Source organism: Tympanuchus pallidicinctus, unplaced genomic scaffold, assembly GCF_026119805.1.
Source record: "Tympanuchus pallidicinctus isolate F22 unplaced genomic scaffold, pur_lepc_1.0 scaffold6, whole genome shotgun sequence".
Lineage (NCBI taxonomy): Eukaryota > Metazoa > Chordata > Aves > Galliformes > Phasianidae > Tympanuchus > Tympanuchus pallidicinctus.
In genome coordinates, this window is record NW_026294780.1 from 44,820,401 (window position 1) to 45,108,758 (window position 288,358).

Here is a 288,358-nt window from a genome sequence, read left to right on the forward strand (position 1 = left end):
GTAAGAATTCCTTTAAATATTTCCTTTTCCCCAGGAACATAAATTTAATTCCACAAGAAGCACTTTATTCTCTGTAGTCTTTGTTGGCAAAGAACCATTGCTGAAGGCATCGTTCAAAGATACCAAAAGGAAAAAGGGCATACACCTTCCCTCTTCTTTTATATTTCAACACAACAGTATATATACTCATTTCAAGTTTGAAAAGCTGAGACTTGATTACAGAAACATTATGGTACGTGTCAAATAGAGCCAAATCAACTCAAGGATTTTGTATCATCTTCAAATATATGACCCACAACAAAGCAGAACAGATTTGAAGGGGAAAAAGGACTGCATTCCAAATCTCCCCAGTTTATACCATCATGCTGAAAAGGGCACCAGTCCCATCAGGTTCTATAGCAAAGAATCAAATCAGACAATGACAGCACAAGGTTGGAAAGGACCTGCAAGATCATTTAGTCCAGCCATTCTCCTATCACCTCTGCTACCACAAGCACTAAAGCAAATCTCACAGCTCCTCATCCAGGCACCTCTTGAACACTGCCAGGGACGGCGCCTCCACCACCTCCCTGGGCAGCCATTGCAGTGCCTGACCACTCTCTGGGAGCAGTTTCATACTTCCAGCAAGGCGAAACAGAAGGAAAATGGACTTCCCAGAATGAAAAGACAAGATGCAGAAAACCGTAAGGTGAGAGGCTTTGAGAAAGCTGTATTTGAAAACTTCAGAATCAGATCATTTCTAAAAAAGACTTAAATAAATAATTCCCGTATGCAAATGCCTCAACCCAGGAAAAGCCAAAACCAAGAAACAAACATCCAGTATGAAGATTTTCTTTACAATTCTTCTAGGAAGTATATTAAATACATGACAGTGAGGGGGGGATGGAGGGGAAGCATCTCAATTTATATTTACGGGCATCACATTTTAAAACAATGTCTTCGCCACTCGTCATTTATAAATCATTCACAAGAAATTAAATAAGATATCCCATAAAAGAATAATGTATACAAGTAAGGCTTCACCAGAACATCTCATATCCTTCACACACTCAAGCTGAGCAATCGGTTCTTACTTTGCTATCAGAGTAACACGGCGCTGCGGTCTTCAAAACAAAGAATAAATACAGGTGGTGTTCAGGTTTACTTTGTTAAGGTTCAACAGAACAGTATTTGAAGCGTTACTCAAAAGTATCCTATTACCTGCCACAGTTAAAAGCAATTGAAAAGCTAGGAGAAATACATATTTGCCATTCTAAGAGTGAGGGAATGGATTAAATTACACCTTGCAAAGGAAAAAATACCTCACCGCTGGTTATGCCATCGTGTGTCAGTCATTGTGCACAACCAGGACACCACAGTTCCAGAGTACAGACTAGAAACACAGTACTTCCTTCTAACAAGGTACGTAACTTCTGTATGGAAGAAGTTGGGAAAAAAAAATCATGAGAACTATCAATCTCCAGAGCTATCATATGCATAAGAACTACAGGCTTTTATCAGAGCTCCAGCTCGTCCAGAATACTGAGCTCTGGTGTCACTTACATCCCTTAGCCTCCTTATGCATCAAGTATCAATCAGAAAAAAAACCTGGTCCAAAACACTGGTTTCTGCAACAACGAAGCACTGCCAGAAATCTAGTGTTTGCAACACAATTCAGGTGTTAACTGCAGCATCAAATAACTCTGCAGACAACGGTCACAAGTACTTACTAAAAATACAGATATGTTTCCTAAAGGTAACATGTGAAGCTTTATTTAAGGTGAAAAAGCTTTTGGGTTTGCTTTTAAAACAGTGCAGGGTGCAAATGTTCACCACGTTGACATTCAGAAGATTTGCTGTTCGAAGAGGATCTTTTCAAACCCTGGTGGAGGAGTATGATAAAATTCACTGAACTGACAATCCAGAATGGCACTGTCATCCACTGCAGAAAAGAATCAAACAGAAGGAATTAGAGAAGGAACTCTTACAGATTTGTCTCCTATTAGCCCCCTTACTGTACTCAAAACAGGAGGAATATTTATGTACACGTAACACAGGTGAAATAATTCTCTTCAATAAGTTCACCTTTACACACACACAATGAGATCAAATTGTCTCTTTTCTCCCATTTACTCTTCTTGACAGCAATCCTTGCTGAAGCAAGGAGAATGCTACCTCTGATTTCACTGGAAGCTAGCAGAGCTTCAGGCAGTTCCATTCAAATTTTCTACTCTATTTCTCTGTAAATCTGTTGAGTAACAACACTACTAAATACACACCACAGGATAGTCAGCTCCCAGCTGCATATTTTTTCTGTTCACTTATTCATTTTGCTGGAGGTTTATAGGCTTTCAGCAGTCTACAGTGATTCTTCTGGAGGTTTAAAAGATTTCAGATGTCTGCAGTGGCTGGTGTCAGACTGCTGCTCTAGGATGTGATACACACACAGCTTCCTTGGCTGCATCTTTAAGTTGGAAGTTAAAGCTTATTAAAATACCTCTACAAGTTTTCGACCTCCCATATACACAAGTGTTGCTTTTTGTATATAAAACCAAAAGAAAATTGCTAAGGATTTTCACAACAAAACTTTCACTATTTGCTGTAGCAAATAGGAATGCCCAACTGGACAAAAAAGCAAGCTCTCTATTTCAAATACAATTTCTTCTAAGACAAACCTGGTAAATAATATTAGATCAAAATAGAAGAGCTCCATCTCCATCCAAAGTTGGGTTTGAAATTTAGATATCTCAGAGCTACAACAGGAATTTTTCCCTCTAAGGTTCAGTTCTGCAGCATTTATACAGAGCTTACATCTTACTTATGCATAAATGCCTGAAGGTTGCAGGGAGCAGCCTTTGAGTTCACTTTTGTGTTTTACACTGTCAGACATGATGCTGTGTTCACCTGCTCCACTGTGTTTCTTTTAGAAAGACACAGAATCACAGAATGGCCTGAGTTGAAAAGGACCACAATGCTCATCCAGTTTCAACCCCCTGCTATGTGCAGGGTCACCAACCAGCAGACCAGGCTGCCCAGAGCCACATCCAGCCTGGCCTTGAATGCCTCCAGGGATGGGGCATCCACAGCCTCCTTGGGCAACCTGTTCCAGTGCGTCACCACCCTGTGTGTGAAAAACTTCCTCCTAATATCTAACCTAAACTTCTGCTGCCTAGTTTAAAACCATTCTCTCTTGTCCTATCATTATAGTTGCACTCTGAATTGCGGATGGGGCAAATGCTTAAGAAACTCTCTTCTGTGCTCAAATCTTTCCCCTGACCTAAAGCTTACATTAAAAGGATGTTTGCATTTAGAATTTATAGCAAGTAAGAGCCATGCAAAATCAATTTGCAGGTTTCAGTTGTTATAGCAATACATAGGAAACAAGATGATTATTATAAAATCACGCCCACTTGTAGAAGATGATAACAAGAGTCTGGCAAAACAAAAGGCCACTGCATAAAAATGTAAAAAAACCACTGCATAAAAAAGTGAGAAAAAAAGATTTACAATAGGATGACATGTCACCAAATGTTTACTGAAAGCAACCAGCATTCTCTAACACCGCTTCTAGACTAAAAGGAAGAAGGAAGAATCAGCTATTACACAGCAACTATTCTCCTGCTGCTGGCCCAGCCTGTCAGGAGCAGTGCTGCAGGGCAGCTATTGTCTGCCACAGCATTTTAGCAGCGCCATCGTGTGGCTTAAGCACACATGAGAAAATAACAACGTGAAAACAATTTCCATTCTTAATAGCTTGGAAAGGTGTAAGTCTGGATTTACAGACTTCAAAGGCTCTGTGGCATATCTAACAGTATCTGCTTCCTGCTCATAAAACGTAGCATCAAGAATGTGTCAAGATATTAGTGGGAATCGAGCATGAAATGACCTAATTATCCACATCATATAGCTAATGGTATCTCAAGAGGTAAGTGAGCTCAGATGGGGGATATTGCTCAGACTAAGTTCTCACACAGGAACAAAAATAAACTGGAGATGCCTGCAGGTGTAGTAAAGGGAATCCGATGAGCAGTTATCGTTTGCTGTAAACTGTAAGGCAACCCAGAGTACAGCATAGATTATACACTGAGCAAGGGGAAGTGCTGCCTTTCAGACGAGATGTTAAACAGAATTCTGACTACTTGGGAACTACAAAAACACCGCCAAGTTCTAGAAGAGTAAATTGTTAACACATGTCTTGGCCAAATTCCAGCTTCCATAATTCAAAAATTCTTTCTTAAACTGCCTGTGCAGGGATTAATTGGACATGGTATTTATTCCTCGCTCAAAACTGCTCTGCTGCATTGACGGCTGCTGGCAAAGCAGCTACCACAACTCCTGCAACAGCTGCTGGATTTCAGAACTGGGTTTCATTTTGGTAACGTAGGAAAGAAGCTGTCCCACTAGACAGCAAGCAGCTGTACTGGTACTGCATGACAGTTATTACTTCTGTATGAGAATACAGATGGCAATTCAGTATCTATTTGTATTTCACACTGAAAGCACTTATCAAGTATGTAGAATTAACAGGCATAAACATCAAGCTTCAGAGATAAACTAGATTAGCTCACGTAGCTAGGCTATGCTGAATTTGTTCTTTTTCTTTCTTTCATCTCTTTATAGTTCCTTTTAACTGGCTGCTTATAGACCAGCTGCAGTAACATCCCTGCCTGTTGAAGGTGGATACTTTGCTAGGAAGCAATGTTCTTTGTTTTCTGGCTATTAACAGCATTGCAAATGAAGTGAAAATATACTTCTTTATCTCCCTACTTTTGTATTTCCATGTAGGTAATTGCTTTCATTGTCAAAATAAATGACAGACGTGTGACTGGAAAGATGTGTTCCATCTAAGAGAGGAGAAGAATTCACAAATTAGACCTGGTGCAAAAACAACGTCCAAAATATAAAACAGTTTGAAAATCTCTGGCTTACCATAGACAACTGGATAGACAGTCCCTCGGATACCTGAAGCTGGACAGTGCATGTTCTTCCCATTTAAATATACATTTAATTCTACGTGGTCGTATGTGATGCCCTGCAAAACACAAAAGATTGACAAAACCAAATACCATCAACAAATTTATACATAAAAGAACACTACTCAACTTTTCAGCCACAGGCAGATTTTAAACACTGTTACGCAAACCACAGCATCCTAGAAAACTTCACCTGAAATACTCCTGCAAAGGACTTGAAGTCAATAAGTGATGAGGAACAGCAGGATCCCTTAGTGCACATTGAGAACAGTATCACACGCTGTATCTTAATGAGGCTGGCTCACAGCACAGATTTCCTGACTATTCCACAACCAGGTAAAGAATCACAACATTTCTAACAATTGAGAATAACAAGCAGCCTGCAGTCTTCTTGTTTGTATCTTTCCATGGGAATAATTGTAATAAATAAGGATGCTATTTGTATATTTGTCCATACCCGTGCATGGAAGCCACTCTCAGCTCATTTTCTCTGCCAGCAGTAACAGGCCATGGTTTCATACACAACGCTATAAATGTGCTCACCACAGAGCAGAAAGCAAGCGCTAGTGAGGTAATAAATTACTTCTTTGTCAGCTAAGCAGTTGTTTTGGTACGTCTGAGTGTGACAATCTGTGTTGCCAGGCACTGCTTCAGAATCGATTCCCATGACAGAACACAATAAATTGAAATTTACAACAAGTGGGGAGTTACCAAATGATGCATCACCTTCAGGTCTGTGATCAACTGTTTGAAGCTGTTCCTGACTGCGGAGGTTAACCAAACCCTGACACAGTCTGCAGCCCTCCAAGAAAATGATGTCAGAAGGGGATTAAAAGAATAACACAGAGTCTGCAGGTAAAGGGGGGAGGAGGCAGCTTTAGCTGTTCAGGGCTTCCATAGATGGTATTTCTAATCAGTGCTTTTCAGAAGCAAGAACTAGCAGTGATACGCTCCCAAGTATTTTCAAAAGTACATCTCTACAGGGACACTGAGAACATGTCAGCAATAAAACAGAACACAAAGTCAACAGACATTTTGGGAAACCTGGCACAGCAAAGTAGAAAAACTTTTGGATTCTCAATTTGCTCTTGCTTTTCAGTCATCTTCCCAGTGAATGTGACCCTTTTTCCATTCAATCCCCACATAATCTCTCTCTCCTTCTTTGCGAATTTGGCTAGAAAAAAATCAATCCCTCTGTCACCCAGGATCAATCACTGCTCAGTTCAATCATTCTAATCATTAACCAGTCAGTTATGGGACCCTGAGTTGAGCAGGGCATGGAACATGACTATGCAATGCATTCTAGCACACTGTTTGTTCAGAGAAATCTCACTGGACCAATGCAGAACCCCTGTGATGGGACTCATCAGCCAGCTAGACACCAGACCACAGCAGAGCATTAGTGGCTGCTGTTCAAATGCTGGTAAAGTTGGTTCTCCACTCAGAAACACAGTCTGATTGAGCTGTAGGTGTCCCCATCCACTGGGGGGCAGCTGCACTAGATGACCTTTTAGGTCCCTTCCATCCCAATAATGATTCTCTAATGCTCAGAACAAAGCCCACTTATGTCCAGGCTGCTGATCCAGTCAAACACAACAGGAGTTTATATCTAGGCTCTCCAAACTGTGAGACAAGAGCCAAACAATAACTCGACCAAAACAGTCAGTTTGACCACACAGCTGTAAATAAGAGAAATGTGGGAACAGCAAGAGAAGACAACAAAGCACAAAGAAACTCACCACCACATCGCCCTCCTGTGGCAAGCTGTTGGCTGGTAATCTGTTTTTCTCCTCGTTGTTGTAGTACAGAGCTCCATCATTCCTCATCACCAGGCTATGGACATCTCGGCCAAGTGGAATTTGATTCAAGTTTGCTTTCTGGGTTGCAACTCCGATACCCCAAATGCCTAGGATGTGACATTAACATGGTAAGAAAATAAATATGCATGATTTAGAGTGTCTGACTGAAGTAGAACAGCATAAAGAGGATTTCTTAACAAGTGCCAAAGAAGTACTACCAGTAGCCTTACACTGGAAGTACCAGCAGTCACAAAACATTGAAGAAAAATAGTATCTATCTTGAAGAATAAGGATCCAGAGACTTCCAACCACTAAGCTCAACTTCTACTCCCAAAACACACTAGAAACCAACACTGAAAATCTAGAAGGATGTGAAAAACAAATCCCCTAGGATGGATTTGTGAACAACCTGAATTTGAAACAACTTGACTTAAATACCACTACAATGTGCTTATTAAACGCACCGCCCATATCAGCCTGCCAGGAGTGCAAGCCACTCCATTTTGAAATGAACCTGACACATTGGTTAAGAGGTCTGAAGCATGGCAAATGGGTTTCCTTGTACTGAATTACAGAGATGAGCAGTTAGATAGGAATAACCAGTAGCACAGATACAACAGTGGCTTGGCAACCAGCTAACATAATTTGAGGGTTATCACAGAGCACCTGTTGACTGTGAGTCATAGAATCACAGAACAGCCTGGGTTGAAAAGGACCACAGTGCTCATCCAGTTTCAACCCCCTGCTGTGTGCAGGGTCACCAACCAGCAGACCAGGCTGCCCAGAGCCACATCCAGCCTGGCCTTGAATGCCTCCAGGGATGGGGCATCCACAGCCTCCTTGGGCAACCTGTTCCAGTGCCTCACCACCTTCTGTGTGAAAAACTTCCTCCTAGTATCTAACCTAAACCTCCCCTGTCTCAGTTTAAAGCTATGAACAAATTCTGGTTGTAAGACATGTATAAAGGAAATATATGCAAAGGATGTGAAGGATGCCCACTGCAGCTGGCGCACAGCAGCCATTTTAAGCATCATACACTATGATGAATTAGGTCAGTTAGAGAAATTCTACAAGAAACATGAAAACCAATTAAAAAAAAAGGAAAAATACGAACTACTAAGTAGTTGATGAAAAGACTAGGTCTGCTTAATCTACACAAGACTAAAATGAAGCAAAAATATGTCAGTTTCAAAAGTAAAAAAATGCTGAACAATTTATTCTAATACTTACAAGTCCAGAGTGAAAAGGACATAAATCTGAACAAGAGCCAGATTAGATTTTGAAAATCTTTCCAATAGCCAGGCTAGCTGACCCCTGGTAGACTGCAAATCTAAGTTTTAGGCTGAGTAGTCTACAATTAAAATAAATAATCTAATCAAAATAAAATATCTAAGGTGTGGGGGGCAGAATGGTGAGGCCAGACTGTTTTCAGTGGTGAGTGGAGACAGGACAAGGGGAAACAGCTGGAAACTGCAGCATAGGAAGTTCTGCACAAATGTGCGCAAGAACTTCTTTACAGTGAGGTGACGGAGCACTGGAACAGGCTGCCCAGGGAGGTGGTGGAGTCTCCTTCTCTGGAGATGTCCAAGACCTGCCTGGACGCCTACCTGTGCAACCTGCTGTAGGGAACCTGCTTTGGCAGGGGGGTTGGACTCGATGATCTCTGGAGGTCCCTTCCAACCCCTACAATTCTGTGATTCTGTGATTCTCCTGCCTTTGGTCACAGGAATAGATGAGACAGGATTCAGAGGGACAAGAAAAGTTTATTTCCAGCTTTTCTAAAGTATAGGCGCATGGATACTGCACTTGTGTGAGGAACAGCCACATGTGAACAGCAGCTGCAGTTGATTCTCCCCCTCTGACAGGAAGGACAGTAAAATTGCTTGAACTGGGCTTTACATGTAGTTTAAAACTAAACAACTCTTTTGAACATGAGGTGCTTTAGATTGATCTTTGCTCACACTGCCTGCCCTTCAAGCTGGATGCAAATAATCCTTACCCAGAAAGAGTCAGGTTCAAGCTCTGGTTAGTATATTAAGGCCTGTCTCCAGAGTAACAGTTCCCTTCTTCTTTTGTTTTCCTACACTCTGAGAAAGGACAGTTTCATTCTGATACTGTGTAATGTTTTTAAAAATAATGAACATTTCTAATACTGGAATACAGGCAAGTCTGGAGTGCCCTCTGCACTAGCAGAGCTGACTGCATTAGCAGAAGCATAATGTTTCCAAATTCCACTCATTTCTGCTATCTTATATTGCAAATTTGTGCAGAAGAAGTAAACATGCTAAAAGGTTCCTTTCAACAAAAGTAGTGCTGGAACAAAAGCTGCACATTGTTTGAAGAGCACAATAGAGCACAAGGAATGTTACCATTGCTCAGACAAACACAGTACGTATTAATCACAAATCAAGGTCGACAAATAGGTACAGATACTGCTGGATAAATCTCACTGTTAAAAACCAAGACTTCATAGCGAATGGTTTATGTGATCATACATACAATCATAATCATAGAATTGCTCAGGTTGGAAAAGACCTTAAAGATCATGAAGTCCAACCACAACCTGACCATACTACCCTAACTCTAACAACCCTCTGCTAAATCATGAGCCTGAGCACCACATCCAAACGGATTTTAAACACACCCAGGGATGGAGACACAACCACCTCCCTGGGCAGCCTATTCCAGTGCTTAACAGCCCTTTCTGTAAAGAAGTGTTTCCTGATATCCAACCTAAAATTACCCTAGCACAGCTTGAGGCCACTTCCCCTCGTCCTGTCACCTGTCAGCAGTGAGAAGAGACCAGCCCCGCTCTCGCTGTAAGCACCTTTCATATATTGGAAGAGAGCAAGAAGGTCTTCCCCTCAGCCTCCTTTTCCCCAGATTAAAGTGGCCCAGTTCCTTCAGTCTCTCCTCATAGGACATATTCTCCAAGCCCTTCACAAGCCTTGCTGCCCTTCTTTGGACCTGCTCCACCACCCCAGTGTCCTTTCTGTACTGAGGTGCCCAAAACTGAACACAGTACTCGAGGTGAGGCCACACCAATGCTAAGTACAGACGCAGGATTACTTCCCTAGTTTGTTTTTATAATATGTCAACCAAAAAGCATGCATGTGACAGTACACACACAACATCTTAGTGTTGGTACTCTTCTAGTTAATAAGTTTACTTACTGTTCTTTTCAATATTGCAGAATCTCAATTAAAAACCAAACAAACCTCCTTTTCTAAATGCCCATTTGTAAGAGTCTCTGATGTTCACAAAGTTCAAGGATACAACTGGAAAGATGCGCACGCTCGGCATCTGAGACACGACCACTCAGTAACCTGCTACGCCTTCCAAGTTAGAAGCTTTTGCTGACTAACCTGTGGACTGGATTTTAAACTCAAAATAGCTCTTGTTTTGATGTAGGGGCGCGTTGGCGAGGCAGCCTCCAGTGCCACATATCCTTCTGCCATTTTTAACAATGACGACATCTGTTCCTGCAAGAAGAAAGAAAAGCAAAACTTGAAAACTCTTTCAGGAGTCTGGAAGAGCCCTTGAAAGCCCTCAACACAGAGATGTTTGCTCTTTCAGCCCCAGGCAGAGCTTCATTAGTCTGCGAGAACTACAACGACGGGCCACGCTTCTAACAATGAAACAGAGGGAAGTTTATGGGCTGGCTCATCTTTCAGTTGGGCTTTATTTATTTAAAACCCGTATGCCGCTCTCATTTCAGCCAGGGAGTTTGGGGCAGCACGCCGGCCCACAGCAAAGGCAGAACGCACAATTTAACCGAGAGGTTCCCTGTGAGGAAGCACCGAGCCCACACTCCCTCCGAAAATAAAACAACACGAGGTTCTCTTCCACGGCAGGACCTTCGCCTCCTGGTGCCCAGAGCACAGCACGGGCCCTACAGCAGCCCCGCAGTGCCCCACCTCGCCGCCCGCTCTCCCCAGCCCCGCCGCCCCTCACAGCCACGGAGGCCGCTCCGCTCACCCATACGCTGCGTGTCCAGCTGCACTGCCGGCATCTCCTTCAGCGGGATGTGACCGGCACCGCCATCCCGGCACCAGCGGAGGCAGCAAAAGACGGAGGCGGCCATAGCTGGCCGGGCCCCGCCAGCCGAGCCGAGCCGAGCCGGGCCGAAGCGCGCAGGCGCGGGCTAACAGAGCAGCGGCGGCGGCGGGCGGGGCGGTGAGAGCAGCGCCCCCTGGCGGGCGGGAGGTGCCGGCGGGCGGGCTGTGCGCTGCGACATGGCGGGCGTCCTCCCGCCTTATCCAGTGTCCGGCGCGGCTCGTTGCCGCCCTGTAGGGGTGTCCCAGCAGCCGTGTTCTTGATTTGTAGGGAAGCTTACAACACGCGTAGCGAGCTGCCGATCTACAACAACCTGCGGACAACGGATGGCTGCAGTACCTCTCTTTAGAGGCATATTCATCTCCAAATCAATTTGGGCCACGCTTGGCGTCCCTCGTGATTTTCAGCCGCTCTCTCTCTGCCTGGCATTTCACCTAGAACGCTCCCTGGAGGCTTGATACAGACAATGATGCAACTGGTGCAATGCGTGTGCACAGCTGAGCGGGCGCAGCGGGTGGAAAGTGGGTGTTGGAAAGGCGATGTGGAAGGAAATGCTCGCAGCAAGAAGTGCCTTTTTGGTTGGGACGGGCTGTGTCAGTCACACTCAGCCCTCCACGTGAAGCACGAGGTGCAAAGCGGCCTTACACAAAGCAGCGCCTAAAACCAATCTGATTTTAAGAGCAGCTTTCAAATATGCTTCCTTTCTTTTATTGAGTTTACTGTTACAGCCCATAAACATCTGGGGTCAAGAACTCGCTTCCTTAAAATATGCCAAATGGGATTATTCCTGAACTTCTGAGAAGTCAATATGAGGTGGAAACTGATGTTTATTCATTTCATATGTAGGGCATCGCCGTTCTCGTTGGTAGCTCGGTGTTGCCATAATTAGTCCCATTTAAGGCACTGTGGGATTTTTATTGTGCACTGTGGGTTTGTTACAGTAAATGCTGAATGGCAAATGTTAATATATTAAAAATAAAATAATTTTTAGAAAGCAAAACAAAACAAGCTTAGGAAGAGACCCAACCTACAAATGACTTCCATCCTATTTTTTCTACTGTTTTTTTCCCCATATGACCACTGGGAAAACGAGCAGGTCTTGCCGCACCAAGGCAGCATCACCATGCCTGCTGGGTCACAGGGCAGCAGGGCTTTTGGGGGTGCTTTCCTCTCCATTGCTTCCTTAGCTGGAAGCCTGGTTCCACCGGTGTCCGTGAGTGCTGGTGACAGCTCGGTGTCACAGTGGGGTATGTGGGTAAAGCCACACAGCTGAGAAAACCAACAGCATACAGCGTGGGTCAGGCCAGAGCAAGGAAAGCAGCTGGTAATGCGTGGAGCTTTTTCATATGCCTTTTGTGGGGGAGGAGATGAGAAATTCCAGCAGGATGGTACCAGATCTGAATATTTTTCTCCTGCAGCCTGTTTAGAACAGCGGGGCTGCACAAAATGTTTATGCTGTGCAAACGGCTGCCCCAAGGAAATAGAGATCTGGGCTCCAACTGGGGTTGGTAATGAAGGGTTAATTCAGCATCTGCCTTTCCTGAGTGTGTGTTTCTTTCACTGGGGAGGCCAAGTATTTCGGGTCCTCCCACACTGGAAGCAAAATTATGCTCCGCACGCCTAAACAAGTTTGTTGCTCATAGGGTTTTATCTTCTTTTCCTTGAACGGTAGCAGGAGAGACAATTTGTCTGGGAACCATCTTAGAAGAATAGGAGAAAGAACAGAAAATTAGAACGGGTCCCATCCATTCCACAAATGTGGGAGTATCTGGAGGTCATGCTGAAAGAAGAGGGCAGTCACTGACTCGTGTTCTTCTGCTCTGAGCCTCATTCACAAAACACAACTATCTCTCATGAGCCCTGCAAGCTAGGTCCACAGGCTGCAGATGAATGCGTTTCAGCAAGGTTCCCTGATGTCATCGAATCTGCAGGAGAGAAGGGAACTATGTAATGCATCACCGGTTGTTACAGCATGTAATACAACATGACTAATAAGTCTCAGCAAAATGATTCCTCTTAATCCGCATTGCCTCTAGAGCCCTGCTAGGAAAAAAACACTGATACTCACTGCTGTGCTGCCACAAACTTGGAGGAGGCATTTCCACCTGTAAAAACCAGTGGAAAAAAAGGTTATTACATGCGCTGGAATGGGTGTAGTAACTTCCTCACACAGCTTGCACAGAAGTAAATGATAGCGCAGGACTGGAAAATCAAGGTCTGTTTACTGCAAGCACTCGCAGGGTCAGGCCTGTGGTTTGGAAGATGATACAGACAAGGTCTCAGATGAAAAACAGGTTGTGCTTGTGCGCGTCAGATCTTCATCATAATGTGTTCTTGGGAGGATTTACGTTCTGTAGGAAGTCTCCTGCTTTACACAGTTAATCTGACACTTGCCAAGGCACAGCAGAAATGGTGTATGAAAATTAACTTTGTTCCTCGTTGTTCTATTTACTTTGGAGGTCACTTCTCCTTTCATTTTTATGCAATATAAGCAAAACGCATCGGAGCAGAGCTTTGATCTATAGGCAGTCACAAACCTCATTAAAACTGACAGGCATGCTGGCTAGGCTTCATTCAGGAAGGAGCAATTAAGTTCTTTAACGGCACAAGAGAGCGAAAAACTAGAAACCGTTGCCCACAGCACAGGGCTGCACAGCCAGGCACTAAGATGAGCTAATTCCTATGAGCAAGCACTAATTTGGGGAAAGTCAGATTTCTCTGGGGACGGTTTGCGAACGCGGCAGCAAGAGCCCAGATTGGTTGCAGCTGTGTTTGCCTGCGTGCATGTCAGGGAGCGGAAACACCAGGCGAGAGCCAGCAGACAGTGGGAGAAGCAGTGGTGCATGGCCCTGAGAAAAAGCCAAGGGACAGCTTCTTCTGGGCAAGCATCCTGGCTAGAGCAGCAAACTTGGACTGCTGCAGCACGCTCCCTCCCATTTGCTTCCTCTGCGTGCAAGGAAATGGGACGTGGCTGTACATTCTTTGTAAATAAATAGGATTACACTGAGGAGATAACTGAATTCATCACCAAGTTTTCCTCCTCATGGGGAAATCTGACAAAGTGCTGAGTATTAGTTAGGGTCAAAGCTCTGCCTGTAGAACGACGGGACTTTTCAGTGCTGCCGAATCGGGAATTGGAGACCTTGCAGAATACCGAGGCGGTCTCTGAAATTCAGACCTCTAAAGTACAGTCGAACATTTCAGCTGCTGCTGATCCTTCATGGATTCTTAATGCCTGGTATTTTTACAATGCATATTAAAAGTAGTTCTAATGGAACTATGATAAGAAATGGCTTTCTCTGATCCTTCTTTTGGAGTGTTTAATGTAGTCCAGATGTATCTGTCAAAAAACAAGTGTAGTCAGATGCAGCGTAGTTGTGCAACGTTCATACATGGTTAAGGTGTTTGATACACAGAGCTGCTTTGAATAGTTTATTTATGCTGTCTTACAGTGTCTTCTTACTGAGCTGTACTGGCACCGCTGGCAGGTTGATTTCCAATTAGGTCCCGACAGCAGCTTCATGGCACATCTCAGGTTGCCTCTCTCCAACTGAGGTATGCTCATACGAATAAAGCAGCGTGCTTCAACAAGCCCGAAGCTGGAACGTGCTCTGGGTGTGCTCTGACACCTCTGCAACGGGACGCGAAGCCTGAACCTCCTCCAGGGAAAAGAAAACTAGACCTGGAGTCAAGGGTAAGTCTGGCAAATGTCCTCAGCCCTTCATTCTCTGTGTTTCACCGTGAGAGACAATTGCAGCCTGACACGTCTTCAGTAGCATGGCTTTCAAGAAGCCTTACTGACAGGGAAGGCAAACCTGGAAATAAAAGGAGCTACTTTGACCTCCAGCTACTTTTATCCATCAGTTTTGTGATAGATATCTTCTCCAGCACAACACAGAGGGTGGCTGGGGCCCACGATGAGGAGCTGATGTGGCCAAAGGGCAAGATTGTGTTACTTTTGGCAGCGACTTTGGCAAGAGCTGGCTAGAAGCATTTGGGAAATTATGGCTGAGGGGGGCACTCCGGCTTTATGTTGACACGTGTGCAGGCTGCCACTGAGACAGGGCCCTCTCTGGCTCCCTTATGCTGGCATCAGTGTCTGTTAGGCTGTGGGATCAGCTGGGTGAGGAAATTGATCCCGCTGAAAACTTTTTTTTTAAACTGGATTAGCTTTCGGCTCTGTTGGCAAGAAGGTCTAAGCTAACATGTGGCTACGTGGATGTCACAGCCAGCAGAGAGCAGGCATCAGGAAAGCATGACTAAGGGAAGGGAAAAGGATGGAGCTTGTTCCTTTGCCAGCAGCACAGTTGGCTTAACTCCCCACGAATCCACCTCTCAGGATGGAAGTACCTGTTCCATACAGCTTGTGTCAGTTTAATGGCTTGCTTCCATGGTTAGGAGAAAACCTCATCCCTCTTTTCCTCCCTCTTCTTACGTTAGGTCTGGTGGTTGTCTAATCTTGCACTGAAATGGTTTAGCTTGTTGAATCAGCAGAAAACTAACCAAGGCACGGAAAAGGGAATGGCATTCTGCAGGTAAAGTGGGGCAGTTCAGCTTGGAAGGGCATCCGTGAAGCGTAGCAGAATCGATACAAGAGAGGTGAGAAGCAGCAGAGCTCCATCGGGTCGTTGGCTGAATCACAATGTACAGTTTCCCCTTGCTGTGCTTAATACAGGAACCATGGTTTAGGTCCTATCTGTAGTTGAAAGATGGCAATAGGCACTGCTGCCTCCCTTCTCTTGTAAAAAATAAGGGTGCTTGTCTGGTAAAGCTGGTAGTTGCTGCTGTTTTTCTAACTCCTCCCAAACTAGACCAGATATAAGGAAGAAATTCTTCACAACATGGGTGGTGAGGCACTGGAACAAGTTCTTAGAGAAGCTCTGGATGCCCCGTCACTGTAAGTGTTCAGAGTCATACTGGACTCTGAACAACCTGATCTAGTGAAAGATGGGTTGGACTTCTGTAATGGGCCCAACTCAAAGCATCCCATGACTCTATGATTTTGAGCCCTCCCAAGGGGAAGTGACATTCATCCTAATACTTCCCTTCAAACTTCCCCTTAGGCTTAGATTTCTTTGGTTCTGTTTTCAGTTAGGGAAACATTGCCACAGATCTACTAATGCTCTTTTTCACCTGCCAGAACTTTTCTCTGAAACTTCAACAAATGGCCTATGATGGTGCTTTCCAGGAAAACACTCTGCACTCTGAGATGTGGGAATGCAACCTCATTAGCAGTGTGCCACTGAAAAACCTGTATTAGCAGCAAAGTGTTTACAAAGAGTTGAACATGATGATGGTTGTGGGTCCCTCCCAACTCAGGTCATTCTATGATTCTATTCTATGATTCTGTACTGATTAAAGATGGACTACATTTGTGCAAAACAGTTGGTTGTGCACAGCCCTATCACATGTTTTGTTTGTGTAATAATCACTCAAGTGGAAATAGTAAAAAAATATATTTGGTTGTGTTGGTGATTATAACGGTATGATTAAATTAAATGCAGAAATCCTGTCTGACTGCATAGGAATAGAAACTGTGTTTGCTGTGTTTGTCTTGAGATGTAAGCTTTCAGATCTGATGGAAGTTGAAGCAAGGTGGGTCAAGAAAATTATTGGATGGTCCAGATAAAAGAGGAGATATGCTGGTCTACACACATAAGCCCAAGCAGCTCCTTCTTTGTTTATAAGAAAAAAAGATTAGGACAGGAAAATGTGCTCATTTCAATCAAAAGAATTAATGGACAATGATCTATACTCAAGAAGCACATGAGGAAAAGAAGTTGTATGAGAAATATGTAATTTACAATGAGAGGGGAATCTAAAATGCCAAGAACGCCATCTTGTTGTCAATATCCTTAACCAAAATATTCAAGAGAAGTTCAGTAAAATTAATTCAGTAAAATTCTTAATATAAAGATGGCTGTTGGGAAAGCATAGACCTTGGGAAACACAGAATCATAGAATCTTTTGAGTTGGAAGAGACCCTTAAAGGCCATGTGGTCCAACTTGCCTGCAATGAACAGGGACACCTACAGCTCCATCAGGTGCTCAGAGCCCCTCCAGCCTGACCTTGGGTGCCTCCAGGGATGGGGCATCCATCACCCCTTTGGGCAACCTGTGCCACTGCCTCACCACCCTTACTGTAGAAAACTTCTTCCTCATTACCAGGCTAAACCTCTTCTGTTGTAGTTTGAAACTGCATCCCCTGATCTGTTACAGAAGATCTCATTAAAGAGTCTGTCCCCTTCCTTCTTACAGCCCCCTTTAGATACTGAAAGGCTGCTCTCAGGTCACCTCACAGCTTTCTCTTCTCTGTGCTCAACAGCCCCAGCTCTCTCAGCCTGTCCTTGTAGGAGAGGTGTTCCATCCCTTGGATCATTTTGGTGGCCCTCCTTTGGATGTGCTCCAACAGCTCCACGTCTCTCCTGCACTGAGGACTCCACATCTGGATGCAATACTGCAGGTGGTCTCACACTGCAGAGCAGAGGCTGGGACCACTCCCTCACCATGCTGTCTATGCTGCTTTGGATGCAGCCCAGGATAGGGTTGGCTTTCTGGGCTGTGAGGGCACACTGCAGGCTCTGCTGGCTCATGTCCAGCTTGTCACTGCCCGTACCCTCAGGTCCTTTTCAGCTCCATCCTTACAGCCCCAACTCACGCTGATAGCAGGGACTGCAGTAACCCGGGTGCAAGGCTTGGCTTTGTTCAACCTCGAGAGGTTGTCCTGAGCCCGCCGCTGGAGCCTGTGCCAGGTCTCTCTGAATGGCATCCCGAGACATAACCGCCCAAGTGCTGGGCTATCTCGAGCACACTTTGCGTATCCGAGGGACGGATTAAAGTACCACAGCTACGCCGCCAGGCTGTGAGGCGAGCGGGCGGCTCTCATCCCGCCGCTCTCCTCCAGCGCTGCCCGCCGAGCACCCGCCGTGCTCGCGGCCCGCCCGCCCCGAGCGGCGGAGCGAGGAGGAGGGGCGTGCGGCGGCGCGGCCAGGAATGGCGGCCCTCGGTGCCGTCCGCCGCCGCGCTGAGGTGAGAGCGACCGGGACGGGGCGACGCCGGCCCCGAGCAGCCCGGGGGCGGGGGCCGCGCTGTTGGGCGGTCGCGGCCGCCCGCTCCCCGCCTCCCCCGGTCCGCCGGCGGCCGCCGCCCCCTCTCCTGCCCGGGCGGCTCGGGTAGCGCCGGCCCAGCCGCGCCCGAACCGCGACCATTTTCTGCGGCGTCGCTGCCATTTCGCGCAGGGGGGGCGCGGCGCCTGGCGGCCCGGGAGGGTGAGTAGCGGCGGGGGGCAGCCTTTGTGTGCGGCTGCAGCGCGGCGCGGGGCGGCCGTCGGCGCTGCTCTGAGCCGGGTGGTTCAGGAAGGGGCGATCCTCCTTAGCTTGTTTCTCTCCTCCCCCGTAAGCCTCATTCTGTGCTTGTTTTCTTTTTCCAGGCCTTTCCAGCTTTCTGGAAGCTGTGCGTGTTGGATCTTTCTGATGCTCCTCAGAAGTAAAACCACCTTTGGCGGTGAAACAATCAGTTCCAAGCGCGGCCGCTTTCCACAGCTGCCTGAGCAGCCGCTGGATCCGGAGGGCAGTTGTGCGGTGTGGTTCGTGTTTGGTTGGGTTGTGCTTCCCCCCAGTTGAGGTGCTGGAAGGAGAAGCTCCCGTCTCCCATCTCCCGCCTTTATCTCCAGGCCTTGTGTTTTGAGTGGCGTGGGCACAGTGACCCGAGGAAGATCAGGGAGGTCAGTCACAGGAGGAGACGAGGAGTAGGGGGCCACGTAGAGGGAGAGGGATGAGAGCCCTCCTGACTAGTTCAGCTCCTTGGGGAAGCACGGCCTGTTAAGTTTCATTTACAGTGCTTGGATGTCATTGTGGGAAACTCGCAACTCAAGAGCTCTCTTTCTGTTTTGCTTGAAGCTTGGTAATTCTCTTTTGCTTTCTGCTAGCTGACAGATCGGAGTTCTGTGCTGAGGCACATGCCAGGTGAATTTGTCTTTGGAGTGCAGTAAAAAGCTACAGTGTAGCTTGTTTTTACCTCTGTGGTTTGATTTGTTTTGCAGTTCTGAACGTTGAAACTCTGCAGGTTGGTCTTTCTAGTGGAGGACATCTTCAGTGGTCGTACCCAGAGAGTTTGTGTAGTTCAGGTGAAGGAGTAAGCCTCAGTGCCTTTTGGTCTGTACACTACAAATGGTGAATTTGGGGCCATTCGCACCCAAATCAGAAGTTACACGGAGTACATCCCAATGGGGAAGTGGAGGAGTTAGAATATCCCAAGTTGGAAAGAACCTGTAAGGATTACAGAGTCCCATCAAGATTTTGACCTATAGTCACACAAATACTGAGCTGGTAGTGCAAAGGGTATTTCAGAGGGATGTTTTAGTCCACGGGCAGCTTCCTCTCTAAAATAAACCTGAAGAAGGCAGGAATTCAGCTGTCCTCCCAACCAGTCTTTCAAGTTTTCAATATATTTGGTTTGGTGTGACTACTGTTGTAGAAAGAGAGGGGGAAAACTGAAAGCTTATAGATTTGCCCATTTCTTTTTTTTATAAACCCTAATCTTGTAATGCAGGGGTTTTGAAATTAGGTTGCATTTATAAAGCATATTTTTCTTCATTGGATAAGTGGTCCTGGAATGCACCAAGATGATTTTATTTGGATCACAAAACGTTTTTGCATATACTGTTTTTTAGGAGCATGAAAGTCTTCAGTGTTTGCCCTGAAGTTTTGATAGAATGTGTAGTGTTTTCTGCAGTGCTTTGCATTACTTGTTGCCAGCTGTACAAAAGCTTCTTTTCAAGTTCCCTAACTAAGAAAAGAAATCCTTCCTGGTAAAGGAAGTGGACCAGAACAAATATTTTCTGCATGGTGAATTTCCAGTTATTAAAGGTGTACAACTGTCATTTTAACTGCAGAATTGATCTGTGTGCTGCCACTATGGTTAAAAGCTATGAATGGGGGCTGGAAAGAGAACCATTCCTAAGGAGGAGTACTTGGGAGGTTAGGAGCAAGATCACCCTCTTCCCTTCATCCCATTCTTTCTACCATTACCAAGAGAATGCAAGAGAGAAACTTAGCTTGTACCAGCACTGAGAGGTGTTTCAAAATTGCTTTCTTTTTACAGAAAATGAAGTTTCTGAATGAGATCTGTGGCCTTAAAGGAAACCTTAGGTGGCAAATGAAGTAATTAGACCATTTCTCCAGCATTTGTCCCTACCTCTAACAGGTGCCTTCTGCCTGATGACTTTAGTCCTCAGGGTGAGTAGAAAAGTTGGCAACTCTTTCAAACTCCTTTATCCGGGCAAATGGGGGGAATTCCCCTCTTCCTTGGTGCTGGAGAAGCATGGGAACTGTGAGGTCTCGCTGTGACTGCATCTGTCTAGTTGTGAAAGAAACTCAGGACTGGCCTTGCCATTCTTCCCTGTGCTTTCCTAGGATCAGTGGTATTTTATTAGTCTTGTCCTATGCAGTATGTATCTTTCCTTGTAGCTCATCTCTTGGTTCTCTTTCTTTGCCATTTTGTGTTTCTTAGAGGAACCATAGCAATAACATCAGAACTAGATAAAGGAGCTCATTCATTCATGCTTTGCTTGTTATAGAACTACTTTGATGCTCTTCTTGTGATACATCTTTTAATTTATAAAAGGCATTTTATTACATACTTTAAGACATAATATAGATTGAGTTTATACAAGAGAAGCATCCTTTTAATTATAGCTCAAAACTAAGTGTGTAAGAGTTTTGGCTAATACAAGCTGGTGCCCTGTGTGGTGTTTGTTAGTGACTTGTGTTCTCAGAGCCTGCTCTAATGACAGAATGTCTGAGAACTTGGCTTAGAGGCATTGGGAAGATGGAGGAATGCATCCCTCCACTGAGACTTTACAGCACTGAGGAGTGTGGTAAATCCTTTCCCTGTAGGTCTTGTCCACAAGAGGAAACTACTGAGGCATTAGTGCTGTGAGAACTGGAAATAGAGGTGGTGGATGAGTAAAAGTAGTTAACAGTTTTATTTTGCTCTGAATTATCAAAAATTATGGGCAGCTGTCCTTTGAACTATGCTGGTTGTGTGCTGAACAGCTCAACAATAACACATTCACTTGGTTATTTATAAATGTGGTGGGAGCAGGAAAAGCTCCTTAAGTTTTTATCTGTTATGTTTCTGCATATTGCATCAGTGCAGGGAGATGGAAGCCTTGAATTACTAGTACATGAGCTATTTTCATTCGACATGGAAAGCCTTGCTTGGCAAGCCCTTTTCCAGTATTTCTATTTGAGAGTGAGAAAATGGTTCTGACCGGACCCCAGGCCGTTCCTGTGCCTGCCATCTGGTGGCCAGATTCCACAGCTAACTTGATCCCTTTGGGGAAGATCTGATTCTGGGCTGGGTTGTCACAGCCCATCAGGGGCTCTGCCTTTGGGATCCTTGAGAAAAAAATAGATCCTCAGATGGAGATCAGCTTTTGTGTGTTTCCCGGAGAGGAGAAGCACGTTCTGTAAGTTGTTACCATCTTTGTTCTCTTTCCCAGGACATGATGGAGCTCCTAGAAGAAGATCTCACCTGTCCCATTTGCTGTAGCCTGTTTGATGATCCTCGTGTCCTGCCCTGCTCACACAACTTCTGCAGAAAGTGTCTGGAGGGAATATTGGATGGAAACGTGCGGAACGTGCTGTGGAGGCCATCCCCTTTCAAATGTCCCACGTGCAGGAAGGAAACTCCTGTTACTGGAGTCAACAGCTTACAGGTCAACTATTCCCTGAAGGGTATTGTGGAAAAGTACAACAAAATCAAAATAACTCCAAAAATGCCCGTGTGCAAAGTGCACAGCGGGCAACCCCTGAACATCTTTTGCCGGACAGACATGCAGCTCATCTGTGGGGTTTGTGCCACCCGTGGTGACCATACAAAGCACATGTTCTGTTCCATCGAGGAAGCTTATTCCCAGGAGAAGCGGGCTTTTGAAACCCTGTTTCAGGGCTTTGAAACGTGGCGTTGTGGAGATGCGCTCTCTCGGCTGGATACCTTGGAAACCAGTAAGCGGAAAGCTCTGCAGATGCTGACCAAGGATTCTGACAAGGTGAAAGAATTCTTTGATAAACTGCAGCACACGCTGGAGCAGAAGCGAAACGAGATTCTCTCTGACTTTGAGACCATGAAGCTTGCAGTGATGCAGGCCTACGATCCGGAGATCAATAAACTGAACTCGATTCTGCAGGAGCAGCGGATGGCTTTTAACATTGCAGAGGCCTTCAAAGACGTGTCGGAACCCATTGTATTCCTGCAACAGATGCAGGAGTTCAGGGAAAAAATCAAGGTGCTCAGAGAAACCCCTTTACCTTGTTCCAGTGTGGACATCACCCCTACAATGAAGAGCTTTGATACCAGCCAGTGGAATGGAATCAAATTGGTTGACGTGGACAAACTTTCTTTACCTCAGGAAAACAACAGTCTGAAATTGAAGATTCCCTCAGTCTTTTCCCGCAGATTTATAGTAGCCTCTCTCATCTGCTTGCTTATTCTTGCTGTCACCAGAATGTCTTTTGTGGAGTCTGTGGTTGACAACTTCCAGTGCTGGAAATCTCAGTTCTTTACCATTAGCTTGTCCTACCTGGCAGATACGGTGGAGATAGCTGATCATGCAGTCTTTTATTGGGAACAGATGACTGATGGAGCCTCACTTCTGAGTGAGAAATGTAAAAACTACACGTTGGTTGTACTGGATAATGTTGCACAGTTTGTGTGCAAGTATAAACTGTTGTGAAGTCCTTACAGAAATGTAAGAAGTGAAAGAGATTTGATGGGGAAAAAAAGCGTAGAACGTTGTAAAATTAATTTTTTTTTTTAAAGACTTTCATTGTAAGCAATCAGAGATTTGAAATGTTTTCAGAATGTCTGTAATGTTCGTGTAGTTGGAGCACTACTAAACTGAAGGTGAAACAGAGCTCTGAAAAACATGTTCCTGGACTTTTGTGGTGGTGGTGATTATGGAATATTCATTTAAAATCATTTTCCTTACCGAAATTTAGGGCCTGTGTACTTACTATAATGACAAAATGCTTGTGGAGTAAGAAATTGTATATTCTTTGATAAAAAGCACTCCTATAGGGCATAGTTGGTTTTTTTTTTTCTTAATTTGAAAGTCGTTTGGAAACAAGAAGAAGAGCTGTGATTGAGAAGAGTGTACAGTAATCTGAGGGGTTTAAGATTGCCCTTCTACTGCACAACACAGTGTAGAGTTCAGTCTGGAATCCCTTTCTACCTGAGGGTGGTTTTACCTGTATTCTCTGAAAAATAAATGTGTGTGTGTACGTAGGTGAATATATCTACATGTATGTAGATGTGTTTTTATATATTTTTGTAAAACCACGAGTTGAATTTTCCTGTGTGTTGTGATTACTGTAGATACTGCTTATTGTTTACATGTTCTATACTACAAAAACAAATTCAGGGTAAACACCTCGAATAAGTTCTAGAGGTAAAAAGAAATCAACTGATATTGATAAGAGAACAAGCTGCAAGGTTCTCTATACTTTACAGTTTACTTCTCTAGCCTGGGTTGTCTTGTTTCATCCGTGTCTCTTTGAAGCCATGCTTCCTTAAGATGTGGCTTCGATGCTGACAGTCAGTGTGGTGAGAAGGCAGCTTGTGTTGTAGGCCTGCAAAGATGGCAGGAGGAACAGTTTCTCTCCATCTGTGTCGATCCAGATTGTAATTCTGAGAGCCAGGAAAAAAGATGGGATGATTTGCTTGGAATGGTGTGTAGGGCCTTGGGAATAACGATGTTGTTGGTGCTTTAACATCGAAGACATAGGTATGATCTTTTAATGTACTGGGAATTGAGTTTTATGGGTGTTACTGGCTTGCTTGTGGGATAACAGTGGCTTTAAGTGAACTGTAAGCTTGAGTTTGCTGAAGTGCCCTTCTTTAAGAGCGTATGATCCTGAAATATGTGGCCTGCAGGACATCTCCCTTTTTCTTACGGTAGTCCTATCAACAGCAATATATAGAATAAAAGCATTCTGTCCACGTTTCCAGGAAAGAAAAGAAATGGGTGCCATACTTCAGGGATGTTCCTTGGCCTCTGTCGTGATTTAATATATTGTGATGATCAGTTTGCTGTCTTCCAGTAGTCCTTGCAAGCTTCAATTCCAAGAAACAAAGTTTCCAAGCAACCAAGCCCTGCAAACAAAAGTATTGTATTTGCATCTTTGTTACCTGGGAGCGCTGCTGCCGCCCCACACGTCGCTCCAGATGGCCTGTGGGGTAGCAGAGATCAAGTCACAGACGTACGGAGCGGAGCTGAGGTAGCGATGAGCGGTCGAGAGGTGGTTGCTGTGAGTGTGGGAGGTGTGAGGTTTGTAACCCGGCCCTGCACCTTGCTGCGGTTCCCCGAGTCCAGGTTAGCGCGCATGTTGGGTGGTGACGACCCGGAGTTTAAACTGGTGAACGGAGAGTTTTTTGTGGACAGAGATGCCGGTTTGTTCAGTTACATCATGGACTTCTTGAGGACTCTTCAGGTCTCTCTGCCTGCTGATTTTTCAGACTTCCAGAGGCTGCGCAGAGAAGCGCAATTCTATGAGCTGTACCCTCTGGCTGAGCTCCTGGGCCAGGAGCACCTCCTGAAGCCGAGGCTGGAGATCTTGGAGGTGCGTTTTTTCCTCCAGGAGATGCAGGCCTTTTTCCGGATCTTCGGTTCCTGCAGTAGCACCGTGGAGTCGCTGGCTGAGCAGATCACTGTGCTTACGGGGCAGCTGCCAGGGCAGGGCTGGAGCAGTCCCTTGCCTTCTCAGAAACCACTAATTCCACTTCCTTTGGAAAGGCCTTCTCATCACGACATGGTTTTTCAGTGTGGAACCGACTGCTCTGCTGGTGACCGGTTTGTGGCCAGGTACTCTCCAGAATGTGACTTCTCATGATAGAAACAGCTTCCTGGCTTCTACTTCATGGAATACGCTCTGCACACTCTGCAAGCTCATTGTGAAGAAGCTGTTGGACAATTGTCAGAGGAAAAAAATGTTTCCTTCTTTCTGCTAGCTTAATGCTATGTTTTCCAGCTCTGAAGTACCCTGTTTGATTTCTGTCACGTTGTTCTTAAAAATGTTCCTGACTGTCTGAAACACTGTCCTTGATGTTCGTTTTTGTGTTTGGTTGGGTTTCTCTTCTGTGCTCTCTCTGCAAGGCTTTAGAATTTCATAGCATCGGTGACCTCGTAGAAAACTCGAAAAATGGCATGAAGGGAGGCAAAGAAAGCAAAATAAATAAGCAGTGAGATACAGGAGGAGGCTAAAATCCACTAGCTTACGGGCCTGTAGACTTTCATGTTGAGAAGAGGAAATAAAGGGTGGCTAAACAGGTCAAAAAACACCAGAGGAACTGAGATGGCAGTTCAGGGACTGGAGAGCTTTTGTACAGCCTTTTTATTCCAGGAAGAAGGGGTTGTATTATTAACTATGGGATACACAGTGGGTTTTCTCAGAGCAAAGTTTGTTTAATTGAGATCGCTATGAATCAATGATTTTTGTGATAGCAGCATCATATTCCAATAGCAACCTATATTTTTTAAAACAAGCTCTTGCTGGATGTCTCTATTGTATGGGGACACATTCTTACTGTATAAGAAAATGTAACCTCATTTGTCCTCTGTGGCAGCTAGAACATCTGGAACTTCATGGAAATTTCATTGAAATAGTTCCAAAAGGGTTATTCTCTCTGAATATTTGAATTAACACAGCAGTCCTTTGATTGTGTCTTAAAAAAAAAATCAATAGAGCCTATCTTCCTTTTAGCTCTCTTCAGCTAAGCAAGCACAGGGGAGAGAGAACTACTTTGCATTTGTGAAGGGACATCTATTTATATGGCAAACCTCAATTTTATCTATTTTGAATTATTTTACTGGACTGACAGTTGGCTGAGCACGTTATGGCTACTATTCCACTGCTTAAGTGGAATATTCCTGATTCTTTCCTTTTTTAATTCTGACTTTTAGGACTTTTCCTTTGCATATCAGTAGAAGAGCATCCCCTGATGCTGCACCCCCCTGAAACAAGCCAGCTTTGGCACTGTAGCCTGCTGAATTTCTCTTGACTCAGTCTTTGTGCTGGCATCTTTTCTGTGTGCTTTCCGTAAATGTTTGGTGTACTTCCCTGTGAACTGTGGAACAATTTCACTCCTCAGCTTATGTATTTTGTAACAGTACTTTTATCTGACTTCTGTTCCTTCAACTGGACAGATTCTTACACTGTACTTGATACCAAGTAAAATCCTGAAGTGATGTGAAAATGATTTTCTTACTTGTTACCACCAGAGCTGCTGTATGGGGTGACTGCAATAAATGTCACTGCTCCTAGAGAGATCCTGTGTAGTGGGAAGTGGTGCTGTTGGGATGTACATTGCCTTGCTGTCCTTTCCATCATCTCTTACCTGGGAAGCTGTCACATATTACACAGAGGATGCCATCCACCTCTCTTGCACCGAATGAAATTAATTCAGGGTTCTCTCTGCTGGTTTAAGTAAACTTTGTTGTGGGGGTGAAGGAAAAGGGCTTATTGCTCAGTCTGTAAACGGCAAGCTGAGGAATGCTGCTCTTACAAAGAGGAGAGTGAAGTTGTCCTCAAGGCGGGCAAGAGATCCAGCGTGTTGGCTGTAGGTGTGTGCAGCCAACTGCTGGCGTGCTCCGTCCGAGCACTTGGTTTTGTTTGATTATTTTTGCTGTTTGATTACATCCTTCGAGAAAAGTATTAAAGTGTTCTGTAACTGCTATTTTTTCTTCTTTCAGGTACGTTTCCATAAAACCTGACAACAGAATGCTGATAAATGGTACTAACGTGCTAGGCCTGCTGATTGACACGTTGCTCAAAGATGGATTTCGCCTCATAAGCACCAGGACAGTTTCCAGTGACGAAAAAGTGGAATGCTACAGTTTTGAAAGAACACAGAGGCCTGTAAGCCTTAGCATCGCTGCAAACCAACACCCAGAGAGCTCTGGGACAGTGCAGGCGAGGGGAAGCCGAGTGCAGAAGGGGAAATAATGCATTTTCCTATACTCCCGTGAAGGTGGAAGAGGTGGTGTGTGCCAGCACCAGTGGCCTTTTGTTTCTTTGTTTGTTTGCTCATTTGAAACTGCGGCTATTGAGGGAAGTAACAAACAAACAACTTGTTAAAAAAGGAGGCGGAAAAAAAAATGCTTTCCTGCCTTTCCCTGCTCCACCCTCTTTAATTCTAAATAAAAGAAGCACAGATTCAATGCTGTTTTTGTGGACCAGATTGCAGTACTTTCAAGGGCAGTTTTTGTTTTTCTCTGTGGCTAAAACTTCTGTGACTCACAGAAGATCAGTCACTCCTTCTAGAAAACTATTCCTATGTTCTGTGCTCTTCAAATGTGATCACATGCAAAGGAGTTTTGCATGCATGAAAAAGGACTGAAGCAGTGTGGAAAAGTGTCTGGAGGAGGAATGTCAACCTGAAAGACTGGAGGTTGTTTCTGCTTTGGAAACACCAATTCCTGTAATGGCAAGGTCACAAGTTATGCTGCTGTGGGACTGGAGACACGAGAGCATGGCTTTGTGAAGCCACTGCTGGCGTCCATGAAATAATAATGTGCCACTGTCTCTTGCAAAATACTCCTCTGTCCTCTCCCCACACTCTGAAGACACTGAGCTGCTCATTAGTGCTGAGAATTAAATGATAAAGGTCCTCAGAAAATACTTGTGATGCAAACAAAGAGTCAGTCAGTTCTTAGAGCCTTAACTGTAAGAACAAAAATGTGACGAACAGTCCTTCAGATGGAAGAATTGGTGAAATTTTAAACAAGATAGCACAAGGTATCTCTTAGTGCTTGTTAAATGAAAAGGTATTCAGGAAGGAGGCTTGGCAGAGGTCGCTTTGGGAATTTTTACCCTGTACAATGGTTTGTAAAAGTGCCAGGATTATTTCAGGTATGGGAGAGGTATAGAGGCTTTATAGATGAAGAACCTTTTGTCCTACCTAACAGGCAGATCATGGCAGTGTCAAGGATTCATTATTTGAATCTGATTTTGTTTCTTGTTCAGAAAACATGCTACATCAGCCTGTCTGATTAATTAGGTCTGGCTTTCCTTTAGCTTTAAAGTGTGAATTTCTTTACAGCACTTAGGAATGGTGATGGGGATCAGTCTTCTGTTTCATGTTTGTAGCGTTTGCAATGGAATGAATCATTTCAGACTTGTGGTGCTGCTATCAGATGTTTATTTTCTCTATGCTACCATAAAGCATTTTAGCTTGACACAGGTGTTTGGAGCTTTCCAGGGGTAAAATAATGTGATTATGGGACGACATCTCCTAAGCTGCTTACAAGCTACATACGTGTAGTAAATATTATGGAACACGCTTTCACTTCAAACTGGATTTTTTTGTCAATAATGTCAACCAATATGTTAATGCTTTGAGCACAGGCCTTTCATTAGACTTTTTACTAACAAAATTAGGCTATTTCACCTACTGCAGAAGCAGTGAGTTTATTTTCACTGCCGTAACTGCCATTTTTGAACTCTTTTAAAATAAGGAAAAAGAAATATATATGTTTTAACCTACAGCATTACTCGTGCTTTGTGGTTTTGGCAAAATGAAAATTTGATACAACCATTTCACAGATTGTGGCACAGCTGAGGCTGTCTGGGCTCCCTGAGTCCCTCTGCTCCATCCCCTGCCCCAGCAGGGACACCCAGAGCAGGGTGCCCAGGGCCACGTGCAGGCGGTTCTGGGAGATCCCCAAGGAGGAGACCCCACAGCCTCTGTGCAGCCTGTGTCAGTGCTCCATCACTGCACAGCACAGAAGGGCTCCTGGTGTTCAGAGGGAACCTCCTGTGCTCCAGTTTGTGCCCATGGCCGCTGGTCCTGGCACCAGGCACCACTGACAGAGCCTGGCTTTGGCCTCTGGCACCCTCCCTCAGGTATGTATGGACATTAATGGGATCCCTGAGCCCCCTGCAGCTGAGCAGTCCCAACTCTCCCAGCTACTCCTCATAGAAGTTTCTGTGGCCTTTCATCAACTTTGTGCCCCTCTGTTGGACTCTCTCTTCCAGGTTGTCTTGTACTGAGGGATTGCAGAGCTGAACCCCGTGCTCCAGGTGTGGGCCTCAGCAATGCTGAGTAGAGGGGAAAGATCACCCTCATGGGTTAACTTATCCAGCACAAACACCATCCTATGTACCTAATATTTTGGCTGTGGAAGAATACTCCAGTGAAAGCTCCTGTCCTGTAAAGAACCATAAATACTTTATCTTGACACGTTAGGGCCACCAAGAACCTGTGCATATGAAAATTAGTAAACTGGGATTCCAAAGCTTTTCTGTAATTTTTTCTTAGCTATTAAATGAGATGTGTCATTTTTGCACCTGTTCCCCACCCCCCTCCCCCCCTTTTCTTTTTCTTCTTTTCTTTATAGTTGCTTTAGGAAGTATAACAGCACATGTGTGTATGGCAATTATTCAACAAGTGTATCGGCAGCAGAGCTTTTCACACTGGTGCATTTCCCCAGCAGGCAGCAGTTGCAGAGGGAGAAGTGAATTTGGCTGATCAGAGCACAAATTAACCACAAGTCTGGGTGATTTTCAAGCCTTTTGGTCAAAACCAGATGACGTGTTAAACTGACTAATTTCACACGCATCTTGGCAGGTCCACAAGCTATGGCATCTCCCAGCACAATCTGTGCTGGACTAGAAGCATGGTGGAGGAGATCTGGTCATGTTTTTTCATTCAGGAGAACAAGGAGCTCTGATTGCTCACAGCTACCTCTATTTTTGATTAAATAGGAGTTTTTGAAACCTTGGATTGTTTTTCCAGTTAACTTGGAATTTGTGATCACTGATATTCTACTTCTTCAACTCATTGCCCACATTCTCAAGAGAATTCCTTTGTCCAGAAGGTAGAAAATTTGCTAATTTCAGTCCATTTACGGTTGCCTTTTTATTCTTCATTGCATTCAGCAAAAAATTTGCAGACTGTCCCAGAAATCCAACCTACTTCTGGATGTGCAGTGAATTCTCCTCTGCTTTGTAACACACAAGCGGAATCCCAGAGCAGTAGGGCTGCTAGAGGGAAAGGAAATGAAGCTGTAAGACAATGTTGCCATTCTGTCCGGCAGGTGCTCAAGTTTACATTGCAGAAGTAGATTTTCTAAAAAGGGATGATAGTGGCTTGATGCTTCATTTGCTTTCATTCACTTGATGCTTTGGAACAGGTTGCCCAAGGAGGCTGTGGTTGCCCCATCCCTGGAGGCATTCAAGGCCAGGCTGGATGTGGCTCTGGGCAGCCTGGTCTGGTGTTGACAACCTTGTACATAGCAGGGGGATTGAAACTCAATGATCATTGTGGTCCTTTTCAATACAGGCCAATCTATGTTTCTATGATTCACTTGTAAAAAATCAGTAATTCGGAAAGAAACAGAATCATTGAGGTTGGAAAAGACCTTCAAGAGCCCCAGGTCCAACCATCAGCCTGACCCAAGTCCCATCACTACAGTGTCTCTCTCAGTGCCACGTCCATGTGTCTTGGACATCTTCATGACTGGGGACTCCACTGCCTCTCTGGGGAGGCTGTTCCAGTGCTTGAACGCTCTTTTGTGAAGAAATCTTTCCTGATACCCGATTTAAGCCTCCCCTGGTGCAATTTGAGACCACTTGTCATCACCTGAGATCATCTTGTATTTCTTTCTTATGTTAATATTTCCCCCCTCTTTTATAGTTAGATTTTACCCTATGTTTATTTTTTCATTGGAAGGTCTATTATCTTCCCAGTTTTTACCTTGTTTGGCTCATTTTCAATTGCAATGCTCAGAAATAACCAGTGAATCTGAGCTTTGCAAGGCTTAAGTGTCTTTGTTTTGGGAAGGGATAAAGCTAAGGTGTATCCAACCCATAGTCTGGGTGGGATGCAGTTCTGATCCACAGCTGAATTCAGTGCCAGAAAGCAGCCAAAGTGGATAAGAAGTCAGTCCTGTTTGAGATCGCAGCAATTCAAGTGCATAACTAGGAATAATTAGGAAAAAAATAAAAATCTGTTTCCAGATTGCTGGAAAGTGTTATTGAATATTCACTGGGAAACAAGCTGGGAACTATCCAAGAGGAGGAGGGAGACTCACTGCCTCTTATTCCTTCCCTGTGATTTGCGCTGAACCCTTGCCAGGCTTTAACTTTACAAGGTTTATTTTTATTGATTTTCAACAATAAACAGTGGGAGTATCTACAATAAAAGATTTACAGTGCATCACGAGGAAATACAACTCCCTACCAAATATTATATTGATCTATTCCCAGATGCTACTGAAACAGCATGTAAAAGCCCAAAGCAAGCCCAGCGATGGAGAACTTCCTCTCTACTGACAGATGCGTATGCCTGTTATGTCTTCAGAAAACAATAAAAGGGAAGGGAGTGACTCTGCTGCTTTGACCATATCTTCAACGGCCCAGTTAAATCTGTCAGCTCAATGTAAGCCACATAAATAAAGAAGTGGGAACCAAGGGAGCTGCTAGCGCATCTGAAGATTCCCACTCTTTGAAGCTGCATCTCCTGCTGCAGTCAGGCCATAATTAGTCACAGAAGGCCTTGTTGTGACTAGCGCATGGATGGACCAACCGTGATGTGAATAGTCTGGAAATGGCTGGAGATGTGCCTGGAGCTCAGAGTACTCTCAGATGGGTGGGCGGGGTGTAAATCACCAGTCATCATGTCAAATCAAAATAAATCTGACTTCTGTTAAAAAAGAGGGAACGTCGGCGTTCTGGACCATAATGTCGTTGCTGCTGGAATAACCCCCCAAAGTTTTATCTCTAAGAGTGATCTGACGTGTAAATTTCCCCAAGAATTCTTACTCCACTTCCATTCTCACGCAGTGGCTCAGTAATTGGTGGCTTCTTTCTGGTTAGAAGGATGATGAATGTTGCCCTAAAGGTTGGAAACAGTAATGTCTACAAATCTGCTTGGCAGAATGAATTTAGTGCTTTGCTTTCTAAGCAAGTTACTGCCACAACAGCCAGCTGAGTGCTTGCAGAAATTGAGAATTAAATGTTGCACCATTGTTCCATCCTCATTCTAGGCTGGAAAAAAGGCAATGGATTGGAAACATCAACTCTGGGGTTTTACTCATACTTTGGTGTTAGGAACTCAATTTTCTTTGAATTTCAAAGGCAGTCTGCAGCACTCATTGAAGGCCTTCTGCAATGACTGCTCTATGCTTTCCACCCGTGATAAATGTGTGATAAAAGTAATTGACAAGCATGCCATTGGGTTAGACTAGATGATCTCCAGAGCTCCTTCCCAATCCCTACAATTCAGTGATTCAGCAACAGACATAACACAGCACGTGCTGATCCTTCTTCAGTCCTTGCATGCCATTATAAGCCCTCCAGCTTGCTCCTAGGACTGATCACTGGCAAGCAGAGGAAGAGAGTGAGTGGATAGAGACCAAAGAAGAGAGCAAACCCAACTTAATTTTCCTTTTGCAGAGGAGATAAAAGATACCAAACATAGGGCTGGAGGGACTCAGTACCTTTGTGGAAACCACCTTCTGGCAGTACTTAGGAAGCATACACAGTGTAGTGGTAGGGTTGGCAGTACTAAGTTAATGGTAGGACTTAATGACTTTAGAGCCCTTTTCTAAACAAAATTATTCTATGATTCTACTGCACTGAAAGGAGAATTAGCCGAGCTGCCAGCAGTTCCAACACTGTCAGGTAAGGAAAAGCAGAAGATCTGATAGACTGAATGAATGGGTGGGTGACAGCTGCTACAGGAACTTGGAAAAGGCACAGAATGACATAGGGTGGGACAGAGACATATAAAAGACTATAGGGACTTAGAATTTGCTAGATAAGTGGCTCTGCAGAACAGCTTGCACTGATGCTTTGCATATCTGAGGAACAAATTCTCTCTTGAGGTCAGTCCTGTACCTGCACTGGAAGTGAGCCATTGCAGGATCCAGACATTGAATCAGTCATCATGATACCCCACATCTGGAAACAGTGACCGGGCTTTTGGTGGCTGCACAGACAAGCACTGAAGGTCTGGATACCAGCACTGCCTTGGCTGCACTGGGGTGATACTTCCACTAACTTGGACATTCCCTTCTGGTGGCTTTTGCTTCCAATCCAGTTGCACAGTGGAAAGCAGTCACCCTACTAGCAAATTCCTAAAGGACGGATTAGTAGAAAATAAGTTCCCTATCAATTTTCCATAAATCATAAATGCATCCTCTTCTGCAACAGATTGTTTTTTCCCCATTTGCAAATAAGTCCTTCAGCCATATAATCTTTGTTTGCGATCCGTGATTGTTCAAAACTATCTTCTGAAAATGGTTCAGTATATTGTGGGTGCCTGGAACATGCTGACAGTTAATGATTAAAACGGCCATGCTATCAAGAATGCAAATGAGAAATTGAAACTGGATGTAACTGAATCCTTCTTCCCTGTCTGGTAAGGCCAAGCAGTGCCTTCAGCCCCAACATTGTTGTATGCCAACATTCAGAAGTTTGTCAACTGAAGCACGATGATGCAATTCAAAGTTTGCTTGTGCTCACCTGTCCTGAAACCTCTACAGATACAGAAGGAAAAGAGTGGGCAAATGACCTGCTTCTTGCTAGAATCATCTTTCATTTCAGATATTTTCTGCAGAACCTCATCTGGAAAACGCACCTCCAAGTAGAAAGCCACTTCTGCCCACGTGCAGCACCTTGTTGTGCTTAGCTATAAGCCTGACATGTGCTTCTGAGGGAGGCTTGAGTTTGAGTTGAATGGTCCAACATCACATGAAATTGAACAAGATAAAACTATGGAATAACTTTGCTATGGTTTTGATAACCTCAATTCTGTGGATGGTTCAAAACCCAACTTCCTCTCTACTCACAGCACCGTGACACAGCCATGATGAGCAAAGGGCACGACAACATTTTTCAGGGGTTCATATCCAACACATTCAGGATATGAAGACAGGGATTCCTGTTCTTCTGAATTTCTTCTTAGATGTCTTCATGGTTGGACTTGATGATCTTTAAGGTCTTTTCCAACCTGAGTGATTTTATGTCTGTGGCCACTTTTACCACTTCAAATTATTATTCACAAAAATTAATTATCAGTACCCTACTTAGCTTGGATCTCTCCCTCCCAGAGGAGTAGCAGCAGATAGAAAAGTTCATCTGCTTCCCCCGTCACTCTAAGTTCCAATTGTTGCTGCGTTCAGAGACTGTTTTCCAGTGAGAGCTGGCCTGAGACAACACTGAGTCTGTTCACACTCAGCAATGCCTCTAGCGTCTGGTAAATCTTTCTGCCAATTGAAGACTTTGTACTGAGTAGGTGCAGGTAACAAATCAGGAGCTGCCATGGTGAGAGTAAGAATGAATGGCGTGGACAGAGACAATTCAAACTGTGACATGGCAAAAACAGGCTTTCTTTGAAGACTGAAGTCAAATATCTGGATGGCATCTCAAGAACCCTTGTCATTTAATAAATACCAATGAGAATGTGGAGGTGCTGAAAAATGCAGCAAGTTTCCATCTCTATAAGCATCCTACTTTGAACCACAGCTAGTGCCTCTACCTAATGTAGAACATCCAGCTGAAGAGAACTTTACAGGAGGATCCTTCTGTCCTTTTCTGATTCTGAGCACAGGGCTATTTCCCATGGAACTGGTCTTACTGGGACCAGGTGACTTTCAGAAAAGTATCTCAGTACCAGCAGAACAGAAAACAATTAAATCATCACAGAAGTATGAGTGCCCATAGAGATTTCTAAGGGTCTGAGCCAGATTTGATAATGGAGCGCTGGACTGATTAGTTTGGTTTTAGCTGAACAATCCAAAAGTGACTCAACTTCATACAAATTCATTCCAGTATCATTGCCACTGATGATTTCTGCTCTGACAACACAGCTGTTAATGGATTCAGACTGCAGACCACATCCCATGAAACGTCAAGGTAGCTCCAAACCTGCATCATAAAACTTCCTAGTGTTCCTAAGTACGAGCTGTGCTTACCTTCCAAACAAATCACATGCAAGGAGAAAATTAGGATGGATTTTGCAGAAGTTCTGTTCCTTGTCACCCTCTAATCATGGCCAAGGCATACTAGGAGACTTGCTGACAGCCTAGAGCACAAAATGGAAAGAACAAGTAGGTTCTGCTATTTTTCAGTGTTTCTGCTCAGGCAAACCAGAACCGGAGACAAGGTGCCTGTATCACTTGTTACATCTTGAGGCAAGATGTTTTGGCCTTCATTGAAGATCCAGATAATGCTCTTCAAACCAAGTAAGCTGTATCTTACATAGACAGCCCTTGATAACAGGGCCACATTATGCAGTATGCCTCTGAACATTAAGCATTAAGTTGTACCCATTCATGAGGTATGCACTGATATGAAATTCTTCCCAGGCTAAAGCAGTTCATCCAGCAGGAAAATAACAAAAGCTACTATTTCTGAAACCAATCTTAGCAGCTCTTTAAGTGCTGACTTAAGTACAAGTTAGTGAATAATAAACAACCACCTGCTATATCACAGGCTAATGAAGAGCTCTGTTCAGTCACTGTCAGTCTGGAGAACAAGGGGCTGGACAGATTAACACTGCTCATGCACTGATTTACAGCTTTTGCTTCCACATGTGATGCAGAACAATACCCATGTACAAGAACATCAGATGCACAGGTACCAATAGTTGAATATGGAGCCTGGATACAAATGTACAGACAGAAGAATAAGTAGAAGTATTCTTATATAGTAGAATTGTAGTATTCTTATATAGTAGGGTTGGTTGGTTGTTTTTTTTTTGTTTTGTTTTGTCTATGTAGTGCCAAAATGAGGAAGGAGCAGGCAAATTTAAAAGGAGTTCAAGACACATGACTTGCTTTTAATACAGAGGGTGACAAATTCCTGTCCTGAGAGCATGCTCTATGAGGAATCAGAGGAGTTTCACTTAGGCCTAGAAGTCTCAAAGGAAGAGCCTACTGGCAGCCTGGGAAACAAACACCACAAATCATCAGGAATAGACACTATTTTTATAAGAACTCTGAAATAAAAGTGAAAAAGCAGAGATACAGGCAAGAATTTGTCAATTACCTTTAGAAATATCCACTGCCCTACAATGGCCAGCTGCTCATAGTTCAACACTCAGAGAAAGGTGCAGTTTTGGAAGAAACAGATTGAGGATACCTTCATAGAGTAAGGCAGCATCTTTCAAAAGCTACTTACTTTATGCCTGAATAAGCATAAAATAACAGGATCGTGCTATCACAGCTTTGCCAAGTAAACTTTATTTTAAGCTACTAGAATTGCTTGAATGAAGTATAAATTACACACAAGCCTTGAGGCTGTCTTATAGTCTAATCACAGTTTGGAAATTAAGTAACCACTCCCAAAAAGAGGAGTTGTAGCTTCTCTGTTCACAGCAAGTTGCTTAAATCTCTTACCCAGAGCAGACTCTCGTCAATCGCACTAATTGGGGAGGGAGAGCGTAAAACCTTCTTGTCAAAAACAAAAGAAAAGCAATCCAGAGTAGTGAAGAGGTGAATCACTGCTGATTGCTGAGCAACCTTTCTTTAATTCTGTTACCTCCCCTCCTCGGCAGCTGTAGAAAACCCAAGAGTATAAAGCAGTTTAAGGACATCTTTACTGGTGCTCTCTCCAGCAACTTAAAACAGAAGTTTGGCATAACAGAGATCTGTGATCTAGTTCACAAATATTCAACTATCTCAGTGTTCATCTACTGGAAACATAAGGTATTCCTTTAGCATGTTTTAATGGGCACTTGTATTTACTATATGATCTTTTTTACTATTACTTAGGAAACATCTTAAGAAAAGAATATGGAACTTGCAAAGAACTGCAGTTAGTCCAAGAAAAACAAACTCCACTACCCTTTGAAATCCTACCTGCAGCTTGCTTTCATCTGGTAATGCTAACAGTTATCACTGCCAACAACCATTGAACAAAACCGTTTTGTGACTTCTATGCTTTTCTGCACATATCATTGATTTAACAAGAAAGATGAGGAACATCTGTGGGCAACTTTCCCCAAGTACTATTTTTCAGAAGCAGGAGACGTGAACTTGAATCCCCCCTGATTTCTGAAGAACCTGAAACCTGGGTTCTCTGTTTCCCAGGTGAGCCTCCTGCTCCTGCTTCAGCTGGACCATCTTACACTGATCTGAAGGATTTTAGGTGGTCATGCCAATATTTCAGCAGCTCACCAGGCTTAGTGACTTTGGGTCTGTTATCTTTCCCATTCTTCCTCTTCAAGCACAGCGTATATCCTTGCCCTCTCTTGTTACTGTCAACTGTTATACCAGATTATAATTCATCTGAAAAGGAGAAAGAAAGAGTCCTTAAGCATTTCAATTTTCAGCATCATGCTGTAGCCTTCTGTCCTAGAAGGCTACTTTCACACTGGTGTCTCTACAAGCATTATAGCTCCAGATTTTTAGCCAAAAATCCAGTTCTTCAAATGAAGATGAACTTTCATGCCCTCATCCACATCCGATGAAGAAAAAAATATATATGTGCTGCTTAACGCAGGGCAGAAGTGCCTTTGAAACAGAATTATTCTTGACAAATTTTCTTGAGTCACCCGTTGTCCTGAGAATTCTCCACAGGTCACCCACTTCCACCATGAACAGTGCCTTTTGAGCAAGGATACACCATGCAGTTCTAGACACTAACTGCTTTCATATAGTAGCTATACATACAGTACCCATTACCCCATTGCTACATGGATATACAGCGACAATTACAAGACAGGTTTTTGGTTTCCTTTATTTATTAACTGTTAATACACATCCTTTAATTTTCCAGTATTTTAGGGTTGTTTTTTTGGGTAAAAAAAAGGGCTTTTGCTGTCCTTATAGACAGGAAAACACCAACTGCAAGTAACCAGCTTGTTGCACATGTAGCAACTTAAGAAAAGAATGAAGAAAAGCAGAAATGAATAACTAAAAAGCAAGCCTCTTGGTAAAATTACACTTGGCTAAATAGCAGAAGATGTTGTAGATAGGCCTTCAAGAATCCCAATCATTAAATAAGGCTGGAATCTATACCTTGGTAGTTCAGATAGTCGGCAAACATGAGTTTTAAAATCTATTACCTGCATTCTTAAGAGAAGTTAATCTAAACACCAGGCATTATCACTTTATCACATCTGTCTGCCTAGTCTTAGATTTTGATCACAAGGACAAAGTCCCGACTATATTTTCCTCTCATCTCTCTAAAATTTGGCTTCTATAAAACCATTAATAAACTGGACGTGGATACACTGTTTAACTGAGCTCTGACATTTACCTTATTCAGGTGGAATAAAACTTGATTCACAAGCAACTGTTTCACACCTTTCCCCCCCCTATTTTTGCTGTTTGAGATAGGGCATTCAAAAAACAGCTTGAGTGCAACGAGCTGCTGGATTTGAGCACAATTTGTTCCTGGAGCCTCCACAACAATACAGCCAACAGGGGGCTGTCTGGCTACACGATGTTACATTTTCAGCCTAGAAAACCTTTTCCAACCATACAACCTACGGTCAGACAAGCAAACTTCCTAAATAACCTGCAGGTAACAACATGGTAGCTCTTCTTTTTTTTAATCTTTGCCTGACACAACCATTCTTATTCTGATGTCTTAAGATTCATTTCATATGCACATAAAGAAAGTCAGCACTTTTATTGATGTCTGAAAATAACATATTGCTTATTGCAAGAGTGACGGACTTCCACATAAGCTTGATGGTAGGAAAGGTGTCACAGCCATTTCCATACATTAGGAATCCACGTGTATGTGAGCATTTTCGTGTTATTTTTATGTAAAGATATTCTTCTTCTGAAGGAAAAGTAGAAAAGGATGCTGTCAGCCCCTTCAGCACTGAATAGTTGTCTTCTCTTTGTTCAGAGACTCCTCCCAATTATCCCCAAAGCACGCAGTGAATACTGACAGCTATGCTAACTTCTGAGCGGGCAAGAGGCAAACATCTTTTTTTCTTGAAGCCTACAAACTCCTGGCCTTTCACATAATTATGAAAGCAGTTATTGCTGCTTTTTTTTTTTTTTCTTTTCTACTGCCTCTATTCATGTTTCTCATGCTGCACCTACAGGTCCTGGACTACATTTTCCTGTAAACTCCTTTGAAGGATTTAGGGAACAGATAGGTGAAGTCAGTAGGAGTGTCAAGAAAGGAAGGCTTAGACCCAGAATATTCCTGACACTGGTTTAAGTAATGAAACAAGCTTAACTTCTGGATGATTCTGGACTGCCATTCTCAAGAGGGTGGAGGGAACTTTTCCTTGGTGCCAGCACTGCCGCTCTCACAACAAGCACATTCAGCCAGCTGAGCTTACCAAAAATCAAACCCAGTCACCAGTGAAACCACCATGGAAACATCAGAGCCAGGCTAATACTGAGGGGAACAGGAAGACTCTGTCAGCTCCAAATTTGTCTTGCTTGAGAATCACAGAACTGTAAGTACCACACTCATTTGTTTCTGTCTACTATTATATTACTGGACCAGCTAGAATCTCTGAAGCATTTTCTTTGCCTTTATTTCAACAAACTATTAGAAGTGTGTGCATATGAGACTGTGTTCTATGATTTATGCCTTACGTGTTATAAGATCAGAACTACGTAAGATTTCAGAGTATTTTATGGTAGATTTTAAAATACTATGCCTTTTAAACTACTTCAAAGCACTGAAGCTTCCAATAAAAGATCCCTTTATGCAGAGCCACATGCTTACCCTGCAGAACCCATGGCTCATTTATGGCATCTCCTGCAGTTACAAGCAACAGAAAAAAAACCCACAACAGTACGGCTACAGTATGATTCCTATCTCATATCATAAGCTAAGTTGGTCAGCACTATCTACCTAAGATTGAAGATTCTGTCTGGATACATGTTACTATAATTAATATTTATTTCAGAAATTTTGAAGGCAGGGATCAATTTTTACAGTAAGAAAAGGGAGCAATATTAGATATGTTACATTTTGTTTATTAACACAGCATTATTACAAGCAAGACAGATTCTGAAAAATAGAGCTGTACTTGAGAGCTGTTAAATAACTGCCAATGGAAATAAACTGCTTAGGGTGCTAACCAAGTGATTCTACTTGAACTGCTAACAAGGTAACAGACAACACTCACCTCTTCCTCTGTGATCTGAAGTCATAAATGCCATAGAAAATCCCATGAGGAAACACATCCCTGTAGCACAACTAACAGACAAAGCTTGAAATAAGCAAAAACATCCCTTCAAGTGACTATCATCCCTACTTTAAACGTGACACAAAGATATAGAAACTACAGTAGTACCCAACGGTTGGAGGTATCCCACTTGAAATATGTAGGAGACTACAGGCAGACATAACATTACACAAAGTTTAAATTCATGTTTGCAATTCTTAAGCAGATCAGCTGCAAACGTGGACATCCAGTGTTTCCATTGGACTTGATGGCTTAAAGCCACTTGTGAAAGTGAGGAACATAACACTACAAAAACCAATGGTAATTTGTACACCGTACAAAAATGAAAACAGAAAATTAAATATAACATCCAATTCCTAGGATTTCTCATTTCACGTAAACATAAAGACAGAGTTTCTTCTGCTTGTAGGCTTTGGTCCATTCCCTACAGAATTTTCAACCTGTTTCTGTAGCAGAGTTGAACTTCTTCCTTGTACAGCCTACAAACACCTTCCCTGACTCAGCAGCACACCACACTGGTCCTATCATTGAATATTCCATACGATCATGAAGACTGCTTCATAGTAGACTAACACAAGGGGGCAAATTAAGATCAGATACACCTCTGAGAGGCCTGTTCTGCCTGATTCTGCTTCGGCTAGATGATCTCCAGTAGCACATCAACTACTTTGTAATTTTTGAATTTCAGGATGAAATTTCATGAAGTAGCTGACTGTAGTAATAAAGACACCCTTTTCTCTGTGGATCTGGATGAGAAATGAAAGTGACTGATTTCATAGCAAAAACTACTAGGTCGCAGCCTGACTCAAGTGCTAAGCATTCTAATAAACATTAACGTTGACCTGCTTTCCCCTGCTTTCTTTTTACAGTATCAGGCAGGGTTCCTTCTGCTAAGCTGCTGCTTCTTCCATCTTCAAGAAACAAATGAATCCTTAAATCATTGCCCAACCCGTACCAGTCCTTCCAACTTTCCAATTTCACATCTCTTTCCCCTACCAGTTTGCAGCTCCAATCTTTCAAACACTGGAGTTGCAGACATGCTCCTCTCACCAGCTGTCTTCACTCTTGAATAGCAACTAATCTCAAGATATTTTCAAGCAGGCCTTTCTTTTATTTCCCTTATTTATGAATTAAGCATCTGCTTTCCCTCACAGTTCCTAAACTAGCAGCATCTGGACTGAATATAATACACCTTTCTTTCTTCAATCAGGCAAAATCCATAGGACCTCAGAGCTGCAAATGTAGGAGAGTTCCATTCCACCACTGGAGACAGTGCATCCTTGCAGGTTTATCTCTGGAAAACATAACAGCTAATATGTAAGGCAACTATGAACCATGCAAAAAAAGGTGACATTCTTCTCAAAGGTTTAGAAACCAAGTAACATGGATAGGTCTTCACAAGCACTTGAAAGCATACTGTTGACAATCAAACTAAACTGGAACTTTCATTCCTTGTTTGAATCTTGTTTCTGCAAATGCTGAAGTTGTATTTTCATCCCCATTAGCCTTCATGGCTAAACAAAGAAATGCAAGCTCATATTGCTGCTGCTTCCCACTCTCTGCCTTGTGCCAGTATAGGGGCTTGTGTGAAGAACCAGAAAAACTCTGTTTCACCGTTCACACAGCAATGCCATGCAAACAGATCTGTTCGTTGCATGCTCTCAGATCTTTCCGATTGGCTTTTTAGATTTGCATCTATGCTCTCTGAAATCTCAGAGATACAGCCCAGAGATATTAAATATTGGATCCATGGCAGTGACAGCATGGATGGCCCTTGGCAAACACCACAGTTTGCAGCAGTGCACGGTTACAGATAAGTTATCCAACTTTGAGCCAGATAACCATTTCTGAGCAGTCAACCTCATTTTGGCTGTGCATCTCAAGAGACAAGTAGTAGGTAAATGGCACACAGAAGCAAGTACTAAAAGATACTTTTAGTACTATTTAGTACTGTAGCTATTTAGTACTGGATAGCTTTACTATTGAGAAGTGCTCAGGTTGAACTAAATTAGAAAGTTTTAGTCAAAAGTAGTTTTATTATTTCAAATCCATAGCAGAGGCAGGAAACAAAGAAGTGATTTTTCACCAGTATGTATACTGGGCTGAACATCCAAGTAATGCAATGCAAATTTATTAATTGTAACAACTTGCATTCATATTCTCTACATCATGTTTGTACCTGTGCAGCTGCACCAGTAGCAGATCTCTGGAGTCAGAAATCCCCAGTGCAGAAAACCTTTTTTCCCTCCCTCAATTTAAAACATCTATGCGATGTATAAACTTGAAGTTGTAAAAACACATGCAGTCTTCAAATAAGTGTTTTAATGGCAATATATAACAGGGCTAATAAAACAAGATTAGCAAGTGATACTGAGTCATGACAGTGAAGAAAATAAAATTCTGAAAGGAAACACTTTCAGATCTTGCCTGTATCTAAAATTAGTGTCATTTACATAACCATTAGTCCAAGTTTGACTCACCACACAGTTCTTGCATACAGCTTTTAAAAGGAAAGGATCCCAAGTAATTTCCATTCTCACTGCAGCAATTTCAATTGTCTCAATGAAAGATTCCCCTGCAAAAGAAACGTGTCAGTGGAAGATGAGAAAAGAATTAGTAATTCACAGTCACTTACATAGTTAACAATTTTAGGGTTAGAATTTTCAGCTGTTTGTAGTTTAAGAAATGAATTAAGAATGTTTGATTTAATCTGAGACCTGAATAAATTTCATTAGTAGTTTTGGAAGGTATTTCTGCTGTATGTGCTCGCTTCGCTAAAAATATCACTAAACATTTCCCAATTTCCATCCATTAAGAAAATGCTGTAAAAATTAATATAGTTACAGGAGTCTTAATAAAGATACACTAGCATTTAAAGCGATGTCACTGTTATAATTATATACATAAATATACATAAAAACACACTTACCAAAGCACTGTTAGACAGGTATAGGCTGAGATCACTCCTTTAATAAATTCAGCTTTCATGTAAACCAAAGCAGTCAAGACTACATATGCACCTAATCCACATTTGCCATCAGATAACCTCAATTCCTATATATTGTTACCGACTAGAGGAAAACACAAACCAAGCCAAGAAAATGTTCATAAACAATTGACATATAAGCAACAACAAAGCGGCTTCAGGAAATACAAACGTTTTCTCTCATGACTCACATGCAGAAGTGGCTAGCCTTACTTCAGCAGCACAGTTAATACTGGAGATATTTACAGTTTTAACACCAATATTTACGTGCTGCTAGAGTATGACAGACATCAGCATCACAAGATTGACTAACACCTAAATGACATTTCTCTTCAGGATGGTGAAATCCTTGTATTTTTGAGGCAGCACAATATGGCCTGCACCTTTTCAAAACCCACAAACCATTATGTGCTGCTACGTTATGCCAAGGTGTCTACTGCACTTTGAGGATGTAGAAACCTATGCTGAGAGCTAAATGCAGAACTGTGTTGAACAACAGTTTTTTGTGTATTGACGTGAACTGTATTATCTACAAAATCCTTATAAAACATTGCCAAGCTGCTTGTTTATTTACACAAAGCTTTAGACTTTATTGAAATCTGTACATGAGACCTTAATGGGCCACAAACCAGAAAGTGGACAATGGCATCTGATTTGAGGGACGAAAAGATTATGTGGATATTTACTGAGGAGAAAAAAAGTTAGCAAGTAGCTCGTAGCAGCTTATCTGCCTCCAGCCCAAACCGATCACACTGCTTTTATTTGAAGATGTAGGTGAAAAACCTCAGTTCACATCCTCACCAAATACCCTTTTCTCTCGTGCTCAAGTACATCAGTGTTTTAAATGTATACGGTACTTTCACAGTTCCCTACATTAACCAAATGATTTTTTTTTTTTAAATACCAAATTATTTTAAGAAAAGCTACTTACACAAATTCAACCTGAGTACTTCTTTCCACTGTGAAGAATCTTAGAGCCAGTGCAGGATGAAATCACCCTCTTAAATTAACAGGACTGTGTAAGCACAAAGCAGTTTTGCAGGCCACAGGTGGGAAAGTTTGGTAAGTTTTCCTTCCCTTCTTTCCAGTGTTTGCTCCTATAGTAATACAGCAGGACAGCCTCTGCTAAAAGGGTCTGTTGGTAGACATGTGTCAATTAAAAATGAGATTTGCCAGAATATAGTTAACTGCAGCAACACAAGACTTTATGTGACCATCAAGGTACTAATGCTACTTCAGAGATTGTATAAGAGAGCCATTTCCAGTATATTTTGTATGTGCACAACTATTTATACATTTATTTTTTGCCCCTCTTAATATCTCATTTTGCTTTTGTTAATATGCAAGCTAGATTACAGAGGCCCAACTTACCCAGTACCGTGGTGATGCAGAATCTGAATGTAAAGGCAAAGGGAACCTCACTGCAACAGTATGTTGCAACAGCTGATCATCCCTTCAAAGAAACTACGCTGAACATAATGCACTGCACGTATGTGCATCTGTGTGTGCATAAAGCAATGGGAGAGAAGGTAAGAATGTTTGTAAAGATACTAGCCAGAAAGCAGAAAAAAAGATTCACTTAAACTTTTCTGGGAAAAGACAAGAAAATTTCTCACAAGAGCAAATACTGCCTTTTACTTGTAAGTTTTACCTTAAGATATCAGAATTTAATGATTTTTTAAGAAGACAGCTGCAACATTTAATACCTTTGGAAGTACATTTCTCATTTATACATCCAGACCAAATTCTTAATTTTTTTTTTCTTTTTAATTAACCCCCCCTCCTCTCCTACATAAGTAAATCCCTCTAAAATTAAACTACACGCCCCCCACGAGATGAAGACTTGGCAGAACTGTTACGCTATTTTCCCCAGTGAGTACTTAAAGACAACTGGCAGGTAATTTCCCCCCTTCCCCATACATGAATACAAAACTTTACACGCATTATAGGATTAATTTTTAAAAATCTCTACCAAACAAGAAATAAAATTAAAAACAAAAAACCACGAGTATACATTTTCTACTTTGCTATTAAAAATGCATTTTAATGACTAGAAACAAGTTACAATTGAAGATGACATATTTGAGAGAAAGGGTTGAAAAACAGGAAAAGGATGAAAGGAGGAAGACCAAGATAAAAAGCATACAGATAATTAAGCAAGATGTTTACTGATATCCAGGAGCATTTGCACAAAGCCTTGTACCTCTGTGCTGTAGTCACAAAGCTGACACAGTCATGCTAATGAGTGCTTTTCCTACCTCTATCCTTATGTCTTCAGCTGTTGTTGGGGGACAAATTACTGAGGAGGCCTCAGTAAAAGCAGGGGATTGTGTGTACAGATAACTTCACCAGGTCTCTCCACTAGGCCCCCTCCAAACAAGAGCTCTGCTGAGAAAGATTGAGTTTTGAAGAGCTTGAATTTAAATACCAATGAAGGAGGCTCTTTACATGCACAGAGAAGTAAGGAAGAAAAAAAAATAGGAAATGAAATTAGAAAAGCAGGGAAACTGCTTATAAAAAACAAAAATTTAAAAAAAAAAAAAAAAAAAAAGAAAGGGTGGTGGTCAGAAAGCCTTTTCTTGATTTCAGCGTTTCAGTTGATGTATCAAGAACAGCCTAATGTAAAATACTGCCATCAGTTTTTTATTGGTTTATGGTTAAGATTTTATGATAACACCAATTCATTTTCTTTCTGAATCCCGTGAAAATCAATTCCAAGTGAATCTGTGGCTACTATAGCTCATTAAATTAAACTCATAAGTTTAATTTAAATAACAAGTTATATTCAAAGAGTTGCTACCAGCCAGCAATCTGACAGCCCGGTGATTTGGAATAAACCAAACCAACGCCTTCCTATTAAATATAGTACATCGTGTCAGATGCCCAGGAATGTGCCATAAGCTTAAACATTTACTTGGCACATTGTCCTCAGACACCAACAGCTCTCTCCTGATACTTCTTGGCCAACGCACCTTCCACGTTGATAGTCAGACACCATTCACACACAGCCATATTTCTTTGTTTGGGTTACTTGTTCATCACTGCAAAGCTACGCAGATGCACGACGAAAGCACAGCTTCACTGTTCACTGTCACCCTTTCCAACCTCACTGCAGTTTAAAACTAGAGAACGAAGGGTGAAAGACTGGAAGGCTCTCAGAGTTTCAAGTCTGAAGCACGGCACTTCCCACCAGTGCTATGTAGCACTCATAACACAGTCATCAGAAAGTACTTCCCCACGTGCAAGCTCTCCCAGTTTAACCCCTTTAAGCCGACGTGAGATGGGGTTGTGTGCAGACAGCAGCTCTGACACGTGTTCTGTTGTGTGCATTCCTAGAAGAGCATAACTTAATCATATGACTGACATTTTGCAGTGAGAATTGTTGTTTTTTTTTTTTTACACTGCAGGTAAACTTGCAAAGCTGCCCACAAGTCAGCGCCACCCGAACACTGTTCAGCACAAACATGCATATTAACAGTTAATGCTTGCTTCAAATACATACTTTCTATCAAATTAATCTGGGCTACCAGCACTCCTTACCTCTGTGAAAAAGACAGAATTGAAGAGACACTGTCACCGCAGAATTAAGAAAAACAAACATTTCTATTCTTAAGCATCCACGTTTTGATATCTAAAAGTGTATGTAGCTGACTCCTGATAATGCACTGTTTACTTTTTTCCCCACCAGTTTAAACAATAGTAGTTTCACTTCTTGTCTTATGCTTGCTCAACACTGTAATATTTATACTGCAAACATGCAGGAATTTATAGCCCTTGTTCATTTTTAAAACTTACATTTTAAAATAGATGCGAGTCAAATATTCTGCCATCCCTCTCTGCTGGCTGCTTTAGTTGACATGAATATTTAGGACTAAAGGGCTTCTTCACAGCCTTTGCTTTCAGTGACACGCAGATAACAAGAAAAGGAGGAAAGATTCAATTGAAATATCAATTCTAAGCATTATTTTAAAAATATTGGTGCACTTTTGGCAATGACTGCACTGTTACTCGGTTCAGGTATAGCCTATGACATCACTTAATGCTCTCAACTTAATTGAGGCTACTGTGTGGTCCAGAGAGCAAAAAGAATGGAGAGAAATATATACCTTAATTACCTTTATCTGGAAGTAACAGTAAGACTCTGAACTCACAGTTAGAACTGCAGTTCTAAAAAGCAATTTTTTTTGACCTAACAATTCTGTGGGTTTTCTTTTAAGCATTATTTATTATTATTAAATGACTGTAATGCAGCAATAAATTAGCATCACTTCACCACAGAAAGGTGCAGTCATTCAGGATCAAGCTTATGCACTCTCACCATAAATCTTCCCCTATCTTCTACCAAGCAGCTAAATATTTTTAAGACTAGCATCAATGTGCATTAAAAAGACACAGTGCTTTGGATAATTTTCTGAGCACAAGGAAGATTATTTGAACAGAGATAGCTAGAGCTGTTCTGCAGTTTTGGTTGTAAATTATGGGTAAGGTCAAGCACACAAGCTTTGAGGAAAAAAAGGGTATTATCTGTTAACTGTTTCACAATAGTGTCAACAATTTTTCCTCCGTAATCACAGTGAGAGACTGAGACAATGACAGAAGTTCTGTGCAATGTAAAATATTACTAATGAAATTTAAGCAGATAACTGCTGATTACAGAAATTTACTGTTGCTAAATTTGGAGAATCTATAACATGTGTCCAGCCATTCCTCCAAGGATCATAAACAAACATATTTAGACTATCTGGAGAGCTACTGCAAAAGATAAACATAAAGTAACAAAGTCAGCTAAAAAAAAAAAAAAAAAGCCAGTAACTAAAACGTTAAGAAAGTCTGCAGTTTAAAAATATATATGAAGCCTGAAAATGCAGTTATGGTCCATCACTATTAAATTCAACTCCAAATCTTTTTAAATTCATCTCAGTACTCCAACCTGGCTTACACTGACCTGACTTGCATGTTCTGTTGTAGGAGGTGCACCAGTCCTTCACTGCAGTCATATCAACAAACACAGAGTCATTTGGAATGGCAATATTGAGGCTTCCGAGGAAGTGATGGACAGCAATTGAAATGCTCTGTGGAAGGAAAGAAACTAAAAGGTACTCAGATCTGAAGTGAGAAATCAAGCACAAAACTTGAAACAAATTTTTTCTCTTGCTAGAATTAAAAAAAAAAAAAAAAAAAAAAAAGCCCTAAGGGAAGCTGACAGACGGCAGACAAATATTATCAATGTATATTTCAGTTTTGACTCCAGCTTAAAAATAAAATTGAATAAGACCAACTCCTCACACCTCTTTTCCCAGCTTCTCAAAAGTGTTTTGTCAGATGTTGATGCATTAACTATATTTCTATATGAGGTATTTTAATGTGAACTCATGAAGTGTAACAAAGCTTTGCGTCCCAACAGAATTTGGAAAAGTTGTATTTCAGAACAGCTTCCCACATCCCTCCTTCTTTGCACTGCTGCAGCATGCAGACAACTTTTAAAAATCTGTCTTCTCTGCACCTTTGGCATGCACACAAGAGGAAAACTGTGCGAACGCTTTCAATCTGTACTCTTTCTGCTTGAGAGGACACATACAAAATTAGAAAAAGAAATACACTATTTTCTGCGTTCTAGGTAGCTGTGTTTTATATGTTACTACAGTAGTTATTAAAATGTGTCTTCCTCCCTCCCTACCCCCCTACCCCCCCAAATTTTCATCACAAAAAGATCAATACCTGGTCTGTAGAATCTACCAAAAAGAAAGCCAGGATCACCTTGAAACAAAATTCAATTTCTAAATGTCTTTTTTTTTTTTTTTTTTTTTTAAATTGAAAGTTTTTTACAACATCCTTTAAGATTTTTTTTTAATCTTTTTATTCCAATTCTCCAATAAATGTGCATTTTTAGATAATTATACAGTTACCCCCAGAAAAGATTATCCTATTTTTACAATTTAAGTTGTTGAAACCTCACATGTAGAACTTCCGTGGTAAAGGAGAAAACAGAAGAATTGCCAAAATAACAAAATCCCCACAATGTACAGTGAAGAGCTATTAAGACAGAGGAACAGGTTCTCCTCTTAAATATATCACATTTTTCCTAGCTTGCCCTATAAAAGAATAAAGGTAAATGATAAAGATTCAGAATATCTCAGCAAGCTTTTAGGTTTTTGTCCTTTCCATTCTTTTCTAGCTTTCTTAAATTAAAAAAAGGAAGTTCCCTTTTTCCCCACCCAAATTCTCACCAGGCTTTTTCTTTTAGCCCAGGCAGCAGACACAGGCCTGGTGTAAAACACTGTGCTCTTCTAAGCTGGCACCCACTCTTTTGTGAAAGAAAGGCAAGCAGGTACTGCTGTTTAAGTATTTTAACTCTAACATCTACACCAAAGCTCTTCCTATCCTCTACAGGAGGATCAGTTACCCAGCATTACTGCTGGGAAAGGGGAAAATAATTAGCTTTAGTCAGGCTTCTTATCTGAAATTGATAAATCATAAGGACTCACAGGATGGCAGTAAAACAAAATGTACAGAAGTGAATATATTTTTTAAACATGACCCTGCTATGCAATCCTACTTGCTCTGGACAACAGCACCCATCTTTAATTTTCAATTGCTGCCTCTCTGAATTGTGAAGAACTATAATGCCTGAAGACAGAGAACCAAGCCTGTAGCTCAGAATGCAACCTCACTTGTAGAGGGCTACATTTGCTGCCCGCCTGCTTCTAAAAGATTTAGGGTCAGAGTGACAACGCTGTAAAATAAGGGTCAAAGCACAGAAAGACCAAGGCCACAGAACAAAGAGCTTTTCGTGTCCTGAAAGAAGTTGCCTCTTGTGAGCCTGCCTTCTGGCCCAGACAGTAAATTTGTCTTTATCTTCTGTCTCTTGACATCATCACTACACGACTTCTATGAAATGCCAGACAATGTATGACTTATGAAAGGTAAAACTGCTGTTAGAAGAGATTGACTCAACTGTTAATGGAATCCTCTAGTTAACATCAGGGGAACACCTACCAGCAACTGCTGTAATTCTCCCAGCCCTTGCCTCCATCTCTGCAGCTTCACGATTTAAGCAGTCACTTGAGCAGAAGCTTCGGGTGCCTTTAACACCTTTGGGGTACCAGGTTTCTAGTCATACTACCTACTTATTTTTCCTTCAGTCAACAGTAGCTGAAGAAATACACAGGAGCAGCAGCAGCCCTGATGGAAGGCTGATCATTTCCCTCCCCCCCCTTATTCATACAAAAGATATCTATTTGCACACACACAAGCACACACACATGAATACTCCCATTCAAAAACATTTATGGGTTTGTTACCCACTCCCCCATCAGCGAGACCCATGACTCACAGACTGAGCTAGTGCACAGGAATACAGTGCTTTCTAAGGCTGACTGCTAAACAGTGAAGTTCATTTCCACAGCTAGAAAACAAGCTGTGTTTGGGATATGCCCTAAACAAGAGTTTTGCTAAATGAAAGGAACTTCATCCACTTGAGAGAAAAGAAAAAAAAGAAAAAAAAAAAAGAAAAAAAAGATGAGGATGCTGGGTACCTCCTAAGGCTTTATATTAAGCTAGATTTTCAATATTTCACTAACGAGCTTAAAGTAAAACCATACTGAATTAACCAGAAGTTAATATATTAAGAAAAAATGTAAAATCCAATGCCTAAAACCACAGTAGCAGTTGAGAAATTGAGTGGTACTATCAGTCCTATCAAATGCTTAATAAATAGCCACAAAACAAAAAGATATCAATATCTTAACAATCAGCACCCAGCTTTTAACAAAAAAAAAAATATTATTTTTGAAATAAATAGCCAGTTAGCAGTACACCCTTTGAGCAAACCTCAGTACTGTGAGAACTCGCTCCCCCATATCCCAAACCTTAGTGGTAATTCAGATTCTTTCATATAAGCTACTGCCTTTTTTTTTTTTCCCCTCCTCCTGCAGGTCTACAGCATGACGTTGTAGAAAATTAGAGCTTCCTTACTTCATATTAAATGCTTTCCCAACAAAGCAGATACCTTTAGCTCTCAAATTCACTGTATTTAATTTTTCCCCCCCCATCCTACTGATTTAATTTAAGGCTGGAACTGGAGACTGAGATATATAGGATTAGGTTAAAAACAAAGCAAAACAACTTACCTTTCAGCTATGGAGATCTACAGGGCTTTTTTTTGAGTTACAATTCCAGCAGAAGAAAAGCTCAGCATTTTCAAAAGGAAGCAGATTTCTCTGCTTTTACTCTGCATTAAGTTATAAGATGCATGATCCCATGCATTTCAAGCATTAAAAGCAGCATTTAGGAACATGCTTTGTTTTCTTCCAAAATATTTAATATACTTGAAAGATATCTTGTAGGAAAAGCCTAGTGTAACATATGAAGGGCCTACTCCAACCATCCTACACTTTCTGAAGGAAATGATTACTCCTCATCTCTCAAGAAGCACTGGTGCGAATATACCAATTTTCCTTGTGGTGAAAAGCAACCCACAAGTTGAGGAACTGATGCAAACTGGCAGATTTCCCCTTCTAATTCTGAGACATATGCGTCATCTTTTTGTCAAAAGCTGGGAAGAAAAAGAATCTCTCTTCCAGCCTGCCACAAGAAACCACCTGCTTAAAGGCAGAACAGAACAATATCGCAGCACTGCTCTGCACGCTGCTGATACTCACACATTTGTTCTTGCTGTCTTCAAATAATAAAATTCTGAAGACAGCCTGAAATGTTAACAACTGAACTTCTCTTGCTGATTTAAGGCCAAAAATCAAATCAATAAAAGAAAAAAAAAAAAAAAAAAAGATAAAATATTCATGTTGGCAAAAATTGATAAGTGTTTTACCTACAGAGCACCAAGAATTCAATTTCTTAGCAGCTTATATGCATGCTGGTTTAAGCACTTGAATATTCAGCTTGATTTTATATTAAACATTCATGTTCTCAAGAATGAGTATAATGTGCAGTTAGGATTTCTTCTAGCTAATAACCATGGTCAGTGATAATTCCTTGCCCACTCTCCACATCCCCCCCCCAAATAAAACAAAAGCCTCCTCTAGGATCCAGAGACTTTCATCACTGAAGCATTCTATTATCCTTTTTTTTCCCCCCCCTCCCTCACTTCCTATTATTTTTTTCCTTTTGTCAATTTTATCCAGGTCAGGACTACACACTGTAGGATGAAACAATCTCCCTTCCACAAATTCTGATTAACTTTGGGCACATCATCGCCAGCAGATTACGTTTTCAAACTGCACTGAAGTTGCAGACCAGACCTGCAGAGATAGGTGTGAATATTTACTGCAACAATGCATGGCAATATTTCTATCCATATCCCTTATTAAAAAAAAGAAAAAAAGAAAAAAGCTGGTAAAGAAAGAATAAATTTTAAACCTCTAAGAACATGAAAGCAATACTATTTGAAAAGCTGGTACATAAGGTAGGAACGAGCACACCACTTGAACCTCAGATTAGCCTTTTGATATCAAAGTACATATAAAACACAATGTGCAACTCTTTGGATAGATATGAACACACATCTATAAAATACCCCATGTTGAAATCTGTACCACAGCACTTAGGAACATTTACACTGCTGGATGCATACGTTTTGGTACAATGAGAGAATTTGCATTCCTAAAATAAGAATCCTTGAGTGCATTTCAAGAACCATGACATCACCCCTTTGCACTACAGGTTGCTGTTTACAAGCGATGGGGATGTCCAGTAGACCACAATTAACACTGCAACCTGTGAAAACTATCGTTTATTATGTAATGCACTGTTATGTAAATTGTTTAAATCCTGCACAATACACACAGATGAGCAATCAAGTGCTGTATTTAACTGTGGGGGAGTGATCATCTCACTTCAACTCCGTTTTTACATTTCATATACTGGTTTGGTAAAATTACAGGCATCATCTGCCCGTCTGATCTCTTATAAATTTATTTCATTAAAAATTAAATATATTTCCTTGTTAATCTAGATAATTTAGCAGTATTTCCCTGGCTATTAGTATTGCTGTAAATTTGTTACAATTGGTTCCACAAAACCTGACTTCTCAGCTGTCAATGCAGCAAATTCAGACTATTTTTCACTCACCATTTTATTTTCTTTGAAATAAAAGGCGTTTCAGTACAACATTACCTCACCTCCCCAAACTCAGCATCTTTCGCATCACTTCCAGAGGGCTCAGTGCAGCACGTTATGATCAAATTAATACCCAACAAACAAAACAAAAGAAAGCCACTGACTGCATTATGCCTTTCTGACAGCAGCAAGAGTGAAGGAAAGGAGATTGGAGGAAGGGGTTTGTTAACTGATAATGCAGCAAAACACAGGACCTGGCTTAAGTTCCTTCTCATTCAGCAGAGCACTCGAACATACCCTCAAGTTAGGTACTGGATGCAAAAAGAGAGTTAAATAGAAGACCGAGGAGTGTGACCACAGAGGCTGGCTGTGGCCTGGGGGACACAGGGACAGCCCCCATAAGCTCCCTGTTTTTCAAGAGGGACCGTAAGAGCTCCGGGGCAGGCAGACTTTTGCTTCGAATTGCCCTCTAGTGTTAGCCTTCACAAATTCCTGCCTCAATGACAAATTCTGTTCAGGTTTTTACATAATGGAAAAGTGGGTCAACAACTTAAGTTTTATTAAGCTAAAAATAAAACTTTGAGGAAAAAAAACAACATCCGAGCAGCGTTTTTGAAGGATCATTTTCATGTCAGAAGACTGAGAGATTGACAAACTGAGGATTACAGACCAAAAATGCAAGAGGAAATCTGCACTTCTAAATAGGGAGATAAAAATCAAGGACAGCAAGTTTAAGAGGGAACTTAGGAACATTCTTGTATTTTACACTTCCATCAGTTTCTCATGCAGTTTCACAAAAACATCATTTCCTGAAACAAACAGCAGACACTGACAGCCAGATCCACTGTAATTACAGTGACAGAGCTGGAATCAAAACTTTAATGAAAACTGAGGAGCTGGTGGTGTAAAAACAGAGCCCAGCCTACGAGCACTAACACTCTAGAAGGAATTATTCTCTCCCTGCTGATTCGAGGATCTTGTAGTTGCACTCCAAACCTGGATGCAAGCAGGCACTGTGCAAACAACAGCCCTTATTTTAAACCTGCTAATTCCAGAAAGAAAAGCCCAAGCATTTTCTTCTGATCTTATTTCAAACCACGTTTTCCTCTACTCTCGAACTGATCAGAGGTAATGAATTTAGGACCTGGTAACCCTTCTATTTCAGATGGGTTACTGATAGCCACACACACACAGCACTGAAAATCAACATAGGAAACATTTTTGTTTTTATTTTTTAAAGAATAAAACAAAGAAATGACTGTCAGACAGCACTACAGCCCCTAAAGTAACAGCCACACTGCCTGAGAACTGAAACAGATTCAGGTTATAAAACAGATGAAGAAAAATACACATTTCCCTGCTGCTTGTGTAACTACTGTGCCTGTCGCTGACAGCATCAATCTGCCTTCTCCTGAGAGCCTGGAGAAATCTTCTGGGGAGCATCAAGAGGAGTACATTAGCAGAAGACCACTCCTTTTGCTAAGGGGTTTGTCTGCCTGTGCAAGGTACTGCTGGTACTGTCAGACTTGTGTCACAGAACTCTGCTCTGCAATAGACTTTTGCATATATTTATAGTCAGGCTTTCTCATAAGAGCTGTTACAACGTTTCACAACAGATGGAGCATCCTCCTTTTCTAATTCCTGATCTGTAGTAAGACATGTAATAGTTTGTAACAAGGGGGAAGCAAAGTGTTTGCAGGATAACTTGAGTGTTAACTCCCTTCAGACCACAGTATCTGCCTATTCAACCAGAGAAAACATTGCTCTGACAATACAGAAATTCTAAATCAAGTGTTTTTTGTTTCTCAGATGCACTGGAATTCCTGGCTTCCCCACAATCCTCAATAAGTCCAAGTGAATTATAATATACTACAACTATTTTGATGTAGGAAATTGTCATTTCAGGTTGGGAAGACTCTGATCATGTTGAAAATGACAATATTTCCAAAATATTTATGTTAACTTTCATATTAGTGCTTAAACCCATATTCATCTGGGGAAAAAAAAATAATAAAAAATTTTAAAAAATTCCTCTTCATAACAACTAAGAAATGGATGGATAAAATCATGAAAATTTTTGGTTTGAAGTCATAGAAAAATCCAGAAAAAAAACACCAGAGTACACTCACAAGAAATAAGCAGCAAGCTCTTCACAGTGACTTGAATAAGGGAAAGGTGTAATTGCTTTGGAGGTATTTGCACACTGCTAGGATTTTTAAGCACTGTACAAATTAAAAATATAGATACCGCCGATCCTTTGCTTTAAATTAATTATCTTAGCTAATTGAATTAAATTGATGATCAAATTTTACTGAAAAGCAGTAATTTTCCTCAAAATACTGCATTCAAAATTTTTTACAGCAACAGAATATAACATGTTCTGAAAAAAAAAAAAAATTAAAAAAAAAAAAAAAGAAAAAACCCCCAAACCTAAAACCCCTCCAACAGACTCAGAACTAAAAAGCTACCACGGATATCCATGTATTTAAAATAAACTCATACTTGAGAAAGCCAGAAACAGGGCCTCACTACTGAATTAGCACTCACATCTTCATACAGGCTCTTTTTGCTGCTGGTGTGAGCAGCAGTCCCAGACGAGGTAGGTGAACAAGCTATCAATACAGTAGCTGAACACTTATGATAACTGGAATTATATTTTTCTATTCCCATACCCACAGCTTAAATGTCTGGGTTTGCAGACATTTCTGCACTGCTTTTTTTGTTGTTGTTGCTGAAATAAATAAATAAATACAAGCAAAAGCCTATTTTCATGCATTTGGCTTTGAGGGGGAAAGCATAAGCATTTAAATATGGCAATTAGCATTTTTTAACTATTTTTCCCGAAGACTTTGTGGGTCGTTTGTTCTTCTTTTGCAAGTGTTTTGCAGGATCACTTCATCAACAGAGAAGAAAAAATTGAAGTTTAAGTACACCAGCCTCAAATCCTTGCCATAGAGATGTTTCACTAGATCTCTAGCCTAGTAACAAAAGTTAAGGTTTATTTAAATTTAACTGTACAGAAAACTCCATTTTAAAATAATATTAGGGCTGGATCTAGTTAAAATGAACAAAATCCAGAAAATTCACTTCTTTCAGATTTCTAAATTTAAATCAGCCACGTCTGAGCTACCAGAGGGGTTTCAAAGGAGGGCTGCTGATCTTACATGTGCTGTAATAACCAGGCACAGGGTGCCTTTATAGCCACATCTCCCTTTCAGGAAAATTATTTAAGTTGCTTTTGAAAAAAGCAGCAGAAGTCCTTAAAGAAAACACTGATGAGCTGACAAAGATGTCTGCAGCAGCTCCTTCAGACGAGCAGAGCAGCAAGCTTGCAATGTCAGCTATCAGACTGTGATTTAGGCAACAAGATCTGTAGAGGCTCAAGCATGTACCTATTCTGTGAGTGGTAAAAGTGGCCATGGAAAGTTGCACACGGGAAGCACTTCAGCAAAGAAGCCTGCACATTTTTATCTCTTCAGCTCATTACAACTAGATATTGCAAAACAGCCCACGAAGTCGAGCACACTATTTGCAATAGCCACACCAACAGTTTTTAAGGGGCCAGCACCGCAGCCCTTATTGCAGGGTTAATTTCCAACAAAAGCAGTGGTAGTTTGTCTAAATAAGAACTGCAACAGCAGAAACAGGGAGTTAGAAACTAAAACACACCCCAGAGCTCTCTGCAAAGCTTCACTGCTCTTTGGGGCACAAAACAGCCACGCTGAGCACTCCTACAGCAAACATGCTGACCAGCTCTACAACAAAATTAATGTAGGCCAAATTTCAGCTAAAAAACTGTTCTAGAGCCAATTGACACTTGAAAAATGGATTCTAATGGTAACTGACAACTACAGCACTCCTGAGAGACAGCTCAGCTTGTACACGAGTCACACTCTGTAACTGCACTACTGCAAAACTCTCCTCTTTGGGCTCCTGAAAAAAATTATTTAACTTGTCCCAAAGTTCAGATTACTTTGATATCTTTTGTTCATTAAAAAAAAATAATAAATAAAAGTTTGGATCTACTGACACGGTTCTGCAAATCCTCATTTGTGGAAGTGAGCTATTAGGACTACTTGTGTATTTAGAACTCAGCAGGCTCAGGCCCTAAACTTAAAAATCCTTTGATTTACAGTTGTGAACAAGACATTATATCTTTTTTTTTGCTGAATAGGAATCTATAAGAAATACTCTGAACTCGTGTCAGCCCAAGGAACACTCCATCAAACTTTCACCTTTTAAATATGTCACAAGGGAGCCTTAGATACTTTTGCCTTGCAATATAATCCTGATTTTCATTAACAAGAATGTAATTGCTTTTGTACAGGGACAAAAAAAAAAAAAAAAAGTAAAAATATAGAAAAAAAAAGAAGAGAGAATGAACAAATTCAAAGAGGTGTTCTGTGAAATCTTTATGTTCTTAAGAGAAGCAGGATTTAAAAAAAAAAAAAAAAAACCATCACCCAAACTCATATGCATTACACTCAGTGCAGAGCTTCTGGACAAACTGTAAAATATTTATTTGGGAACATATTAGACATGTCACCCGAACACTAACTGCATTAATAAAGAAAACTTTTACTACAACTGTTAATCACAAAGAGGAAAAAAAAAAAAAAAAATCACCAATTCACTAATCACAAATTGCTAAGTCCATAGAAACCTCTGTTTCCCTCCTTTTCCCCTGGATCCCTGCACTTTCTGTATTCAGGATTTTCTTTCTCAACTGATAACTGCCTGTAGGTGGTCTACGCAACCCCTAAAAATCACTGTACAGTTTTCATTATATGAAAAACACCTTCAGAATGTGTCTGCCTCAAACAGATCTGTGCCAGAAGGTGTACTAGTGGCAAAAGCAGCTGCTCCTCGGGTGTAGTGGACATTAGTTACAACACTGAGGAAAGCTGCAATTTACACTTTGCTGGATTTGGTTAGTACAAATTAGCAGTTACCAGAATAATCTACAATTTTTTTTCCCAAATTTCTCTTATTTTATGATACAATTACTTCCTGCAAAATAAAAAAAAAAAAATGCCTTCTTGAAGACAGACAGATTTGATTAAGGATAAAAAGTGGATTCCAGCTGAAAGCTGGAATTGCTAAAGTCACGACATGTTCATAAAATTTGTTGCACTGTAATATATTTCGCTCAAGATAAAGTTTTACAGTTTTTACTGCTCCATTTAGTATTTAAACAAATTTACTCAATCCAAGAACAGTTACTATTTTAATTTCAGTTGTTTTTAGAAATGGTTAGTTAAGATTATTCACATGCAAGTAGGTAGGTTATGATTACTCTGAATGGATTTCTCAGTTTCAGCCAAATCAGTACTTCTGGTGCAAAGCAGGACTCGCAGTATGAGTGTAGCCAGTCCCTATTTATTATTTTTTAAATATTAGCTGTTTTGCTATAGAAAAATCTATTTACTGACAAATACAGAAATTAAATTAAATTTCTGCCTGTTTTGCTACAGGTAGAGACCTCTGAAGCCCATTTTGTCTTGTTTCCTGCTTCTCAGCTCGTCAAGCAGCAAGTTTGTTAACACATTTAAAAATAAGTTTTGCACACTACATTGAAGTGCACTCAGCTCTCTGTTCATTTCTTTAACAAACCCTCCCAACAACAACAAAATAACGTTACTTAAAAATAAACACTACCTCCTCTATACCTTGTTTTTGGATTAGCAACATTTCACTTGGACTAATTCCCAATACATGAATACGAGAACAATACTATATAGAGAATTTATATAACTTCTATGACCAAGGCTGCTGCAAACTCAGCTTTTTGTACGAATTTTGGCCACTTCATTTCCTTCTGAAGACAGCTCGTGTGAATGCTTCACTTTTACTCAGCCTCTTAGTATTTTACAGAGAGAGTGTAAAGAAGAATTATTTTACCAAACAGAAAAAACTCAGGCAAATCCAGCCCAACTTGCCTATTTTGAATAGTCCAAAGAAGTTACACCATATACATTTTTTTTTTTAAATTAAGAACACGTGTAATAGAGAAATGTTAATATAATATATACCATGCTCCTGCTCCATCAACCTTCCAGAAAGAGTTTTTCAATCACAGGACTAAGCCGTTCTCCAAAATCAGCTCTCTATTGAAAGGTCGAAACCTGCAATAAAAACGTCATGTATTATAACATATTTCCAACACCCACAGTTTCATGGTTGGTCCCCAAACATAGACAGAGGTCATCGGGCTGACCCTCGCATTGTCTATATTACAGGAAATCCTAATTTTAAAGAGGGAGAGAGATATATTTTAAACCAAACCGGGTTGATTGGGAACACCTGTGATATGCCTCTTTATTATCAGAAGCCTCTCGAAACAAATCAGATTAGCATGCCCTGCTTTCATTCTTCCTGCAGCATTTTAACATGAAAGCAAGAGGAAGAAAAAAAAAAGGGGGGGGAAGGGAGGAGGTGGGGGGGGGGGGGGGGGGGGGGGGAGGGGGGGGGGGGGAGGGGGAGGGAAAGGGAAAGGAGGGGGGGAAGAACCTCTCCCAGTCTCTCCCTCCACCCTGAAAGCAGCAAACAGGTTGAGTACAAACTGCTTAATGGGTGTGTGATGACTGCTGCCACACTCCCCAGACGGTGCTGCTGACTGAGCAGGGTTGAACTTCGCACGTTTTTTCCTGAAGGAGCTTCAGCTGCTTCTCTTCAAGGGCAGTTACCACTGCTACGTTCGTTAAAACGTAGCTGCGCAAATACTAGCTGCTTTAGAAGGTGTAAGAGAAACTGTAGAGTCATCTAATGCTCTCCCAGCAAAAATTTAAAAGCATATTGGGAAGAGGAAAAAATAAAACTAAAAAAAAAAAAAAAAGAAAAAAAAAGAAAAAAAAAGAAATTGGCCAAGACAATATTCAGGTAAGAACAAAACATAACCTGATAGAGGGAATAACTGTATCAGGTATCTACTGCAGGAAGCAGTGCATCCACACAGCCACATCCTTCCACTTATTGGAGCTTTTCTCACTGCAGATAGCAGGACATGACACATGCAGTGCCCAACAAACGTGGCAGCAGCTGCCTCGCTCAGCTCACCTGCTCACAAACGTGCCCCATCATTTTGCCCTTTATTCCTTCATCGTAGTCCAGAAAAATCCTAAAAAAAATCCCCATAGTTGTAGAGCTCTGATAAGCACTCTGCTTTAATCAGAACAGAAAATTTGCCTTATTTAAAAAAAAAAAAAAAAAAAAAAAAATTATGGGAAGGATCAGTGAAAATAAAAGTTTCTGCTCTTCAACCAATAACACAAAAATGCTTCTCAAAATTCCCTCCCCACGCTTATATTAAGATTTAATATCCTTCAAGCTAATACTGAAAGCAAGCTCACAGAAAAGCACCTTCTACGAAAACAGAGGCTGGAGCCCTCAGCCGAGTGTAATTATCTCCTTCTCAGCTGAGACCTTCCTGTGAATTTCAGCTCACACTAAATAAAATAATTAGTTGCAGCTAGATCAGACGTTGAAAAGTTTATTAATAATCCATTTACTGTGGATACACTCATTACAGTTTTTGAAAACAAACCAAAAAGTCACTTTTTATCCTCTTCTTCTAACAGTGGTTTCCTTCAGACATTAACAACCATCCCTGCGAGTCACAGCTATTTTTCAGCTGTAAGCATAGTATCATCTCAGAGCAACACATTGGGAAAGTTTTTACAAAATAGGAGCTCAATGTACAGAATTGACATTTTTCTCCTGTTCTGTGTATGTGGCAATGAATGTGTGTGTGCCTACGAGGAGGCCATCCTCACACACTGGCAACAGCATTGCCGAGATAGGAAGAAGTGCTTAGAATTACACAAAGTCATTAATATTCGCTGTAAAGATAACTTTTTTTTAATTTTTTTAAGAGATGATGTGCTAAAATATGATTAGATGCTAATATTAAAGTAAAAAACTGCCAGGTGTTGGCTGCTCTCCCTGCTGCCCCTGAGCACAGCAGCAGCACAGGGGCTGAGCTGAGAGCTGCCCCCCAGCCCCGCTCCCACTCTGCCCCAGGAACAGGCACAGCTCCTCACACTGCAGCTGGACTGCTTTTAGGATTTGCAGCAAAGGGTTAAAAAAGAATTTCAGCACAGACACTGCCTCACACCCCATTAAACAATAGGCAGGGATTATTCTACCTAGCTCATTGTAACCATTTCTGATACTGCCCAGCATCCAAATTTAGGGTAATTTCAAAAATACTATTTCCCCCGCTAAGCCTAACTTCTCCTGCTTGTTGTGCATTAACACACAGTTACCTAAAAAAAAAAAAAAAAAAAAGTAAAAAAATCCTACCTAGCTCCTGCCAATAATTTGCAAAATAAATAAATAAAATGGCAAAGCAGCATTTTGACTGAAGGAAATGAAGCATCGGGAATCCATGCCACACACCTCCCCTCTGCATCACGTCCCCCCTCACATCTGTGGGACACATCTTCAGTCCTCCTGCCTTAGAGTACATCACCAGTTCTATTAAATAACAAAAAAAAAAAAAAAAAAAAAAAAAAAAAAAAAAAAAAAGCTGTGTGAAGAGTCAGAGTATATACACGAGAAACGTGGGCAAGCAACACTTCCCCAGTGTTAGTGGTGATAGGAAAAAAAAAAAAAAAAAATCATCATTTTGGTATCAGGTTCCAGTGTTAAATGTTAAGTGTTCAGAATATGTATATATGTGTACATTTATTTCTATATAAATAAGTACAAACAGCACATCTGTGGAAGGAGACTTAAGAGTACACAAAGCTATTTTTATTTAAAAAAATAATATATATATATATATATATATATATATATATAAAAATATTTCCTTGCTGGTACAGAGAACGGCACAGTGCAATCTCCCATTTCCTCCCCAGGCAGGACAAGGCCAAGCTGCACTGTACTTTTGACAACTTTAATAAATGTAAATTGCTGCGATGAGAGCTAAGGGGCCTCTGGGCACAGACAGATGATGGAGCTATCAAACGAAGTATCTACAGAATATTGGTAGGACACGGAGGTGCTCAGTAGGTAATTGTTTCCCAGTGCAACTGAAAAGCAGCAGGCTGCTGTAGCAGCAGTGCTCGCTGTTAGGTGAGAGCTCTGGGTGCAGCTCACTCAAATAGACAGCAGTGCCATACACCTGTTGGGCAGCTGTGCCCTTTGGGAGGGATGGGCTGTGCACCTTCCCCTAGTGCTCACACTGACAGGCAGTGCCTGCAGCCCCGGCTGCACTCTGCTCACATCCTGATTCATTAGCACTGGGAGAATTAAGGAAACGCAGCCCACAGCTCAGGAGCAAAATCCCTCCTGTGACGCTGTGCTTTGGATGGAGCAGGAACAAGCCCAGAATTCCAAAAGCCAAGCAAAAAAAAAAAAAAAAAAAAAGGAAAAAAAAAACCACACAAAACCCCAATCGATGACCAAGCAGCAAAAGCACCTCGCACACCTTGTGACCATACACACAGCCTAACCGTGCCCCACACTGCAACACGCTGCCCACAGCCCCACACCTTCCCATTGCTGCTGCTCCTCAGCATTACAAAAAGCACAGTTGCTCCAAGCTGCACAAGGTTTCTCTCTCTGAAAAGAGAATGCACCTCTTGGAAACTTTCAGTGCAACTTGGTTGGGTTTTTCTCGGCACCAGGCTATTGAAAAAACAGCAAAAAAAAATGTTAAAAAATTACCAAAAAATTACCAAAAAATTAAGAGGGCAAGAGAAGCTTATTTGGATGCTTTTCTGACAGCTGAGATTTAAAAAAAAAGTCTGAAAAAAAAAATAAAAAAAATAAGAAAGTATGTGTACGCAGTGCACGGCACAGCGAAGAAACACCACTAAGCACAGAAGTTCAGCTTTCAGTTATCGCCATCGTGTAAATACACAGGTTTCGATCTTGAAGCACATTTGATATTTCCTCCAAATGTGCCTTCTGCAGGGCCAAACCATCCAGTTAATGTTTGACGTTTTAACTGAGGTGAAAAATGCAAGCAGTTCCTCAAGGGTCCATTGAAGCTACACGGTTCCCCCCCACCCCCCTCCCCAAGTGTCTCAAAATGAGGAGCATGTCAAATACAAGGAAGGAAAACCTAATTTCCACAGCCCGCGTATCGATATTAGATCGCTTACTGCTTTCATTTTAGCCACACCCACCTTTATGTAATTATAAAATATGGAAACGGTGCAGCTCGAGAAATAAGAAAGCCAAAAGGAACGATGGTGCGACAGAGCCCAGCTGGCGCAGGGCACGGGCTTTCATTTCAATGAGAAACGGGAACGAACCGCGGGCTGCGGACAGACGCCGGGCGAGCGGTGTGGAAGAACGCCCCGCACCTGTGCGGCACCGAGCGGGGCAGGACGCCGAGCTCCTGAAAGCGAAAGTCGGTGCCGGTGGGCAGACGGCTGCCGGGTGCCGCCGCTCCTCGAGCCCTCATCCCTGCGGAGAGCGCGGCCCGACGAGGCGGCCCGGCACGCATTCCCATGCTCGCCGCTAAAAACGCTCCCCGAGCCGCGACGCGAATGTACTGTAACGAGTGGCCGCGTCGCGGCAGAGACGCCGAGATTGCGATGCTAGCGAGAGCCCGCCGCGTTTCGCGGCCATCGGGGCAGCGAGGGACAACCGGCGGAGCGCAGCGGCTCTCAACGGGAAAAAGCGGCGCTGGGAAAGTGCGGTGCGCGCCCCGCGCTCGGGGGAGCCGAGCGAAGCGGCGGGGATTCCTGCGTGACACGCGAAATACCTTCAGCCCCGCGACGGAGGGAGGGACGGAGGGAAAAGGGAGAGGCGAACTTTTGCGTTTCGCTTTAAGGCGCCGCCGCCGCGCTCCGCTCCCGCAGCGCTGCCCGCCCCCGGCGCGGGGCGATGCGATGCGCGGGGCCGAGCCCGGCCGCATCCCAGCGGCTCCGAACCGCGGATTGAGAAAGGGTGCGGAGCGGGGGGGGGAGGCGGCGAGATGCGCGGCGGTGTCACGGAGCGCCGTTCGCAGCCGCTCATCGCCTATCGCGATCCGCCGAGGGGTGACATGGAAACAGGCACCAAAAAATAGCAGAGCCAATGACGAACGGCGGCCGGGTGACAGAGCGGAGCGCTCCGGAGGCGGAGAGGAGGAGGTGAATGGGCAGCGTCGGGCCGGGCCCAGGGGTCCGGAGGGGGGGGTAGGGGGGAGGGAAAGGGGGACACCGCCGGGGAAGAGGAGCGGCCATCCACGGCTCGGGGTAACGGAGCGGCGGGGGGGATGGGGGAGGGGGGGCGGCAGCGGGCGGGGAGCGGGGAGAAGTTAATGTGCTGCTGACACGGGAGGGGGAGGGATGCGGGGGGGGGAATGGAGGGAAGGGGGCTGAAAGCGAAGGTTATGCTTTTTTTCTGGGGGGGAAGGAGGGGGGGGTGGAGGTGGGTGAAGAAAAAGCGCGAGGGGCATTAATCCGGGTTACGAAAACACAGCAGAGAGCGGAGAAAGAGAGCAGCGGGGGCGATGCGCGGCGCGGGGGGGGGAAGGAGGGGGGGGGGGGTTGGCGGGGGGAGCCGCGTCCCGAGCGCCGCACCCCGCGGTGCGGGCAAGAGATGGGGCTGTCACAGCGGGCACCGCGCCGTACCCCATTCCCCATCCCCCCCCTCCTCCTCCGGCCGCTCCCCGCGCTGAGCGCCGCTTGACACAGCCGCCCCCCGCCCGCTCCCCCCGGCTCTTACCGCCCGTGGCACCGCTCCGGAGCGCGGCGGGGAGGGGGAGAGAGGAACGCGAGGGCCGGCGGCGGAGCGAAGCGGCTTTCAGCAGCGGCCGCGCTCTGCGCGGCTCCCCCGCGGCAGCGATGCGATCGGGCATCACTCGAAAATGGCGCCGAAAGAGCAGGGCTCTTCATTCAAATTCGTTAGGGCCGGCCCCGCGCCCTGGGGCATGCCGGGAATGGAGGGGGGGGGGTGGGGGGGCGCGCGGCCCGGGCTGAGCGAGCGGCGCTTACGGACGCGGCGAGGGCTGACAGCGCGCCCCTCCCCCTCCTTCCCCCCCCTCCCGCCCGCGCGCGCTCCACGCCCGCCTCGCTCAGCGCGCGCTCCCGCGCTGCCGACCCAACCGCCACCGATGGGGGGGGGGAGTGGGGGGGGAGGAAAGGGAGGGGGGAGGGAAATGTCACCCGGCGGGCGCGGTGCTGAGGGACGGAGCGAGGGGACGGAGGGACGGGGAGCGCCGCCGGCTGTCAAGGTAAAGGGGCCGCGGGGAAGGGGGGGTGCTCCACGCGGCGGTGCTTTTCCCCCCGCTACCCCCATCCCTCCCCGCGGGACCCCGCGCTCAGGTCCCCCCCGCCGCCCCGCCCGGAGACGCTGCGGGCCGAGCCGTGCGGGCCGGGCCCCGCGCAGAGCCGGTTTGAAAAAAAATAGCGCTGCGGGGACGCGGGGCGGGGAGGATGGGGGTGGGGGGGGGGAAGAGGCGAACTTTCATTTTCACGCCGCCCCCCCGGAGCCGTGCCGAGCCGTCAGGTAGCGGACGGAGCTCGGCCCGCGCTCGCAGCCCCATTTGGCGGAGGGGGGAAGCGAGATGGAGGCGCTCCGGACCTCTGCACTTGACGTGAGGCTGCGACGGGTCCGCCTCAGCCCCGGCGCCGGGCTTCCCTCTGCGGGAGGGAGAGAGCAGCGGACGCCGCGCACCGCCGCTCCCAGGCCCGCGCTCTCACTCTCTTCTCGCTCGTTGCCTTTTTTTTCTTTTTTCTTTTTTTTTCTTTCCCTAACCGACCGACGCACGGAGCTCCGAGCTGCCGGGCTCGCTCAGACCGTCATGGCTACGAGAAGTGCGCTGCCGGTCAGAAACACGCGATCCCGGGGCTGCCGGCTGAGCGCCGAGCGGTGCGTGAGACACCGCACGCTGATAGCGCGCCCGTGTGCGGCTGCTTGCGCCTCAGCTCCGAAGCTCGGGATCACTATAGAGCCAACTCTTTTTTTTTTTTTTTTTTTTTTTTTTCTTCAAAGCAAGTTCTCAGCAAAAAAAGAAAAAAAAAAAAGGAACTGGTCTTTCCTCACGTCTTTTTCTTTTTTTTTTTTTTTTTTCTTTTTTCTTTTTTTTTTCTTTTTTTTGAGTATAAATGATTGGCTGTATATTTACACTTTCAGGCTTAGCTGATTAAAACTGCCCCGAGTGAAGTTTTCAATAAGCACTGAACGGAACGGCAGCCAACGGCTTGGATTTTTTTTTTTTTTTTTTTTGTGCCCACAAAAGCAGGATTTGGTGGTAGAAATAGCAATTAGAGCACTGAAAAAATATATAAAAAATACAGTGCTGCCGATACCATTAGTCTGTATTTAGATTGCATATAGTTTTGCCCGAAAATGATTCTAGTTGATATTTGCACCCATTTTTTTTCCCAACCATGATGCAGAAATAAGATCTAGCAGATAGGATGTGGTATTCTCTTATACAGATCACACTATTGTCCTCTCAAATGGCTTTTCTGAGGTTTCATTAGGATTTCTAGTAGCAGTGAAGTTTCTGCACCGCTGCTATCCCTTACGTGCTCGCAGACACACACAGGCCCAATCCTGTGTGTGGTTCTGTGCTTCATTATGCCCCTGTTCCAAACTTAAGCTGGAAGTCGTATTACACAATCACTGCTCTCAGTATGACTTAGGGCTGCACGAAGCGTAAACCCAGTGCAATAGTCTCGGTTTGCATCATCTGCCCATATCTCCAGGATTGTAGCTAAATAATGCACAATATCATAATTTTAGGATCAGGATGGTTAAATATTTAACAGAGAGGAAGGGCAGTCACTGTTGTCTAACAGCCCCTGCAATACGAGGTGGGTATTGCACTCTCTGGCTGCAGCATCTGGGAGAGGATTGTCAGCTCGTTTCCTCAGTGACTGGCAAAGCCAAGGAGTCACAGCAGGGGCACAGCTGAGGACAGAAGGCACGGGAGAGGGATTTTGAACCTCAACAAAAGCGATGTCAGCTCTTTAGATCAGATTTCCTTTCCAGATAACGTAGGCTCATCAGAACGGTGGAAGTCCTGTCTGCTGTGGCAGCTAATAGAGGGCAGAGCTGCAGTTTCTGTGCTGCAATCTCTTCCTCACACATTCCTCACTGAAGCACAACCTGCACACCTCCTGGCAGAGCCAATCCCCCACTGTAGGCGCTTCTACTCAGAGTGTCATTACGTTCTCAGAGAGTCTTTCACTGCTGTAACATGACATGGCCAGCATTTGTCATGTTATCTGCTCTCCTGTTGCCAGGGGGAGGAGCGTGTGCAGTTGAATGTTTTGAGTTTATCTGTCTTTTTTTTTCAATATATGTATTGTGTGTTTACAGTAGTGAGGCAAGGTCAAAGTCATGTATTTTGTTCTCCAAGCACTATGTGGTTGGTTGGGCTCCTGATGGCCCTTAGCTCTTGGGTGTATTCATCCCACTGACTTGCTCCAGCTCTTGAGAAAGTGTATCTCTATAAATGTTAGCTTTTTCCCCTAGTTGTGTAAATTCTCTTGTGTCAGGTAAGGGAAACAGCTGACACGAGGCTGTAATCTGGAGACCCAGGCATTTCTTTGGGAAACCTGGATTTAGGCCTTGGAGGATCTGGAGACCCTAAATCTGTCATTTAAAGTTCTATAGAAAATCAGTATTAGGTGGAAGAGAGGGACTTTCGGGGGGAATTCACCCCCAAATTCACATACACCACTGAGATGACATTCCCTCTGGCTTCCTATACTTGGGAGTTCCCTATATGGAACAAGCATCACACTTGGATATACCAAACTGCCAGGATCTGTCTGTGAGGTCACACAACCAAAGCAAGGTACTGATCTCCCTGAATGGCACAGGAGCTCCCAGCTCGTCAGGGGTGGTTAGAAAGCTGGAGGCCGTCTTTTGACCCAGGCACGCATTACTTTGCAAATTACCTTGCTATGTGTTTTTAAGATTTATTTTACAACCGTGAGGATTAGAGGAATTTGTTGTAATGAAAACTGGCATTGTGTCATTACTGTGTAACTGTGTAGCTGGATTCTTTGGTCTGCCTGGGTACTTGCATATTATTCCATTCTCTTCTGGTCCAGCTGCTAAGTGAGTTGCACCAAATGGAGGCCACCAAGGTACATCCAACATGGAGCAGTTATAATAACATTTTCAAGTAATTGCACATCAACTTATTATTTGGGTTCCCTGTTTTGGTATGGCATATGTGTGCATAGCCAGGGGAAATTCCAACTTTTTTTTTTTTTTAAATTTTTCTAATTTAAGCCCTGCCTTGCTTTTGGTGCTTATCCAGCCTTCTTTGCTGGATCCCTGTTAGAGATTTACCAAGGCCTCCCCTCAAACCTCTTCTGAAAGTTTGGTACTAAATTATTAAGTTTCTGCTTGATAATCTACTCTATAGTTGAACATCTCCTTTCATTTTTGACTTTTCTGCTTCTTTCTGTGGTCATTAAGTCTCTGATGTATCCTGACAAACATAGGATTTGGAATTCATTGCTTATGCCATTTCAGGTTGTCATGTAGCAAGGACCGAAGTGTGCACCATTTGTTATTGTACAGTCATTAGACTGCAATGGCAGTGAAAACAAAGTTCTGAATTTGCCATTTGAGAGCTGATCTAGGGATCCTTCTCTTGGTATTAAGGACTGTAGGAAGTATGTGCTAGATTAGGACGTACATCTGCTTTATTAAATTCCCTATATATTTTTTTTGCCCCCAGTGTCTAAGATGCTTCACACAGCATAAAGGCAGCTGGTATAATCCAAAGGTTGGGCTTACGATGCTTTTCTTAAGACCTGACAGTATTGACTCTAACACAGCCATAGGCCTGACCCATAAAGAACATATCCTTGAGGCCTCGGGAAACATTTGCTATTACACTTAGGTTCTGTGGTGAAGTTTTGCTAAATCGGCCTCGCTGTAACTTCTAAACATTGTAAAAATTCTTCTGCATGTTAGTGGTTGTGAAATGTGCTGGTTCGTTATCTGTGAAAACTGAAGCCCATTCTTTATGGATTAATTACAGCAGAGCAGTTGCCAAGTGATCTTCTCCACAGCACCCACGAACTTTGGCCTTACATGAAGAGGACTCATCAAATGGTGAGAAAATAAGTGTGGTTCTCAGGGCTATAAATTATTGAGGGGATGCTCTATTATTTTTTTTTTTTCTTGGTATCAATTCTGTTATTTAACTGGCATTAAAGTTAGATTGGTTTTGGTAGGGTAATTGCTGGGGCCAGAACCTGATTTCTCACCTTCCCACCCGCTATTTCGCTTGTTACTTTCTCAAGCTTTATCATCTCCTTATCCATCCTGGACTTTTCCAAATAATTGTTAGAGATACACTGAATTTATGAGCTATTTTTTTATTACTTGATTTAGCCTTAGTCCTGTGCATGTGCTCAGCTGTGTCCATAGGAGAATTTCTATCAGCACCACCAATCAGTGCAGCACAGCTCGGATATGCAGAATTGTTGGAAAGACTGAAACTCAGACTTTGCAAATATGTATTCCTGCATTTAATTGAAAAGCTACTGAAATTAGTACAGGAGTGAGAAGTCTGGAAATGCTTTAGCTAGCACTAATTTGTTTGCTTTTATGCTGTTCAATTCATTTCTTTTAAGACAGCGTGATGTAAATTGTTCATTTGCTTCTCTAGTTTCCTAATTTCTGGGAAATTTTGAAATCTGAGCTTCAAAACGTTTATAAAATTTTAGTAATGCTCATGATTCTCATAAAAGGAACAAAACGTTATTGTGTTTAACCATTTTGTGAGAAGGGAACTGAATCTAGAGAGGAACTAATTCTTTCAGTAACTCACTGCCTTAGTCAGGTCTTCAACCCTTGCTCTAGCTCCATACCAACACTAAGTAATGATTTTTACACATGGGATTATTATGCATGCATTTTAAAAAGAGAGAATTTCCTTTTTTATAGCTGTATGTGAAGGGTGGAATATTAGTAGCAGGAGAGGACATGAGAATGTGACTGTTAAGCACTGGTACTGGCTTCCTGGTAGTTTAGAGAGGTGACAGCTTAAAATAACGGTGTATACAATGATCTGCAGTTTAGGAGGCAGATCACAATGACCAGAAGTTCACAGGATGCTGAGAGATGTCCCTGAACTTTGTTGGTTCACTGTTTTGATTTCAGTGGCTCAATTTATGTTTTCCTCCAGTAACTGTGTTGTAGAGTAAGGAGTAAAAGGGGCAGAACCCTACTAGCAGCTTACGATCTCCACATTTCCTCCTCCATTTATGATTGCTACCACAGAGATTGGAATATTGGCTATTAACCCTCACCCTGCTCTCTACCAAAGCAGGACTGGAAGCTCAGGTGTGTTTACAAGGCAGAAGAAATGGTGAGCCCTTTATACCAATAACCGAATGACTTCTTAACTCTGTGTTAAGAATTACTACAGTACTGTCATCAAACACTGAACTAATTTAACCTTTGTCAAAGTTAGTTACCATTTTGCATATTAAAAAATGAGATTTAATACTTAAGCCAAAAAGAAGCAGCAGTTTTCAGGCAGAGTGCACTGAGATATAACCCAGAGGTCATTTATTTTTAATCCTGATTTAATTTTCAGTTTCTTTTTTTCTTTCTCGGGCACTTTCTTTAGTTTTCTTTTTGAAATCCATTTCCAGAATTAACTTTAAGCATTCAATTATTAGCGCTCTGCTTCACCAAACAATTAATCACGTACCTAAGTCATAATACTTGCACGAGGCCAGCTTGTAAGAGAGAAGTCTGAATGCACTTTAGTCCCTCACGTTTTGTACTTGGGTTTGCCTATCTGAGAACCAATAGGCTGGATTCAGCCCAAGTGTGAGTCAGCATGTAAGCAGGGTAAGGAGTTGGGGCTCGGATCTGTATGCAAGCTTGGTATTACAAAAGGAGTGAATGGTTTCAAGATGATTTACATTTGTTTTTTAAATTTAAGCACTTCAGTTGTTTAGCTGAGCAGAGTTTAGATACTCCATATGCTTAAAGTTAAATGCTTAAAGATAAGTGGCTTAAAGGTTTTCTAAAAGCATATTTGGAATTGATGTAATTCTTTTACTTCAATAGAAGTTGGATGGTTCTGAAAATCCCATTTTTATTACTCTGCTAAGAAAGTAACGTTGTTTCTTTTATTCCATCCCTTTTTTGTTAAGTCGTTTTCACTTCTGGTCCTGTTCACATTGTTTCCTTCTAACCTGTCCTGTAATGTCCAATTTTCTATTAACTTTGCTATGCTGACTATTCTTTGTCTCTAGAGCAATAGAAAGGCTATGAAGAGCACAGTGGGTGGCATTTTTCAAAAAGGGAACTGAGACTTGCTTGTTATTACAAATTATTCTCTAAATTGAGATAGTTAGGAAGCCAGGTAGCAGTAGTAGGATTTTAAGGTGATTCTTTAATAACCATTATGCTTACTCGTTGAAAAACAAAGCAGAAAAACCCACTGACTAGATTGATTCTTTAAAGTTAATATCAGTGTTCTGTTACTAAGCTGTGTGTCACTGAACTTTTCTTAAGCCTTGGGAGATACAACACAGAATTGGAAGAGAAGCATGGATCTCCACGGAGGGCAGTCCGCTGCATTCTTGGTAAGTTCAAAACATATGTATAAATTTGTATTTCTGTTAAAATTTCACCTTTATGAATTGACATATATTTAGGGTGCTTTGCACAGGGACAAAACAAAGGCAGTTTTATGGAAACGGTCTCTGTTCTGTGGATTCTTTCATACTCTCACCCTGTAAAAATCTGTGTTGTGTTATAGCTGAGTTTGTGGTGTGACTCCTGAATGAAAACAGTAAATAACATAAAATTCATAGTTGTTTTCACAATGATTATACAACTGTGTTTTCATTCTCACTTTCTGAATAAAACAAGATATATAGCAATGAGTTTTCTCCCAGTAACTTTTCAATCCACTGCTTCATTTGAGCCGTATTTGATACAGAGATAGAGGTCACAAGGTCAAGTTTCTACAGTTTCAATGAAACTTAGTGGATGAGATTAGAAAAATGACTCAAATTTGTGCCCCCAGGACAGAAAAAGCTTCAGCATGGATATTTTCTATTCCATTCAACCTGCTGCCTTGCAAATTAGCATCACTGGTTGGTCCGACAGTCACAGTGTGAGTTGCTCCCAGTAGTGAGAAGTTGGTGTTTTGTGAAGAAATTTAGGGAAATTATTTAGGAGGGAGCGGGAATCCAGCCAGGGTAATGTCAGTTTGGGATTGCTCCACGAGTATTTTGGGGCATGTGCAAGCACATTAGGAAGTAACTAGACTTTGTTACTTTTCTGGTCATGAAAGAAACCCTTGTTTTTGCAGTCTCTTCCAGTCTCCCAAACCAATCGTGTATCCTTCAACTTCATGGTGGTCTGTACCTAGGTTAGATGCGTGTTTTTCCTATCCTTGTCAGAGAAGGGAATTGTTGAGGCATTTTCAGTATTTCATTTCTTTGATGGTTTGAATGTCAGCTCTGAGATATGTGTCAAATTTGTAATAGTGTTTTTAGCTCTTCTCAGAAACTGACTGTCATTTGGACTGCAGCTATGTGTCCCTGACCTCTCCTACAATCTGCACTCTGGGAGCAGTGCATTGTATTCCTGTTAACTTCCTTATTGGAGAAAGATGTGGAGCCAGGCAGCGGGGCAGAAAGCGGTATTAGGATCTGGCTGCATAAATTACCACATTGCACTGCATCTTGGATAATGCCAGTGTTTCCCAAACTTCGTAGTCATGGGCTCCTAGAGAACTGACTGTCCCCAAAAGTATAGTCTGCTCATTCTCAGTCAGTAAGAAATGGTCCATTACACTTGCCAGATGTACCAGCTCATTCAGGTAGGCTCAGGTGTTGGTTCACACTTGCAGGCTCAAGCAGGCTAACGTGATGGATGTCTGGTATTTGTAATTTTTTTCTATGTAACATTAGATGGGAGAAGCATTCAAGGCCAGGCTGGATGGGGCTTTGAGCAACTTGGTCTAGAGGGAAGTGTCCCTGCCTATGGCAGAGGGTTGGAACTACATGATCTTTAAGGTCCCTTCCAACCCAAACCATTCTATGATTCTGTGATTCTATATCTTAAGACACTTTTTGAACAGAGTTTAGAGCTGGAGCACTGATCTTTAAAAAGAGTTGAATTTTTCATTTTAAGTCATGCATATAAACCAAAAGTTTTAAAGAGAATAAAAGGAGAAGAAACATTTCAAATTCAATAACTTCTAAGACAACTGCCTTGAAACTTGTTGTAATGCTTGTATGTTGAAATGTGGATTTCAAATTTTTGCTTGTCCTTCTGCCCAGTTAAAAGCTTTAAGCCTGGCAAGGAACAAAAAACTGTGATACTCTTCTCCATTTTCTGTTTGTTTACAAGTCTGCTGTTTGACAAAATCACAGCCAGTAAGAGAACAACTGATTGCTAAAACAAAACAAAACAAAACAAAAGTAGAGAAGAAAAAAAGACTGCATTCTGTCTTTATGGAACTCCTGATTCTTCTGTTAGAGTGTCAGATCCTTTAATGTGTTCTTAGCTTTAAATATTGTTGTTTCTTTAATGGTATCTAAATTAAAGGAATGAAGAAGTGTCTTCAGCATGTTTCTAGGATCTAGTTCTCATATCCTTTATCATCAGTGCTCTTGCACAGTGTCACCAGTTAAATATTATTTCTTGGAAACCATAGTTAATGTGTTTGTAAATGTTTTATGATATAGAAAAGCACTGCAACTGAAAATAAAATGCCTTTTAAAGATCAACATAGATGTATTTTTAATAAGAACAGTGAGGTCAAATCATAAATGTTAAGTTTTGTGTGAATGGCAAAGAGGTGGTATGTATTTGTTTAACATTACATTTGTATTTCCTGCATTTTAAATAGTTTTCCGTAGGAACTTAAATTTAGGAAATGATTGCAGTTGATTTTTGTAGGGATTTTTTCTTTAAAAAAGATCACTTTTAGTCTGCTGAAATTGACTGCTGTTTATCCTGTGTTTTCAAATAGTATAGTCTTCAATGCTGCTATATGTGGCCAGATGTTTTCATAGAATCACAGAATCACAGAATGGCCTGGGTTGAAAAGGACCACAATGCTCATCCAGTTTCAACCCCCTGCTGTGTGCAGGGTCACCAACCAGCAGACCAGGCTGCCCAGAGCCACATCCAGCCTGGCCTTGAATGCCTCCAGGGATGGGGCATCCACAGCCTCCTTGGGCAACCTGTTCCAGTGCGTCACCACCCTCTGTGTGAAAAACTTCCTCCTAATATCTAACCTAAACCTCCCCTGTCTCAGTTTAAAACCATTCCCCCTTGTCCTATTACAATCCACCCTCATAAACAGCCATTCCCTCTCCTGTTTACATGCTCCCTTCAAGTACTATGAGGCCACAATGAGGTCTCCCCAGAGCCTTCTCTTCTCCAAGCTAAACAAGCCCAGTTCCCTTGACCTTTCTTCACAGGAGAGGTGCTCCAGCCCTCTCCTCATCTCAGTGGCTCTCCCCTGGACCTGATCCAAGAGCTCCACATCCCTCCTATGCTGGGGGATCATGATCATGAAGACCTCAGAAATTCACTGTCTCCCCTGTATGCTGATTTTAAGCAGACTTAAACACTAAGAAGCAACTATGACAATGGCTTTTTATAAAGTAATAATCAAAAATACATCTAAATTTCTCCTTCAAATACATATCAGTAAAAGTTCCCATAATGTGCTGCTGCTACATGTAAGGCCTGTAAGCAATTTTAAGTCAACATTCTGTAAAAAAAAAGGAACTAAAAATTCCTATAAATAACGTACAACTTAAAGATGTATGGAACTCCTTTATTATGTGCTAAATGCTGTAATAAAACAGGCTATCAGAAGGTTTTGCTGCGTGTTACTAATTTGAATTTCTTTTTTTTTTTATCCCAATATTTTTGCAGGTGTGTGGAGGAACGGGTCCTGTGCTCACTGTTGTTACTCCCACATAGGCGGACTCTGTAACTGATTATATGTGGGTAGGGCCCTATTGAAATTAAGGAGATTCTGCAGTAGTGCGGGGTTCTGTTTGTGTGACCCCACTGTGCCTTCTTACTGTGAATTCTGTCAGTGTATCATGGGTTGTGCTGGAACCTGCCTTTTGGGATAATGTAAGTTCTGCTTTTCCCCCAACTGTACTTTAGACGTGAAATAATCATTAAAAAAAAAAGAAAAAAGTGTTGAATTAGAAAATAAATATAATTTACATGCATTCTTTTAATTATGTTTTTTTGGCAGTACCAAATAATATATTCCTCAAAACTTCTTAATGGCACTGAGGCTTTGTGGATAGTTGGTCACATGATGAGAAAATTCAGCTGTAAGTACACTGAAATGATTGAATTTTTCAATAGTTAGTCTTTGCTGATGTTGACAAGCTTAATAATGATAAAAGGGTTAATCAAGAGGTGTGATTTATGTGCGACCCTGGTTCTTTTTAGAGCATACAGACAATATATATCCATTAGGGATATGATTATTCTTGGGTAATTTACCACGTGAACCTGGAGTCCTTCAGCACTGCTGTTAGGTAGGGAGTTTAAATTTCTTTATTTCCTTTGCTTTCAGAACAATGTGCTTCTGACCTGCTCTCTATCTTCACCCATAAAATTTTCCAAATTTATAGATCTATAAAAACTGTTTATGCCACCAGTATTTGGGTAGCTACTGCAAGCAGATTTACTAACATAATTGTCTTGCTGAGTTGAACGTTGAAGTGTTAATAAATACATACTTATGTTCATGTCAAAGTAACTTGCTTAAATTAAACTAAACTGATCTGACGTTATGAGTGGCAATTTGATCACACATGCTGATTAATTATAGTCTTCTTAGGCAAGAACTATATATTTTATTTTAGCTAAGCATCCCGTGCTTAATCAGTAATAATTATCCATACCCTCTGTCAGTGGATTCACCCAAAATAACTATAAATGTACTTGTATATTGAAGAGGAAGTTTTTTTCTTGTATCTATGGGTACAGGCATTGCTATGACTCGTATTTTTATATCCAGTGAGCAAAAATTATGTGTAGGTGTTTTACCTGTGTAACGCTAATGGCTTTATAAACTCCATGCCCTTTTTTATGATGGTGTATTTCCTTTCTGGTATTCAAGTACAAAAATGTTCTGAAGGCATTCTTATATCTGGAAAATGGAAGAACTAGAATTGGTATTGAATTTGTGAATAATTATTAATGAAGTGTAAAGCTGTAGAGGTTTTGTAGGCATGGCCAATTAGAGATTCCTCAATGTAGAATAAAGATGCAAATAGTGATTGGGTAGTAAAGATTAAGGGATTGTAGAATTGTTTTTTTGCTTGGCACAAAAGTAACATGCAATGAATTTGAAGAAAGAGCAAGACCAAAGAAGAAATCATTAACAGATCAAAAACAAATTGAGAGTCCAATTAACAAAGAAACGAACAAACAAAACACAAAAAGAAACAAGGAACTGAACAGAAGAATATGTGGCAGAAGGAGAACTGAAATGTGTAGCTACTGGTACTTTTCATTTCATCAAGTATCTGGTTGATTTACCTATCTATTTAATTCAAAACTTTCAGCAAATGTCTTTCTCTACAGTTCTCTGCAATTTTTTTGGAGAGGTTGTGTGGGCTTTGGAGAGTTAGTGATTGTGAATTACTTGTATAAAAAGAGTATTTGAGATGACAACTGCAACTAAGAACAGCGGTCAGTGGTCTACATATGCTAAAATGTGGCTAGTGCTAAGCAGAAGACAGAGTTTCTTGTTCGAACTGATAACCATGTTAAGTTTTAACATCTGGAAGAGAGCTCAAAACACAATGTGATTGTTTTTGTTGCGGGATGTTTGGTGCTTCTTTTATAATTTCTGAACACGAAATGGAGTTATTTTTCAATATGAGATGAAACCATTATTTGAGAACATTGAAAGTTTCTTTTGATTAATGAGAACACTGAATATTTCACTTTGCATCTAAAATCTTGATTTTTTTTTTTTTTTTTAATGCATAGTTCTAATAGTTAACTGTTCTCATCTTTCAGTTCTATGTGCCATATTTATTCTTACTTCCCCTAAGTTGTGCAAAGGAAGGAAAAGGAGAGAGAGATCAGGTGATTGCACAACAACCAAACCCAGTCTCCTATGTTCACAGAATCACAGAATGACCCAGGTTGGAAGGGAGCTCAAGGATCATGAACCTCCAACCCCCTGCCACATGCAGGGCCACCAACCTCCCCATTTAATACTGGACCAGGCTGCCCCGGGCCCCATCCAACCTGGCCTTCAACACCTCAGGGACGGGGCATCCACAACCTCTCTGGGCAGCCTGTGCCAGCACCTCACCACTCTCTCTGTAAAGAACTTTCCCCTGACATCCAACCTAAATCTTCCCTCCTTCAACTGAAAACCATTTCCCCTTGTTCTGCTTTTATTTACTCTTTCAAAGAGTTCCCTCTCCACAGCAGATTAAAAAAAAAAAAAAAAAAAAAAAAAGTACCTCAGAAAAGATCTAGTTTCAGAAGAGAAAAAGAAGCAAGGTGATATATTAGTCAGTGGGGTATGAGGAGTCCCCTGGATGTTTCATGTGTCCAAGTTTTTCAGTCATCTCCATGGAGGGCAGCTCACACACATCTGACTGCATCTCCTGCCTGAGAAAGCAACTCCCTGTGCTTTGAGAGAAAGAATGCAGGAGCTTGGCTCTGTTCTGCTTAAGGTAATGCTGCTACAGAATACTGTTTGGAAGAAAAGGAACTCTGAAATGTCTCCTGCTGTAGGTCGCAGTACTCATGGCTGCTAACCCCTGTGGTTGAGCACCTGATCTGCTTGTTTCTTTGGTTCAACCCATTCTGTGCTGTTGTAAATAACTAAAACTAGGAAACAGCAAGAAAGCAGACATGAAGAGATTCTGTTGATGCAGACATGAAGAGATTCTGTTGATGTTGGTGGAATATAGGGTGTGGGCATTTGCTACATGGGCACACTTTGTGTAGATTTGGGAATACTTCAGGAGCTGGAAATACCAAACTAGAGCAAAGGAGAGTAATTTTCCTTCGGTGGCAAGCTGAAATGATAGCGTTGGTTCTACACAATAACAAGGAAGAGGAAAGGAATGTGCCTGAATGTTCACCATGTTAGTTGTTTTAACTTTACGCTGCAAGATCTTTTTCTCCACTGCTGTTTGTGCTTGGCTTGTATCACGACTGTCCTGTCTTTGAGCTGGATGTAGCATGTTTTTGTTTGCTGAATGAGGCACCCATCAAATTACAATTATTCTTCTTCAACCCTTGAAAGTTAGAACATGGTAGCTCAGGTAGCTGTAATAGCCTAGTAATAAATGTGGCGTGAAAGAATCTTCTCATTTCATAGTACAGGAAGAACAGTGTTTTCTGTGTCACTTCATATACCTCCTCCCATCTTCTTTTCTACTCCTAAGCAGATCTAATGCATGAAAGTTTTCTTCAGTGTTGTCCTCAGTTCTTTATTTCCAGTTACAACTTTTGTTAGTAATTTTTTTGTATTTAGGTTGGAGTCCTCACAAAACTCTCTGCATCCTCAGTAAATGACACCATCATACTGTTGTTTGCTTTAAGTCATCAAATCAAGGCGAAATCTTAGTTTTCAAAATCTTTTTCCAACCCTTCAGGGATGCTCTTTCTTCTCTGTTGGTTGCTTGTATTTTTCATCCAGGTTTTCAGTGGATCATATCTTTATTAGAAAATCTTCTTTTGCCTTGACAAATGTAGTCTTGTCATTACGTGTTCCAAGTGCTGCTGTAAATATCAGTTTCCAAATTTATTCCTTTGCTTTTTAAACTTCCTCCTTCAATTTAAAGCAGTAAAGATAAGCTATCTGTCTTTGTTTTCAAGGCCCATCAAGACTACTTCTACCTGATACTTTTCCTTCAATATCAAGAGGTTGACTAATTTTGATCAACATATGATGCCAGCTTCCATCATTCAGTTGTTAAATTTTCACACTGGATACTTTCTCCTCAGCTGCCTCTCATGTACTGATTGACTCCTCCATGAACAGAACTGTTTGCTGTCTTCCTTTAATATCTTCTTAGAAGCTTTATGTACTATGAAATTTATGACAATCCAACTAGAAAATAAGTGTGTTGTACAAGTATGCTAATACCAATGCTTGTCGCAGTAATACTTTGCCTTTGTACTCTGCAGTAATCTCTGTTGTCTCTTTACGTAGAATTCAAGCATGTAGACTTTTTGTTGTATGCTTATTCAGCATAATGAGAAGTGATCCAGGCTGTAGCCTTCTAGGATTTGTTGTAATACAAATAAATAATAATTGAATACTCAGTAGATACTGCAGTGTAGCCATTGGATTCTGCTGAGCCTTGGGTCACATCATATTTGATGCAGAGATAAGGTGCTCCAAATAGAGGCCTCACAAAAGGGAGAGAAGTGAGTTTCAGCCAACACAGAAAATGCTAGCACCCCAGAGGTCTTCTCAGCTGTCAAACCCAAGTCAATATCTACTGGCATTGTGTCCAGAAAGCATCCCTCTTTATCTTCTCCACAGCATTAACAGCAGACTCTCCCTCCTCAGAGGAAGTTAATGTATTACAAAATTCTCCAGTGTATACAAGAGATTAAAGGACTTCATATACTTCCATAGTGTCCTTCTGCTCCTTAGTGCATTCCCTTCCTGACACAGCTTCTCTTGGCACAGAAATCTTGAATAACCACAGGCCATTCTGTTGGTCAGTCCTTGTCAAATGCCACTTGGTTCTCTGTTGAGAAGGAGCCCACACTAGTTTTGATTCAGTATCTAGGTACATTTTTGCCTCATATTGCTCTGTTTCCCTGGTACCTTGAAGATAATGATTATTCAGAAGAGTGGTAAGTGTGAATTACAACAGGAATTCTTCAGGTATGTCAGTGTTTCTGGAAGTGGGCCTGCATGTGTCCCTTTTCCTTCTTTCAAAGTGACACCAAAATGGCAGCGTACAGATGATAACAGAGATGATGAAATGTTAGTGCTTTGCTGACAGAGAGACGATAGATTGGTCTGTTGGGCTCTATATGCTAACTAGTCAAATAAGTTAAATTTATCAGGCTAAACCATACAATGTAATTACAAATGGTTCCATATCTGAATAGGAGAAGCCTGGCAAGAGCTCTGAACGAGCTGACAGAGTGGACACAGTACTGCAGTACTGAAGTACTGCAGGAGGCCAGAGTGGCTATACAGCTAAGCTTGATAGTAACAAGAGTTTTCAGTTTTCAGAGTATGGTCTGGATAAGCTTAACATTAGGCCATCATGCATAAGCTGTGTTTTTAACTTCCATCAAGGGCTAACTTTTTAGCAAACTATCTAGAGAATCCAGTAGAATGGGGACTGCTCTTGATTTTGTTTAGATTAGTAACAGGACTTAGTTGACAAAGTAACTATAGGAAAGACAATTGGTAGTGGCAGATACCAAACTGAAGTTTGTCACATTTGTGTGAGAGAAAATGATGAAAATAAATAAACAATCCAGTATTGTTTAACTGTAAAAAGTAATTGCATACCAATGAAGAAATCGTTCAAGTAAAAATTAATAAGAGGCCATGAGAGACACAGAGTGTTTGTTTTCTAATTCTGATCCAAGTGAATAAGAATTCATGACAACTGAGAAGTAAGGGAAGTTACTAGGAATAAATAGGCGTTTTTCAAAGAGTGAAATTCAAACAAGCAAAGAAGAGAAGAGCTTCCCATTCTGGGAAGCTAAGCGTAGATCTGTTGTAAGGAGGGACAAAAAGATTTTGAGGAGAAACAGGCTAAAAGCAAAAAGTAAAATCTATAAGCATTAATTTTTCAGTTAATTCTGTTAGCAGGACACTGAGTTCAAGAGATAGAATATTTAAAGGCAAAGCCATTGCAGAAAGAAACATATGGACAAACCCTTGCATTGGCAGTTCATTCCAGGGAGATTAGGAACAGTCCCATATAAAAGTTGTTCTTTATAAGAAGTATTTCAATTTTTAAATACCAATAAAAGATTCTTGAACAACTTGATTAAATAGGCACTAGCAGATTGCCAGATAGCACGTTGTTCCTTCAGTAGTTCTAGAGAAATTCAGAAATGAAACTGGTTATCTGTGAACTGTGTTGTATAATCCATCATTTAAATTGGTGTTGCTGACAAAGGAATGGAAAGCAGCAAATGTGACACCATTTAAAAAGGTCTCTAGGGATGATTGTGGACTAATGTACTAATAAGTCTGACTTCTATGGCAGGCAAAATGCCAGCAAATGTGATAAAGAATATGATTACTAGGAACATGGATACCTTTTTGTACAAGGTAGTTTTGTCTTATGGCTTTGCTTGTTACTTGAAGCAGTAAACAGGTACATGGGAGTAGGTCACCCAAAAATTTTTTAAAAAGGTCTGTCACCAAAGAATGTTAACACAGTGAAGTGTTGAGATGTGTAAGATTCCTTGTGGATTAATAAATGGTTACAAGATAAAGACTATAGCAACTAATGGGTGGTTTTAATGACACCACCTCCCAGCAGTTTGTACTGGCACATTTTCTGGTCCACCTGTCCCTAAATGGTATGAAAAAGTGCAGTGATAATGCTTAGAGATGATAAAAGGCTACTGTGCATTTGGAGTCAGAGCTGACGTTGGCCCTGAAGAGCTGCAGAAGGATCTCACAGCACGGGCTGTGGTGCTGCAGGAGCCACAGCCATCCCAGAGGCCAGGTATGGCTGACCCACTGTTAAACCAGACCTGTCAGCAGAGAGGGTCATCACCTCCTCATCTGCCAGCTCCGCAGGCTGCAGCCAGCCCTGCTGTTCAGGAGGCAGGGACTTGCAGCTGTTCTAACAGGGACTGCAGCGTGGAAGTTCTACTTCCCTATTTCTTAGGGTTTCACAGCCTTAGGTGAGCTTGAAATTCAGACTTTGATCTTGGAATTCCTGCCTGTCACAGAGGTGAAGTTTAATTGTTAAGCTGATGGGTGCTGTCCGGGTGCTGTGAAAAGCCTGGTTTCTCAAGCCCCTTCCTAATGTTTGTGTGGATTTTTAGCAGCTCCTGCTGATTTCCTGAAGTCATTCTGAATGGAGTTGAGGCAAAATGGTACTTGAAACAAAGGAGTCATGCTGGCATACTAGTCGGTTTTGAGCACTGATGAGAATTATGAACAATATAGACATGGATGATGAAGATGTGGCATAGCTATTGAGCAGTAACTGAATCAAGATTCTTCTTTTTGGAAAAACATTGGCTGAGGAGTAATAACATAAGGAAGATCTCTGAAACCATGAATATGGGGAAGTATTTAATAGCAGACTCTAACTCTCTATTTCTTAGGACAGAATAACAAGGAGCCCTTGGTCACTGTTTTCTGTATCTTAGGTGTCCTTTAAGGCAGCAGAAGGTACCAGTTTCATCTGCTGTAGCTTTGTGGCACAAAACTGCACATCTCTGTTTGTCCTGGATCAGCCGTGGCCAAAATCCAACCCGTGTAGAATTACAGCTTTTCTGTAAATAAAAGTTTGTAGGCCTTATTGTCTGATGATAAGTTTTTAAATATGAATCAAATGTAAATTGGTCCCTTTTTCCTAAACCTGAATATATATATATATATATATATATATATATATATATACATATATTTATAAATATTTAAACTATGCTTCTGTCTAATCCTGTGTCTGTAATGTTATGGTCATACTGGCCTTGCTTCTGTTTACAAATGTATGGGCAAAGGCGAATGTCAGTTTGCTGCTACTTCAGAAAGCCAGAAGCAAATAGCAGGTCCTAAAATCAATCTTAGGGGAAATCAGATAGAAGAGCAGAAATGATTAAAACAGCAACCAGAAGTTCTGGAGGGAGGGAGGGAGGGAGGGAGGGAGCAGGGAACATCATTGTATTTCTGAAATAGCAGGAATGGTTTCCAAGCTGTGGTCTGCTAACCCCTGATGGGCTACAAGGTAACTTGGATAGGTTGAACAGCAATTGGGCTAAACCATATCTAATGGTGTTTTAAACAGCCCCTTCAATTAGAAGTTTTATCAGGTGGGCGTGTGCTGTTTTGTGAAAAATGTTAAGGGCTGACAGCAATCACTTGCTCCAGAAATTTGGGCTCTGCTCTTCTGGTGTGTATGAAAAGGTAGAGAGCGCTGCCTGCTTTTTCAACATCAGATAGGCCGCGTGCCTCTGCAGGAGAAGCAGCAGCAAGAGGTTCCCGGAGGGAGCCAGGAAGATCAAGCTGGTAGCAGTAACCTTGTGTTCCACCACGTCCTTCCCAGGAACTAGTAACAGAACTGCTGCTTTTTTAACTGTTGCCTTGTCCTGAGTATCACTAACAGTCTTTGCTCCTCTTCCTTTCCATCTGCGCTCGTGAATAGTGGATTTAGTGGCTTGAGAAGTGAGGATTGGATCCCCATCGCACAAAGATTAGACTTCTCAATCAAATGAAAAAATATATACAGCTTTGAATGCTTTTCTGATTTTCTATGAACATCAGCAGGTGCAAACTTTTCTTCTGAGTATTAGCTTGTCTTATTACAAGATCAGTTTATTACTCTAAAAAAATCCACTTCTGTTTGACTGTGCTCTTTAATTTACATAAGCTGTCTGGATGGTAATTGTAAAAACCTTCCTCTTCCTCCTATCAAGCCTCCTATTCTTAATGTTATCCACACTGACAATTTTCCAGAATCGTAATGTATTTATATTAGCTATGCTTTCAGTTGCCCCAATGTAGGTTACTTTCTGTCGTCAAAAATGCCATACAAGCACATCAATAAATAATTTGCGGAGATTATATCTTTTCCAACATATTGTGCATCTTTTTAGTAACCACAGTGGTGTTGAAGTGGAGAAATTATAATATTATTATAAATCATAAATTCAAATTATAAATCTTATTAAAATGGTATAAATGTGTTTATCCTGAAGAAGTCTATTGTCTAATCTAAAATTAGATTGTAGCATATGTGTTATATGAAATGTAAACAAAATAGTACTGGAAACAAAAGTTACAGTAATAATGTTCTAAGGGAATTAAAGTAGTTTGTCAGGCTAGCATGCTCTGTGTAACCCTTTTTGTTGCATCTTTCCTATTCCTGTTTTTTTATACATATGTAGGAAGTGAGTTTTGTGAATGCTTTTATATGGTTGTTATTAATTTTATATTATTATTACTAAATGTCTTTTGCTAACTGATATGATTCTGCAGTTACCTTTCAGTGTTCTAATATGCATAGTGCATATGGTTGGTTTGTCTTGTTCACGTGCACAGGGCTAAGCTGGGTATAAGGTCAGGAGGAAATCTCTGCCTTGTGTCAGAAAGAAACAAGAGAGGAGAGTGTTTTTCTACCACTTTAGCATGGAAAAAAGTTATTTACCAGTGTTGTCTGGGGGTGATTGGAGAGGATAAATATGCCTATAAGCAAGGCATATGGGTACAGAAGCAGTGATGGGGTATATGGGTAGGGCTGAAGATCAGTGTATAGGAGTAAAGATTTAGTGGCAGGGATCAGGAAAGGATTCCTGTAGGAGCTGGAGAGGTCACAGCTGGATAAATGCATTGGGGTCAGCTGGAAGCCAGTACCCCAAAAATGGCTATGGCTCTGCAACACAGGCTCACTGCACACTTTCCCTACCTGTTCTCTCCCACGTCTTCTGGAATCCCAGCTTCTTGTCTGATTGTGAACTGGAAACCTTACTTTCCTGCTTACTCCAGAAACAAGGACACACACTAGTACAAAAGGCCCCTCAAACCCCTCCTGGGAATAAATAATGCCTCTGCTTCACCAGATAGTTTGCATCTTCTCCAAGTGGGATGTAACCCATCATTTGAAATCTGCTCATCAAAGAGGAGTTCGTTCACTCTTCTTCCCCCTGTTCGTTAGAACGTGACAATTTTTTTTTTCCCTTTGTGCTGAAATACAGTTTTTTTTATAATGTTTAACTTACCGAGAAGCAGAACAGTTCAGGGTTTCTAGAGCCTAATCTAATTCACAATTCCTTGTGATCTAGGACCTTCTTAAAAAAAATGAAAAAATGCAGTGGATGATTGCACCTACTGCTGATACGTTGAAGCTTTCTGACAATATGCTTCATTTTTTAAATTACTATTTTGCAGCCCACTTGAAAATTGTTCATGAAACCGCAAGACTGCAGAGAGATTGAGAGCCACTTTCTAAGGGGATATCTTTAAATGCAAGTTACTGTGTTGGTGGTTTTTTGAAATTCAGGTGTTGGGTTTTTTTCTTTTATCCCATCTGTGAAACACCAAAGTGTTGATAACCATCTGTGAAACAACATTTGATGTAATGGCTATGACACTGCTTTAGAAATCTTGTGAAATAGATTGTGTGGTTAGAAGAGCTGACATCTAAAAATGTATGTCATGGATGTAGGTAATAAATGTTGCTTGGGAACTGTTGCAGGGGAAAAAGAACTTGATTTGTGTACAATATACTGGTCTTAACTTTTTAGCTCTTTAAAATCTCTTTCTTAGTATTTTCCTGTATGTTCGTTGTAAAGTATTTAAAGATACGAGTCATTGCATTTGCCGAGGTATTCAGTGCATCATTTAAAATTACTACCAAAGGAGAGAGGTGGATTCACTTCACATAACAGCTAAGCATAAAAATAATGATTTGGAAATAATCGTGTGGTTCCAAAGCAGTAAAAATCATTTTGTTTTTCTATATGAGCAGAGCTCTGCGCAGAACGGTGATCTCATTCTACATGATCAGGTTACAGTTACCTACGTAGATTTTCAGTACTAAACTTTATCCTGGTGATTTTGTAACTTCATTCAGAAAAAGGGAGAAATGCAAACACTTAAATTTAAAGTAATCGCTCTTTGTCCGTGGTAAAAGATTGCAAGCACAAGCTTAGTATTTCCCCCCAGGATTGGATTCATAGTCTTTCAAGTTTTGCAATTACAGGGAATGTGCAGGTGAATAGGGAAAAGCAAATGTGAAAGGAAAAAAATCAGATGGAGAGGAGGAAATTTCCCTTCCTTTATTTTACTTCCTTTACTTTTCCTGGAGAAAAGAAGGCTGGGGGGTGACCTCCAACCTTTCAATACCTAAAGGGAAGGAGGAGAACCAACTCTTTGAAAGGGTAGATAATAGCAGGACAAGGGGAAATGGTTTTAAGTTGAGGGAGGGAAGATTGAGGTTGGATGTCTGGGGGAAGTTCTTTACAGAGAGAGTGGTGAGGTGCTGGCACAGGCTGCCCAGAGAGGTTGTGGATGCCCCGTTCCTGGAGGTGTTCAAGGCCAGGTTGGATGGGGCCCGGGGCCCTGGTTGGTGGCCCTGCATGTGGTGGGGGGTTGGAGATTCGTGATCCTCGAGGTCCCTTCCAACCCTGGCCATTCTGTGATTTACAGAAGGAAGGGCAAGATGAAAGTGTAATGAGCACAGGAGAAATAACAGGGTGAAAAGGGAGGAATAATGTTTAGTGCTCAGACTTGTAATGCTTTGCGCTTGTGTGGAAGATAGATTGAGATTTCTGCTTTCTGACTAACTGCTGTGCTGAGACGTGCTTTATTCCATGTCCTTTTTTGCCTTCCTGTGGTTGCTTCTAAAAAAGGGTTGAAATTATCTTTCTGAGGCAACCTAAATCGCAAAGTGCACTATTTCCCTCATTGTTCTGTCTTCCTAACCTAGCCATCTAAAAACACTGCTGGAAACACAAATAATAAAAAAGCCAGTTATATATGTATGTGTATATATATATATATATATATATATGTATATATATTTGCTGTTGTTAATTCCACTCACTGGCATTTGGGACAGAGGACAGCATACAGAAAGGCTGTAACACTGAACGGTGGCAAAAATTCTGTGCAAAACCTTGTTGTAATAACGATGGAAGTGAAAATTAGCCTCGTTTTTCAAGTTGTTTTTTTTTGTCAAGTTCTTGTCCACACCATGTTCGAGGCTGTTCTTTCTAGATGGAACACTTATAGCCAATACTTTATATACCATCCTCAAAGAGCAATGTGAAATATAAGTGATTGTCTAAATCCAGAAGAGGTTTATCCATCTCTACATCAGTTGGTCAGAATTTAAATGGAAAGTGAGACTGAACAGGAAACTGTAAATATATTAAAATATATTATAAAAATATAAACACATAAACTCTAACTGCTAATTTATAATCATTCAACCGGACTAGGCAAAGTCACTTCATAAGCAAATGTAGATATAGATCAACAGACTACTCACATGAGCCTTTGTTACAGGTTAGACATCAGTGTACGGATTTCATCCATGATCTGTAATAAAATAACATAAATCAGGAAGATGGCAAAAGAGGTTTAATTCATTAGTTTGTTCATTTGTATGTCTGCATATTTCTAAAGAGTATATATGGCCTTAAAGCAGAGTAAATTGGGAAAGTATGTTTTTTTTTTTAACTGCACAATTAATGTTTATATAACGAGTAGTTCTGGTCTTCATGAGTTATAATGCTAAAAACTTGTTTATTTTTAAACAAACCTCCTGTTTTCTTACATTCACTCGGTGCTATGCATAAAACACCTCAGCTGTCCACCTGAGCACCACTACATTGTCACTGAGCCCTTAGCTGATGCACGGCAGAGTGCATCCCTACAAAACTGGGAACAGAAATGGGTGGTGCAAGGACAGCACTTACGGTGCCAATTCACAATTAATTTTTGGGTGATAACATCTACTTCTTGGAAGGTAGAACAGCTCAGTATTAATTTCTACTAATAGAAAGATACAGGCCTTCGTAAGAATTACACTACAAATTGCTGTGTTACAGGATTCATTTTCATGTGTAGTGTCTGTGCCATTGCACAGGAGAATTTGGACAGCAGTCTGTAAGGGCACCCAGTAACGGTAAGAAGACTGAAAAACTAATGTAGCTGTGCTCTGTTCATTCAAAAAGGAAATTGAAATTAAAAGCAGACACAACTTAGGGAAGTTCTAGATAACAGGCTTCATGTTGTATGTTCAATTTAGCTGCTATCATTATGTTGTTTTCATTAGCGTTGTACTATTTTCCATCAAAGGTCTGTCATTCTTTAGATGATGTAAACTCTTCAGTGCAGAATCGTATTTCAAGCAGGGTAATATTTAGGTTTTAAAGACATCTTTTTAATTGCATTGACAGATCCACGTTGTTCTTACATAATAGGCAGGATTGGGGTGACTGTATCCTGAAATAGTCATTAAAAACATAGAGTAAATTGCAAGACCATTACATGCATACATCTCCAAGGTGGTATGAATTATGGTGTGGCGGTGGTGGTATGGATTATGGCTCAGACTTGCTATGCAAAAAAGTGCACACTGTGAACACTGTCCTGTTGGGGTGCATTGCACATTCCCCAGAGCAGTGCTCAGGAGGAAGCTCCCTTTGCCATCCTCTTTTCTCACTATTTATGGTTTGGTACTGCAGTTCTCTAAGAGCAGTGTCTTGCTTTTGCATCAGGGCTGGCAATCTGGTGTACGTGGGATAAAAGGCTTATGCCTTCAAACTTGCTCCTGGAGCTTTTGCACACAGACAGGACCATATATCAACATTAAAACCACTCCTTCACCCTTGACTCCTGTCTTTATAGCTCATTTAAAGTAATCATTACAATCTAAGTATCCTATTTGTAAATAATCACTGAATTTAGTCGCAAATGACTGAAATATCAGCAGTGCCATTGTAAGTATCAGATACATGTGGTATTTCCTGAATCACATTCTTAATCTTGGGAATATAGAATCCCAGTCATGCCAAGCTTTGATTTTAGATTACAGGAGTTAAGCTTAAGTCTCTGGTAGTACATAGATTTGCCCAACAGAAGAGCAAACTTAATTTTGACTGGATCAGAATTCTTTTTTTGTGCTCAATATATTAATGTTTGGTAATAATAATTAAACAACTGCAACAAAAACCCACGACACAAACATACTGCATATTCTGTGCAGATGAAAGCTGTTAGTAAATTTTGCTTGTTCGGAATAAAGAAAGTTGAAAATGTGCTCTCTTTCGTATTACTTTAATCTTAGTGTCGTTACCTATAAGTATTCAGCCTACCTATGCTCACAGAAACCTAGTGAACGTCAAGAAATTAATAACATTCCAAAGATATGGTTCAGAGTCTGAGATTTAAGCCTTAGGATGGGATGAATCGCCCTCTGGAGGTGCCCGTTTCAGTCTACTGGCTTCACAGGAATTCTGCCTTAACTGCCTAGCTTAAACTAAAAGTGAAGTGAGTGGACTGTCACCAGAGGAGAGGGGTAACTAAGCCATGCTGGGTCTTTTCTGTAAACCTTTCTATTTGTTAAGAATAGCCTTATTCCTCACCTTTATTTGTCTTCTTCTTGTACCATTTATAAAATAAGTACAGTTGTTACTGTCACTATTTTTTGTGTATTTCCTGCTTGTTTTTTCTTTTCCTGTCCCATCTTATTATCTTTCTCTGTCTTTTTATCTTTCCCTGGCTTTTTTTAGCTACCATCTCTTCTGAAGCTTCTCATTTGCTCCCTCTCTGATCATCCTGCCTCCTGTCCTGAGAGCACTGTCCTAACTTCTGATCTGGATGACTGCTGACCATTTCCTCTGATGCTGATATCAGTATTTTCTGTGAGAGACAGTACTGTAGTGAAGAGACAGAAAGAGAAGATGGCACTACTGTGATTTTATTTTTGTACGGTTTTGAATCATCTAGAAGTATTGCTGTGACTGCAAATTAAGTGTGCTGGTTTCCTAATGAACTTGTAATTTAAAGATGTTTGTAGAAATGTAAAATCAAATGTGAACCCACATTAAAGTAATTTAAATTTAACAAAATATAGCATTAGTCTGTTTGGTTTTTTGTTTTTTTTTTGGTAAATATGGAGACATGGCTCACTTGCAGAAAGTGGGTTATACCTTAAAGGTTGTGGACTAGCAAATTCTGACTTATTGAAGGATAAAATTATTTTCCTCCTCCCTACGGTAGTACTTTCTTTATTCAGACCCATTGCTTAAAAATCTCTCCTGTTAAGTTTGTTTCCTTCTCTATCTTCTCTTTTTTTACTTCCTTTTCCTAGTTTAAGTTTCCTGTTCCTTTTCGCGCCGGACTTTCCAAACTCTCTTGGTTCAAAACCAATCCATTTTTTTCTCACATATACATCCATCAGCTTAAACAACTGTCTTAAGCATGATCAGATGTGCCATTTCAGGACTTCCAATAGATAAGAAACTCAAGCACTCAGTGACAGCAGTTTATTTTATGCCACACATGCCTCACGGGAATCCACATCAGTGGCATAATAATTATGGACAGGCATGAACATTCCCATAAAAATACAAATTTAAGGTATTGGTTCAGTATAGGATTGCTAACTTAAAAGGAGCATCTGAAAGAAAGCAAACATTCTGCCTTCATAATTGGCGTTGCAGGAGCATTTAGATTTTATTTGCAGATAGATCAAAGAGGAAATGCTAGCACAAAGAGTGCTTTGTATTGACAGTAATGGAAACAGTTAGAGTAACAAAAAAAGGACAACTAGAAGATGTACATCCATAAAAGTAGTTGATCTTTTTTTATAAATCATGCTTGTTACAGCAGAAATCTGCAATAAAAGTTAATGTTTTCTGAGGGGTAGATACCTACACATTTTGTAATCTTTACTAAATGTTCTTTGCGCAATCTGAACTGCTTGGATTTGACATAGTTCAGTGAAAGGAAAGCTAAGTACATGATAAAATAGTGACATTTTGGAATTTTTCTGATATGTACAATATGGTTCTGCAGCCTCTCCTGGTACTTACGATAGCTTACAGTAATGATAGTAACTTATGACAAAATGCTTGGGTGTGGCTGAGCATATCATTTGTGATGCCCAGAAGTTTTAAACCAGTGTAATTACAAGAATTCTGCGTGATTTTGAGTCCATTAAAAAAGCTTTTTTTTTTTTTTTTTAAATGTCAGATTCATTTTCTGAGTATGAGGTTGACGTTCTATACAAGAATTAGAAAGCAGAGCAATACTGGACCCAGTAGTAGTTATATGGAGGACGGGGTTTTGGGTTGTATAGTAACACTGGTAAGTCTTCTATTAGAATGGATCTGCTGCAATTAATCTTATTGAATGAACCATACAAAAATTATCCATGGAGTGAGAAAGAAAGACTTCTAAAAACTATGTAAAGCCTATTAGTATTATCCTCATATTATATAAAATGGCATGCATACAGTTAAATTATAGCTGCTGACATTCTGTCCTTTTCATTGACTATTTAATGTAATATAATAACATCCTGAAACAGACTGTTCCTTAATACCTTTATCAGTTTTACAGTAGTTATGGAACATGGTCTTATCATGAAAAATAATATAATTTTAAGATTGGCATATTATTGTTAGAGGGAAATACATCAAACTGAATTAGCACGGGAGAATCAACTTTGTTTTTGGGAGTACTCTAATGGCATTACATAAGGTACAAAACTGTTGCTTGTTTAACCGTACTACTAACCTAAAATATAGGGCTACAGTTTGAAGACGGAAGTATTTTTACACTCAAATTTGTGTTGGGTTTTTTAATTGCAATTTCTGGGTGACAGTGTCTCAGTAAAAATAACCAGTTAAAATCTCTCTCTCTTCAACATATGAAGAATAGTGAGGAAAGCATAGCTGGAAATACTAACAAAGCAAGACAAGTTTTTCAGCAAATAAACGAATGCAGCCATAGGGAAACACTAGCAAGAAGAGAATGACATTGAGTGAATACTACTACACTGAGATGTGATAATATACATAATCTAGAAACTCTTTCAGGAAATAATCATGTGAAATTAGATATTTCTGTTCATAAGCACAGCTTAGGTGCGTGTGGTCTTGAGAGGTGCAGTGCCACAACAAATTCCATGAAATGCTTTTTGATTGCATTACAAACAAGCCTGGCTAAGGCATAAATAGAATATAACTATCTGTTTCTATATAGGGAAGATCAGGTGAGGGAGCGTAATTTATAAAAACAGCCACCCTGCATGCAGCCCCTGCAGTTCACATGGCTGGCAGGCACAGAAATAATATTACACATGAAAATGGAAGATCCATGAACGCTGTGATGAAGGTTTATTTCATGTGATTCTCTATAGGGCTGGGAAGAAGGACTGTGCGATGATATGAAAATAAGGGTGTGGAAAAGCTTAATAGAGGATTTTGAATTATGTGCGAGAGTGTTCCCAAATAGGCTACAACATATTGCTAACATAGAGAATATCTTTAATGTCATATTTATTTTATCCGAGATATAGGGTATTTTTTATTAATACTACTAGAATAAGTAATGACAGCTAATTCAGTCCTGGATCTGATAGTGATCAGGAAAAAAAACAACAAACCTAAAATGAAGACCTTAAGTATGTACATTACTTCTAGTTCAATACATGGGCCAGAAAAGCAGGAATCACAGTGAACATCACTGGCAGAAAAATGCAAGGTTTGGGAAGTAACAGCAGAAAGCTCGTGCAGCACTAACACTGCAATAAAATGAGAATAGGGTTCCCCTGAAAACAAACGGTCAGTGAAGTAAGATACAAACTACTAAACGGCTTAAAATAAAAATGAACTGGGAGTGCAAACTGTGAGTTTGCTACTGTGCAAAGATAAAACGGATTTCCCCAGTTGAAGAGACAGCAAACAAACAGGGTGACTGTAAATATGGACAGGTATCCAACTGCACCCATGGCTCAGGCTCTGTGCCGCTTCTGAGCAGGCCGAGCGCCTCTGCTGTGGCCACCGGGAGCTGACGGGGGCCTCTCCATGCCAGCAGCTCTCTGATAACAGCAGCACGAGGCGATGCACTGAGTCTCTGCCTTTATTTTCTTAGGCGTCTGTGCTAGAAAACAAAAGGGCCGTGGTGCAGCTGCAGGTGGATAGCGTGTCACAGCTCCCGTTCACACAACTGGCCATTCTGGGTGGCAGCTGTCCTTACTGCCTGCTGAGCACAATACCCAACCCGTGCTGCTCCTGGCTTCTCGGCCTGGCCCAGAAGCACACCAAAAAGCACGCTAACAGCTCAAAGCCATTGGTTGTCCCATGGCAGAGCCCAACGCACATCTGGGCCCCGCTCAGCCCAGTGACACAGATCAACCTTATGAACGAGGTGCCGCTGGCGGTGATAACAGCTGTACAGCCTGCTCTAAGATAAAGCTGCAACGGCTTGAAAGCCAGTCATCTATAGTTACCTTTCAGACTGTGGTTTCTTCAATCGAAATGTCAATGAATGTATAAATTTTGATGTAAAGTGACTTAAAGATAACAAAGAAAAGCTGAAAATAAATCACTAAGCTAAAGTCAGAGAAGGACAGCAAAAGGTAAAGCAGTTCTCACTTGACTGTATTTTTAAATGAAATTGGAAAGCTGTGTAGGTGAACAAAGATTCTTTCTGAGGAAGCAAGGTTACAGTAAAAAATCACTGAATCATAGAAATATTGAGGTTGGAAAAGACCACTAAGATCATCTAGTTCAACCGTCAACCCAAAGAAGTTAGCATATGACTGGGTAAATAGATTTAGTTCATTAATATAAAGCATTTTGAGTCCTATGTATGTGGAGTTCCTTCTGGGATACAAGCCTGGCATATAATGTGTTTGGTTATGGTGTTTTGTTCTTAGTCTTTTGAGAAGGATCTGATGCTGAATCGGGCATATTTCAGAGTAGTGATCTCATCCTGCACATGATGGAATAAGTGCTTTACTGAATATTTGTACAGATTTCTGAAAGGGATATGCAATAATATCTTGGGATTAATATAATCTCTGAATTACTTGGACAGTTTGCCAGTATGTGATGTAATTACTCTTAGGTTCCAGGTCAAAGTTTGACCTAGTGAGGTCACCCGTTGTTTTCACTGTTGCTTCTGATTTTACAGGTTGTAGAAAGCTACGTGTGGGATACACAAAAAGAGGAAATAACATTACATTCATGGACTATTTTAAGACCTGGGATTAACTGCTTAACTTTAAAAACATTTAAAAAAGAAGAGAGAGAGAGAGAGAGAGAGAAAACATGGCAAGTTGAACAATATTAGAACATGATCTGCTAACATTCAGTTGAATACTGTCATTTTAGTTACTCAGATGTAGAGAGAGAAAACAATGTGCAGATTCTGCAGGGGGTTCAGGTCCTCTGGTGAGTGCTGAGGATCTTTATACTTGGCAAAATCGGCTCTTGAAATATCAATCTATCACAAAAACTCAAGAAATGTATCAGAATGCCATCGGGGTTATAAGAAGAATGTTGTCTCTTTGTACATTACGTTTGAAAATAGATAAAATTAAGGAGCTAATAATTTTTAGAGTAGTTATGTATAGTGCTGATAGCAGCACATCTATAATGTTTGAGGCATTGTGGTATGAAGTGTCACAGGCAGTTCAAAGGAAAATACCTACATTCAGCACAGGGTCACCACATTCATGAGAACTTGCCGAATTTACTGAATTCACAAACAACTTGATTTTGCTTGATTAAAATTTCTGTATGCTTGATACTGACTAAATTTATTCAGTATATAAGGGATATAAATAAATAAATTGGGGAAAATTTTAGGATGCTGCAGATCAAAATAAAGTGGCCAGAAGTTGAGAAGGAAAAAATGGGAGTAGGTGTTTGGAAACAACTTAGTAGGAAACAATTCTTAATGTAATGCTGGGAAACAAAGAGACCATCTTAACAGCTATTCAGGCATAAATTTGTCTGCAGATTAACTAGCGTAACTTATTTGGAGAAGCAGTCCTTAAGAAGTGCAGAGCAAGTCCTTCAAGTCCTTAAGACTCGAGCAGCTTTTCTGGAGGAACTAAGTGGGCTTTTCAGGCCTTACTGTTATGCTGGCATCCATATGTGCAATGTGGTGGGGAAATATGTTCAGCAAAATCACATCTACAGTGTTAATGTCTGATTCCATGCCTTTGACTTCGGTATAGTTCTGTTTTTGCAAATAACAGAAATTATGCATCCGTAAAGGCAAGAGAACATCAGGGTGAAGAAAGTAGATTTGCATTCACATGGATGGAGGAAAAAAAAAGCCAATGTCACACGTATTACATATCTGGCTGGGAAAAAAAAAAAAGTTCTTACAGTGACCTTGTAATTTTGAAATGCAAATGCATTATGTAAAATTCTGTAATTTCAGTTTCAGGAAATGGCATGAAACAAACAAAATATTTGAAGCTGTCCACTTCTCTCTGAGCCTAATGTCTGAACTGTCAGAGCTAGCAGTTCCTGTTTTGAGGGGGAAAAAAGTCACTTTAAGGCTTCTCTGAAAAGAGATTTGGAAAAATACAGCAGATAGCACAGGTATGACTGTCTGCTGGAAAAGTGTTGGTAAACTGCTTCTCTGCTCACTCTGAGTATGTTCAGTGCTCATCACTCTTGCTTGAATAGCCACGTGCTGTGGGGTTGCCTCTCTGTTCCCAGAGAAAGGGTTTTTTCCCATTGCTTTTGGGAGCTGTGCAGCAAGCTTCAACATGTCCAGGAGGTGAATGCATCAGAAATCATCAGAGAAGGTGTGAAAAGGCTTTTTCTGACGTGGGAAATGGATTGCTGTGAGCAGGAGCTGCTGGGAGCCACAGAGTTCACTGTCAAAGGGAGCACACCTGGGTACTTTGGGGTCTGGATGCTTTGCAAATGGCTAGGTTAGTTAGATTACAGAGAACAACTACTAAATTTCGGGAATTCATTATGAAACTACCCTAAGAATAGAAGATATGAATATTAAGAAGTAAAAGCAAACCGAAGAAACCACTTCTTAGAAGAACTTTCATACGTGACTGTGGTATAGTGGTACAGTCTGTGCGAGTGAAGTAGAGCAAAGAGACAGAAAATCTGGGCTACATGTCGTAGACCTTTGACCAGTTTTTCACTTTTTGTCTTTCTTTTCAAGGAAATAATTTGGAGATTCCTAGGATAAACTATCTCTGGTTAAAAAAGTAAAGACACTAGATTCTCCAAAGGCAGGCAGCTGGAAATAAATGTGAAGAAAGACAGCCACCGCAGCATTTAAAGCACTTCTTTGATCTGTTATCTTACATCCTTTGTTTTATTTTTCTTGGTCCAGAATATTTCGGCTTTATTCAGACAAAACTCATATTGAAAACAGTGCAGAATGTGACACGCGTTTACCACAAACTAGTAACTCTGTAAACATCAAAAGGGACTCCACTGAATATTTCAGCTAGCAGCATCCTTCTACCTCTGATTCAGAAGGCACTGCGATCTGTTTTGAGGCAAGGGAGAGGGATGTGGGCTTTGAGTCAAACCTTCCTTCTGTTTATGCCTGATTCTCACAGCAAAAAAACGCTTCTCTGTCCATCTGTATGGCTGCTCATTTATTAAGAATATTATCATTCTTGTTTTAGGCATTACACCTAAAAGTTAAGTATTACTAAACAGAAGGCATACAAAATCCCTGTTTCATCCACTACTTGAAAGGAAAAAAAATGAGAACAAGCGAATCATTCAAAGAGAATTAAGTGTCATTACTGATTTCCAAAAAAGTGACTGAAAAAATGGACAGATGTGTTTTGTTTCAAGGCTCTGCGGGCCCTGCTGCTCTACAGCACCACAAAACTCCAGAGGATATTGATAGCATGTACTTTTACAGATGAAACAAAATCAATCAAGCAAGCCAACAAGAAACACTTGAGCAAAATGGCCAGAAAAAAAAAAAGAAAAAAGGAAATAAAATCGCATCATTGTGTTGAAATCTAGGAAAGGGAAATTATTTCAATGTCCAGGTAAAAGAGAATCTGTAGGAGAACACATGAGTGAAAAGGCTTTTGCAGAGCGAGATTTATAAGGCGCAGTTTGAAAAAGCTGTGTTTGTTTAGTCTGCAGAAGAAAGGACTGAGGGGAAAATAAAAGAATCTGACATCTAAAGATTATTGTGAAGAAGACATTCATCAGTTATCTTTTGTAGCCTGTTGTGGAAAGACAAGAAAAGATTATCTTAATTTTGGGTTACAGCACTTAACAGCACTTCTGAGTCCAAGGATGGGTAAAGACTGGAACTGTGCTATCCAGAGATGCTGGAGCATCCTCCTCACTGGCAATTTAGAACACCTTAAACAATGAATTTCTGTCACCACAGTGCTCTTACATTTATCTTCTCTCCTAACTCCATTAGCTCCACTAAACTCAATAAATAATCTGGAATTTAATAAGTAATTTGAAAATAAATTATGAAATGCAGAAATGAAATTAGCTAGTCTGAATGCATGATAAATCATTAAAAATACAGGCATCTTTTTATCAATAGAGGCATTTTTCTATTTTGTATGCGTTTTTGTATTTTAATTTTCACCAATTTTAACGTTGAACTTCACATGCATGTACTCTGTATTTGCAGATCATGGACAAGGATAAAAGTTCACCTATCTGTGCAAGCAGCATTGGTACCTGACTGCACTGTGTGAGCCTCCACACAGGAGGCTGTGTGCCTTTGTTCCAGCATCAGCAATACACTCTTCCCTTGACTTCCAGCACATGCTCCTCAGGTATGTATAGCTTTGTTGATATTATGGGGAAATATATTGCATTCAAAACACATGTAGTTTCTTTTAAGTCATAAATAGATAACCAGAGTGTATTACTTTACAGAGTATCTGAAAAAGTCTGACTCCTAAGCAAAACCAGAACTTTGATGATCAATTTTACTTTCTGTGGTTAGCAGCCTATTTTTTGCTGTGATAAGTGAAGTCTGTTAGTAATAAAAATGAAACCTAGTATCTGTGCTGTCATAATGGAACCCCAAAGTGAAATTAGTTAGTGATATTAGAAAGTATCACTTGTATTTGTGCTCCAAACCTCAATTTATTTTATTTTCCTGTACTCAAAAACAACATTAAAGAACATGTATGGATCACGTTACTGACATTCATGGCCTTGATTATAATGTGAGTCATTCGCATGTGTGCTTTCGGTAGAACATAAAATACGTGACACGGAAGAGCAAGGATACTGGAAGGATGAGGTTCATTTGCCTGTTCAAAATCCTGACCATGTTCAGTCTGCTGAAAATCCTGATGAGCACGTCTGATCCTTCTAAGAAACTCAGTTTGAAGGAAAATGAGAAAAGCCTTTAATTGTATTTATTATTGTGATAAATAGTAAAAATGCAGATCTGTTCGCAGCTTGAGAATTTCTGTGTTCATCTCAAACAATAGCTAAAGTCTTCAAATTGAAGTGCTCATCTTGCAGTGATAGTTCTTGTATTTGGTCTGTGGCAGCAAAGACTGAATATATGAAAATGGGCATTTTTTGTACCTTCATTCAAACTGTGTGAGAAACATTTCAATTATTAGGAACAGCTGTATTAAAAATGTGAATAGCATACAGAGACTCAAATGATTTCTGCTTAGTTAACCTCCCAGAGAAGAAGGCTTAAGTAAGAAAGTAAGAGAAGAAGCAATCCTTCGCTTTTGCAGACCTGTCTTGTTATCCTGCTTTAAAACCAAGGAGCTCCAGTGTAACGTTCCTCTTTTGTACAGCACGTGAGTCATCTACACTGGACCAGGTCTTGGCTTAAGGAGTTTTTAAAGCAGAAGACATCTATTTAAGTTATTTGAGAACTGAATTAGAAGAAGACCACTATCGTCTCAAAGCCTTTAAAACACAAAGCAGTCCAGACAGAGATTGTAGTCAATGTGATGTATGTAATTTTAGGAGTCTTATTTACCAACAGTAATTGACTGCATTACAGGTTTGTTTGCTACAGGCAAAGTACGCTCTATGTTAAAATTCCCACAGCACTGTGGAACAAGAATATAAATTACATACTACTGCTTCTTTATATTAATATAGTTTAGAAGAAAACCAGCTTTCTTCAGAGAAGCTTTGGGAAGAACATGTCTAGCAAATAACCTCAGAACGTTTAATTCACACTTTTTAGTTTTTCTCATGAAAATCAAAGTAGTAGCTTATGATCCAAGACGTTTCGTGAAGAGAGAATGATGTGAATTGTGGATGATGAATAGAACAAATTGAGAAAAATGTGAAACTGCTAAGGCTTCTTTTACTTCAAATCAAAATCTAAGCTTGCCCACTTCTCAGAACTTGCTTTTCAAAGTGTGCATAAAGTCTCTGATTTTTTTTTAGTAATTGAGTATTCACATTTACAGTTTGAAGTTATAAAATATTAACTATATTTTCAACATTCCCATTGAGTATTTTATCAATCAGTTAGTATTATTTTTTCAGACTAAAGAAAAGATTTCGTTAACCAGAGGTGATTTATTAGGAAGAGAAATGTAGTTTCTCCATGTGTCTTCAGGGCCCAATGAGACGATTAAGAAAATCAATGCCCAGCAAGGTGTCTGTAATCTACTTCAGATGATATGATACTCAAGAAAAAAAAAAACCCTACAACTAATAGTATAGAATGCTCTAACTGCTATTTCAAAGGTGCCAATGAATGTGTCACTTAACAACTTTGAAAACATTTCTTATGGATTAAATAAAGATATTTAGAAGCAGTAAGAATTACCAAGGGGCAGCTGAGAAGAAAAAGAATACATGCTGTTTGACTGAGTGAGGTAAACAACCACACACAATTAAACTGGAATGATGTGATAAAGAACAGAAGATTTTTTTAATTGAAGATGGACAGATTGATACAAGGAAAGTACACCAGGAGAGTGGTGAGGTGCTGGCACAGGCTGCCCAGAGAGGACCTCCTGTCCCTGGAGGTGTTCAAGGTCAGGCTGGATGGGGCCCTGGGCAGCCTGGTCTAGTATTAGATATGGAGGTTGGTGCCTTGCATGCAGCAGAGGAGTTGGAGCTTGATGATCCTTGAGGTCTCTTCCAACCCAAGCCGTTCTTTGATTCTATGGTTCTATAGTTCTATAGAGAATGTATAGTTGGAAGGTGAGATAGAATTGGGAAAACATGGTGTGCAGTTGTTTTGAGTTATTCTGTCTTAAAAGATTCAATATTATTTTAAAGAGATGGTAATCTGGTTACTTAGCATAATCAAAATTAGACTGACCAAAGTGCTATAAACTGTACTTCAGAAAGACAGTCTCTGGCCAATTGTGAGGAATAAGTTAAGAGGACGTCAAAATTAAGAAAATATTTTCTCTGGAGTATTAGAGTTTGTAGGTAGTTCTGGGCTCTCCATACTTACACTGTGATACACAGAAACAGTAATAAAGAGAACGATGCTTTCTTAATGTAGTTTGCATGCATATTAACTTATGTAGCCAAGCTTTCCATCTAAGTTGGCCAAAGCACAGAAAATTATTTTAATTGCCCGATTTTTATGAAGCATATGAATAACTCAGCTGGGGTGCTTTTGGCTTCTTGAGTGCTTGAGTAGATATAGCTCATTGCTGGTGTGTATGTGCCCCGTGAGTACAAGGACAGTTTGGACGAGCAGAGTCTAATTATTAGACGGTGTCAGTGGATTACTTGAAGCACCCTTATGCTCTCTGTCCTCAGGGCATTAAACAGTGCTGTGAGTACAAACTTTCATGATTTCATTATTTCCTCCATACCACAAAGGTAGAAACAGTGCAATATAAGTACTGTGTGATTCATTTAACTTTTATGTGTAGTACTGTAATTAATTTCATGCAGTAAATTAGGTCTCCTACTGACTATTAAGAAATATGGTTTAAATTACTATACCAGATATGTCTCCTTCTATACAGATAAGAGAGTCATGAGTTACTGAGGTTTAATATTTTCCCTAGCATGATTCTTCAGATCCTATTTATGACACAAGGAAACAGACAGTGGGGGAAGGAGGGAGGGGATTTCCCTAGGGGGGGGGGAAAAATCAGTTTATTTCTAAATTCCATGAATAAAGCTACAGTTATGCTTTAAGGCAGTGTCTCATACTAAGTGTCTTAAAAGCAGTGGTTCTGGGCTTCTAGGCCATACTTGTGCCCACAGCCCACCGACAGGGAAGTTGGCCGGAGGACTGCGGTTCCAAGCACAAGCACATGCACATAGCAAGGGATGAAAGAGTCATCAGCAATATGGTGGTTCTTTGATTCATGTATTTTAAAGTCCATGGCCTGAAAAGAACTATTTTATTTTCTGGATGCTCCCTGCAGGGACCTTGATAGTGACTGGCTTTGTGTTAAGTGCCTGATGCATTTAGAGTCCTGATAGCAGCGATCACCTCCGTAGTGTCTGTGCTGTCCATAGAGCTGTCTGACTTGTTCTTGTGCCTTCTCTATCCCTTATTCCCTGAAAAACTATCCAGCCAGTCAGAAACAACAAACACCAGAAACAGATTTCCTTTTACAACAGATTGCAGGAGCAAATATGCCACCATGGATTGCTAACAGAAGCTGCTGTACCTACCACTTTCCTTACAGAAAGGGTGAGTGGCTAGCCCTATGCTGTGAGCCATCAGTACTGTGACACTTCCATTTGCTATTTCAAATCTGGACTGATGTTGGATCCATGACCAATTCCTCACCAATCCTTAATTCTCAAGATCAGCCTGCAAAGTGTCCTTTATACAGGAGCCCACACAGCATATTCCTAATTCTGCAGAGAGCAACCCTTCACAAATCCTCCTCGTGAACCAAGAGACATTTATTTTGTTCTGGTGTTCTTCCTGCCTCTCTCCCAAAAGCAATTGTCTTAGAAGATAATAAACTGAAGTGTAGTGCCACAACAGGTGATTGGCTCAAGTCACATGGGTTAAAAACCATAGAATCAATGGTTCTAGACCTAAAAAAACCAGCCACACTGATTTTAAACACATGGTTATCGGGTTGCTGAACAGCAACAAGTCAGTTAAACTCCTTCCAAACATCTGTTAAGCTCACTGAAAGCATTTTAGCATTTACAGTCCCTCACAAGACATACTATACTTTGTCTACATTCTGCACAAAGTTGACCTGTTGCTCCCCAGCACCAAATCAAATGGTGTGGCACATGAAGAAGTCCTCTCCTCATTAAATTTGGGGCAAACCAATCACAGGTCCTCAGTATGGTGTCATCTTCTTACTGGATGTGACTGCAGCTTGTTCAGATACAGGGATTTGCTCACCCTGAAAGTCTCTGTGATGCTTGGGGGATGTTCTCTGTGTATCTCTGAGGCAGGACCCAGTACCTTGAATCAGAAGTACACTAGGTTTTGTTTTTCAGAGGCTTGCTGAACAAGTGCTGATAGTCAAAGTGATAACCAATGATATGTTTTGTCAACGACCCAGTGAGAGGTAAGACTGTTCAGTAACTTTCACCTGACACACATCAGGGAACTTTTGGGGTTTGTTGTTAAGAGGTTCTGACCCTTCCTGACCTTCAGTCCATCTAACCACAATAATGGGCAGCCAACCACAGTGACTGGTCTTCCAGAGGAACCATTTTCAAATGGGAAATCCTAAACAAGCACTTATTCATGACAAGAGTAGGTGCCCCATTCTACCAGGAGCAACACTGACAGTTCCAGGAAAAATGCTCTGCTGACCTTCCTAGAAACATGAGTTGTGGATGCCTTTTCCTTTCACCTTTCTTTGCGTTGTGTGAAACTTTCAGCACTGTCTCTGTACCTGCTTAGCCACGCATATTCTTCTGAAGAAATAATCAGATTCTGCAGCCAAACCCAGGATGGCTGTAACTGGGTCTGGGTGTTGCCAGTGTGAAATTTACTGACAGAAACTGTTTCACAACAGTGCAGAATATTTTGTCTTACACAGAGTACCTCTCACTAAATCTAAATTAGAAGACTTTCTGTCCACGTATCTTAGCATCATCAGCATTTCTCCTAACCTCTGCTTTCAGTAGTATTGTGCTGTTTAAGAACTTTAACACTACCTGGAATTCTACAGAATGTCTCTGTACTGGGACACGATATATCTTACCTTGCAGTAAGGTTTCTGAACGAATTCTGTTTGTATTTTTACCTAAGAATGAAAATGGGTCCCATTATATATCTCAATATTTTCTCACCAATAGAAACTGGACCTTCCTGTTTGCTTGAGAGATATTCCTGTGCCTTGTAAAATGAGAATATGGAAAAGCAAGTAAAATGAGAATATATTCCATGAATCTCCTATGGAAATACTAGGAAATTCTCACAAGCTTCTGCTGTTTTAATTATTGTCAGCTCTGCCTGATTAAGGTCTGCTGCCAAACTCCAGAAACAAAGTCTTGCTCCCTTAGAGAAAGGCTTGAACTACTTTAGGTTTTTACTTCAGCTTTCAGCTGAAGTTTACACTGATTCCTTGAGCTTTAATTCTTAGCAAGTGATGTTCTTAGAATGGGGCTGATTTCTGTGGAATAGCAAATTTTCTTTTCTTTATTTCCACTCCCTACTATTCTTTTAGATTCTGCTTGCAGAAAGACCGGCAGGGCTTTAAGAGCGCAATATGCATGACTGCATCTTTTCCTCCAATGCATCATCCCTAACAGTGGGAAAGAGTAGCTCTCCCCAAGTGTGCTCGGTGGAGCTTCCAGTTCCCTGGGATTTTGGAAGGCCTTCTGTACAAGAGCAGCTCCAGCATCTGCCACAGAGAGTGGGCTGAGCGGTGGCCGAGAGCTAAGAAGAAAAAGGTTTCCAGCACAGAGACTGCAGCTTCTACTTCAGTCTTTAATTGCCCCTCCGATGCTTCTTCAAAATAGCAATAAATATTTTAAAATGGCACATGAAAAGGATGGACAGGGATCAACTTTCTGCCTTCACTACCAATACAGTAATGAGGGTGCATCAGATGAAGCTGTCAGTAGGCAAGTTCAGAGCAAATAGTATAAAAAATTGCATTATTTTATGTGCACGAGGGTAATATACTTGTGACATTCTTTGCCTTAAGATAGTACAGGTAGTACAAATAGCTCACGTGGATTCAAGGAGGGGCTGCAGAAGAACATGGAGAAGGATCTAATGAAGGTCATTGAGCAGACAGATCGCATCAAGCCAGGGACACATCCGAGCTAAAAACTGGGTACTGGCACCATGGGCAATGTCAAGTGTGCTGGTCCTTTTCCTGCTGCTCACTTGGCTAGGAACTGGCCTATGCCTCCTGTCAGAGGTGGGTTAATGGACAGCCCAATCTCTCTTCCATTCTAAGATACAGTTGATTTATGAGCCTCTCCTAGCCCAATCTTACAGCAATGAAACAATACTTTCAAGACCATTCTAAAATTCAACCAACGAGAGCCAACCCGAGTCAACAATTTTGTAATGAGTTAGTGAAACGCCTCTACCTTCTCTCTTTTTTGCTTAATCTTGGCTTTACCTAAACAAAAATTGATCTCTTTAGAAACTTGCTGTTACCACTGTAATTTTGACCAATGATTTTTCTTCTTCCTTACACTTGCTTTCAGATTCTCTCTACTACAAGAAAGGAAATCTTTCAGTCCACAAAAACAAACAAACAAACCAAAAACAAATGAACAAACAAACAAAACCCCCCAAAAGCTAGAAAATTCATGGGACAGCTTGGTTTCCAACACAGTAATCTGGGAGCAGGAATTACATTCTGATCCATATTAAGGAAATCAGTTGAATCCACAGATCTGTAATGCCGATCTGTAAGGCACAGTTCAAAACTGAGCAGGCCAGTATCCCAGTCTTTGGACCTTGTCAGTAATAATTTTCTTCCTTTCCACTTGAGAAGTGGTCCTGGTGCTAGGTTTATGCTCCAGCGTCACGCAGGAAGGAAATTCAATGGGAAGCCTCTATCTTTAGCAGAGCTTAATGCCATTGTTGCTTACATTCAGTTCCCTGGTTCGTTTCAACTCTCTCCAACTGCCAGTCCATAGGCCTGGATGAATGCAGCTGGAACTCAAGGGTAAGGGGAACAAGAGGGGATGGAGGATCTGGGGCCCTTTGTGGCATCCCCCCACACTCTGCCTCCTGGCACTGGTAAACCTGCACTTGAACAGCCAGTGCTTTACTGAAAAAAAGAAAGCAAAAAGCTTCTCCTGTTTGGCTTTACTTTTAACACCTCAGGTGTTGAGCAAATTAAGGCAAACCTCTCTGCCAGGGCTCTGTCTCTTTAACTTCATGCGTACACCAGCAGGCACAGTAGGAACCCGTTCTGTTCTGAACGCTCCGTAGCATAAGTGGCTGATAAATCAGAAAGGAGGGAATCCACATTTTCTATTGCTTCTGTGGCCTACTGGAATGATTAATATGAGTTTAATGAGTTATATATGTATACTTTATTTTATTTAAATTAAATGTTTCTTTTTTTAACAAGACCACTTAAAATTAAATATGGAAGTAGGGCAGCCTGTTCTAGGGTTACATTTACTGTAGGTATTTTAAAATAACACAATAAAAGTGCTACACGACACATTTTTTGACGCCAGATTTTTGGAGCAAGTCAAACCACTGAAGGGGTGGGGAGTCACTGCCAGAGCGCTTGGAACTGTAACCCACAGAATGCTGAAGCTGCTTCCAATAGCTTTTTCTTCTTTTAATGTACTCATTTACTTTACGTTCAAAGTAGAAGGCTGCACTGAGAGATGAAAAAGCTGGCAATCTCCTAATTTTCTTTCTCATCGAGCCCATGAGTGAAGACTGCGAGAGGATGAGATGTACCAGCATTAAAGTCTTGAAGGTCGTGCTGACCAGAAACAATCACTGCAGCTCACCAGCTAGCAGCGATTAGTCCTTGCTGAATAAATCAGCTTGCAGTGCTCTATGTTCTGATCAGGGTATTCTTTTTCTTACACATTACGTACATCTATGGTTATTTAATTAAACTGATAAGAAATGTAGTGCTCTTTTGCTACATTTTAATTGCATTCTGCTTCCATCTACACGGAGTTTACAAATTGAAATTGGAAGGCTTAATCACGTAGTAAAGAAAACCCCCTTTTCTATCATACCGTCATACCCCCATTTCTATCACACCATCATATCATCCCCCATTTTCTATTACAAAATGTAAAAATTAAGAATCAGAGGTTTGCTTTATAGGAGTTTAAGTAAAAATTGTATAGCGAGGGAATAACAAATCCGGATGACAAAAAGAAACGTGTTTTGTGAGTGGCTGTGTTTAATTGAATAAGGGTCTTGAACACTGAAATAAAACAACGCAAATACAAAACCATCCCAAAATTGACAGAATAAAGTAGGGTCCTTCTCTTTTCTGTTTGGACAGGTAGTAAAAAAGGATCATTTAACTCAGAGACACAAAGCGATGCACCCAGGCAGCTGCTGCTCGAGTTGGGGCAGCAGCATCCATTGCCTCTGGCCCTGCCTCCAGGGTGCTGCAGCCGCTTACAGAGAGTAAATGGAGGTGCTGGGACCTGGCCAGGGGGCAAGGTAGAAGGTGACCTGAGGTTAGGTGGCCCTGACAGTCAAGTGTGCTGCCTTGACAAAGCGCAGCGGCTTGACAATTGCTCGAGGCTTGCAAAACATCACGTTATCGTGTTCATGCTGTATCCACTGATAGAGATTGTTTTCCTTGTACGTGCTGGGTATTTCTAACTCCGCCGAACCTACTGATGTGTGAAAACAGAGATAAGTTCCAACTGGAGGCCTACGGCTTGAAAGTCTGAAACTTGGAGCGTCAGTGTTGTCTGAGTTATTCCTTTGGGCTAGCGGCCTCTGTCTTTAAGTGAGGAGCCGATCCATGCCCAGCATCTACACTGCTCTTTGAAATGCTTTTTTATTTTTTATTTTTTGAATGGTGCCTTTGTTAGAGCTGGAGAAGTTGCAGTGAAAGAATATCTCAGTTTTGTGCTCGATGAATGCCTTTGTATTAATTCTTTCCTCGCATAGGTTTGAGCAGTGGGGCTGGTGGGTACATTAACAACTTGCAGTGGGGCACTCCATGCTCATAGCTCAGTATTGAAGGCAAATGTAGAAGCTCAGCATTGAGTACATATTTTATACACTGGAAGAACTTAATTTTTTTTTCCTCTGTGCTGTAACAGAACTTCCTTTTGAAGTGCTGTCTGCCGTTACTGTTTCTTCCCCATTCAGCAGAAGTTTTAGTGACAATGTAAACACCAGCCTCTTTCAGCTGAAGATTTTGCTTTCCATAAAAGAAAGTATTCCTTTTGCTGCGAAGTGGCCTGAAATAATCTGATCTTCCTATATTTTTGCTTATATCTTAACATTTGCTGAAGTATCAAGGAGCTTCTCAGTGCAAGGAAAGATGCAGAAATACGTAGAAGGTAATAGGATTTTAAAAAATAGATTTGTAAAATAAACACAAGGAAGGGGGAAGCAGCATGCAACCTACCACGCAGAGTGGGCTGCAGTGTCTGGGGAGGTGTGTGCCTGTGCTGAGGACCACTGCAGACTGCCAGGGTCAGGACATGGGCATGAATGACCTCAGGGGCACAGAGAGGCAGAACCTTTGATTTGCAGGAGAATTCATTTGCACAGCACTAGAAAGTAAAGAGGGTAACAGCCTTGCTGAAGACTCCGGTCATCAACTCAGCATCTTCCATTAAACTCCCCATCTTTCCCTCCATTTTTGTGCCCCCTGCTTATTTCCAGCAGCCTCTCCCTCCGTATAGTTGACTTTCATGCACCAGTAAAGGACAGTTTTGCTGTTAAATGTGTTCTCACGTGACACAACCTGTCATTATTTTAATTCCTGCTTTCAAATGAGATGTCTGCCAGTCTGTATGTTAAAATTATGTATTTTTCACCCACCACATTAAGAATAGCTGAATATGACATATGGCTTTATATCTGTAGAGCTCAATGTATTTTTAAGCCTTGAACGAGATTTTGCTCCTTTTAAAACTCACAGAGTCCAGGTAGAAGAGGCTAAGGCAAGGTTAAACTGTTCATATCTTGTCACCCCATGATTATACAGCTTCTATCATCTCTGCATGCTTTTATACATCCTGGAATCATGGAATCAAAGTCACAGACTGGCTTGGTTTGGAAGGGACCTCAAAGAGCATCCAGTTCCATGGGCAGGGCTATCAACCACTAAGTTAGGCACTAGAATCTATTCAGTCCTTTGTGCTGGATCTCCTACTGCTCCCCACAACTTTCCCTGTTCCAACTTCCCAGGGGAAGGCTCGTGGCTTCTTTCTGCAGTTCCTTTCTGCAGTTCCACGTGGCCATGGAGCATCCTGTATGCATATTTGGTTTCTTTGATCCAGTGAGGGGTAGAACAGCTTTAATTGTCCTGATCTTAAAAGTTGGGAGGCAGGGACAGAATTATGGCCCTAACCTGAACTTCCATTCGAAACCATGATCCATCTCCTACCTTGGCACAGATTTAACATCAGCTGTATGGTATAACTTCAAATCATCTGCACTCAGGTGGTGGGGAGAAAGACGTAGCAATGATATTTTTCAATTTGCTAATCGATCCAGTTCATTTAAGCTTAGGAAATTAGGCAAAGGCACTCAATTTCTTTATTTCATTCATTTACAGGTCAACTTTACCTGCAGTGCTGAGCTACAGTGACAGCATGACTTTTGTGACTTGCCTCGAGCAGGAAGCTTTCAAAGCCACGTGCCAAAGGTAAGTCAGTTTAATAACTTTCTTATTTGTATACATCCCTGCAAATATTGTACGTTTGCAAGGGAACTTGGAGGGGAATTGGAGCATGGCTCTGTGGATAAGACACAGCCCTGGGAGCAGGGAGCCCTGAGAGCTTTGCTCCCAGTGCTCTCACTGTACCGAGGAGGTGCACACGCTGCTCCAGCTTTAAAATAGTGCAACACGATCCTTCCTCCACGGCTCAGAGCCTGGGGGTGGGGAGGGAGGTGAAAGAATAGCCCAGATCCTCCTTCCCGTTTTGGGTCTGGTTTACTATCTTGGGTGAAGAGAACATTAACTGTGCGTGTCATTACGAGGGAGGATCCTTTGCTCGTCTTTGCTCTCACCTTTCAGTGTTCTTGTGGCACAGGCCAGGTTTAATTTAGTCTGCGTTAGGAGAAAATACACGTACATGGCACAATGGGCTTCCTCCTCATTTTCATTTTCCCTCACTGCTATGTAAATCATGGCTCTAAGTTTGCAAGAGGTTATGAAACCAAAGGGGTTGCACCGATGGGGAGCTCCTTCTGGTTAGTCCTGTGTGTTTGTCACGCTGCTTAGCATTGTAAAACTTCAACAAACCAAGCCTCAGATCAAAAGAGACTGCCTGATATTTCCCTAAGCAACACATGAAGAAAAAATGCTGTCAAACGAAAAGTAATTTACTAAGGAAATCTTTATAAACACGGACAGACAACGTGCAAGTCAGAAAAGCACTGTACTGGAGTTTCACTTGCGGGTAGAGATTTCAAGTTCTCCAGATAGAGTAGCTCATAGATTTGACTTGGAAAAGCGACCAACATTAATATTTAGCCAGGGGCTGTGACAGCCAATCAGTACACTGCCATACAGTGGGATCTTTGTGAAATTTATTCTTTTATAAGAAAGGATGTTCATGCACGTAGCACATTCAGCCAGAAACAAGGATATGAAGAGCCCTGAAAAAGTACAGCTGTTTTCATATCCTCTTCTGCCAGCTAATGCTGCCTGCTTTTCTGCACACCTCTTTTTTAATTCTTCGTGCAGTCTGGAGTGCCTGTTTCTCACCTGATGAACTACTGCAGGTTTCCTACCGTGCTCCCATCCTTTATATGTGATATATTTGTGGCTCTGACCTGGGCTGAGAGTTTGCTTTCGGTCTGTGCTGGGTGTCTCCTTTGTACACGTTCTAAAGCAACGCCCCAGTTAACTAACAACATTTACGCATACATAGTATTTAGAATGTTAACTGCACTTCGAGAAATTACTCATCAAAGCTATCTCTTACGACTTTTTATGAAGCACGAATGCCAAGCTCGAAAACTGTTCTACAGAGATCCGTCAGTACCAGCGGAGGGTCAGGCAAGACCCGGCAGTAGGGCTCAAGAGGAGGAACTGCTGAGAACGACACTTCTCGTTTCCAGAAATGAGAAGAACCGAGAGCTGCGTGCAGATTCCTCCAGGAATGCGATGAGAAGGGCTGCACCATCCCTGTCCTGCTGCGGGAAGGGAGGCACTTCTCTCTCCTTTCCCACTTTCTGTAAAACACCACTTACTATAAAAGGACAGCTGGATCCGTGCCGCTCCTTCTGTGCCTCAGGCTCCATTTTTTAAAACTTTTTTTTCCTGCCCTCACCTTCCCCATCACCAACAAGCGCTGCGTTTTTCCGCCGTTCAATATTTCGGCCGTCCGGAGGGGACACCTCGGAGCGCAGACGGGCCGGCTGCGGGCTCCCCAAAAGCGGCGGCCGGACTCGCAGCCTCGTTAATTCCGCACGGCGCTGCTCGTCGGCGCAGAGCAGGACGCGGGGGCTGCCGCGGGGCCGGAGGGGGCAGCGCTGCCCGCAGCCGCGTTCCCGACCCGGGGCCGGCCTTAGCGGTGGGGCGGAAGGGAAGCGTTGCGAACTCGAAACGAAAGCTTTAGGAACTCGCGGCCGAGGCCTTCACGGCCACCGGGGAAAACCGCGTGTGACTAGCAGGACCTGCGAGGCGGCGTTTCTGGAAAGAGCCGCGAGCGAAGAGCTAAAATATATTTCAAGAATTGAAGTATTGGGCACGGCCGCAGGGACAGCCTTTTTCAAGCGTGAGAAGGGACGGCCGTAACGTAGCCGCGTACGCAACTGAGGCGATCGAAAAGCAAAACAGACGCGGGGAAAGGAGAAGCGAGCGGGCGACGTCTGTGCCAACCCGCGAGGGCCCGTTGCTGACCGCGCCCGGAGCGCTGCGGCACGGCGGCTGGCTCAGCCCACGGCCCTGCACGGCGCCGTCCCGCTGCCCCGAGCCGCAGCCGCAGCACGGAGAGGCTTCGACCCCTCTGAGCCTCGCTGCCGGGACGCTTAGCGAGGGGGAGATGCGTACAGAATGTACCGAGAATTCAGCCGAGGGGCGAAACTCTCGCTCGCTAGTGCGGAGGAAACGGAGCGGAGCTACAACCTAGCAGGACAAAGGAGACACTATTGACTCATTCCAGACTGCCGACTTAGCAGCTCAACTTTGTTTCCTTTTAACTTTAGTAACAGTAGGAGCTCAGAGCTCCCCGCTCGATTTTCTGCACAAATAGAAACACCTGGACTTCAAAACAGCAACGCTCTTTGAAGCCACCCCGAGCCATTAACACATTAAAAACTCCGTGCGCTGCCGAGCAGGGCCGGGCGGTTGCCTAAATCCCGCACTAAGCCGGTGCCCGCTCGGGGGAGAATTTTGCACTGCTGCCTTAAACTCGCAACAAGTTTCAAAAGTGTGAAAAAACACTTTTTTTGATCTTTGCTACGGGCTTTGCAGCGTGTAAGTAGGCGCTGTTATCTTTGCACGGTGTTAAAAGAAAAAGAAAGAAGAAAAAAGAAGAAAGGAAAAAAGAAGAAAGGAAAAAAAAGGAACAAGGAAAAAGGAAAAAAGAAAAAAAAAAACCCAACAACAACAACAAAGCATTTTTGCTGTTTTCCCGCACCCCGAGCTTAGGAGCACCAGCGTGGGGCGCGCCAATCGCGGACGCGCGCCGGCGCGCGCGGAGCGTGACAGCCGCGCACAGAGCGGGGGAGGGAGGGGGGGAGAGAGAGAGAGAGAGAGAGAGGGAGGAGAGAGAGAGAGAGAGAGAGAGAGAGTGGGCGGGGCCTCGGCGTCCCATTGGCCAGACGCACTGTCGCTCAGGAGACGTCACAATACGGCTGGGGCAGCACTGTAAACACTCGGCGGCGCGGGTGTGTGTGAGCGCGGGGGCGCGCCTTTCTCCGAGCCCGAGCCGGGGTGGGGGGAAACGCGCGCCTCCGAGAAGGGAGGACGCGCGCTCCCGAGGTGTCGGGTGCGCGCACGCTAAGGTAGCATCACTACAGAAAGGATGATGTAATTCTCCCTCCGCGGGAGGTTGGGGGGGGCGGGGGGTGTTTGGGACACGCGTGATCGTGACCATCATCCCCCCACCCTCCCACTGAGCGCGGCAGGAGGAGGAAGAGAAAGGGGAAGACGCGTGAACACCCCCACCGCGCCGATAAAAGCACCCCCGAGGCGCGGGGGAGATGCGCATGGGGGCTCGGAGCCGCGCGTGGGGAGAGGGGTTCGACCCGCGGTGCGGTGCGGTGCGGCGGGCGGGGAGCGCCTCCCGCCTCCCCCCTGCCCTCCCCGCCCGGCACTTACTGTCAGCGGGGGAAGCCCGGCGCCGAGCCGCTCCGCCGCTCGCAGGACGGTGCCAGCGCAGCAGACAACGAGGAATCAAAAAATAATCGCGCACGGATCTGTAATCTTCCAGTAGCGAGAGAGCGGCGGGGGAGGGGGAAGGAGGCTTCGCTTTTGAAAGCGGTGGCAAAAAAAAATCAAATCAAAATAACGCCCCCCACCCCCCCGGTTGCCTTTTTTGTGCAGTTTCAGCAAAGCTGCGAGGAAGTTGCTCCTTTTGTTCCACTATTTATAGATTGCGTCAACATTGCGAAAAGGAGAAGGCGGAGCGGCGGCACTCGCTCCTCGCCGGGGGACGGGCCGCGGGGACGGGGACGGGGCGGGGGGGACGACACGGCGAACGGCCCGGCGCACACGCGCGACCTCGGGCACCCGCCGGCCCCCCCCTCCGGGCCGCGCCCCGCGGCTCCGTGTGCCGGGGCGGGCGGCACGGCGCGGCTCCGCTCGGTGCGGTGCGGCACGGCACGGCTCGGCGCCGCCCCGCAGCCCGCAGCGGGAGGCGGTGCGCGCAGAGAAACCTGTTGCGGCCTCGGGGAGGCCGGGGCCGGGGAGACCGAGCTGCGAGGAGCGGCCCGCGCCCTTCGCAGGTGCAGCCGGCCGACAAAGCGCTGCTCCCCGGGGCCGGCGGGATGAGGCGAGGACGGGCAGCGCGGAGCCGCCAGGGCCGGATCGCTCTCGGCTTTCCACCGAGAAACGCGAGCGCACTTTGCTGGCCACGGGCCAATGTTTTCTAGAGTGAATGTAAACAAAGAAAACTGCAAACACGAGAGGACGGCCTTCCTCCGCGGTCGGGGCGAGGGAACGCGTTCCCGAGCGGTGCCGGCCTCCGTTCCCCGCAGCGCACCGGCCAGACCCGGCCCGGCCCCGAGGGACCTGGCGCTCCGCGGTCGCGGGGCAGCAGGCCGACGTGCCCCGGGAGGGCGGAGGCTTCGGTCCTCCCCCGGCCTCGAAGCGCTGCCCTCCCGCCGACAGCGGGGCGAGGCCGACCGGGCTCGGGCCGGGCAGGGCGGGAGCTGGGATTCCCCCCCGAGCCGCCCGCGTGAGACGTGCGGATTTCCCCTCCCGAGTGACGGTGGATTTCATCGCGCTGCGGGGTTTTCGGGAGAAGAGTCCCTGCGGAACGCGCGCGGCCCACGGCGATGGGGCAGCGGAGCGCGGTGCCGCTCCCGGACGGCTCCGGAGGAATGAAATGAAAGCGGCTTCCCGTGGCTCCCAGCTCGGGCTGCGCCCTCCGGATCCCGCTCCTTCCTCGTCGTTGCGGAAAGAAATAAAACGAACGAATATCTCCCGGTTCGAAGGCGGACAGTGCTCGGTTTCACTGAAAAGACGGAGTTTTTTTTTTGTGCGGGAAGTCAAAACCGCAGCCCGAAATGAGCTCCCCGAGCTGCCCCGGGGCCGGACGGGGCTGATGGGAGAGGCCGGGACTGGAGAGCCTGCGGGGAGAGCTCGGGGCTGGGCTGAGGGCGGGCGGGCAGCGCTCTGTCCTCGCAAGTGTTGGGGAAAGGGAGCGTGGGGAACCGGGAATGCATCCATTGGCGTCGGTTTTGGTGAGAAGGGTGCTGCAGCGAGCGAGGAGCGAGCCGTGAGGGGAAGGGCTCAGATACGTGCAGGGTGCTTTTTTAAAAAATTTCTTTTTTTCATTTTCTCTCTTTCTTTCTTTTCTTTCTTTCTTTTCTTTCTTTCTTTCTTTCTTTCTTTCTTTCTTTCTTTCTTTCTTTCTTTCTTTCTTTCTTTCTTTCTTTCTTTCTTTCTTTCTTTCTTTCTTTCTTTCTTTCTTTCTTTCTTTCTTTCTTTCTTTCTCTCTCTCTCTCTCTCTCTCTCTTTCTCTCTTTCTCTCTTTTCTCTCTCTTTCTCTCTCTCTCTCTTTCTCTCTCTTTCTCTCTTTTTTCTCTCTCTCTCTCCTTCTCCTTTCTTTTCTCTTTCCTCTTTCTTTCTTTCCCCCCCCCCTCCACCTCTCCCTCCGACGTTCTCAGAGCCGCACGTCTCTTCCCGAAGGCACACCGACCGCTCCCTGCCCACAAGATGCCTCGTAGGCAAAAGTCAGCACGGGCCGCGGGCTGCTTTCCTCTGGGACAGATCAAGGAGCTGATCTGACCCTCCCCCCTCCTTCCCCGACCTCCCTCCCGCTTCTCGCTGTTCCGCCCGCTCTGTGACCCAGAAGCGGCAGCGGTCGCACAGCGGGGCTGCCACCCTCGGGCCTCACGGCCGGTCCCGGCTTGGCACAGCGGGCGCATGGCCGGGCACCTCGGGGCAGCTCCCTGCCGCTGAGCTTTCCTTTCCATCCACGCTGACGAAAAGGCTGAAATGACCTCAGGACTCCCTCTTTTGGGAAGAAGCCTTCAGCCTCCCTCGCTCCTCTGCCTTCCAGTGCCCATGGGACTGGGGGGGGGGGGGGTGGGGGGGGGGGGGAGAGGAGGGGGGGAAGCTTTTACTTCTCGTCCTCTCTTTGCAAACTTTCCGTCCGTATCGGGACGCGCCGATGGGGATGGAGAGATCAAATCCCATTTCCTTCCCCATTTTTATAAAAACAAAACTTTTCCCAGCCCTCTCTCTGATGCTGGTCACCAGCAGCTTCCCCAGCTCCTCCTAAAGCAGAGGGGGCTCTGACGACGGTGGCTGTTGGCATTTGGGGGCGATGCTCCGCTGTCCCAGTGCCGTTTTCCCGGAGCGCGCTTGGCGGCCGGGCTCGGGGACTGCTAAACGGAGCGGAACGTCAACGCCTGTACGATTTTCAAAGCGCTTTAAAAAATTATATATTTAAAAATAAAATAAAATAAAATAAAAACTTCCCTTTGATGTGATGGAAAAATCGCGGTGTAACGTCGGGAAACGCAGAGATGACCGGGGGGGGGGTGGGGAAGGAGAGGAGGAGAGGAGGGGAGAGGAGAGGAGAGGAGAGGAGAGGAGAGGAGAGGAGAGGAGAGGAGAGGAGAGGAGAGGAGAGGAGAGGAGAGGAGAGGAGAGGAGAGGAGAGGAGAGGAGAGGAGAGGAGAGGAGAGGAGAGGAGGAAAAGAGAAAAAAAGGAAAAGAAAGGAAAAGAAAGGAAAAGAAAAGAAAAGAAAAGAAAAGAAAAGAAAAGAAAAGAAAAGAAAAGAAAAGAAAAGAAAAGAAAAGAAAAGAAAAGAAAAGAAAAGAGAAAAAAAAAAAGAAAAGAAAAGACGAGCTCGGCCCGAGGAAGGGCTCCGGCTCGCCGCCGCCGCCCCGCCCCGCCCCGCGCCCCACTGCTCTCCACCGCTGCCCCGGGGGGATCCGGCGCCGCTCCGACCCCTCCGGCCCCGCACGGTTAAAGTGACGGGATGGGCTCAAAAAGAGACGTGTTGGGAAAGAGGGATGGATGCGGTCCGCGCGTCGAAGCGAAGAGGCGCTTCTACCGAGAGCGTGGGGCTTTTTTTTACATTACATATATATATATATATATACATACACATTTTTTTTTTCTTTCGGTCTGGAAACTTTTTGTGCGTCTCGAGCGGCGTCATTCCGTAATTATTATTTCAGCCCCCGTCGCTTGTAGGCGAGCAGGTTGTTGTTAGGGCCGGGCCGAGCGCCGCTCGGGATCCCCGCAGGGTCGCTCCCAGCCTTCGCATCGCAAAGCGAACCGTTGCGGGGCGGGAGGGGCGCGGGGCGGTGCGGCCCTATGAGCGCTGTGGGGGCCGCGGGAAGGGCCCGGGGCGGGGAGAGCTGAGCGGCGGGGGCTGTCCTAGGGCAAAGTCGTTGTTCGGAATTGAGTCGAGGTTGGGTTTTTGTTTTTGTTTTCGTTTTTTTTCCTATGTAGCTGGGAAGTGTCAGCCGTAGCCTTGGTTCTGTGTACGTTAGCGGCGGAGGCTTGGAAACGTGTTCGTCACGAGCGGCTGAGGGAGGTTATATATATATGTGCATATATATATTCTGCAATTTGTGACAGCCTTTAGCGAAAAATCTCAATAACTTGCGCTGGGGTAGCGCTTTCCCAGCGTTTTGCCTTTTCCTTCTTTTTCTTTCTTTCCTTCTTTTTCTTTCTTTCTGTCTTTCTTTTTATTTCTCTCTTTCCTTCTTTCTTAGTATTTCTTTCTCCCTTCCTTCCCTCCTCTTTCTTTCTTTCCTTTTCCCCCATTTCTTCCCTTTTCCTCCCTTTTGCTCCGTCCCCGAGCCGATGTTCCGGAGCCGTCCATACAACCCCGGCCGCCCGCTCCCTTTCCCCTTTTCGTTCCCCAGCTCCGAGCTCTCCCTGACGACGCGAACCAAACCCCGGTGTCACAGCTTTCCCCCTCTCCAGCCCCATTGCCCTCTTCGTCCCCTCCACGGCACCTCTCTGTCCGTCCGTTTTCTGACGCGCTTCTCCTCGCAGATGTCCCACGTCCCTCATTTCGTGCCTCCTTCCCTCCCCGGGCGCTGCGCGTTTCGCCTCCCGCCCAAACTTGGCGTAGGTTTGGTGTGAGCTGAGGTGATCGATGACCGCGTTATCTTCCCATTTTGGCACGATTAAATGCGGCGATTTTCAGTGCCGTCGTTAAAAATACCGAACGCAAATGCTGAGCGCGCTGCGTGTCCCGAGACTCCGATTTGCCCCGGCGCACGGAGAGTTGTTTGACGGGCAAAGAAAAGTGACGGATACCTTTCAGCAGGAGCTCAAAAGCAATTAACCAAAAGAAAAGAAAAGAAAAGAAAAGAAAAGAAAAGAAAAGAAAAGAAAAGAAAAGAAAAGAAAAGAAAAGAAAAGAAAAGAAAAGGAAAAAGAAAGGAAAAAGAAAGGAAAAAGAAAAAAGACAAAAAAGAAAATCTTCAGACAATCAGAAAACGCTGCAATACCGCTGGGGGAAAGAAAAAAAAGAAACAACAAACAAAAACTAAAGCAACCAACAATCGTTTTCCGAGCGGCTTTGAGTCTCGGCATGGTTTCCTCGGGGCTGCGGGTGCCCCGTGCCGGTACCGGCATAGGGACATCGCGGGGACACCGCGGGGAGTGGCGGCGGGGCCGCCCATGGCCGGGCTGTGCTGCAGCTCCGGGCGGGTCCCGGCGTCCCCAGAGCTGAGCGGCTGCGGGGGAGTGCGGGGATTTCACCGATGGAAACTTTGCGGTGCGCTGAAAATACGTAAACCTTAGCGACAACGACGCGGAAAGTAACTCCCGGCTGCCTGAAAAGCTAGGAGGAAAAGAAGGGAAGGGAAGGGAAAAAGAAAAGAGAAAGAAAAAGAAAAGAAAAGAAAAGAAAAGAAAAGAAAAGAAAAGAAAAGAAAAGAAAAGAAAAGAAAAGAAAAGAAAAGAAAAGAAAAGAAAAGAAAAGAAAAGAAAAGAACAAAACTTTCAGGGGCTGTGAGTGAATTCCATTCATTTCACCCCTCAGCATCGCACCGACAAATGCGTGTTGGGGCGATTTAGGACTTTCAGTTTTGCTCCCGCTCTGCCCGCTGTGCTCCCTCTTCCCGCTGCCACTGTCCCTGTGTCCCCAGATCTCCGTGTCCTTGTGTCCCTATATCCCCCTGCTCCATGGCCCCCCGTCCCCATGTCCATCAGTTCCTAATATCCCCATGTTCCCCTGTCCCTATATTCCCTTGTCCCTATATCCCCCTTGTCCCCATATCCTCCTCCCCCTTGTCCCCACGTCCTCCTGCCCCACATCCCGTGCCATGTGCGCTCTCTGTCCCCCCGCCCCTGTCTGAGACCCGGCGGAGCTGCAGCTGCTTCCAAGCGATCCCCGTTTCTCGCTATTTCATTGTCACAGTTTCTCGGGCCCGGTCCTTATCTCTCCCCGCAGACACCCGCGCAGCGGTCGCTGCCCCCGGAGCGTTCCATGCCCCATCCCCCTCCCCCCGGGCTGCGGCCGGAGCCGGGGTTCTGCCTTCACCTCCCCCCTCCCCCCGCCTACCCCGGGCCGCTCAGCGCTCACCGCCGCTGCCCTTCTTTATCTCCTGGCTTCAGCCCCGACTTTGCGGGAGGGGGAAATGCAAAACGAGTGCAAACGCAGAAAAAAAATTCGCGTTCGGCCATTTTCTGCTAAGTTGACGCCCCGAGACAGTTTGTCCGAGGCGTGGAAACTGGACGTGGAAACTGCAAACAACGCACCTGGGCTGGAAGCTGTGTGTCGTCTCCCCCCCTCTCCCCCCCACCCCGTTCCTCCCTCCCTCCTTCCCTCCTCCCCCGTGGTTGTCCGGGACCCTCGCAATGAGGGCACCCGGAGGGGCTCTCTCCAGGAAGACAGCGCTAGGATGGTGTGGGGCAGTCGAGACGGTGCTAGGAGTGTGTTGGGACGACCTGGGAGCGAGGAGCATCGAGTAGCAGGGCCGGGCCGGGCAGGACCGATCCGTGCAGGGCGGAGGCTACAGCCGCACCTGGGGGCCGGGCGGAGCGGCAGGGCTCAGAGTCCCTCCCGGCCCCCGGCTGCAGCTCGGCCACACCAGCGGCTCTGGGCGGGAGCTGCGGGAAAGGGGAAGGAAAAGGAAGGGAAGAGAGCGCCGCGCTCTCTCTGCTTGAGAAGCGTCCGCGTCTTCGCGTCTCCTGGATGGAAAAAATCAGTATTTCGCCTCCAGCTGCTAAAATCGGCTCCTTCTGGTTTCTCTACACCTGCTGCTTTCCTCTCTTTTTATGTCATTGGGTTTTGTAAACCCTCCCCGTGCCCCGGGACATCAGCCGCCCCTCAGTGCCCGCACGCTGCGAGCCGGTGGAGCTCTTTGCGCACCTTCTCAATAGCGCTCACTAAAGACGTGCGTGGTGCTGCACGATCCCACGAGGCGATTTCAATCGCTGATGAATTTGTTTGGCTTCGCGCTGAGACTGTGGGGATTTGACTCATCGAGATGTAAATCAAGAGTAAATAGAGAAAAAGTGTTTCTCTGCATCCATCTGAATTTACATTTCAGCTTTTTAATAGATAAGTTAATGCTGCTTCTCTGCCTCTAATTAATAACTGCTCTAGGGGGAATTCCGGGAAGAGAAACGGGGAGGATTTGCGTACTGAAGGGCTAATGCACAGAGAAACGTTGCTCAATATCTGTGACATCCATCCGTGCGGATACAAATGGAAGTGGTTTGAGGCACGCAGCGTGCGTATTTGTGGCTGGGGATACACGGCTGCGTAAGCACCGTCCCCTGCTCTGCTCCTGTCTGTATGCTGCCTGCTTAGCTTAGAAGCATTCCTCTGGGAATGATCATTTCCTGGGGACCCAGAAGGCACCCTACTCCATGCAGCAGTTCTGTTAGCTTCCAGTGAGTTGCAGCACGCTCCCAATATGTGATCATGGCATTATAGCCCAGACAGGATGAGGTTAGAAGCAAGGCAGATAAAAATTATAAAATGTTACATGAAAAAAGATGCCTTGTTTGTTATTAAAAGTGTGTCAGTGTAAAATGATATTCAGAAAATATTTGCTCATCACTTAATCACCACCTTATTTCAGCAAATGCAGCTTGCCATTCATTATAGCTAACATCGAGTGTCTGTACTGCACACGATGATGCAAGGGCTGTAACTTAGTCAACACAATCTGCATATCTTTGCATACTTGTAGCCTTGCTTTATATATGTACCTACAGATTACAGGAAACAGACCAGCAATGCTTAGAGTTGGAAAACACCTCTAAGACCATCAAGTCCAACCATCAACCCATCACCACCAAGCCCAGTCAAAGAACCATAGAGATTGGGAAAATACCTCCAAGACCATCAGTTTCAAACCGTCATCACAGTGCACTTAAATCAGTAAGTTCAGAAACGTTGGCTAAGTTTATCATGTGAGACTGTCATGCATTGGAGAGCACCCTGAATTTCTTGGTGCTTGGTTTCTTATGTGGGACAAAGGCTCAAGTCCTTCAGTGTCACCTGGGATCATTGGGCAACCAAATCCTGAGCAGCTGTTTCTCTTTGGGTGGTGTAAGTATGCAAGTGCATTTAGATGGTGTGGGGGTAAACCTTAACCCTCCTGAGAACAGGAGAGAATCATTGGCCATGCTGGAAAGGTACCAATAGTCTTCAAGGTTAATGCCATACAAAAAAAAAATAATAATGCTATGGGATGAGGATGGGATGGGAAGGCCCAGCAAGATGAGGAAAGGATGACATGTGCCTGAGGTACTGTGGTCACATGGTCAATTCCGTGGTCCAGTCAATAACTGGACTGCTGACACAATGTTTTCAAAGCTCCTGTTGTAAATGATGTGAGATGATGCAAGGACCCTATCAGGGGGATTCCTCTGAAGTGTGTAGGTAGAAGTTCTGTACTGGGCTACAGTAGGAGCTACTCTTTCTTGCACTCAAACTGTTCTCTAAAGCAGAGTCGCAGACTTGTAGGGCTTGGAAGGGACCTCTGGAGACCAACCTTTACTAAAGCAGAAGGCAGTGCCACTCAGAAGGACTCCTTAGAAAGCAATTGCTACGTCTCTGTAAAAACCCTGAGGAAGAATCAATTTTCTTTGTATTCCTAATTTTATATATATATATATAAATTAAATTACATTTACTTATTTATTTCTGAGCTTGAACAACTACTGCAGGAGCAGGCACAATGTGTAACATACCCCTGAGTGGCTTCTCTCAGCATCCCAGGACTATCCTGACTATCCTAGCCCACCTGCTACCAAGTCTGAGGGAATATGTGGGCCTTGTACTGTTTCCCAAAGGCCAATAGGTCAGCCCAGGGCTATGTGAGAGACAGAAGGCAATCTGCACAGCTTTCCTGTAATGACAGACATGTTTCTGTTTTATCATGCAGAAGGCAATTACGTGAAAACAGCTTGAGATCTATAGATTGTTGCTATCATGGGGGTATACATGCTAATTGTATTTGCTGACCAAAGAAAGTAGGCAAGACTAATTAGCAGAATTATCGTTTTTAACTCTGCGTACTCTCCTGACAGAACTGCTATCTAGAATACACATATGCACTTTCCATGTACAGAAAAGCTGTTCTGCATGTAGGCATGTGCAGGTTGCAATTGTCTCTACCTCTGCTTTTTGGAGCTCCTGCATGTCATGTGAACCCCCCCTGAGGTTTGTACTGGATATTTCAACCTCCCTTTGCAAGGCAACTGCTGCATTTGCACATGTGGGAATCTGGTGAGCCATACAATCTTAGGCTGAGGATTTCTATTCACCGGGGATTAGCTGAACTGTTTTCCTAAATCAGTCACCAGATCTGGATTCCAAATTAACAAAGTGGCGCTGAGCAATAATGTGGACTCTAGGTAGCAGCTTTGCAAATTTATTCAATGGAAGCATTATAAAAGCAGGCTGTCTGACTGCCTTAGCTTTAGCGCAGTGAACTCTGAGAGCTAGCAGACTTACTGAATTTCTAACAACCAAAAAGCTCAGGTTCATTCAGCTCTGAGAATGCTGAATGAGAAATGCTGGTCTTTATACAATTCTTCTAAACGCAGCTACTTCCAACTAATTTTTTAGAAGATGCAGAATGACTGTATCCTGGATGACAGTATCAGCTTGGAGATGATTCAGCCTCTCCCTATGCCCCCTTGACTTGCTGTCCCTTTGTTTTGCTGGACAGATGTTAGCCTGTTCCTAAAGACATCCAGGGATGGGGATTTCACACCCTTCTGTGCAATCTATGCCAGTGTTTAACCATCATTTTCTTGGCATATTTTCTGTAGTCATCTCTAGACTAAATCATACCAGTCTTTTTTATTTCACAGAGGTCATGTCTCCTTTTTGAACTCATCCAATCTTTCTTTCGCTGTGTCTCAAACTAGACCCCAAGACTATTTCTCCAATTTGTCAAGATCATCGGAGTTTCTGTCCCATCTTCCAGTGAGCTGGCATCCTCTCTTAGCTTGGAATTATTTGCAACAACGAATAAGCATATGTTATCTTCCATCCCTTAGGTTGGTAATGGAAATATTGAGAAATCCCAGACTTACTCTTATACAGCCTTCAATTTCAACAATTCTCTGTTGATAAATGCTTCTGGTGAATGGCTTCATAACCATTTTGTACTCATCCCGTATTAGTTTCCTCTAAACTGTGTTTCTGTCTTGGATAGAAGAATAATGCATGTCAGAGTGAATAACAGTCAAGATATGACACCTCCTGCTTCTCCCATCTGTTATCCTGTTACAGAAGGAAACTAGATTAGTATGTCACCACCTAGTCTCATCCAAAAAGACTAGCTACACATAATTTAAGCTTTGATAAAGAGCATGGATCAGCAATTGCCAAGTTATGGCCCCAGGTGAATGCACTGTCTGTGAACGGAGGCATCAGCCTGGCTGAGGTTGTGCTGGAGGAGTGGGGCTCGTGAGCTGAGGAACATCTGGCAAAGTTTACAAGTTATCATGGTAAGGGCAGGTGAGTTTCTAGAGCGATCTGATGTGAGACACTGCCCTAGAGCTTTCTCTCCCTTTGTCCTTTCTGCAGCTGAATGTAGTGTCTTGAGACAATGGTGATCACAAGGAGCGACCTTCAGAGGATATTTGTAGTGAAAGAAAACAGTTGGATCTCTAGAACGCACCAAAAGCAAAACATTAAAATGTTACTTTTGCTCAAATATGTTAAGAAAGTGCCCAGGGAAGTGGTGGAGTCACCAAGCCTGGAGGTGTTCAAGTGCAGTGTGGTTGTGGCACTGAGGGATGTGGTCAGTGGGCATGGTGGGATGGGCTGATACTGGACTAAGTGCTCTCAGAGGTCTTTTCCAAGTGCAGTGATTCTATGATCTGCACAGGGACGGGGGATGTAAAACATGTACATCCAGAGATCTGAAACCTGCACTCGTTAACTCGATCATCTATAGTAGGGCATGCCAAAATGAAACAAATATTAGGCTAATGGAAAATTCAATATACATTAATGTAATTTGTCTCTAGAAGTGTACAGTGTATATTTCATGTCATATCACACCGCTTGATATACAGAGAAGAAAAATACACATTTTGAGCGTATAATCCATCTAATCTGTTCTGGAGGGGAATTGTACAGAGAAATATACTTTTGTGTACAGTGTGATCTGACAGGTCAGATGTGGACATCTGTATTTTAGATGTATATTGTCAAGCTAAGTAGTTTTGCTTCAGTTAAGTAGGTTTATTTCGGTTGTGTAAGTCACTTCTGGTCTGTATACATTATTATGGAAAGAGGAGCAAAACCACCATATTGACAGTGCCCCATGAACTTTAGGAAAACTTGATGTCAGTAAGGCATTGTCTAAATATTTAGCACCCAAATGTCTCCTGTTATAACCCTGTATACAGAGATGAGCCTCTTGGTTGCTGACTATTAATTGCCATCATTCTTCTTGCAGCTTAGTTAAGAATTGTGGATTTACATAGAGCCTCTCCTACACCTGAATAAATCTTGCTTGCAAGTCCCTATTAAGAAACCACCAGTGCTGGAGTTCTTGGCATCAAAAACTCATCTCTGTAAGGTAGGAATGTTGATAGTTTTCAAATTCAGATATACTAAATAGTGTTAAAACACTGAGCAGCGTTAAACACTGAACACTCATAAATATGAAAACTTACAGACTTTAAATCCAATACAGTTTACTCGGCTGACCCAGATTGATTTTCCAAGTCACCTTGTGTAGATAAATCCTGATCACGTTTTTGACAGAGCCAGAAGCTAACCTGTCCATGCTAACCTGTGGCTACAGATGATGCTGCTGATGGAGCTCCAGATGACAGCGCCTGCTGTGGATCTGCTGGATTCTGTATTGCTTAAGGAAGCCAACATCAGCATGGGAATTCTACTGTAAACTGATATATCTGATAAGCTTGTTAATTTGAGGAGTCACAGATACTAAAATCCTGGTGGCACGCATGACCGCCCTTTTAGACTTAGTATATAAATGACCAATGTGCTAACCAACAGTTTTGAAGAGCATTTTCCTGAGGCTGATGGAAGAGCCACTGTATGTATTTAACTACAGCAGTTTGCAGGGCATGAATAACACCATTTACACTGGATTTTTACCTGAGGTACTGTGATACAGATAAGAATGTCTGGTGTGAAAGGGAATTGGAAAACTCAACTGAATTCTAAACCTTGGTAAAAACTCTGAAGAAACAGATATCAGTGAGATGATAATTCATTGCAGGAGGGCAGCAGGTGATTTGTTCTTCTGTTCAAATGCAAAAGAACATGTAGCTTTAAAATGTGAATTGCCACGTTTACGCTTCTGCTTCTGAACATTGCTTTGCTGGAACACTCCATAACATTGTCACAGGACCCCACAGAAATATAGGGATATGCTAGGGCCTTCTAGAACAACTTACAAGTATTTTTGACCTTCAGCCAGAGTCATTGAAATTTAATGCCAGAAAATTGCCTTAACTCAGTGCAAACAACTGGCACGATTTCTAAGAAGGTACATGGTCTTAACAGTTATGTTAGAAGATTAAGAAGCTGCAGTTTTCATGGTGATCCCCAGCCCATCTGTTTTTAAAAGATCAAAGAATGAAGTCATACTTCTGGATCTGTGCTAACATCAGTCTACAGGGAAGGCACTGAGGAAAAGGAAAGTGATCTTTACATATGGCAGAGATGCTGCTGCTTCATTTGTTCAAGTCAGAAAATGTTCTTTGGTGTTTTTGTTCCAGGGAGCTTACAAGCAGCTTAAAAAGACACAAAAACACTGCATGATATTGCAAGTACTGAGTGGTACTACTTACTATGGAATATGTGCGTGTTTACTATGCCAGGTAGTTCATGTGATTGGAAATGCAAATCTGATTTTTATACAGTAAGTGTTAAAATTGCTTGATTTGTACGTACATATTTAGCAATGATGTTGATGTGTAGTTACTTTTTTTTTTTAATTTGTAACTGGTCATCTGTTTTTAAAGCATGTCAGTTTAAAAGAATGTTTTTGTTGTCTTAAGAACAGGTAATATTACCAGCTGGCTTTGTTTGGAAGAATGAAGTAAGTCAGAGTGTCCTAATTCTGGATACGCTACACTTGTTGAGAGAGGTAAGTCATATTTTTATTTCTGTATTTCTAAGATGTATTGTTACCACTCAGTTCTAGAATCCATCTTTTCCTTCTGTCTGAACAAGGCAGAATGATATACACCTATATTCTCCTTAACAGATATTTTACAGACTTGTTATTTAAGACTTCCAAGAATGGAGATTTCAGTACTGTACTCCAGTGCTTAATCATTTTAGAAAACTATTTTTTGACATGTGCAAATTAAATGGACAAGCTTGCTCTATAACCTGAACCTCTTTTGCTGCAAGTCGATTGCTATCTGTTTTGTTTCTTGACCTAAAGTAGTTTGAGAATAACTTATTTTTCTTGACCTCCAAGCCCCTCTTACAGCTTTTATTCCACATCTCTCTCGATGTACAGTGCCCAAAGCTTTGAACAATGCAATTCATGCCAAATGAATGGAAAGATTCCTTAATATCCCTTGTAAGGCATACTTCCCATCATGTGTCCTACTATTATGACTGTTTTTTCTTTTCTCCATAACAATATGACATTGGTGAATCATCTTCAGATTATTCAGCTATAATCCTAGCATTTTTTTTTGTTAACTGCTGCTTAACCTATTATCCCTCACTTTCTATGTGTTGCTTAAGTGTAGAGCCTTATTCTCATCTCAGTAGAGTTGTCTACTACCTTTGTTTTCAGACTCTTCCTGCATTTTCTGAGATCATTTAGTTCATGGAATCATAGAATCATAGAATCACAAGGTTGGAAACGACCTACAAGATCATCTAGTCCAACTGTCTCCTCATCACCAGTGCCACCACAAGCACTAAGCTGGTCTGGAATACTCACTCATCTGACAATGCAAGTTGTGAAGCCTCAGAAAGATTTTAGCTATTTGGGTAACCTTAGATGTTCACATGTGAGTGGGTGTCTAAGTGCCCTTTGTGATCATGTTAGCCAGTGCAATCAATGGAGTTTAGAGACATTTCAACTCACTTCATCTCATTCTTATGTATCTAATTACATCTGGTCAGATTAGCAGATTTATTTATTATACCCTTCATCATTAATTAGTGCTAATTCCTTGTAAATGTATCAAATGAGATCTCTAGGCCTACTCTATCTTGGAAAAATGATTGGAATAACATAATAAATGTCTCTAAGAAAGACATTACAGCAGTTTGGAACATCACAACAGTAGGAACTGGAAGTAGGAGCCTCAATCATACCTCTTTCTCATCTCTTTGTTTGCATGGAACAGTGCTGCCTCTCACCTGCCTACTCTTTGTTTTTCCTTAGGCAATTATTGTGGAGTAATCTTGTTGTAAAGCACATTTTTCTCCAAGTCCATTAAAACACAGCATATCCTTTCTCAGCACAGGACTCAATGCGTGGGTGAAAAGCAGCTCCAGTTCTGCAGGTCTCTGCCCTTTGGTTCCTTGTCAAAGAAGTAGATCAGCACTGGTGTTTGCCTGGATTTATAGTGAGGGATAGTTTGTTACTACTGAACTTCACAGTTGCTATATTAACATATTAACATGTTAATGAAGTATAATGCTGTGGCCATAATCAGTGTTCCACTCTTAAGAAATAGGCCAGTATCCTCCCAAATGTGCAGTTTGGCATTCATTGTGGATGCCCAGAGAAGATCTGTAAGTCAAAATAGCCAGTCTTTGTAATGTGGAAGACATGATAATATCAACTCACAAGTGCATCCACGCCACATTGCGTTCTTCTTCCAAAATGCAAGTATCTAGGGTGGAATTCTTGTAATCTAAATGTAGATGCCTGCAGTATGGGATTAGCAGTTGAACCTGATGATCAACTTAGAGGTTTTTTTTCTGACCGAAATGATTCTATGATTCTATGAATATTTGCACTGAAGTGTGTCACTTTAGGCAGTGTTTACTGTCAGTGGTAAGGAGTAGATAATTCTGGGGAATTATTCATCTGATGTGTTTTTGGCATTTCTTTTATGATTCTGTATCATGCTAGAATTGTCTGTGTCTATCCAGTGACTAAACAAATCTCACCGTTAGTGTCTTGTTAATGGGAGGGCTGATACTGAGGGCCAAAAAAGGCCACCACTGTCATCAAGGTCAGTGTTTCCAGGAGACCCATGCAGTAGCTGTAGTCAGCTGTCACTGAAACCCACAGAGGAAGGGGGGCTGCTCTCAGCTCGCCTTTCAGCCACCCTCACTGGTGCCAGCTGCACAAGGAAAGGCTGCAAAGTTTGTACAGCTGGCTCTGCAACAGTGGAGGCTGAGCTCTCACAACCAAAAGCTCATTTTTGGTTTTAGTTCTTCAGTATCTTTCCAGTTACTGGTTAAACAGTCTTCAAGGAACACAATGGCCCAATATATTTTTGTCCAGTAATGTTTTGGCATCTCCTCTGCCTCTGGTGGTGCTGATGTTCTCAGATGATACCTCTGGACTAGATTCACTTTAGAAGTGCAAAAAATGCATGGCTATTTCTAGGGAGAAAGTCTTCTCTGTGGATTTCTACTTGGCTATAGGAAGTGTTTTTTTACATCATAGGTTGCAGTAAGAGCTACAATCCAGACAATCCTTCTGGTGTCTTTGTTGCCAGGAGAAAAATGATCTATCAAAGCCCATTTAGTGGGAACTTCAGTCAGACACTTATGAGTGCTGATTCTTCGTTATTTTCTCATTATGTGGTTCTTAGGTTTCTAAAGGTCTTGACATACATACTCTACCAATAAGAAAAAATCCCTTCTCATGAGATTTAAGCATGTTACTTTTATCTTTAATGGAGCCACGTTTGAGCTGCTGTCATCACGTTCACTAAGTCATCTGTCAATGAAATCCACATTTTTAGTAGCCATTACCTCAGCTCACGGATAAATAAAGTCCTAGCTTTTATGTCTAATCCTCCATATTATTTTCAGGTGGATAGGGTGACTCTGAGGCAACATCTTAAATGTATTCTAAAGGTGGTTTCAGATTTCTTATGAATCAGTATATCCACTTAGCAATATTTTTTTTTCCCAAGACCCAGTTCACCGGTAAGAGGATCAAAATGTTGATCATCCTTGAATGTTAGCAGACCATTAACGTATTACTTGAGGTAGACGAAACTCTTCAGCAAATCTGTGATGCTCTTTGGTCACAAACAGCCTTTATTGTACAGGAATGAGTCTTAAAATACTTAGCCATGGCCTCAAATGCACTCAAAATGAGTTACCAGCCTGCATCAGAGCCACCTTTGATGTAAGGAGATTAGATACACCAGCCCTTATCAAGGCATGCACAACTAGAATACAGGATGCTGCCACAGCTCATGCTGGCTGAATTCCAGCAGATGAGGGATGCAGAGATACCACGCAATTGCTGATACTCACACTTAGGAAGCAGTGCTGAGGATAGTAGCACAGAGGTTTGACACTGCAGAAGGGCACTGCTTCTTCAGTTTTTGTCCTAACAAAGCTAGCTTTTACTGACGTGACTGCCCTTTTAATGAAACACCATTAAGGAGTTTCCCAGTCACCAGAACTTGAAGAAAGAAGAGCAATTCCTTTCGTTCCTGTAATTCTTTGCATGTTCTTTGGAATAGATCTCCCACCAGTGCCCTTCTGTTCTGCAGGCAGATGACTCATCCTCTGGATGGAGGGCTGCTGAAGAGCTGGGCGGTGATCTTGATACATGCTTGTGGGAGGAAAAGCAGAGGTGAGCAGGTTATGCACACACCTTGCTGTGGGCACATAGCAACGTTACAAACACTTGAATTCTTGTGCAGGAGAGACATATCCATTTACAGAGGGTTTTACTTGCATAGAACATTCTGAAGTGTTAGAGTTGTAAGTTTAGTAACCTTTTTATTGTTCTTCCTACAAAACTTTGTGTGAATTACATTATTATTCCTAGTATATTACTATATTGCCAGCTATTCTCATTATTACCATTAAAGGAAAGGAACTGCTAATAATATTTAGCAGTTAGTGAAAGTCATGAGTTTTTGCATAGGAATTACAACTCATTAGGAATCAGAAGTAGGATTTGTTGTGTGCGCTGCTAAATTTTCTTTATGAAACCTGTTGACCCATAGCATGGTTACATGCCAACCAGCAGAAGTCCTTCAGAGCTGTTATTTTAAAGCTGCATCAAAGAACAGTTTATTCTGAAGCCTTGAAAATGTATATGCATGTTCATTATATACTGTATATATGTACATACATATACTGTGTATATATATATATATATATATATATGGAGTGACAAAGCAAGTAGTTTAATCCATTTTATGGGTCCAGTCTGGAGTTCTGCATACATGAACTTGTGTGTGGTCAAGGAGGCTTGCATATTTTTGAACTCTAAGTTGGCCTAATAAAAGATATCAGACTACAGTGCTTGCTTTGTCAACCCTGTTTTCCTGGTTCAACATGACTTGCAAGATTAATTTTCAATTTTCAACATAAAAACCAAGGAAAAAAAGTGTTTACTTACTGCAAGGAGTTGATTCCACATTAATGACCCTGAAGGAGGCTTGTACACAAGGTAAGGATTGTTGCCAATTTGATGGATATTCATGTTACAGAATATGAAAATGTGAAGTTACACCATCTTGAGGATTTTGTTTTTATAAGTTGGATTGGTTAAAAAAAAAACCTTTAAGTAATCATACTGTGCGTTTGATGGTGGAAATTAGTATGAATGTTTTTGGCAGTGGAACAATGTGATGTGGTTATGCATTTCTGTTTTCGCTGCCTGCTCAATATTGGCCTTTTACAAATACAGATTACCATGTCGATGGAAGGAATTTACAGCCTTGGCCCCCTTGGCCCTCTCTGTGTTACAGCACCTTTTTTGTACTTGACATTACATATCCTCCCAACTGTATTTTTCTGACAGAAAAAGGAAATGTCTGTGGGCTGAGAACCTGAAAATGCATAAGCTTCACTTTTTAATTGGATAAAATGTATATTATTTCCCACTTACCTTGATTTCCTGCAGGTAAAAATCTCACATCTCCAAAATCAGTAGCAAACTTTCTGCTCACTGCCACAGGATGGACAGTTCGCCCATGATCCCTTGCCAGTTAGTGATGTCCCATACTGGAAGCCTAAAAAGAAATACCTTAATAATAATGACAATAGAGAAAACATTTTAACAATTGGGATTTAGAGCTGTAAGATAAAATCCGCAAGTAAAACCAGACCTGAAGACAACGGCCGTATTTTTTATGTTTAATTTCATCAGTTTTTGGGTCTCATGGTCTAAATAGTTTAAACAGCAAGATCCGTTTGTGTTTTGTGGGCTGTTACACTGCATCCCTTACTTACTTCATCTTGTGGGCTGCTTGCTCTGACTTCATGGAATTGCAGCTGTATTTGCGGAGTGCTCTCGTCCTTTGGCACTCCCTCCCCTGTACCTTAATAGGCTTTGAATGCAGCAGCATTTGCTCTGGAAGCAAACTTCACAATTTGTCTTTAATCCTGATGCAATGCATATTCAGAATTTTTTTCTTTTCCCGGAGTTTAGTTCCAGAGGAAAGCATGCTTGCCTGGTGCTCCCACCAGCCAGCTGTGGTTCATAACAATAATTAACAGTAAGTTACTGCAGCAGAAAGAGGGAGTGGGGCAATGCAGGCCAGAAGCTTTGGTTACATGGTTCTGTTCATGTCTACGGATTCCAAAGTGCTTAATAAACAGTATTGCAGGCAGGATGGGCAGCTCTGCCCCTGAGGAAGTTTTCCTAATGTTTTCTGCTATAAGATTCTGTTCTCAGTTTAGAACTTAGCCAAACTCACATTTGGGTCAAATATATTTATATGGGATGTCATTCTCTAGAATTTTTTTTTAAAGTATTAGCCATAGTGATAAGTGATTTAACTTCTTATAAGAAGGCTGGTAAAAAAAAAAAAAAAAAAAGGCAACAACAAAAACACCCATGTTGTTATTCTACTTAAGAAAAAAGAAATAATAATAATGCAACCCTGAGTTTTAAGAAGTTTCAGAGCAAAGACAGATCTTTCTCTTCCTTTGAATCAGGCATATGTCTTCTGCCATCTCCACAAAGCTTTTCAAATTTGGTCGACTGTTTCAAGAAGTGGAAAAAAACACAGTTACCAAATATTCCATAGAGATTTACTAAGACCTAACAGCAAATATTTCCAGAGATTTCATCTTCTCTGCCTCACACAGCTCCTTCCCATGCTCAGACTTTCCATACATCATCCTCACAGAGTGGCTGAGCAGTCACCAGCTGGGTGCACCAGTGGCTAGGCTGGAAGTGACTCCTCTGGTATTGCCTCTGGCCTTTACTTGGACCTGCAGCCTGTCCCTGTTGCCCTTAAGGGAAATGTGGAGCTCTCAAATTTTATCATTTGTGGCCAGCCTCCAGCACGGTTTCTTTGCCACTTTCCTGAATGGACATAGAGAATGGCCAAGAAGGTCTTGGGAGCCAAACATAATGTAGACATTAGTCCTGTTATGACTGGGGCATGGATCACATGGATTCCTAAGGTCCTTCCCAATTTCAGTTAGACCATCATTCTGTGATTCTTTCCCATCAGTCTCTCTGTCAGTCTGTGTGGGCCTGAGAACACCATCCCAATGATGGGTCTCTGTGGGTATGATGCCACGTAGTGGAAATAGTCTTAGAATCATAGAATCGTTTGAGTTGGAATGGACCCTTAAAGGCCATCTGGTCCAGCTCCCCTGCAATGAACAGGGGCACCTACAGCTCCATCCGGTGCTCAGAGGCCCATCCAGCCTGACCTTGGATGGATGGGGCATCCACCACCTCTCTGGGCAACTTGTTCTAGCACCTCACCACCCCTGATGCAAATAACTTCTTTCTTACATCCAGTCTAAATTTCTCCTCTTTTAGTTTGAAGCTATTTCCCCTTGTCCTATCACAACAAACCCTGCTGAAGAGTCTGTCCCCTTCTTTCTTACAGCCCCCTTTAAATACTGAAAGGCTGCTCTCGGATCACCTCAGAGCCCTTATGCTGAACAGCCTCAGCTCTCTCAGCCTGTCCTCATAGAAGAGGTGTTCCATGCCTTGGATCATTTTTGTGGCCCTCCTCTGGATGTGCTCCAACAGTTCCATGTCTCTTCTGTACTGAATACTCCACATCTGAACGCAGCACAGGCGAGGTTCATTCGTTTTGTAACAGCAGGTATATGGAGAATGCCATGTTAACACTGAATTTACAAGAATCAGTTTACATAAATTAAGAATAAAAGACTGATTTCTGCAGCTTTGTTTTGCTTTCAAAACGTGTTTGCACTGTAACACTGACTTGATTTTTGTGAGTATGCTGTCTATTCTCATATGGTTTTGGCCATACATCTAGTATGTATCTGCTTTGGAGATGTATCAGCACTGAGCAGAATTGATGGATGGCAACTGCAGAACTCCAGCTCACATGTAGAGAAGCTGAATTTTCCTGAATGAATCAGGATGTGGTAGAAAAAGAAAACAAGGTCTTCCAGTTGAGGTTGAATTCTACCCTGGAAAGCTGGACAATATCCCTGCCTCTGCTACCATGCTTCTGTGTGGTAATAGGCAAACATTTCCCAAGTGGTTATTAATTGTCAAAAGGGCCTTTCTGCTTGTGCCAGTAGTGCAAGATTATTATGCAAATGTCATCCATCAGTCACCACTCTTTGTATGGTAATGTCACGTATGATGTTCCATTAATAAAGCCTTCATCAAGTCAGTTCAGGTAACTGTTAGCTCCTTATATCTGCTTATCATCTAATGCTCACCTTATGTTTACACATTATCCTTCTAAATATTTGCAGATGCTTATTTGGCAATGAGCTAGGCAAAGTATCTTGAAAATCTTTGTAATTCATGGAAATGTTCAGGCACTGTATAAGATTGTTTTTCAGACCTCATCAGGCTTAATTAGATCCTGCAGTTCATTCATTTGCACTGAAGTCAATTGGAGTTTTACATGTGGAAAGTCTGCAAGATCAAAAATTATGCCCAATGGGCACATAGTTGTATAGAAGAAAATGTCAGCTCCGGATGGTAGTGTTTCTGACTTCTCATCAGTTAGACTCTCATTCTCAATTAACTTTTCTTGTATTTTTATGTGAGTGGTTTTGAAAGGGTTCCTGGAAAAAAAAAAATAAAAAATTGCTGCGTCTACTGTACATGTTTTCATTTACAGATCAGTGAAATGGATAGGCAGATAAATAAATAGATAGGGTTTTCTGTACTCGTGAAACATGTCACATAACATGAAACCCTCTTCTAAGTCCATTTTGTCAAGTACGTCAAATGATATTTTTGAGATTAGACTGCTGGAGTGTATTTTCAGCATTTCTTATTGCAGCTCTTGATCTATGCACCCTTGTTTGACAGTCCCTTAATCTGGTCGATAGAAACCAAATGAATAGCAGCATTTAAAAATATGGCTTCAGGGACTCCTTAGGAGGTTTCTTTGTAAGTGTACATTTACTAGTTCATCTGTAAATTTATTTTATGGGGTGTTTAAACCTCAAGAAAACTGAAAAGCATAATATTAATGCCTGGTTTACATCTACTGAAGTCAACGAGAACTTTGCAATTGACTTTAATGGTAGCTTATGTCCTCTAATTATGAAAGTGGCAAGGATGATATACAAAAAACCACAAAGAGAGTTTTCTGTTTCATCATACCCTAATTTTTTTTTTCTTTCTTTCTCTTTCTTTTTTATTTTTTTTTTTCCCAGATGTATAACAAAGTACACTGTGGTTTGTGCATGGATTAAACAATTCGACATTTTGGACGTAATCTGGAATTACATTGCTGCTTTAGGTGGTGTTTTGATGCTCAGAAGATCACGGACTACTCATTCTCTGCATGGCTCACAGAGGTAAGAGGGTAGGAAACCCAGCCACATTTTCAAAAGGCTTTTGAAAATAATGCTTTTAGTTTTGGTCTTACATCTACCCGTTGGTGTGAGTAATGGAAGAAGTTAATGAAGCAGTTTTCTTTCTAGTTGTCTTTTTTTTTTTTTTAACGTTTCATGAGATAATTTTGACAGGGTTCCTGGAAATCCACATAATATCCACAGTATATATATGTATGTGTTTTCCCTTAAGGTTCACTGAAGTGTAGTAAAAAGTTTCCATCACGCAATTGTAATCCCAAGGCATCATTTTTGTATCGTGTTAGTGAAAGTGAGTGAAAGTACACTGCAAGAAAAAAAGGGCTTGCAGAGTTAAAGCTGTTTTTCTGCTGGTGTAACAAGCACAGCAGTCTGAACAGGCTCGGTCTGGTAAGCAATTTGTAGCAGTAAATAAAGCTGGACAAAAATTCCCACAAACTTTTTGTTAAGTCTTCTTCAGAGGTATTACTCATCTGGTGGCTGAAATGCTGCTCTTGCTTCACATTTTTAATGCTTGTGAAAGTTTTACATATTTTAGTGGTAACTGGAAATGCTATTGCTCTGTAGGGAAGAGCAGTGTCAAAAAGTTCCCAGTGGGAAAGGGCTGGAAATGGCCACTTTAATGTTCCAAGGTATGGCAGTGAAACCCCAGAGGAGCAGATGGGGGCATTTGGGTCCCTGCTGGGCCAGCCTCTGAGATGCTCTGAGCAAAGGTGCAATGGGACGTGACGGTGGGAGAGCTCACTTTTAGGGTGGGCTCCAATCTATTAGAACAGAACACCATTAGAAAGGAATAATTTTGCCTCAGCTCAGCCAGCTCCCTCCATATCTGTGGAGAGGGCTTGCAGCTCTCCAGCTCCCTCCTCCCAGGCTGGTGGGGGCTCAAACCTACCTGGTTCTCCCCTCCAGGCCTCCCAGATTCTCAGACTTGTTACCCCTTTCAGATATCCAGCTCTGAGGCTTCCTCACTGCTGGGCAGCTGCTTTTTTTGAAGTACACCAGTGTTAGGGCAGCCAGGAGTCCAGCAGACCTAGGTTTTGTGCTATCTAATGATACGTTTGCTTTGGGAGTTGAAAATTTTATATACTGGCTTTCTAAAAGAAAAAAATAATTTGTCTCAAATTGTCCCTCAGAAAAAAAAATAAAAGAACGGACTTGTTGCTGGCTGAACACAAAATTTGTGTTAACATTCCTTTGAGAAACATTAGTTAGAACAAGTAGGGATCATTCTGGATCGATGCTGCAGCTCTCATTCCATCCTTATCATCAGGTCGCAAATAGTATAATTAGACGAATAAATACAAATGGAAATGACATATTTTGGGAAGATTTGTATTTCCTAGATGTTTCTCATCTGTATCTCACACAGACATGTATCTCTGTATTTCAAGACCAGGCTGGATGTGGCTCTGGACAGCCTGGTCTAGAAGTTGGCTACCCTGCCCATGGCAGGGGGATTGAAACTAGATGATCATTGTGGTCTTTTTCAACTCAGGCCTTTCTATGATTCTATGATTCATTCTGTGATCTCTAGTGAAAGACATGCAGAAGTAGGGCCTTACTTCTCAAGGTAGGGCCCATGTACCTATAGATAGAGTAGGTAACCAAATGACTTCTCAACTGAACCTATTTTAGATTTACTTTTGATGAAGACCATGAAAAAAAGAAAAGAAAAAACAACATATAAGGAAGTTGGAAACAAATACTCACAAGCCTATTGCATTTGCATTAAATAGAAGACTAAATAGAGGCAGAACTGTAGTTAAGGTTCCTTATTTTGAAGATAAAAAGTTTTGATAAGCTACATGAATTAACTGTTGAAGTCATCCGCATTAAGAAGAATCAAGGAGCTGAACTGCAGAGGCTATTTCTTTTTTTCCCTCAAGTGTAAAAACTATCCAGAATGTGTATACAAAACAAAGGAAAAAATGGTAATGGTGAGAGCACCTTATTTAATTTGATGGGCAATCACCAGTGAAAATACATCTGTAGGTAGTGCAAAGACAGAAGAGGAATCGACAAAGAAAGTGATGAGTCAGAGAGCAGGATGAGTAGGAATGAAGTAAGAACCAATGGAAGGAAATAGCAAAAGCTTCTTCATCTAGAAAACACTGAGGAAGAGGGGAAGGCTGCTCTGCACTGAAGGCAGGGGTAAGATGAAATAGAATCTGCGTTGGACCTCCAGGCTAAAATGATGAAAAAATAGGGCAAAGTCTGGATACTCAAGTCAGTGGAGTGGGGTAGATGTTAATCCAGAATTCAGACAAAATAGGTGTATGAAACCACATGCCTGAGTGTCTTACAAGAAAGGAAGAGTCACTGCGACAAGAGCAGGTTTGTTAATCTGGGTAAAAAGATCAAGGGCGCAAGTCTTCAAAACAGATCTTGGAGGAAAAAAAATGTACTTAGTAAATAGAAAGAAGTATTGAAATAATCAATTTTGGAAAAAAAAAAGTGTGAAAATGACATGCAAATCTGGAACTTTTTGATTTAATGGAAAAAGGACATATTGTAAATCTAACCTCTCTGGATCTCAGTGCAGAATTTGCTGTGGTACAGCAAAGTATTTAATATTTCTTTTTCTCTGCGGAGAAGGGAGAGAAGTAGTGAAGTAGAAAGAGAGGAAGTGGGGAGAAGTGAAGGTGCAATTCTCTAATTGAATTTACCTGCAGTTAGTTTGGGTGAGGTTGTTATGTATTTTTCTCTCCATGAATTGATATTACATCCTGCACAGTGTGCAGTGTTTAGTGGTCCTGTGTGGATTCAGACTACAGCGTGGATTACCTGTTTTTCTCTTAACAGAGTTTAAAATATATGATGCTTCTGCTGAAAGTATATGTTTTCAGATGGAGAATCAATAACTGTCATTCTGGTGCTCAGGGTAGGGTTATAAGATGGCAAAGAACCCAAATGAAAGAAAGTGAGAGAGAATAGAAAGGGGAAAAAAAGGCAATAAAGAAGAGAAATACAAATATATGCAATGCTCTGGAGCATTCTTACTTCCTCTGTGCAGAGGCACTGCTGTTCAGGTTGGTGATAGGTAAGTAATGTCCAGTTACGTAGCGTTTGTCCTTCTGGGACAAATACTTGGTAACTTGGTGACTACTGACGGTAGAAGTTCAGAATGTCTTAGGTAGAATAGAAGGATAAGGATGTGGAAGGGGTTCCAACGGTAAGGTTATTCCATTCAGTGTGAGTTCAATAGGCTGAGTTAAGAGAGCAGGAAAATTTGACCAAATTCAGAGCTCTCATCCTTTTGCAGAGGCTTATTTGAATTCTGGGCTGTTTCTATAACATGCATGTATTTCATTTGCCATGGCAAACAAGGGCTCTAAAACCAGAAGTATGTGCAACCATTGGCTGGACATGATGAATTTTACAAGGAATACGTCTGAAGAAACTCTATCTCTGAAGTATCTGTTGAAGCAAACAGCCTCATGTGTCTCCTATTATCCAGTGAGTTTACAGCAATATACCCCTTTTTTCATGTGCTTGCATTTTCCAAAATAAAAGTAATCTTTGGAAATCCGTCACATAACTATCTTCATAAATCATAAAACATAAAAATGTTATTGTCTTTTCACAGATGGAAGAACTGGAGGAACAGAGATGTGAAGCTGTCCGCTCAGAGTTATATAGGAGGCCAGTGACAAATCCAGGAATCCAAGCCAAAGCTCCTAAGTTGCATTCTAATTCTCTAATCAGCACAGAATTTGCCTTCTGGCATTGTGATGAGGTATGCCATAACATTACCTATATTTTAATGATTTACTCAAGAGGAACACACTTGAATGTGTGTCCAGTTTTGGGGACCCCAGCATAAGAAGGACATGGAGCTGTTGGAGCAGGGCCAGAGGAGGGCCAGGAAGGTGATCAGAGGGCTGGAGCACCTCTCCTACAAGGACAGGCTGAGAGAGCTGGGGCTGTTCAGCATGGAGAAGAGAAGGCTGCAGGGGGATTTTATAGCAGCCTTCCAGTACCTGAAGGCTTACAGGAAAGCTGGGGAGGGACTTTTTATAGGGGCATGGAGCAATAGAACAAGTGGAAATGGCTTTAAATTGGAAGAGGTAGAATTAGGCTAGATATTAGGAAGAATTCTTTACTGTGAGGTTGGAGAGATACTGGGACAGGTTGCCCAGAGAGGCTGTGGATGCCCCCTCCCTGGAAGCATTCAAGGCCAGGCTGGATGGGGCTTTGAGCAACCTGGTCTAGAGGGAGGTGTCCCTGCCTATAGCAGGGGATTGGAACTAGATGACCTTTAAGGTCCCTTCCAACCCAAACCATTCTATGATTCTACATTTGCCTTGCAAATAATTCAAAAGAATTCATTGAATTCTAGTTCTGAATTTAATTTCTGATACTGTTTTCTTTTTAGTTGGACATTTTTTTCACAAATATTTCTTCATAAGTTGGGCTCAAATCATACAGGTCTCAAAATATGATTTAGTACATGACCACAAGTTACTGTCTGCAATTATCTGAGAGTAGCTTCAATAATTCAGATTTCTAGATTTTTCGTAGTCCAATATATATGTTTTCTTCAGGGTCCTGGGCACCTCCACTTTAGCTTGCCATCACAGGGGATTTTGGGTAGTTAGCGTCTCAGAAAAAGGAGATAAAATTGTGCATCCACAGTGAGGATGTTTCGAGCATTGGAAATCACTTTTGGAAATATTGCTGTGAATGTGCTGAAAGCATGAAAAGCTCAAGTCCGGCTCCATTATAGCTGGAATCTTCTCCAGCAGCCCCAGACATTAGAGGTGCTGTGGGTACAGAAATCCATTACAGATCCTAATGCTGCCTGGCATATTGAGGAGCATTTGTCATCGTTTTGGCAAAGGTACAGCTTGCTTTCTGTCTCTCCTAGCTATGTCCTCGTATACCAGTTGAGGGACATGTGCATAATGCTTCTCTTTGAGATGCTAATCTTCTGGAGTGTTAAGCACCAATAATAGCGTTAGCAGCTGGTTTTACTCACACTGAAAGGTCTGAAGCAGCACAGCAGCTTTTTGCATAGGATAGGAAGGATTTCGTTCAGGCTTTCACCTCAATTTGACATATCCATGCTGAGGGCTTCCCAAAATAGTACTAGGATATGACACTGAAACACCACTGAAGCAACGCTTTGGTGGATGGTATCTTAGTGATTTAATAAGAGCAAATATTAAATCAGATTTGAAAACTATGTTGCTTCTACAACATGCTCCTTATAGTATCCTTACATTTCCAGATCTTTATTATCAAGAGTTTACTGGACACAGGTGATGAGCACGCTCAGAGAGTATGGTTAGGTTAGCTGCTATTGAATCACAGAATATCTGTAATTCATCCATGCTTCTCCCACCAGCAGGTGTCATTCTGGAAAAAGGAAAATATTGTGAATCCCAGAAGTGGAGAATTTGGCCGTGACAGAAAAAAAAAAAAAAAAGTTTGCTTTAAAATAAAGCTTTTGAAGGATACGTTACTCCAAATAAAAACCAAGACAAAGTTGGCTGGTCTACGTTGAAGCAGACTGTGAGAATATTTTCTCAGAATCTTTGCACTGCGTAACCCTGCCATATAACGAACAGAGGGCAGAGGATGGTTGAAGCAAACCAATGCCTGGTTAATGATGTCTCCTGCCTTTTGCAGTTGCATGTGTCACCTTCACCACTGTGAACTCTCCTCCCATGATGACTATCAAGTAGTGATAATCATCAGTTTTTATGATGGGCTTTGGGCTTTAGTTCCCCCAAAGGGCATACAGAATAAGGTGATGAATGCAAATCTCATTTACTTTGATAAAAGCTTGAAGTAAACTCACTGAAGCAACTGAAATCAGCAGAATTGCTTCAGATTGAGTCTGAAGTAAAGAACAGTAGAGTTTCACTTTCTACTTTATAAATAAAACTTGAGAATCACGCAATCATTTTGATGCCTATTAAAATGAGAGTTATGTCACCTCTTAAGTGTTCACCTGGTTATTAGATGCAGATTCCTTTAATATAAAGAGCATAATTTTGATAACAACACTGAGAAAGCTGTGCCAGAATTATGAAGAATCAAGACATCACTGCTTATTGCTTGAGGACTCCAGGTCTGCTGAGTCTGGTCTTCTGGCTGTTAAAACCAAACTTGCTGAAAAATCCATGCAGGAGGTGTACTGCCCAACCTTGTATTCCACTCGAGGTTTGTTCCAACCCATTACAGCTCTGATGATTATAAATAGTTCTGAATATAAATAGCTCTGTCTTTCAGCCTAAATTTCATAGTATCACAGAATGGCTTGTGTTGGAAGGGACCTTAAAGCCCACCCAATCCCAGCCCCTTGCCATGGGCAGTGCCAGCCAGCAGCTCAGGCTGCCCAGGGCCCCATGCAACCCAGCCTTGAGTGCCTCCAGGAATGGGGCACCCACAGCTGTGGCAGTGCCTCACTACCCTCATAGTGAAGAATTTCTTCCCAATGTCTAATCTAAATCTCCCCTCTTTTATGCCCCTTTTTTAAAGGCATTATCCATTGTCCTATCACTACAGTCTCCCTCCCCAGCTTTCCTGCAGTCTCCCTTTAGGTACTGGAAGGAATTTATCCAGGGGAAAGATGAGAACAATCTCCAAGGTTTGGCTCTGAGGAATACATTATGATGTGAATTAATTTTATGTTTTCAAAATTTGGACTTACTATGAAGTGATGGGAAATAATTGTGCCGTAGGCGTCCATATCTTTTTCAATAAATTATTTAAATACAAATGTCACAATGCTTTTCTTTTGGACAGTATAAAACACTGTTGCTGAATGAGAAAAAATAGCATATGTACTTAGAATTAAAAAAGTTCACTCTAGAATAGTTCAAAGCAATTATTGTTTTCAGTATTTAACTTTAAAAATGTATCAGTCTTCTAAAATATGAAGTAAAAAGAGCATCAAAGTGCAGTGAATTTAGCTATTCCATTATGCGCTTTATTTTTATGGGACCTGGATGATTTGCAGCAATTATCTACAACTGGCTTTTATACAGGTAGGTATGGGATTTATTCTGCATATCAAAGTGAAATTATATCTTTGGAGTATTATTTTCCCAGCTTTTAGTTAAGCGATCATATTAATTTTTGTTTAGTTACTTTTTTGCCTTTATTTTATACTTCATTGTGTTAATTTTGGAAGAAATGCATGTGCCTAAGCATTGCCCTGTGTCGCTTTGGAGCCCCTGGGGAATCCCAGCTGGCCTCTTGCTGACAGTTCAGTGGTGCAGATCTCCTGTAGGTCCCACGCTGTCATTGTCAACCCACTACAGGTGCTGCAGATACTCTGGGTTGCTCCAGAGGGCATTGGGTACCTTCCTGTGGGCATCTGAACTTTGATACAGCTGGAGAAGAACACTGTAAAAAAAAAAAACCAGCAATACACCTTTATAAAGGCTTAACAAAGTCAAAGGTGGCACAGCTGTGAAAGTAATTCCACCTAAGGTGTTTTATCCATGTTTAACAAGGAGTAGGGGCAGGAAAGTAATTCCGTATCTAGCAAGTAGAGGGTTATTGTGTTTAACAGGATGCCATCAAAGGTCTGTTTTGAATTAAGGTGTCTGAGCTGAACCCGTATGCGGGTGGGGAGATGCTGATGCTGCGGGAGAGCACAAGAAGACAGCTGTGAGGCTCAGGGCTTGGGGCACTGAACAGTCCATCTTTCCCTTGCAGATGATGCGTGCAGGCTCTGACTGAGAAAATGGGGCTTCCCAGCAAGAATACAGTGGTTGGAGGTTCAACAGTGTTGGGAGTCTGGAAAAAGTAAGCATAATTCCTCAGATTGGGGCATGATGCAGCAAACTAATATTGATGAAGAAAGTGGTAACTTCAGGTACCAGGCACTCAGCTACACAGAGTTAGAGAAATACATGCAGTAATTACAAAGCTATGTTAATCAGGTTCATTTTTGATGGTCTGCTGAATAGGAGGGAAGTTAAAAACCTTGAATATATTAGTTGGTGTGGTTATATGGGCATTGTACAATGCTGAACTGAATGTTCTTCTAGAATATAACATATAAAAACAACATAGTGCATAAATCTATAACTCATAATGAAGCTAAAATTGTGAGAGGGTAGCAAACTGTGTGTGAAATTCACTACAGGCAATCAATGAGGATTGTATAGGCAGATAAAACTTTCCCATGAACTGTTTTTTGTCGGTCAGTAGCATTATGATCGACAGGAATTTGGATTATTGTTGCAGAAGTTTAAAAGTCAAATTGTTACAGAAAATAGCATGGTGTAGGGTGACCCACAAAGCAATCAGGAAATCGGGTTTAATCGTGTAAATATTAATTCTATAATTTGCAAATGAAGCAGAAAAATTATTCTTGTTCAGTCTTTTTTTCTTTACTGAGTCTGTATGATTCTTTTCCAGGATGAACCCCCAGGCACAGCAGCAGTGGTTGTGTGAGATGAGAAACAAACATTCTCCTCGCATCACTCATGCCAGCAGTCTGAGCAGGAGGAAGGTACAGGAACACTCCTACAGAGAACCAGGACTGGTTTGTCTCTTTAGAAGGGAGCAATGGTATTTTGAACATTTTTACCAAATCCCAGAGTGTGCAACAGCATTTTATGGACTGGGAATTATATAACCGAAAAACTGTGAGATGGGAAAGAATTATAGGAAGCCATGGAGAGCTGCAACCTAAGCATCCTGAAATCGGTGACCAAGCCCCAAGGATGCCTCTTGTTACTGCAGCCACTTTCAATGACTGCTGTTTTTTGTATGATTTACCAGCCCCAGTGAGCTCTCCAAGACAGAATAGGGAAAGATGGGCTTCAAGTTGAGCCAGGGAAGATTTAGGTTGGATATCAGGAAACATTTCTTTACAGAAAGGGTTGTTAAGCAATGGAATAGGCTTCCTGGGGAGGTGGTTGAGTCACCATCCCTGGATGTGTTTAAAAACCATTTGGATGCGGTGCTCAGGGACGTGATGTAGTGGAGAGTTGTTAGAGTTAGGGTAGTATGGTTACGTCATGGTTGGACTCGATGGTTTTGAACATCTTTTTCAACCGGAGCAATTCTATGATTCTATGATTCAGTGATTTTGGTCCAGAAGAAGATTCTGCAGTAGTGAACTGTTTGGCTTGTGGAATGAGTTACAGAATTCCTATTTAAAAAACAAAGAAGATGGTGTAAATCTGCACCTGGGAGGCAGCGGATGCTTTGAAAAAGGCAATTCAAAAAATAATGGACTGGTATCGAAACTCTGTGATCGGCAGTTTAAGGTTTTCTAAGTCTTTATGCTGAGACACGAAACATGTAATTAGAATAATAACTGTAAGCAGAGGGCGATGCAACCATTATCTAGATCATGTGTTAATACTGAAGAAATTTAAAAATTTACCCTCCTCCCCACGAATTTTTAAGACCTAATTTGACTGTTTGTTCTTTTCTTTTCTTTTTTTTTTTTTTTAAACATTTTCAATTGTGTTACATTTTGCTGAGGAATTATCTCGTTTTCCTGTTGTCTGAATAAGAGTCCCTGAGTCCTGGTCCCAAATGTCAGTATTTGCACTGTGCTGGCAGCTGTGTGTTTGTGGTCACCCCACGGCAATGTTTGTAAGGACTGTATACAGTGGCAGTGTCTCTTTCAGAGAACACCAGGAGGAAAATAGCATGTGGCCAACTCACACGTAATTTATTCTCCTTAGCGGAGGTCTCACATACGCAGTACTTAAATGGCACTTTTTGTTTCTGGGTAAGATGAAGGTAACTGATAGAAACCATTCAAAAGCCTCTCTGGCTGTTGCTTATGTTCCCTGCAAAGGACTGAAGAGAACAGCTCTTTGGAGACGTGGCTTTACATTGAACATACGCAGGGCTGTGTCATTATTAATTCTGCAAATGTGTTTACAATGGTTAGGTAAAATATTTAGTTACTATTTAAATATTTTGATGTATTATAGCTCATACCCAAATTTTAGATGTCTACTGCACTTAACATTTCCAATTTAAATAACCGGTTTCATTAGGGTTTTTAGTGATACAAATTAATAACAAAAGGCAGTTAATGCAGAGTACGGTTATGAGACCAAAATACATGTGGTTTAAATTTAAAGAATTAAATGTTAGCATTTCCCTATAGAGAAAGGTTATTTGGGCAGTGGTGTACTGACATTATCACCACCCACGGAGAAGGGGGCCTGTTGATCCTATTGGTTAAGTACAAATTCAGAAACGGAAGAAATGTTGGTCTAGAGGGTTTGCTTGGTGTGAGTGAATCACACAGGAAAAATGCTGATACCTAGGGTAGTTCAGTGACCTTCTTTGATGGTTAGAAAGAGAAATAAGCACACAAAGTTTCTGTCAAAGTCAGAAGGTTTAGGTTGCTCGCTGGGTAAAACCGGCCCGGGGTTATTAATATAGTGGAAAGTTAAATGATGAGCATGGAAGTATGATAATAAGCTCTGTTGTAAGTGAGACAGAAATGATTTTCTGTGGCCAGTAAGAACGATAATCCAACGTGTTAACCATTGGGCTCGAGGGCTGCTAAGAAAATAAATGTGCAAAGTGGATAAAATAAAGGCTGAAAGTATGTTTAAGTAGGTGTTTCTTCAAAGCTTTCTTCAGGAGGGTGTTTTGGACACTCTGCCCTACTGCTTTTGGCAAGACATGTCTATTATAATAAAGGTAAGCATGCGGCTTTCGTTCTAGCAGAAAATAGTGCTAACTGTAGCTCGGGATTTATGTGCTTTTGTAATAATTTTCGTGGACTTAGCTAGAAACAAATCTATTGAAGGTAGCAATTACTAACTTGGCACTATTTGACGTTAGTTAAATCTGACAACGCTGGGATGGCTTCACCTATTATTCCTGGAAGAAACTGCAGAATCGGGTGGTTTTAGGGAGTTTTGTGTGGATGTGGGACTGCACAGAGAAGGCAGCTCTCAGCATCAGTGCACGTAAGGAAAACTTGGCTCTGAGCCTCAGGCTGACAGCTTGGAAACGGACCGGGCTGAAACGCAGGCTCCCAATGCTCTGCACTTTGGCTTTTGAAAATTTCTGTGTGAGACCTAATTTCAATCTGAAAAATCAAAATGCAGTGCTTTGTGATCAGTTTTGCTTTGTTTCAACCTAAAACTCAAAGCAAAACTCCTGGTGTATAGAACTGTACAAAGTAAAACGTAAGAAAGTGAACCCAAGAGCTCTACAGACTGAACAAGCTAGTTTCACTTAGCTCTCAAAATAATCCCCATTTTGCAAGTTCACTTTTAAATTGCACATGTAGCAGATGTCAAAATTGAGCTGGTTTCACTATGGGTAGTGCAGCTCCAAAGCATCACACCGTCTCAGTGCTTGCTCTCAGTCTCAGCTGGTACTTTGGACATCTGTCAAGAGATGAATGTTTTTCTGTCTCAGCCTGGTCACATTTAACTTTTGTTCATCTCTAAGGCGATGATCGATATGTTTTCATATCCAGCTCTGAATTCATTTCCTAAACCTCTGATAATGCTCTAAATGGCACCCACTCTTGAAATGGCAGCAGCCACTCACTGCGCCCCTGGAAAGTCATCTTTGAAATCATGTGTGTTTAGTTCAAGGCCTGATGTTGCAGAGATGCTGAACTTCTGCTGCTCCTCCACACTAGCCCACAAACTGCAGGTGCTCATGCCACTGCAAACATCAGACGCCTACTCCCCAGGCACTCTTATTCAAAATGAAGCAATGAGCAGCCCTCTGCTTTGCTTTAGCTTTTTGTAAAATCATAGTGCAGCTGGATAGAAGCAAACATACGAGCTGTGCCCATACAGTGGCACTTCTAGCCGAGCACTGTTGAGTGTTTGGGAATTCAGACTAGTCAGAGTTCCTCCCTTCATGGAATCATTAAGGTTGGAAAACCTCTAGGACCATTTAGTCCAACCACCAACTCATCCTCATCATACCCACTAGCTATGTCCCTCAGTGCCACATCTACATGATTCTTTAACACCTCCTGGGACAGTGCCTTCCTGGGCAGCCTGTTCCAATGCTTTACCACTCTTTCTGGGGAGAAGTTCTTCCTAATATCCATCCTGAATCTCCCCTGGTGCAACTTGAGGCCATTCTCTCTCATCCTATTGCTGTTGTCTGGAAGAAGAGGCTGACCCCCACCTTGCCATGACCTCCTTTCAGGGAGTTGTAGAGAGCAATAAGGCTCTCTCCTGAGCCTCCTCTTCTCCAGTCTAAACAATCCCAGTTTCCTCAGCCACTCCCCATAAGACCTGTATTCACTGAGCAGCTGATCCTTTTCCTTCCCTGATTTCCAAAAAAATATTGAGAGACTGACTTGAGCTCCCAGAATGACCACTGATGGAAAAGTGAGACCCTGGCAGCAGCGGGGCTGGGTGAGTCATCATCTGAATGCAGAGCTCAGTTTCTGGCAGCTTTGTTAAGAAGTGGGGACTAGAGAGATGTTCAAAAGAAATATAGTGTCTGATCATCAGTGATCTTATGTGCATATATTTTGTTTATTCAGGAAGCTGATGTCAAATTCTCATGACAAACCAGGACCTGGAAAAGTGCTGAGTGCCAGGGGAATGGCTGAACTTGAAAATAAAAGGCTATCTGGAAATACACAAGCTGAGTTACGTAAGGATTGTATTGCAAATGGAATTTACAATGTAATGGCTCACCTCTGCACGAGAGTGAGCCTTGTCATGTGCAAGCATATGTTACAGGGGAATCCACTGGGCTGTTGATGGAAAGCAAATATTATGTGACCCTGAATCTCACTTGATATTTTAAACCATAATAGTTTCAGATTTGAGTCACAATAAGTAGGATATATATATATGTTTGTATATAGAAGCTTTTAAGCTCTGAGCAAGGCTTCTGCCTTGGCAATATTTTCACCTCAAATTGCACATTTGGTCCTCTATTCTCATAAATAATTGTAGCTTCAATCCAAAGTCAGAAATCAGATGAGAGGCTTCCGAACTTTGACAAGAAATCCAATTACAATGACAATCTGCAATTGCAATTAGAATCTTCTCTTTTCTACTCTGGCCACTTTGAGCTCCAGTTTCATCCACCCATGTTACACCTTGCTTCTTCACAGGGCTTGCTGCATAGAGGTGACATCAGGATTGGTCCGATGCCTTATTTGCCCCTTTGGAGCTTTCAATAGGAACAGATATGTTCTTAGCATTGCATGGAGAACACCCTCAGCCCAGGGTCTTCTTTGGAACACTCCTCTGTCAGAGCAAGAGCTGGAGAGGATGGCACATGAGAGGCACACATGGGGAAACATCTGTTTTCTTTTTTTAATTCAACACTTTGACCTGAAACACTGAGGCGAGCTGTGCAAAGAGCTGCTTGCAAGGTAGGAGGAGAGGCTCTACTTAAGAGAAAATCTGCCACAGTCTACAAAACAATCCCACCACAAAATAAAATTAAAAGTAATGAGATTTTCCACTGTTAACTTAATAGCAGCAAACCACATGTTCTAAACAATGTTTTTTTAATTTTTTTATTTTTTTATTTTTATTTTTTTGGTGTGAGGACTCATTTTTAGTAACAAACCCCAGACTATTAGCCCTGCCATTTTTCCACTGCTGGAGGAAAACCTGGACTCTTGCTGAATTTGTATGGTGAATATCTCAGAGATATTTGAATCTGCCACCAGTAAAAGGCCTTTAAATGTGCTCGCATGGAGGAACCAGCTCAAGGTAAAGGAAATGGAAAAAATGGGAAAAAGAAGAGACCTCTCTTTGGATCTTTAGCTGTGTTATTTTTTTAGATTATATTTCTTCTGAGCTCCCAAAATCTTCAGTAACAAACAAGTTTTCTTTTAAAAAGTATTAAGTTATCATAACATTTGCCAGGTCCTAATATTAAATCGTAGCAGTCAGCAATGTTTAAGTTCAGCTATATCATTTTGCTGAGTAAGTCATGTTAAAACTTACAGTTTTCCCCTTAAAATGATCTTTCCAAATGAGATTGATATTGTGAGAAAAAAAGAAAAAAGAGAGGGACGCCTTCATCATAAGGAATTATGGAATTAATTTTCTTTATACACTGTGTTTGCACAGGACATTTTTGTTAACTCTTAATAAAAATACCATTCAGCTGCTACTTTCATTGTTTTTATCCTGGGACCAATACAACATTGTCATTATTGGATATAAAGTGCTGTAAAAACAAATCTAATTTGTTAAGTTTATTTTGATAAGAAATAAATATAAAGGTAGTGCATAGTTTGTATAGTGCTGCTATCATAGGACTCCTGGGTATAATTTATATAAAGAAAATAAAAAAGCATACATAACTTTCTAGTTGATTTCCTTTAACAGGGCTAATTGAAAACAGTTTCTGTTATTTAAAAGTAATTTATTTTAAATATAGTTTTTAAAACAAAGTTCTTATTGATATCCATTTTAAGTATAATATTATCTCAGTGTGGGATACAAGTAAAAGGTCAAATCTTGTAGGAGTATTTTCTGTATGACTCAGTTCTGATCATAGATAAACTTATCAAGGAAACCAAATTAGTTAACCTTTTCAGTACTGCTTGTTTTAGCAGGCCACAACTGTTTCTTTCACAAAGGCAGCGCTTCAAAGCTTGTGCTTTTGTTCTGAAAAATGAAAAAGAGTGCACTAATTTCCCTTTTCTCTATGTGATAGCAGGCAAAGGCTAGTGAGATTTTGAGCATGAAATTGGTCTTGATGAAATTCTGGAGATGGCCATATGAAGTAATACATTATTTGTTTTTAGTTGTGCTGTTATGTAACAAAGATGTGCAATTTCTCAACTCCATGATGCCTTTCATTTACAGACACTGTTAAAGTATATGCTTTCTCATGTCCAGTAGCTTAATCCTAATAGAATAACTTGAATCATAGAATGCCTTGGGTTGGAAGGGACTCAAAGATCACCTAGTTCCAACCCCAAATGTCCAGGCCTGATTACTGGAGTGCTGATACATACTTTATAAACAGAAAGGCTGCATGGGACATACCTGTAGGAACCAGCCTCTTCCCATAACACTTGATAACTTGTTCAGTTCCTGTCCAGTTAGCTGTTTTTTACATTTCTCAGAAGTTTCTTCAGCTCTGCTTCCTTTTTCTTTCCATTGTGGCACTGCCAATCAGTTGCTCTGGTACGTTCAAACTCAGTACCAAAATCTTCTCTTCTCTCTTAGAGCCAGAGTGACTGAAAGATTTTTATGGACTTTAGATTTTAGACTGTGCTCATATCTGAAAGAAACCCCCACAGACACCAAGGAGTCCCAACCTTCCTCATGGTGTTTGGGCTGCCTCACCTCTACCAGCAATTTGATGTCATCGCTGAGGGACACTTTGACTCACTAGGGTTTTGCCTGCAGACTCATTTCTGCCTCCTCTGCTCATTTTGCATTAGAGTTACTCTCACTGACTTGCATGAAGTACTCCAGGGGATTAAATGTGGTGGAGCCTTTCCCCACACAGTGTCTTGAGAGCTTCATCTCAGGTGTAACCTGGAGGAGAACTCTGAAGACACAGATATTAATGATATTTCTCCCATTCAGTGAAGTAGATGCATTGAGAATATCCAAAGGTGAAGATACATAGAAATCTGGCTTTGAAAGTCAAAGCTTACACAGCATGAGCTGTGTACATGTGTACATGGGTTTTGTACAGCAAGAAATCAAGCACAAACTTGTGAGACATGTCTCCTACTGCAGTGTACTTGGGGTGGAAATTTTGCCAGTCATACTCAGCAAAATATTCATCTTGTGTTGGCAGTGGCAATGAACTTCTTTTTTCTTCCATAGAAATCTGCAAAAGATGACCAATTAGGTAGTTAAAACATTTCTACTTTTCCATCATTGGAATGATTTTACACAGTACTTTCTCAGCAGAAAAACAAGTGGCATTTGAGGAACCACCTCGCAAAATGAAACTTCATCCAAGTGGGCAAAACAATGCGATTATCTGGGCAGAGAATGCAGTGGATTCCATGTACATGGGTGGAGAAGATTTTATTCTCTGAATGAGAGATGATTGCTCTTGAAAACCTGCTGGGTCACTTTTAATTATTAAAAGAGCAAATTCATGGTTTCCTCGTGGACCAGTCAGAGAACATAGGTTTTTTTTTTTTGTTTTTTTGGTTTTTTTTTTGTTCTATTTAAACTTAGACTGATTAATCAGACTTCCTGGCAGTGGTTGTAAGAGGAAGATGACTGAGAATTTAGTAGGTGAGTTAATTCTCATTTTTACTGTGTCTCAAGAGCCACCCACTTTCCCTTCACATGACTCGACACCAAGAAGCCTTTACAAGTTTTGCAGAGTGAGACCAACCTGTTGACCTGCTCTCCTCATCTTTTATCCCATTTTTGCTGCTTCTTCATTTTATTTGGCACATTTCTCATTTTTTAGCTCCTCTCACCAGCAAAACCCCATCCCCAACTCCATATTCTGGATATGAGTGACGTGGCTTAGTGGCCCTGGTTGTGATGGGTTGATGGTTGGACCGGGTAGTTATCTTTTCCAGTCATAATGATTCAGTTATTCTGTGAACGTGCTCTTCATGTCAATAAGGGATTGGTGAAGCATCATGTCTACTGGAGTGCCATGGGCTTGTATAATGGGTGAGCACAAGCTGTTGTTGATGCCATTCTCTGTGTTGAAACATTATGGCTCCTTCCCCCTGCAGTGATCTTGGTGACATAGTAACATAGGTTCACACCACAGCCCTACTTTCAATTGGGGTGCTTGTAGACATTGTATGTTTATTCTCTCCTCTTTTGTTGATTATTTTCAAACAGATTTTAGAAAAGAATTGCTTTGAGTCCTCTTTTGCATTTAGCTTGCTTGGATAAGGTGTTAGCAGCTTTCTAAAGGAGAAGGGCACAGATGTGCATGCACAGACACTGAAACCACCTTACAGAACTGGGCCACTTGACAATATCAGAGAGAACATTTTGGTCTTCTTGCACCAGCCATTGGTGATGGTGTATAGCAGGATTTTTGCCATAGCAGCAATGTATACATGTTTTTCTTTCTGACTGACACTGAAAGCTTATCAAATGCCATCAAGATATGGAGAGATGATAGTTTGGAGCTGGAGAAAGGTTATTATTACTTCTTTTCCCCTCAGCATATCTTGTTTGGAGGAAGATACTAGCTTCTGCTACAAACCTCACCACACTTACACCTTGCTTATTCTAGCTGCAACAACAGCAAACATATTCCCATTTCTTTTCCATTTCAAACCCTCTGAGCTACGTGTAGCAGGGACATCTCTCAGCAGACCAAATGCCCAAAGCCCCATCTCACCTGGCCGAGAACACCTACAGGAATGCAGCATCCACAGCTCCTCTGGGCAACCCTGAACAGTTATTACCAGTTTGTACTGGAATGATGTGCATCAATGAAATCCTTACACATGATAAGTGAGTGATAATCTCTGCCCTCTGTTCTCATCAGACTCCGCTCTGTTACAGATAGGCGGCCAGGTGTTTCTTTTACTAAATCTAATGCTGCAAAACTGGACCATCTCTCATTGACAAAGAATTCAGACTTTTCTTTTAACTGAAGTGGAAAACAATTCCTTGAGGGCTTCTGCCTCCCTGGTTTCTGAGTTCAGATATCCACTTTTAGTGATTATGGACCTTAAGAATTCCCACAATTACAGTTCTGCAAATAGGAAGTGATAGTGAGATATGATCATTGAGCGTGGTCCTGTCGTGTTTGTGGGTTGTGTGGTCTTCTCTAAACATCCAGTAAACATAGTGTCCCACCACAGCTGATTTTTCCCTGCAATATATTATCTTTAATAAATCCAAAGCTGTACAACATGCCCATTGCCCTCCCACTGCATTTCTGTCTTCTGAGAACAAAAATTCAACCTTTTTTTTTTTTTTCTTTTTTTTGACTGGTGGAGACAATGTATATGCTTTTAACATGCTCTTTTATCCAGCTGCAGAAAGTCCTCCAGTGTGCAAGAAGATGTATTTATGTGTCTGGCCATCTCTGGAATGCATGGCTGTGATGCGAAAGGCTGGGAAACTCTTGTGGGACAGGATGACTGCTGGCGGTGGCCTGACAGCCCCAGCAGACATGCAGAAAGAAGGAAAAATAATGTCTCTGTGGTGCTGAGGCACACTGCAGGGATGCTCTGTGCACCCCAAATTTCAAAAAGTTTGAGAGGGGAGGTCTGCAGTGCAGCATCCACACTGGTGGGACTCTTATATGCTTCCTCCGTGATCTTCAACACGATGGGGGCCTGGGGTCAACGTGGCCCTGGCTGGCATCTCCTGCAGTTTGCAGGATGGGGTTTCTGCTGGCTGAAGAGAAAAAATCCCATTTGCACAGGATTTCTCTGTGTGCAGAAGGCCTGCTAGAAAACTGCCGGAGCTAAAATGATCACACATGTCTTTCAGCTTCGGAGAAGGGAGCTCTAAATGAGAGCATGTGTGCTCCGATCCCGGGCTGAGAAAATGTCAGTCTGAGGCGCTTGGGAAGTTCCTATTGATACAAGCAGGGAGGCTCCCTGCTGCCCACAGATTTCCCACATAAAAGTCCTACTGGTAGCCGTGGGAACTTCGCAGCAGCCACGCTGTGGCTAAAGTCACCGCTCCGAAAATGCAGCGAAATTAGTGTTCATAAAAGTGAAAAACATGCCACAAGAATGAAGATGTCCTGATTCACAGCCATGGAAATTACACGAATTCTGGCATAAAAAAAAGCCAAATTTTACAGCTATCCTGGTGGCAGGAAGGGATGGCTGGTGAATTTTAAAAAAGCCTCTTTGAGCAATAACCCTTGCCTTTTCACGAATGATTTTACTGTGCTAAACCAACAACAAAACAGCTCAGCAGTGCCCATTTTGCCCCGTGGAAGAGGCAGGCCATGTGCTGCACAGTGGCCTCTAAGTGAAGCGGAGCAGTTTGCTCCAGAACCTGTGAAACAATTTCCAGCAGCTGGTTTGTTCCGAATTTCAGTTCTGCCTTTCGATCTGACTGCCACCTCCCCCAGTCTGTGCCAATCGCTTCATATATTTTCAAGGGAAATTAAAAAAGAACATAAAACAAACACGGCAGGGTATGATGGAGCAGCAGACTTATTCCGGTGTAAAGTGAACATGAAGCTGGGACCTGGAGGAGAAGGCAGTGCTGGCAGTAATGCAGCTGGTCTAGCTTATCATTTAGTACCATTTGCCATTTGAAGTTCTCTTTTTTGACTTTTTCTGCTACAATTACTGTAAGTAGAAGGGGTGATGATTCTGGTGTTGATACTTGCTGCTCGACTTTGGGAGATCCCCAAAGAGGAGACCCCACAGTCTCTGGACAGCCTGTGCCAGTGCTCCATCACTGCACAGCACAGAAGGGCTCCTGGTGTTCAGAGGGAACCTCCTGTGCTCCAGTTTGTGCCCATGGCCTCTGCTTCTGGCTCTGGGCATCACTGGCAGAGCCTGGCTCTGGCCTTTTGCTCCTTGGGTTTCCTCCACCACACCATCCTGCTGACCCCCTGTCAACGTGTGTCCAGGCACCTCGGCCCTGCCCCAACCCCACTCCCATGCTGGCAGCAGCTTATGACAGTGTAAAAATAAAACAGGAAATGATTTCTGTGGGGGTTGTGGTGGCAGGCAGAGAAGTAGCGTGGCTCTGAAGAGCAGTCATGCCTTCATGCAAGCACTGAGGCCCTGCCAAGCATTACAGTGGGATGTTTGCTTGGTCTTTTGAGTGATGGAGGGCTTCACTGTGGGTACCCAGCCCTGGCCAGCATGTGCTCAAAGCACAACGGTGAGGCTCACCTCTATAGAGTCACAGAATCAGTAAGGTTGGAGAAGGCCATTAAGGTAATCTAGTCCACCAACCATTCCCACCATGCCCACTAACTCACATCCCTCAGTGCCACATATACGTGGTTCTTGAACACCTCCAGAGATGGTGACTACACCACCTCCCTGGGGAGCCTGTGCCAGTATGTTACCACCCTTTCTGAGAACAAGTTTTTTCAAATATACAACCTGAACCTCTCCTGGTGCAACTCACGGCCATTTCCTCTTATCCTATTGCTATTACATGGGACAAGAGGCCAACACGTCTGGGGAGGGGAAAGGGCTCTGGTGAGCACTGCCCCAGGAGTTTCTCAGGGCAAAAGATTCTTCTGGGCATTGGAAAGCTGAGTGTTTCCTTGGAGCTCATGCCTTGGGCTTGGAAATGGCCTTTGAGTCTGCTTCCGCCAGCTTTGTGTTTATAGTGAACATTTATTTCTTTCCAGCTGGGTCAAGTGTTTTTTCCTGTAGCACACAAATGCTTGGAATAGAGGTTCAAATCCTTCCCTGCCTTCAAACACAAACATACCCTATCTGGGTCAGGAAGTCCCTGACCTGCAACTCACTGGAGGCTAACAGAGTATATCGTGGTAGTTTTATTGTAGGCTTGCCCTCGTCTTATGCTCTTCCCTCAGCATCTGCTATTGCCAGCATTACAGACAGGATATTGGGCTGGAGGGACTTTTGGTCCAACCTCCTGTGGATGTTTTTATGGTCTTTTGTCTTTATCCGTGGCCTCTGGAGTCTAATAAAGATTTTGTAAATACAAAGAATTTGTTGAGATCTAAGATGTTGGGAGCATAGGAGGACCCTGGCACTGAGGGGAACAAAGGCCTGATAAGAGCAGTGGGTGTGTGGGGAGTGTCAATGGAACAGCTTCCAGTGCCTGTTGGCTCTTGGATAGATGGTCCTCAATGGGCAATGAAAGTAATTCTTTCTGGACACTTCCTAGCATACTATTCTCCATAAAGCGTATGATTTCGTAGTTTCATACAGTATGTGATTTATCCTTCAGGTTTGCTTCTAGCACCAGACCACAGCCTCAGTAGAAAGAGCTGATCGACCTATTTTATTTTGGTTCTTAATTGGCTTCTTCCAAGGATAATGAGCTCCCTGAAGATGTCCAGTTCCCCTTGGCCAGAAGCTCTCAGATATCCTTTCTGCACCAGAAAATGCCAGCTGAGAAACTGTCCCCAACACCTTCCCTATGCCTGCCCCTCTTTGCGACTTCTGATATGGGGAGACGGAAGAAGGGCAAATTTGTTCCCACAGGTGATGTGAAAAAACAAAAATCGTCAGACAAAGTTCTGCTCCCTGCTCCTGCACCTGCTCCCTTTTCGACCTTTCTCCACTTCTTACAAGCCTAGAAAAACCCCCTTCAACATGATATTGACCCTGCAAGAAATGCTGTTCTCTTTTTCATCAGATGGTGCTACTTGCGTTAGAACTATGGTTTCCATGTCCTGCACTGAAGCTGCTTCATAGAATCCTGGAGTCACAGGGTGGTTCAGGTTGGAAGGGACCTTAATGTCCATCCAGTTTGAATGCACTGCTGAGCACAGTGCTGCTACTCAACAGGTCATGAACTAGTTCAGGTCGGGTCGCTTGACCTTCACATGCTTCACTGCAATCACTGCTCCTTGATTTGAGGTTTTGAGCTCTGGCAATGGTAATGATGATTTGAAGATTCTGATTTTAATCAGAATGAGCAAAGTACATGGGCCCACTTAAAAACTAAATGTGATGTTTAAGCTCAGAAACAGTCTGCTTAAAGTTATTCACATGTTGACGTAAAACACAACTGAAAAGAAAACACTTCACATTGAAAAATACTGCCTTCTCACCAGGGTGATTGAAATGGAGATTCTGCTTGGAAACAGCTCAAAAACAGCCCAGAAGTGACCCCACAACAGTGTGTGGAGAACTACAGCTTCTACCAGAAATACCTAAACACAAGCAGGTATTCTCAAAATTGTTATAGATGTCTGTGCACACATCTTCCTTGCCTATTCTATAGGGCTCCTTACTATTCATTGAGTGAGGAAGGCAGCAGTCACTGAAAGTCAATAGGAAAAGTGACTCCATCTGCTTTTAGGTGAGATCACCTCGAATATTGCATTCAATTTTAGGTCCCTCACTACAAGAAAGATGTTGAGATCCTGGAGTGTGTCCAGAGAAGGATGCTGAAGCCATGAAGGGTCTGGAAGACAAGTTGTATAGGGAGCAGCTGAGAGAACTGGGATTGCTCAGTCTGGAGAAGAAGAGGCTCAGCGGAGACCTTACCACTCTCTACAACTCCCTGAAAGGAGGTTGTGGTGAGATGGGGGTTGGCCTCTTCTCCCAGGTAAAAGCAATAGAATGAGAGTGAATGGCCTTAAGTTGCACCAGCAGAGGTTCAGGTTGAATATTAGGAAATGTTTCTTCTCAGAAAGAGTGGATTGGAACAGCTGCCGAGAGAGAGAGTGGATTCATCATCCCTGGAGGTATTCAAGAAATGTGCAGGTGTGGTACTGAAGGGACATGGTTAGTGGGCATGGTAGGGTTGGGCTGACGGTTGGACTAGATGATCTCAGTGGTCTTTTCCAACCTTATCCTTTGGTTCTATGATTCTATGATTCTATGACAGCTGGAATCTTTGGTGTTCATGACCACATATTACACAACCCTTAGGGCTGCTGAGATTGCAGTGAGAAGATGCAGTCCTGAAGGCTCATGTTCCTGACACTGCGCAAGTAGAAGCTGGATTCTGGCTACAGAGGTGGTTGAAAGATTCCCTCCCATGATGAGCTGATAAAACTGGAAATGAAGAGTTCTGAAATGTTTGGGACTGCTCACCTGAAGAAGAGGAAGCTCAGGGAGATCTCATCAATATCCATAAATACCTGAGAGAGGGTGCCACAGGCTGGAGCCAGGCTCTATCAGCGGTGCTCGGTGCCAGGGCCAGAGACGATGGGCACAAACTGGAGCACAGGAAATTCCCTCTGAACACCAGGAGCTCTTCTGTGCTGTGCAGTGACAGAGCACTGGCACAGACTGCCCAGAGGCTGTGGGGTTTCCTCCCTGGGGATCTCCCAGAGCTGCCTGGATCTGGCCCTGCTTTGGATGTCCCTGCTGGGGCAGGGGCTGGAGCAGAGGGACCCAGAGGTACTTTCACACCTCAGCTGTGCCGTAGTTCTGCAGTTTTTGGTATCAGAACTCAAGGCTGTTTTCCTTACCCAATGCATAACAAGAAAATTTATGGAGAGATTAATAGTGTCCTTTACAAATGCTGAAATCACAAACACATACGCAGCTTTAGCACAAAAAACATCAGCAAAGTTTGTAAAGGTTTGCACACTGATAGGAGCTGTACATCAGAGCTCCAGGGCTGGGGAAGGACAAGGGCACAACCCCCAGATGCAGCCTGCTGCTTTGCAGCCCCGCAGGAGGCGGATGGGTCCCGCAGAGCCCTGCAGAACACAACATGCCCAAGGGCGGCTCTCACCAGCAGCAGGACTGGCGCTTTCCACGGCAGCCAGGACAGCTGTGGAGTGTGCAGACAAACACCCACCCACAATGTCTGCAATGCACACAGCTGCTGCCTGGCTGCCTCACAAAGGTGCCTGTGCAGCAGCACATGGGCCGGCTGCGATGCAGGCTGTGAGCAGTGCGCGGGCTATATTTTACAAGTCAATTTTCAGCCCTGCTTGCAAGCACAGACACGCTTTTATGGCATCTAGAGCATTTCGCTGAATGGTTTTGTAGTACGCTACTGACCAGACAGTGCGCTTCCAGATTTAGATTAGCAGAAGCAAACAGCAAGTGGTGGGTTCAAGTGTGGGTCAGGGGATGCGTTGCACCCGGTGAGCACTGGAGCCTGGCTTCCCTGGGACCCGTGTTGGAAGCTGTGCTCAATAGGGATGGTCCAAGGTGTTTGCTTTTATGATTACCAGTGCCATTTGCTCGGGGAGAGTGCTATTATCACATTGTAAACATCGTTTTAGTATCACAGGATCTGTGTGGTTGGTGTTGGGGCTTCAAAGGAGAACAGGCAGTGCTTGTTCTCTCCTGCTCTCAAGCAGCATTTTAGCAGTTAGTGTTTTTTGGTTTTCGGGAAGAAGAAGTAGGTAGGGAGCTGGGAGGATATTCTGGGTCTGATGGTGGATTTGCTCTTCAATATGTGTTAATGTTAGTGAGCCCAGCTTGGAGGAGGAAGCAAAGCCAGAACCAAGACTGTGGACATCATAATTTGTGTTGATGATCATTCTATGGATACAGCTGAAAACCCAAATATTGTGACATAACATCACCACAGAGAATGTACATGCAACATTTAAACACCTCATCTGTCATAAATCCTGTATTACAAACAGCAGAACCAGCTCACTGCCCCCCTCGTAGCTACCACCTGAGGGTCAATGGGAAAGATTCCATAGAATCATGAAATTGTTTGAGTTGGAAGTGACCCCTAAATGCCATTTGGCCCAACTCCTCTGCAATGAACAGGGACACCTACAGCTCTATCAGGTGCTCAGAGCCCAGTCCAGTCTGACCTTGGTTGTCTGCAGGGGTGGGGCATCCACCACCTCTCTGAGCAAATGGTGATCTGAAAAAACAGCAGATCCTGATAATTGTCTTCAGTGATTGCAGCCTGTCTTTGAGGGCTGCAACATTTTCAGATTAAGTTCTGTTTGATTAAACTCTAGGTCACCTTTCACATAGAAATCACACAAACCAAGAGCCCCTTCTCTCCTTTCCTCAGTGCTAATTGTGATCACCAAACCAACATCACAAGAGAAAGCTGCTTACCTTCTTGTAGCTGTAAGAGCTTTTTCCAGCCTTGCTGAGTACCTGCATAAGTACTGTGTTTGCTGAGTAAGATCTGGCCTGTGTAGGAGTGAGGCGTTAGTAATGCACCTATGGTTACAGTTCTGCTTTCCCAGAGCTCTCCGACATTTCTGTGTGCAGTAATACTGCTGTGCCTGTAGGGGTTGCTAAATGTGGCTTTGGGGAAGGTGGTCCCACATCTGGGGACGTCTCTGCCCAAGGGTGTTGGGAGTGATGGATGGGGATCACATCTGACTGGTGGCAGGGAAATTTCATGTGGCACCAAGGGTACTCTCCTGCCCCAAATACCAGGTAAGTATAAAACACATGGACACCAGCATAGTTGGTGCAGCAATGCTTATCTGTGGAATCTGCCTCCTTGGGGATCTTCCAGAGCCGCCTGGATGTGGCCCTGGGCACTCTGCTCTGGGCATCCCTGCTGGGGCATGGGCTGGAGTAGAGGTACCCAGAGGGCCCTCCCAGCCTCAGCTGTGTTGTGGTTCTGTAATTTTGTCAGTGCTGGTACATTTTTCCCTTCATGGCAGTCCAAATCCCAGATTCCTGCCTTAGCCTTTACTCAGACAGATCTCAGACATAGATCTGTTCCTCTCTGGAACTCTCTAGGTTCCTCTCTCTCTAGTTTTTAACTCAGAATATACAAAGCAACACCAAAATAAAGGCTTCCGGAGTGACACTCCTGTCATTTAGCCTAGTTTCCATACGACACAGGCACATCTGACTGCTTGGAGCAAATAGGGCAGGTGCTGCTCATTCAGAAGTTTTTTGTGCTGTGCTAATGCTGACTCCTGGCTCCAAGGACCAGGATGTGATGAGATACGGGGGTAAAAGGGGAAAAAGAAATATTTCTGTTTGCCCCTTCTGAGATCAGCTTCTGGATCCTGCCATGGTCAGACTCAGGTGTCACAGTGCTGCAGGTGCAGCTGCTTTCACAAGTGGCCTTAGTTTGAACACAAGAACTCTGAGCTGGGAGGAACAAGGTCTGGCTAAAAGGGGGAAGGAAGAGGAGGAAGGACTGTGCTAAGTATGCTCGAAGGATTGGAGCTCTTTTGCCCAAGAGCGGCCTGCAGCTGAGCACCTCCCCACCACTTTCCTGCTGCAGCACATGATATGGTGCTGTATAGATCTGAGAAGAAGAAGTCATGCCAAAAAGCCTGCTGCCATGAATGAATGCATTCAGACAAATGCCTCCTATACATAACCAAATGGAGCTGGCTGCATTTCTGCATAGTCTGGTCCTTGTGTGCCCCCTTTTTGCTGTCTGAGGAGCAGTGACAATCTGAAGAACACTCCGTTCCAGGAGATCTGATGGTTAAACTTATCACATGACAACGTGTCTTCTATTCTGCAGTTTTTAAACCGTAGCTCTTAAATGAATATTTAAGATGTTAATAAATAATAAAATGTTCAGCCTCATTACTGTATTCTAATCATTTGTCGTGTTACTAAACAAAGATCAAATCCAAGCCTGACTAAGCTCCTAAATGTCTGCAGTGGCGGTGGGGGAAAGAATGACATAATATTGGCTTTGGACAACCAGGAACATACACCTCTTCCACTTAGGGCTTTGTCTTCTTATGACTTTGTAAACTATCCTTCATCTCTGTTTTTATTTGCAGCCTTCCTTATAGTACACAGGACTTAAAGAGAGAGATCCACTGTCTTTAGGAGGGTTGTATGTCTGCAAGTAGCAAAATCAGCCATAAAATACACATTATCAGATAACTATTACTGTAGGAGATATGCAAGCAACTGTGGGAGATATGCAAGCAACTCAGATTATGCACTTTAACCTCATTAAATACTATAATTCATTCAACTTTACTTAAATACTCTGCTGTGTTAATACATAAAAAGCAAATTGCAAATCTGATGTTTACTGCTACTTCTCATTACGACCGCTTTTATGTCTGGTTCTGCTATCAGTATGAGGTCTATTTTCAGTGAGAATTCTTCAAATGTGAAAACATGACTAAAGAGCAGTAAAAGGCAAGTCAAGCAACCACACTGAAGGAATGCAAAAAGTGCTTTGGCAAATTGTTATCTTCAGGGTGGTATCTTTGCTCTATATATTTACACAAATACAAAGATATTATATATTAATTACACAGGAAAATCTTACTCATCTCTGTAGAAAAACAGGATAGAGATTTCACATGTGGCTCAGCTCCAGGACGACGTGATATTTGTGTCAGCGCTGTTTTCAAGATGCAATTTATCTAACACTGGAAAAGGGTATGGTTAGGCTGACTAAACTCTGGAGTGATGCTGAATGATAAAAGTGCAAAGGGGAATTTTTGGGGCGTCTGAAAGATAACGTATAAGACTTCGTAGGTGTAAAAAAAACAAAAAGACTTTTTTTTCTGGTGGTTGCTTGAAAAGGTTGCTGACATTTTGTGACACCGATGACCCCCCCCCCATACCTTCAATTCCTCTTGCAAAGTGTAGCTGCCTAACAACTAAATAGAAAATTGCTCATACTCAGGCACTGCTTTGGCTTGCCTCATCCCTCTTTAAAATTTTTGCTGTACATTCTGTGCCCTGAACTCACCCATGCCGTGGCACGCAAAGGCATGACTGACAAGAAGGGTAGGCACACAGCCCCACAGCTGAGCTGGGGTGTGCACTGCTAGTTATCTGCAAAACAAAACATGCAGATGTTTGGGAGCTGGGGCAAACCCATAGCTGCCCAGGGAGGTTGTGGACACCCCATCCCAGGACCCCAGCCCTGGATGGGCCCTTGAGCTTCTGAGGCTGTTGGGACTGTGGCAGGAGACTGGAACACTTTAAGTTCTTTAAGGTCCCTTCCACCCCAAGCTGTTCTGTGATTCCATGATTCAGCACCATTTTCAAATGCTGGGAAAGCTGCTGATCCCGTTTGTGGCACTGAGACACATGGTTAGTGAGTGTTGTGGTGGTGGGTTGATGGTTGGATTAGGTGATCTTAGTGGTCTATTTGAACCTTAATGATTCTATGATTCTATGGTTCCATGATTACATCATGGGTTCTATCCTGGGTGAGGGAGATCTTGGTTGCAGGAATCAGCTGAGCTGAGCGGCTTCTGAATTAAGTGGAAGCTGGTGTTCAGAAAAATGGAAATAGAGGTCAGTGAGTTAGTAGGGATAGGGGTAGTGCTCTGCAGGACAGATTTGCATCAGCAGAAGCACATTTGACATAATGCTGATGGATTAGTCTGAGTGATGATGGATGGGTCCCAGCAGTCTTCTCCAATTGCAGGTGGGCCAGTTCCTCTCCCAGGTGTGAAAGAGAACAGAGGCCTGCACAGTAGTGAGGCTCTGGGCAAGATATACCCTATCCAACTCATGAGCCAGCTGGTGGGGTGAAGGATTATGTCTGTGAAGGTGGATTTAGTTTTCAAGGGGCTACTGGAGTTTTTCTCTGCATGTTTTTGGCTTGGTTTTGGCTTGCCTTGAGAAGCAGCAGGGCTTGCTGTTCTTACCTCTCCAGTGTAACTCAGAATGAAATGCCCAATTTGACCCAAGCTGCCACTGTCTATAGATGGACATAAATAAAAGTTGGCACTTTTGATCTTGGTGGAGTTAAGCACCTCCAAGTCTCCTCCTAGTATAGCTCCAGGTGGGACATCATCCCTGTCCCATCTCCACATGTCACTGTTTGAGGATCCTGTTTGATAGGGAAAAGGGAAATCCTAGCACTCGTTAGGTTGAAGATCACAAAGGTAGCTTGTTTTCTGCTGTATGTGGCCTGGCTTCTTGTCCTCTGACCATCGTTTCATGTCATCAGAGCAAGGACATGATTGCTGATGTTCTTTATGGAGATCCAGGTCTGTTTTGACAAAAATTTCCCAAAAAACTTGGCTACTTTCTTTTGCAGTTCCAGTCCTGGGCTGCAAGGCAATCCCAGCTGTGAATGTTTTTGGAAAAACAACAGGGATTCAGCATAATAAAGAAAAGTTTGAAAAATCAGTCTTCCTCTTTCCATCCTCCCTTGGCTCTTTGAAAGCACCTCAAAAACAACAACTACAATAAATCTTGAGATTTATTTAACCAAAAATACAACTTAGAGAATCTGATCCATGAATTTTGAATGACTTGAGATGACATTACTGTGTATCCAAGGCAAATTGTCTGCATCACAAAGTCAGAGAAGATCTTCAGAGGGAGTAAGAAATAAAAGCTGAGACAGGAGAAGGAAGGCATGGAACATTCCCAGAGCTGAACTTTGGATCATGTTGCTAGTCTTGCCCTCAACATTTGTCCCCAGTTCAGAACAAGAGCTCTAGCACTCAACAGACTCCATCCTGGGTGTAGAGGACTGAATGTTTTTTCTCCTTTACGTTAAAACCTCACCGAGGTTGCCAGCCTGGTGTGGGTGGCAAAACTCTCAGATATTGATTTTCAGTCTGCCATTCTTTAAAGCAAAAACATTCCTTTCATGTCACCAGGCACTGTATCAGAGCCCACAGTGGCTTGCAGGGTGTTTCTGTGCATCATCGCAATGAAGACAATAGAACATCCTGTGAAGTAACAGCCTCAGCAAAACACCACAAGAGAAAATTGTGAAAAACACAGTTCTCTGTTCCCTTTTTTACCCAGGCTTCTGGTTAGAAGCACAGTCACACTGGATTTAAATCGCTTTCTCTTGTGATTTGCTTCTTTTTAAGCCTCAAACCATGTAAAGTTCCACTCCTCTCCCTCAAACCCTATTGCAGCTTGATGTGGGAGAACGTAGGCTTTTTTCCTACTGCTTTCAGTCACTGTCTGACATGTTCTGAATGCTCCTTGATGTGCCCGCTGCTTTTAATATTGCTGGCTAACAAAAAGCACTCGATTCGTTCCTTCTAACTGACACACATAATTTGTGTTTCCGTAGAGAAATATTGCTCTATTTTTCAAAGATTTCTCTTAAGTAGGAGAGCAATGTAGCAAGCTTCATAGAGCTATTGTTTGGTGCTTAGTCACTGAGTTTTCTTATGGCTTTCTATTCCTATAGACTGGGGTGTCTTGCATGCAAAAGATTATATTAATAGAACCCTATGCTTGTGAGCGGAAGGCTTCTTCTTGCAACGGCTGCTTTGAAGTTGATGGAAACTCTTTATTTTCTTAAATTTGTTAGTGACTGTCTTCAGTGCGCTACGGGATGCTGTGCTGCTGGAAGCATGAGCTTGGGAACAGGATGTGACATTGAGGTACTGTAACCGGTGGAAAGACAACGCTTTTGGCTGTTTTTGGTGGAGGCATTGTACCCACACCAGGCTAAGAACAGACTAGGTGCTGCTCCTCAGTGTTGTCAGGCACATGCAACATCGCTTAGGCTCCTCGGCCTAAGTCCATGTCCAGCCTTGCTATATTTGGAGGCCACCTCATCTCCCTTAATGCTGGCTGAACTCTGCTGGTGGGTGAAATTATTCTTTTAATGTCTCCTGAGTTTGTGGTTGCAGTAATAACATAGCATCTTTTGGGATGATCAATGCTGTATGAAGAGAATGTTCTACCAGCTGCTCAGAGTAGGCACTGGCCAGTTACATTGCTCACTCATACAGAACTTTGCTGGGGTATCAGGATGAAAACAGGAAATGATGTGGGAAATGTTAATAAAACTTGACAACAGCTCAAAAAGGTGTTTGATCCCCTGTTTAAGTGTACATAACTATTACAGGATGAGGAAACAGGAAATATGCTGAGGGGGAGGGGGATGAGAACAGAGAACTGTAAAAAGAATAAAAAGACTGAACTCAAAAAATTCCAAGTCACCCTTTCCAAAGTCAGCTGGCACGCATGAGACATTGGTCAGAACATGCAGCTCCTCACCCAGGTGTAATGTGTGTGTACTGCAAGGAGCTGGGATTGAGATCCTTCAGTAATAAATTCAGTAAAAATAAATATGTGACCGAGGTAATGCCAAAAAGAAAAAGCCCAAATGAAAAAGAAATAAGAGAAACACTTTCCAAGCAAAGGTTTTAGAACTTTCAAAACCAAATCAGTTTTCTGTGGTTCCAGTTTTTTCAGAATCTGTGTTTGCCCACAGCTTCAAATAGATGAGGTGCCATCATATCTCTCCTATTCAGAAGGAATATTACCATCTCATGATCACTTTTTTTTTCTGTCCTCCAATCCCCCGCACCACCCCACGCTCTTTCATAAGTGTCTGAGTCAGAAAAAAAATCCCCTTTCTTCTCGATGTGTTTTATTGCAGTAGGTTCTCTGACTTCTTCTCATTGAAGTTTGCACGATGAGTTCCCTGGTAACCTGCTCTGCTGTTACTGAATGAAGTGTAGCAAGCGTGTTAATTTCAAGGAACTATTCAAGGGAAAAAATGCTTATTGCTCTGGATGTAAGAACAGCAAAAGCCATCTGTTACGTCACCTTCCATTAAGAGCACTCAAAGCATTTTAAACATTTGAAGTCATGAGTCACAGTTTATAGACAAAGAAACTGGTTGAGGATGTTTGATTTTAGTAAAGTAATTGTGGGGTTCAATGAGTTTGGCCTCATTCCCTCTTTGTTGGGTGATACCATTTTCCGTGACAAATATACTGGAAGGAATCATTGTCTAATGTGCAGAACACCCACTATTATCCTCACAGTGTCCTTTGGACCCTTGCAAGTGGGCAGTGGTAGCTACACGTACTTCCTTCCAGCCACAGGCCTGCACGAAATGATGAGGCTTTGTGTCTTCAGGAGAGAAGGCAGAAAGGAGACACTGTAGTGGGAAGGAAAGCAAAGAGGGACCATCCCAGCAGCCAAGAACAGCTACCAGAAGCAAAAGCTGCCTCCCCTTTCCTCTAAGTGCTGGAAGCAAGGAGGTTACAGTGTCTTCTGGTGTTCAGCGGCTTGTGTAGAATTGCTCTGCCCAAGCTTCAGTGTTCATCTCATGGATGAAATCTCATCTGAGACAAGTCCAATACATTAACCCATAGTAACAGTTTCTGTACACTCACCACAAAAGGTATCGAGATAGGGTTTCATCATTTTGTTTCTGAATTTCTAAGGTTATGGAGGCTTGCCCACAAGTGTGTTTGTCCTGTGATACAATGACTTGTTCCTCATATCTTTTAAAGTTTGAAATAATGCATTGCTTATTCTTAGTTTGCAGATACAGGTGGGCTCTGGCATAAAAGCCTTTGATCTCCTCTAATGCAGACATGTGGGCTGTAGAAAGTAAGTGGGTGGATATCGAGTTGCTTCCTGGCAGCTCAGACAACATTTATGATCACCACAGCTTAGACACTTAAATATACTCTTCCCTTTTCCTATGATTATCATCAAGTGTGTATATGTGTGTACATACATATGTGTGCACACACAGTTATACCAGTCCTTCCTTCAGTGTTGAAGATTTTACCTGTTGAAAGTATAGAAGTCTATTGATTTTAGTCTTTAAAATGTACCTTCTCTAAGTCTATCCAAAATGCTTTCATGCTCTCATACGTCAGACAATTATGAATTGCCAAGTTTACTCATAAATGCTTAAATGTAGTGAAACATCACCTTCATGTTGGCCTTTAATGATAGAGACAGTGTTGCTGGTGATGAGTTCCCTTTTCTTCATCTCCCAAAGGCAAAAGAAGATAATACACAGTCAGTTATTATGAAGCAGGCTTTTTATAGAGGGTGATTTCTCTATGATGCAGTTTTATTGTATGTGTTTAACTTTTTTTGAGTCGTGATTTTGAGAGCAAAGTAATCTCTTGGTTGATGTAATGTCATGGTGTCCTTCTTCAAGACTGTAAGCATGAGGACACTCCTACTGTGCTTTCTTTTCAAAGGCTAAATAAGCAACATCCAACTTGACTAGTGAGTCATTTTCTGCCTCTTGATCCAACTCATGATCTATTACATTGGTTTCCAACATGTTCTACTGTATTTCGGCTCTTCTGTTGAGCCTTTCTCTCATTGTCGACCTAGGCAAGTAGCAGCTGGCATTTGCTATTGCCTTGGGAAGGCACAGAGAGCTGAGAAGTGTGTCTCCTTATTTGATTTTAGAGGGAAGCTTTGTATGTTGATGCAGGAAAAGACAGAAAGGCCAAATGCAAGACAGGTTACATGTCAGCAGTATGTGGCCACTGGTGCTGGTAGCAGAAGGAATAGATTGACATGGAGATTTTAACAAGGAGTGATGGATGGAGAGGAAAATGCTGAAGATTTTAAGGCATTGAACTTCTTGTGATCATTTAGGCTGTAAGATGTGGTGGTGCATCTGGTCTCTGCGTGTGATATTTCTTGTGATATTTCTCAGTTGTCCCTCTCACCTCTGTGATCATAGGAGGGTTTGGCACATTTCAGAGGGCACAACCCTTCTCTGCACAGGAGCATAACAGAAGATATTTGGACTTCTGTGGTTATGTGTTGTGGTGAAATGCCACAACATGACCTAACATAAGGATGTATGTGAGATGCAGAATGGCGTGATTATTTTCAATTGTTCTTGGTTGTCTTTTTTTGTCTTGATGCTTTCCCAGCTGTAGGCTCTACTCTGAAACACTCTGGCTACTGTCTTTATAGAAAACCATGGTGGAGAGTGGCAGTGTCAGCAACACCATGTGCTACTTTACCTGTGGCTACCTTGTATTAAAAAACAAACACAAACCCCACTAAACAAAAACATGAAAAACACTCAGTACAAATGAGATTTTTCTAAATAAGAGCAATGAAGAAAGAAGACTGTAGTGAGGTGGGGTAGGCCTCCTCTCCCAGATAACAGCAATAGGACAAGTGGTAAAGGCCCTAAGTTGCACCAGTGGAGGTTCAGGTTGGATATTAGGATTTATTATTAATTTTTTTTTCTCAGGAAGAGCAGTAAAGCATTGTAACAGGTGGCTCAGACATGTGGTGGAGTCCCTGTCCCTGGAGGTGTTCAAGAACAGTATAGATGTGCCACTGAGGGATGTGGTTAGTGGGCATGGTGGTGATGCACTGACATTTGGGCTAGATGACTTTAGAAGTCTTTCCAACATTAATGATTCTATGATTGCATGTTTCTTTCTGTTCATCCATTCATTACAAAACAAGATTTGCTGTGGGCCTAAGTGAATCCACTTAACTCTAGTAAAGGTGGGAGGTAGGCGAGCAGAGACAGTATAAAAATCTGGAGAAGCTGGACAACCTACAAGACTTCATTTTGAAGGACACAAACTAGATTTGGGATAGCTCATGTCACTGCCTATTGCCAGTGTCAGCTCAAGAAATGGCAGTGGAATACAGTTTTTAATAGTATGCAAGGACTTAAAGGTAAAAATCCAACCCCCCGGGACAGCACAAAATACAAGCTGCTGCTTAACGTAGGACTTGATCTTAACAATCACCTTTTGTGCAGAAAATCTAATTGCAATGAGCTTTCATCTGTGCTTGCACAGTGGAAACCAACAGAGACAACATGTGGTTCTAGTGAGGTGACACAAGGAACAGACTGAAGCGATACCTCAATATTAAGGCAATCTTTCTCTGCACTGATTGCTGTTGGTCCGACACAGAGCAACAGAGCACAAGAAGGGACAAGGTGCAGGACAAGCCTATGAAAACCCCAGTTTATGTGTGGCATTGGCCGGGCCATTGAAACAACCTTCTCAGGGAGCTTACTCTTGCAGTGTTGCAGGAATAATCTGGCGTCAACTGTCAGTGTCAGTGTGCTGTCAGGCAGAATGTCACCTTATTCTAGTGGCCTGGTGTGAGATGATGACTCCATGCCTGTGAAGAAATGGGTCACTGTGGTTAACCACTCTGCCTCCTTTAGGTGCAAACAATTCTTCCTGAGCTTATTGATCTACTCTGCGACATCAACAAGATGGTACATAGGAGGGTGAGACGTGCTGGCTTCAGTCATTGAAACTTCTGACAAAATCCCTCACAAGGAAGCTCTGTGGTTTTAGGGGTGAGAATTTGCTGTGAAGTATTAGCCTGTAGGAATACATGGCCACTTCAGAACCAGAAACAGATGGGGCTTGAAATGTGCCTTGGTCTTTGTAGGGAACATCTTGGTGGCCATTGTAGTGATGATGGTGATGGGAGACAACTCTGAAAAAAAGAAAGAGATGTTTGACTCAGGGTTTCATTAACAAACATTTTCAGGAGCTGAAGGAAACTCTTGTGTTGCCCTATGTCATGCTGAACCACGTTTTTACCAAAAAACCATTAGCAAAATGGCCCTGGGTTTTATAAGCAAACCCAAATGGTGTGAGATATTTCTGCTAACAGCTTCAGAAACTCCTGCACTCTGAGGCCACAGAAAATACTTAGCAAACAGGAGAAGAGAAGGCCCTAGGAGGTTGTGACCACCCTAAAAAAGCTCCAGACAGTCAGGTGACAGTACAGCAGAATATGGTCCCCACCATCAAGCCATCTTAAGAGGCTCTGTATGTAGTTCTGCCAGCATGGATGGAAAGAAAGCCCCGATGATGACAGTTAGGAGGCTTCGTGTCACAGACAAGCACAGAAATGCCACTGAGGTGACTATCAGACTTCATTGCACTCAGAAAAAATCCCAGCTGCTGACAACTCTGGAAAATGACAGATGGCTGTCAGTGCAGGATATTGGGAATAACAGCAAAGGAGGTGCCATTTCAGGGACAGGATATTGGGAATAACAGCAAAGGAGGTGCCATTTCAGGGACGTAGAAGAATGTCCCCAAGTTGCACCAGGGAAGATTCAGACTAGATTTTAGGAAAAACTTCTGCAGTGAAAGAGTGGTCAGGTGTTGGAATAGACTGCCCAGGGAGTGATGAAGTAACTGTCCCTGGAGGTGTTCAAGGAACATTTGGATGTTGTACTGAGGGATATGGTTTGGTGGGAAATGGTGATGGTAGGTGGATGGTAGGACTGGATGACCTTGGAGGTCTTTTCCAGCCTTAGTGATTCTGTGATTCTATGAGTTATTCTGAGGAAGTATTAATGTATTAATGTTGCTGCAAAGGAATTGTGGTTGACTTTTGTGAAATCATCTCTCAGAGTTCAGTCCAAGTTGGGAGTGCTGCTTCTGCACTGCAAAAATGGGAAGTAGGTTTGTTTTATGCAGGTCTTTCTCACCTTTTATATTTATTTTGCAAAAAACCATAGAGGTGAATATTCTCATAATTTACAACTGGGATAAAGGCACTTTAAAGTTTTGTTTTGATGCTTATGAACTGCAATAACTGAATTGTGAAATACTCTAAAGATTTAGGAAGCACTAAGGGAACAAGCACTGTACATTTTGTCCTTCTGTAAAAACAAATTTTTTTTCCCCTGTTTTTCCTGGAATAAAGCACTAATTTAAATTACTACAGGCACTTTGGTTGTTTCTGTGTGATGAGTGGCTCGCACCTCTGAATCAGGAGTGCATATTTCTAGGTCAAATCGCTGAACATCATTAATAACTGTGTCAAAACCTGTGGATTGGTAAAACTGGCAATTGATGGATGAAATTCCTTACACTGGTGTCATGCCTGAGGACTCTGCTGTTACACAGCCTTTATGATGCTGGAGGCTTCCTGCAAGATAGCTGTGTTTTTAAATGCTGGCTGGAAAGAATCTGTTCGGCTTGTCTGGCTGGGCTGTGTCATGCCCTTGCCAGACACTGCATCTCTCCCAAATTAAGGACAAGACCTGCTCATTAAACTCAGTAATTTTCTGCTGAGTTGGGATATCACCATCTTACGCATTCAGGTCTGCTCCTGACCATTTTCCTGACAGAAAAGGTATCAGCCTCACCTATTCAGTGTTTCATGCATTCAGCTCTACAGAGGAACTCTGGGGAGATCAGCCCTCTAATTTTGATGTGCGAGTTAGGTTTATAAAGTGGGAACTTCTTCCTTGTAGTGGTTTCGGAACAGGAGAGCTACATGCATCCAGACCCCCCGCAGTGACATGCTGCAGCCAGCAGCCAGCTCCAGGGCTTGCAGGTGTCTGCTGCAGGATATCTGTACAGTGTTAGCTTCACGGTTTATTAGCTTGGGAATAGGTAGTTTGTCCTGATATGTTCTGTATTATCTGTAGTTTTATTGTTCAGGTTCCTGTATAACACTCTCCGTAGCGATTCTGAAAGAGAAGCAGTGGTGAGATAGTCAATGGAAACGTGGGAAACTCACCTTTCTTGATGTGCAGGGGAAATGGGTGAATTCAGCACGCACCAATGATAAGCAGATGAACTACATGCACTTCCATCCGTGCTCCACCAATGAGCAGGGTGTTGCTGCGTGACTGGAAGCCATGAAGGGACCAGAGCTCCTCAGAGAATAAAACTTGTGGAAAACTTGTGGCCTGAGCCCTGCCCCAGCACCAGAGCATCTTCCCATAGTTCACGCAATGGTGCGAAGAACATCTGCCTCAGATTGAATCTCACACCCTCTCCCCAAGGGGAGAAGTGTGTGCACTGGAGTGTGCTGTTTTGCTGGGGAGGAGGGTGCCTGCGGATGGTAGATGTAGTGCAAGTGTGCTTCTCTTTGAGAGGGAAAGAGCCAAGACATGATCTTTGTGGTGCAGATGGAGGTGATGCGAGCACTGATGGCACCCAGACCCTGGGAAGGCCCTGCCACAGCTGTGGGAAAGTTCGAGATCCACCCCAGACAAACTCCATCCTCCTCTTACTGCCTCTTGATTGTGCTAAGACCACTGCCTGCTTGGGACAAGATTTGATGCTACTCTCCTTGTGGAGAAGAACAATTCCTCTAGGCTGAAACATGTCTGTATAGTAGGTGCCCTTAAATAGTGTGAGTCATGGGCTATAGACATCTGAGATCTGAGTGAAGTGGTGAGTCCCACCAGAGCCTCCCTGTCTTCTCTGTATGCAGCCTTACTCCTCCCAGACACTCAGTGGTTTACCTTTTTTTTTTTTTCCCTTGAAAAAGGCTGAAATAAAGTCATTTTTGGAGAACCTACAACTTAAATTCTGGTTATTTTTCAAGTTTTCTTCTTGTGATCAAAAGAGAATTTTGCTGTGTAACCATCTTCTATGAAATAGTGGCCGGGCATTTGGCTGTCATATGGCTGTGCTGTATAATTATAGAACATGTTATGGTTTGATGGATGAAGTCATTAAGAGCATAGTAATTAGTACCAGCCTGCTACTTTGAACTGCTGTGTGGTGTCACATATTCCTTGCAGTGAATTACATCTGTGCACACACTCAATACAGCTTTCTAACCATCTGATGCCTCAGGCTTACATATTGTTATGCCATATCCATCCAGTACATTTTTCATTTGCTTTTAAAAATACACACACATTAAGCCAGACAGCAGTCTAAGTCTGAGCTTCCTACCTCCTAGAAAATGCACTTTTTTTTTTTTTTTTTAAATGAAAACTCTAAAAGGAAAGTTGAGAGGCTTATCATAATGCCTACATGGACTTGGCAATGGAAATGAAATCTTGAAGCAGAAAGGTACATCACTTTGCTACCCTATGTTGGACCCCAAGTCAGAAGTGATCCTGGATGTCTGCTTTTTGATTCAGCAGCCTCTGAAGAACAGCACACTGCATACAGTCCCTTTGACATCTTGGCAGCCCTACGTTGGACACTCTCCAGTATGTCCAGGTCTCTCTTGTCCTGAGGAGATAGAGCTGGCTGCATCAATCCAGGTGCAGGCTCACCTGTGCAGAGAAGAGGGGGGTGATAGAGATTTTCATTGTGAGAACTGGATGCATGCAGAGTGGGGAGAAGAGGAGAAGAAGATAAAAAACAGTCCTGCAGTGGAGAGAAGGCTGATGGCTCGTATGGCTGTGCTGTATAATTATAGAACATGTTATGGTTTGATGGATGAAGTCATTGCTGTGTAAGGGATCCCAATGCCTCTCTCAAATAAGCACCTACTTCTTACCCATTTCCCACCCCAATCTCCTAGAGGTTATTTAAGATGGTCTCCTCCATGAGCAGATGATTTTCTCTTCCCTCTTCTGCCCCACCATCATTTACCTTAGGTGAGCCAGTGCTGCTGCATACCCATGGTGGGACAAATTTAACAAATGTATTAAATGGGGCAGATATGTCCTTTGACATGGCAGGTAAAGGGTAGATTTTTTTCCCCATCGACCTGCACCACATTCTCCTCTGGAAAATCTCCCTAGGAAATGTGACTAACTTCAGCTGCAAATGATAATTCTGGTTTCCAGCATAGGATATTGGTGCCTCCTGGGAATTACAGCGGTGTTAAAGATACAGTGCTGGGGTGATGGTATCTCACTTTTCTGCAAGGGTCAGACATCCCACTTATGCCACAGCTCCCAGGGTGCCTTGGTGTCTCCTTACATACAGCATCAGCCTGCACTGGGGAAGAAGTAATTTGAAATGGAGAAAGCCAGATCAGAGAGGATAATATTGAAGCTCTACTGAATTTGAACTGGATTTGGACCAAAAGTACTAAAATGCTTTGGGCTAAAGGATATTTTTAAATGAAAATTTGAAATTTTGTCCATAAAACCATCACTTTAAGAGGAAAAATAGAACTGAATAATCACAACTAAAAATTCCATTTCCTGCTGAAAAAGTATCTGGCAAGAATTGCACTTAATCCTGCAAATAAGAAGTCTTTGCTGGCAAAAAAAAAAAAAAAAAAAAGAAAAGGAAAAGGAAAAGGAGAAGGAGAAGAGAAAGAAAAAGGAAAAGGAAAAGAAAAATATCTATATCTATATATAAAATCTATAAATATCTAAGGTGTGGGGGGCAGAATGGCGAGGCCGGACTCTTTTCAGTGGTGAGTGGAGACAGGACAAGGGGAAACGGCTGGAAACTGCAGCACAGGAAGTTCCACACAAATGTGCACAAGAACTTCTTTACAGTGAGGTGACGGAGCACTGGAACAGGCTGCCCAGGGAGGTGGTGGAGTCTCCTTCTCTGGAGATGTTCAAGACCTGCCTGGACGCCTACCTGTGCGACCTGCTGTAGGGAACCTGCTTTGGCAGGGGGGTTGGACTCGATGATCTCTGGAGGTCCCTTCCAACCCCTACAATTCTGTGATTCTGTGAAAAAGAAAAAGAAAAAGAAACGTTTTGCAAAAAGTACACTGGGGACTATTGATTTGATGATTTTAAGTAATGGCTGCGTCTCAGGCTTCCATTCTCTGAGCCATTTTTACAAGAGGCAAAATGGCTTGCTTTAGAAATCATTACTATTGCTTGCATCCATTTTATGGTGCACCCATGGGGGTGGCAGGGGAGAAATGACCTTAGTGGGCACTCATTTTGTTTGCCACCCCTTTTCTCAGTTCAGCAAGCTATTTCTTCAGTTTCTTCATTCCTTTCCAATGTGGTACCACTCTGCAGATAGCACTGAACTGTGCTGTACATATAACAGTGCCCTCGAGTCCTATCTGCCCCGTGTGCATTTTGTTATCATCTGCCAAACTATCTGGCTGCTAGTTGCCACAGGAAGTTTTTAGAGGATAAATGACTTGCTTACACTCACTGTTCCCACAGGTGAAAATGGGCACAAACAAAATGCCTCCTGTTCATCCCCTTTTTGCTTTCTTGACAAACACATTAGGATATCTGATGGTATCTGCCCAAGTTGTGCTCACCTCCAGCATTACTGCCAAGCTGCAGGTGACCCTTTGCCAAAGGCCTGTCCAAGCTGACCAGACAGAATAGTCCTAGCAGATCAGGCTGAATTTTTGAAGACACTTCTCCAAATCTGATTCAATTCTGTAGGCTGAAGGATGATATTATGGATCTGTTCTGCAATCTGCAGATGCAAGATGAAGGAGAGATGTCTCATGTGAAACACAGGGCTATGCTGCTGATACCTCTCCATGCCACAGGAGAAGCAGTTGGGACAGAGCTCCTCAGTGATGACATGGGACTGACCTTGAGCAGATGTAGAGTCCAAAGCTGAGCTTCCTTTGAAGTCAGTGGAGAGAAACTGGCATTTCTGGGTCGGTACCTCTCTTCCTGCTGTAGCTAAGGTGGGATTTTCATAGCTCCTCAGCTAGTGTAAAAAAAAAAAAGTACTTTCTCCTTTTAAGAAGCTGACCTCTCTATCCTGTGACTTTGTTGTAAATTCTAGGATCCCTCTCACCAACAGGCTGGAAGATTGGCATGCTGGAACTAATTAAGGCATCTGACTTAAAGGAAGACAATTCACCTGATTTCCCCCAGGTGCAGGTTAAGACACAACTCGTTTCTCCAAAGTGACTGATGGCATCATCCATTCTAGATGCTTCTGCTATGGATGGCCCTAATACCCACTTCAGTTTCTGTGAGTGTTTTCCACTCCTCCAAAAGACACCATGGTGTACACCATGGTTGGCTGCCCAACACCAGGTATCTGTGAGCAGGAGCACTTCCTACACATCTCCTTGCAGCATGCATCAGGACAGCAGGCTGCTTTGTGGCCCCTGCACAAAAGATTAAAGGGAAGAGCAGAGATCTTCATTTGCTTTTTGAGATACAGTTGTTGCCCATTAAATTCTGTCCCAGCCTATGCATTACTTACTATTGAATGGGAGAGGAATGTTATATTATATACGAATGTTCTCTCAGGAGAATTTACCCATGAGATTTTGTCTTCATCTACTTGTAATGTTGCTTTAGACGCTACCAAACTGGCCTTAAGAAGGTTGCAAAAAGGGAAGGAAAAAGTCTAAGTGATATTTTTTTCCTTCTCCTCCCTGCAGCTAGTGAACTGATGTTATTGCAAATATAGGCTATAGGACATCATCTGCAGATTGGCGAAGCAAATCTGGGGCTGGCTGGGAAAAGGCAGAGCTACCTCTAGGTTAACTCCGGCTGCTTTTGTGCTCAATGGAGCTTCTGAGTCCATACTTACTCTTCATGCTTGACCCTCCAGTGGGACTGCCTTGGTGGAGCTTCTGTCCCTACGCACCTACTTGGCTGGATCTGTTATCAGACCCAACTTTATAGCTGTGACTTATAGAGCTTGTGGCTTAAACCATATGGTCATTCTTTTATGTAGTATTTCTGCTTGCTTATTTTTCATTTTCCCACACCCACTCCATTTATTGTTGGCTGCTTTCCCAGCACCTTTCCTCCAGAGAGGGAGTTACATAAATAGATCTCTGTAGGCTTTAGGAGACAGATGCTGATGGATAGATCTTCCCAGATAGACTGCAGAGCAGTGTGAAAAGCACATCACCTACCTACCTGTACACATGACAATCTCAAACCACAGTCCCCTGTGGCTGAGGATCTTGCTCGAGGCGACAGTGCCCCCATGTTGACACTGCCAACACAGGACCGGGGACAAGCACTGCATTTCAGCTGCTGTGTCTTATTAAATGATGTCCTGCTTTGAGTGATTATTCTGTCTGCAATCACTGGGAATGAATGTAAGGCTCAGGGGGAATTAGGACTAATTGAGGAAATTAAAATCTGCATAATGTTTGCATTTTCCTCTTCATATGCCTTTTGTAATAATTTAATATTTATGTACCCAGTATCTAAAAACATGTGGTTGATTTGTTTTCTTCACTTAATTAGCTACTGAAATATTTAATTACATTTAAGACCAAACACACTAATATATTTGCTTTGTACAGTTCAGCAAAACTTGCTAGTTGCACAACAGGAATCCTGTCCCGATTTCTTGCACAGGACTCCCATTTGTTTTGGGACAGATTTAGTAGGAACAGTGGCAGTACCACTTTCTCAGCAGGGTTAGAAGCTTGGTTTTAGTGAATAGTTAAAATGTGTTTTAATCAGAGTTAATAAAACTAAAATCAGAGTAAGGGTCCCTCTAGAGGAAAAATAGGAAAAAATTATCTGGCAGCTCTTGGGGAAACAAGGTATGTTTTCTGGAAACAACAGGAGGGGACACCGCATTTCGTAGGGTTTGGTAGGGCAAGTAGCAGGAGGAAGAATCCCCATAATGGGTCTCTGCTGCAGCAGCTTGTGGGATGCATGAGCCAGACTGCCTGGGAAACATGGTGGTGGGACTGATCACTACTACCAGCACTGCTTCAGAAGGGGGGATGGCTTGGGGTGTGCAGAAATAAGCAGGTTAATCTTAGGAGCTGGTGGCTTTGGCTCCAGTTCTCATGCGGCAGCTGATGGCTTCTGCTACTGCTTTTGGTCCCTGAGGGACAAGCTCCATGCCAGCATCCACAGAAACCACTGCTAAGGCACTTTGGTGCCCTATGAGCTGTGCCCACAGCCCTGGGGTCTGTCGGGGTAACCTGTTCACCTTCCTGTGCCCACAGCCCTGAGCCTTCTGGAGCAGCCTGCTCATCTCCTGGCAGGAATCGGTACAGCCATGGTTAGCTGATAGCAAGAAATGGCCCTTAATCAAATCCCAGATATGGATATTTATAAACTGGAAGAATTGTGTGTCTGGCCTGAACGCTCCAGCTTACACTGCTTTCTACAAAACACAGAATGCTGGCTTCCCAGGTGGGGCTACAAGGCCTGTTCTTCTTTGGTGATGGGGAAAGAGCCATGAGTGAATGGAGACCAGATCACATTCTTGAGTCTTTACAGGCATAAGGAACCTGTGGAAAGGGGGTTAGCATCTCTGAAGAGTGGGGAAAACCACCCTAAGTTTGTATCACCTCCTGGCTTTTTCTTCCTGGAGACTGGGAACTCATCCTTTATGCTTCTGGTACTGTGGCCAAAGGGTCATTAACACTACCCACCACAGGAACAGACCTGAGGGTCTGAAGATAACAGAATGCTGCTGCTTGGGGAGAAAAACTCTGGACCTCGGCTATGAAGCACCCCAAGTCACATTTGAGACTGTGAAATGGAAAAAAGTCCAACTATCCACATGATGTTCTTGCTGAGAGACTGGAGTATTTCACCCAGTTGGGAGGATTGTTGCATCAGAGGCAAATCTTCTCTATGAGCTTCAAAGCAGTTCTCTGAGTGTGTGAGAAGCCTGACTGGGTGCGCATCCTTCCTGCCTGCCCTTATGGTGCAGCTTGGAAATGTGCCATATTCATTATTAGCTTTTGGCCAAGGGAATGTCTCCATGTACGAAGAGAAAAATTCCCCAGGGAATCCACCGCATAAACCACTGTCTGGGAGATAAGACTGGACCTCAAAGAAGAAATTGATCTTCTCAGACCATATTATGTCTACACGTCTGAGAGCAGACGAGCACTGAGACCAGGAAAAGCCATGCAGGAGGTTTTCATCAGACAGAGAATTCCGTGGGCAGATAGAGCAAGTTGGCTAATGAGATAAAGGCATAAGAGCGCAAGGAGCTGGAGAAGCGCAGCTCCTTGGATGGGAGGCATGCAGCTAGAGCAGGATGCTGGGGCAGGGGATTTCTGGTGCTGTGTCCATGGCTCCAGGCTTCCTGAGAGAATACCCCCAGACAGCACAGAATCCATGGAAAAAAATGTGGGATGGGTGTTAGCATGCCACACACAAAATGTGTTATGCTCCAGAAAAATGTGCTCTCCAATGGACTGGTCAGAGCTTTGACCTCTCACATTCACAGTTCTTTTCAAAAATGATAAAATCAGTTTGATCCATTGTGGACATCCCCTTTAAAGTTTACTCCGTTGGATGGTGAAGTGTAATGCATTTCATTCGGTAAGGAGAAAGCATGTGTGCCTCTAGTCTTTAAGCTGTTAATCTTGGGGAGAGGTTTATTGGTTTATTGTTTTATTGTAACTTATTAAATGTCCATCCTTGCGATTCATCCTTCCAACACTTTCCGAGTGTAAAAACTGCTTAATTCACTGTGGGATCACATTTTCAGTTTCTCAAAATCCCACTCTGTTGCATTCTGCTGTAAAAACTAATCCTCTCTATACCTCACTTGCCACAAACATACACACTTTTCAAAATGAATGGCCCATGAAACTCATCCTGAAACTGTAAAAAATTATTTACCTTTGTCTTCTTTTACTCTAGCTGCTGTATTGAGCTGGATCAGTTTCATACTGACAGAATGGAGCTGAGCACAGGCTGTGACCCCACTGACACTCCTAACTGCATGACTGTGTATATGAGAATGCAAAGTTTTATCAGCATGTTTGAATCAGCTTCAGCCTCTTTTTGTTTTGCCTTCACAGGACTGAGGTTTTAAAAAGCAAGCCACCTTCCAACAGTAACCTGAAGTGGTTCCAAGGACAGCTGCAAAGAAGACCTGCTGGCTGAGAAAGCGCTGCGAAGCTGAGAAAAGTCTCATCTATTGCCTCTTGACCTGCTCTGTTTTCTAACTACAGAAAAAGGTTGCTCCAAACCCCGTTAAATAGCACAACCTTTCCAGTTATGAGAGAAACCTGGACCTAGGTTAGCAAAAGGGAAAAGTGTGGGTGGAAAGAAAAATCTTTGGATCGCATGCAGACTGATACTCCTCTTTCTTACTATTTCTCATTTTCTTTTGAGCCTCGTCACCATCAGTCATCAGGAAGCTGCTTTCAGGATTTGAATCTTGCCACTGGTTTTTAGGGCATGAGATGAAGGGGAAAGGAGATCTCTCTCTATTTCTTTCTATTTCTTTCTTTTTTTTTCTTTCTGCCATTTCATAGCACACCTGACATTCAGAGAGGAGCAAATCGAGGAGCAAGCTCAGTTTTCATGGAGCTGGACATAACTCCACGTCAGTGGAAAGAACTGCACTATCTTATAGCAGGAGAGGAACCCTTGGGAGCCCTCACGGTAATGGGGCCTGGAAGGAAAGCTTGAGTCACTCAGCCCCGTCTCCTCCCGCTGTCGTCACCACATCACACAGACCTTTCACACACTGATCGCTTTCCATCGTAAAAGTAGATAGTGCTTTTGCCCGTTACTTGCATTATGGAGCTCTTTGAGACCCTCAGTTCTAAGGATAGGGAGAATACAAGCTCCCCTGTGTTAATCCTGGAGAGGTTTCTGTAAAAGAAAATGCCCATGCGGTGAAACTCTCTTAACTGGATGTAACACCCCTAGGATTTATGATCCATTCTACAACACTGTGCACGTAAATGGGGTAGGTGATGTGTGTGCAACTGCATTAATGAAGGAGATCAAGAGAACAGGGTTAAATTACGTCCTGAGGATGGCAGGGACAGAGCTGTGCCCTTCAAACCACTTTCAGCCTTGAAGATGCGGAATCTGAGTTAAGTTATTGAGGCATGACTAAATTTTGGTCACGCTAGAAATATTCCACTCTTTGGTAACCACATCAGAGATAAATGGAGCTCTGAAGTCCCTGGTGGATGGGGTCTCAAATGCAAATGCAACCACCTAACAGCTTGAATGCAGTCAGTTAAACCATTTTTTAAATGTTACTCCAAGCACTAGTGCGAATGAGACCCTAATTGCAACACTCCAATTCCAGACATATTTTGTTGTTCCTGAAGGCTCTATTTTTATACAAATATGTAAATGAAAATTTGAAAGCAAACTGCTCTGCTTCACTCTGCTGATGTGTTTGCAGTTGGGTGGGTATGATGTGTGATGTGGATGTTGTTTCTGTCTTTGTTCTTGAGCTAAAAAGTGCAATTACATCTATTTAAGTAATTGTTTTTAAGGCAGATGTGTTTGATGAGGAAATTTTGCAAAGCAGCAAAAAGCATACAGCTGAAGATGAGAATTAAGTCAATGCCCCTGAAGAACCTTGGAAGGCAATCCTGGATTAGTTCCCACCAATGCAAATCTTATGCTACCACTACTCAAGGGAGTTGCTGCAGTGCATTTTACAACAAGGAGGCACTACTTTCTGTGATAGAAGTTACACTGGAACCGATATTAAAAATTTGGACTTGAGAGGGCTAAGATAGACTGAGATAAAGGTAGTAGCATGATTTCCTTTGCTGGCAGCAAGTCAACCACAAACTCAAGATTTGTTCTGAGTAACAGCCACTACTAGCTTACCCCAGAAATAACGTGAGAATTTCTCCATAACCAGAAAATAGGCACAGTGCATTGTTAAAATTGATGTCAGCCAAAATCCCAAGCACAGTTTTACTGCCTAATATTCAGAGCAAATGGGTGACAGATTGAAACTCCCAGTATGCCTGTCAAAAAGAGGAAATTATTTACTCCTTAGGTAGCTGTAAAATGTAAGTAGATAATGCAATATGAATTTAGAAAGAAAATAGAGCGCACCGTATTTAGATCGGAGGCCAAACTAACCACTGGTATAGCATGGTAATGCACCCACTTATCAGAGAGTATGCCTCAGCCTTGAGACAAATGCTCTGTTTAAAGCTTCCACTGTTCTTTCTCTCTCTTGGTTTCTCTTCTCCCTGCTTGTTTCGTTTTTGTCACCCTTTCTCTAGATGTGGAAGCTCCCTCAGTGATGACAGAGAGGCAAGGCTTATGCCATATGTCTTGCAGAACCTGGTAACCTATGGGGATTTATTTTCCACTGCATGTGAGTATTTGAATAAGCAGGGCTCTAAATGAGGATTGCCTTTTACTTGAGTGTTTTGGGAGTGGTGGGAAGGCTGCTTATTTCCCCAGTAATGGAGGAATGCTTAGGAAAAACCTTTTCTGCTCCTTGCCCATGCAAGTATAATATTTCACTGAGGTTCTCAAGGTCTTCGAGGTCTTTGTGGTCTCTGTGTCTCTGCTGTACATGCTGTTTTCCCTTTGCAATGGGTTGCTTCCAAAGAGTTATCTGCTGGCTCTTGCTGCAGTAGGGCACCTTGAGCAGAATTACTCCTCTTTCCCAGAGAGAGTAGAGTTGTGCACACACACACACACACACACAGAGCTCATGAAACAATAATTTGTGCATATTTTCCTTACTCTCCCCTCCTCTCCCCCATAAACAATTATTCTAGTTCTTACCCCTTCTCTACCATCCCTGCTTTGCTCTGCACACCTCCTCCAAGCCACTTCTGTCTTCTATCATCTCTAAATGCTGGAGAAAGTTACCACCTCTCAGAGGCTTCAGCAGGTCCTTGCCTTCAGATGGTGTAGTTGTGGCATGTTGCCTGTGAATGCAGAGTTGTGCTGGTCAGACTTTTTCTCCAGCAGATATAGTGTAGGCACAAGATGATGAAGTTTATTTTCCCAGTGTACAAACAGTGATATATAGGGCAGAGTGAAGGCTACTTCACAGGTTACTTCATGTTTGTCTTCAAACTCTGTAGCATTAAGAAAAAGAAAATCTTAAAAAAGAAATAAGAAAAAAATTACCAGAGAGAAGTAACAGGAGTGGGTAAACACTTTTTGTGTTGAAAAATATAGACAAAAGACTTTTACACTAGAAGGGTTCGGACTTACCCACACCTGAGAGCCTGCACCTTTTGAATAAAAGGCAATTTTCCACCCTTCTGAAAGACAGACCTGTGGAGAGGTTTCACATTTGGACATGCAAATTGAGTGATGTAGAAATGGTAGTTTCAGCAGTCTGTGTTGGTTAACTTCCCTCCGCCCTCCAGTTCTGCAGAATTTCTGTTTTGGAAAGTTGTTGCTATACATACATATTTGTCACTTGCTCATTGGCAAGCAATTGTCACAGTTTTCTCCAGAAGAAATTTGTTTATATAATTTCTGGAGAGGAGAAGACACCCCCTTGTGTAGCTGAGCTGATCCCTGGTTCTAGATCCACGCCTGTTTGTGTAAGTTAATGGGAGGGGAACATGGCAAAGATGAGTGTCTTTTCTCTCCCCAAAGCTTAATGGGGAGAAGGAACTTGTTCCTGCAACTTCCCCCCTTAAACCTTTTCCTTGTATCTATTATTATTGTTTTTTTGGTAGGACTACCAAAAATGAAATCATCACACCAACTTGCTTCAGAAACTCTTCTTCATTGTCCTTATTTTCCAACAGATCACTCATCCCTTTAAATGACACAACTCCCACCTTCCCTGCCTAGAGTACCAAGGGTGTACTATGTTACATCCCTGAATCCAACCAGAGGCACTTGAGACCAGTCTCAGCATTGCACTGATACATTTCCAGGAGCTTTTCTTCATTTCTTTCCATCCATGTGGTCTCTTGAGGTGCCCCAGCAAAGAGACTGGGACATAATGCTCATTCGATGCTGCAGTGCTCTGAGTTCAACTCTTGTAATGCTTGTAATCCTTTGATGCCTGAGACAAATTAATCCTCTGTATCTTGTCTTTCCCTTACAGTTTACTTTTTTGATTCTTTCATTTTATTTCATTAATAGGAGCTGTAGAAGGTGAGGATCACTCAAGAGAAAATGTGCTAGAGCTGAGTACCCTGATCTCTCATCACCTGGTATCAACATTTGGCATCCCGTCACCAGTGAGTGAATCAGGCTGAATCAGTCATAGCACTTGCATGCAACCCTAAAAATGTCTACAAGACACTACAAGAGTGAACATTTGCACAAACAAAGCGCTCATCCTTCTCCAAACCAAGAAGTGAATGCCAGATGCAGCACTGCTCCTAGTATATTCCTTATAGAGCAGGTGCACATCTGTTTCTTGGCTCAGTTTGTCCGGGTCAGAAAACTCCTTGCTGACAGTGGATGACCTGCTCACATACCTCTGCATTTTAAAATGAGATTTTATTTTAATCTCAGAATTTGTAAGTATTTAATGTTTTCAATCTCCTCTAAGAGTTCAGATATTTTTTGACTGTTTCATAAATCTGCCCTAACTGTTGCTAAAAGTCATAAACTAGCATTCTTCATATACCTAAGTACTCTTGGCTAAATGTGAAGAGCCCGATTGCTTTGAAGTGGTTTTGGTGGGAGAAGATTGCGTCTTTTATTGTGGTTTCCTTTAATGTAGTCCCACTGCGCATTATAATGGTGCGGAACAACAAGCGTGACCTTTCCAGCAGTCGCTGCAGAGTGGAGCAGCCAAGAGACATTGCGCACACATGGACAGTGAGGGGTGACTTACTTTTCTTTATCAAAGAGACCCGTTGATTATATTTAACAAAAGTACTGAATCAAAGAGTGACAAGAGATAAAATAAGAACCTTGTGTCGCTTTCTTTGAAACAGCTTGACGTCTCTGGGCGCTGGGTGGAAGCAAAGCTGAGTCAAGGGAGTTGAGCCAGTGTAGGAGGGAGTGCTGACTCTGCTTTCGAAAGGTGGAGGAGTTGCTGTTTTTAGCATTTGTGGAGGCCTGAGACATTTTTGTTTTTTTGGCTTAGTTAGTCAGAATTGTTCCATTCTCAACCCCCCCCATCTCAGCAAGCACAGATGCTTATGCACAGGGCCGTCAAGGGGGATGTGCTTCCAAGCCTAGGTCAGGTCCCTTGCCTGCTCCTCGTGTATTTTTGGAGAGAGAAGGGATTTGTTGACAGGACTGATCTAATACCAGGGAGATTTTTTCTGCCAACATTTCAGCGTCACCAAAAGAAAGGCTCTTTGCCGAGCGCAGGAATCCCTGCAGAGCATCATGTGGCTGTGCCATGAGTGCAGCCTCCTCTGGAGACAAAAGTTCATTTGTGGTGTGTGGGGTCACCAGCAGAATGAACGTGGAGACCTTCTGCTACTTCCCAGTCCACACAGAGGCCCATGCCACTTGTCATGACTGCCAGGGATTGCTCAGCAGAGGTCCAAAAGTTAAACAGCAGAGGTATCACACATCAGGGCTGAGACGTGCAGGCAGAAGTATAAATGCTTGCAAAACCATTACCTGAAATTTGACTGGCTTTCTCCCATGCGCTTAAGTCTCCAAGTTTCAGGAGTAGTAAAACTGATCAAATTAAAAAACAAAGCAAAAAAAGTTAAAAGTTTTTAATGGAAAGACTGGCAAAGCCAGGGCTAAACTATTTTCACTGGGAGACCATTTGAGCTTTTCAATCTTCTCTGCCAAAGTTTGTTAAACTATTTTGCTTATTAACTCTTTTGCAATCCCTGCCTTAACTATGCCTGAAATTTTAATGTTAAACCACTAAATCCACTTTACAACCAGAGATTATAATGTCAAAGAGGATGGATTTGTGAGTTTAAGCACTGACCCTTGAAAGATGAGACATGAAACATATTTGTTTCCTTTGAGATTTTTCCCTTGTCCTGCGGGAATTGGTCTGTGCAGGACTGAGCTGATGTTGGGAAGTGCAAAGCCCACCAGAGCGTGGATGAACAACTGACATGCTGGTTGACCCCAACACAAAGCTCTGCTACTCTGCAGCAGCACCCGCGAGTGTTTCGCTGCTGTGCTCCTGATCTTCCATCCTTAACAGTGGAAGGGGGGATCTTGCAAAGGAGGAGAGGGCACCGTGTGTGATTTCTATGTGTCTAATATGTTCATGTATTTAAGATGTTCAAGTAAGAGACTATGGCAGGACTAAGAGCAGGAAACCAGCACACACACATGCAATTTAAAGTTGAAAGAGGAGGGTACTGAGGATTCAGAAAGGATTCAGGGCAAGCTACCAGCTTGCAGCTGGAGATGATGAATGAGCTAGTTAGAGCAAGCATGGGCTACAGAAAAAAATTAAGCAATCGCCGTTAGTCATTTAGGAGTATAGGAGAAAACCAGAGGCACCCAGTGGGAAGTGGGTTACAGCTGCTACATGGGCTAGGTGATTTGATTCACTTAAAAGCTTTCAGTTTTGGCTAAAAATGAATAATTCCAGTAATTGGCAAGCATTATGCCATAGTATTCGTATGACTTTAGAATAGCAATCAAGTTAATTTTAATCTCGACTGCTTACATCTACTCTGTGCATTTCTAAATGTAGCAGCCACTGGCACCTCCTCTTCCTTGCTCCCTCAAACAGAGAAAGTGAGAAATGGAGGAAGATTTGAGCACTGCAAGCAGTGATTCATTCTTGGGCTGCACAACCTGCCAAATGATCTCTAGAGTGGCACTGCTGTTTGGACTGGAAACAGTTTTCCTCCCTCCCTGCCCTGCAAGCTGTAGGGAATGAAACTGATACTTATGGCAGGTAACCAGGATGGCTCTGGCGAGCAGTGGAGAAGTGAAGGAAACTAAATATGGGACCCAGGGTCTGGAAAAACACACCAGGACAAAAAGGATAAAAGTACAGTAATAACAAAGGGAAGGAAATAAAAAATAACCAAAAGAGATTCCGTTACCAAAAATCAATCCCTGGGATGAAGTGCTCATTAAAGGCCTAATCTTACCTTACCGATGCAGAAACTGGGTTTGTAAGGGATTGCTAGAGGCTGAGCAGCCGTTTTTCTGAGGGAATCAAATAAATCGGTTTGGAATGTTAGTTTTTGTTTGCTTTGTTTTGCATTTGAATAAAGGTTTCAAAATCTCAAGGAACAGCAAGAAAAAGATCAAGCTTCGTATTAGGCCAACCTGGCCATGGAAATTAATTTCCAGGAGTCAGGGGAGCATGTCATCCTAACTCCACTTCAAAGTCAGCAAGAATTCATTTTAGACTGTCATCAAATCATATAAGCAATTACACTCTACTAATTTGTGCAATACCTTAAAGTGTTAGGGCCAAATGGTGCAGCTGAAGGTTCTCAGATCCTGGCTGTTCCACCAAGATGCTGTCAAAGAGCTACACCCTTTGGATGTTCTTCTGGAAACATGAGTAGATATTAAGGCTATCACTTTTTGTGTCTTCCTAGTTGCTAGTAGCAGAATACCACAGTAATGCTTTGTCTGTAACAGAATTTTTCTGGGCGATTGTGCTTTTGGTATATTCTGATTTTATTGATCATCTGACTCACTAGAAAAATGAAAACTTTTCATTCCGTTTTCCTGTAATGAATGTCTTTGTAGTATTTCAACGATGATAAGGTGGCATTGATTTGAGGGACCTGGTCCCACTGTCTCCACAAGGAACTCCAATGCTCATTGATGTTTAAAGAACTACTTTTTTGGGGCATCTAAAATTGCATTTTCCATACCTATCTTAATATTCTTTTAAAAAATGAGCTTTTATGTATTGCTTCCCGATCCTGGTTATGGCAGAAAAGTTTCAGCATTGCTGTTGTATGCCCAAGAAGATCAGACTTGCCTCAGCATGTCATGGAGATGTTGTTTGGTTTTAATTCATTGGTGGCTTTCTTGATTAAGATAAAGGCCTCGATTAGGCACTGGCAAAGATCTGAGGGCTGTGGAGGCTCTGGAGCTTCAGGGTAAACCACTCTAAAGATCTGAATCACTTGGGAATCTGACTTTTTTCCATGCCAGCATGAGCTAGTACAGCTGGTAGACAACTGTTGCCATATTGATTAAATGCTGGGCCTTTATGCATAGTAGCCCCTCCTCTGTGGAAGGCCACGAATGCCCTTTCTCACAGCTTGGAGTTAATTTTCTGATGATTGAGCAAATCATGGGAAGAATGGAGTTAACAAAATAAAAGGAACTTGATTTCAGTCTTTAGGAAGGGGGATTTTCAGTTTTGTGTAGCTAGTATTTGGTACAAATGTGAGGGCCATCTAGGAGAGCAAATTTTCAATACAGAACAGCATATAACTTCTACAGCAATCAATTTCTATAATTTCTTCAGTTTTGCCAAAGAGAGAGAAGATTCAGCTGGCAGAGTCAAAGGGATGGAGGTCATGGTGTATTAAAAGCATATTAAGAGGTCTTCTCAGCTCTTGCAAAATCAATTATTCCTATAAAGAGGTGCCAGAATGTGGGTCGCTCTGGGTAGTGATCCTCCTTGGTTTAGATGATAGACTTTTCCTTTCAACCACCTTCCTCGAGGAACTGGTACTCTAGAGCCAGTACTTTCATCCATCCTTAGTTGAAGTGTGACCTTGAGTCTTCTGCACTGTATGTTGTTGCTAAAGACAGGCTTTTTCCTGTGCTTTTCTGTAGGGTGCATTCCTCCCAAAAAATTACCTTCACATTGGAAAAACTAAAGTCTTCCTGATGTCCTTTATTTTATATAAAGAGTGCTAGCCCATTACAAATTTAAGTTCAAGTCCATCTACTAATTGACCAAGCCACCCTTGAAACTCCTCGGGAAGGGTTCAACTCCCTGGCCGAGATATCCATCAGCGGGGCTGTCTGCACTTGAGCTCCCTGTCTTGAAATTCTGCTCTGCCACTCCTGTCTGTAGGTGTCTCATGCATGCCAAGGAACTGTGAGACAGACGTGGTGAGACAGACACACAACGGTTCCTTTTCCTCCACTGATTATAGGTAGAGTGTAAGTGGCATTACACAGCACAGATATATTCAGGCATGTTTGAGCTGGCTTCATTTGCATTTGTGTGTGCTTAACATTTTGGACCTCTGATTACTAAGCTGAGCATGCAGGAAAAGAAAAAGGCACAAGTGATTAATTAACTGGAGTGACAAGTTTGGTTTCATTAAGTTGATGTTGCACGGAAAATCTGCTGCAGCAGCAAGAGTAGATTCAGTTCTTTAAAAGCAGCACTCAACAGCCTGAACTATGAGACCAGCTTTTCTCTTCCTGCTGCCTGGCAGTGCAAAGGGTTTAACGTACATTTCATAGCAAAACAGGGCCAGCCATTGAAGCTGTACACCAGCCTCCAGCCTGTGTCTGGTGTACTGTTTCTGATCACTGTTAATAAAATGCAGAAATTAATGCAGATAGGAGGGGTGAATCTTCAGGTGTTAACTGGGAGACCATCCGTGCAGAGGTGAGGTGTGCAGCTCTGGTTGGGCATGCATACCTCACAGCATGAACTTCGGCTTGGAGAAACCAGGACTCACCTCAGTGGGAACTCAGTTAAAATGAAGCAAGGACTTACTTAGAGATACAGTTAACTTAGGCAGACAACTGGAAATACTCCATGCTTCTGGCAGTCTAAACGTAAGAGTGTGGCTGCTGTGTTTCTTGTATATTCCGTTGGTCGCTGGGTGCTTGCAGATAGCTCCTAATGCACTGGGACTCCAGTTCAATTATTATGTTTGAATGCAGCAAATGGGACGCATACAGATCTGAAAATGCACTCTCCACTGCATACATATTTTACGTGTATGTGAGGTGTATATTAGATACCAAAGCAACACATAATCATATGTGAATTTAATTATTACCAGTGAGAACCAAAGTGTGTCAATGAGCAGAGGTATAAAACAAGGTAATTATGAGAAAAGCCAGAATCCATTACAACATAAGTTCTCAGGGAACATATTTTAACATACAAAGTGGAAGCAGAAATGAGGGAAACAGAATCATTACCTACGTGGATTCGGGAGATAAATCATCAGTAAATATTATTTTAAGCAACACCACAGTTAACACAGAACAATTTCACATTTGTAGATAATTTACAACTCAGCAACGTTCTGTCAACATTTCCTCATATGCATGGTTTGATTCAACTTAGTGAAAGACACCTCCCATCAGAGCTGAAACGTCTCTGAGGTTTTAATGATTTTCCACATGGAAAGGGCACGCTTGGTAGCGAATGTATTCTGTTTTTCCAGTATGCCCAAATTAAGTAACTCATGAATATAGTGTCAATTAATATAATTACTGCAAGGCAGGAATGCAGATCTAGAAAGAAAACAAAGTCCAGTGATGCTTTGCTTCTTCAACAGACGGATTTTTAAACACCCTTGGAGCAGACAGCATATACTAGAACAAAATGTTAGACTCTTGTTTTTGTTGGCTGTGAATAAATTCATCTTGGGATACATGGTTTAAATATGACCTGATGTAATTCCCATTCTCCTACTACTAGCTGCTATCTTCTGAGCCAATTTCAACTCAGCTCAGTTTCTTCTGAGAAAAGATAGCAGGCAGATTTTTGTCTTCATTTGTTCTGTCCAACTCAGGATGCAAAGCACTCCTGGACACAGAATATAGGGTGTTTTTCATTTTTGTAGTGTGACCACGTTTCAGTGTATTAAGCCTCTATGCTAATCCATTGTGTTAGAACTGATTCATCCATATTGGAGGTGCAAAGACCTTGAGTACTTCACCCATTGCTTTGGATTTTAGAAAATGCACATCATGCCTTTTTTTTTTTTTTTTTTTTGGCTTAAATTTGTCTTGGAGGTTCTGTTCTCATTAATAAATCATACACACAGACAAGTGAATCTGGCAGTTTTGATGTAAATAAGTCATTGGAAAAAAATACAGCAGCTTTCAAAGTTCAGCAGCCAAGGAAATCCTTAACATTAGTCTGTTTGTTACCCACAGTTAAAACCTGTGGGTAATTATAAAACACTCAACAATTACACAGCATTAAGAGGCAGATTTTTCTATAGGACTCAGAGCCCACAATCAATTTCAGGTTTTCAGAGTTGCCCAGATCTTGTAAAAACGTCAGAGTGAGTAGGTGAATCTGCATGCTGATTCCTGAGCAATTCCTAGCACATGGATACCCTTTTTCTTTACCCCTACCTGGGCACTCTGCCCTTGAAAACCTGCCTGTCCGCTAGGCAGGAGAAGACAAAATCCAGGATAAGCTCCATATTATTGACTTGTCTATACATGACCCCACGAAGGAGCTCTGATTTCCAAGTTAGAGATACCCAACAGAGATACAAATCCCTGAGATTTCCCAATAGGTTACCTCCTTTTAACATGGTAAGCTTTGTGAAGTAGTACTCAGAAATCAGTATCTTTTTCCCTTTGGATAGGATGTGAGGTTAGAGTTCAGGCCTACTGACAGCTGTTGGGCATCCCAGAGTCCAGCCCTGTCCCCTTGTCACCTGTGAAGGGACTACTTGAGTCATCCCAGCTCTCTCGTAGATTTACAGCAAATCAGTGTTTTAGAAACAAGTTGATAACCTTTGCACTGGCATGGAAGGCTAAACTTTTATTACAGGACTGTTAAGATAACATCGGTTCTGAATGTATCTTGTAGCTGTGTGAGGATCCAAATAGAAACAAATCTCAGCCTGCCTGCTCTGCTACCTGCATCTTGGTAGTGGCCAAGAGTGGGAAACTCTTGCACAGCTCTTTGGTTGTTTCCCTGCTTGGAGGCAGAAGAAACACAGCAGCTTTGCTGCTGCTGCCTTATCTAAGGAATCTACATACAACTTAACCCCAATAAAAAGCCAAAACCAAAACACAACTGTGTCACGCGAGCTCTGCAGGGACCATCAGCATTCCAGATCAGTCATAAGGCCTGTGAGCAGATTGTGGGGCGCAGAAAAAACAATGTTTTTAAAGCATCCATTTTTCTTGGAGTTTCTAGCTGTATGATATTACGGGAGACTTTTCACTGGTGTGCCGACAGCCCTAAAAGGAGATGGGGCTTCTGCCTACCATTCCATTTATGCCTATTAATAACCCTTTTTTGAATAAATCCCAAAGAGCAATTGCCTTTATCTAATAAAGTCCTCCTTAGATAAAAACCTGAACAGAAAAGTGAACAGCAAATATGCATTTTTTCCTATGTACATGAGCCAGATGCTGTGCAAATACCACCTGAAACTGATATTCAGAAGCCTTTAGTTTTTTCCTCTAAATGACTTGAGCAAGGCAAAATATGATAACAATACACACTGGAATGTTTATTTTAAAACAGATAACAGCTCTGAAAACCCCTTGCCTAGTTTGGTGTGCTGGAACATCCCTGAGGCTTAACCTCCTGTCAGTGTGAGCCTGAGCAGGGTGAGGAATTTCTCCTGCCTTTCCCAGGTGAACTCCTTGGAGGAAATTTAGAGCACACAGTTTGCTCAGATTTCTTTTTTCCTCTTTAGACTTATTAATTATTTCAAGTTGATGCACGAGCTCAGAACTGGGCTGGATTCTTTTCTGGACATCTGTCTTAAATGAGTGCTGTGCATCTCGTAGTTCCCAACAGATTGTATATCGCTGAATGTTCTCCTCATGTCCTGTGTACCCCCAGATCACTCCCAACAACAGGTATTTCCACCCTGTGGAAAATGCAGAGATTTGGAATGAAAGCAGGAGTGGAAAGGAAAAGGCTGAAGCACATATGCTGGGCTTTTCTCTGCCTCTCTCATTCAGGTTTTAATCAGCCAAAACCCCTACAGAGTCAGCAAGATTTTCACTTCCAAACGAGCTGTGTGAAAATGGAGGAAGGACTTCAGGCATTTTCAATACAATAGCTGAAAAACAAAAGCCACAGTAAAAAGAAAGGCGATGAGCAGAGCACATAGCCTAAGAAAAGCATTTTCCCTAGACGGTGTGCAGTACCAAGGTGCTACTCTGAAGAGGGGGAGTAATGAGTAACAGTGTGATGTGGCTTGAGGCATCTAATAAAAGTATCCTAGTGCTTCCGTTTTATGTTTTGTAGGTGGTAGAGGATTTTGAATTACAGGTAAGGGATGACATGTGTTGGTGTTTATCCTCCACTATTTACATCTGGACTTAAAGCCCAGTTTATCTGCTCTCTTTTTGTCTCCTGAACAGTAGCCACCTTTTTTCATGAAGCCCTTTTGTTAGTATTCCATGTTTTGTTTGTACACAATACTATCAGTAACATCAGGATATGTTTAAATAAAAGACCTATTAAACAGACTGGTTTGAGGATTTGGGAAGTTCATCTCAACAGATGATTCTCCAGTAGATTTTTCTAGTGACTCTCATTAGTTGGCTTTGTCTTATCTAATCAGGCTCTGAAGCCAATCAATACAGAAACTTGCCAATCAGTTCTGAAGTATTTCTTGTGGTTAAGGGAAAGGCTCTTAAAAGAACTTTTTGTTTTGTTCTGGTCAAATGTTGTTCTGAACAAATGGTTGCTGGATCCCTTCTAGATTTTCTGGCACTGGGCTGTAAATGTCTCTATTTCTCCTGAGGTGAGATTTTCGTCTACTTTTCAGAGGAGCCTTCAGAACTGTTGCAATGCATTTACTCAGCCTGCCTTACTTGAGCTTGCTACCCATGGTTCTTCTTGCCAAGAGTCTTGGACTGGTGGTGTTTAATAGGCGGTCAGTAACACCAAGCCTTTGCTTTTTCAATGGTGTAGTTTGCAAGCAGTTGAAATGAAAGGATTTTAAAACAATCAACCATATATTTGACCATCAACATATATATCAAATTGAAGGGAACTTCCTTCCTTGGTGTTGAGGAAGCAGACATAAACTCTCTGCATGCTTTTGTCTCTGTTGGCTTTATCTGCACTACTTGATGAAAGACAGCCCTCAGCTGTTTTCCACTGCTGGTTTTTGACCCTGATGCTCAGCATCACTTCTAGGAGCATCCCAGAGGTTAGATAGAGAACATTCAGGGAAAAAAAAAGTGACCGTTGTCTCTCCTTAACAAATCCAAAATGAATAGAAGAGTTCATGGAAGTTCATCTTGAACCATTATTCTTGCTTTTTCTCTTGGCCATTACACACCACAGCAGTGTGTGCGTGTGGAAAGTATCTCAGGTGATCAGGCAGATGTAATACAGAGCTGTAGGGCTGCTTTTATCACAGGTACTGGTTGGTAATAATTTTTGTTTCCATAATGATGCCAGGCATGGAGACCAACATCAGCCAGATCTCTTTCAGAGAGTCAGACTGACATAAGCTCTGGTGAATCATCTGGAGGGTGTCAAATCATGGAGGAAGTACTCATGATCTGATGTTTTTCATGCATTTTCCCAGCCTATCATGAATGAAGTTAGTTCTTCCAAGGATGCTGACTCTTGTCTGATCCTACAAGGTGCTAAGTTTGGTCATCCGGCTAAAGCAGCTCTTATCCATACTTTTCATGGGATGTGAAGCCACCAAGTGTGAAGTGCTCAGATGCACCCTGGAGTATGTTATTACGTGTAATGCTGTGTGTTTATCCACTCTGTTTGCTTGGCATGCATCTAGATTTTGGAAATTCCAGCATCCTGAAATCACTTTTGCTTCTCAGAGCACACCTATCTTTTCATAAATGAAAGCAAAAGCCATCTGTGTTGCTTGGTGCTGCAGGTGTCCACAGCTATGTTATAATCTTAATCCTTTTTATTTTTATTTTTGTTGATGTGAAAGATAAAAGTGGAGTGTAAAATAATCCATGAGGTATTCCAAGTATTTTCAAGCGTGGCAAATGAAAAAGTGGCAAAACTTAAAGGCATGTGGGATAACTTGACTGTTTTAGCAGGGCAGGACAGTGGCAGCAGGTTCAGAAGGGAAATTGATACTGAAATGATATATATCTGGTCCTGATTGAGTGCTATGACTGAGGCATACAAGAAAACTCTCATTACTCCTAGAAGTATGTGTGCTGTGGTTGGTAGGTCTCTGACCATATCAATTATAAGAGCTGCTCTGAAAGTAATGCATTCTATTTTATTATGTTGGCCCACAACATCAGAGGCAGGTGCTGGTGCTGCGTACCATGTGAGTCAACAGATTGCAACCAAGGAGCTGTGTGTGGAGATGAATTTATATTGAAAACAATGGTGTCAATGTTAGAATATTACAAAGTTTGCACCATATGGGTCCCATGCTCGTATAGAAACAGAAAGAATATGATATGCAAGCATGACAGGACATATTGAACAAATATTAGGCTTAGGGAGACGAGTTTCTTGGATCACATCATTACTGGTGATGAGAAATGATGTCACCACTTGAGTTGGAGACAAAATGGCAGTCCATGTAGTGGTGACATATCAGTTCTCAACTGAAGAAAGATTTCAAGACACAGCCCACAGCAGGTAGAGTGGTGTGCACTGTCTTTTGGGATAGGGAAGGGTTGATCCTTCTGGATTTCCTGGAACTTAGACAAACCATCAACTCTGACTGCTACATCAAAATGTAACCATGCATCAAAAGCTAAAGGCTCAAACTTCCAGCGTCAGGCCAGAGAAGAAGACAACTTTTCTCTTGTAATATGATAACACCAAATATGAATATGATATGCAAGTTTGTCAGGACCTGTTGAACAAATATTAGGCTTAAGGAGACAGTTTCTTGGATCACATCATTACTGGTGATGAGAAATGATGTCTCCCCAAAAGGCCCACCTGCGTGGCTATTTGCTGGAAGTGCTGCTCCATGGGGAGCCGTGGCCAGCCCTCCTCCTGCCACAGGCTCTGAGGCCAGTGGAAGAAGGGATACATCATCACCATGGAGTCCACCGAGGAGAGGGCCTGCATATATACATATATCTATATGTATATATATAAAACATTCATCATATAGTTTGGATTTGGTGTCTTCCATCTGCTTGGACTGATAAAAGACGGACTGTGTGGGCAGCGTTTTTTTAGTAACAATGCTGTTACAACTGTGAAACAGTTCTCAGCTCTGCTGGTGCAGATTTTTATGAGCACAGCATGCAGGCTCTTGTTCATCATTGGTGAAAATACATAGCTAATGCAAGTGACTGTGTTAAAAAGTAGTGCTTTATAGCTGAGAGTTTGTTCTGTCAAATAGTGTTATTGTGCTCTTTGTATCTGTTTTGGTTTCCGTGGAAATAAATAGGAGGCATTAGTTTCGGAGCAGCTCTCATACAACTAAATGTTAAGCTACAAACTTAATGGATGTGTGCTAGAAAATGAAGTCTCATATGTAAATGGTTACTGTATTTGTTTTCCTAGTTTATTACAGCTGCGAGAGTGAGCCATAATGATTTTTATAGTACATGATAGTATTTGTCAGCTACAGGACAGAATGAACTCATACAATAACAACTGGCTCAGCCTCTATGTGATAAACATGTCAAGATAATGGCAATCATTTTTTTTTTTCCTAAACATGAGAGTACAATACAAATTAAACCTCTTTTTTTTTTTTTCTTCTTCTTCTGCTTTTATTTTTCTTCTTTCCCCCGCTCTACATTTTAATATTCCTATAATCAGTCACTGACCATAACTTCTTTATTATGACTATGGACACAAAGGATCGAATTTTTACAGCCTGGTCTTAGTTTTCCATTTGTAATCTGCCAGCATAAATAATTGCACAGTTCAGGTCATTTGAATACCTGATTACCCACAAATCAGGTAATTAGACATCTACATTGCTTGCTGACATAACCGAAAGAATAAACCAGTTCACAGAACTTGGCACATGTAAAGATGAAAGTCGTACTTTTATGCCAGAGTGAAAATTTTTCCTTACTGGTTTATTGTTATGATATCCCCAGGGATTATACAAAGTAAAAAAAGCTGAAAACGTTTGCTTGAAACATGCAGTTTCTTTCAAGACTCTGTCTATAAGCTAAGCTAAAAATTAGGCATTCTTGTCCACAAGCAGGCTATGGGTAAATCTTGTCTGGGTAATAAATAGTGCATAGGATTTTTGCAGAAAGTTTCATCAAAAACTCTCAAAATTAGCTGTTATGAAATCAGATGGGAGATCCAGAGTAATATTAGATTGAAAGATATAGGAAAAGAGGGCAAGTAAGAAGTTGTTAACTTACACAGTGGAGAAAGGCTGCCTGAGGGGCACCTACATTGGTTAGTATCCTCATGAATGGCCTAGTAGAAAGATTGGTACCAAGGTAGCAGTGTTGATAGGTAATTAAAAATTATGTTAGGTAGTAAAGCAAAAGATAACTGAAATGAGTTGCAATGAGTTGCATAAGTTGTGCCAGAGAAGTTCATGCAGGAAAAATTTCTTCTCAGAAGGAGCAGTGAGGCAGTGGCACAGGCTGCCCAGGGAGGTTGTGGAGTCACTGCCCTGGAGGTGTTCAAGAACTGTGTGGATGTGGCATGAGGGTTAGTGGGCACAGTGTATGGGTTGATGATTGGACAAGATGATCTTCCTGGTCTTTTCTGTCTTCAGTGATCCTGTGATTTTATTTATTATACAGAGTGATTGGGTCATGAAAAAGGGGCGATGCTTGTATGAGAGCAGACCAGCAAGGACTAAGAATTCTCTGTCAAAATATGCAAGGTGAAACATAAGAGGAAAAATAAGATCTGCTATGCATATACACTGATCATAATATCTCTAGCTTACTTTTACCTCAGGAAAGAGTTAACATTTGCTCACAGCTTTGTCGAAAGGACAAAACCAACATTGGGAGTTATTACAAAAGTAGTGGAGAATGAAAGAGGAAACGCTATCATTCCTCCTCACAAATCCTTGGTGCTCTTGCATCTTGAGTTGTGGGTGCTGACTTGGACACCTATGTGTGACAGGGGCCTTTTCAGATAGTACCCATGGCAAGGAGCAGCATTGCAGGATGTGGGGCTCAGCATCCTGGTGAATGCTTGTGGTTATGTGTCCCATGGATGTGTACTCCTGGAGTTGTCACCATCTGGAGCTGGTGGTGTCCTCCCTCCTTGCTACTGGCTCCATCCTCACCCAGGCAGGGGGAATCAGAGAGGATGGCAGGTGCTGCCCAGTGTTGGGGACACCCATCCTGCTTGGGAGACAGAGAGAGGGGAGAAGGTGCTGGGGGTGGGGTTTGCTGCCCTTGCTGTGCCCTGGGTGCAGGTGGCACCGTGGCAGAACAAGTATGATGCAGCTGCCTCTCAAGCAGAGGAGGCACACAGGCGAGGCAGACATAGGCGTGCTGGCAGCAAGGACTGCAGGCACACACATGAGGGAAAAAAATTGAGCAGGCTTGCTGATTGCTTATTTTCTGCTTCATACACTATCTTACAGTGTTACTGCAAAATTAACACGGAAAGATATCGGCCAAGCTACAGCACTGCCCTTTGCCATGATAATGAAAACACCGATGATATTTCCAAGTTAGTAAATAATATCCCCGGGAGGTAAGATTTTGCCAGGCTGTTTTAAACTTTCCTTCTTGTCCAACAATATGTACGTGACTCAGCTACTAAAGAGGCATCTAAATAAAGAGGCTTCTCTTGTGCTTTATGTTCACAAAACTCTCATTCTAGCGAGCAAAGAAACACTCCACAGCTTTTCTACATGTTCTTTCTTTCATCTGTAGAGTGCTAACAATAAAACATGTTTGTGTGAATCATAAATGGAGAGTTATTTCAGAGTTTGATTTATTTCAGGAAGCCTAGTCATAGTTTAATATGACACAACTATCTTATTGAATTATAAGTGTATATAACTGTCTATATTATTTTTTTTTCATTTATTCCTTAAAAGTACTTAGCAGAAGTACAACAGTCTTGAGACATTTTCATGTTAGCAGAGCTCGAAAGGCTCAATACTGTTGTGTAACATGGGAGAGAGTTTTAAATTTACTGTGTCTAATGTGAATAAATGCTGTCATGCAGAGCCTTCCCAAAGGTATTTCAGTCCATTATCTGAATGGTAGATGCTTTAAAAAAAGTGCATACAAATTCATTTCCAAAGTACAGCATATTCTGACACAGTGCAACTTGCACATTACTTTTAACTTTGCTGTGCATGTTCTCTTCCTGTCTCCATACGGTGCTTGCATAGTGGGGTCCTGCTACATTCCTGGAGTTCTTAGAAATCATCACAGCACAAACAATTAATAAGAGTCATACAAAATAAGAGTAGTACAAAGAGACATAAACAACATCGCATAAAGTTGTTACTTCAGATAAGGCCCACTCTGAGTGCTGTTAGAAGTTGTTTCCAAACTTGAAAGAGTTTTGCAGTTCACTGCAACTCATTTTTAGTAAAACCGGCTGAATGGTTTGCCATGAGTCAATGATGTTAACATGGCCCTTTGTCTACTTGCAAATATATTGGGAGTTCACTCTCATTTTCAGTAGAGCGAATGTCTGCCAAATGTTTTGGATACTGGATTTTGATGCATGCAGTGCTCATTTTATTCTGTCACATTTTAATGTTCTTTATTTGTATGGTGCAGATGACTACTGTTTTCACACATTATTATTCCCGTCCTCTGATTTGGCAATTAAAATTTTAAACAGACAAAGAAACTAGGTTGAAAATGATAAGCTGTGGATAGCAAGGGGCAGGTAGGAGCACTAGCCTGAATAGTAAAAATGAAGTGAGCGCCTTTGTGTCAGTGACGCTGATGAGCAAATTGGTACAGTAATGTGTGCTGCTCTAGAAATAAACTCCTTTTATGTAATACCTTACTGCTTCCCGGACTCAGCTTAGGAAAACATTTAAGCGTGTCATCAGTATGTGAGCTTATGTGTTAATACTTGCCTTGTTCAGAAGGAATTTGTTCTTAGATCAGAGCTCTGGTTTCTTCAAATAGCAGGCATGATGGCAGTAGATCAGGGACTGATTTTGAAATGGTATTAGATCTACAGATTTGAACAGAGAATGTTGCCAGCTCCCAGTGGTGTCACATCCTGTAAAATATCTTCCTGTAAGTGGAGATGGGGTTCTTTCTTTTATTTTCTTTGTTATTTTCATTTTATAATAGAAATCGGATATGCCACACTGTATTTCAAAGAGATCAGTGTTATCCTTGAGTAACTCCATTTATCCATTGGCTTCATGCCTTTTGAAATATCCACACACCCAAGTGGCCAGATCCTTTAATGCTTACAGTACTGTAAATCAGGAGTAACTCTGCTATGGTAAGCTAGCTTCATAAAACTATCATATTTTATGATAAAACCATCATAATACCAATGAGAAGATAACCAGAACAACCCAAAAAATCATATGTAAGCATGTCTGTTTTATTCTAAAGGTGAGACAGTGATTTTGTTAAAGTTTCGCATTTTCAGATAAAGAGAGCAGTAAGTCAGGAATACAATGTCATAGAATCATAGACCCATAGAATGGCTTGGGTTGGAAAAGACCTTAAAGATCTCATAATTCCAACCCACATCCATGGACAGGGCTGCCATCCACTAGATCAGGTTGTTCAGGTCTCCCTCCACCCAATAACCTGGCCTTGAATGCCTCCAGGGATGGGGCATTCTCTGGGCAGCCTGTTTCAGTGCCTTACCACGCTTTGAGTAAGAATTTCTTTCTAACATCTAACCTAAATCTCCCCTCTCTTAGTTTAAAGACATTCTCCCTTGTTTTATCTCTATCAGACTATGTATAAAGTCAGTCCCCATCCTGCTTGTGTGCTCCCTTCAGGTACTGAAATGCTGCGATGAGGTCTCCCCAAAATTTTCTCCAAGCTGGACGAGCCCAACTTCCTCAGTCTTTCTTCATAGGAGAGGTGCTCCAGCCCTTTGATCATCTTTGTGGCCCTCCTCTGGACCTGCTCCAACAGCTCTGTACCCTCCCTGTACTGAGCCCCCCAGGCCTGGATGCAGTACCCCAAATGGGGCCTCGTGAGGACAGAGTTGAGAGGGCAGTCATTTCCCTTGCTCTGCTGGTCACCCCTCTGTTGATGCATCCCATTGTCCTAGAATATCACACTTGCTTTATTGGTTTCTCCAAAGATAATTGGCAGACTAAATTTTCCACTAGCAGGTGAGAAACAACTGTGTTTACATCCTTCACCTACAGAATCACTTGCTCCCTAACTATCATAATTTGAAAGAACCTCAGAAAAAGTCACGTGCTTAACCCCCACCCAGTGGTAAACATCCTTCTGATGTTCTGTCCAGCTTTGATCTCGGCTTAAATGGGAATGCAATCCTCTTGTGAGATCAGCTTTGTGGTACCCTCACACAAGTGACTTCTTAAGCTGTGGATCATGGACTCATTTGCTCTGTGAACAGTTTAGACTTAAAAGTTTACCTTGAGAACTATGCCAGTTGTGATCTGGCTTGCCTTACTAAAATATTTAGAGTAGCAGAGGAGCAATGTAAAGTCAGGTTACACCTGAAAAAAGATGTACTTCTGGAAAGGCTTGTAATGCAGTTTAACTTTATTCACACAAAGATAAGGTTTATATAGCAACTGCTAGAAATTGTTTCCATTGCTTTAGTATGTTCTTTTCACACCCGTTTTTAGCCAGAGTATTTAGCCTAGCCTTTCTGTAGCATTTACTGGCTGTATCTGCATTAGCTAGCAGGTGATTCAGGTGGACAGAAAGCAGTTTTAAAGCAAAACAGTTGTGGCTAAGGATCAAGCATCCATACCATTAATGTTTCAGAGTGGTTTACTTTGCATTGGCTCTAGCTGGCCCATGGATAGCATGCCTATTGTCTGCTGGAGCAGGTTGACTCCATGGCCATGCCTTTACCAATGACTTCTTTTGGAAGGAATCCATTTGTGTGCTCTGAGCTCGCACTGTGATGTTAACCAACACACATCACATGGGGACAACCTAGAAATTTGCTTCAATGCCTATTCCTGATCCAGAGTTTTCTGAATTAAATGCACCCATTCAGTTGAAAGAACTAAAAATTTGCATCCATCTGGACCATAAAAATGGAAGAAATATCCCCACAGCCCTTTAACACTTGGATATTGATATGGAATAAATTTTGGGAAGCAGCCATTACCTCAGCACTGAGAAAGGAACTGAAATACATGTTTCCAAGTGGAGGGGAAATGTTGGGACTGTGAATGCTGAATGTGTGACAGAGAATGGTACAACAGTCTACAATACAACATGGCAACTGGAAAAAAAAGCCAAACACCAACATTGTTTGGAAATGCCTATAAGAAGACACAGTGTCTTGCTCAGCCATTCTCTTTTGCCCTTAGTTTCTGGTGAAAGTATACCTGGACACTGTGTTTGGTTCCTGATGCTTAATACATCCCCAGACCCCAGAGAGGCAAAGCAATTCCAAAGAGTCCAAAGTTAAAGCACAACCAGCAAGGAGCTGATTGGTGAGGAAAGACTTCATCTTGATTTACACAATTGGTATCTTTGCTAATTTTGGAAAGTGTCAGCCAGATTAAATTGTTGCTTATGGAGCCATATACAACTACTTGTGCCACCTGCTAGTTCTTAATTTCCTCTTTCACTCATTTAGAACTCATGTAGTTGGTTCTCTTTAATGGATCAGTAGCATTTTTTCTTTTTTTTAAATTTGAAACCAAATCATTCTCAAGCTCTGAAAAAGCTGAAGCAGCCAGAGCACTTATTTCTATTCACTAGCTTGAATTGGCTACATAGTGTGACAGGGAGCTGAAAACCAACAGATCTCCTCAAAATTACAAAAGCAGGTTTAGGAGTGGGAGAATGACTAAAAATCCCGAAACAGAAAAACTATAGTTACTTTGCTATCACATTTCAGATAACCACGGTTCCTTACTCAGCTAATGTACTCTTTGGTGTTATCAGCCTTTGAAGGCTATGTAACCAGGAGAGAACCTGGCACAGGTAATGCATCCAGAATGTTGACAGCTCTTTCTCTCAGGCCTCAGAATGCTTTTTTTTTTTTTTTTTTTAGTAAAACACTTTTAACTTATTCCTCTCAAGACATATACTGCTTCTTTGTCTTTTGGCCACATTTCTCCTCTGAAAAAGCAAAAAAGCGCTGAGGCACTGCCCAGGGAAATTGTGGAGACACTGTCCCTGGAGGTGTTTAAGAACAGTGAAGATATGGCACTGAGGGACATGGTGAGTGGGCATGGTGGGGATGTGTTGGACTAGATGATCTTAGGGGTCTTTTCTATCTTTAATGATTCTATGATTCTATAAATAAAGATGAATAAAGCAGAAACGGTTGCACTGCCTGCAGCTCTCCAACAAACATGCTGATCCAAAAGATGAAATTTTGGTTTAATGCTCATTTTTCATGTGATGAGCATAATGAGGAAGTGTGGATGCAGGAATATGTTATGGAACAGAGGAAAGCATGGCTGTGCTCACAGCCATTATGCAATTATTTGAAGATCATGGGTTGAAGTGATATAAAATATTAAAAATATCACCAAGTCTTCTACTGAGCCAAATTATAGACAGAAAAAGAGTTGGTGGTGGATGTCAGTAGCCCTTTGCTGTCCTGGTTTCTGTCCTCTTTGTTTCCCCTGCCCCAGATGTGCCCCTCCCGATGTGTCTCATCCTCCCAGCTGGTTAGCAGGAAACCCGCCTCAACTGCAAGCTGCTGGATGGTGGCCATATGAGAGTTTATGATGGTCCTAGTGCCTCTGGAAGTAGTCCAGGTGGCATCATCTTCACAGCTGTGAATTCATTTTCTGGCTCTGCAGGTGAAGGGCTTTCTCAGGCCTGAAATCCCTGTGTCTGCTGGGCACACTGTGAACAGACTCAAAATGTGACTGTGACGTATTTCTCTCCACTTTAAATTTAAAAGAAACTTCTCAAGGATCCTCTTTGCAGTTAAGAGAGACAGAAAAACACTTAGAAGTGTTCATCTGCTGTTGGTGCTATGGACAAGTTAAATCCACCTATATTCAGACATCTAGTCTCAGCCAGTTTGTGGAGCTCTTTGAAAGCCTCTGTAGAAAGAGGTACTCCAGGATGCGATCCCTTTGATCTTTGAACTAAAATAGATGAGGGGGATGTATTGATCCTGGGAACAGCCTCTCTCAGCTCAGTGACTCCAGGGGGTCTGTGGTTGTGGTTCAATGAGGCAAGTTCCTGCCCTACCGAAGTGCTTATGAAACCAAGTGAGAACAGCTTATTCCTATGTACGCAGCAGCATCCATGTGATATGACTTCACAGGCTTTGCTAAAAACATAGCCTTGAAATATCTCCTGACCTGCTGACAATAAAATCTGAACCTGCAGTTTTGGGCCTAACACCAATCATCTCCTACACAAGCTGCATGACCCATGTCACGTTGGTTAGGAAGAGCGAATTGGTTTTTTTCTTCCCCTTTCCCAGTGTGAAAGCACTTAAAGAAAGTGGATTGAGCGAGCAGAAACTCAGTGCTCAGCATAAGGCACTGTCTGAAAGAAAGCAGATGTCTTTCCATCCATTCTCAGGTGGTAAGATGTCTGGCACAATTACTGGTGCAACGTATGGGACTGACAAGACTATTTTAATTCTGGCTTTGCACGTTCGGGCTACTCGTCTAGGAGATGTCTTTTGCAAACTTTTTTTGCCTGTCTTTAACAGAAGTGAGTGTTATGTTCTGACATAAATTTGAAAATCAAAGTCAAATCACTCTTCTGTATTCTTATAGAAAGTATAAAAAGTTTGCAATATTAATGGGACTTGCTGGTGTGATTTGTGTAAAGCAGCGTGACATCCTGATCAAGGGTATTGAGAAGTCACTCACTGTCACAGAGTACTCCATTATTTTTAAAAAGCAAGGCAGATTTATCGTTTAAATAAATCTTTTGAAGGTGTTGGTGGTAGGAAACAGAGAATTTCATTTTGCTCTACCACGGGTGTCAAAACATCTGCATCAAACATTCAGTACATAGTGACATAGCAAAACAAATGTGGAGCAGACATTACAGATGGATGGCTTGTTGACAGATTAGCAGAGGAGTTTCCCTTATGTTTTTGAAAAGCATAGCTCCCTTGTCATAATGTACAAAGGAGAAAGCTGGGATTAAAAATGAGATAACAAATAGTAAGGTTTTCTTTTCAGTGTTTACTATTCGAATTCCCTAGTACCACAAAATATACTGAGAATAAGTAAAGAAAATATGCTGCCTCCAACGTGAAGACTAAAGCTGCAATTACTGCTAGGTGAAATGTTTGATTTTTCAGTTTATGTGCAGAAAAAATACAGATTTGAGTTACTGGAGCTGCTGGCAAAATTTGTATTGAGGCAACCAAATTATTTTGGCTGAAAATATTAAGGGTTGTTTTAAAAATATATATATATATTATATTTGTGTTGTTAGTTCCAAAGTGGCATTTTGTTTATAAATGTACCCAACCTTAAGTACAGAAATTAATGTGTGTTTTAAAATGAATTGTGTTTGATCCAAAATAAAATGATTTTGTTCTTTTTGTTGTTTCTTGCTTGTCAAGGAATTGAAGAACAGTTTATCTGTGCAAATCTTGATACAATATGACTTGTGGGTCATTTTTAAGTAGCTCTGTTAATCCGAGTGCTTTTTAGTAAAACCATTAAAAATTCTTTTCCTGAGTCATAAAGTAGGTATGTAACCAGGTTAACACTCCTATCCTCTCCAGTTCACTAAAATCATACCTGAAATGCAACCAGTGGAAAAAAGAAGCTCTGTTGACACACTTCACTATTTTGTTGCTGTCTCCTCCTGCAGACGTGTGACTGATTTTACTTGCTATGTGAAAATTGTCTCCTGCATGATGCAGAGAATGAAAATGAGATGATTGCAGTGGGAAACAAGGACATGCCTTGTACTGAATGATGTTTGATGTGTGCACGTCATCCCCTTGGGCTCATTATTGGTGAAGTACTGGAACAGGCTGCTCAGGGAGGTAGTGGAGTCACCATCCATGGAGGTGTTCAAGAAAAAGGTAGATGTCATACTAACTTATGGTCTAGAGCAGTCACAGGCATGGTTTAGTGGTTGGACTAGATGATCCTAATGGTCTTTCCAACCCTAATGATTCTATGATTCTGTGATTACAGGCCAGTGTTGCTGAATACATGTGTGGGTTGTTTGCTTGGAGAAGACTGAGTAGTGGCAGCTATCTGTATCTTAAATAACATGACATGGTGGATAGCAAGCTCTTGAGAAGGAAATTGGAAAGGCATTTAGGATAGACATTTATAGTTCTGCTTTGCAGTTTGAGCTTCGTGGAAAGAGGAAAGGGAAGGTGAAGGCATCCCTACTGCAATTTTCTGGTGTTTCTCTAGCTAACCTAAGCAGCATAACGTAAGGAAAGTCTTCTGATAAACTCTGAGAGAGAGCACAGAGTAAGCTTCTCCTGCCAGTTACACTAGATCTGGGTATATAAAGTGGGCAAAATCTAGAGCTGATCCTTTATAATGTGTGAGCACAGCTAGTAGCAGGAAATCCCCAGATCTCTCTGGTAGCATAAAAATGAAATTAATGGTCGGCCCTTGTATAGCTCAGTGAGGACTGAAGACCTCTTCCTTTTCATTCAGTTATCCATACATGGCCAGCCCCATTCTAGCTGGTGGGTTTTACAAAACCTAATATGAATGGAATTATTTTCATGTATTGCTTTGTTGTTTTTTTTTTTTAAACTTTCCTTTTATTACATGCTGACAGAAAAATCCAATATATAATCCACTGACAGCCAGCAAGCGCCAGAGCCCAAGAAGTCATCTTACAAAGAAGGATATGTAATTTTGTATTTCTATCAAGCGTGCTAGAATAATAAGTCAGCTGCCACAAGCCTTGGAGAACTGGCTGGGATTGGACCTCCTACAGCAAATTGTAATTAAGATTGTAGAAACTTCCCTTTTCAGGACTTGGTTTGCAGGATATAAGGTCTCAGTACTTTTTATAAGCCTTCAGCCTAGGCCAATACGTAAGTCACACTAGGATAATGAGAGGGGGAGAATTACGTCCTCTCTTACATTTTTTGGAGAAGGCGGTCTCATCAGAGGCCTGTATTCAAAGGAATGATTCAGAATGTTTCTCAAGGAAACACTTGTCCAAGTTTGAAAGAACAGAGAATGTGCTGGCTGCTTTCACATAGCATGAAAAGCTTATCACCATCCACTGAACTTTAAGAGCACACATACATGTGACAGTTGTGAGGTGTCTGGTCTCCCCCAGGTCCCTCTTTGATCAGTGGAAGGAGGTAGGAACTTTTAGAGGTAAAGGCAGCCTATCTGTGATCCAAAATGAGCTCTGAGGAAACTTCATCATAGAATCATAGAAATGGTTTGGGTTGGAAGGGACATTTAAGATCATCTAGTTCCAACCCCATGCTATTGGCAGGGACACCTCCCATTAGACCAGTCTGCTCAAAGCCCCATCCAGCCTGGCCTTGAATATCTCCAGGGAAGGGGCATCCACAGCCTCTCTGAGCAACCTCTTCCCGTTTCTCACCACCCTTACAATAAAGAATTTCTTTCTAACATCTTTGTAAAGGGAATTTGGGTTACTGCACTTTTGTCTGGGGCCTCCTGCATTCTCCTCCAAAGTCAGAGAAGCCTGTGCAGAAGAATTTGGAGGCTTTTTTTTTTTCACTTAACTTTGCGGCGTTTTGATGAGGCCCCTAAACGGAGATGTGCAGAGGAGACATTAAACTGTGCCAGTTCAGAAAGTCCTACAGAGACACTGTTCTTCATGCTAGGGTCAGGCTGGTTTTGGGATGAAGGCAAGGTAGTTCTCACTCTTTACAGATCACAGAAATACTCTTGGCCTTAATTTGTTGGTTTGGTTTTGTAAACATGTCATTGGGTTGAGAAGGTACTTCTTGGCTAAAGGTTTCAGAACATACTGACTGATCTGCACTCCCCTCAGTGCTAGCAGGAATGGAAGATTCATTGTCCTGGTAAGAAGCCAGAACAAGACATCCAAATAGAAAACGCAGAAACTGAGCTACTCCCCAAGCCCCAGGCTCTTCATTTCTTCAAAACTGCCATGAATACCTGTGTGAAAATTGTCCTTTATTCCAGCACACGACTGTGATGATCTCACACTCACTTAATCCATACTTAGCATAGAGAGATTGCTTTACAGGTGAGTTGCCTGTGAGGAGGCTGCAGAGGAAGAGTGAAGGAAGAAGAATAGTATGCTTGCTTGCAGTATGCTTCTGAGCCACTTAGATATTACTCTGTCTGGTGTGGTATGGCTCCTTTGAAACAAAGGGGACAAACTAGCCCTGGAACAGCATGGAGTCCTTTCATTTGCAGCTGTAGCTTCTTTATTCAACAAATACCTTCTGCTCAGGAGAACATGCTGTTAAACATACAACAATTTGTAATTATAGAATAGATTAATTTCTAAAAAAATGCATATGATTTCATTTTGATGTCCAAAAAGGCTGCAGTTTCGTTTGGGATCCACTTTCCCTTGTGAATGACAGTGACACGGCCGTAGTGCTGGCAGCATAAGACAGGCAACTGTTCCACCTCTCTATGGCAACACCAGATTTGGACACTGGGTGGGCACAGGAGACATCTTGTTGTGTCTGCAGCCTGAATAGCCATACTTCATCTCCTTGGTGGAGAAGATGGTGGTTTAATGAACATAGCAATGTCTGGCCTATGGGCTGTCAGGCTGGAAAGGTCGTAACTTAAGTTCTTTTAGGATAGATAAGTCCTTGTTGGCTAGAATTGTACATCTCCATGTTTATAATTCAAACAGTGTGTACTGGAGACTTTCAAGGTGAGGCTGCATAAGGCCCTGGGCAACCTGATGGTAGCTGTGGTGTCCTTGTTCATTACAGGGGAGTCAGACTAGATGGCCTTTGGAGGTCCTTTCCAACTCTAAGGATTCTATGATTCTATGACACTGATAGAGGGGCTTTCAAAATTTACCTTTTCAATCCAAAACATAGTATTTTGAAAGACTGCAGAAGTGATCAGGTTTTTTTTTTCTTTCAAGCTTCAAAAGTGAAATATTTGCAAGAGTGGAATGGAGTAAAAGGGGGTTAAATCACATAGTTGGCTTTGCAACATGAAAAACAATAAGATGACAGAGGGCCAAACTAATCTTATCTGCATCAGAGCAGAGTAGAACATGGTGCAGCAGTGCTGGTGCACACTTGGGTGCTATGGCTGCATGTGGAGCTGTACCACACAGATGTGCATCTGTGATCATGACCATCTCTTGGTTTCTTCTCAGGGATCAGACTCATTATTTGGGGTAATTTTTGCTTTATCCAAGCTTCTAGGCAGCACCAGGGAGTGGCACCACCAGCACTGTTCATCGAATGATCCTTGAAGCGGTCTTGTCACACCTCAATGCTCACATGCCGAAAATAGCCCAATCTCACACCACTCCCACGTAGGCATGCATTACACAGTCCAACAAAAATATCTGTACTTTCCAGGATGACTCTGATGATTTTTAATGCCACTGACTCTAAATCATGTGCTTTTCTATTACCTCAAGAAGACACCCAACTCGTGTCATGCTGGCACCACTACCCATTACAGCTTAGCATCAGCCACATCACTTGCGGTTATGGCTAGCTTGGTTTCTTATGCATTAAAAAGCTTGCTGTGGTTACTGTGGGACACATCTCTTTTCTACATCTTCCTCTGTGATGAATGTGAAGCTGGTCTCAAGTCCCTTTGCAGGGTCCCTCTGTGTTGGTGACCTCAGTGAGCAGGGACTACTCCCACCCGTTAGTACCGCAGGAACTTGACCATACATTACAAAATTATTCCTGCAGCTTGCTGTCAATTTTTTCTGTCCTGAAGTTCAACTTCAAGACTTACAGCTTTAAAATCTCCCAACAGAGATCATGAGCAGCAGTGTAGGAAGGATATTTCATTCCCTGTCCCCATTAGTCAACTGTGAGCTTTCCTGTGTTAAATTGCGCTCAGGAAATACTGTGAACAAAAGAAGTAAATAGTTCTCAGCATTCCTCATTGCTTGCAAGGAGTTAAGTTCTACACAGATCGAGTTCTTCTGGCATTATCCCATTAGCTTAAGTCATTGCTGATGACTTCACCCTCATGGTGACATCAGCCTCTAATCTCGTGAAGGTGAATTCATGTAAGATTGTTTCAAAACAATTACTCCCTGAATTGCAGGGCATTTCAATTGATATATGGATGCAACATTCATTTTTGCAGATTGTAACCTCTCCTGTGCAGTGTATGTACACATTTTCCATATTGTATTTCAACATGTGTGCTGTGTCACACACTGGCACTGCCTGAGATCAGCAGGAGAATGTGCTTGTTTTAAATGCAAGAGTAAATAAAGGAAACAACAACCCACCAATATTACTATTTTTATATGTGTGGTTAAGACCTCTACACTTTTATGGGTGGTTTTTCTTCAGGATGCTGCCTCTTCTCTCCGTCTCTGCTGAAATAATCTCACTTCTTTGGCTAGGCTGTCTTTGCTTAAGAGAGCTTTATCATTTCAGATGCTCTTGTCTTTTCCCATACATGGGGATAAACATAGGCGGATAAACACCCAGGATGGCTACTTAATAAATCACCATTTTTAATAACATTAAATATATTTTTTTTTCACTCCAAACCAGATTAAATGTAGGCATAAGCGCATAAAGATGATAGATTGGGTCTTAAAATATTTTCTCTTTCTCTCTTTTCTCTGGTGAAGTGACTCAGAGGAACACGTAGACACAGTCGGCATTTGTAAGAAGTATTTTTAATAAGAAGAGGAGACAAGTCATCGTCCCAGCTGTGCAATCCTTGCTGAAGTCAAAGAGGCCGAGAAGAAAGGCACCGTTTGTCCTAAAGAGCAGCACACACATGTATACTGAAGGAGGACGGCTATGTATTTAGACTAGAAGTTCCCCAGACCTAGACGAGACATTCCTCTGTTTGCTTAACTTCATTGTTCTTCCCTTCTCTCATCACTTGTCCTCAGCTGACTGCAGCAGTCTCTGCGGAGCGCCGCGGAAAGTCGGGTATGGCGTTCACCTTAAAAACAGGGGAAAAAAAGATCCTTCTTCCCCCAAATATTTTGTGCTTCCAAACATGGGTAGCAGCCCCCTGTTGCTGCCCACTGTGCAAGCCTGGCCTCATTCTGGGAGGGGAACAGAGTGCAGAGCATGCTGCAATGGGGAGGATTCAGACACTCTCTTCTCTATGCGCCGTATTGTGAATAGACTTCTTAATGTGACTAATAGCTCTTGGCATTGAACTGCAGCTCCTGAAGTGCAGAGCTGGCATGTCCATGCGCTAATGTTTAAAGTAATGTGTCAGAAAAGTTTTATAGTAGTAGCACAGTATTGTTGGGGGAGAAGAAGCCTGTTTAAATAAAGCCAATAAAATTCTACTATCATCACTTTTCTCTCTTTATTGTTGAGAGGGTGGAAATGACTAAAGTTTTTATTTGGTGTTAGCAGTGTAATGCTAGAATTTTTTCCACATTTGGAAGTGGCAAGGTAGTGATAAAAATCATTAAAAAGGGAATGAGTTGTCCTCAGCTCCTGGATGCTCCAAAGGGGCTGAGCCAAAGAGACAGCAAACCTACTGTAGGCACCCAGAAAAGGATTTTTTTCTCCTTACAAAATAGATCCTGTTGTGCTATTCCTTTAGGAAGGAAATTGAGTCTCTGGATGACTTGCAAATGTTTTGCTCATTGTAGTGGCCTGTACATTTCCTAACTATCCAGATCTGCTTTAGATTAGGGACTTTTCTGAGGGGGCTAAATAAGAGGAAATTTGTATGGTCTTAGTTCACAGTCCGATCACTGTTACCAATTACATGTGTGTAAGCTGTGAGAGAGGGGCTGCATCTTAGCTATAGTTAGAAGTTCAGTGCTTCATCCCTCTTCTCTGCCCTTTCATCCCCTTTCAGAGGGAAAGGAAGCAAGGAAAACTAACAGAGAAGCTTTGCCCTAAAACCTTTTCTGATTTTGAAATCTTCATCATGGTTAGGTGAAGTGTCCAGAGGTTAGTTGTAATAGTAGAATAGGCAAAAAAAAACCAAAACAGCAGCAGGCATTGCTTAAAGTGCTGTTATTATGCCTGTCTTCATGAGGGCATTCACTGAGACAGAAAACCCAGAAAAGTTGAAGGAAGAAGTAGAGAAAGTTTTCCTCTGTAAATATACAGCAGAAATGGCAGTATCCTCTCTCTGCCAAGCTCTTGGTAGCTGCTTCAAAGCCTGATGCCTCAAGTAAATCCGCAAGATGACACAAGTCTTCAGACTCACCAGCAGGCCAAAATGCTGCAGAGTTTGGGTCAAAATATGGTGGGGCTGCCCTCTTGGAGCTGATAATCTCTTTGGGAATATCTCACAGACTGTGTGAGGGTGTCAGGGTGGTGTGCGGGTTTGAGTGTCAGCCATCTACAGGCCATAGCCTCCTCCCTGGACAAGACAGAGCAGCTACTCTGCCAGAACGAGGGCAGTGAGCTGGTGGATCTGCTGGAGGTTGTGCTGGTGGGCCAGTCATACCTAGATGCTCTGCCCCTGCAACCTCTCCTTTTTCTTCTCACAGCCAGTTTGCATTCCCTGCCTTCCATATCATGGGGCTAATGAGAAGAAAGTTGGGGAAGGACGTAGCTGTTGTAGTGGCCACCAATTTTCAAGAGTGTGTCCTGTGTGATTTTCTTTTGAGTTGACCATGTGGCTACCAGTCATGTTCCCTGTTTTCCTCTTATAGAGAGAAGCTCCATTTTTTTCACTTAAAACAAACAAACAAACAAACAACAACAACAACAACAACAAAAACCTGTGGTTTGTTCTTTATGTTTGTTAGTTGGGCAAAAATCATTTGCCTTTCTATATCCATCTCCTTTCCCCACTGTGTACTAAGTCTACAGAAACCTCCTTCTACTGGGCACGCTGAGATTTTGCATTGATATAGGAACCCTGAGTTTTCAAAGATATGTTCAAAACCAACAGAAACATTCTCTCAAATGACAATGAAATGACTCATCTTTAAATACCTTTGCAGTATGAACGGCTGTTCTGCCACAGAATTCTCATTTAAATATGGGATCAGATCTTTCCTCAGCAAATAGCTGCTTCAAGTCTGGGTCCAGAGACATCACAGAATAAAAGTAGTCTAGAAACTATGGCACTATCTTCAAGGGAGGCCTGATAGATAATCACCTTGCTTGGAACTGCCAGTGTCAGCAAAATGTGTATTGTGAAATTTTGATTTTAAGTTTATGCCTACTTCTTCCTGGACTGTATTCTTGCATATCAGTAAATATTTCTACCCATCCCAAGGCTGCCAAATGGACCCCAAGTATTCCCAAATTCCATCAGAGCTTTTTTTCAATATTTCAGGTAACATTTTTTTATGCTTGCATGAAGACTTGTTGCTCACTGACGTGTGAAGAGTTGCTGCAGTTTGGTTAATAACAAGTAACTATGTGTTTGCATGAGGTGCTATACGTATGATGTATTTATGATTGATGTAAAAAGGATATTGAGGAAGTCCCTTGGTCATGAGAGTAAAGACTTATGAGATCTCAGTGCAGTACATACTGTGGTATAGAAGAGTGTCATATCTACAATTTTGTGGCCAAAACACATATATGGGAGCACGGGATGTTTTTATAAACCTTTTCCCCTTCTGTTGCCAGCATTTACTTTCTGGTGTACAGTGTAGCTTGTAAGACTGCACATGGTAACACATAGCAGGTCACCACTCTGTCACTGGATCTAGACCTGACTTGACAAGGTATCAGATGCACGTACACAAGAACAGGTGGATGCTTTCTGGATTTGGTACTGCTGGTTGAGTTCACTGCATGCTGCAGAGATCTCCCCTTGTATATCTTTTATGTCATCTTTAACATGGTTTTGCTGGAGGCTTAAAGACTCAGGTGGGCACTATATATTGAAGTGTAAGATGTGGCAGTTGCTGTCTGTGGGAAGACGTGGGTTTGGTGGAATGAGTTCTTGTTTTCAGGTAATACTGGAGATTTGTGCAGTTGGGTAGCTACATACCAGCTAAGATAATTATGGTCCAGTCCAAAACCCTTCAATATCTATGACTCTTGAACGGTTTTAGAGTATCACAGGATCATAGAATCGTTGCTCAAAGCCTCATCCAGCCTGGCCTTGAGCATCTCCAGTGTGGGAGCATCCACAGCCTCACTGCACAACCTGTTGCAGTTTCTCACCATCTTCACAGTAAAAATTTTTTTCCACGTATCTAGTCTAAATCTACCCTTTTCCAGTTTAAAGCCATTTCCCATCATCCTGTTGCTCCTTGCCCTTATAAAAAGTCCCTCCCAAGTTTTCTGTTGGCTCCCTTCAGGTACTGGAAGGTTGCTATGAGGTCCCCTTGGAGCCTTCTCTTCTCCAGGCTGAAGATCCCCAGTTGTCTCAGCCTGTCCTTGCAGGGAAGGTGCTCCAGCTCTCCGATCATCTTTGTGGCCCTCCTCTGGACCTGCTCCAATAGCTCCATGTCCTTCTTGTGTTGAGGGCCCCAGAACTGGATGCAGTACTGCAGATGTGGTCTCACAAGAGCAGAGTAGAGGGGAAGAATCACGTCCCTTGAGGTGATGGTCATGACTTGCTAGTCATGCTTCTCTTGATGCAACCCAGGATACCATTGGCCTACTGGGCTACAAGCATAGATTGCCAGATCACAGAAAAAAAAATTCTATGATCCTGTGATGCTCTAAAACCATTCAAGAGTCATAGATATTGAAGGGCTTTGAACTGAATCATAGTTATCTTAGCTGGTACCCAACTGCACAAATCTCCAGTATTACCTGAAAACAAGAGCTTCAGTCCACCAAACCCACGTCTTCTCACAGACAGCAACTGCCACATCTTACACTTCAATGTATAGTGCCTACCGGAGTCTTTAGGCATCCATCAAAACCATGTTAAAGAATCACGTCCCTTGAGGTGATGGTCATGACTTGCTAGTCATGCTTCTCTTGATGCAACCCAGGATACCATTGGCCTACTGGGCTACAAGCACATATTGCCATACCACATTGAATTGTTCATCAATTGACACCTCCAAATCTTTCTCCTCACAGTTGCTCTCAAGCCCAACCTGTATCCCTGCTTGGAACTGGCCTGACTCAAGTGCAGAACCTTATACTTGGCCTTGTTCATGAGATTTGCATGGGCCCATCTCTCAAGCCTGTCCAGGTCCCTCTAGATGGCATCCTTTCCCGCTAGTGTGTCAAATGCAAAACTCACCTTGGTGTTGTCTGCAAACTTGCTGAGGGTTCACTCCATCCCACTGTTCATGTCACCTAAAAAAATGTTAAATAACACTGGCCCCAGCACTGATCCCCAAGGAATGGCACTCATCACTGGTCTCTGCCTGGACATTGAGCCGCTGACCTCAATTCTTTGAGTGCAACCATACATCCAAGCCCTTATCTAGCAAGTGATCCATTCACCAAAACCATTTTCCTCCAATGGGAACAACTGGGATGTTATATGGGATAGCACCAGATGCTTTGCACAAGTCCAGATAGATGATGTCAGTTGCTGTTCCTTTATGCACTGGAGCTGTAACTCCATCATAAAAGGCCACCAAGTTTGTCAGGTATGACTTGTCCTTAGTGAAGCCATGCCATGAATCACCTCATCTTTATTTTTCATTTGCTTTAGTAGAGGCTCCAGGAGGATTTGCTTCATGATCTTGCCAGGCACAGAAATGAGACTGACAGGCCTGTTTTTCCCTGGATCTTCTTTTTCCCTTCTTGTAAATGAAGGATGTGTTTTCCCTTTTCCAGGCAGTGGGAACTTCACCAGATTGCTATGATCTTTCAAATATGATGGATAACAACTTGGCAACTTCATTCACCAGTTCCCTCAGAATCTGTGGAAGAATCTCGTCATGACCCATGGGCTTGTGCACCTTCAGGTTCTTTAGATGGTCTTGAACCCGATCTTCACTTACAGCAGGCAGATCTTCCTTCTCCAAGAGCTTACCTTTGCTTTCTGCAGCTTGGGCGTAGAGTAGACTGCTGAAATGCAGGATAGATAAAATTTAGATAAAATATGATATACTTCTGAAGAAGTATGGTTTTGATCCTGTGCATGAGCTCACTATTGACTAAGGGAGTATATGGAAAAGCAATCAATTTCCTTTGATTTTCTAATAGAAAAATACTTTGTGAACAGTATCTTCTGGTTGTCTGCTACAATGTTCAGTGAAACTAGGGACTGTGGGCAGAAACACAGCCAAGAAAATGTATTAACTTATTTTGTAGAGCACACTTTCTCCAGGAAGAAATAAATTGAGCAGGACAGCTGCGCTGGTAAAAATGAGACTTACCACTAAGTGTTTTTCATATGAGATTTTGAAAATGCTTTCTAAAGGACAGAACCTCTGAATTCCACTTTGCAAGCAAAGTGTCTTAGATACAGAGGATTTTAAGAAATTGCACAAACCCACATAGCAACTCTGCAGATGCAAGAAAGGGTTCTCTCCAGTTTTCTTTTTTCCCTTTTTCTTTTCTTTCTTTCTTTCTTTTTTTTTTTTTTTTGACTTTGTTAACTTGGGTAGGCAACTCCATGATTCAAAAGGTAGCAGTGATGGAGATATTGGGCTCGGCTGTTTGTTTTTTTTTTTTTGCCTTTCTTCCCAGCTCTCATTCATTCATTGGGACGGAAATGAGGAGCTCTTCCTCCTTCCCATCTGCCCGCATTTCCTGGCTCAAATAAAACAGGAAGAAATGCACAGCAGCAGAAGACAGCCCACAGCTGAAAAAATGAATGAGTGATCAGATATGGCACTGGAGCTTTCCCTATCCAAGCTACTTCTGTTTTAGTATTTTTATTTACTGTAGACATGCATAGCCACAGTGAACAACTTTTTGGTTTCCACGCAAGATGCCAGTTTGGTAGCCACACTACTTCACAAGCACCAGATGTTCTTTCCTCTTCTGTGTCAGGGCTGGGTATAGCTCTGCTTGTGATTAAGCAACAGTTTTTCTCCAGGTGACATTATCTTGCTGTTGTTTTCCTAACAAACCCAACTTGTACCTTTCATATGGTGCCTTGGCAATAGCAAATTAAAAGCCTTCATGTTTCCTCCTAGCACACATATCACTGGCTAGCAGGAACATTCTTCATTTCTATGTTATGTTGGCTTAAGCTTTGTTAGGGCAAGAACTAAAGACATATTGCAGAGAGATCATTGTAGAGATTATAGGGATAGTACATGAATCTACTGCTTACCAAAAAAATACTGCTAGTGATGGGAAAGGATTTACTGTGTGGATTTCACTCTTCTGTCAGGAATGACAGAACTAGGAACTTCCAATCTTCTTCTTATAAAGATCATAGATGAGATATTAAATGGCTTTTCTCTGTCATTTATGAGAGATCTGAGTAGGAGGAAAGGGAAGGGAAGAAAGGTGATTAACTAAAGTCCTGAAAGTGGAAGGCTGGCTGAGAACCCCAGCTAAGTCCTGTATCCACTTCAACACAGTGCAGGGGAAATCTGGAAAGGACTGTCAAGCTGTTAAGAAACAGCCTTCCCACAGAGCAGAAGAGACAGAAATGGAGCAGGGTCTGAAAATCTTACCAAATATGTCCAAATATTTGAAATAAACTCAAACATTCAGTGGCTGCTTAGCCATACCTTTTACATTCAACCCACAACAATTAGTGTAAATTAAACTCTGATTTATACAGTGGAAGAAAATAAATTTGGAGAAGTCAAGCTTGATACATTTTAGGGCTGCTACATTTTCCTTATTTCTTTATAAGGTTTGATTAATTGCTTTTCATTGTACAGTGTCAATGAACACTGAACTTGTGCTAAGCACACCACCATGCATACCACTGAAATGACGAAGAACAGAATACACACATATATTTTTCAGCTGAATTGGATGCCTTCTCCAAAGTCTGAACTCCTTAAAAGCTTTCCCATACTTAGACATTTACACTTTTCTATGTATTATTTCTATAAAATAACTGTAAAGATTGAAAGAGTTCTAAGGAATCCTTCATGACCTTGGTCTTGTATCTTACCAATTGCTTTGTGTACTTGCATGTAAAAACATTTGCTAAAATACTAACACACAGTGCGGCAACTCAGGCATCATAGACTTTTCTAGAGCCAAAAAATACCTACTGAGACCATTGACTTAACTGGGAGCACTCAAAACTCATTACAATCATACCATTATCTATAGCTGTCTCAGGAAGCATTGAATTGGTCATCTTTGACTGTTGGAAGCCAGAAATTGACAGCTCATGTGTAAACTGAAGCAGCTTTATTAATCCAAGGAGAGAACTAATTAATTAACTGGGACACTACATAAAAGTAAGGAACGTGGAAAAGAGAAAGATGAGTTAAACCTAAATTAAGGTTACAGTTTTCTACAGCTGAAGTGCTTCTTTGCAGAGATGCCATTGCCACTGCGCCTTTCTCTCTGCATGACAATGCAGTTAATGACAAAGTTAATGACAAAGTTAATGACAATTCCTGACCATGTTGCTACCTACACCACAGATATGGTATGGAGCTGCACTTGCCATTTACTTGTTTTATGTGAAGTGTGAAATGTGACACATAACTTCCGCAGGCTACTCTTGTACCTGTTGCAGAGCAACCCCAAGTTTCCCGATCCAGTTGTTCCTCTGGTAATTTGTGTAACTGATCCTTTCCAAATGACATCATCTTCAAGTAAGTGTAGTAGGAGTCGATTGTCACATTCATTTGCACTGTTAATTACATTAGCTATTGGTGACTTAGAAGGTAGTAAACCAGACTCTCCAAAGAATGAGTAAATGTGCTCAGATTCTGGAGCCAAGTCACATTTCATAGATTTCACAGAGATTATGTCTGATCTCCTGTTCATCGCTGTCACCTTTTGCTCAGATCCCAGGGGGGTGGAAGTATTGCACTTGTCAAAACGTGAGTGCTGTTGGTGCAGAACAGGAAGCCTCTTGTGCTGCTGTGACTGTATGGATGGAGATGATACATGATGCATTACTCCGCAAGAACCAGAGAAAGCAAATTTCTTCCAGCCTGCCCAAGGGAAAACCCTTTGCAGACCTCAAAGCCAGTGATCCCAAGCATGCAAAAGCATCTGGTATGTACAAATGAAGCTTAGACATGGGATTTAATAGTGACTGTTATCCTAATGTGGAACTGCAAGTACTATGAGTGTGCTCAGAAGGCACAGAGGAGGGAGAAAAGCTCATATCTACAGGTTCAGAATAGGCTGTCACAGCCATCACAGTATCCACACATATAAATTAGAGAGTTTTTACATGAAGCTGCAACAGTGTCTGCATGTTCCCTAAAAAAGATATCCAGTCTCTCTAAATTGCAAGGAGTTCATGACCTTTGAGGATTAAGCTACAGCATGTTACATTAAAACATTTAGCACTGAATTATTGAACTAGGAACAGGTTTCTGAGATGCCTATCATAAATATTTGTTCATTTCTGTAGAAGACATAAGTATATTTAGAATAACAGAAGTGAGCATCCCATTCTGGAGGCAAAGGTTAACAGTAAATCTTGAAAGAGATTTGTGATTCCTAGTAATGGAACAGCTGAATGCATGATTTATCTGGAACACAGATTTCTTATTTTGAACTGTGGTAAACTGGATCAGATACCTGAGTCACAAATGTCCTTGTTAGTCCTATTTGCACAAGATCCTCAGAAAGGGAAGGCTTGGCAGGGCTATGGCACTATGATGTAGAAGTGACACAAATATGGAATTACTTAGCAGGAAAAGGGATTTCAAGGTGATGACAATTTGAATGTAGATGAGAGTTTTAGAAGCTAAAGGGAATAGAAAATTAAAAAAGGATCTATTTCTGCAAGAGTCATTTGCTTCTTGCAAAGACACTGAGATTTTGAGTATGCAAACATGTTGGAGTTTCAATGCTTTTTGATTTTACTAATAAAGCATGTTAAATACATATTCTCTTGTTCCTACTGTGTAAGCATATGCTGTTTTCTGTGGCGACTTTATTAAATTTCATGTGGCTGTTTTGAAGTCTTCATTACACTGAACACCAGAATACTGATGGATTTGTTGTTGTCTAATGTTCATCACCTTCTTCTTTAAGAACAGGCTCAGGGGCGACATATCACTCTCTATAACTGCCTGAAAGAAGGCTGTGGCAAGGTGGGGATTGGCCTCTTCTCCCAGATAACAGTGATAGAATGAGAGTTACGCCAAGGGAGGATCAGGATTGGATATTAGGAAACATTTCTCAGAAAGAATGGTGAAGGATTGGAACAGGCTGCCCAGGCAGATGGCAGACTCACCATCCCTGGAGGGGGCGAGAGGAAAAGGGCAGATGTGGTACTGAGGGACATGGTTAGTGGACATGGTGGGGATGGGCTGATTATTGGAGGTCTTTTTCAACCTGAATGATTCTATTTTTGCAAATTTAAGACTACCTACAAATAAAGGGCTGCTTTCAAGTAACATTGTGCAGAAAGCAACAACTTATGTTGGTTCCTAAACACCTTGCAAGAAATGCTGATCTGAGCAGGAAATAGGTGTTCCTTATTCTATTTGAGTCATGCCCAGCATTTTCAAAGGGAAGCTCTTCATGATGTGGACTGTTTCTGTCAGTGCTGAGAGCGTAATAGAGGAGCTATCAATGTGGCTAGGTGGGAAGATGAAATAAAGAGAGCTCTATGCCAATCCATAGCTTTTCCTGGCCCTTTGTAATTTCCAAAGGCAGACTAGCTTGTTGCATGTTGTACTTAGATGCTAGAAAACATCTCACCTGCCTCCTGAACCCTTTATGTTTCTTAAACCAGGAATGTGGCACAAACGGTTTGTAGTGTTTCTTGCTCTAGATTTATGGGCTTTTAAAAGCTACCAGTATGAGAAAAGGGCCAAAGAAAGGCTGAGAATTTGGAAAACAGGGATATTTTTTTTGAAATGGTGATCACTGTGAACGCTAAGTAACTACTACAGTAATAATTATGAAAGTCAATTAAAACGGGAAAAAAAAAGAAATTAAAAGGAAATCAAATTGCGTTCCTCATATTATAATGACTAAATTGCCTATCAGTATAATAAATCATACAAAAAGTTGTTGCAGTCAGTTCAAGCAGTTGGTTAGAGCTTTGGGCTGGATTTTTCTCACGTAATCTCAGCCAAAGTTTCAAATAAAACAAAAATCAAAATACTTACCTGTGGTTGACCTTTCACAATGGCAGCCATTGCCAAAAGTTCAGTATTTTAGCTAAATTGTGTCTCTGAAAACATCAATTTTCTATGTATATTTTGTATTAATTATTTTGCTGTAAGGCCGAAGTGTAACCAGAACTGAAATAATTTCAGTTAAAGATAACTGCCTCTATACTTTGAATCATAGAATCATTTGAATTGGAATGGACTCTCAAAGGTCATCTAGTCCAATTCCCAGCTGTACTGTACTACGCCAACTGTACTCTTACTTCTTTAAACCATTTATCTTTATATTCTGAATTCTATCAACTGTAAAAACAGTAAGAGGAAGTAGCTCCTAAGTGATGGACCTTAACTGGGGATTTCCCTTTATTATCTGCAAATGCAAAAGCTGTGGTGCATGGGAAGTACTATGCGAGAAATGATAATTTTCCTGCAGAATATTTGGAAATTTGTCCACACTGTTTTACGTTTAAGAAGAGTAGTGTCACAAAGGCAGGTTGAAAGCGTAGCTCCATGGTTGCCAATAAGGCTGGAAAATCAGAAAGGAATTTTTACTCAAAATCTTCTTAGGAAGATGAGGTAGAGATACTGATGATGAATTTCTTCATAATTTGTGCCTTGATTCTGAAAGCTGAAACCTTCCTATATGGCCCAGATTTTTTTTACCTGGAGGAAGGCTAAGATTTAGGATGTCCTCCTACTTCTGTTTTCTTTATCCTCAAGTCCCTTCATGAGCCTTTTTCCATATAATTACTGAATACATATCCTCTGCCTATGGCTCTGACTGTTAGATCATATCACTTCTATTTCAAGAATATGCTTTCTTTAAATACTGAGTGTAAAGCTTTTCTCCATCCACGTTCCATGACTTGCCAGTTCTGCTGCTGCTGCCAGTCTTGACGGTCTCTTCATTACTGCTTTGCACTCTGTCTCGGCCTCTTTCTAGGCTATGCCTTAGGAATGGGTTAATTGCAAGTAGACTACATCATATTTAACTGCATGCTAAAATCCCGCTGCTTCTGCCAGACCCAGGCATTACTCAAAAGCACAGATGGTGGGTTGCCCTTTTTTGTGTCTGTCCTGCAGGGGCGAAACATGGAAAGAGTGGGCTATTCTGGCTCTGGCACAGCAGTGGGTATGCCATTAAAGCTGACAAATAGCAGACAGGACAGGGTATTGTGATGGTATTTGACAAACCTGTTTTCAATCGTTGGCTCAGTTTCCTATACAACAGGTATGAAATTTTTCCTTCCTCACCTCTCACCTCCTCAAGGTGTTGTGAGAGTAAAACTATGTTAATAAACGCCAATTGCTGGTGGCTGTGGGTGAGGGGCAGACAGAACTTTTCCAGCTCTGTGCTTAAAACAGTGTTTTAACAGTGCTAAGATGGATGGGTTTGATTCCTGTCTGGAAAGCAGTGATGAGTTCTGCGCTCCTGTGAATATCATAGAATCATAGAATCATTAAAGTTGGAATAGATCTCTAAGATCATCTAGACTAACTGTTCACCTACCACCTGTATTCCCTACTAAACCATCTCCGTAAGTATGCTCTCCATACATGATCCAGGTGTCCATGCAAAGGACAAAATTGTGGACAGCAAGTTGAGCTTCTCTGCTGTTAGTCCTCTTCTAAACTGGTGTCTCTACAAGAATTTGCATCCACAAGCAAGGTGGAAAACTGAAGAGCATTTTGATTTTGTGTGTTATAAGATCCATATTCTCTTTGGAAGAAAAAAGAGTAATTGATATTCGTTAGGAGGAAAAAGTCCCCTTATTGAAATCTAATTGCAATGTTTAAGATTTTTCTTCATTTTATGAACTGTTTTAGAAATAAGGAAAAAACATGATAAATAACAACAGATGTAGTTCTGTAGACTTCAGACTATTCCAAAGCCCTTGACAGGACAAACAACACTAACATAGTTTCCAGTCTCAAGCATCAAATAAAATGTTTACAAATTAGGACATAATGGCCATTGCTTTTCTTTTTATATAACAAAACAGGAAAAAAAAAAGGCTTGTAATTACTGAAACTATTATTGAACCTAGATTAGCATTGGCTTTTGAACACTTTGAGATCTGCATTAAGATAAATAATATTTATGGGATTTTTTTGTTTGCAACAAATTGTTGTTTACAAAATGCAATGTAGTATGAAATCCTCTGTTCTCTCAGACCACAGAGTGACCAGGGTTTCAGTCTCAGTTGGCAATTCCTGTTGACTAACTGAAACTGAGCATGGGTAATCATCATGTAAGCACGATCAGCCACAAATGACAAAATGCTTAGCAATGTCTCTGAGTTGCACTGTCTTCATGGCTTTTTTTTTCTTTTTCTTTTTTTTTTTTCCTAATGCTTCTGTGAAAGATTTTGCATGGTAATACTGCTGTGCTACGTAAGAGCTGGTCTTGCAAATAAGTGGTGAAAGTACTGGCCTCTACTTTAGGCTTTGTGAAGCACTGGGAAATTTCCAAGGTTATCTTTCCATGAAAAAGATTTCTTTATTTCCGAATTGATTTGCCTGTGAATTTGTCAAATCAGTGCATTATCAAAGGAAAGGAAAGGAATGCATGATTGGAATATCACATCCTGGAGTTCTTTGAACAAACCAAATTCTGCCACTGGCTCAGACTGCAGCTTCCAGAAGAAATACAAACAAGGTCTTGGACTGTATTTAGCACTTCTGTCTTCCCTAGGAAAAGTATTTGTGTATCAACTGATTCCATTCATGTCTGGATTTAGTTTGCAAATGAAACAAATTTCAAGCATTCAACTGTTCTGATTCAAAGGAACTTGATAATTATCAATCACTAGTGTCCATTCTTTCATGACTCCCTGAGCTTTCTTCTCTCAGTGTTTTCTTGACTGATATCACCCTGAATTCCCTTTGCTTGTGCCTTACAGTGCTTGTATCTTTTCCTCATATAGGAAACTACACAAAATTCCTTGCTGTATAAAGAAGACTCTGTCTCTAACCTGCCCATCTAAGGGTACCATATGCCCAATTAAACCCTTCTTTTCACCTTAATGCTTTTATTTATTTATTTATTTATTTTTGTAAAAGATGCAGACACCCAGAGTGCGTAGACTGAGCTGGAGAACTGAGGTTGGACCTGAACCAGCAGAAGACTCATTGTTTGAGTCGTGTTGGTACAGCTTGAGCAAACACTCACAGCAGCTGGTCAGCTCCAGATGGATTTCATCTTCAGTCAACCGTTACATGCATACATGCAACCTTGCTTCCAATGCATTACCTCTCTCTGCTTAGGCCCTCACTCTATTAATTCTTTTTTACCAAAAATTCTCTTTCTCATTTTCCATCTTCTTTCGAGTAGCTAGATAGATCTTGTGACTCTTTCTTCTTTGTCAGGAGAAATGGTTTATTTTTCCTTATTGTCATCTGAAAGGAAGAAAAACAAATGAGAGCAGAACACCACTCATCTCTCCTTTTTATCCCAAACCCCTGCTTCTATTTTTACAGAGAGCAAGGGAAGAACAGGGAGAAAAAGAGAAAGTGAAAGCAAAGTTATACTTTAATATGAAAATGAAAAAAAAAAAAAAAAGAAAATTCTTTAAAGATTAGCATAATTCCACATTTTCCTGTGTAAAATTCATCCAGTGTGACATTTGCATCATCAATGAAGTTCTCCTTTTAGCTTTGGAAAATGTTCAGTATAACTTTTTTTCCAAGTTCTGAGCAACTCGGCTTGTTTTTATGTCTTCTGACAGCTTTTTTTTTTTTCCTAGGAGCTGAGACTGTGTGTGTTAGTACACTCATGGTGCCTGGATCCAACCTCACTGCTGGGGAGTGGCAGGAGCCTGGGTGAGCCAAGGACCTTTGTGCTCAGGGAAGGGTGGCAGTGAGCAGACCGCCTGCTGGCCCCACTCCTACACATTGTCCTGTTCCTGAACAATGACTGGGAGCTGCTGGGAGATGTACTAGCTGGCATGGGCCAACCACTGCTGTAATCAGACCATTCTTGTGGTTCAATGATAGGGATGATTGCTCTTTCCAGGACTCAAGACCCTTTTCAGGTGCTGCTTAGCTTAGCGATAGAGTCACAAATGGAGAGTATTCCTGGACTTACCAGAAGCAAGGCAGCTTTTTTTGGGTTAAATATTAAAACATCAACAAGATCTTGCAAGAGTGAGAGAAGCGGATCACAAACCCTGCATGATGAATGGGTAGCTGCAGCAGCACACCCAGCATGCACTGCCATGCACAAGTCCCTGTATTACGTGGGAACAGTCACACAGTTACAGAATTGTAGGGGTTGAAAGGGACCACAAGAGACCATCAAGTCCAACACCCCACACATCACAAGTGTAATGTTACTGAGAAGCCCAGGCAATGTGAACTTGGGCTAAGAATGTCTCTTCCAAATCATACATCTAAGAGACATCTTATCAGTTAATTAGAAGAACCTCAAGTGGAAAATACAGATAACCTGATTGTCATTGTTTGTACTGTTCAGTATAGGCTTACTTACTCTTCTTTTGAGTTAATCTTCTGCTTAGGTAACTGACACTTAGATATTAACCCGGAGGAGTCAACATTCTCCTTGCTACTGCACGTCAAGTGACAGCACTGGCATCTGTGTCACACTGGAGCACAGCAGGATGCTGATGTCCAGGTACTTCCATGCCAATTGGTAATTACTGTTAGGGAAGAACAAATACAGGTGATAATCCCAACAATCACGTTAGGAGCAAACAATGGTCTGTTTTCACTGGGTAGCAATACAGAAGGCTCATCTAAATGTATGCAAGAGTCATTAGCCATTAAAGACCCCAGTCTCTGACATGGACCAGAGCCAGATGTGAACAGATTCATCTCAAATTGCGAGTTAGTTACAGCCAGAGGTTTATTAAGTTGGTTTCACTAGGTAATTGTACAGGCCAAGTTAACTGTTAATTAACCTCCCTTCAGACGATGCCAAACCTTGGTACACAAGAAATAGTTGTCTCTGTCTTTTTTCTCTCCTAGTTGGTTTTATTGATTCCACATCAAATAAAGATAAGCATGAGAGGATTACATTCCATTTAATGCCCACAGAGGAAATAAGTCTTTGTTCTGCTTTCATTCAGATCTCTGTGGAGGTATTTTTTTTCTATTTTTAGCAGAAATGTATATATTCCATCCTGATGAGACAAGGTCCACATAGTTTTCCTTCAGAAAATCTCTTTTCTTTTTCCTGCTCGTCATATTCTGTTGATAACAGTATTCTGTTAAACAAGTTTTGAAATAAGATTTTACCTCCTTCTGGCAAGGACAATGCCTTATTTGTTCTGAAATGTGGCAGGCAGACTTTTTCATAGTTATAAATAGCTCATTCAAAATATTCCCCTTCCTGATGCAATACACTGCTATTGAATTATTATATTAATTACTATTTGAGGGAAGGGAATAGTTTGCAAAGTTGGGTTCCTATGTTTGTTTCTGCCACGAGACTGTTCAGAAATGTTAGATCTTCAGCTATTTGCTACTACTTTCTTTACTGGAACTTTTTTGCATTGCAGTGGTATAAAATAAGAACATAGTCACTTCCTGTGCCTGTACCAGTGGCCTGTGAGGTGACCTTTTCAAAATTACAAGCTAGGGTGGTCTGAATGTCACCACCAATTCAGTTTCGCCAAGAAACTGCAATGTATGTCTCCTCATATGCCCAGTATGGCTACAGAATTCTCAGACTGCTCAAGTCCTGGAATCCCAGGACTTGTGTGGACAAGTAGGGACCAATTTTAGCGGTGCTCCTGCCATCAGCACTAGAAGTTGTTTACCAAGTTATTTTGAGAAACTCACGGGAAGTCACAGTGCTGAGAGGGATCTTCAAAATAGATGTCTGTCACGTAGCATTCATAGAATTTATTGTCTGCCAGTTACCAGGGCTTGGTCTGTGAGCCCTGTTGGCAACATCAGACTTACCAATGGAGAGAATAAATGCTAGTTTTGTAATTAGTGGGAGTATGACTTTGTTTTTATTGCAGTAATGCAGAGATTCCAGCAGCGATTGAGGGCCTCTGTGATAAGCATTAGATTTATGTACAATAATAATTAAAGTTCTTGCCTCATACTCACATGAAGGTCATCTGAAGGATGGTGAGAGATTTCAAAACAAATAAGGCAATTATGAAATGGATCCACCTTGAGCTGTTCTGCTTCCAAAGTTGCAAGATCAAGTCACGACCACACACAGAGCTCCCCCTCTACATGTTGTTTATGAATGGTTTACAAGGGGCTGTTCCCAGGGGGTCACTACCACAGGCACTCCAATATTATACCCACTTCTAAAAGAGCCTCCACAGAATCGTTATTATGAACATTTTTTTCAGATGTTATAAAATAACAGCTTCACAGTGAGTTAACCACTCTTTAGCTTAGTTGGATAGGGAACAATATAATTTATGTGCTTTGAGCTTTCTCATGGATTAAATTTATCACTTGGTCAGTGGAAGTGCCCCTGTTTGACAGATGTAGGCCATTATTGAACTATTTGGCCTTCAAAACAGTGACTGTATTTGGAACAGTACTTCTGGCATAGCCAACATCAATTGTTGCAATCCATAATATAACGTAATGCCTGGAGAGATCTTCCTTACATTGACATAGACATGGGATAAGCTACTTCTTAGAACATTTTAATAAATGAGATGGTGAGGGCACTGTCAGTAGAAAAATATGCCAGATTGGACTCTTCTACCGTTCTCCTCTCACTCAGCCAGGCTTCTGTCTGTTCACACTGAAAATTATTCAATATACCCAGTTAAAATCTTACAACTTGTGAGTCATGATGAGACAGAGTTCAGGAATGAGTATACAATAGTGGATGGGCAACAAGTCTTCGTCTGGAGTACACTTGGGGACAGGAGTCCTCAGGTGTGACCTTTGGGCAAAAGTGAGTACCCAGGGGATCTGTTCATAAAATATCTTGTGAAAAGAGACTTCGGTAGCATGGTAATTTTAAGATGATGTTGCAATACAGAAGTCTTGGCGGGTACATGTGTATTTATATGTAAAATATAGATAGGTAAGGAAGAGTATATATTTAGCACAGACCCTTAGGAAGGATCGACCAGTCCAGTATATAGTGCCATGACTGTGTTACATGAGGTTCCTGGAATAGGAGCTGATCTATGCAGTATGGAGATATCTTCAGCCAGGGAAGGAAAAAAATACAGAATACAGCAAATAATTTTCTCTTTATTTCTTCACAAAAGCATATGCTTCTGATGAGAAGGAAAAAAGGAAAGCCAGCACATAGTGGCCATTCTGAACACAGCAGTTTGTAGTGGTAACAATGAGGAATGGAGAATATGAAGAAAGAAGGTGAAAGAAGAGCTAGTGAAAAATATTATATAATATTATTTCAATTTAATAGTAACAGAGTGAGTCAAACTTGGAAGGGCTGGAAGGAAAGAAACAATACTCAAGTGTTCTAAGGCCAAGCAGGAACAAGTCACTGAAGACAAGGACAGGGAAGAATGTGATGATAGAAGAGCAGACGTCCTCCTTGTAAGAGAAACTTTGGCATAGCCCGTGGCCAACTTCAGCCTTGATTTGGCCAGAACTCTCCTGTGTGCACCTTCTCAATCTCAGTACTGAATCACAAGGACTTTTCTTTTGTGCAATCTGTGAAGTCTGCAGCACTTGGTGGTCCTGGCAATATCCTCTCTGCTCTCTGGCTGGAGAATGATCTGGCCTCATCAGTGGATGCTGAAAGTGCTAGGCCACAAGTGGTGTTAGATGATAGGTTTGATCATTTTGGAAGTAGCTCTCCAGCAGCTTAGCTAGGCGTTTGCTTGAGTGTCTGGCATGAGATTCTAGCTACTGACATGGGGTCATTGTTCCGTAGATGATATCTCCCTCTCTTTCCCAATTCCCATAAGCAACAACAACACTCTGGGGTGGCAAATGGAAACTGGAGAACAAGCGCAGAATCTGCTGGGGCACTAATATGCTGAGGACCCACATGTGCATACAGCAAGACAACATATCTGGCTGTGTCTAGGATATCTTGTCTGGCAAGAAGAAAATTCACTACTGGAGGTCTCCTTGACAGAGGTGTTCTGTGAAAGGGTGGTATGAATGGTAGCTTAAATGTTTCCTCTTCTTAAGGGACCTTAAGTACCAGATATAATCCTTCTACTGAAGGTCTGAACAACAAATTTGCATCTTTCAGTGCAAACTTTTTTCTACTCTGGTTCAAGTTTAGTTACAGATCTGTCAAATAGTTCTAGAAAAGTGAGCTTCAAGCATGGATTTAAATATCTTCATACATTCCCAGACCTTGTCCTTTTTTTGCTTGTGAGGAATGAGACCAGAGAATTTCTGGTGACTTTCATTAGGACCAAGGACTAAACTTATTTTATATCCAAGTAGTCTCTGCTCTTGATTGTTGGCTATCATAGAGACACCACTGGAATGGAGCACATCAGCCATTTTGTGTGCAGCAGATCTTACCAACAATTTTCAGTGAGTGGGAGAAGTGGCAAATAACTTCCTTAATTGAAAATTATGTGGGAATTTCACAGTGTGCAGAATATAATTAACCACACTGGAATCTGGCCAGGGAACCAAGGTTAACACTGCTGTACTTGCAGAAGTGCCACTGGTAAAAGCAACACCTCCTGAAAACTTTAGAACATAATCCATTCCTTTAAAATAAATAAAAGATATGTCTTTGAAAGGTGGTGTACAGCTTTTATTTATATTTGACCATGCCTTCATCACTTACAATTCAAATAGTCAATCAGTGCTATACACTAAAATCAGAAGTGTATACAGCTTTTAATGACATATTTTTTTAGTGAATCAAAGTTGAGTTAGTATATTCCGTTATGCCAAATCTTTATAAAATTGAGCCAAAGTCATCTTATGTATGCAACACATTTTATCAAATGTGTAAGAAATATCTGGAAGAGGAATATTGTTTATATAGAGGGAAGGGGAAAAATTGAAGTTGGCTGCATATCATGTAAAAATTAAGTTCAGTAAAAGGGGATAAAAAATCAAGCTATGTGCCAGAGTTTCAGTCACAGTCGGATGAGCTTTTCTGAGCTTGCAAGTACTATTCAAATGTGAAAAACACACACTCAGTGCAGGAGGAAGTGAAGAAGGAAATAGCTGATGGACAAGTCAGGGCTGTTTATGGCAGTGACGGTGCAAGTCAGCTTGAAAAAAAAAAAAAAAGCAGCAAGAAATGAACACACACTTCAAGCCAAGATTTCTCTTGTCTGTTTCTGGTGTTGCATGGCAGAACTACCAGGCCATGGTGTGGGACAGCTATGGGTTATGTGACAGAAATAATGCTGTTACTTTTCCACGGGGAGCTTGATTCTGAATTACAACCCAACAAGCCAACAAAACTCTACTGAAAACAATAATTGCATTTCCTTGGTGCAAAATCTAGACTGTGCATGGAAAACCACATGATGTGTATGCCCCTAAGAAGTGGTGCAGGAGGGTACAGAGAGACTTCAAACTTTCAACCCTAAGGAGTGGGGATTAAGGGTGTGAGGAGAGGAAAACCTGTGGCCTAACAGGCTATGAGGGTGAGATTTTAGAAACTGAAATAAAAGGGGAATTTCCAACAGATTTTGCTCTTGTGCATTACACGAGATATTGTAGTGTGAGAGCTGCTCGTGAAAAAGTCTTAGTGTCTCATAAGCACCTCTGGAAATAATCTCATTTTCTGCTTTGAGGTGAAGGGGAGCTCACTGTGGGGTGTTGATTTACCTGTCTGAAAAGCCAGATGGCCATACACTGCTTCACTAGCCCTGGAGCAGCTCTTAGTGGAATGACAGCATAGAGACCAGTCATCACTCCAAGGGTCAGGGTCTGGACATCTCTTGTTCAGGGTCGATATAGTGAGATGCATTTTGGGCTGGAAGGATTGAAACAGCAGGTGTGACACTTCCCAAGATGCAGGTGGAATGGGGGGCTGCCTAGAAGCTGATGTAGGGGCTGCTAGCCCTTCTTGTGGGATATAAGTAAATACTATGAATCTCTGGTTGGCACTGTCTGAGCAACAGGACCTAGAGGAAGACTGTGAGGAAGATCTTGAATGGTGACTCTGAGAAGAAGCTCTGAAGCATTTCTGAGTATAATGTAACCTAACCGAGGCAAGTGTCCAGCTGCTTGATTCCCAGTTTGTTCATTGAAATAAGACTCTGTTTACAGTCTTTTAAACTAAATCGTATTGCATCAAAGAAGAGTCTGGAACTGTCATTAATACTTCTAGCCCATTGGGAACAATAAGACCTTGAATATTGACTGACTTCTTCGGTCAAAAGGTAACAGCACATGGCTTTGTGCATTGCTGCAGGAGCATTTTGTGTTTTGTGTATTGCATTCAAGTTGCTAAATGCTTCAGATTTCCCTGGTGTAGATTTTATATTGACTCTATGTTGTGGGGTTTTCTTGCCTCTATTATAAGGCTTTTAAGTTGTTGATGGAAACTCCTGCCCTTGTGTACGAGCATAGCCAAGGGTAACATCCCCATGCCAAATACTAATGGGGACCCATCAGTCTCTTAAATCAAGAAAATTATAGTCTTCTGCTTTAGTCCCCCAATCCCCTGATACTAAGCAGGAGGCTGAGAGGGGCACTGGGAGGGTAGGGTGTAGGAGAAGGATGAGAAGCAGCTTTGAACCACTCTGCTGAGTCCTCTGCCACCCCATCAGCAGGCACACGAGGAGGATTTTGAGAAAGAGCACAACTTTAGCAAACCTCCACTGAGCTGAAAACCATCACGAACTACCCCACAAAGGCTTTGAGGAGAGTCAAGTGGCTGGAAAACATTGCTCAACAGTTAAATCCAGAGAAGCAACGATTCTCTAAACACAGCATTTCCCCATCGGCTCTGTGGGGAGCGCTGCCTTAGCGGGAGCTGCAGGGACGTGAAGGAGGGGACTGGTATGCAGCCCAGAGCACACAGCCCTGGAGTCATTGCTCAGGCAGAGCTCACAGTGACCAGCCCAGTAATGCAATTTCACACCAGGGCTTTGAACACCATTTTACACTGCATCTTTCTCCCTGACAAATCCAAGCCCTTTCATCAGTGATGACTGGCACCAGCCCCCCGTGGCTCCTCTTGGATCGGATTCAAGCTGTATGTTGTTGCTTGCTGTAAATCTTTCTTCCCTACTCCTCTACCCCCTGATCCCCTCCCTGCCTTTTAAATTCTTCATTGATTTAGTGCCCCCCCACTCCTCGAGGCTATCAAACAGCTTTTCCCTGAGTACTTTTGGTAGCTCCAACAAAATGGGTTTGGAAGAAAAATAGTTCCACGCTGAAAACTTGAAGAGGTTATACATGAGCTCTGTATATAGATTGAAAAGCTCTGAGTTGTTATAGCAGCTCTCCCAGCTGAAAAAATGTCAGGGAGTGGGATCGTTTTCTGTGTATTTTATGGACAGGGAATAGGCCAGGTTCCCTGGTATTTGAGTTACTCTGGGGTTGTTCAGCCAACCCCTACACTTTGCAGGATAGTAATCGGATCCCCAGTGCCCTTGAAGTATGCTTGCACTTGGTGTAGAAAGCAATAGCTCCATGCCAAGCTCTAAATGGACTTTTAAGTACGTAAACCATTTTTGTTCTTGTAGAATCTAGGTTTGACTCTGTAAAAAGACCTGCACATCTTTGTTTTTGGGGAGGTCGATGCGTTTTTTTCTCTGAGTGAACTATTTTCAGTGAGGTTTTTTTTCTGTTTGTGATTAAGAAAGAATCTGGTTATAAATAATTATTTTAAATTGGTCAAGCCCGCTTGGAGCAATATATTGCACCCACTGGGTCATTTGCACTTGCTTTTTTGTTTGGCTGAAGTCTTTTACAAAATTTAAGGCCAGAGGAGACCATTAGATCAACCAACCTGACCCCCTGTATATCACAAGCCATTAAATTTTGCCCCGTCAGCCTCCTACTAAGCCCAGTAATGTCTGAGCTTGGCTAAATCATGGAATCCAGAAACTGATCCAGCCTGGATTTGAAGACATTCAGGGACACAGAGTTAACACTCCCTTGATAGTTTGTTCCAGTGGTTAAAAACTGTGCCTTATTTCCTATTTGAATTTGGCTGGAAGCTGAATCCAGACATTGGTTTTTGTTATGCCTTTCTCTGCCAGGTAACAGAGTCCTTTGGTGTATGGTATTTTCTCCATGAATTAGAGAAAATTGTGTCCCAGTACTTTTAGGTTTGTTTTTTTGTTTGTTTGTTTGTTTGTTTTGTTTGTTTTGTTTTTTGTTTTTTTTTCTTCTTCTAGAAAAATAAAGAAAACAATTATTCTATATGATTTTCTCCCTTTAAAGCAGTTTGTTTCTTTTTAGAACATTTTGAAGCTCTCTCGGCATCCTTTCAGGTGTTTGACTAGCCTTTTAAGCAGGCAGATGGCTGAACTGCAGGAGATCTTTTTGTCTTGCCAGAACGAGGGAAACATTTTCTAAATCTCAGACCTGTAGGTAGGCTTGCTGTGAGCATTCTCTTGGCACCCATTTGAGGGTGATGCCCAGGTGCACACTGCTCTGCAGTGAATTTGTCATCTGTAAGGGGACAGAGTGATTGACCTCCTGGCAAAACATTTGTTCAACTGCATGTATTTTCACCTGTGAGAGGTTTAGAAAAACTTCTGGTTCAGCAGAGAGCTCACAGAGAGCCATGATGCTCTCCTGGAGCAGGAGAAAATTGAGCCCCTTGGTAGCTCCAGTCTAACCAAGGACTTAAATCTCCATCTGTGTTACCTGAGTAAGGCACTTTTGGGTGGATTTCCCTGTTGTTTTACCACTCCTGCTGAGGCTGTGGTGCTAATTCATCAGCCATGACAATTTGACTGTGAGTGCCCATATAGCAGCTAAATTCTGTCATCATGCTACAGAGCTGGAGCTCTCATCTCCTTGGGGACTCTTCTGCTTGACCTAATCATCACATCGTTATGGCTTAAAGCCATTTGATGAGAAAATTTGGTGAAAAAATCCAAATTGCTGAGGGCTCTCGTGCTGTCACATCATTCCATATTCCTTGTCATTAGGTGTGCAACTCTGCATTTGGCTGCTTTAAAACATTCTTTATTACTCCCAGGCCACTGGTGAAAGGTGAGCTGAGTAGTGTGCAGCATAGCTCTGATTGCTGCAGAGCTCCCCTTCAGGTGCACCCATATGGAACATTTGCCAGATGATAACTACTTTTGGATATGTCATTTAGCCAGCTACTGGAGTTCTTAATGACTGCATATATTGCTAATTTTAGGGGGCTGAACTTGCCCTAGAAGTCTGTGTGTACTGTAACTGGATGCTTAACCTAATAAACACAACATCCACTTTATTCTTAGGATGATGAGAGCTTTGGACTGTGAATCTAAACTAATAATTAAATTCGATCTTTGAATTCTTCATTGGTAGAATCACTCTATTTATCTAATCACTCTAATTACTGACTCTTAAATGTTACCCAAAAATGTTACCCAGATACACACACTCGGCTTGCCTGGGCTACATGGCCTGCTCTTTCTGTGATTTTGTCCATCACTGCATGCTTTCAGTCTCTGGAATGACCCCAACTTTCAAATAGGCATCGACGCTGAGTAAGAGTAGGCTGATTCATGTCCTAAGCAGAATTTTAATGACTTTCAGGTGAACATTCTATGGCCCTCCTCATATTAATAGTTGTCTTCAGTAGATCTTTAACATCTTTCTTATTGTGATGGGCTAAAAAGTTTCTTATCTTATTGATAGGGTATGTATATGTTATTCACATTTCACCATACTTTCCATATATAGGACAGAACTCGATGTCAAACATTTCTGCCTCCATGCATATTTTTTCTGCAATTCAGACATCTTTTAGAATCATTTTTTAAAATACTGCAAAGATTCACCTATTTTCTGAACATCTTTATTATTAATATTAGCCCTGAAAGCTGGGTAATTTGTTCTTATTTCTTCGGTCCTCCACTGCAGATTTCCATATTTCAGCTTTTAGTTTATATTAATTGTTCTCTTCCATCCTTACCTTTCTGTCATATATTTCTCCTTTATTTATAACTTCAATTTTCCTTCACCAGGATGGCTTTTTTCTCAGTGTCATTATCTTTCTTGGTTACAAAATTATGCTTTTGACTATCTAAGAAAATTCTTCAGGAGATCAATTTATCATCTACTATTTTTTTCTTCTCTTTTAATCTCTAGATAATACAGCTCTTAATTTTCTTTTAGTTTGGAAAGGTCTTCTGTGAAGTTGAATAAGTTTCATCTGTCCGTATAAAACTGTATTTAAGTATGCTAGTAGTTGAAACTGATGCTATTTGTCCATGCTGATTATATTTTTTGATTGCTTTTTTTTTTTTTTGTTAGAAAATTGTCATATGTACTTTAAAGATATCCCACTGATGCCTTGCCATTGGGTGTGTTGGATCTCCTGTCTCCACCTGCTAAACTGGAATTTTCATGCTCAATGTTCTGATCCTTAGTTTCATTCATTGGTCAATTAGAAATCTTTGCCTCTTTTTGACAACACACAGCTGGTTGCCTTTTTTTATGGGATTCGCTACCCAACTTTTTTTTTTTTCTTTTTAAATATATTAAGATTCCTTCTCTAAATTAGTAGAAAAAAGGAATGAGCTACACAAGAGATTTATTTTGGGCAAGGACTGACCAGTTCAGGAGGAGCTGAGTAAAGGAACTGGCTTTGCAGTTCCTCCTCCCTCCCTCTTTTGGGCCCCTTCAGCTTCATTGCAGTGGAGCAGTGAAATGTTTTCCCCACAATCCCTGCTATGACATTTAGCTCATCCTTCATATTTACTGGGCCACGTGTGAGCTCCCCTATAAGAATAATGAGAATAATTACCCCATGAGGAGTCCTGCATATATATTTCTATACTGCCTTGCATCTTCACTTATCATTCCTTTTTGTTGTAAACTGTATAAAAATTCCTGCATCTAGACTGCGAGCAGTTCCCCTCCTGCTACTTCAAAAGAGCAGATTATTCATGTAATGAACAGGCTTAATGCTGGACTTGACAAAACACTGGGAAATACTCTGTTGGGCACAATTCTGAACTGGCAGAGAACTGGACTGGGTGACCTAATAGGCCTCTTTCATCTCCAGTTATGATCTTCAGTGCTAATTAAAACCTCACTAGCTAGTGGGGAAGAACATCACAGCCAATTCAAATAACTTCAGTTAAAAACTTTCCTTCTGTTTATTTTTTCCACTTGCCCACTTCAATTTTATACACATATCAGTTTAAAACACCTTTAATTACAAAGGCATACAGCTTTAAAACTACTGTACAAACAAACAAAGCCATTTACACATAGCAGCTTGCAGTAAAAGTGCAAAGGCTGGGAAATAAATTATTTGTCTTTATTAAGGAAAAAGAAAGTCATTTTTCTGGTAGTAGAGCCCTAAAGTACTATTACACAGGTCTCCAGGTGTGCTGAGGATATGGCTGTGCTCTCAGCTCACCTTTTGATCTCCCTCACCAACGTTCGTCCTGTGGTGACGTTTTTTACCTCAGTAAATCATCCTTCACACTTCTGTTGAGCAACTGCTTCAATTTGATGGCGTGCAAAGGGAAAGGAATCCCAAACCTGGTGGTTTTAGTCTTTAGTTTGCACGTGATAGCTGAATGGGACCTCTGAAGGTTCTGTGGTCCAAGCCCTGCTCAAAGTACCTCGACGTCCAGCTCTGTTAAAGCAGGTTGCTCAGTGAAATTCTGAGTATTTCCAAGCATGAGAGCTCCACATTTCCCCTGGGCAACCTATGACAGAATCTGACGTCTTTCATGGCAAAATCTTTTCCCCTGTCATCCAAATAGATTTTGCAATGTGCTTCTACTTGTGACTGTTGTCCCTCACCCTTTCACTGTGCATCCCCGAGAAAAGTGTCAAAGTAAATAATAATAATAATAAACAGTCAAAGTAATAATAGACAGTAATAAGCATAAAACTATACAGACTGCCAAGAATCTTCCTAGAAACTATCTAGAAGAAGAAAAATGTCCTTGAGTTGCTGTTGTCACTGCAGTGACACACTATCTAGGAGCAGACCAGCACTATTTACATTCACCTAGATGAAGAGCATGTTGAAATTGTAAAGCATGAGACCAATTAAAAAATATTACAGTTGGTCACAGTAGATGATTAACTTTTATTCTCACCTACAATCCAGGGGTAGTTCCAGCTATTTTAATGAACTGATACCCAAACATGTACATATTTGTTTTAAAAACTGATCTCAAGCTGGTGTATTTGGTAATCTTATTACAGTGCTTTCAGGCTTGTAAATCACTCTCAGCTTCTTCAAGACAAAATCCAGTAGCAGAACTCAATACCTCTCCATTAAAAGAAACCACAGTAATTTCATATTTGTGACCTCTTGACATTTTAATAAAAATAGCTATTATGTATTACCCCACTTAACAGAAATCCTTTGTTCTAGCAGCTACTGATGAAGAAATCCTTGATTTTGCTGTTTCTATCAGTAATATGTGGGGATCTCAAGCCCAGCAAGTGAGCAAAGGCACTGCAGAGGTCTGGAATCTTTATTTGGCGTGTTTCCACATTCATCATCTGTTTTCTACACTGTAAGATGAACGGATGCGAAGTTTTACAAAGTGATGTCTTCTAGTCAGCAGGCAGGCAGCATCCCCTGGGGCATGGATTGTGGAAGGTATTGCCTAGGACAAGCCTATGGGCTTGGCTCTGCTATGGATAGGCTTCATCCTGACCATGCTGTCTGTGCTAGGTGGCCAAACTCCCTTTAGTTTTGGCAAGGAGAAAAAGGCTTCTTTCAGGGCAGGATTAATCTCATCCTAATGCAAAATGTTTTTTTTTTTTTTTCCAAGGGATCCAAGTGATTTTTCACACTTGTGAAATCAGCAGAGATTAACCCAGCCCTGATGACCAACACTTGGTACCACATGGGAAGCAGACTAGTGGGAGCCCTACTTGCTTTGTTCTGTTGTGCAAAACCATCATGTTATGCAGGTTATGTTTTTTTGCAAACTGTTAGAAGCAAAAAAAAGGGAGGAATAGCTCAAGTCCTCTTTGGAAAAGAGTTGTTTCACTATTTGCAAAAAAAAAAAAACAAACCAAAGAAAAGAAAATTATTTGTGTTCAAGACGGATTACCTGGTTGTTATTAAAATGTATTTGAATGGGAGGTCATTCTTTTATTTTATTTAACAATGTTTCATTTGTTTTTTTGCTTAATGTTTTTCGTTTTTTTTTAAATTGTCATTGATCTTGAAACAATTAATATTCTATTTCAAAATAGATAATCACTTTTTTAAAAAGGGTAATCTCCTCCCTCCCTCCTCTCGGAAGATTTTGGATTAGTCCGATTCAACCCAAAATCATTTTTGCTCTCCTGAAATAAATTCATGTCTTGTCAAAGAAAAATATTGTCTGGCTTTGACAAGGAAATCCCAAGGAAACTTAAACATATGGAATGGACATCCTATAAGTAGAGCATTTTCAGACAGGTGCTTTTGGAGAGGTGGGCTACTTAATGAACATGTATGGGGAACCTCCATGTGCATGGGAAATCGTCAACTGCAGAGAGAGTCTGAGGCCAAATGAAAAAGAAAAACAAAGCTCAAACAGCAGTAGACTTTTCAGCTCTTTGGAGTTGAGCGCTTCAGTATAGGTGGTCTTTCAGACCAACAGGGTGAGCTGGTAGAGGTGTTCCAGCCCATTGTGTGAAACAGCAAGGAGCATTGTCCAGCAACAGGGATTAGGGTCTTGGAAATTGATGAAGTATTGCTTGAATCCATTTGCATCTCAAAGTAGAGATGGTGGCCTTCCCTACTGTGGTGTGAATTTGGCAGTGTTAGTGCTCTCCTACTAACAGAGCTGGTATCATGCAGGTTCCTTAGATAGAAGGTGCTATGCCAAAGCTGAAGGACACATTGGGGTGTATGTTTTCACTCAAGACAGATTTTAAAATAAAAACAAACAAACAGAGGAGTAAACAAGTAAATTTTCCCTTTTTGCAGGGAAATTTACTTGTTATGAAAGCATGGAAATCCTATGTGCCTTGAAAATACGTACACAGTTCCTCAGCTGAGCAGCAGTCTGCAAGGATAGTGGCCAAATCTTTAAAATATGTTACATACAAGTCATCCATAATTTGAATTTTTCTGTCCCTACTAGTTTTTGTTAATATACTATGTAGCTAGTCTATGTGGTAGTTTAGAAATGAGCATGAACTTGCACATTTTAGCAGCCTGAATCTATAAAATAATACAGTTTATAATTTCTTTGTAGTTTTTTGGTCTTTTGTGTATTCAGAATGATATGTGCATAATCTGAACAGAAGAAGAGAGAACACTTTGGCAATTGCATACTACATGAAGATATGTTTGAAAGAGAGCAAGACTGGAATTTATATTAGAAAGTATCCTCATGAAAAAGTTCATTTGTGTTTCACTTTATTGAGTTTGTAGATACTTTGGATGGATTATAATTGTCATTCTTATAAAATAGTTTATCTTCCTGATAGATTCTAGGTCAAGCTGTTAATATCAGCTGTGTGGTATTTCATATTTCTGTAGAAATATGAAAGTTGTAAATTCAAGGCAAAGAAAACGTGCTTTTTGTTCCAGGATGTGGGCAAATGCTTATAGGTGAAATGGAGCTGGAGGGCAAGAAAAGTATTCATTTTGGGGCTGTCCCTCCAATATACCCATTGATTTATGTCAGGAAGGCAGCATGATACGTTCCCATGACTTTACAAGCTCACATGGGAAAAAGAGAACATTTTCATTTAAAGTGGGAAGACAGAATTAACCCAGCTTGGAGAGGGTTCAGTGCTATTGCAACTGCTGAAGTGTGAGCAGAGGTAAGAATCACACAGGTTCTCTCAAGAGTTTTGAACGCTTCTTTTTTCATCTGGTTTGGATGCTGGACTGGACAGAGAAGCAGCACATTTTAGTATTGGTAGAATTTGGCTCCAAACCAAGACACATCTGAGTCTGCTCATCTCTCATGTGGATCAGGATGTGTAACATTACCCTGACAGATGTAGGAAGAAATATATCTCGAAGTAATTTTTTAAATTTTCCACACAGAAATTGAGTTGTTCTGAAAATGGATGGGACCTAAATACAGAATTTTGCAGAGAGAAATGTCTTGAGAGCCCAACAACAGACCAGGAAGCCACTTGCTGGCTAAACTTTGCCTTGCTGCAGGTGATTTGACATGAGAAGGGGAAAGACCTACCTTTGTTTTACAAGGTACTTCTTCTGGTGTTCCCATGTGCTCCATGTCTCTGAATTCACAGCTTCACAGTGGCCACTTGAGTTGATTTTGGAAAGGGAGGCAGTCTATATTATGTCTGGGACAACTGGGCATACCCCAACAAAAATAGCTCTTACACGTTTTTAAAGTGTTTTACTAGAGGACAGGGGATTTGAAGGAGGGAGAAGGGTTCATTTCGTCCAGAGAAATGCTCTTCTACAGCCTGCAGCCAGCTGAATGTTTGATGAGCTGCTTCAAATTGGAAAGAAGGGAATAAAATAATTATCCTTCCCTAAAAATTAAGGGTCCTAAATTGATTTCACTTAACTTCCAGTCTAAATGGAGTGACATATGATTTACAGCAAGGTGCAATCAGAATCAGACCTGAAATCTTGTTGTCTTTTCCCTTCCCTTCCCTTCCCTTCCCTTCCCTTCCCTTCCCTTCCCTTCCCTTCCCTTCCCTTCCCTTCCCTTCCCTTCCCTTCCCTTCCCTTCCCTTCCCTTCCCTTCCCTTCCCTTCCCTTCCCTTCCCTTCCCTTCCCTTCCCTTCCCTTCCCTTCCCTTCCCTTCCCTTCCCTTCCCTTCCCTTCCCTTCCCTTCCCTTCCCTTCCCTTCCCTTCCCTTCCCTTCCCTTCCCTTCCCTTCCCTTTCTTCCTGTTTTCATCCCTAGATTTTGTAGACCTTTCTGTGTCCACTGGTTGTTCACGAACCCTGTTGATATTGAACTTACATTCTATTTGACTTTACATTTTGGGATAACTTGGCTAGCATGTGCTTTCCTATGGCCACTCAAAAAGCTGTAGTTCTTGCTTAAGAGAGCCAGATTTCTGGCCCTGAAAAACGTGTTTCTTTACTATATATTACACTGCTATAGATCTGGAAGTTTTTTTTATACTATTTCTGTGCCTGAAGTTTGAAGTGGATAGGAGCACTGGGAGTGTTGACTTGTGCTTTAATTCCAGCAACTCCTAACCTTTAGCTATTGTCCCACTGGACTATGTGATTTGCCCAGAATAAAATCATCTCAAGTAATCATTCCATAAGCAGCTTTCTGGAAATGGTGCCTACTACTTCTTCCCTCATGCAACATGATGGCATTGCAATGAAGACAGCCAGCACAAGTGTGTAAGAGAACAATGGAGAGGTCAATAGAAGTACAGTAGTAGAGGGACATGCGGGACTACTAATAGAGGTGCTGCAGCTAACTATTCTTTCACTCCCTATTCTGCTGTTTTCACAGACAGCAATCAGATTGGACAACTTCATCACATCAGTTACAAGCCAGTGAGCCATATCAGTTCATGTAGTCACCTCTCATATCTGTGCAGCTTGTGATGGTTATAACACACTTCCAATCTGTGCCAGTTCATGTACTTAAAGTATGGACCCAACCTCAGGTGGCAGTCAGCCTGAAAGTTTCTGTGTGTGTGGATGAACTTAGAATTACAGAATCATAAAGATTGGAAAAGACCGCTAAGATCATCAGCTGCCAGCCGATCCACATTGTGGTCACTAACCACGTCCCTTGGTGCCACATCTACATGGTTCTTGAACACCTCCAGGGAAAGGGTCTTCCCACTCCTCTAGAAACAGCTGGCAGACCTTTCTCTGACTAAGAGAGTTGGAGGCTAAGGCCCAGATATACAAAGGAGAAGCTGAGGATTTAGGTGTCCAGTGAGAAACTGTAGTAGAATTTAGGTGCTCAAATCCAAAACCTGAACCCAGTTCTTTACTATAAATAATTTTCACCTGGGAATCCTAGAGTGCTGTTGCTGTGTTTGCCAATAATTACTCTCTTCTGAGTGTTGTGGTGCCTGTTTTACAGCTAAATTCAGGAGGCAACCCTTCAGATGATAAGACCATCATCTGATAAGAGTGCCGGGAGAACGCTCAGTTTTTTTCCACTCATCCTGAAGGGATCTGTGCTCAGAGCTTCCACCTCTTGGCACAGCACTTCTGTCTCTGTTAGTGCATTTCTTCTGCACCAGAAATGCTTGTCATCTCCCCTTGTCAGGCTGAAAGAAGAAAAGCAAGAGTGGTCATGCCACCAAAGCCCTACAGCCTATTGACAAGATGTCTCAGCTGGAGACCCAGGGCTCCTGGATGTCCTTCTCCTTTAGATGATTACTGGGAAAAATACGTGAATTTTTGGGAATGGGGAGCACACTCCAAATGCTTCTGTATTTGTTTTTGGCATTAGACATTGGATCTCTCAATGGGTGGGATTCATCTCCTTTAACTGCAGATGTCTCTCTCTCAGCAAAGCAGAGGTGGCTATAGATATTGCCTAATGCTGAGATGAGATTTGCCAGATGCATTGGGTGACATGCACCATTATGCCCATGCACAGATGAGAATAAGTGAGGAGAAACAGGCCTTCTCTGTATTTCTGTTCCTCTCTGCTCGTTACTGGATAATTGCCAGGTATGTTCATGCAATTAATTCCAAGTTAGCACACTAGAGCTGCCTCTTTCTGTATAGCAGCCACCTCACCCTTCCCCCCAAAAAGGAAAAACAAAAAAACTACTGCCATCTTGTGTCCCTCTGATGTTTACCATTTGGAAGGGGAAGAGGCAGAGAGAATAAAGTGTTCAGTATTTAGATACAATATGATGCTGTTTTACCAAGATCTTTAATTTCAACCTAGGAGTCATATTTTGGCTCACTGGAAGAACTGAGGACCCTGAGGATGAACCTCCTGGGGACTGACAGCAATAGGGAGCCAGTTCTGACCTTTGTCTCCTGGCAATCGCTTGCGCACCCACTGGCTGCATGGAAAACTGAGACTATTTTGCCTTTCAAACACAGTGTTTTGCAATGGTTTTGCAAACTACACCCAACTACAGCACTGATCCCAGTCATCTGTGGGCTGAAGATTGAGTGGCAGCACAGCAAAGGGCTTTTCTTTTTTGAAAGCAACAATTCGAGAGTTGATCTGGCTGAAATTGTCTCATGTTTTCCTGCTGAAAAAGCATTTTTAGGTCATTAAATTTTTTCTTAGAGGGAAAGGAGAATATCAAAACGTTTTGACTTGATACTTGAAAAAAACCTCTTTTGTTTGTTTAGAGATTTCTAATTTTAGAGGCTGACCTAGCCTTAATTAAAAAAAAAACAACAACTAATAAAGTACTTCCCCTTCCTCTTTCCACTCCCCAGGAAAACAAAAGGCTTTGTATTTACTTTTGTTTGAAAGAAACCTTTTGTTAGATTGAAGTATTGAAATGCTTTGTTTTGGGTGGAGACACTAAGAATTATTTGGTTTCGGTCAACCCCAAACAATTTTTGGCGAGTTGAAAAAAAGCAATTATTTGCTTAGTTTTTGTCATGAGTTTGAGCACTGGTGCTGCAAGCATGCAAAAAAAAATGTTCTGTGTTGTATTTCGGCAGGACATGAATATCTTCAATGGCAACTTAGCCAAACATCTCTTATGAAGGAAAGAGCATTTGTTGAACAGTTGTGGGAATGAGACGGAGCTGCATGCTGTAAAAAGAAGTCTATTCTTTCCTTTGAGTCTTTTGAGATCTACAGCCCAATGCGGCCTTGGGACATCTTCTTGTGGGTGTGAGACCTACAGGCAATGTACACAGGGATGGAATCCAGCCTGGTAATGTCTGAAACAAACCCTGGGCATCATCAGAGAAAGTGAACAGACCTGCTCAGTGTTGATGAGCCCACAGTACAAATGCAGGACTTTTAGATTCATTTTTGGTCAGAAGCTGCCTCAGAATTGCTTTCAGGGAGCTCTATAGCAGTGTCTGTACAATGGGGTTTTGTCTTTCATTTGTAATTCAGCCTATGGTAGATGATATCACATTTGGAGCACTGGAGGAATATGCACCATATTCTTATTTTGAAAGATGTTTAACTGGTCTTAAAGTGAAAAACATGGCTTATCACAAACAAATTGGGTACACACCTGCATTTTATATGACTTCAAGATGTCATGCAGTGACAGGAAACCACTGTAATGTGTACAAATGGAGTTTTGAAGAAAAGCTGAAGAAATGCAGGGGTCCCAGGTTCGCTAACACTGAACAACTCATACAGCATGTGTAGTATTGGAGACAGCTGAGTTATCCCTGCAGAATTAAAGCACAAAATGCCTGCAAATTTTCATATCATACATATGTTCAGTATCAATATTTAAGGCTTAGACAGTAGAAACATATTACAGAAATGCACAGACACAGAAAGGGAAAAATTGATCATTGCCTTATGAACTGAAACTCTTACAGTCCGAAGCACAGCTGTGCAGTTTCTAGTTTGATATAGCCTGCCACCACACATCTGCTTGATGCTGGAAGTGCCAACTTGTCTTTTAAATGCCAATCTGATCATTAGAAATGCTCACCGCTGTTGTGCCAAGATTTCATGCTCAGTGCTCTGCTCACCTAAGCTGTTTTCGCGCGATCACAGAATCGTTTGAGTTGGAAGGGACACTTAAAGACCATCTGGTTCAACTCCCCTGTGAGGAACAGGGACACCCACACCTTGATCAGATGCTCAGAGCCCCATCTAGCCTGACCTTGGGCATCTTCATGGATGGGGCATCCACCACCTATCTGGACAACCTGTGCCAGTGCCTCACCATCCTGCCACTGCACACTATCCGTCTGCAGCCCCTGCTCCCACCTGCCTCTGAAGCTCAGCCCTGCCTGCAAAATTTAATGCAGGTGAGGACTTTGTCTTAGTTATTTGTGGCTCAATTTTGTTTGAATGCCACCTGTCCCAAATGGCTGCAGATGTGTAAATAGATTTAAGTGTTCCCACTTCCTTCAGAGACCATTTTCTTACCCAGATTTGGCTTTCTTTTTGCAGAGCAGCCGTTTACTTCTCTGTGCCTTTGGAGAAATTTGGATTTCCAGCTTCTAGGGAAGTTATAAATCTTGGCAACACATATCACAGTATTTGGAGAAAGATAAAATCTACTCCTTCCACAGGTGATTTTCTGTAACCCATCAGTTCTGCACTTTGTTGAGTAACTTGGTACTAAAAGCCAACGAGCAGTAATTTTAAAACATTGCTGTTAAACAGGAACTTTTGAGCCCATCAAAGCCACAAGGGAATTAGAGTACCCTAGTTTTCAGGCTAAAATAATTGCAAATGTATATTGGAAAAGCTCAATTCTAAGTAAATGTCACGTATCACCTAATTTCTTCTGTGAAAAAAATTCCCATCCTTTCTTATTAATTCAATGCATGGCACAGTGTGAGGTATACTTCCTTAACCCTTTTCTGTCTTGTGCCATTGTATCTTTTACAGGCTCATTTCACCAAGACACCAGCACAATAATTTGAAATATGCTTTTAATTAGACCTAGATGGGATGTGAAGTTGCTCAGCGCTGTGTACCTGTTATACTGTTTAGCAACTAAATGGTTAAAGTTATTAAGAGGAGCTGGCAGGCTTCTTGTGGCAAATTCACTGGAAATACATTTATTTTTAATATGGAACCAAGCCCACATAAAATGTCTTGAGAGAATCTGCTTGTGAAAACCTGGGTTAATACCGAGGAAAATAAAATGAGAGTGATAGCATGAATCAGGGTCTGAAGTTTTGTTAGAGCACGATCTCTTTAAATTAGTTAAAAACCTCACTGTAATAAGAACAAACTTTCAAACCATCACAGCCTTATCTGGAACAACATTAAAAGATTTATTTCAGATTAAAATGCAATAGAAATCGCACCAGTGGTTTTTTTCAGGCTCCACATTTTGACTTGTGCACGTGCTGGAGCTTCTCCTGGAGGGGAGCACAGAGGCAACAGCCAGCCCCAGAACACCCCAGCCCAGCCAGCAAGCACCCTGTGCTATTGTTTCCTACCATGATGTTGGGTATCAAACCTCCCCCTCCTCCTCTGGTTTTACCTGCAGGTTTTCTGCATCTGCAGCCCATGTCAAAGCAATTTTGAAAAGACCAAAACCTTTTTGTTGGGTAGAGGCCGTGTGGTATCAACCAGTCCTGGAAGGTCAAATTGAGTTCTCTTTCTCAACACAACGGGCTAAATGTCACCTTAAATATGATGGAGACTGACTGAACAGGAACAGATGTTTAATCATCCCAGGGCCCTCCTCCTGTAGTGGGAGACTGTTTTACAGCAGGCTCATTTGACTCCCCACTTCTCGAGCTGTGCCTACTGCAGGAGGGCAGGCTTGCTTGCTTGAAGATGTACACCAGTTTGCTGCGACAAACTTCATCTTCTCACAGTTTCAGTGAGATAAAGAGCAAATGAAACAAGTAAACCATTACCAAGACATGATACTCACCCCAGACTCCTGACTGCCTTTTATTTGTCTCATCGGAGAAGTAATGGTTGTGCATGATCTTATATGAGCACAGGGGAAAGGGTGAGGAGTACAGGACTTTGCGTGCTGATGCAGAGCTCTTACAGGAACCCCAGGGTTTTCAAATGAGAAAGTGCTTAGAGGCAGTTTATGTAGCCAAAAATGAGGTGGTAAATGGTTGTACTGGGGCCAATATGGGGGCAAGTTGGCGTGCCTATTTATAGGGCTGCAGTGCTGTTGAGCTATTTGATACATCTGTGGTTCTGTGTGGGAAAGCCCGTGAGAGGTTTGGGTGAAAACGTGAAGCTCTTAAGGATTTTAATACGATTTGTACTGCCATTTAATTTTTAATAAAAATTGGAATAAAGTTGTGATTAAATAGCCATTGTGAGTGGGAGATTCTACTTTTAACACGAAATGAAACAGTTCCCACAGTGGACTAAGATTTTACAATAGCAAGGTATGCACCTCTCCCTCAGATATATAGGATAACGGGTTCAATCAAAATGGAAAAATGGAAGGTATAGATTTAAAAAAAATAAAATCTGCTGCTTAGTCAGTAGTTCCATGTTTTGGAAGAAATTGCTGAGCTTCTGGCATCCTTAAATAATACCCTTTTCACATGATAGTTACACTGCTCCAAAGACAGTATAATAAACCATGCCAAAAATTCTTCTGTTTCGTTTGCATGAAATTGAACTGACAGATATACCTGTCTATGTTACGTCCAAGAAAATGTCTTGTTAGAAACGTGTGAAAATATATTATATGACAGATGCTGAAAATGTTTCAGATACAGCAATAAATTGATTGTGGTTTCTGGACCAGATGTGAACTCTGTTTAAAATTCATCATGCTGGTCCCTATTCTAGCTCTGCTCTTAAATAAATGCAGAGAAGTGGCTTTGCTTTTCAATGAAACCCATTTTAAGAATAGAAGAGCTTCTTTCTATCTAATAAAGAATAGTAAGTCTGGCATCCACAGAACATGTATTAAAACACAAACTGAACTACGAAAGACCTGTGCCAGTTCTCAGTTTTTGCTTGATTAATGTGCATGAAGGTGCTTGGCATGTCAAAGCCCCTGAAACTAAGAAGACTGCCATGTACATTATTTTCAGTTTAGAGGGAGATTCACAACCCCAGTGTAACCAAGGAGGGAAATGAGTGTGGGTTTTTAAGAAACAATTTTGTTTGAAGGAGAAGGACCCAGTTTCAAAGGTGCTGCAGACATGACTGGGTGCCTCGAATGGTGTGCGTTTCCCAAAGCCTCTACTTTGTAGTCACATGTTCCTTCTCCCTGCTATTGTGAGAGCCAGACTCGCTTTCGGCAGACAGCTTGGGAGCTGCACTACCCAGATGGGTGATCAAGGCTGCTGGAATCAGGTGCTCAGGATGCCCTTCCATCCCTTTCATCCACAGGCACCTATGAACGCTAGCCCAGAAAGCTGATCTGCTAGGGCTGGAAAGAGCAAGGAGGAAATAGTGGGCAGATGGCTGTCCATGAGATGTTCCAGCCAGCTCCTGCTACATCTTCTCCGGAAATGTTGGAGTATCCTGTCACATTTGTGTCCTCATCTAGAAGCACAAAGCTCCTTCGGGAGAGGAGATCCTGATTTTCCCCCTCTTTGCTGCTTCTTAGGAGGAGGAAGGTGTTTTAGGTCAGTGCTGGTTGTGCCTATGTCCTCCATGGTTTGTGACATTATTTTGCTTTGCAGCACTGCAACCCTCTTGTAATTTGTTAGGCAGGATGCTCATCTTTGCAATGACGGATGTTAAGAACATAATGTAGATTTGATGATCACTCCTCCATATCTTTTAATTACAGATAAGTTTTTCTCGTCATTCAGTAACAAATCATAGAATCAAAGAATCATTTGATTTGGAAGGGATCCTTCAAGGGCACCTGGTCCAACTCTCCTGAAATGAGCTAAAACACCTGCAGGTCAATCAGGTGCTCAGAGCCCCATCCAGCCTGACCTTGAATGTTTCCAGAGATAGGGCATCCACCACCTCTCTGGGCAACATGTTCCAGCACCTTGTCACTCTCACAGTAAAACGTCTTATCTCTTCATTTCTTCCTTAAGGGGAGACAACTTCCTAGTCTCCTACCCTAAAGTAATATATATAAGGTGGGGAGAAAAAAAGCACTCGCAGATATTTCCCAATAAGCTAAAGGATACCTGAGGCTGTCATTTAATGTACAATTATTAGTTTCATTAATTTCTCTCTAATGTCAGATAAATATTTAATAAATTCATATATACTATGTCTGGTGTTCACTAGGAAAATATTTAGCATAATTTGAATACTAAGGTCATCTGACATAGTAAATAGTGATTAAGCGTAAATTATACTGCTATCCACCTTATTTTTCTTTTGGAGTTTTGCACTGAAAATATATTCCACAAACCATGCAAAACCTCATATTTCAAAAGATCTGTAGTTGTGATTGGTTGTGTCAGAACTGCTTCATTTATATGTGTACGTTGAAATTCCTTTTCTGATGTGTATCTGCAACTTCTCTGTATAATCACAACAAACCTCTTATCCTCTGGTGCCTTCCAGTTGTCTGAGCTGTCTGACCATAAACATTCCCAATGCTGGACTGCCTCTTGGTTAAATATATGCACAATGCTGTAACCCAGCAAAAACCTTGGGCTGCCATAGATGGAGCTTCTCTCCTCTCTGTAACTTGTAATCATATTGCAACCCAGAATTCCTGATTAAATTACAGTTGTTATGTGGGTTGAACCGGAGGATTTTCTGAGTTTTCTGCCCTTTTACTGCACAGCTAACACTGCCAGTTTATTTCACTGAGCATCGTGAACCTCTCAAGGTTATAGATTAAAGATAGTAGTTAAAGTGAATATTTTTGACTGTTCTTATGTTTGATGTGAGGTATAAGAATCTGTAAGATCCACTTGCCCTGGTTTCTTTCAGAAATATCTTTTACTTTTTTTAAATAGCAGCAAGCAAATTAACAAAAGTGAAATAGGAATTGTTCAGAAGTTACACAAGCCAGGAGCTGGATCTTTAAGAATAGCAATGCATACAGCAAAAGTCATGCTAAAATCATGTTATTTGGCAAGATATTTTTCCTATTTATGAAAAGATAGCTACAATCCTATCCACAAAACCACCACTGCCCAGAATAGGATTGAAGTCATGATTGATCAAATGTGAGGCCAAGAAGCCTGGCCATCTTCTGACTTAACAAAAACAAATGCTTTCAACGTGTAGACTGAAACAGCCTCTAAACAGTCCTTTATGCATCCTGCTTCATCCAAACAGCCCTGAAGAGGGTTAGTTGTAATGGAAATGCTGACACAAGCTTAGCTGAAGTGATGCTGTAAGACACTGCTATGCTAATATAAGCACTGCACTCTAAGAAAACATATTGAGGTAGTGATGCATATTTTTCTCTCTTGTCCCCTTTTTTTAAATGCTGGTCATATTTTGGAAGAAATAATGACTGCTATCAGCAGTTACACAGATGGACACAAACTGCGCAGAGGGACAAGGAATCCCCTCATAATCTGGTACTTTTTGCAGATGAATCCTTTCTGTGCTTCTACCAATGCTAAAGTTAAAGATGTTGCCCAGAGGGGGCAGGACTTGGCTCCATGGCATCCTTCCCAGCAGGAAATCTGGGTGTTTTTCTGCAATCTCTTAATGCTGAACGATTTCCTCCAAGCACATGTCAAAGTCTCTCTTTCTGTTCATCTTTTGGGGAGGGCTAAAAAACATACGCAAATGTTGCCCTTTCCAAACTAACTTCTCCAGCAGGATGCTTTACTATCTTCACTGTCCACTTTAACATAGCTTGTTAGGTCTTTTTCTTCTAAGTGCTTTTATATCTCTCCATTGGAGAGTAATGAAAGGGTTTATACAATCAACATCATATGCAGCAACCCCAGAATGCTATTCCTAATTAGATGCAGCTGCTCAGTATTATGTGGATATGGGCTGCAGAGAGGCTTGACTTCTTCTTCAGCCAAGCTTCAATCTTTCTTATACCAAGCAGGTTCAGGCCTATGGAACACTGGACTGAAGTGTGGATCTTTGGGATGGATGATCTCTCTCCAGTTGCACCTGAAGTTTCAAAAAAAGTGAGATGAAACAACAAAATCCATCCATGAGATTGGAGTCATCATCTACTGAATCACAAACCTATGGGCCTGTAGAGCTCTGTGTGCATGAGACCCACTTCCAAAACTTGTAATGTTGTCCTAATCCCCTCATGCAATCACAAACTCAATGGGGGCATTTGCTGAAAGCGTGAGACAGCCAGGTGTGACTTACACTTCTGTTTGAGTGGTTCCAAATTCACTCCTTCAACTCCAATGAGCCTATTCACCACCACGTATCACAGGGAGAGATTCTCCTGGTCTCTCCTGGGGACCAGATGGCATTGGCTTTTGGGTCATGCCTGGAATGCCCGAAAGAATGTTTCTGAAAACGTCTTGTGAAAGTGAAGAGGAGCTGTAGATTTAAATTCCTTCAGAAAAAGAGAGAAGAAAAGAAGTAATTTTGGATTACTCATATGCTGGACTCTTTGGCTGCTGGGTTATGGGATAGGAAAGGGATGAAATGAATGACCTGCCTGGCCTTTTGTTCCTTCTACTTTTCATTCAAGTGGCTGAAAACGGAACTGTGAGGTGCTTAATAAAAGTTAAGGACACTTTTCAGTTTCCCCCATCCCTTTGTGTCTCAGGAAAATGATTTAGGTTCATCTGAGCTAAAGTTTTGAAAACCTTTTCTGGTTCGGCAGCCAAGCCCAAATGTTGGCCACTTGCACCGCTATTGCTTTGTGAGGGAGAGTGCTTCCTGGGGACTGGCTGACTGCAGCACCGTGTGAGTGCTGCCAAGAGCACCAGCAGTAGGCCTCTCTAGAACAGATTGAATTATTGACCTCAAAATATGCTATTTCTAGCCACAACGGTGTCCTCTATTCAGCAGCTCAATTAAAACAAAAGCATAGATTTCAGTAGAAAGGGCAAATGTCCAATGTTTGCTTACGTGGAGGTAGCAGGATACAGGCTCCTGGCTTATGGCTGTTTCTATGGTTTTGGAGGTCTTGCAGGACAAGCTCCTTCCAGATCAACCCATGTTCCAGAATGTACTGCCATGAGTTGGTATAAAACCTGCTTGGGTCACAGCCTGATCTCATCACCAGGACATCTCAACCCCATCCAGCTGGTGTTAGGCAGGGTGACTGTCTGTCTTATAGCGTTCCTTCTTCCTCTCCTTGGGGATATGGGGAGCTGTGGGCGTGGTGGCAGAGTCTTGCATGGGGTTGTGTGTATTTGCCAACTTTTTTTTTCTTCCATGGATGTTACTTTGGATTTTTGTAAGTGTATGCTTGTGTATAGCAACAGTGGTAATGAGATTTATCAAGCCTTCTAGTTTTTTGGGTGGTCTGTTGCATACTTTGAGGTCTGCCTGTAAAAAACCACTAATCCCAGCTGAGTAGTTGTCCTGCTGTAAATAGTTCTAATGTATCAGAGTTCTGCTTGCTAGCCACTCTTCTTCCTACTGCTTCAGGTGAGCTTTTAGATGTCGCAGCCCATGCTCACTGTCTCAGGAAAACCTGAGACTGTGAACTTATTCTGGGAGGGCAGTGTAGAAAGTTAAGAAAAAGTTTAATATGGTTTGTTAAGCTGTACTACTGAGGAAGATTTTATTCAGTTTTGAACTGGAGTTTTGGAAGGGCTGACAGCTTCATGTCTGTGTGGACTGCTATGCTGAGGTCTTGCTGCAAGATGATGAAGGAATGAGGAACCCGTGCCAAAACACTGTTAGCCAGGATGTCCTGGGTAAACAGAGATTTTTAGAAAGTGTTATTTATAAAAGTTAGCAAGTGAAACCATTGCATCAGTGAGGAATTCAACAACGCTGTTAAATTACCAGAGTGAATTGACCAGTCGTGCATGTGGGCATATCTTCAACTAAACGATACTAGGCGGGGCTGCAAACTCTCCAAAGTACTGTTATTTTCTACCTCAGATAACCTCCAGTCCTTTAAAAATATCTATTGCTGAAAATAAGACCTCAGATAACCTTCATCCTTGGATAACCCACATAAAATCAAAGGCGAGGGACTAATAGGAGAAAGGGGATTTGGAAATAAACTTGTCCTCATATTGCCCACACATGTGAGTAACATACTGCTGCTGACTAGCGGCAATTTTTACAAATAACCCATATGTTATATGCGTGGGAAAAGAGTGCTATCCTTTGCTTAGCGTCATGGTCACTGTCTTGCTGGTTTAACCTGGGGTGTGCATGGTTGACTGATTCCCTGTGGAGTTGTGCATACTGCTGGCTTTGATGTTCTTATTACTGGATTCCTCAGCTAGGGGCTCATGCATTAATCTGAGTGGGAATCAAACAATCTACGGGAAAACCTAGGGAAGGTGGGAGCGGATGAGCCTCCGCAAAGTGTCCCCCAATGGTTTGAGCCCTTCTGAGAGGACTTCTGTCACAGCTAAAGGGAACAGTGGTTTCTCTTAGCTGACAGTGAAGTTTTAAAATATGGGTTTAGAGTGATTTCTGCTACACAGGAGATGTCAAAAAGTCACAGAGATTACCCTTGATAGCCATATCAGTGTTGCACCTCAGGCTGCAGCCAAACTTCAGAGCAAAGTAAGGAAGAAATAAACCAGAGAGAAATCATGCTGCCAGATGCACACCTGGAGGAAAAATCCAACACTTAGAGGTGGTTGCAGCTGGAGCCCTTGATTATACAATTTGATTATGGTCAAAGGAGCCTTTGATAGTCCTTGATGAGAGAATACACTGCCCACTAGGGAAAGAGGGGGCCTGTCAATTGATGAACAGTGTCAGAAGAAAGCATCTGTGTTGTATGCAAAGCTCTCTGGATGTGCATGGTCTTTTCTTCAGTGCAGGCAGGTTGTCCATAGCAATTGGGAAATGGTTCAGCTAAGTGCAGGGGCACAGAGGTTTGATAAAGCAGTTTGCTGCCCCAGATACTTCCTCTGGGTGGGATTTGGCAGCTCTAATTGAAGCTGCGAGTAAGGTTTAAATTCATTCATCGGACAATAGAAACCTGAGCCAAAGCTAACATAGAGTTTTATGCTCATTTACAGACCTCTACAGACTAAAGGGTTCATAAAGGAGTTCACTGATACCTTGTTGACAATGGTGATGAAATACTCTGACTTGTCATCCTGGGAGATTTCAACACACACATCGACAAGATTGCAGATATAAAGTCTCACAAACTCACCTCCTGGCTTTCCTCCCAAACACTCTCCTGGTATTTCTACACTGACAATTAAAGTCTGACTCAAAAGGTCTCCTTTACTGGGTCTGAGTGACATGTGTCACCCCAACAGCAAATTTCATCAGGCTGCACACAGCAGCAAACTGTGCTTGGTGAAGGCTCCATACGTGGCAGTGCAAGGAGGAAGTTGGCAGCCAGAACCATGGGGTGAAATTATGCTGAGGTCTTCTGCCTGATTCTTGCAGAGAGAAGGATAGCCACAATCAGCTGCAGAGCTGAACTCCTGCAGCTCTACTAGTTTTACTTCACCTGGAGACTAAAATGTGTGTCTTCATTTGGCCTAAGCCAAATGATGACCTTTAGGTCATTTCTCATTATCAGTGTCAGTCATCATCTCTGATTCAATCCATGTGCTCTTTGTTCCTTTTTAGACTGAATGTCAATAAGGCGGACCATCCCCAGGGGCGGTCTTGAACCTAAGGCAAGCAAAACATCTGGTCCTCACAGGTACTTTGGCTCTTCAGGTCTTCCTGCTGCCAAACACTTATTCTTGTTGCTCCTTTACATGCCTGTGTGGTTACTCCAGCAGGCAGTGGTGATGGCTGGAAGGACTAGAGTAGGCTACATTAGGTGAGGTTAGCTAAGGAGGTACCAACCTGGTGCAGAGGAGTAGCAGCATGAAAGGAAGTCATGTTGGTATTGGTGGGCTTGGAGACAATGCTTCCTCTGACGTGATGAGGCATTTTATTCCTTCTACCTATCTTGATGCCTTGGAACTGCCACTCTTCTAGGCTGGAGAGGAGGATGAAATGGAAAGCTCGGGGCAGAAACCAGGATGGGAATGCTGGAAACACCACTTGTCATTGTGACTCTTGCTTCATCTTAGGGGGTGTGGCATAAAAGGTCAAGGAGTCTTCCCTATCAGCAACAGCAAAACAGTAAAAAGTTCTTCATCCTCCAGCAGGAAGATCTCCAGCAGAGCAGCATGAATCACACACAAGAACTCAAGGAATTCACTAATGCTTGGCTGGGTGTGCAACCAAGAGAGGGTGAATAGTGGAAGAGGTTCGTTACCTTTTAACATGTATTTTCTTCATTTCCAAACCACTCATAACCTTTGGGAGATATTTCTTGGCAGAAAACCATACTTAGCTCCTGCCCACACAAGCTCTTACAGATAAATTTGAAATTAAACAACACTCAACTATAGATACTCCCTTCCTTCCTTCCTTCCTTCCTTCCTTCCTTCCTTCCTTCCTTCCTTCCTTCCTTCCTTCCTTCCTTCCTTCCTTCCTTCCTTCCTTCCTTCCTTCCTTCCTTCCTTCCTTCCTTCCTTCCTTCCTTCCTTCCTTCCTTCCTTCCTTCCTTCCTTCCTTCCTTCCTTCCTTCCTTCCTTCCTTCCTTCCTTCCTTCTCCCTTAAAAAAAAAATAAATTAAAAAAAAATCTGGAGTAACAAATTTGCTCACGAGGTAGTGAGCATGATTTCCTCATTTTAACTTCAATGTGTTTTTTTTTCCTGACTGTTTTGGTTTCCTAGTGAACAGCCATGGATCCTTTGTGCTGCCTGCTACTGCAGGAGTAACTACAGACAACCAAACCTAGTTACTGAAACTTCAATGAGGAAAAAATTCTTTTACTTCTTTTACTTCTTGTTGACAGAGATTTCTTTTTGCTAGTCAATTAGGCCTTTTACATGCTCATCAGAACAAAGCTTGAAAGAAAATGCAGTTTTAAAAAATTACTTCCTTGAAAACATTTAGCCATCATACTCAAAATCAGTGACTCTTGTCTCACAGGTGCAGTTACCAAGAGCATTTTTTCTGTTTTTATTTTCATCCAAGCATAACAGAACTTGACTCTAGATCACATACCTTCTGTTACTGAAATCTGAGTAATGCATTAAGTAATGGACGAATCTGTCTGGATTGACTAATGTGGTTACAGGAGTTTATACTGATTTGAGATGCATGAATCTGGATTGAGAAGTGCTGGTTTTAATGAAGTGCAGATAGAAACTTCCTGGAGATGCTTTGGGAAAGGCTCTGTGAAGGTACCCATACTCCCCACCTGTATGTTCCATGCATCAACTTTTTCTCTCTCTCTTTTTTCTTCTTTTTTGGTCATTTTTCCTGGAGCACTGCCTAAAGGAGTGAATCGAGCCTGTTAGATCCTTGGTGTTGTGATGTTTATGGCCCCAGTAGTGTGATGATTGTTTTATGATGTTTGTGTTTTGGCATCAGTGATGTCGTGATGTTTGCACTGCAATGTTGTCATCCAAGGAGGGCATGGCCATAGCTGCATTACATATAAAAATCCTCTACGTGGTATAAAACACACAAATAAATCATACAAAGATTGTGTGCCTGGGTCATATGATTGGGGGCCCTCATTCTGCAAACAAGTGATTATGAGGAACATGAAGTCACATGGACAGACATGGAACAGCTGTGGATGGCTGGTGGACCAGCAGAACTGCTGGAACCCTGTGATTTGCCATCCAGAAAAGGTGCCTGCTCTTTACCTGCACCTTCAGAAAACACTCCTTGGGAAGGTGGAGGGCAGCCCTAAGGACTCATGGCTTGGGCATGGTGGCATTTCTGTGTGAATGTGGAGGGGGACACCAAAATGACCCTGAAGCAGTGGGGTACTGCTGTGCTGCTCAGTACTCCAAGAAACAACGTGTCCATCAGAGCTTGAAGGATGAAGCCCTTGCTCAGTATCATGCTGGTCCTCTTGCAGGGGCTGCTGGAGTTGGAGCAGATTAACAGATGTAGAACCAAAGAAGCAAAAATACAGCCTGAGGGTCAAAAGACACTGCATTTCATCAGAGGAAAAGAGTTTCTCACAAATACTGTGACTACTTGGTGTTCACAAATATATAAACCGCAATTTTTTTTTTGAGTAATTTTCCTCCCACTTCCCCACTAAGCCATCAGACAAGATCCTACTTCCCCACTTATCTTGTAAGTCAAGTGTGACCCATGTTTCTGCAACAGTGACCACATGTGACAACTGCATTTCATATTTCTTTCTTTCTCTTAAAAAACTATTGTTATCAAACTTTTGTAACTGCTTTCTATTTTGGTCCCTGTTGTGTAATCTGTAAATACCAGACACCTGGTCCCATCCACAGGGTAGATATAAATGTCTTTCTTGAGCTAAGCTGTGTTTTTTGCTTGATCTGTCGGCGCTCTTACCACATATGCTACAACAAAACAAGTGCCTTTGTTCTCCTAAAGCAATACTGCCCGAGGCTGTCCTTCCAGTAGACATTATTTTTTTTTTGTTTGGATAAAAGAGTGTCATCACTCACTGACTGTATGAATATGATTCAGCCTCATCTCTTCACATTCAGGGTCCAGTCATCATAAATACTTGGCTTTATAACATATTATATGTGCATTCAGATAGATGAGAATGGGCCAAATTCCGCCTAGACATGAATCTGCTTCAATCCTTTTAATGCTGGAGAAACTGTGGGGAGTCTAATCGGAGGAAAGTATGATTCCCATCCAGTCCCATTTCAGTGTATGCTTTCTCTGAAGATAATGAGATGTAACAGTGCCAGCCACTGTATGGTTACTCTCAAATCAACAATAAACAATAAAAATAGTTAAGTAAACTTATCTTCCATTACATCTTTCTGTTAACACAGGATCACACATGCCTGTGTAAACTTAACACATCACAGATAGATTTATAAACAAGAAATGGGGTGATTTCATCCCTCCCTGACGATCGAGAAGACTGAATTTGAGACCTCTGCATAGAAAAAAACGGATCTTTGTGTTAAATTTTTAGCTCTGTTATCTCAAAGCCATGAAGATGAAAAAACTGTAGTGAAACAGGACCAGAGCATGAGCCCGATGTCTGAAACTGCAGGTTCATTCCTTGGCCATGACAATATTCCCTCCTGCCCTGTTTTTTGACACAAAGAAACCTGATGGTACCTGCCTGGTGACAAGCTCCTACTGCTGGTCAGGCTGCTGCAGCATGTGTTGCACTCACTGGCTGTTGAGGTCACTTCACAATCCTTGTAGATGAGCTGGCAGAAGAGGAGTTGGGAGTTTCAAAGTGCATGGGCTGTATTTATAATACTGGGATTTAAAAGAAAAACAATATAAAAAACTTTGAAAAAAGTGTTCCCCAAATGTATCTTCCAGCACATTCTGGAATGGCAGGGGTCTAAGCTGCAGCCTATTGAAGCAAATGGATTTTTTCCCACTGCCATCCTTGAACTCTGAGTTCCTTCTTACCAGGGAAGCTCCTTAGGGTTCCTGTTGTTTGGCTCCATGTGAGTAGCCTACACTTAGCATGCTCGCCTGAATTTACTAGAAGTGTACTTTCAAAAGTTTACCATTACTTATCCATTCATCCCTTCTCCACTGAAATTAGATTGCAATTTCCCTTCTTCTAGGATGGCTGCATAAGGGCAGGGATACTGCTGAAAAGCAGTGAAAAATTGCAAGCAGTCAGCATCCACTAGGGCCTCTTTCTCCTTTGAAACATCAGGTTTGTTAGGAGTGTTATGCCTGTAAGGCACAGACTGGTGGATGTGATGGCCTCTCTCTGCCCTTCGGTTTCACCACTCTCTGATTTTCCGGAGTCCCTTTAGTGTACAGCTGTGTCCCACCTTGGATTTCTGCCAGCTCAAGGGAGAAGCGGAGATACAGGAAGATTTCTAAAAGGCATAAAAATACTTTGACTGCAGTGATTTAACTTCACGTTGGGTTTATTTAATGATAGTGAGAGTACGGTGTAAATCCTCGTCAGTTTTTTCTTTTTCGTTTTCCTGGAAAAAAAAAAAAAAGCCTAAAATTTGCTGCAATAGAGCTAAAAGATATGGAGAGATACAGGATACAAGTGACTTTAAAAATAATTCCTCACAACATCTGTTAACACTGAGACGAGCTAATGTTACTTTATTTCATGAACTAAGGAAGTGGAAAAGAGCCTTAAGGAAAACACATTAGGATAGGCTTAAGGAAGAACGTAGAGCACATGGTGGCACATGGGTAAGGAGGCCTGGATTACCTCCATTAATAACTCACCCTACACATTTTCTTCTAATCTATTCATTTCCATATTTACCTTAAATCTCTTTACGTAAGAATTTCCTAGACCTATCTGTGGCTTTCCAGTGTATTAGAAGGTTTCTGTTTGGTGTGGAAGGATTTGTGATCAGCCAAACATTTCATGGCCCTTTGGGAAATGTGTTAGGGAGTCTTCCTGACATCAAAATTTATTTTAAGGAACGCTTGTCCTAACAGTTAGAAAAGCCTCTAAAAGCTCATCTGTTGAGCTTTGAATGCCTTTTAGAGTCTAGCCTAGTGTCCACTGAAGCCAGCGGAAAGGCTCCCAGTGATTTCAGGATATATTTTACTGGGACATTTAAGCAAGGAGTTGGCAAAATTGAGCATCTGCTTTGAAGATGTTAACATTCACGGGACTGTACAATGCCCGTAAATGGTGTGTTCTAGTACCCACTCAGCTTATCTTATTAAATAAGAGTATTTCTCACAAATCTACTGACAACTATACCATGGCAAACAGTTGTCAGTACTGAGCGGATCTTGGTAGGCAATCGATTTGTTGTTAAAATTAGTCTGATTAAAAAATTAATAGGGAACATAACCAGTTGAATGGCGTTGAAAGACTTTATGGTTCTGTCTGTTTATTGATGAATGATGCAAATATGTTGGATACCTTATGGGAAAATTATGGCAAAAACTGCAAAGTTATTCTGCAATTACTATTTTTTTTTCCCACTGTTAGTCGTTCTGAGACTGACAGATAGGAGCATATTTGCTGTATGAATCCTCACCCTTGCTCTCCAGGAAGGGTGATGGGACTTTGTGAGGATTCTTTCTTGTAAGTGTCATCACAAAAATAGGACCTGCAAGGCTTTCTTTATGATTCACCACAACAAAAGACCTTTTGTTTCAAAAGCCAGACAAGACTGGTAATGGACTGCATACTTGACTAACACGTCATGTACAAACCCAACCACTTAAAATCATGGAAAATTCAGGACATCATAAATCTTACACCAACTGCATCATTTTATTTATTCAATTTTTTTTCCAGATATTTTAAATAAATAAAATATGGTCCTACATAGGCTCTAAGCACTCTGCCAACATTAAACTGCAAAACCGAAAGGCAATGTAATTGACTCACTCCTATACCAAACTGAAGTAAATAAACATTGGCACCCCATTTATCAACCGGTACTTCTAAGGATCCTCAAGGAGCTACTCCAACACATGAGTTCTGTTGTATGTCCTAAGAGTCAATAAGTACGGATGGTTTTAGACTGCAGGAAGGGATTCATGAAGTCTAGGAAGCTTTTGGGGAGTATCTTACACAGAATCATAGGGGTTGGAAAAGACCTCTTGGAGATCATCCAGTCCAACTCCCCTGTTAAAATGAAGTTCCCTTACAGTATGCCGCACAGAAAAGCGTTTGGATGGGTTTTGAATATCTCCAGAGGAGGAGACTCTACAACCTCTCTGGGCAGCTGGGTTAGTATTTTAGATGTGGTCTCACCAGGACAGAGTAGAGGGGGAGGATCACCTCCCTCTACCTGCTGGCCACGCTCTTTGTAATGCACCCCAGGATACCATTGGCCCTCTTGGCCACAAAGGCACGCTGTTGGCTTTTGGCTGGCCTGTTGACACCCAGCTACATCTCTGCACAACTCTACTCCAGCAGGTCAGCCCTTCACCTGTCTGATGCATGCACTTATTTCTCTCCAAGTGTAGTACTCTACACTTGCCCTTGTTGAACTGTATAAGGTTCCTCTCCAGCCAACATTCCAGGCTGTCCAGGTCTTGCTGAATGGCTGCACAGCCTTCTAGTGTGTCAGGTACTCCTCCCAGCTTCATAACATCGGCAAACTTGCCAAGGACAGACACTATCCCTTCATCCAGATCACTGATTAAGGTGTTGAACAAGATTGGATCCAGCTCCAACCCCTGGTGAACACTGCTAGCTACAGGCCTCCAGCTGCTGACTACAATACTCTGAGGAATGCAGGCAGCCAGTTCTCAATCCACATCACTGTCCAATAGTTTATCTCACACTTTCTAAGCTTCGTTACAAGGATGTCATGGGAGCCGGTGTCAAATGCCTTGCTGAAGGCCTAGCCTTCCCCCAAGTCCTTTTTGGCAGGGTTAGGTTGTGCTCCATCCTTGCCATGACCCAGGTGCAAGACCTTGGACTTGGATTTGTTGAACCTCATCAGGTTCACCTGGTCTCACTGCTTGAGCCTGTCTAGGTCTCTCTGAATGGCATCCCATCCCACCTGTATGGTGCCAACTGCGCTACACAGCTTGGTATCATCTGCAAACTTGCTGACCCCTGAGAGACACAACTCATCACTGATGTCCATCTGGACATGGAGCCACTGACTACCACTCTCTGGGTACAATCTTGTAACCAGTTCTTCATCCATTTAGCAGTTCGCCCATCAAATCCATATCTTTCCAGTTCAGAGAGAAGGCTGTTATAGGAGATTGTGTCAAAGACCTTACTGAAGTCTAGATAGATGACATTAGTGACTCTTCCCTTGTCCACTGATACAGTTATACCATCATAAAAAGTGACAAGGTTGGTCAGGCAGGACCTGCCCTTGGTGAAGCCATGCTGGTTATCCCATATCACTAAAGCTTCCAGGAGGATCTGCTCCATGATCTTCCCTGGCATTGAGGTAAAGCTCACAGGTCAGTACTTCCCTGGGTCATTCATCCTACCCTTCTTAAGAATTAGTGTCACATTGCCTTTTTTCCAGTCACTGGGGACTACACCTGGTCACTATGACTTTTCAAATATCACTGAGAATGGCTCAGTGACTATGTCTGCCAATCCCCTCACGATTCTGGTTTGCATCTCATCATCATCTTAAGGATATTCAGGTTCCTCAGGCTGTCATGAACCTGATCTTTACTTACAGTGGGAGAGGAAATGCCCCCCCACTTCCCACCTTCTGTACCATCTGCTTGAGGGCTGCATGTAGAGCAGTTGCTAGTGAAGACTGAGGCAAAAAAAAGTTATTGGATACCTCTTCTTTCTCCTTGTCAGTTGTTACCAGCCTGCCTGTTTTGCTCGCTAGGGAGGATACAGACTCCAGGACTTTCCTTTTGTGTTTGATGTACCTACTAAAGCCTTTCTCAGCCTTCTTTGTACTTCTTGCCACATCCACTTCCAGTAAGGCCTTGGTCTTCCTGACCCCATCCCTTCAGAGTCTAACAACCTCCCTGTACTCCTACCAGGTAACCTGTCCCCACTTCTGCTTCCTGTGCATTTTCTTCTTGCTCTCTAGTTTGACCAGCAGGTCCCAGTTCAGCCATGCTCCGTCTCACCTGGAGATGGAGAATTCTTGTGCCCTAAGAAAAGCTTCCTTAAAGATCTGCTAGCTGTGCTCCACTACTTTACTCTTGAAAAAAGTTTCCCAGGGCATTTTGTTGACTAACTGAAGAGCTAGAATTTGGCTTTCCTAAAATTAAGCTTCCTGATTTTACTCTTTGCCTGTCTGATATCCCTCCATTATTGCATGGTCACTACAGTCCAACAGGCAATCTCCGATTCTGATATCACCAATCAGTTCACCTGTCTGTAAGCAACAGGTGCAGTATTGCATCCCCCTTGGTGGGGTTATTACCTGGCTTGGGAAGTTATCCTCAGTATATTTCAGAAGCCTCCTGGATTGCCTACATCTCACTGTGCTACTTTTAAAGCAGATGTCAGGGTGGTTTGGCAGTGGGGTTGGACTCGATGATCTCTGGAGGTCCCTTCCAACCCCTACAATTCTGTGATTCTGTGGTTGAAGTCCCCCATCAGGACAAAAGTCTGCATTCACAGTGCTAGAGGAAGAAGGCTTCATCAACAGATGAAATAGCAGAGAAATATTGACCTTACAGGACTCAGAAATACTAAGGGAGTCTTATACTACTAGGCTTGTTAAGCTTCATACCCTGCATTCAGAGGAAAAGATGCTGCGATGGCAGCCCTGAATGAGCCAGGTGGTCTCCTAAAAGGTTGTTCTGATCCCCAAAGCAGAAAGAGACAACCTGAAAGGCAAGGCGGAGGAGTGACAGATAGGTGAGTGGCATAAGCACTCTGGAGGTGGAGGGATGGTTTTGAGCATGTTTGTCTGCCTTTCCCAAGAAGTGTGCGAAGTCTGGATATTTTTTGACTCAATAGAAAGAGGAACAATTTCTTAACACAGGGGTTGGCTTGGACAGCCAGGAAGATATTAAAATAATAATAAATAAGAAGTTAAAAAAGGGACCAGTGTATTTTCACTGAGTAAAGATCAGACCTCAGAGCAAGTGGAGAACAGCACTGTCCAAGGACACAAGGCCAACATTCTCTGTCATTCCTGAACTCATCGGTGATGGGTAACTGGGCATATATTTCATGTAACAGTACCCAAGCTAAGTGAGTTAACTTGCAAAAGTGGAATTTAACTGATGGATAATAATAAAACAAAAGTGAATAGTGATATTTTTTTCCTCTGTGATTCAGCAAAATCATCGTATTGGGAGTGTATGAAATAATTTTCTCATTCTACGTGTGATTAATAAGAAGGTACAACTTTGACCAAAAAGGAGCATTTAAAGTGATTTTTCAAACAATACATTTGGGAAAGAAAGGTTTGGTTTATTAGGAGGGTATTGCTGAAAAAATCATAATATAGGGATCAGGGTGCTCACCCAGGACAGCATGGGTTAAAACTTTCTCTCTGCAGAATGTGGAGCAGGGACTTGAGTCCATCCCTCCCTAATTACTCTGCAGAGCCTTTATTTCTTCTGTTAACATTTGAAATATACTGAAGTTCAGCAAAAAAACCAATCTGATCTAATTATGGCAGATAGAGAGAAATTGATTACAGAATTGAAAGAAATGGCTGCTTATGTGCACCAGATCGTGTCTTGATTATTTTTTTTTTGTGCAAAACGAGTAAAATACAAAACAGTAATATACTTTTTTGGTTCTTTAAAGGCCAGTTTTGTAAATCTGAAAACAATTATAATACAAATCTACTGGGAGAATTTAAGCATAAAAATGTGAATGATAATTGCAAACTGTTTAAAAACATTTTTACTAAAAAGCAATACTTGTTATAAAACAAAAACAACATAGCTTAAGTGAAAGCTGCTCTATAAAACAAAAGCTCACATGTAACAATTGGACAAAAGAGTGAGGCAACAGAAATTAATCTAAATCAGGAGATAGGAATGGTGATAAATTCATAAGGGAAGCAAAAGAAACATAAGAGGAGTTATCTGGCCAGCAGTTAAAGATCATACATGTTAAGGACAAGAAGTTTTTGATGTATGATGGTGAAGAAAACCTATCAGTGATGTTTCTCTCAGTAGATAGAAATGGTGGAATTATTTATACTAACACAGAAAAGACAGGAATAGCTTTCTGCTTTGGTTGGAAAAAACAAGTGAAAATTTATAATCCTCTGAAAGTGATGATGTATTTTCCACTGCAACAATATTTCAGGAAAACATTAAACATCAGCTAATAATGGAGGTACATTAAATGAGAAGCTTGAGCAACTTCTGTCCACAAATTTGAAAAGAACAGGTCAGGAAAGTTCTTTGGTCTATAGAAGGTCTGAGAAGATGGATACAAGAGAAAGGCTTTTTCTTTCAGTATTTTGGTAAGATCCCATGAATCGCCAGCCTAACCTACATTAGCAAATAATTCGGGCAGCCAGGAGTGCAACAGCAGGTGAAGCATCTCAATCTGGAGTCTCTACATGAGACGTAGTGTTGATATCAGTCCAGATTTTGCCAGCTCCCACAGACTGCTCCTCCATTGCTGTTTCAGAGCCAAATGCCCCCATCAGGGGCTGGGGTACATGTGCTTGTGTGGCAGAGAAGCTCTGCATCTGGTTTCCCCTGCAGCAACCTTGCACAGGTGACCTGCAAGACTTATAGAAGGTGAAGTTGGAAGGAGTATGCCACAACTCACATCTAAAATTCACCACTGAACCAAAGGGTAGCGTGAGGATAGATGTGGCGAGTGAAGCTATAAATTGGGAGGGAATGGTGTGGCATGTGAATTGGGCAGGGAGAGTTGTCCTCCAAAGATCCAGTCCTGACACAACTGAATAAAAAATTGGAGGCTATGCCTGTCTTTGGTACAGCCAGGACCGTCCCTGGCATGTTGTTCTTAGTGCTAATTTCCACAGTTGGAGAAGAGTGCTGAATAAATTGGAGAAGGTTCAGAGAGAAAAGCCATGGGAATGATGAAAGTTCTGGAAAGCATGTCTTACTGCGATAGACCCAAGGAGTTCACTCTGTTTATCTAACAGAAAGAATATTAAGGGGAGACTTGATCATGATCTATAAATATCTACGTGGGGAACAGAAACTTGATCTGGCAGACAAAGGACAAGATAAGATCCAACCGCCGGATGTTGAAACTGGGCAACCTCAGAGAAGAAAGCAATGTATTTTTAAACAAGAAGACAATTAATCACTGGGGCTGCTTACTAAAGGCTGTGGCACATTTCTTATCTTGCACCATCTTAGAACATAGGCCGGTGCTTTTATTAAAGGAATGTTCCAAATTACTGCTTAATAATCTTCCCTTCTCCCTCCCTGCCATACGATCACCGAGCCCCTTCAAAAAAAAAGAAAGACACAGATGGCCTGGTAGAATGCTTACACAATGGCTTTCCTCTGCAATCAGCTCAAAATTAGGATAAACTCTGAATGTTTGTTTATTCTCTTTATTTCCCCCTATTTTATTCATTTGTTTGCCTATGGGGAAATGCATGCACACACAAGCACACACAGAGGCATGTTTGCCTCTGCAGAGTCACAGCTGACATGACAGAAACAAAATTTAGACTCCGTTTATTTGGTAAATTTCAAATGTGTTTTGTTCATGTCTGAAAATGAAAAGAAACAGAAAGTTTCTCATCAGCTTTCTAAAATTCTGGCTTGAGTTGATGTCGCCCAAAATGGAACACTTGGTTTAAATTTTCCTCATAGATTTTTCATCTATAGCAAAATCAAAATCTTCCTCTGTAAAATTTCAGTTTTGGAGGAGTTGCACTCCCAATAAATGCAAACTACTACCCTTGGCAGCTCCAGTAACGATGGCCTTCACAAGAAGGAAAGAGGGAGTGAGTTTCCTTACACTCTCTCAGGCAACAGTGAGAGAGAACTGAGCTTCTCCCCTCCTTTTGTTTTAGCACTCAGGTTTCCTGCTGCTTCTTAAGCGCAAAAACCATATGCGTATGCATTTACTGCTTGAGTATCAAACTGATAATATATTAAAAGGATTATGATTTACTGCTGTAATTATTTGCCTCCCAACTTTCACAAACAATTATTGCGTGCATATATCTTCTGGCTTGCAAAATCCCCACTTGCCCATATAAACGATGTGATTGCATTATTCTGTACTTTCTTTGCTTCCCTAACTGCTCATTAGAGCAAACACCTCAAAGTGTGCATGTAAATATGTCGGGACTGCTTGGGCTATCTGGCTCACTCCCTCTCTCTCTCTTTGTTGCTTTTCCCTCTCTCCCATTGCCATCACCCCACTTTTTTCCTGCTATTGTATATCACATCGTATTTTTCCTCCCATTTTTCCAAGTGTCCAAATGTTCCTGTCTGATTTATTTATATCTGACACTATTTCAGTGTGCCCAGTTCATTTCCTCTGGGACTATTCTACTTTTATCTCTTTTCGTTTGGATGCTCGTTTCCTCCCTCTCTGCTCCCCTACTCAGCTTCTCCAGTTCATCATTTTCCTTCTCTCTGCCCTGAAGATCTTCACTCTGATGCTATTTTTTCCCTCCCTTAATCAGATCCCTTCTTCTCTACCTCTCCCCGTCTCCTGCTTTTCCTCCTTCATTATGTTTCTCTTTCCTTTATGTCCCTCCTTCCTGTACGTCCCCACATGATTCAGAGGAATCTCTTTGCTCAATGTGCCACATATCAGCAGAGAAGCCTCCCCCTGCAACCCTGCGTTTTCCCTGCTCCTTTTCTTCCAGTCTGCTCTTCTTTTCTTTTTTTTTTTTTTCCTCATTTTTTTCTTCTTCCTTTTCTTTACTTTTTGCCTTTCTGTGCTCCCAGGCTTATCTGAGCTTTTTTTGCTTGATGGGGATATGCTGTGCTCCTCTATCACTGTGCTGCCCCAGGCTTCACCCCAGCTTCATCCCGAGTGTCCTCAGCACACAACAGTGTTAAGGAAATGAGATGATGCTATTGCTGGACACATCCCGGGGTCCGGCCAGCACTAACAAGCAAGCAAAAGCCCCCTGAGGGCCACTCACTTCCCTTCTGTAAATCCGCACATGGTCTGAAGGGGTACTTTATGAGGTGCCTCTGTGTAATTGAGCCCTTGTATTTTTTACATGCTGTGAAGCCCGAGGCTGTCCTTCCCTGCTCCTGCAGTAAAGCAGGCCCTCAGGAACCACAGCATCCGAGGTACACTGTGGGCAAAGAGTTCAGCATCCATAAAAGCTGCAGGTGCTTTCATCAGGGAGCTGTCATGCCTGTCCCACTTGGAGCTGCACTACCCAGATCCCAAATCCAAGGCAGGTCTCTTTGTCCTTCCAGTGTTCAGGTGCTCCAGCTTTAAGTGGGCTTCTCTCCTCTGCCCACTATCCTATGACCTCTTTCCCCCCTCTGCAGCTCAGCTAAGGTGATCTCTCCAAGAGCGAGAAGAGAACTTGGAGAACAACAGGCCTTAGCACAGAAGGTTTTATAAGAGAGGACAGAAGGGAAATGGATGAGAAGATGTAGCTGCTGTACCCACTCCATGGCCATTCACTCTCACCACCTGGAGCCCAGAGAGCATCTCCTCTGCCAAGCAGCAAAGTACCCTCACACACAGGTTTTCCTGCTCAGCCTCCTGTAGGAAACCTGCTTTTAGCACTGGAATTGGACTCAATGATTTCCAGAGGTCTCTTCTAACCTCTCTGACTCTGTGATTCTAGGGAGGATGTAGATCACGGGATCCCTTGCCTTTCCTACATGTGAAATGATAGAGAGGTTTTTCGGGTCACATCTTTACATCCTGGGAAGACATACAACTGCTCCTTGAAAATCTACATTTGTTCAAGCCCCATAAGGACCACCAAAAATCCCACAGAAACAGCCTTGCATATAGGTCTCTGAAAAGAGATATTGAATAATGACTGTAAATAAGCAAAAAGGAACCTGACTTGCTCCAAAATTTCTGCTTTAAAAGGCTTGAACATGGTGAATATTGGCTGTAGGATTTAAGGAAATTTAATAAAATTTCCTTCCTGGATCCCACCTAGCCTGATGATGTTACAAAAGGAGAATGAACTGGCTACAGACCATTTTTGGAGTCACTGTCCGATCAACCAGTGATTATCAGATTGTGTCTGCCTGTAAAGGCATATCCAGTCATATGTTTTCCCCATCAGACCCAAAATAAATGAAAGAAGGAAACGAAGGAGTTTAAGAGTCCAGCACTTCATTCTTCATTCTTCAAGAGCTGCAGCAACAAATGCTAAGGGAAAATTCCCATGTGAGGAATGATACCAGTTCAAGGTCACATAAGTTGATGCATGGAAGTACATTACAAGAACACTAGAAAGCTATTTCGGGGACTGTCATTGTTTATTGAATGCTTGGAGATATTGTTTTGATGTTCTGTGCCTGGGCTCTGGGATAGCAGCTAAACCAACGTTCCTAAAGTGAGGCGTTGGGAACTGGGCGATCCTGTGTGCTGCTCCTGAAGAGCAGGGAGTAAATTCATCCTCCTTCTTCTCCAAACTTCAGAAAAGTTCCCCTTTTAACACTCGAGATGTGTTAACATTATATGTTCCTAACAGAACTGCACAAAAACTAATTTCTAAATGTCTTAGTGTGATGATGGTCTCTGTTTCATGGGGAAACATAATGCTTATGGTGCTGCAATCTCTCATTAAAAGCAATGCAGAGCCACATTGTCTGAGGAGAAAGCATGTATGAGGGGCTTTACTCCAGAGAAATACAGTGCTTTGTGGAGCTCCCACATGTACACGGAGCAGAAGGTGCTGCCATCCTCCCCAGGTAGCATGGGGCGTGGAGGTCTTTCAGGTCCTCCCTTCCTCTGCTCCCAGTGATTGTGGCATTGTGGGGACCAGAGGGAGAAGCAAGTGGTTGACTCCGCAAAATACAGGCTCAGTTAAGCACAACTGATGCTCTGCCTGAAGCTGAACTGGGAGTCAGATCAGGCAGGGAGATGGACTTCATCTTCCACCTTCCAGCAGGACACAATGGGGCCTGTAGTTTCTCTAGGAGGGACTTTTCCTCCACATCATTGATGGCAGTAAGTTTCCACTGTCCATTTTGGATTTATCAAACAAATGCAGGGCTTGTATGAAAAATCTCCCATGAGGGCTAATAATAACATTCTCTCTGCCCCACCTCACCCTGTTTAGCCCTTGCAGACAGTGAGGTTTACACCCAGTGCTTAATATGGAGTGGGCAGGGGCTGACTCTCCGCTCCCCCTTCTTTTGAATAATGATCATGCCAGGCTGGCACGTGCTGCCACTGCTTCCTGAGACTGCCGAGGCAGGCTCAATGCAGCAAGTCTAATTTTAGAGCAGTCTGTCTGACAGAGCCCAGAGTGAGGCCAGACCTGGGATGTTCAGAGTTTGCATTGTTTCCTCAGCTGTGTCTGAAGAGCTCCTGTGGATGCTGGGGAGTTTTTCCCAGATAGGCAAGCCCTCAACCCTTGTCACATCTCACACAAAGCCCTTGTGACATCAGTCTCTTTTTTACTTTACTCTGTTTCCACCTCTTTAAAGTGGGAGGCTGTTATTTTCCTACAACTCGTCAACAAGAGAGAACTATCTTGTGAGAATCCATAAGTAACATTATTCAAATGCTTGAATAATAAGACGTTAAGACACGAGATGGCACTTCCAATGAAATGCCATTTATTTGGGCTTTCAGTGTTCTGTTGTTGAGCAGCAAGGTCCGTGCTCAAACACTGTAGGTTTTGAAATCATAACTAGCCCTGCTATATCACTGAACATGGCTCTCAAGCACTTTGTTATGTGAAAGGCCAGTGGTAGTGTCATGAGTGTGGAGCCACTTGGTTGGAACACCAACAGATGTTGCACATGGAAAGACAGTCCCTGCACAATGCTTTTTCTCATAATCTAACCTGGCTAGCAGACCAAAACAAAGCTATTGACCAACTGTGGTGAAGAAAAAGGAAAAGTCACTTTTCCTTTCTGTCCAAAGGTGGTTGTTTGTTAATGGAGCCTGGTATAGTTGGCCTTAGAAAGGTTTAGATTGTCACTGAAAGGTTTTCCTGTTCTGTGGATGGATTACTTGAGCCTAGAATGTCCTGCTCTACTAATTTCTGCCTCTCATCCACACTTGTTGTGCCAACACCAACAGTCCCAAAACAGGGGTTAACTCTTACCATGATGCTGTTTGAGGTGAGCAATAGTGGCAGCATTACATTTGCTATGATTTTTCACTACATGACTCTCTAGCCTTCTTAATGCTTCTTTCACTAACTCAGCCTCTCATATAAAAATATTCTCATTGGGTTTTAAATGCCCTCCATTGGGTCAAGAACCAGAACAAGCCATTTGCAAGGTTATTCATGTATTTGGGAATTATGTATCAGAAAATTAGGTAAGCAAGCAAGAGGCTACTGGAGCACACTTGATCATGTCCCTGGAACCAGACATGCTGGCTGGGCTCAAGGAAGCCATGGCCAAGTCAGACCTCGAACCACAGAGCAATCACAGGGTTCTTCCATGAAATGTTTTATTACGCGGAAGATGTGTTATGGATGGACAAGGAAAGATATGTGCAAATTAACCAACCAAAGTTCTCCAGCCCTGAAGACATAGGGTTTCTGCAGTTTCTCTCCACACGATGCTGCTGTGTGGATTTTTAGATACTGTGGCTGGAGGTATTTTTGCCTGCAATACAGCCTGTGGGATTGAATCACCAGCTAGACCAGATAAGGAGATAGCCTGACTTCAAATAATGGAAGCAGCAGGGAGCCTGTCCCATTCCTAGACAAATTGTTGCAGTGTTTAATTCCCTCCCTTGTTAGAATCTTGGCATTTATCTAGTTTGGATTAATCTAGTGTCAGATTCCACCTACTGGATGTCGTGTCTCTGTCTGCTACTTCGGAGATCCCCCTGGTATCAGAAACATAATACAGCTACTTGTAAGCTAAAACCAAATAAAATTTGGAATTTTCACACAGTGGGCAAATACAACATTTGTTTTTCTCTTACACAAAAAGTTGTCTTAAGAGCAAAATAAACAAAACAGGACAAATCCAAACTGGAAACACACAAACAAATCTAAACAAAGCTATCATTTACTTCAATGTAGGACCCTTGCTATTTGAATTTCCTGAATTCATTGACAAGAGCTTTCATTTTGTGTCAATTCAATATTAAAAAAAAAAACACAAAAAAACACAAAACCATATTTTCCCATAATACTGCATTTCCTCTGGGAATTGGAGCCTGAACAAACACTATCCTTATTCAACTTAGGCAGAGACTTCTTGGCTGTACTGCAGCTCCTGTAATGTTATATATGACGCCAAACCAAGTGACAAACTACCCTGTGGCTGGCTTATGGAAGAAAGGAGGTACCTAAGCTGCAGAGAAGTGCATTCCCAAGAAGGTGAAGTTTGAAGTTTCCTCAAACAGAACAAACTGGGGTGGAGTTGACCTAAAGTGAAACATTTCACTTTGCCTGTCCTGAAGGAAAAGTAACATTATTTTTTCTTTATAGAAATTTGTGTGGAAATTTCATTTTCTATTGTTGAGACAGAATACCCAGCCAGCTCTGTTATAAACCACAAACAAATCACCATTTATTCTTCTATTGGATAAATTAGACGAACCACACTTTTTTTTTTTAGTATCTCAACAGCTTTTGCCAATTGCAAGTATATTTAAAATTCTTTCTTGAATTGTTTCCAGTTTGCCAGTAGTCATTTTTAAAACACAGACATCGGAGCTGGACCTGCTCTCTTCTGCTTCTATTAATAGTCCAAGGAGCAAAGAGCATCTGCCCTTCCATGCTCATGTTTTATAGTCCCATGCTTGGACATACCAGGAGCTGTCTTCTCCCTTTGTCAGTGCACTGCGTGGGGAATTCTGTGCAGCTCAGCTGGTTATCAACCATGACCTCCAAATCTTTTTCTGAGTCTCTGTTTCTTAAATGTACCTCACATCCTCTGTGTACAAACTACTTGGGATACTCAGAATTCTGCTTAACGGCAAAATAAAATATGTGGGTTTTTTTCCTAGTGAGCTCAGGTTACCACACTAACCAGATTGCTTGTAGGACGGATCTGCTTTTCTCATTATTTACCACTCCATGATTTTTGTGTCATCTACAGGCTTTGCAAGGAATGGGTGTAGATTTTTTATACAGGATCACAGATAAACATATTAAATAACAAAATGGGCCTCCTGTAAATTATCCCCACTGAAAGTGCACTCTTCTCTGAGTCACTCTGGAGATGCCTCAGATTTTAGCCTCTTTCAGATGCACTGTACTGTGTTTCTAACAGATCTGTTTTCTAGAATGCTGCGCAGTGTTAAACTGAAATATTAGCAGCAGAATAGGAGTGTAACATGGTTAACCTTTGTAGCTGCTCTGTAAAAGCACCCTGGTGATGTTGCGGGTAAAAAGTATTAAATTAGAGATGTAATGTTATCTAATGTATGCATTGTTTTCTCCTCGTTGCAGAACAGCACCATTCCCCATTGCTACCAAAGATCTTGGTTTTTTGTCGACCCTGGTTATTGTCTTTCTTACACTTTTGGGAATTTTCTGATGTGTTTATAACCATAGTGATACAAGCTGGGAATATGTACTTTGGTTCTTTAATACCTGGCTACTAAAGGCGTTACGTTATTCTTTGCACCTATCAAAGCATTTTTGTTGCATTTAAGTTTTACTCAGGATGGCAAATTGCTGAAGTACATAAGAGAAGCAGGTACAGAAAGAGTTCCCTGAGTTTAAGTGCAGAAATATCTGGAGCTGGAAGTGTAACTGGCGTGCTGCAATCCTGAAAGTGGCACACCTTGACAATCACGGCAATGTGAGGATGTTCACAGCTGTGTCTGGAGTCCAGCCGCTTCTTTAAGCAAGGAAGTTTGTCACCACCTTTCCATTTACCAATGTGGAATATCAGAATTTCCCATTACAAGTCAAGGCTGCTGCTGATCTTAAAAATCAATAAACAAGTTTTATGTTAAGGAGTTACACAGAGATGACAAGAAGCTGACATGACAGCCATGATCATGTCCAGGCTTACAATGGCAGTTTATAGTATGCGTGGCCATGGGCTGAGCAACCTAGCTGGAGAAACATATAATTCAAATCAAAGCCTACTTTAAGGCAGGAGATTCAGAGAAAGCAGAGCTCAAAGTATCCTCCAATGGAGGCTGTGTCTAGTGGCATCTAGTGTGGAGTCTGGATGAGGGTGGCTCCCAGGAACGTGTCTAGGTATCATTGTTCAGGGGTCCACAAGAGGGTCAGTGTCTTCCGATTGTAGCAGTTCCACTGGAACATACACTCAGCTACTTTCAAGAGTAGGGTGAATTTTGTCGTCATATCTGTCTGTAAAGACCATTCAAAATTATTTAGTATGGAAATCCCTCTCCATCTTGTATATGCATACACAAAGCATGTAAAGATAAAGGCTTAGGCTGGAAATACCTGAGGTTGATTTTTTTATCCCGCCTCTATACATCACTGTTTGAGATCCCAAATGCTATTGGCAATGCAAGGAAGTGATCATGCTCAGGTATGCAGAAGGGAGAATGCAGGAGACAACTCAGAGAAGAAGGCCAGTATAAGATACACGACAGATGATATATGCAAGATTTCTACAGGGAAATATTTCCTTCACTGGAAAATTCAAAGCTGAAAGGAGTGGAAGAGCTTGTTCCCTAGTCAGGGAAGAGAGAGGCTCTCTGATTTGGAGATGTGATGTAGCTTTAAGCAATACAGCAGACAGGAATCTCTTTCTCTTCAGGGTTGCCTTACTCTGCTGTAGTGGGTGCCCCATATCTAACAAGCTGATGCCATACATTTTGCATGCCCAAATACAAAGCTCTGAAACAGCTCAGAGCCATTGTTCAAAAGAGAAAGTACTCATCATTTGCACAAAGAGTTTGCTCAGTACTTCAAATACAGTTCATGTGTATCCAGCCAAACCTAGGAAAGGGGCAGCATTACTTCAAGAGAATAATTTATCAGAATTAGTTTCCCTGTTTTTATTCCTTCATCCCAAATCTTTGAGCTAGAGGGCTGTTAGCAATATTTTAGAAGCTGATTTCAAAATAGCAGTTAAATTCACCCTGTGTGAAGGCCCAGCCTTAAGGTTTATATTACACCATGGTGCCACAGAAGTCTGGTTTTGAAGGTTGCCCTGGCATGAGGGCTTGGTGATGTCCAACCTCTGTGATCTGGTGATCAGATCATAGATGCAGGCTCCTGGTTTCTTACCATGTCCCTATTTGCATAAGAAAAGACTTCCTATTTTAAAACCTTCCCTAACCTACAAATTAGTGCAGATGAATGGCCTCTTGTTGGAACCAGAGTGGTTCTCCTGGTTCCAACAATAGCACAGCCAATGCCAGATTTTAAACCCTCATAATGCATATAATTGTGTGATATTATACCAGAGGGGAAATTTGTTCTTTAGTCCAGCTGGTGATTAGCTTTACATTGAGGCACTGGGATTGGATACCCCTTGAAATTTTATCCTGTTAACGTAACTACAGCTGGTATTTTGTGTTATAACAATTCAACCCTTACTCCTGAGAGCGGTCCCACTAGGCCAGACCTGGAAGTCCTTGCTAGGATTTGACTCAGGCAAAAACTCTCACTATCTTCGGTTAAGATTTTGTCCTAATAAAGTCCAAGTGTGAGCTCCAGGAGATGACCTACAAGTGTTTCTTAGTTGGACACTATTAAATCAGATGAATAAGAGTTACAAGATCAGATACAAGTATTTGTCAGAAATACGGGAACTGAAAAGTTGCATCTTGTTAATTGCTTATCTACAGTAATGTCCCAGCATTGCTGACAACAGCTAGAGCACCTCTTTGGAGGTTACTTGTCACTCTGTTTTCTGTGCTTACCTGCTTGCTCTCTAGGATTACATTAACCCGTTAATTAATGGATAGGTAATATATGGGACTGTACCTATTTATGTCTCTTCCCTTCTGTGTACTACTTCTCAGCCTGACTCCTCTTATTCTTCCTCTCATTCTCTTACCTGTTTTTGAATTTTATGATCTAAAGAGAAGTCAGTGAACTTATTTTGATGGAACTTTCAGAAAGAGGAATGGTCTGATATGAAGAATTTTCTCGCTTATCACCATCACTTTTTCTCATTTTCATTTTTATTTTTCACTTTCAAAAGTGAAATAGCAACATTTCTGATGTTTTTGTCTTTAGCCCATTTTGAAAAAGATCTTTATCCCATAAAAAAGAAGTGACATCCCAACTCTGAAAAAAAGCATACAAATGCCAGTGCCAACTGTGAGAAAATGAGATTCTTCCTTAACTTATTCTAACTGTTAAAAAAATCATGACTTAAAAGCATGTTTCAAAACATAGCTTGAAAAAAGAAAAACATCAATGATACTGATACTTCTCAAGAGGACTGAAACCCTCTAAAAGCAAAGAGAAGTGAAAAAACTCTTCCCTAGGAAAGCAGTCGAATCTGTTTACTACAATACATTTATTTCAAAGCTATGTGGTAGCAGTAAGCTTCAAAAGGTATTTTGGAGTTGCAAACAAATTTGCCTTCTTTCACTTGCTGCATTTTGTTTCATTCTGACCGCATTTTTTTTTTTTTAAATTCTGGAAGAGTATGGTTGGAAACATGCATTTGGACTTCTACATGCGCTGTATTATATATATCTTTAACATATGTTTTCCTTTGTCCATTGTAAAATAAATGGTCCTGTTTATTCTTTTTTTACTTATATCTCCTGCAGAAATTCCCTCCCACACTATTAATTCTTTGAATCATTTTCATTGCAGCATTTGGAATCTTTTAAATGTCTTCCATGTCTTATTAAATGGGATCAAAAAGGACTCCAGAACTACAGATGAAGGCACATCTTCAGTCTTCCCCCGACAAGATGGCCTGTGTTATGTTTGATCGGGTTTATTCAAACAGTCTAGCATCTTTGTGTGACAAACCACTCAAAATAACACGTTTGTGCTGAAAATACAGGGAATCGGGACTGCCAGACTGGTTGGGTCAGGCTAGAAGTTACAGTAACTCAAGAATTGTCTAAAAAGGTGTAAACAGTGCCTGGGTGGGAAGAGTGGAGTGTGAGGCAGGCTGGAGGGTTGCTTCCTCTCCACTCTTCCAGCAGTCTGTCTCAGGTTGCAGCTAAGTCATCATTTTTATAGCCACTAATGGCCTATTCTCCGCTAATCTGGATAATCCCTTTTTGACCACTTTTATACCTTCGCCTTCCACAAATCACAGTTGCAGTCGGTTGCAGGACTTGGCCCGTGATGTGTGAATGTCTGTGTCTCTGCTCTCCTCGAGCCAGTTGCCTGATGGCTTTAGTAGGGTGCCCATTGCTCTGGTAACATCATTCCTTACCTACCTCTGTTGCACCATTCAGGAGTTTTTTTATTCTTCATCCTTTTCCCTTTATCGTTTTCTCAAGGAACTGGAAGGTTGACATAATCCCAGGAGCTGAAAAATTGAAGAAAATCTCTAGCGAGGTAGGAAAAAAAAAAAAATAAAAATAGAACTCTGATGTACTGAATGTGTTATGATAGATGTGATTAAATTCTTGAGAGTAAAAACTAATTGGACATAATTGTAAGGCCAGTTGCTCTAGTAGAAACATATGTAGAGTTTATATATTTGGCTGGTATACTCTGTAGAGGCCATGCCTGCCAATGGAAAGATATAAAGGAACTTGGCAATGTAAATAATGCAATCCACTGAACTAAATGTTTTGAATAAATCAATAGGCATTGGGATTTGTATCTAAGCATATGTCTGTAAGGAAATCCAATGGGGAAATTTCTGATACTGAAGAGTGTACCATAAAGTAGAGAAAAAAAGAAAGGCTAATAAGTTCCTTAGAAACAATTTTCAGATCACTTCTGTCTTTTGAGAGATTTGTTGCTTGGTTGTGCTGCTTGCAAAAGAGCCAGCTGCTATACAAGTTGTATTACACCAAGATGGAGTTGAGTAGTGCCTGAGGGGGCACAGACCTATTATAGAGGAGCAGCACCCCCCCGCTTTTTGGGAACTGATATTGATGCTGTTTGGCATGTCAATTGTGATGAAATTAATTCAGCAGTTACACTTGTGCATGGTCTTGTTGAGAATGTTTGTTTCGAGAAATATGCATCTATTCATACAAAATGCCTGAGCCACTGGCAGCCTGTGAGGGCTCTTCTGTCTACCTAATATCTTTCCTTCAGTAGTGTACTGTAATTTTGAATCAACTACTCAATTCTCTCTCAGCCCAAATTTCTCAGCATTTACTAAACATCAATTGCCAACTCTCTGAGTAGAAACTTACTGCTAAGTGCATTACACATTAAAAAAAAAAAAAAAACTATCTAAACTGGGATAATAGGATTTAACAGGGAGTTATCTGAAATATCTCATGATTTTTTTTTTTTTTTTTTTTTGAGTCTTAAAGAATGTTATTCAGAAGGAAAGGAAGTAAAATATCCTAAAGCAAGAAAGGGAAGATAGAGGCAATCTAGGTTACAGCAAACTCAGCAGCTCCCTAATGGCAACTGAGGAAACTGGTATCCAGCTAACTCCCAGCTGAGCCAGCCCTGAGACTGCTGGAGAGATGTGCACCATTCACTGGTGATAGGAACAAAGCCAAGGAAAGATTTAAATCTCTGTTGAGCACATCTGGAGTGAGTGATAGGAGGAGCCTGTAGTGTGAGCAGCTTGATCCGTGTTTACACAAGGCTGACATACCGATCTTGCCGATAGAAAACCCAGAGGAAACTAAAGCCCCAAAGCCCCCTGCTTGGGCATGGAGGTTGCCCTTTGTGGGGAAGCCATGGATGTGGGCATGGGGAAATGTAGGTGGAGAACACCTCTCGGGGCAAGTGCTTCTAGCAGAGGATCAACATCTCCTTGAGCACTTCAGCTGATCTGTCTGTGAGGCAGTGGTCTTAGTGCACTTTTTTTCTCTTCAGCAGGAAAATGATCACCTATCTGGGTTTTGGAAATATTAAATATTTTCAGACTAATGAATCTTTGTCTGTTGCCTTCATTATTGTGCGAACCACAACAATTTTGAAGATAGAAGTATTTTCCATCAAGACTACACATAACACCACTTGGCAAACAATTTCTCTAACAAAGAATAAGCCTCCAACATTTTTAGTGACTTTACATACAATGTGCCTTAATTACTGGCAAGAATGTCAAGAGCCTATTCCCACATGTGTCAACACTTCCTTAATACGCTATAATTCATCATGTTAGCATGGCAGAAACAAGGTACTCTACATCTTTACACATATCCTTCTCCAAGTTCTGGTCCTGAACCGAGTATTAAATGAACAGAAAGTCTTCATCTAGCGAACAAAGAACAGACCACAGCATCGAAACAGTAAGGTCCCTCGAGTCAATCAAAGTCATACATCACAGAGCACTTTATCATATTCTTCACAACACTGTCTAAATCCAAGAAGCACTGCTTTATTGTCAAAAGGACATTCACTTAATAACAGCAGTAAATCCAGAAAGGCAGGCTAATTTTAGACAGAAAACTTGGCTAAGAGAGAACCCTATCGTTTCCCACTCCTGACATTTTTATTCATTGAGTTCATTTTCATGCTAGTTGTGTGATTAAATGCAGATAGGGATTTATTTCCTTTTAATAAAAAAATACATGATTCTGAAAAAAGCCAAAATTGCAAATAAGGGACCTGATCCTTTTCCCACAGAAATAAACAATAGTTTTGTTGTTGGCTTCAGTGATGACAGGAATCAAATCCATGAATCTCTGTTGGAAGAAAAGGTTAAAATTCCATTTGAAAACTCTTCTTGGACCATACATTAACTCTCTGTCAGTTCTGGGGGTAACCAAGAACCAGCATGATTTCTTTTCTAATCTGCCTGTATGTGTGTGCAAATGCATGCAGTGGTATAGGGAGCCATTTCATAAAGAAGCAAGTGAAAATAAATCTGTCCACAGTGTGTTCCAGTGAAATGTTTTATTTGCACTCATAAACCAAAGCGCTTGCTGCATTTTTGCATTGTAGTTTTATTGTCAATGGTGATACAATCTTCCTTCCTCATGCATAGATCCTTACACAGAGCCAAGGATCTTAGATGAAGGAAAGAGGCATCACATATTGAAAATAAATGTGAGGAAAGCTGAGCCATTTGGAGAACTGGATAGGAGAAACACGTACCCCTGGAGTGTGTATATCTATCCTTTAGTCACTCAGTCAGAAGTAACTTGGTTTCAGACATATTCAGAACGTGATCCAATTCTTTTCTTAGGTGACAATTGCTTAAAATCCACTTAAGACAAGATTTTGATCTTCCTTTTGCCACTGTAAACCTTTTGGGACTGAACCAGCTGAGCTGCTCTTCTGCTCTGCAGATTCCAACAGCTTTTCTGTTAGCACACCGCAGCAGGCAGAGCAGGACAAATAGCTCCTAACAAGTAACATAATAAATCTCACCTCCATTTTTCCATTCACAAAGTTTCCATCATCTGACCACAATTTTCTTTCATTTGATCATCATTTCAATTTATTCAGAGTGATTCATCAATTAATTTCTCTGAATAATTCTTGGTCTGCAGCTTGTTTGCAATCAGTTTGTCTTGAGCATATTGATAGCTGAAATTCAAGCTGTTTTGGCTGGGCGCAAGGAATGTTTCCTAGATGAGGTTGTTCAACATTTGGAATCTTTTTATCTTTTTTTTTCCAGAGCAATTTCTCTCCATTACCAATTTCAACTTGACTTTGCACAAGAATTCTGCAACATCAATTTTATCATCAGTTTAATATTAATTTTAATGAGAGCACTCCTTGCTGAAAAAGTGACCATTCGACTGCCCACAAAAAATGAATGCAAAAGGATTTGCAACACTGGTATGGACAAATTTCTGTCCTTACCTGAATGAATTTTCCCACAGTCTTAAGCAGAATTGACAAGGTTATGTTGCAGGTTTTGCATGATTCTGCTTCTAATAACTTTATTGTAGGTTTTTTTTTTTTTGTACAGTTGATGTAAGAGGAAGAATGATTCTGAGCACAAAGATTTTTCTTTTCTTTTTGGTAAATGTGCATGTTCTCTTCTGCAGCCTCATTATAGCATGCATAAAAAGCCTTTTATCCTTGCTTCACGTGTAAAACACATTATAAAAACACTAATGCAATCGATCCACAGTAGGGCACACACAAATTATAATGCGGTTTGGATCCAGACATGTTTACTGCATTTGCCAGAACTTAACATGACAGTAGAGCTTGTTTCTTAAGCAGTAGTTTGGTTAAACAAGAACATCCAAAGCTTGCCTGACTATTTCCAAATGAGTTGATGTGAAGTTGTTGGGTTTTTTTTTCCCAGTCACATGTGTTTTGGTGAATAGAGCAATATGTAAGAATTCTTTGGAATAAAGATGGGCTTGGAAGGTCTCTGTTTCTGTCTTCAAATACCTCTCTGGAAAAGGTTATCTTGGTTAGGATGGGTAGGTGTTTCTTGCACTGTTGGATTGGATTGCCAGGAGTCTATTCCTCAAGGCACAGACTACAGACAAGTTCTGGTTTGTTCTGGACATAGTAAATCTATGCTACTTAGCTCTCAAAATACAAAATAACCAACTCATCTCAAATAATACATTTAATCCTGTTATTGTATTTACTAGTTCACTAGATAACTGTTGAAACAAAGCTTTCCTGTATCAGGTAGGTTAATTACTCCTTGTACGCTAGAGATAGTACAGAAGAAAGACAATTCTCCTTCCTTAGGTTTCATAGAAAAAAGTGGGCCAAAAGCTTTTTCTCAGGGGAATTCTTTTTTTCTTCTTCTTCTTTTATGTTTATTATTATTATTATTTTTCACTGTATGCTGATAAATGTTATCTGGCAACTCTGTATGAATTTTCACTAGCAATTGGAAATTGTATACGTTAGAAATCTCCACTACAGATGAGCTGGTTACAGCCCTTGCCCCTGGTGAGGCTTGTCTGGTCTGATGAGTATGAGCTATTTCATTTCTAGAAATGGAGAATTATTGCTTGTGATTTCTTGGCTAATAGTAGTTCCTTCAAATCAAGTGTGGGTGTTTTCTTAAACAAACCCTAATGACCTATGGAGCCTACTAGGCTGATTCACATTTACGCTGGAGTCAGTGTAAGTAAACAAATTTGGCTAAGTTATAAATTACATTTTGAACTTCTCTATGTTGCTAAGGTTTGTAAGGCAGCTTTAGTGTAACAGAGAGACAGGACCTATTGACTTGAGGTCTACGAACAAATTTGGTCCCCATTTATCAGCTAGAGTCAGAGCAGGAACCCACCACCCTCCTCCAAACTGCTTTGGAGACTTCTCCATTTTTTCTGCCTTGGGGTGCAGTAGAGAAGAGAAGGAAGCAGAGAAGAGAAGGAAGAGACCCCCATAGGTCTCTATTTATCTGGAATGTGAGAAGCTCTAGTGCAAGCTCCTGCTTTGGAGCAGATTTGAGTCTCTCACAGTACAGGTTGTTGTGCTGAGGGCACAGGTTTTATTTCTCCTGCCAAGCAGAGCCTGAGGTTGTGAAATGAGTCCTGCACTCTCCAGATTTGCAAGTCAGAGTGTAAGTAGGGAAGAGATGCCTGCTGCCTTTCTTGTGATGATGTAAGAGACAGTCAAGTTCCTGATTAGGGGATAACCCTTAAATCCATTCTTTGGGAAAAAAAGTAAGATCATCTTGTGTAAATGAATGCTTCCTATTCTATCACTTATCCAGGAGAATATAGCATATTCAAGAAGGAAAACAAAGTTTTCTTTGTTGCCATCACTTCTCCATCTACCTGGGATATATTGATTGGACTTGTGGGGTTTAGGAGAAGTACTTTGATTGGCTCCCGATGATTGAATAGATCAAGTATCTGAATTCCCTTTGAGGAGGTTTGAACTCCCTTGGAAGAAGACACTGAACCCACTTTCTTACATACTCATTAAGTATTCCCACTAAGCTTGTGCAGAAAAGAGGCAGCAGTACCACTGCTGTTGTGCTTTCTCCATTCACATTTTGTGGGGAGATGGATTTATCCAACGTGTCTGGAGAAGCAGAAAGTCCTGGAGAAGCCAGCTTTAAAATGCCCCCAAAGCTATCCAAAAGCCCGATGGCATTTCATACACCTGAATTCTGAGTGAGACACCAGAAGCAACTGTTAATCTCCAATATATTTCACCATTCCCTCCGCTCCCTAGGGTTTTCATGGCTTTAGCCCCAGTGGTTCTTCTCTGTTCATGAAGATGATCTTACTAACAGCAAGACCAGAAAATCATCCCTTCTTTTGCGGCCATGAGCTTTCCTTCAGATATAGATAATTTTCCATGTACTTTGCTTTCCTAGTGTACACTCATAGCAGAGGATGCAAGATCCCTCCTCTTCTACACTGCCTGTCACAGAGAAACTCCAGAGGAAAAGCAACCTTATTCTCTATCAGCAAATACTTAATAAAAGAGAAAATTCTACAGCTTTGATTTGCATTATGGAGGCCTTGACATTTCTATAAAATATGGAGTAACAGTGCAATAATAATGAACAAAGTAAGTGCACATTTTGATTAATTATCCTTGTTTGTTGTTGTTGTTGTTGTTTTTCTTCACTTGCTTTAATTTGGTAAATCCAGTGATCAAAAATGATTCTCCAGTGTGAATTAGAGGGCACTTGTTGTTCAATCTATTAACTTGGTGATAAACAGTAAAAAAAACGCACAAAACACTGCAGCCAAAACAACACATAGGTGTTTCAGAAAAAATTGTCCAGACTCTACAACAGAAGAGAATAAATTCTGTTGAGAGGGAAAGAAATATGTATTTGCTGTGTGTGCAAAGCATGTAACAAACTATTGTCAAGAGCCAAGGACTGCTTCCCAAAGCTTACACCACAGGCAGTAAGGCATCCATTACCATTCTATTCTCTTTTCCAGTTTGCCTCCGCTCTTTGGAAAACACTTCTCTCTTTCACTTCTGCTTTTCTAACCAAGCCTCAGAGACTTTGCTTTTCCTAGTGTCCAGAGAATCTGTTTTTTCACTTCTGCTTTGGTTCAGCTTTTATGAAACCCCGAGGTCACATCTTGCCTTTCTCTCCCATCAGCATCAAGCTGACAATCTTGTTTTTCATTGTCATGCACTTGTTGATTATGGCAGTAGTGTCAGGACTAAGGGGCCAGTTTTCAGTAACACAAAGGTAGAGGAAGAGTGAGTCTGGAACATGATGGTGTCTTTTCAGTGGCTGTAACTGCATGTGTGAAAATGGATATGTGCTTCCATTGCCCTGGGTAGAAGGGATGGCAGCAACAGAGGCTGCATGCACAAAGAAAGCCTTTGGGTAGATGATGCTGACCCACCTGGCAGGGCAGTACTCATTTAATAGCATCTTCTCTGAGAAAAGGCAGTGGGGGTGGATGGAGACATCCCATGAGCAGAACCAGCCACTGTGCCACATAGACCATGCTGGCAATCATGGTTGGATTCTTCCTTGCCACATGGGACCTCCACACTCATTTATGTTTTCAAAGTCACCATACAACTTACCTCATAACAAGCATCTGGAGAATGCATCTACCCCTCTCCACAACCTTCCTTTTTTGATGGATCTGAGATCTATTCATCAGTCAGAACAACATGATTTCTTTTCCTACTGATAATTTTTAGTGTGTCAGTGGACATCTGCTGAGTGCAGCATACCTAGCTAAGCAAAGTGTCTTTCTTTTTGCCATGTGCAAAGGCTGGGAAGCTGCAGATCCACCAAGCATGCCTTTCTTTTTGCCATGTGCAAAGGCTGGGAAGCTGCAGATCCACCAAGCATGCCTTTCTTTTTGCTATGTGCAAAGGCTGGGAAGCTGCAGATCCACCAGGCATGCCAGCACCTTCTGTTTAAAATCTGTTTTTCCTTTGGGGTCGGGCCAATTGCTCAAAGCCAATTGCAATTGTTGGGTCCAGACTGCTACAAAATGACTTTCTTGGGTAGCATCTAATACCTCTCCTTGACAGCAAGCTGTACTGGAGTGCGTTTACACGTCCTGGCTTGGAGCTAGGCACATTCAGCTTGTCGTACAAAATGGAGGCTCAAATGCAAAATGGAATTCACAATTTGACATCACCGCACCCCACTGTGTCATGGCATAAATGATAGTCATCCCACTTCTGGGAATACTGTGCTTGCTGCTGGTCTCCCTGCCCCAGGGAACGAACAGAATACTAGATAGGGAGATGGACAATAAAAAAAAGATTGGAGACAGGGAATGATTTCCATATGAGGAGAGACTGGGAAGGTTAGGATCATTTAGAGAGGAAATGAAAAAGAAAACGGTATGGTAGAGCTATCCAAACTAGTTAATAGAACTGGGGAGATAAATCAGATCACAGAATCACGGAATCACAGATGCTCTTCCTCTCCATTTTTCCTACACACAATGCAAGGGAACACATAGTGAAACTGAGATGGCAAATTAAAATTGGTAAAATCAATTATTCAACATATATTTAGCATATGAAAGTCATTATTCTGGAATATCACTGCCATCAGAAAGATGGTGAGCATCAGAGAAGTACAGAAGCTTCTGTGGAATGGAAATACCTGTGAGGATTTTAACTACGAATAAATAAACAGAAAAATATAAGTTGTTCTGTACTGCGTGGGGGAACTCCTGAAACCTTCCTCTTGTTTACCAGGCCTTTTTGATACATGTGGATACATGTTGGGCGCCCTGATTATGAACTGACAATCATCTGGAGTGAAAGGATGGATAAGAGGGGGACATGCTGGTTTCCTCCTCTTCATGTCAGTACTTTGAGTGCAGACAGTTGCACCTCTCAAAACTGCTTGAAAGAGCAGGATTTTGGTGAGCTGTTGAATTTGGCACCAGCAAAGGGTAGCGTAACGGGGCAGCAAGGACAGCACCTAACTGTGTGGCAAATCCTTGTCAGCAATTCTCTGCCTAAAGATCCAAAGATCTATTGGTCCATAGATGCCCCTGCCGTGGATGCACATATATAGGGCCCTTAGGACAAAATCCAAAGAAAGATGTGGAAGCCTTATGTGTGATTTAGACCAAGTGCCAAAATTTAAGCCAAAAAAACTACAACTCTGCAGCTGTGTACACTCAGAAATCCTGCTGGTTTGGCTGAACTGATCCTAAACCGTTCAAAAAGTAAGAGTCCAGAAGTCCCCACTGCTGAGGAAAATATCCAGAGCAGAAGACTGCAGAGCATGGCCTGTCTTTTCTCTGGTATAATGAATTCTCATTTTTTTTTCTGTCATTGAGGCTCATCTATATTCTCTTTATCAGGAACTGCCTCCCACCAATTGGTGCAGTCCACAGCTGGGTGGCCAGGATACCTCCATGGAGAGGGAGTGAGGAGTCTGACCATCCTAAGGTATAGAAGTTTACCTCTCTCTAGCTTTTTTTGGGAAATCATGGACTAACTGCTGAGCCATTATACAAAACTCTCACTACAACTCCTGTTAATGATAACATATTGAACTTCCAGAGCTGTCAGAGAGCTTTAGGTGTGCTTTGAACATGTTTACTGGATCCTGCCTCCAGGAGCAGAGGCACAATCCGTGAATCTCACAGCCTTTGGCAGAGATGGAGAAAAAGTATTTGGCTCAGCCAGTATCATGGTTCCATTGGGCATGCTTTGCAGCAGAAATGTTGACGCCAAACTAAGCTTTCCTGTCCAAGCTCAAGTGCTTACAGACTCTCAGACATCTAAAGGATTAAGCAAATCCTTTGTGGATCACATATTTGGACATGGGTGACTAAATTCTGCCTAAGCTGCTTGAGAAGTTGGTTCGTGCACATTATAATTTTCCAGTTCCTTCCAGCTAACCCTTTGGTGATGTACTGGTGATGATTACCTCTCTCTCACTTTATCTATCTGTTATCTATTACAGAAGGACTTTTCATTGGCACACCTTTTTGCCCCACCAGTAGAAAATACCTCTCCCAAATAATCTCACTGATTAACACAAGCAAATTCAGAGCAATTTCTCTCCTTCAGATTTAGTCTGTTGCCTCTGTTTCTGAACTGACAAATAGCTTCCACACTATGTTATTTTTTTTCCTACCCATTTCAGTGGGTGTAATGAAAGGTATGACTTTGTTGTGTCAACTTTACCTTGTGCACATGAAAGCATGACATTTCCAAGAGTACTATGCCTGAGAAAAACATATCTGATGTCACTGAGCACCCTCAACAAGTCAAAGAAAAACCCAGAATTTTGTCTGTGTCCATATTGCAACCAGAAGACAAATATTTTGATCCTGAGGGGAAGGAGCTAGGAGTTCTTGACTACTGATAGAGAACTGAGGGGCTGTATAGATAGAAATAGTTATTACAGTCCTGCTGCTCAGCCTCTGTGCTCTGCATAGAAAAGCCATGCAGCTGTGCTGCTATTTTTCATGACTGACTCCTTTTCTATGCTGGAGGATCTCCTCCAGGAGCCCTGTCAGATAGAGCAAAATATAGGATGCCAGTTCTTTATCAGGAACAGGTGAGGGGCAAAGACTACCTGTTGCAATAAGTATGAAGAGCAGTATTAATACCCAAAGTGAGATTCATCCCAGCCAGCTGCTGATGTCACGCCTGTGGAAGTCCACACCTGCATTAGTCATCTACCTCCCCTGAGAGTACATGGAGATGTATTTAAGACATTTTGCATTACAGCGAGATGAAGCGTGTCCAAAAGTGTCTGGCTCTCCCTCTACGGATGCCAAATGAGCCCTGTGGTGACTAGTTCAGGCATAGACATCTACATCCAATCGATCCCATCCTAAGCACGCACTTGCCAAAGCTGCAGTGAGCGGATGCTGATCTCTTTGTCGAGACTGGCTGGACTCACAGAGCTTCTCACCTCACTCTTGGGGCTCAATAACCCAGTAATACCCTGCTGCAGCCATCCCCAGCACATCCACTTCACTTCGTGTCTCTTGTACCAGGAGGGAGGTGGCACATCTGCATTTCTCCTTAGCTGCATCTGGTGGAGGGCAGACAGACTCCACCATACAAGGCGTCCCTCAAGGGCCTGCTACCAGGGGAAGACTGCCATTGGGTTTGAAGTGCGATGTATCCGTCTCCCTCATTTTATTTTCACCCACATGACACATAGCTGCTTATAGAGTGGGATCCTACCTCTAGGGTATGCACATGCTTGCATGTGTTGGATGCACACAGATAGCTGTGTGTCTGTATGTGGTTTATTAAGAATTAAAAACGCGCCTTTTTGCTTCAGACAGTATTTCTAGTGCTCGTCTTTTCAGTTGGGGGGACTGTGTTTTTAATCTCGCTAATACAAAGAAAACAATGGACCTCTTTCTCTGCTAGCTGTAAAGGGTCATAAGTAAAATGAGTTTTGGCAGACTTGTTCCAACTAGACATGCAACCACATGCAAAAATGACTCTAAATTTAGCATGTCATTTGTCAGGGTTAACCCTTCCCTTCCTCTGAGAAAAGGAGCGTATTTGCTATCTTCTTGTAGCTTGTATTTGCAAATGGATCTTGCATAAATAAAACTCTGAATTGCAAGAATTTATAACTGCCTTTTCTCATGTAAGCTTTTATTTCTCTTTGAGTTATGATAAATGCAGGTTTATTCCTGTTTCTGTGAACAGGGCACAGTACTTTTGCACAAGAACTGTTATGATTAAACCCAAGAAAAGTGCTCTTCTCTCATGTTTCAGATGAGGGTGGGATGATCTTGCTTTTGTCTTTTGTACCACCTTGAAAACTATTGGAGTCAACCACTGGTGATTCTACAAGCCTCACTCACCAACATGAAAGCAGGGTAGTGGAATAAGGGAGCTGAAGTTGGTCCAGAAGTCTTTGAGAAAAAATTATATTGCACCTGAGACTGTGCACAGGCATCAATGTAATACCTGTTGCAGCAAAGGAACAACTTTCAGCTGCAGATATTTCCAGTTGAAAGAGAAGTACTGGAAATGACCCACACTATTCTCTAGCATTTCTGACCTCGGTTAGTGTTGTTTCTTATGGTTGTCAAAAATAAACAAGGAAGGGCTTTGGTGCAAGATGAAATTAAGTTAAATCCTTGGTTTGAACTATGAAACTGATGTCTATTGACTGCAGTAATAATTATGTGGGCAAGGCAAATGGTTTGGGGGTATGAGAGAAAGTGGGAGCTTACCCACTTTGAAAGGCATTTCTTTGGAAAAATTGGTCTGAACTGGTCTGAGTCCATCCATGCTTCTCCCTCTTATTCTCTTTTCCCTCCCCCAGCTAAGAGAACACCGTTCCCAGAAATCCCAGAGGACATTTCTAATTGAAAGCAATGATTATGAGTCATTCCTGTATATTAAGTGAAATACTCTTGCATGCCTCCCAAGGGGTAAAGTGATTAAACCCACCCGAGAAGGGCCCAGGAACTCCTGCTGTCCCTGAAAACCTTGAAATTAAAAGTCTAGCAGATAAGCTGGTGCTGCAGTATTTTCTTTCAAAACACATCTCTCTGTGAACGACGAGAGCCCGCATACAAAGAGAGAAAATGGATTGCAGTTCTGACAGTTTAAGATGCAGATTTTGTCAAGGGAGACAGTTTGTTCTCCTGAACAAACTGTGTGCTATACTGTCCTGTTGTCTGGGATATAATGGAATATAATGTTAGCCTCGGACAGTGGTTGTTGAGTCAGTGCCAGCCTCACTAATGAGCATGTGGTTTCAATAATAATATGGCTACTTGTAAGATGGCTGGCCACAAGCCAGGCACTTAATATGGAGGGGGCAACAGATGTAAAAAAGTACCATCCCTGACATGATTGCATTTCCAAAAATTCTCTGGCAGAAAAGTTAAGACTCAGCAAATCAGGATAATGAAGAATCTCCCCATATCAGGAAAGGATGAAGCTCTGACAAATGAATAGGAATCCTTTGGGTTTTGTGCAGTTATGGTAAAAAACTAAGAAATACAAGAAAAGGGGTGATAAAAGAACTGATAATTCCTCTTTGTGGAAAAGCTCAAGCTAGTAATGGGAGGTGGTGGCTTTTCTTTTCTTTTCTTTTCTTTTCTTTTCTTTTCTTTTCTTTTCTTTTCTTTTCTTTTCTTTTCTTTTCTTTTCTTTTCTTTTCTTTTCTTTTCTTTTCTTTTCTTTTCTTTTCTTTTCTTTTCTTTTCTTTTCTTTTCTTTTCTTTTCTTTTCTTTCTCCTTCTCCTTCTCCTTCTCCTTCTCCTTCTCCTTCTCCTTCTCCTTCTCCTTCTCCTTCTCCTTCTCCTTCTCCTTCTCCTTCTCCTTCTCCTTCTCCTTCTCCTTCTCCTTCTCCTTCTCCTTCTCCTCCTCCTCCTCCTCCTCCTCCTCCTCCTCCTCCTCCTCCTCCTCCTCCTCCTCCTCTCCTCTCCTCTCCTCTCCTCTCCTCTCCTCTCCTCTCCTCTCCTCTCCTCTCCTCTCCTCTCCTCTCCTCTCCTCTCCTCTCCTCTCCTCTCCTCTCCTCTCCTCTCCTCTCCTCTCCTCTCCTCTCCTCTCCTCTCCTCTCCTCTCCTCTCCTCTCCTCTCCTCTCCTCTCCCTCTCCCTCTCCCTCTCCCTCTCCCTCTCCCTCTCCCTCTCCCTCTCCCTCTCCCTCTCCCTCTCCCTCTCCCTCTCCCTCTCCCTCTCCCTCTCCCTCTCCCTCTCCTCTTTTATTTTCTTTCTCTTTTCTTTCTCTTTTCTGAAAACTTTTGACATTCCAGACTTGGACCTGAGCATCCAAGTACATCAAGACAGTGAAATGAATTACAGTTTAATAATATTCCCACCACACAGACAAAATGGATTCAATTACATAATGGTAGCATTAAATGTTATTAAGAAGGAGATTGAGAATCTTGAGGCCAGACTTTCAGAAAATCATGATAAGCTGCTTAAAACAGCTGAAATAGCACATTTATAGGTTTTCCAGCCATAAGTTTACTGTGTGGGGGGGGGGGGGGGGGGGGGGGGGGGGGGGGGAGGGGGGGGGGGGGGGAGGAGAGCACAGGGAAGGAGGGAGTCATTATATTTGCTCAGAAACTCTGGTGTGCTAATCTGTTATCAAGGATTAAGAGTGTGGAAAAGCAACCCCAGGCATTTTCTGATTTTACTGTTACATCTTAACCTGTTTGGTGTGGGGATACTTTCTGGAGGCTGCCATTGCAGGAGAGTGCATGTGAGAGTGGTATGGATGG

General features: G+C 42.1%; 3 protein-coding genes and 4 long non-coding RNA genes across 45 annotated transcripts; 5 read left to right on the plus strand and 2 right to left on the minus strand.

Moving 5' to 3' along the window:
- Positions 1 to 689: 689 nt before the first annotated feature.
- Positions 690 to 10,898, minus strand: SPRYD7 (SPRY domain containing 7). The gene is made up of 5 exons (XM_052664621.1): positions 10,730 to 10,898; positions 10,117 to 10,233; positions 6,692 to 6,858; positions 4,909 to 5,011; positions 690 to 1,921 (listed from the first exon to the last, which is right to left on the minus strand). Exons 1-5 carry the CDS (start codon positions 10,833 to 10,835, stop codon positions 1,824 to 1,826), a joined length of 591 nt encoding a protein of 196 aa, XP_052520581.1. The 5' UTR covers positions 10,836 to 10,898; the 3' UTR covers positions 690 to 1,823.
- Positions 10,899 to 17,747: 6,849 nt separating this feature from the next.
- On the plus strand, positions 17,748 to 23,105 carry TRIM13 (tripartite motif containing 13). Of its 5 annotated transcripts, none has more exons than XM_052664600.1 (4): positions 17,954 to 18,075; positions 18,237 to 19,785; positions 19,910 to 20,043; positions 21,312 to 23,105. In XM_052664600.1, the coding sequence occupies exons 3-4, from the start codon at positions 20,026 to 20,028 to the stop codon at positions 22,542 to 22,544; spliced, it is 1,251 nt and encodes a 416-aa protein (XP_052520560.1). In that variant the 5' UTR covers positions 17,954 to 18,075; positions 18,237 to 19,785; positions 19,910 to 20,025; the 3' UTR covers positions 22,545 to 23,105. The 5 variants fall into 5 exon arrangements, with proteins under 5 accessions (XP_052520557.1, XP_052520560.1, XP_052520561.1 ...); XM_052664601.1 differs by having other exon boundaries at positions 18,237 to 18,932; XM_052664602.1 differs by having other exon boundaries at positions 18,237 to 18,392.
- Positions 23,106 to 23,394: 289 nt separating this feature from the next.
- KCNRG (potassium channel regulator) lies at positions 23,395 to 27,026 on the plus strand. Its single transcript, XM_052664606.1, has 2 exons — positions 23,395 to 24,671; positions 26,559 to 27,026. The coding sequence occupies exons 1-2, from the start codon at positions 24,094 to 24,096 to the stop codon at positions 26,809 to 26,811; spliced, it is 831 nt and encodes a 276-aa protein (XP_052520566.1). The 5' UTR covers positions 23,395 to 24,093; the 3' UTR covers positions 26,812 to 27,026.
- LOC128071673 (uncharacterized) lies at positions 24,715 to 112,363 on the minus strand. 8 transcript variants are annotated; one of them, XR_008201966.1, is made up of 9 exons: positions 111,992 to 112,363; positions 87,170 to 87,219; positions 59,072 to 59,164; positions 45,224 to 48,037; positions 43,897 to 44,100; positions 42,460 to 42,554; positions 39,920 to 41,273; positions 36,990 to 37,100; positions 24,715 to 25,000 (listed from the first exon to the last, which is right to left on the minus strand). It is a non-coding gene; the product is annotated as an uncharacterized LOC128071673 (long non-coding RNA). The 8 variants fall into 8 exon arrangements; XR_008201964.1 differs by lacking the exon at positions 24,715 to 25,000 and adding an exon at positions 28,613 to 29,847; XR_008201960.1 differs by lacking the exon at positions 24,715 to 25,000 and adding an exon at positions 28,613 to 29,850.
- Positions 64,190 to 132,015, plus strand: LOC128071672 (uncharacterized). 26 transcript variants are annotated; one of them, XR_008201940.1, is made up of 15 exons: positions 65,095 to 65,214; positions 68,995 to 69,068; positions 71,493 to 71,563; positions 74,886 to 75,092; positions 75,220 to 75,301; positions 90,883 to 90,996; positions 95,092 to 95,255; positions 97,306 to 97,453; positions 108,275 to 108,364; positions 119,541 to 119,706; positions 122,074 to 122,301; positions 123,251 to 123,373; positions 124,830 to 124,918; positions 128,460 to 128,572; positions 131,805 to 132,015. It is a non-coding gene; the product is annotated as an uncharacterized LOC128071672 (long non-coding RNA). The 26 variants fall into 26 exon arrangements; XR_008201941.1 differs by lacking the exons at positions 90,883 to 90,996; positions 95,092 to 95,255 and adding an exon at positions 123,562 to 124,056; XR_008201945.1 differs by lacking the exons at positions 90,883 to 90,996; positions 95,092 to 95,255 and adding an exon at positions 123,562 to 124,056 and having other exon boundaries at positions 124,835 to 124,918.
- Positions 132,016 to 133,575: 1,560 nt separating this feature from the next.
- On the plus strand, positions 133,576 to 143,148 carry LOC128071631 (uncharacterized). 3 transcript variants are annotated; one of them, XR_008201925.1, is made up of 5 exons: positions 133,576 to 133,716; positions 136,994 to 137,187; positions 137,318 to 137,467; positions 141,403 to 141,492; positions 142,111 to 143,148. It is a non-coding gene; the product is annotated as an uncharacterized LOC128071631 (long non-coding RNA). The 3 variants fall into 3 exon arrangements; XR_008201926.1 differs by having other exon boundaries at positions 137,059 to 137,187; XR_008201927.1 differs by lacking the exon at positions 136,994 to 137,187.
- A 2,413-nt stretch (positions 143,149 to 145,561) lies between these two features.
- LOC128071632 (uncharacterized) lies at positions 145,562 to 147,988 on the plus strand. The gene is made up of 2 exons (XR_008201928.1): positions 145,562 to 146,066; positions 146,198 to 147,988. It is a non-coding gene; the product is annotated as an uncharacterized LOC128071632 (long non-coding RNA).
- The last annotated feature ends 140,370 nt before the right edge of the window (positions 147,989 to 288,358 follow it).

What these genes read in the sequence shown, in the direction of transcription:
- SPRYD7 (XM_052664621.1), bottom strand. Translation starts at nt 10,835, where the DNA reads ATGGCCGCCTCCGTCTTTTGCTGCCTCCGCTGGTGCCGGGATGGCGGT. An exon ending in GCTGGACACGCAGCGTATGG is followed by an intron (nt 10,234 to 10,729) that starts GTGAGCGGAGCG and finishes TTCTTCTTGCAG; the next exon opens with GAACAGATGTCGTCATTGTT. An exon ending in GTTTAAAATCCAGTCCACAG is followed by an intron (nt 6,859 to 10,116) that starts GTTAGTCAGCAA and finishes GTCACATCCTAG; the next exon opens with GCATTTGGGGTATCGGAGTT.
- KCNRG (XM_052664606.1), top strand. Translation starts at nt 24,094, where the DNA reads ATGAGCGGTCGAGAGGTGGTTGCTGTGAGTGTGGGAGGTGTGAGGTTT. An exon ending in GGTGACCGGTTTGTGGCCAG is followed by an intron (nt 24,672 to 26,558) that starts GTACTCTCCAGA and finishes TTCTTCTTTCAG; the next exon opens with GTACGTTTCCATAAAACCTG.